We start from the raw sequence: 218,270 nt of genomic DNA on the forward strand, positions 1-218,270 counted from the left end.
AAACCAAACATAGTTCACCGGGGTGGAGATACCGTGGTGCCCTCTGCTGCGGGGAAGTAGATACAGTGGCGTAAAACAGAGGAAAAAAATCATAACCTCTCACAGCAAGTAGACAGACGATGTGAAAACATGCGTGCACGAATCGTTACCGTATCTGTACTCGAGCGTTGGAGGCTCAGGCACACATCTCAAACAACAACACCTTAAACAAAGGTGACAAAATCAGTACATTCTACCAGAAGAAACCCAATCCTCGGGACATTCTGACGGACGACTCCCTCGTCCAAAGTAGGTGTTTGTTTTTCCCATTAGTTCTCCTAAGAGCGCAAGTTCCGGGCATGCACCCTGGTGGTCGGTCTTGGCGTGGGTCCACAGTGTTTTATGCTACCGTGTTTTATACCGAATGGAAGCCCGGGTTTGCACGAAACTGAGAAAACCAGCTCAGAGCAAACTGTGCATATAGCTTCTAAGAAGAAAAAATCGAACAACTCAAGAGCGAGAACATCATTCGTTCTCATGTCATCGTAACCGGCATGGGGCGCATCTACACTTGCTGCTGCAAGAGAGTACCTCACTGCTGCTCGTGATGACCCCTAGACGTCGACTGGTCACCAGGCTGAGAAGCGTTACCGCAGCGTGTACGACACTGGATGCTACTTCAGGCAAAACAAAGTGAACTCGCCAGCAAGAGACCCGTGTAGTCCCAGTAACACATCCAGCATGTTTGATTAGGCAAGAATTTGGGAGCGGCCATCCAGGTCGTACGGAACATCGGGAGCTTCTCACTTGAGCATGGCATTCCGGTGAAGTTGATCCAGCGCACCCGTTGGCAATTTGGCCCGCATAATTTTCTGTGTTCTGATGACGCCTTCGGGCGAATAAAAACGTCAGGTTGCTTTTCCTTTCCTCTGCCAACCACGTGATCTGAAGCGTATGCGGGTGCACACCTTCATGAACCCCGTGAGTGAACAGAACCTTCAACAGATTATGCTAACTTACTCCCCGATCAACCACATTTCTGCTTAACCTGAGTAGTCAAGTAGGCAGAAACCGTACAAGAATTAATTGTGTCCCTCTGTGCATCTTAGTTGATACTCGGTTTGTACATATTACAGCCTGATATCATAAATGTGATACGCTAAGGATGATCGAAGACTATCGAATGAAACAATGCGCTTCAACGCTAGTCTCGGGGGGTACCTTCTCTTCTGTTGTCACCTCATTAAACCGGATATTATTCTCTCTGGTTGTTAAGCCAAACCACCGACTGACCGGAGAACACGCTATTCACCTACCCCCCACCCCCGAACCATATTCTAGAAAAAAACACATACCTGACTGAACCTTGTTGCGTGGAAACGTCAGTGAGTATGCCGGAAAGTGTACGAATGCGTGAAGGATCTGTTTACGGTGGCCCCTGTACCATCTAGGTGCATTTGGTCCAGAAGTGTTTTTGTGAACAAACAAAACCTCAAGCGAATTCTGTCGCCAGTAGAGCCGTAAGAAATGTGGTACATAAAACGAGTCGAACAAAAAATACAAAAGTCGTCGTCAGACAGTTGAATCACTAAGGATGGCTCCAACGCATCCTACAAACAAGCCGAAAAAGTCCCCAAGCCCTCCGGAAACATGCTGATCAGCTAAACGCCTCGTCAGGATCGTGCAGCTTGCCTCTGTGTCTCAAGCAAACATTCGACTGTGGTGGAGTCATATGCAGAAAGATAATATTTTTCCGTAAAAATACAAAGAAATGCAAAATCGACGCCCGGTCCGCATTTAATGGAAAATACACGACAGTTTCCGTCGCAGTAATCACGACAGTCTCGTCCGCATGTGGAAAAGACCTGCGGTTTCGTTGCAGAACATCAATTGCGAGCGTCTCTGTCATGTTAGGGGGCGAGCGCAGCGGAACAACGCAGACTTACAGAAATAGCAAGTTGCGGCCGGATTCCAGAAACTTTTCTCGTGTCTTATTTATACTCAAATTCTTCGCGCCATCTTGTTTCTCATCTCGAGAGACGCTGTCATTTAACCTTCCTGGCACTGCAGTAGACAGTTTGTTACAAGCACGTACGATGAAGTGCGTGCCCCTGAAAATTGGTCCGGATGAGACCGTGCCGTGGGAATGGAGAGCATGCCATCATCAGCTCATTCTCCCCGTAGTATTCTAAAATTCTTTCCGGAACCCCTACTCGAACGGGAGAGCGCATTTCCTGCTTGGTTCACCCCAACAACTGGCTTGAACAGAAACCCTGGCGTTGATAGTTCTGCTTCAGCGTCCTTCAGCGCAAACACCCTAAATGTTAAATGCCCACAATTATAAACACCGTAAAACTTAAAACATTTTGCTGAATGAACCGAGCCACTGCCAACAAATGTCTGCGTTTCAGAGCTCTGTAGTCTCTGCAGAGTGTTGTAGAAATCCAGAATGAAGTGAGCCATCTAGTGCTTGACAAGCAGCTAGTGCAGACTGCTGCAATGCGCAATCCATCGGTGTGTCATATACCTTCCTTCGATCGATCTTCCATTCTTTTCCATATACGCAACAGCCAGGAACCTGAACGCGTTCTTTCTCCGTGTGCCATCCCGTGTCAGTTTCTCTGTGACAATCAGTTCCCACAGGTGCAGTACCGTTTGAGGGTTTTGGCCCTGCAAAACATGCTCATTCGCATGGTTTACAGTTGCATCTGGACGGTGGCTGCATCTGTCTCCCAGAGGTGCAAACTTTAGAAGCCAGCCAGACTGGGCTGGCGCAGGACTGTTTTATAGGCCAGAGGAAGGAAACATTCTGCATGCTAAAGTCTGAACGGCCCCGCTTGAGATGGTATAGAGACACCGTGTTAGCCTCTCGAATGACTGTCGCTCCTACGTCGGACCTGCTCCTCGGGTGCATCTTCATGTGAATAACAGACGTAGTGCTACTATCCGTTACGAGAACCCGCAAGCAGCAGTGCTGATGAAGTGCTACTCTGGTTGAAGGTTTCCTTCCGCAAGAAGACACACGGGAAGAGTTCTGGACGGAAACGACATGTATTATTAAATCAGCCGTTGACGCCCTGTACTTACACAGAAGAAGATTACCCACGGTGCCTCGTCAAGCTTCGTTGTATGCGAAAGTGAAGTGCGTCACAGTTCCTGTACGCCAACACTGTTCCCCGGAAAACATCTGTTTGACGTGAGGATGGACATAATGACTTTCATACCCTCCTCGCTCTGCCTTCTTGAGGTGATACTGACGTCGAAGGCCTCAAAAACCTCGTCGAGCTTTAATGTACACATCATCTGGGATCGGAATGACTTGTTCGCTCGGCTCGTACAGCTTCTCTGGTCGCTCTGTAGCCTGCGATCACGTCCATGCACGCAGACACCGTCCCCTCCATTTTGAAAACATGCATGTGACAGGCTGTGAGAAATGCTCCAAAACATTGTTGTAGAGAACACATTGCTTTTTATCGTTGAATCCGTAACAGCGAAGCAGCACAGGCGAAACTCATGAAGTTCCTCTGCACTCCCTCGCCATCTTATCGCCAACGCAAGATACCCGCAACAGCATTCCTATTCAAGGTGGATCTGCGTCTGAGTCGAACGAGGAATCACTCTCAACTAGGAAATCAAGCCGAGAAAATACGCTGATCTTGCTGCCAAGTGAAAGAAAGATAGATATGCATTCCTATACAACAATCAACGTGTCTGCACTTATAGGTATGTTCGGCCGTAAATGAAGAACCTGAAAGGTGTAGAAGGTCACTCCTTTACCGGAGGCAAATGATCTGGAACAAACCCGACTTGATTCACTCCCAACGGTATTTTCACTCACGTCAATGATAAGGTCCTTGAGCATTTCTTGGTGCCGGACTGCCGCTGGTGCCTCTCGTGGGATCTCGCGTAACGTGTTCAGAAGCAACTCCCCGCTGAAACCAGATTGCAAACCATGATCAATTGACATGGGTTGACACATGCACGTATGTATCAATAACTGTGTGCACAGACATCAGTTAAGTGCTATATCTGTTACCACGCGTATGCATGTATATCAATGCGAATACACGTCTGTGAATGAGAAACAGCACACACGTCTGCAAGTGCACAAACTACACACATGCGTTAGAATCGAGGCGAACGTGTACGTAGAACAGTTGTTTCTGCCTTGGCAATCTCGCCCCGGACATGGGACCTGAGTGCTGACAGGTGAAGGCAAGAAGCCAACAAAGCAGCCTGTTAGCACTGTGTGGTGAGAACTGTGCCCGTTCTGCTGAGTTGAGATACACCCAACTTTCTCACCAGTTCCATATTTCCACTGGCCTCTTCCTCCATCCCCCGGGGGTACCTTGTTCTTCAATCTGGTCCAAAACTTCTGCGCCAGACTGAAGCTGACCGAACACAACGTGCTCGCCATCTAGCCACGGACACGCGTCGAATGTGATGAAAAATTGACTGTTGTTGGTGTGCTGTCTCCGCGCCTTGGCCATTGATAACAGACCTGGAAAAAGCACGAGGGGCTGCGCGAGAAGAAAATGAGACGGAAAAGCACAGAGCAGCAAGAGAAAAAAAAAAGAGCGACAAGGGAAACGGAACAACTCATAATCGAGACAGCACGAAAAGGAGGGATAGGGCGAAACACGAAGAAGCCACAAGAATCGAAAGACGGAAGCGATAACAAGGAAAATGAAGCGCCGAGACTGGAATGGCTCAACTCGAATGGACATCGAACTATGCAATTAACTGGTAATTCCTGATCCCCTGTTTTCGCTCTACAAAAACAGGAACGGACAGCAAGGGCCTGTACAAGTTGCGACAAAAGCCAAATCGGTACACCAATTGAAACGCCCCTAGAGAAAGAAAACGACAAAGAGTGACACGAACGCCAACGGTATCGAGTTCGCAGCACTAGGCAATACTCCTTGAAGCTACATGCAACCTGGATTAGCCAAATGGCGGGATAAACACATGTGCAGCTCCAATCTCATGGGGTTGCTCTTAGGTTAGTATATGACAAAGGAATTTCTCAAAATACCACTTTTTCTTTAAGCGGCGCCTATAGATGATTTATCTTGCGATCCACTCACGGTCGGACTTCGCATGCATTCATCATAGAACGTTTGGTGCCGACAGCGGCCACACACCCGTGCAATCAAAGACGGCAAGCACCTGTAGCGCACTCTATTCATAATGCAAATACTCCTATTATAGCGCCTCTTGTTACCCAGCGTCTGCGCATTGTCCGTCTCCCCCGCCACACGTATGCTTCATGTACAGGCTTCTAGACCCCGTCGCAAGACCGTCGCTCTCCACTTCGCCCATGAATCACGGAACAGCTAGTCTTTCACATTCGGGCTCTCTCGTGACCCACCACGGCCTTGCTTCAAATACATCCTCTCACCTCGTTTCGAATGCTTGTAGAGAAATCGTTCATCACGAAAGAACTGCCCATAAATGCATTCTCCACCCCTGCCGTCGCCCCGGTGAATATCTCCGCCCTGGCACATCTACCAGGAAAAACAGCACACGCGCAAATCGCTGCTTTTTAAAAAAAGTGTCTCCTTGCCAGACTGGGCTGCGTGCAGTGGGATGCAGAGTCGTCAGCGCGACCGGAACGGGGATTCACTAAGGAGACGAACGGCAGGGAAAAGCAGCGCACCACAGAGCGAAAAAGATCATAGTCCTCTCTCTAACCTTTCTGTGCAACGGGCAAAGAAGCATGACCATCGCGTGCTTCTTTCCACCTGCGTTTTTGCTGCTGCCGATGAGAGCATAAAAGAAACTTCGTGCCGCACGATCATAGTCTGGTACCACCAAGGCGCGGCTTCCCAACGGGACACACGCCCACCTCCGTTCCGTCCGGAAACGCAAAAGACAGTTTCTCCAGTCTCATCTACGCTTGAGTAAACGGCCAGAAACTTCAGGTCGCCTGCCATAAACCTAAAGATATTCGTAGGCTACGAGTCCACCCGGATTCCCGCCCGCACAGCTGTGCTTTTCTCTCGGGTCGGGCGCAGCACTGCGTGTGTTTTTGGAGAGCGAAGGAGACTCGCAGTTTCTCTTTTCCATTTTCCGTCAAACACGGAAAAGTGGACTCCTTACAAAGCCAGGGACGATTCTGTGGAAAGGCGTGCTCTTGTACCAGCGCGGGCGCATCCAATAGCCGAGGCCAGTCTCTCCTGAAAAACACAAGAGAGTTTGGTTTCCAAGGTCGGTGACTTGTCCACACGCAGAAACGTGGCGTCAAGCGCAGATGCAGTGAAACGGCTACGACCGTCGATGGCTTCGCCTACGACTTAGCCTGTCTTCTTCTGCTGACATAGGAGAACGAGGATTCACCGATAAAAATCCTTCAAATCTAAACTCGTAGTCCAACGTGGGGACGCTCCAATGCAAAGTAGACACTCCCCAGACCAGCAGTGTCGGGTCCGGGAACCTGCCGAGTTAGGGCGCGCACTGGGTTTTCTTGGCTGTGTCTCAGCTTTATGTTGCCCCTCAAATAAAGTCGAAAAGAGAACACAGCAGGAAGCGCCTTACCTGTGCAGAGACACCGGAAGTTCTCGGCCGTTATCGGGTGCGTGTCTGCAAACAACTGGAAGGACGGGCGGCCGCCGGAAAGGAGAGAAAGAGACGAGACACCGCAAACACGAAGATTAACACGAGACGAGGAAAGCCGAAAGACGACTCCCGAGTAACGATTACATGGCCTCACGACTCCGAACCGAACCGTTACAATAAAGGGGGTACAATGCGTAGCCCATATGCAACGCTCCTAAGTTACAGAACCTCATGGTAGCACAAAAACCCTCTCGAAGCGATACGACGAGATCCGCGCCACTGTCATTGCAAGCCACGAAAGAAAATTCGGCCCACCGTCGCTGTCATCGTCATCGACCTCACCTGAAACACCATGCGGCCTGCATCTCGGCCTCCTATGGAAATATCCAAATGCACGAGAGGGTTGGGGAGGAAGGAGCGTCGACCGGAGTCGGCAACTGCGGACCTTCCAGCTTCAGGAACAAGAGAAGATAGAGGAGAGGACGGAGAGGAGACGTAAGAGGAAGAGGGCCTAGTCGACAGAGAACTAGGACCTGTAACGGAGATGGAAGGTAGACGAAAGCGAGGCATCTTTTGTGTCTTCCAGTTAGCGAGGAAGAACGTAGAAAACACTCGGTCTCAGAGAGGGTCGTAGCCCACAGAGCGGCATTGTTGTCCCTTGCCTCTCTTCCTCCTTTTACTGTCCTTCTCCTCCCTCCGATCCTTTTCTCTCTCTCCTGAACCCTCGCGAGCTTCGTTGCCGAAGAAGAAACACCTGACAACTCGGTGCGAGTAACTTGGCAGAACAGAGCCACGGGGAGTTATGGGTGACACTCTCTCCCCTCATACAGAGGCTGAAACAATAGTACTGATTTTCATAATAGAGGCGCCATACTCAAGTAAAACGTGAAAAGCGTGGACGCACGTGTCGACACCAGAACGCAGATACACTTGAGGCCGCCAGAAGTGGACAGACCAAGCACAAAAGGCCGCGCTGACCTAACGGCACCGATGGACTACAGTTTATCAACAGATAACAGATTCGTAAAGGCATGTCGAGACACACAACACTGACGTCTCGACACACGACAGCTGATTAATGTGACCGTTTCTGTCCAAGCACCGGCCCGTATGCATGTGCATGCGTATTTACATCCACACCTACATGCATATGGGTAAGTGTATCTCTCTGTACACCGGTACACAGGTATATGTAGACAGATGTATTCGTCTACAGGTCTAGATACGTACTTGCAGCCGAAAACGATGCATCGCTCAGGAATCTTTCATTTCCTGTTAGCCCAAAGTCACCGAAAACAACGACAGTGTGTCCGAGTACCGACGACGGCAGTTCTTATCCCGCGCTTCGTTTGTCAGTGTCTGGTGTTTTTTTCGGCACACAGGGGATTCCATAGAAGTGCTCGAGAGCTCGATTGGCACGTTATCACGGAAATCCGCACACAACAAGACAACAAGCCGTTTTCCTTCCCCTTTCTGGCACTGGTTCCTCTTTTCTTGGCATTCGCTGGCTCTGCGGCACCCGTTTTTTCGCAGGTAAGCATGCGGTGTGTCGCTCTCGGCACGAAGCCGACTATAAGCCGAATCGACGGGGCGCAGCGGCCGCTTGGAGGGAGTTGGGCGAGGGAGGCGAACAATGAGCGAAAAATGGGCTGCGAGTGTGACTTTTCTCCCGCGTTTGGGCAGTGCGTGTTGCGGCCTGGAGGAGGTTTCTCGCAAGTTTATCACGCCCCGTGTTTGTGGGGTCTGCGCTCTGCGCGAGATCGGGGAATTTCGCTGCATGTCGTCGCGGTTCTCTTCCAGCGCAAGTCCCTCACTCTATCTTGTGTGTTTTTCAAACAAGGCGCGTGGAAAGAGGGCCTTTCTCCCTTCTCCTTCCACCCTCGTCAACATCTTCGAGCAAACAAACTGCCTCCGTTACAATGGCGCCAAAAGCAGGTCAGCGTCCGTTGGCGGAAAAGGAATACAAGCCCTAGACCCCACATGCGTGACGAAAACGGACGATCTGTTGATTTCTCGACGTTGAAGCTTTTTTCCCCCCTTAATCTCTCCGCCACACGTGCAAACCGACATGGAGAAGCCCTCTCTTCTTTTGGCCGGGAGATCTGCGGGAACACCCCGTTGGGCTGTCTCACTTCGTATCGACCGAAACTTTTCGGGGCCTGTCCAACGAACTTTTGCCAGGCAAATATTCTGTCGTTTCTCTCGTGGAGCGCGTCACTTATTGCTAGAAACAGTTTGTCCGTCCCGAGCGGTTCTTCTCGCCGTCGACTCTTCGATATGTCCGTGAACACTCCCTGGTCGGCTACCTGCACATACATCTCGACGTACCTCTGTCCAGTCAGATATGTCCCACTGCGGACGTGCATATGCAACTACATGCGAGTGAAATCGGTTAATTGCGCCTTCCATTGGTTTGGGTGCATCTGTGGAGAAGGACGCTTACGCGGGACTTTGCTGATTCTGAGGCCCTGCGCCGTGGTGTGGACCTTCTCTTGCAGTTACTCGCATCTTTGGAGACTTGTAGGGCCTTAAATTCACACTTTGGTCACTGCACATGTGCGTTCCGAGATGTGCCTACGGCGGAAGCAAGTGCGTGTAAGCGTCCAGGGTGTTGTCGCATTTCCTGTTCGGCATCTGCGTCGCGTGTTTGTTCAGGAGCGTCGGCGGGCGCCAAAGCTTCCGCGAAGAAGGCAGTGGCAGGGAAGGTCAAGAAGGCGCAGCAAGCTGCTAAGGGCCTCAAGGCGTCCAGCAGCTTCAAGAAGGCTCGCGTCCGCACCAATGTCCACTTCTTCAGGTACATGAGACGTTTGTGGAATGGACGGAGGTCAGAGATTTGAGCTTGTCCCGTCAGCCTCCGGGAGAAAACAAGAGTCGAGAGAACTCAGGATTCCAACATGGCTTTTTTTGCTCGCGTGGGATGGGCAACGTTTTTGTCGGAGGTGCACCTCTAAGAGAATAAGTGTGAAACCGAGCAACAGCGGGGTTCGCATCCATACGGGTTGCAGATGTCTTTACTTCGGTGCATATGCGTTTCGCATGTCGATTTGTGTTTTGCGATACCAAATGTGTATCTGTTTTATACGCTTAAAAGAACGAGAACGCATGGGGGAGACCAAAAGGAGGTGGGGGGGGGGCGGGGTTGGTGAGGTGAGGAGCTCTCGTGGACATGCTTCTGTCGGGGAACTTTCAGGAGACGGCCGTTTCTTCGCAGACGCCGAGGTTATTTTTTCTTCGGCGTCAGATTGTAGGGCGGCGAGATCACTCTGATGAAATTAACAGACGGGGGATTCTTTTTCCTGCCCTCTGCTGTCAGTCGACATCAGAACAAATGTATTCGGACAAAGCGAGTCGAAGAGGATGAGGCTTCGATGTCCGTTATCGTGTGTTTCTGCTGTTTTAATATTCGGGGTTTATACGGATCATGATGCATCTAAACTCTACACCGTCAAACTGTAGTGAAAGGCTCGCCGCATATGCGGGGTGTTTTCCGTCGTGGTTCTTCTGTGTGCACGTTTTCGGCCGCGACTTTATGCGGCGACGGTTCCCTTTGTCCCAGGCCTTTACATATCCTCGCGTCCTCTCCTTATTCATTGGCTCATATCAAATCGAATAAGTTGTGGTTTAGTATAGTCTGACGCGTTTTGTGTTCTGCGTTTTTTGTCAGGCCACACACGCTGCGCAAGAGCCGTCAGCCGAAAGTTGTCCGCCGGTGCTATGAGGCTGCGACTTGCACGTTCCCGAAGCTGGCCAAGACAGACAAGTACACCATCGTACGCCAGCCTTTGACAACGGAGTCTGCGATGAAGAAGATCGAGGAAACGAACACTCTTGTCTTTTTGGTGGACCCTCGCAGCAACAAGAGGCAAATCAAGCAGGCCGTTAAGGAGCTGTACGACGTCGACACACAAAGAGTGAACACCCTCATCCGTCCTGACGGACTGAAGAAGGCGTACGTGCGCTTGACTTCTGACTACGACGCCCTGGATGTTGCCAACAAGATCGGAATCATCTGAGCTAAATGTGTCGAGATGCGGTTTTTGTCTTTGTCCGTTTTCCTCCCGTGTGAGTGTGCCTCGTTTCTGTGAGAAAGACGGACGAGGGAATCGTCTTCTCTCTAAAACTCTATCCTCTCTGTCCAGTCTCTCTGCACCTTCCGGAAAGAAGGGTGTGGCGCCTTGCGCTCGCTCGCGCCTCTCCGTTCAAACCCCCAGACAGACACACACACTTCAGTGATTCTCCGGGCTGTGTCGGGAGTTCGGAAAACGCCGTGCTCACTGCAGGACTCGATGGGGCTTAGAATGTTACCAAAAAAGAAGGTGCCTTACACTCGCGAGAGCACGTGTACAGGATCAGAGATGTCGAGGTGGAATCCATCAGAAAGGATGGCAACTCACGCGGACGGGGAAAAACAGATTCTAGAGAGTGTCAGAGCATCACGGTAATCCTCAGTCACTGTAAAAACCGATCTGATCAACGAAAATGTAGTGTTAGGCGGAGGAAGCATGGCCAACACGTGGGACGGGGAGGCCCACATGCTGCACAGATCTAGACTCCAGTTCATAGTTCCACACTCCGAATGGATGCTTATAGTACACACAAGCCCTCGACGTTGACAAAGAAACTCTGGTTAGAAAGAAGGTATGAAGCGAGAGTGGTGTCCGTCGCACTTTCTGCTGATTCCCTCTCGCAGTTCACTGACCGTCACGGATTTTACCAAGGTAGTGCGAAGATTTCAGACTGCGTCTTATGCACTGCTGTTGCAGTTTGCGCTACTGAATACCGAGAAACAATGTTGACTGGAGGTGTACTAACACTGTGAATTTCACGTAACCTCGACTGTGTGAAATCATAACCTGCTGGAGTCCTCCGGGGAAAGCGCCTTCCACTCTCTGTTTCGCAAGCCTACTACACAGAGACTCACTATGTTTCGAACATGAGCTAACACGTGAATGCTTCGTGTGGGGGGGAAAAAAGCCTCCGGCTAACTCGGGGAGCACAGAGTCGCACTCTCCCCGTTCTTTTTGCTAACTACCATCGATACTCTTTTGTGGGCTCCAAACTTTCGAAGCCCGATGACCCTTTCGTTCACATTCTTGCGGTCTTTCTATGACCTACAGACACTAACATCAGGAGAGCGCACTGTAGTTTGCGCTCACAACAGTGTTTTTTTCTCCGTCGTTCCGTTCGTCCCCCCAGACTTGCTACCTGTTACCCCAGACGTCGCCCCCGATGGGACAGTCATGTCACATCTGTCCTAGCAGTTGGTCGAAACCAGTTTCACGATTATCACTGGCGGATCCAGCAACAAGACACGCAGTGCAGCTACACGACGCAGTGTGAGTTCGGGGCTTGTTCGATAGACTGGTAATTCCTTTAAGTCTGCCAATGCGGTGCGCCCATCACATTTTGGGCTAGTATTTCCTTTGAGTCTGGTAACACCGCGAGTTCATCACACTTTGGTCGTGAAACTGTATCGGTATTCCAAGTTCGCTTATCACTCTTATCCCCTGCAGCATCACAGGCTAGGCCCCATGGACGGCCTCGTTGCAGCAGGGAGAGCCCCACACCGGCGACGGAGGCCGCATTTTGAACGAGTGCATGTACACGACTTCTCGGAAGTAGATAAACGTATTTCGGGTCCGACAAAAAAAGTTTATGGCATTCCACTTGCCCCTCACACTGACCTGGAACCATCCTGAAACCAACGCGTAAGCGGTTGGCTGCTTCCGCGTATTCACCTTTCTGAAGACCCTACAGGCGATCCAATAAACAAAAATTCGCCAAGAGGTCCTCGAGAGCCGTTGCCGCTCTTCAAAAGGGACACGGTCGCTATCGCCTCTCTCTTCCTGCGCTCTTCCCTGGTCCTACAGAGGTTGCCTCGCTGCGAAGCTCGAGCTTCTGTGTCGCGTCACCTCTCCAAACAGCAGCTTTTTACACTTGCTTGTAGCACCTGCAAGTCTTCGTCGAGAGAGTCGGGGGAGTCCAGCCAAGTTCGATTCTTTATTCTCAAGAAGGAGGCCGCACCCTCGACGTCCGAGTCCCCTCGTGGCGGAGCTTTTGAAACGCAACTAGCACTTTGTCCAAATGATGGATTACGAGGGGGAAACAGCTACGGGCAGTGTCATTCTTCTCTCGCTGCCACATTCGGTGTTCGCGTAGACGTTCCTCCCACAGCGTCTCGCATACCGACACGGCTCTTCGCTCCTCGCATGTACAAGAGGAGGCAATGCCCGAAGGAGTCCCAGAGGGAGCAGGTTTCGTGCACTCTAAACACTGTTGTGTCTCCTCGTGAACGGGCAGACAGGGTTCGACGAGGAGAGAGTGCGAAAAAAAAGCGGAACGCGACCTCTGTGAGAGTCGCCATCTGCGGAACACGAACACTTCGCACAAATTATCAGACACTCTTTTGGCTTCACAGAGGATTCCGTGTTAACACTTCATCTTTTGTCGGGAAACTGGAACAAGCCTGCAATGCTACAGGGGAGGTGTCAAGACACCTGCATCGCGAGCAAGAGCGGCTGGATACGGGAGTGCCTTCTCTGGACTCTGCGGCAGTTAACCGACAGATGCCAACGGATCGGAGACACACAGAGAACAAGACGGACTCGTCTGGACAAGACTCGAAATTACATCCGCCTCGGCCGCCTTTCGTTCATGTTTTTCTCGGGGCTCCTGGCGAGAGCTGGCAACTAAGGACGCGACGTCAGACGAGCAAGGAGACTCTTGAGACGTAGGAGGAAATGCAGGCAGGCGCGAAGGGAGCGACTCGTAAGACGAACTCACAGCATCGAGAAACACCAAGCTACTCTCCACGTTAGTCTCGTTGCGCTCGCACGATACATCTCTGAAAAGCGACGCGGCATTCGGTCTGGAGCTGTCAGCAACTTCCTGCGAACCGTCCACAACGGGACTCTTCTCTCTCTCGCGTGTTCGCATGGTGGCCACGGGCGAGAGGGTCACCGGTCTAAACTCTTGTTTTTTCTTTTTGCGCCCGTCGAGGCAGGCTTCCAAAGGCGACGTTTTCGGCTTCCTCGCGTCCGTTTTCGCCTGAGGCGGAAGCGACAAGAGGGCGCCTTCTCTACACCCCTGAGGTCCCCCTGGGCTCTCGCGCTCACAGGGAGGCGAGGTCGGCGCGGCCTTTTTGCGGGGAGAAGCCTGGTGGTTGCTGCTGGAGCGAGGAGACAATGGGCACCTCGAGGGGCGACCGAGAGGCGAGAGGGCGGGCGGAAGCCTCCAGCGCGGGAGAGAGGGCGGAGAGCTTGCGCGCGAGACAGAGGAAAGCGGCTCCCCAAGCAACCGATGCTCCGGCGACTGGGGACAACCCGAGAGACCGGACGACGAGTCTCGCTGTTCTACGGGCGACTGCGTGTACGAGGGCGAGAGTGGCGGCTTCTGAATGGAGTCTGCCGCTGTCGACCCCGCTCCGAAGAATCGAAAAGAGACAGGGAGACTGAACCCCGAACTCACGTCTGTGTGTCTCCTCGTCATACAACCATTGGTGCTATCGCTGTCCGACAAGTCCCCCACGCGCATGGAAGACGCGTCAGCGTCTGGTCTCGAGACGCCCTCCAGCGAGCCTCGGTCTGGCACCCACGGCGGCGAAGAACTGTACAAATCGAGGCCATAGGACAGCGACGTCAAGTGCACCTGGCCCCGTCGGAAACCTTCCGCATGGGAGGGAGCTTCGTGCGCGGTCACTGTGTGGGACAGCAGAGACTGCGACGACGGCGGTGAAGGCGAAAGAGAACTCAAACTGCTGTGCGAGCTGTCTTGACTGCTCATCGCACTTCCCCCACTCGAGCGACAGCCGTCCGCATATGAATACTGGTGGACCTAAGCACACGAAAAAGGAGACGAGGAACCTTCCCATAAACTCGATATGCTTGTCTTCGAAATAGAAACCTTCTACAGCACTGTTAAGCCAGAGACCAAAAAGCTCTTCAGCTCACCCCGTTTGAAGAACTGCAAAAACCTGCACTGCACGTGTTTGACAAGCGTCTCCCGTCACGAGAAACACCTGAACCGTCACACCTAGTGGCTGCTTTAAAACTGGCAAGAATCGGATCCAAAGAGCTGGGAACCAAAAGAACAAAAATCAACGCAACAAGGGGAACGGTCAGTCATTGATGAATCTATGTCACCAGCAGGGGATGCAGCAACACGCACCCTTGCGCAGCCCGCTTTTCTCAGCCCCGACGACAGTCTCCCGCTATTCGAAGTTCAACAAAGACCCACTTCTCTTCGTGGATTGCAGCGACCAGCGAGCACACAGTTCGCAGTCGCAAGCCAGTCGAGCCCAGCAACTGTGGTCCCCGATTTTCTCGTTTCTGTCAAGCTTCTGCACTCACCTCGACGGACAGCGGGCTTCCGAAAGACACCCGTTTCGCCAGCTGCGAGTGAAGCCCGGACTCGTCGTCTCTGTCGGCTCCGCGGCGCGAGTGTCTTCTCAAGCGCACGAGAAACTCGACTCCGGAGTCACTCGCCGAGCCGCAGTTTCTGTCTGTCTCGCGTTCCTCGAAAGCGCTCCGACGGGTCGGAATGGGGAGCAGCAGAGCCCCGACGCCACGGTAGGGATCGCCTTCTCTGTCTCTCTCTGATTCGCTCTCTGAGAAGCTCTGCGGCGCGACCCTGTCGGGCTCTGCGGCTTCGGTCGCGTCTGGTGCAACCGCTGCAGCCAGGCTCGTCTCGCCTCGCTCTTTTTCCCGGCAGGCGATAGCAGAGGCGAGGGTCTCAAGAGAAGTGGTCACCGCAGAGACTCTGCCTCGCACCTCTTGCCTGCTTACAGGACTGGGGGCAGACGACCCCACCGCCGTGGTTGCCTCGCTCCCCGTCGCCTCGTCATCGGCGACAGGAAGCAGAGAACCTGAATCTGACACAGAAGAGAAGCAGGCCCGCAAGCGCCCCGGGGACGTTCCGGTTCTCCTCGTCAGTGGTGGGGTAGATCGTGGCCGGAGGCTGCTGCCAGCCTTCGAGGCGACAAACGGCAACCCGTCACTTGGGCTGCTCTCTGGAGACGCAACGGAATGAGGCACCTCATGGAGCGCGCCCGCGCCAGCGTTCAGAGTATCCAGGCTCCCAGACACAGAGAAACTCGCTTTCCCTTGTGGCAGCACACGAGATCGACCGACCGAGTTGCATACTCTCGACGCGCTGCTCGGTCCTGACGCCATCCCGACGGCGCTGTCAAGCGATAAGGCGGCGGGCATCGCATGCGACGGGCAGAAAGCGAAAGGGAGGGGGTTGGCAGGAACTTGCGTTTCGAGATGCGGACCAGAGGCAGAGTGCAGGTAAAATGTACAAAGGAGCAGACGCAAATGCGCAACTGTCCAAGGCTCAGTCCGCTAGATGCGGGCTCAGTCGAGTTAACTTTGCTTGAAACCCAGGCCGAAAGGGGAATGCAACGACTTCCCGGAACCTAGACGCGGGTCCAATACGAGGAGATACAAGGGGTCTCGTTGGTGGGGGATGGAGACGAAAAATCCGCGCACGTTCCGCAGTTGATTTCACGAATGTTGAAGAACTTGTTGGACGAACACGGGGGTTCGTCGAGGAATGATACAACCTAGAGTTGAAAATCGAGGGTTGAAAACGGCGGCCACAGAGCAACGGCTTGGGGACGCCGACAGCAGCTTGCTGCGTTATTCGATTTCCATCGAGATGGTTTGGTCTCCGACTGTATTTCACTTCGACGCATGAAACGCAGCGGGGCATTACCAACTTCAAAAAACACGGGAACAACCCAGGAGGGCCGTTCCGCGACGACCGGTAGACACACTCAACCAGGAACAGAGACAGGCCGCAACGCTCTGTCCGTGGAATGCAGGGTGGAGGCTTTACAGCTCCGTGACTGCCCGTCCTCTCTAGGAGGTATATGGCACCGAGCATTTCCGAATCACGCAAAACGCTTACTTGCATTCAAGGCACAGTCGCAACAGTTTGCTCGGGACGGTTGATACCTCTGTTGCGGGTGGACGCGTGTCTTCGAAGGAAGAACGCCTTCGCTCTTCTCTGTTGAACGATTTGTCCTCTTTTTGGGGGGCAACACTATCTCAAAACTATACAAACACACTGCGCTTTCTTTGTGGTGGGCTTCAAAAACCGACAGACGTGGCGCGGGTCTGTGCGTGGACGCGCTTTGATGAGTGAGCACGGCTTTAGGAACCCAGAACGCACAACAACCCGAAAAAAGAGCCAGCAATTTTTCCGCGGATGCGGCAAGAGTGCGTAAGCGCTTCTGGGTGGGAGTACGGGAAGAAAAACTCTTTTTTTGAAGAGCACATGCCGTCACACCTTCGATGGTAGATTCTGAGGGGCGGCCGGTCCACCACTGTACTCGGACTCGTCCCCCCCTCAGCCGAAGAAAGCTGGCAATCTGGCCGCCGGATGAAACAGTAAATAATTCGAACACCTGCACTGTTTCCCCTCCTGTGCACGGCTGTGGAAAGCAGTTCAACAGAAGTCGCCCCTCAGCCGCAGTTCCAGTTACCACTTTTCTCTTGCCGAGCTCCCCAAACCTGGGGAAGCGTGCGCGCGGAGCGACGCTGCACGGGAACCCCATCTTGCCCCCCCTTACCCTCACAGTTTTTCTTTGCTCTGGGAACAAGCGGACGGAAGCTTGGTCATCGAACTACGGGCCGGTCGGGTACGGAGTCGGTCTCTAATTCACGGTTTTTGCTGCCGGCACACCGCCGATTTAGACACCCGGTGCACCCGGTAGCTGTCTGTCTGTTGCTGGACGAGTACTTCCGTGGTGTGCAACTGAACAGTGCGGAAAAAGGCCAGGAAGGATGGTGGTTTGAACCAAGCCATCCAATAACAAACTGGTGGGTTTGAACCTCAGGCCCTCCCGTTTGGATACCAGCGAGGGGGGAATGGTAGTACCCGAAATTGCGCTAGCCTTCATAGAACTAGCTGATGCACGGGCAAAACACTTCTTTCTGTTGCCGCCGGCTCACGGCAACTTCGTTGTTTGTGTCACGCTTTCCACATTCATGTCCACTCTCGATACTGTGAACGGGGCTGCACAAGCTACTAAATTATAACCTACAGCATGCCTCGTTTTCTGGACAGAGAGGCTCGCTCCTGCCACTTCCGAGGCAGTGAACTGCCACCACACAACAGAGAATATCTTAAGGAGAGGAAACCCGGACGTGTTGGGAAGCTTCTGCTTCGCGTGTTGCTTCCCGTCAGTTACAGTTGAACAAATCTAGAAGCACCTCGTTTTTATCATTTGCGAGCACTGGTAAGAAGACGCTGCCTGGCAACGGGAGGCTTCGAATCAACGGGTGGATTTGCTTTTAAGTTTGTGGCTTGACGCTATCAATAGCTCTGTGAACGACTGCGGCAGCTTTTCGCATCAGTGACAACGTGGAAGTTATGCTACTGGCCACCGATGTGGAAGCCAACGGAGGACGACTGATACAGTTTTGGATACATGTACTCACTCGCGCGAGGCTGGCCAATCTTAAGTGAGTTATCGAAAAATGAAGCATTCTGGCAGCGAGCCAGTTTCTATCCATGGAAGAGTTAGGTAGCAATCTTGAACTGGGCGCCATGCCTTAGTATATATCCAAGTTCCTGCCACAGACACCGCATTCCGTGGTAGGATACCCAAATATTGATAATGTTTATAGACAACTAAAATTTCTTGATACCGTCGTCAGCCTCGCGAGCTACATCGATATGATGAAACTTCAATCCACATCATAGTGCCGGCCGCTGTGGCTCAACTGAAGTTCTTGCTTTTGAAAGGTGACTGAATCATTCTGACGCCGTTACCACATAAATGTGACCCCGCAAAGACACGCGATTAGTACCAACCAGAATCTTAACAAACGATGCTTTTGAACCGCACGCGCAGTATATAACGTACAAAAAGAGGGGACAACAGCAATCCCACACATAATGCATGCCTTCTGGGAAACACCACTTATGCTCCTATAAAATAATAGCATATACTTCGCCGTGACTGCTTGACCAGATCCTAAAAACAATTTACAGTTCATCCCGAGTAACATCAAACAACCCGCTCACACTCGCGTAATCCGAAACAAACTTCTGCAGCCCCTCAACCGTTCTGCTGCCACTGAATTCAATCGGGACTCCGGTGCCCTTCTTCACTAACCAAATGGTAGGGAAGCCTCTATACTTGAACTCGGGATGGTCGATCGTGTTTTGTGTGCCGTCCATCTTCGCCACAACCAGATGCTTCGAAGCGCTTGGTGATTTCGCAGCTTCTCGCGCAAATGCCTCGTACACCGGCTCCAGCTTCTTGCAGTGACCACACCACGGCGCATATACCTCCAGCAACACATCCTGGAAAGCACAGACACACAACCATCTCGAAATCGCAGTAGAGAACAAGGAATAACCAGCGAGGGCGAGACAGCGCCACCATGACTGAAAACAAACCTCCATCGAGTCCACGTGAAACGTGTACCCCCGTCCTCTCACCTTGTCACTCTGCAACACCTGCTTTTCAAAAGTATCCCTGACAATGACCTTCACAGGGCCGCTGTTGTCGGTAGGCACTGCCTGTGACAAAGGCTTCGGTGGTTCTTCTGGCGGCAATTCAACGTCGATCTTCGACGTGGCATGCTCCTGGACAAACTTCAGCAGGTCCCTTGCCGATCGGCCCCCAGTGTGTTTGATGGGCTTGCCGCTTCCCTTCTTGATGAACCAGATGGTGGGAAAGCCTGTCCACTTGAAATCCGGGTTGTCTAGCGTGTTTTGTGTGCCGTCCATCTTCGCCACAACCAGATGCTTCGAAGCGCTTGGTGATTTCGCAGCTTCTCGCGCAAATGCCTCGTACACCGGCTCCAGCTTCTTGCAGTGACCACACCACGGCGCATATACCTCCAGCAACACATCCTGGAAAGCACAGACACACAACCATCTCGAAATCGCAGTAGAGAACAAGGAATAACCAGCGAGGGCGAGACAGCGCCACCATGACTGAAAACAAACCTCCATCGAGTCCACGTGAAACGGGTACCCCCGTCCTCTCACCTTGTCACTCTGCAACACCTGCTTTTCAAAAGTATCCCTGACAATGACCTTCACAGGGCCGCTGTTGTCGGTAGGCACTGCCTGTGACAAAGGCTTCGGTGGTTCTTCTGGCGGCAATTCAACGTCGATCTTCGACGTGGCATGCTCCTGGACAAACTTCAGCAGGTCCCTTGCCGATCGGCCCCCAGTGTGTCTGATGGGCTTGCCGCTTCCCTTCTTGATGAACCAGATGGTGGGAAAGCCTGTCCACTTGAAATCCGGGTTGTCTAGCGTGTTTTGTGTGCCGTCCATCTTCGCCACAACCAGATGCTTCGAAGCGCTTGGTGATTTCGCAGCTTCTCGCGCAAATGCCTCGTACACCGGCTCCAGCTTCTTGCAGTGACCACACCACGGCGCATATACCTCCAGCAACACATCCTGGAAAGCACAGACACACAACCATCTCGAAATCGCAGTAGAGAACAAGGAATAACCAGCGAGGGCGAGACAGCGCCACCATGACTGAAAACAAACCTCCATCGAGTCCACGTGAAACGTGTACCCCCGTCCTCTCACCTTGTCACTCTGCAACACCTGCTTTTCAAAAGTATCCCTGACAATGACCTTCACAGGGCCGCTGTTGTCGGTAGGCACTGCCTGTGACAAAGGCTTCGGTGGTTCTTCTGGCGGCAATTCAACGTCGATCTTCGACGTGGCATGCTCCTGGACAAACTTCAGCAGGTCCCTTGCCGATCGGCCCCCAGTGTGTCTGATGGGCTTGCCGCTTCCCTTCTTGATGAACCAGATGGTGGGAAAGCCGGTGACTTTGAAGTCGGGGTTTGAAAGGCGCGTTTCTGTGCCATCCATTTTCGCGACTACAAGGTGTGCTTGCGCGGTCGGAGATTTTACCGCAGCTTTAGCGAATAACTCGTATTCCGGTTGAAGGCGTTTGCAGTGTCCGCACCACGGGGCGTAGACCTCGAGGAGAACATCCTGAAACGAGGGTGTGAGAACATGGTACGAAAGCGCTGTCTTACCACATGGTTTTCAGAAGGAAGAGACACTGTGTTTGAGGGCAAGAGACTGAGTGACAGACACTGGAGTGGACAAAAGTAAGGCTAGTTCCCCATCCTAGATTTTGTCCCTCCCACGAAAAGCGAGTTGTTTTCCCGATTGCTGCTGGTCAAACGAACCTTCAGCGGATCTAGCTGTGACCCCAATGGCATTCTGTCCAGTTACACCTCTGGTCGGCACATATAGAAGCGAGGCAAAAGTGAGAAACCGTATGCTTGTATTGTCGCTTTCCGTTTGACTTCCTTCCGCACCGGCTGCTTTCCGTGGAAGAAGAGGGAAACGGCAAGTTTCTTCATGCCCTTCATTTTCCTGGGCTGCATGGGTGCTACAACGGAAGGTCGAGTCATCTTCAAGAAATACAGTAGCAAGCTGTTGCGTGGAGACAGGCTGCATTAACGGGCATACCTTCTTGCCAATGACAATTGCATCAAAGTTGGAGGAGTTGACGACTGTCGCGGCGGTGGGGCCTGAGAAGACGTCCACCTCCGGCGGGGGAATGCCTGCGATGTCGATGGGGTGGCTCGCGTGCTTTACAACGAAGTCGTAGAAACCTCGGATCGTCCGGGGACCGGAGAAAGGAATAGGCGTGTGCGACCCAGCTCTGACGAACAAAATGGTGGGGTAGGATGACCACGAGAAGGCTTTGTGTCGGGTCGTGTTCTCGGTCCCGTCCATCTTTGCAACTACGAGAGACTTGGACGCAGTCGGAGACAGCGATGCGAGTCTCGCAAACTCCTCGTACAGCGGCTTCAAGTTCTTGCAGTGTCCGCACCACGGCGCGTAAATTTCCAGCAGGACGTCCTAAGCCACAGAACCCAAGCCACAAGTTCGTCGAGCAACCGAACTCTAAAACAGACAAAGAGGACCCCATTTACCACACACAAAAACCAGCTAGATTTCCACGAACTTCTGATGCTTCTCGTGAAGCTCTCGCTCGCGTTCCTCACGCCTCGAAGCACCCGCATGCACTGCATGGATGAAGCACGGTGCTGGCAGTCGCCTGGTGACGCGGGCCCCCCTTTCCCGGCGTCTACCTGTGCTTCTCTGTAGGTCATTGTGGTTGCATGCACATGAGTCTACACAGTTGTCAATGCCTGTTCCGCCACTTAGATTTGCTCCACGTTCGCGCCTGTAGTTGCTCTATGCGTCCTGACATATGCCGTTTTCCCTCATGCGAAACGCCGACATAAAATCATCTAAAAGCACCAAACGGAGTCTCACAGCTTTCCACCCTGCTCTTCCACCTGAATTGCATCTGGAAAGCATGCGCCGCAGCGTGGGTAAAGTTTGACGGGGCTCTCTCCCACAGTGCATCACTGTCCGAGCCCTGGCGACGCTGCGTTCCGCAGAGCGCTTTATTGTGGTTCGTGACGGAGTATGCATGCGAGAACTCTTGCACGCTCGAAAAGAAAAAAACACTCAGTCGGAAGCTCTGAAAACCTGAGGCAAGTCTCGCGCTTGAACGCAGAGAGAAGCGCCCCCACGGAAGTCCTTCCAGGGTGCTGTCCTCGCTCTCACGGCCTGTAGTAAGTTAAGGTGAAAAGTAGCCACAGCAAAGTGTGGACGTAGCGCAGCGTCGACGATGTCTGCCTGTCCGTACCTTTTCCTTGTCGAAGACGATGCTGTCGAAAGTGTTCCCGACGACAACTTTGACGGGTTTCGAGTTGTCTGCGGGGACAGCTTGAGACATGACTTCTGGAAGGTCTTCGGGGACACTGGGGCGAAACTCACCCGCCACGTGGTTGGAGACGAACTTGACGATGTTGAACACAGTGAGGAAATCGTCCATCACCTCAACCTTCTCGGTTTCGCGACCGGAAGGCAAAACAAGCACTCGCGGCTGAGACTTGTAGTTGCAGAAGTCGTAGGGAGCTGGGTACCGGTTCGTGAGGCCTTCGGCCAGGGCGAACAGGACGGGCGCCTTCTTCGCGGCGAACGCCCGCGCGGCCTTGAGGAATTTCGGGAGAAATGACGAGCTTTTGTTGCAGAACGAAGAGTATGACGCAACCACAACGACCTGCAAAGACACGCAAGAGTGGCGCTCTCGAGACGCCCTCAGATGCCGTGTGCTTGGCAAAGCCGAGTGACGGCGCGGACCTTAGGGTCGCACAAAAGGGAGTGCCCAACTGGCAAAATCGGAAGGGTCCCAAACGACTGGGAACATCGAATCAAGGGAAATTCAGTCGAGACTGAAGATACACTTTGCCTCTTTGAAAAAGTCCTTATTCTCACTAAACACGAACCGCGATTCCGGGCCATCCCATGCCGCGCTAAACTGAGAGGCAGTCCCCCCCTCCACGTAGGCACCTTTCGCGATCCACCAGAGCGCCTACGTAAAGCTTGACGTCTGTGACTTGATTTCTTAGTTGGAGCGACCTTTGGCGTTCGACGAGTCTCAGGTGTCAACCCCAAGCTCGCTTCTTAACACGATGAAAAGCGCAACTTCCTCCACACAGACACACGCCTCGTCTCCAGGCCCCAAAGATACACTGCGAAGCTGTGTACCGAGTCTCGCTCCTGAGCCTTTTCGTTTTCAAACTCGACGTCAAGCAAGGGTACCTTTCGCTCTTCGCCGAGAAGTCTTGCGATGTTTTTGGAATTGAGCTGAACCAGAGGATACGAAATGTCCACCTCTTTCGACTCGGAGTCCTCTGACTCGCACGCACACGACGGAGCAGCTGCCGTCGGCTGTACTTTCACCATGTCCTCAGTCACAGTTGGAGTGCCCTTCTGTCGCGCGGCGTATGCCTCGAGTGCTTGGAAGTAGTAGCAGAAAATCTTGTTGGGAGCGAGGTGCTCCTGGGCGTACTGGCGAGCTGAAAAGCCAACAGCGAAACCGGAGAGAATGCACTCTGGGCCTTGCCGCAGAGAAGACGCATGTCTTGGAGAAAAAACGGAGAGACAGAGAGAGAGAGGAGCACAGCGAGAGGCAAGTACAGCCAGGCGGCAGCTGTTCCTTGGGAGGAAGCGACATCTGCCACTGCGTCTCCCTTGAGCCGTGGAAGACCCAGATGCAGGAGGAAACTGGCAGAGCCACGGGCTTCCTAAGAATGCGAGACCGCTGCACCTTGAGAAAGAGCCCAGCCGACCCTCAACGGATCGACTTGGAGTGTTGTTGCGTGCGTTCCCGTTTGCCGGCGTTTTCGTTTCCAGTTGCTTTCGTGCCTGTAAGGTGCCTCCTAAAACTCTACGATTAGGCGTTCATGCATTCTTTTCATGCAAATAAACAACCAGCCCGGAGAGCCGAGACTGTGGCAGACCTACCCCGATCGGCGATGGCTTGCGCCTCAACAGGGTGCTGCTCTGCCCACTTCAGTTGGTCCACGAGGTCGGAAAGGTCGCTCTTGAAGGGGAGGTAGTGGACGCCGGCCTCCAGGTCCGCGTAGAACCACTCGTAGTACCGCGACTCGTGCTTCAGAGGCAGGCTTCCAGCTGTACTCACCACCAATCCATGCACAACGTCGGCGCACGGCCGCGAAATGTTCGCGAGTCTCGCAGCGAACAAAAGTGAGGAAACGGAATCATCATTGACACACGCTGGTCGAATAAACCGACGCAAAGTCGCAGGAAGCAAGACTTGAAAATGTGCAGACATCTCAGCATAAAGAGATAAACAGATATGCGTACATTGTAGGAAACCAAGGTTCGAACATGGACAGATACGCCGACGTGAATATCTACGCACAGCTCGATATACGTGCACGCGCTTGTTGGTTTCGGTGCGTAGGTGTACAAGTCCTTCTCGTTGCATGTAGTGAAAGAGACAGGTCAACACTCCGTAGACGGAAGTTTGGGCGGCGTGTCAAGCCTTCCATGTTCTCGAGCGTCGTTGGGTCGCCGGCTGCTGCTTACTCATGAGGAGGTAGGGCGTCCGAAAGGCTGCGACGGTTCCATCCACGAGGAGTTGGTATCTGTATTCGCCGAATTTCTCGAGGGGAATTCGAGCCTTGTACCCGCCCCCGAGTTTCTTCTCCTGTTCGGCGTGTGTGTCGTTTTCCCAGCTCGTGATCGCTACGTCGAGAAGGTCTGAATGCGCCCGCGCAAGTTCGGCGAGCTTCACGCGCACAGGGTTGCTGTCTCGGCCGCGGAAAAGGGCCTTCGGAATTCGCTTGGCCAGCGGCACGAGCGACCCCGCCTGAGCGCCCAGCAAAGCAAAGTGAAGAAAATGTAAGGGGAGTTTCTCTGCTCTTATGTTTTAGTGTTTAGGAATTCGCCTGCTGTTCTTCCTTTCGTTGGTGCTGCGCAATTGCTCGCCGAGCTGGACCCTGCGGGCGTCTTTCTGATTCTCCCCGGCCCTTGCATGGCGGTTCGCCTCCTTCCAGTACTCCACCGTTTCCATCTCTCTGTCTCTGTACAAGTGGTCTGCGATCCAGAATTGTAAAGTCAAATCGAAGAAACACAGACACCACCGTCAGCGTCGCTTGTCCCTTTAACTGTGCCCCCGTCTCTCATCCCGTCACCCTGCCTCTGCCTACTTGAACTGTGAGAAGGTCGGGATCCGACTTTCCGAAGGCAGTGCTCGTCTTGACGACATCCCACTGAGGAAGAATAATGTCGAGAGTGTCGTCTGATCCGGACCAAGAGAAAAGCGGCAAGGCGCCCTCGTCTGCGCCGCGCTTCTCCAAGGGCCAGTCTCCGAGATTCATCAAAAATTCAACGTCTGCAAAGGCGCACACATCACAGGGATCCACAGCGAGGGCATGCCACAAGAGTCGAAGATGCTTCGGGCACCCAGAAAACGACTGTAAATTGACAGGTACAGAAGATCGAGGCTGGCATTACCTATGTGAGGTAAAGAATACAGAGTGGAAATCGGGTCACTTTCACTGTCCAAGACAGAGCACTGAATCGGATTCTCAGGAATGTGTGCAGCCAGGAAATGAAGTCGTATGTCGGGTCATCAGACATGCAGGACCAATCCGACGACAACTGGAGCTCGACTCTCTGTTCCACATTTAGAAGACGGGAGTAGTAGGTCCTTAGAAACTCCCTTTTGGGGGGGGAACTGGAAATACAAACGCACGTCCACACTTCGATGCAGTCGTATCTGCTACCCCACAGCGACACACCTAGCATTCCTCCGTACACGCGCTAGCCTGCCTACCTACATGGGGAGAGACAGGCACGAGCCCAGACACAGACATACGCAAAGATGTCAAAATATACACATGCCTCTCTATGAAGCACGGCAAGTCGTTTTGTCTTTAAACGTGGAGAGGCGTGTGGCTGTCCAACTGCCTCTGCATCGGCAGAAGGCTTTCTTCGCTCTAGAGATGTCTGGACAGGTTTAGGTGCCGCGAGGCAGCTTGGAAGGAGTTTTAGTCGGTTCTTGCACTACCTGGAAGCTTGACAGCTGCAGCGAGGTAGAGCAAGACATTGTCCATGAAGTACTGGAAACCCGGGAGAGGGCCGAAGTGACGACGGAAAATCTGATTGTTCTTGATCACGTAGTGAATAACCGTTCGCAGAGTGTTGGGTGCCGCAAACGCCGGGCCGTCTTTTCGCAGACGATCCAAGTCGATGATGGGGAATCTCGAGAGGTCCTGAAGGAAGAACGCCGCTTCAGATCTCCCGCACTTCAAAGGGGCGCTGCACCAGTTCATGCATCTGGAGATGTGGTAGCGTGCAGACAGGCGTGCACACAGAAAGAGACGGAATTACAGAGACGCAGATACCCTGTGAGGTTACAGGCATGTGAACGTGTACGCTGGACAAGCAAACAGGGAATAAAACGTCCTTTCACAAAGCAGAGATCCACACGCAAATGCTGGACAGGAAAGTGAGACACATATCAACACGCAGATGCACCCATTCGATTTGTGTCCACACAAATACAGATATATCTACACAAGAAAAACAATCGATTTCTTGGAGACAAGTGCAAGAAGAGATAGACGTTTCTTTCTTTTGGGAGGGACCTATCGTTTCTTGCTCAACGCTTCGGGGCTTATATATATATATATATACAGAATCCGGTAGAGTCCTGCAGAGATCTCTACGTGTTCACCCGCAGAGAATAAAATATCGCAGCACCGTCCAATCTGGAAAAACAAGTCACCGACCCGCGAACTATGCTCCACAGCCACCTGCTGTGGATGCAGTCGCTCGCACGGGAGCCCCCCTGTTTTTCCCCACATTTTTGGTCGCTTCGTCTCTGTAGCCTTCTTTCCCCATGGATCGCTCTTCCAACACGTAGTCATGCCTCTCTCTCTCTCTCTATATATATATATATATATATATATATAGATACATATATGAATATATGCTACCGTGCGTATCGCGTTGTCGACCTGTCTCTGTTCATCTCTCTGTATTTCTCCCTTTCTCGCTCTGCCTCTGTTTCGCTTTCCCTGCGTTTCGCTGGTTTCTCACACGTTGGAGTTGTCGAGGCAGCGTGTGTGAACACGCGAGCGCCTGTTTCCACTCGTGTGCAGGCTGAGGGCACTGGCAGGTGGCCGGGTGGACTGGCCCGTCGAGTTTGAAGACGAAAGGCTCGACAATGCTCTTCTCGGGCTTCTTTCCCGCGTAGAGAAGCTTCCCAGTAAGCGAGTAACCTGCGGGGATGTCGTCGTGGAGCGTGTAGCGAAGCAAAAAGGTTCCGTCTTGCTTGTTCACCACCTGCGTCGTCACCTTTGCGCCTCCAGACAGGCGAGGTGACGTCGACCACGAGACGCTGAACTCATTTCCCGAGAGCGCCTGTTTTTCGTCCTCTGTCACTGTGCCTTTGTCGGACTGCAGCGAGAGCGAGAAGAAGCGAGATGGGATGTTGAAAGCGGGGGCGAGTCCTGGGCCTTCTGCCCCGAAGCTGATCCGCGAGACACTTAGCAGCCGCTGCTGCACGACGTAGTAGCAGACGCCGAAGACGAGGACGGCAACAGAAAGCGAACGAACTGTCACGTAGCGCCGCAGACGCTTGAAGAGCACACTCGCCCGAGAAAAATACCCCAAAACGCCTGAATGGCGACGCACCAAAGGGCCGCCTTTAGACCCTGGCGGCCCGCCAGACGCCTTCATTCGACTTCCCATTTTTCCCGCGAAAAGAAGGAACGGAGAGAGGCAAAGACAGGAGGAGAATGAGAGAAAAAGGAAAAGGCAAAGGAGAAGGAAGTGTGTTAAAAGACCATAAAAGGGGAAGAAAGAGCGAGCACCTCAGAACAGAAGCGAGTAACGAGAAGGACGCCAGAAGGTGACGTTGGTATCACGAGACAAGAGAAAGAACAGACTCCAGAGCGCGGGTAGAAGACGCATTGCAGATCAGACGGCAACGGCAGTCTCTGGCGAGACTCTCCAGGTTCTCGTTGACGCTTTGGCCTGCAGGCTCCTCGCTCTCCCTTTTGCTTGTTGTGCGTGTAGAGGGATGAGACTCACATATGTACAAACGCCCTGAGTCTGAAAAAAGAAGTGGGCAGTCAAGACGAAAAAACGGAAGAAAAAAAGTGCAGTTCGCACCAACGGCGAATTCTTCGAGACATACCAACATACAAACGTAGGTAAGTCTTACAATGCAGATATACGTAGGTTGCAATACGCACATGCAGATATGAGGAACATATGATCAATCTAAAGAGACTGACGTGTGCACGCACGGTTTTGAAGTGCCACAAAGAGAGAAATCTTTGTGCAACGACCCTTAGATGAAGAGGGGACGAAACTCGGTGGAAACTGTACCTCTTCACCAACTCCGCCGTTTGGAGCACTGAGACTGTGGAGTCGGTTCCCTTCGTTGTCTTTCTACCAAGCGCCCCCTCAAACAGAAACTCCAGGTCACACGGAACTGCGCACCTTTGTTTCGCGCAAAAAGAGGACAGGGGATCGTAGGAACAGGCCGGCCTTCAACCCCACTTTCACACGAGCGGCGACCCCTGCTACTTCTTGTTTTACTTGTCTTTCTCTCATTCCTTGCTCGTTTTCGTTTTCTGTCAACTTTACCTTCCACGGCGACAATGTTTCCGAGAACACAAGGGGGAAGACCAAAACGAAAAGGCTGTTAACGCCTAGAAGTGTTTCAGATCCTGCCGGACGACAGTGGAGACGTCGGCGACAGAGGAACGACGTGCGTTTGTGCGATACGACTGCAGACGCCTCTTCACTGGTTCGCCGTGGACGAAAGCAGGGCAGCAACACCAGCAATCTGTTTTTCGTGGGAGGGGTGTTTTCTCGAAGAGCGTTAGAAGCAGAAGCGTATCTGTCCGGTGTGTTTCTGAGGCACAGGGACCGGGAATTTGCGGGTCCGGAGCGTGAATCGTCAAGGGTAGGGCGGACGAGAAAAAGCAGCGTGGAGTGAAGACGGGAAACACACCTACACACTTTCGAGAATAAAGACAAGAGGCGGCGTCTGCTCTGCGTATCCCGTTTCCCAGCAACCAAGCTTGCACAGCAAGTAGCCGCCGCAGGGAATGAGGACCTTTCAAGCCCTTGGCTTCTAGCCCGTTTATTCGCCGCAAAGAGGATCTCCTTACTCGAAAGTGCGTGACAGAATTTCCTCTTCGCCGGGAACTTCCCCTGCGGCTGAAATCAAGGACGAACGGAAGGGAGCGCCAGCACAGACACATGCACCCGTCCAGAGGGAACCGTAGCTAGGAGACGACCGAAACCCGCCTCGGCAAAAGGAGTGACGGGCGGTATTTCGCCCTTGGATCGGTCACCTTCCAGTTTCGCAAGTCTTGGCAAAAGCGACTGCATCAAGGCTCGCTCCAGGAAACGTGTGTGCCCCGTCGAAAAAGATCCCGTTACGGGAACCTCGCGGCCAGAAGCGACAGAGAAGAACCTCGCAGCGCGAGTCTCGGCCGAGTTGCCCGCGCTCTCGGGGAGGCGCGCCCCCGGCCTTTGGAGGCTATCTGCAGGGCCCTCGTTGGCGTTTTCTCGGGAAAACGCGGGAAGCCTGGACAAGTGGTGAAGCTTCGGGTGAACTTGGCTTTTAATTATCTCTCCCAAAGAACAAACGCGTGGAGAGAGCCGAAACGGAGTGCCTCCATGTGTGCCGGCAAGCCCGCTGCTGTACAGCCTGTTCGCGTGGGCAGACGAGGGAGGCCGGCACGCGCGCACAGGGGGCACACACAAACGCATCCAAAAAGAGCGGGACGGTGGCATATGCGCGCCTGAAAAACGGACTCTCTTTTCTGCAGCCTTCCTTGCTTGATCCTGGTCGGCTTGATCACCCTGCAACCACGCTCTCTGGCGTTGAACTTCCCGTTTCGCGCTGTTTCAGAAGTGTGAGCTGCACTGGGTTGACCGGACACGCCCAACCGCCCTTCAGGGTGTACATACACGCGGCGTCAGCGGCTCACTATGCAGGGACTCAGGCGCTGTAATTCGGCAGGCGGGGAAACTGTGGTGCATTCCATGGAAGAAAAGGACGCTGGAACGCACGATCTGCACCGAACCTCGCCCAGGATTCAGGTCCTGTCCTCGCTTCGAGGTTGTGAGAACGTCGGCGCTGTTCTTCCAGCGGGCCCGCGCCTCCTGCACTGAAGACCTCGAGTGACACACGCCACAGGAGTGGTCTCTATACCCTGCCCGCTGGGCGGACACGCTGAACAAAACGTCACCTGGAGGCACCGCAGACGTTTTTCTTGAGCGTCTCGCTCTCGTATTTCGCTCTCTCCTCTTTTTTTCGGTGATCCTGGCCTGTCCTCTTTCTGAGGACTTCTGCCCGGCGACGCGCACACTGCCACGCTTTCGATTTGCGGCGAAAACAGAGGTCATCTTCGCGCGCGCTGTCTTCACTTCCCCAGCTCGTGGTCCGCAGGGGGGCTGCGAGGCAGATCACGTTCCCCGGCAGGTCTCCGTCCCTTGCTTCGCATGTGCATTTTGTCTCTTTCTTTGTGGGTCACGCGAGGCTTCGCGTTTCTGCCCTTTCTCCTACTTTTCCTCGTCTCTCGCCTGCGCGGTGTCTGTCGCTGTTCGCAGCCGAAGCACCCCTCCGTTTTCCTCGGTTTCGTCCGCGATCCGTTTCACGCGTGCGCGTCGTGGTTTTTTGCCGGAACGTAGACGGTTCCGGGCCGGACATTCGAGAGTGCCTGCACACCCGTTTCCCCAGGCTTTTCCACGGTTCAGACGCATCGACTGCCACCAGTCTCTGGGACTTCTTTCCCCGGAAAAACCCAAAATCACCCCGTCCCCAGTACGCAAAATGGCGAGTGGTATTGCCACAGTGAAGGAGGTGGTGTCTGGCGACACGTTCGTGCTCGTCGGCGCGCCGAAAGGTACGTTTTTCAGAGAACGTCCGTATCTTGGCAAAACAAGAGCTCTTGTTATAGACAATTCCTGGTATGTTTTTCTGGAGGACTTCCGCCACACGACAGAAATAGCAAAGACACAAAATCAAGAGATTCAGAGAACATGGGGAGGAGGCAGTTCGTGAAGTTGCGACGTAGGAAAGGGGAAGTGTGAGGCATTGCTACATTTCACGACCGTTCCTTGTTTTTCCACTCCCGAGTGGGGGCTGCTCTTCTTTTCTACGGTGAGGTCTTTCTCCCTCTGTCTTCGCTCTTCAACCCACCCCCGGTGGCCTCTCTTTCCCCTTCCCGTCTGTCTCTCTGTCGCGTCTCCTCGCCTCTCTTTTGTGCGTCTTTCCCTCAAACTCATGCTGTCTGTCCACCTCATTTGCGCGTCCGCCCCTCCACCGCGTGGTCTCTCTCCCATCGCCTGATTCTCTTGTGTTCTTCGTGAAGGAACATTTTTTCGCTGTCCTTGAGTCGTCTCTCCTACTCTTTCCCGGTTTCGTCGGCCACCGCCAGTGCTTCAAATTCCTTCCTTTTGCCCCGTGATGTTCTGCGTCCGCATATCTGTCCACTCCCTGGTGACGCTGGCGAAGCACTCGCATTTTCTTCTTGACTCTCACTTTTCTAAAAAAGCAGTCCACATGCACTCTTTTTGTTCCTCCTCTGTTGGGCTTGTTGCTCGCCTCCCACCCACCTTTTTTTCTGCTTTGACGTTATTCCTGTGCGTCCCCCCTGGTATATGCGCCCCGACTCTCTTGATAGGTTCTCCGCGTCTCTTCCTTTTTCCCCCCTGTCTACTCTATCTCCCTTTATTCTCTCGTGTTTCTTGCTCCTCCGTCCCTCTGCGTTTTTCTCCCGTCCACCTTTTTTCTGCATTTTCCTCTCGCTTTTTCAGGGGGGCCTCCGCCGGAGAAGCGTCTGTCGCTGGCGTCTGTGCAGGCACCGCGAGTCGCGATGAAGTCGCTGAGCCACGAAGTTCAGGACGAGCCCTTCGGCTGGACGGCGCGCGAGTTCATGCGAAGCCGCCTGATCGGCCAGCAAGTCGAGTTCAAGGTCGAGTACGCGATGAACAACAAGGAGTTCGGAACCATAAAACTCCGAGGCGAAAACGTCGCATGCGCTCTCCTCAAGCAAGGCCTCGCGAAACTGAAGCCCAACCGCAATCCGCCGTGCGCTCCCGACATCGAAGGTAAAAACCAAGAGAGGAGAGAAGCAGAGCGAGACGCGAGGAGGAGAGGAGCAGAGCGAGACGCGAGGAGGGAGAGAAGCAGAGCGAGACGCGAGGAGGCAGAAAAGCAGGACGCAGAGGCGAAGATGGAGAAGAACGAAAAGAAGGAAAGAGAGAGAAAGAAGAGAGGAGAGGGAGAGAGTGCGAGAAACACCGAGAAGAGCTTCCGGAGAGACGAAGGGGTGGGCAGCGAGCTCCAGTTCCTCTTCTAGACATGTTTGTCCTCCACCCGCAGAAAACAAGCGTCGTCTGCCAGTCCTGAAGCAACAGGGGGAAGGAATTCCTTTGTTCGTTGTTGTCTCAGACCCGACGTCCGCGGCAATAGTATCAGGATATTTTGTCTGTTAACGAGTGTACGCGCGTGTGCGTTTCCCGTGGAAACGCAAGCCGCCTCTTCACACTGCCTGTGAACGCATGCTTGTGGTCGATGCAAGAATGTTCTCGCTGGCGTCTTCACCTTTCATTCAACGAGTTGAACGTTCTCCTTTTCCAGAGTTGGAGCAGTGCCAAGACTTGGCCGAGCAGCGACAACTGGGCGTGTGGGCCACAGACCCCGCGGCTGGAAGCGGGACGATTCGCGAGATGAAGTGGGCGATGAACGACGTGGAGTTTGTGAAGGCCTTCGTGGCTGAGCACAAGGGCAAGAAGCTTCCTGGGATTGTCGAATACGTCCGCGACGGCGGCTGCATGCGCGTCGCGCTTCTCCTTCCGCAGAAGGAGAACGAATCGCTGAAAGTCGTCTATCTCCCCGTCCTCCTCTCCGGCATCCAGTGTGACGGCTTCAAGCGCGAGCAACAGGAAGGATCTGCTGAATACAAGGTTGTTCCAGAGCCCTTTGCAGGTGTGCAGTCTCGCATTAAAAAGCGAACTCAGTTCAGGACGAGGAAAGAGAGATCAAGAAGGGCAGGTAGACAGAAGTTTCAGTCAAAAAGGAGACGAAAAAAGAAGGAAAAGAAACGAGTTCCCTCCGAGGGGAAGGAGCTCCTTTTGTCTGTGTAACATTAGTGTCAGGAGACATGTATGCATCTGCATGCATGTTTCTCATTATGCGTATTCAATAAGTAGGTGAAGGCGCACATCTGAGCTTGTCTGTCTGCGGCAATGCACTCTACGGACTTGAAGGCGTTTTGCCTCGTGCTCCTCTCTGTGTGCATCAAAACAAGATAGGGATGCATCCGTGAGTGAGTGTGTGTGTGTTTGAATGTGAATGTAGTTGCAAGTTGAGATTCTTCTGCGATGGTTGTTTTATCTTGCCTCGCCGTCTTTCAAGCAGTTGCATGCGCTCGCTTTTCGAGTTTGGCTCTCTTGCTGCCGCTTCAGTCGAGGCGCGTTTCTTCGTGGAAATTCGTCTGTTGAATCGCGACGTGGAAGTCCGCATCGAAGGCTGCGACGAGTATGGAAATGTGAACGGAACGGTTTACCACCCCAAGGGAAACATCAGCATTCTGCTCCTGCAAAACGGACTGGCGAAGATCCAGAGTGGGTCGCTTGGCCTCACAGAGTGCGGCGCGCAGCTCTCCCAGGCGATGCGCGAGGCCCAGCAAAAGCAGCTACGCAAGTGGAAGGTATGCAGGACGGGGGGGAGGGAGGTGTGTGCAAGAGGAAAGAGAGAAATGCGGCGGCGAGGAAAGGCGACCTTTTCTTCGAGTCGAGGGAGGAACGGGGAAGTGAGAGAGGGGCAGGAACGTGGAGGACCGGAGGAGGAAGAGAGAGGTCTCGGTTGAAAAGAAGGAACAGTCAAAAATCTGGTGGGGATCCCGAGACGCGAGCCAGAGAGACGGCCTCCAGGGGGAACTAGGGGATGTGTGTGCATGCCCAGGGCGGATCTCATTCAGTGCAAGAGGAGCAACTGTCGAGACCTCGAGACGACGGCAGAAGGAAGAAGGAAAGAGAGAGAACCGAGAAGGAGAACATGAGCAGAAAGGAGAACAGAGGAGAAGAGGAAGAGCGGGGAATCCGCATGCCTGACCAACAGAGAACGGGATCGAGTGCAAAAAAAAGGTAATTTCTTTTCGCGTGTGTCGTGCATTGTTTCTCAGGGCTGGTCTTCGTCGACTTCCTCAGTTGACGCCAAGAATTACATGGCGCAGGTCGCAGAGATTTTGAGTGGAGACAGCGTCGTTCTGCGGTTGCCCGACGGCCGCGAGCGCCGGGTGTACCTCGCCAGCATTCGGTGCCCTCGCGCTGCGGGCGTGGGCAAGACCGCTTCGCGCGAGGAAGAAAGCATTGCGTTTGAGACGAAGGAGTTCGTTCGGAGGAAGCTTGTTGGGAAGAACGTCAAGGTGAGGCATGTCGAACTCGCCGACCGACGCGAAGGACCTCGGCACAAAGAAAGAGAAACGCAGCGCGGAGCACTCCACCTCCCATGGCCTTCCACACACACCCAGAGGACAAGGAGAAGAAACTCAAACGGGTGGAGCAAGACAGAATTTGAGAGCCAGGCGCGGACAGACAGAGGCAGGGAAAGATCGATGTAGAGAGAGGTGGACACAGAGAAAGATGGTTCGAGAGAGGCAGATCCAGAGAAAGGCAAACATCTGTAGCGATATATGAGGCGAGAGAAGAAGGAGGTCTGCGTGCGTGCTTCCAGTCAACGGATATATATATATATATATATATGTATATGTTTGGGGGGTCGAGAACTCGATGCATTTCCTTTTTTAGGTCATCGTGGAGTACGTTCGCGAGCCTCTACCGAGCGCTTCGGGAGCGGCCTTGCCGCCTGCGAGCGACGACCAGGGTCGCATGCACTTTGTCAGTTTGTGGGTCCCCAACAGTCCGAAGGATACGGATGCCTCTCAAACAAAGAACTGTCAAAACATCGCCGAGTTGATTCTCCAAGCTGGTCTCGGCAAGACCATCCCGCACCGCGCTGACGACGAACGTGCTACTGTAAGTCAAATTCGGAAGAGGCGAATCAAACTCGGATATCTCCTTTTTTTTCACAGCGGAGCGTTAGATCCTTGTGTGGGTGCATGATTTATTCGTCGTATTCGGTCTGCATTCAGTCAAACGTCGTTCTCTCGCCGTTGCCAAGGGCGTTTCGAGAGTGCTTCAAGTGTATATGCACGCGCCCAGACATCGGCGTCTTCACAGTTTTCCATCAGCAATATGAGTGAAGGCTTCCATGGATAAATTCCTGGTGTTTCTTGGGAAAAAGGATGTGTGGACAGGGAGGTTGTGCAGAGATGCATGTCTGGGAAAATGCGATGAAACAGACATCTGCAAAAGAACAGCCAGAACTGAGACACCCGCGTCTCTGCGGCGCATTCAGAGCAACGCCGATCGTTGCCTATCCTGCACCTCTCTCATGTTGCAACGTCTTGTGTACATAGAAAAGTAGACCCACTCCTAAATATATATATATATATATATGTATGTCTGTGTGTGTATATGAATTGACATATATTGATTTAATCATCGACATTGACAGCTGCCGGCGTTGGGGTTTGTTTTCTTTTTTTCGCGTGTTTGGGAGAAACTGGTAAGTCTGTGCTGAAGGCCGAGAGGCGCTCAGCGATTGCGGAGTTCGGCGATTTTTGTTTTCAGGAATACGACAAATACCTGGAACTGGAGAAGGCCGCCATGGAGCAAAAGAAGGGCATGCATGCGCCGACTCAGCAGTGGAAAGTTCACCGGATCATCGACTTGCTCGGACCTGCGAACGCCCAGCGCGCGAATGCGTATTTTCAGCAACTCGAGAGAATTCCCAAACTCGATGGCGTCGTCGACTACGTCTTCGGACCCGGCAGATTCAAGATCCGAATTCCTTCGGTACGGAAACTCACGTTCCCTTCCACGTCCTATCCATCTGTCCAGATCTGTACATGTATATTCTATTTCCCTATACATACGCATACATAAATATATATACGTGTGGGTGTAGGTAGTGTTAGTTTTTAGCTTGTATGACCCGTTGCGTGTGCATTTCGGAAGGCTACGGATTTGGCAGCTATGGTGGCTTTGTACGGAGACGGAACGCATGTAAACTTAAGTAGATGTATACAGATTTGTCTGCTTACGTCCGTGTGTGAATTGCTCAGTTCCTTTGCTCTTTTTGCATCTTTCAGAACGCATTTTTTTTCTCTCGCATGTTTCGACTGCTCGAAACTGTCTACACATCCACCAACGTACTTCACAAAAATGCACATCATATACACGTATATATATGTATATATATATATTTATATGTATTTGTATGTGTATCAGTGTTCCGTTTCTTTCTATCTCTCCACGTGCACCCATACCTACACACACATGCACGTATACAAATATATACATATAGTATATATGTGCATTTGTGTATGACTTTGTTGTCGCCTCTATTCATAAATCTAGATTTGTGTATCTGTGAGTTGTATGTGTCTGTGTTTGAATTTCGCGTCTGTTTCCCCGCTGTTTTGTTGTCTTACTACTCTGTCTTCGTTTGCTGTTGCCCTTTCTCCCCAGCAAAACATTGCGATTTCGTTCGTTCTGGGAGGCATTCGGTGCCCGCAGTCGGCGCCGCGTCCAGGATCCTTTGCGGCGGCGCGTCCAGGCGGGAAGCCCCGCGAGGCCGAACCGTTTGGCGAGGAGGCGCAGAGTTTCTCGCGCGCGCGCGTGTTGCAGCGCGATGTGCAAGTGAAAGTGGAGTCTGTCGACAAAGGGGGGAACTTCATCGGAACTCTGTGGTACAACCAAGGCAAGCAAAACCTCGCCGTGGATCTCCTCGAACTCGGATTTGCGCACACGGTCGACTTCTCCCTCGCCAGGTGCTCACTCCGAGAACTGCTGGTCGCCGCAGAGAACAAAGCCAAGGCCGCCCGGGTGAACATCTGGAGTCTCCCTGGAGCGCTGGAGGCGGAGGAAAACGTCGCGAAGGAAGTCGAAGTCGACGAAGTTCTCCCACACGTCACAGTGTCTCACGTCGAAGGAGTCGACAACTTTTTCGTTCAGGTAACAAGAAACACAAGAGGTGGAAAAGCCTCGACGCAATCCTGGTCGGACTCCAGACACTGCGTGAACTCAAAGGCTTGGAAAGACACTGGCGCATATCTGGAGGTATATATACATATATATACATATACATATATATATATATATATATATATGTGGGCATAGAGGTAGAGAGAGATGGAAATGTAGAATGGGAGTTCCAGTCTGTGCATGTCCAATTAGCCAGGTGTAGATAGGTCTAGGTAGATGCAGATTTTTTCCATGGATGTATATGTGCATTTTTTAGGATCCGTCGAGCGCGGACTTGCAGAGCGTGATGACGACACTTGGGAAGTACGGCACAGAAGGGTCGTCGAACCTCGAGGATACATACACTCCTGGTGGCTTGCCAAGGAAAGGCGAAGTCGTCATCTGCAAATTCTCCGCAGACAACCTGGTGAGGAGAGACTTGATCGAGAAAGCAACGAGTGAGTCAGGAACCGGAGAAACGCCAGCAAAAGGTACATGTTTTTTCTCTTGAGACACATCCACATCACCATGTGTGCACACAGTTGTTTGTGGCTTTGTATCAGCATATGTGTGTGGTGCATATCCATATCAGTATATATATATATATATATATATATAGGTGTGTGCATGCGAACGGGTTTCCCTTGCGTTGTGCAGTGGTACCGCGGCCGCGTCGACGGGAGAGACAGCAGCGGAAAAGAGCCGCAGATTTCCGTTTTTTACATCGACTTCGGAAACCGGGAAACTCTGCCTCTCCACGCAGTCCGCAGGTGCCCAGACACCGTGTCCACCAACAAGTTTCCGCCTCAGGCAAAGCAGTGCTGTCTCTCAGGTGAGTTCCAGAAAAACGAGTTTTCCCCCGTTTCATCTTCTCGTCTTCGATGAAACGTTGAAGACGTCACTTTCGTTTCTGACCCTGCATGTGTCTCTCTTCTGAGACATGGAAACACAATTTGCCCTACTACGGTAGAGACAGACAGGGAAACGAAACCCTGTAGAGAACTCTAGATTATAGAAGAGAAAAAGGCTGGCGGTAGGACATTCTAGTGGTGACAGGAATCCCTTGGCGATCTCGTACGCATACAAGTGTAGGCAAAAAGGTATGCGTAGATTCATATATATATATATATATATACGCATATATATGTATGTATATGTATATATTTGTATAGTGTACGTGGAGTGTTTTATCCTGGTGGTCGTGGTGTGTGTTGCCTTGTTGGTTTTCCTGTTTTCTGCGCTGTTCTTTGTTATAATGAGCTGAATTTTTGTGCGTTGGATTAGGCGACGTCTGCGTGTTTGTCGACCGCGTTGTGCTGCAGGTCTCTTGCCCCCACCCGAAATGGAATTCGAGGCAGCTTCTTTCTTGGACGAGGTGACCCAGAACCTCGTTTTCCAGTGCAAGATCGAAAAGATCGACGCTAACAAGAAGCGACACTGCATCCTCACTCCGCAGGAAGACCTGGGAACGGGAAGTGAGTCCAAAAGCTAAAAGCAGAGAGTTTCTCAATTTCAGAAAATAGTCCGCAAAAGTCTGTGTAACTGTGAAATCTAAATAAAAGTGAACATAGATCTGAAGGGCGATGTAGACCCGAATGAGGGTAATCAATATCAAAGAATACATCTGTTTTCGGGTGCCACCATGTATGTATATATATATATATATATTAGAAAGTATACATTAGTGCATCTACATAGACATATATCTAGACCTGCATATACATTGACATATATATATATGTGTGTATATGTGTGTATATATTTGTGTATATGATAGGTGCAAGGAGGTGTATCCATTGACTCTTTCGGATTAGGGATTTGTGTAGGTGAAGAGGGACTTTCGTGAAGTGTGGGGACTTTCTTTTCAGAGACTGGAAACACCGTGAACGAGAAGGTCCTGCGGAAGGGTCTGGCCTGCTTGGACAAAAAGTCAAACACGAAATATTTCCATAGATTCCAAGTTGAGGAAGAAGCTGCCCGGAAGGCTCACGTGAATGTGTGGCGATACGGCGACTGCGGAGGCGACGACGAAGATGATTATCCTTCACTCAATGGTCGCGGGTACGCGTAAAGTTTTGTTCCATCGACGAGTTTCTCTTGTGCTTCTCAGGACGCTCAGGGCGAGTGTTCCGGTGTCTCCTCTGGTTTCAGGTCGTGTTCTCCCGCTCTCGTGCCTTCTTCACTGTTCTGAACGCCCCGGCTCGGTGTTCTTCTGTTTAGGCAGCTTTAGAGTTTCCGGTTCTTTTGTGTCTTGTCTCGTTGTCAAATGGGATGTGTGCGGTTCATCTTCGCATGTGCTCGAGCCGTCTGCTCTTCAGTCTCCTTCTCCATTCTTTCGCCTCAGTTCAGGCCCAGTGCTTCGACAGAGGCGTATTCGGGGGGTGTTGGGGTCTCGTGGTGTCTTTCGAGAAGCGTCGGGTCGCCTCAGGTTTCCTTCTCGTGGCTGCTTTGTTTGATGACTTTGTTCACCAGCGAAGACTGTTCGTTGTGTCTTTCCTTTGCAGGGGACGACGATAAACACGACGCCCTACGAGAAGAGAGAAGTCGGGAAGAGAGAGCGGCTGTCCTTTGTCCGTATCCCGGTGCACCTGTTGTCTCGGCTTCCTCTCGTGTAAAGATCGGTTTTATCCGCAATGCGTCTCGCTCGTTGTTCTTTGTCGAGGCTCCCTCTGGAGCGGGTGCCTCTCAGAGAAGCCTAGATATTCGTGTCTGGAAATCTCAGAGCCGACCGTCCGCCCACACAGCTGCGAAAAAAAAACTAGGAGGCGTGTGTGTGCATGCCGTGTTGGGATGGCGAGGGAAAAGGAGTTCGGCGAAAGCGAGAGAGCGAGGATTCGCCTTCAGGTTCTTCTCTTGAAGAAATCACACGAAGCGCATTGCCATTGTTGAGTCGCCATGGAGACAAAGTGTCACGCTTTTCTCTAGGAAGCGAGAACTCGAAGTTCGAAGAATTCCGAATTCCGTGCTGTCTCGGGAACTTGTGCCATGTTTTTCCGTCAAATCAGCCGAGTCGGTGTTGTTTTGGCCGGGTTGTTGTTGCTGGCTCAACACCCGTCTTTTTCCGTCGGGTTGCCGAGTTTCTCCGAGGTTCCAGAAATGCAAATACAGAGAAAAAACGGGACTTCTACTCTTGAGATACTTCTTTCTCGCATACTAAACGTCGCTAGGTTCTCTGCCGCTCACGTTTCCAGTTTTTCCACGCTCCCAGGACTCTATGATAGAACTGCACAGCAAGTTCCTTTTCTCGGCTGCAGTTGTCTCTCGAAAGCTGAAACTTTCGACTGACAGGAAGGCTGCAGTTGCCACTCACGGAGTGTCGACTATGTCTAGAAAAAGAATCCATGCAAGAACATGCGAGGGTATACTTTTGCAAGGCGACACCGTGGCTAATAAGTTTGAGACGGACGCACGCAGAGCCCTACATTTACAGTTGACGGTTTGTGCCCAAACAAGTGCATGCATCAGTGCACGTCCAGGTGGAAAGGAAAAAGTCGAGAGCAATTCAGATATTCGCATATATGTATTTACAGATACGCATACAAGTTTCTGTGCAATTAGCTGTTTACGTCCGAAGGAAGTTCCTGTCCTAACGGTAGAGCTGTCAGGGACGGCTTTGGGTGTTTCATTTATGCACAAGGGATGGAACTTAGTTGAAGTGGATTTCTTTCAGCAAAAGTCACGTTCTTTGTTTTGCCAAAGCGGGGACGTGTCATCCCATGTTTAACCCAAGAGCACGTTTCGCTTTAGATTTTTCTCCACTGTAGATGTCTTAGCCCATGACGCTTTGCAGAGCCCTAAATGACACTCGCGCTTCTACGCGTGTATAAATCTACGTAGATATATATTTGTATATAAGAATATTTTGTGTGTGTTAATTTCTCTTTAAACAGACATGTGCCTCGGTAGGCAAAGGCACCGTGCGTTTGTCCGGGCGACAGGAATGGTAAAAGGGTCATCAAGGTTAGAGAGGAACGCCGTGTACTCAGGCAGTTTTTAAGAGCAATAGGATTTTTGAAATGCTGTACCTCTCTCTACAGTGCCTTTCAATCACAGCAGTCGCTCTCCGCGTTTCCCCCTCCTGGTTCTGTTTCCTTGTGCCTTTGAAGGAAACTGAGAAAGCCGGGACAGGGCACTATTTTATGCAACATGAAGTTCCGCCACTGCTTCTTACTTGCAGGGAAACACACGACCGCCTTAAAAGATGAACTTGTTTCGGTGCGAAAACGTTCACAGTTCTGTTTGAGTGACAACGGAGCTCCGTGTGAAATCGAAGAAGACGAGCTGAAACTTTCCGTGCAAACGTCTATTTGGCGGCTGGGAAGGCGGCAGTGCGGTGTTGTGGAAAAGTCTGTCAAAATGTATCTAGGAAATTCCTCAGGATACGGGTTCTACTCTGCGGTGGCTCCCCGTGGTTTGACGTTGATAAGGAAGAGTCCCGAGTTAGGGAAGGTCACCAACTCTGCTTCACAAGGCGTTTCGTTTCCAGAACTTGGATAAAGGTTATTTCGGAGTGACAGCGGGTCATTTTCTTTAATTGTTCAACAAAAATTGATCCCGAAAAAGCCGTGAACGCGTCCCACAGTCTGTGCATGAAGCCCCGACTTCGAGGGTTCACCAGGGCTGCCTGACGTCGGTCACGTAACTTGAAAGTCGTTTTCTTTGCTTTGTAAAGTGAAATGCAGGGATCGGCACACGCGGGATAGCGAGGATTGAAGCAAGCATTGGCTGTGTGCTTCTTTTGTCTCGAAAGGAAATGCAGCAGAGCATCTCGTCTTCTTACTTTGCGACAGGAAGCATTCCGCATGTTGTGTGTGCATAATAATGATCCCCTACAAACAGGAAACTTACTTGTTTGCAGAAAAACCACCGGGCGACTCGACCATGCCCAATCGTGTGGGGAAATGAAGTGGGTCTTTTGCCTTACAGAACCGAAACGCGGCATTTTCGCCCTTTTAGACCGGTAGAGACCTCGAAGTGATCCAAGGTGAAAGAGCACTCTTCCAGCGTTTGCGGTGAGCTGTTTCACCGGAAAGTAACGGATGTCCAGGCTCGATATTTGACATTCACTATCGTTGCACACTGCTGTCCAGGCGAAGTGGACGGTATACGGGTTTTTCGAGTCGTAGCAAATGGCAATTGCGAGAAGAACATTCCGATCAATGATACTACAAGCTTAGGAGCCGTTATTACCACCCGAGGATAAAAGGCAACTTTAAGCAGAGCGCGGTACCTAGTTTCTCCAGGGTTGCTAGATCCATTTAAATGCAAGTTTTATTACATAAAACTACTTCTATGCAGCTTGCAGAAGAAAAAAGGATGGACTGACACCTTTCAGTGGACACGCGGATCTCGAAGTAGTTGCCCGGCAACTCTGCCGATCCCTACTCTTTGCGGAATTTGCCTTCTTTGCTCGAGATGAAACCGCAGCCTCTCTCGGGTTCTTGCCCGGAGGGCGGATGTTTCACAGCCGAAACTCTGCTGATGCCGCAGGAGCTTGCGCTGATTCGGCAAGTGTTTGCGGAATTGGATGATGATCGCGACGGGTGGCTCAGCCCGGAAGACCTTCGTCGGAGCATGCTCCGGGACGGGATCCGCGTGACCAAGGCCGAGGCGGAAGCTTTCCTGTGGGAAGTGGACGAAGACGGAGATGGCAGGCTGGCACTTTCAGACTTCGCTCTGCTGTACGCGTTTGCGAAGTGCGGGATGCGCCGGCGCGAACCGCAGAAGTTGTCAAACTACTTGATCTACCGCTTGATCGATTTAGATCGCGACGGAAGGCTAGATATTGACCACGTCTATTCGTACCTCTGCCACATCATGGACAAAGAGGCGGCGAACCGAAACATGAACAAGATCTTCGGCTTTTACGCGGTCGACTCTCCCACGACAGATAAAGTGACCCCGGCGCAGTGGCTTACCATCCTCGAGACGTCGCTCTGGGAACAAGACTGCCCGGTCGTGGACAACGAAAAAGCCCCCTGGCAAACCGACACGAATTCCGCAGTCTTCCCGTTTCTTAGAGACAAGGTTAGAGTCAGACCCAGAGTAGACGATCGGCTAGACATCCAGAAACTCCGCGACACGAGGAATCAAGTCGTGGCGGAAACCGGGACGATTCCTCGCGAACCCTACTCCCGAGGCAGGCGTTCGCCGATCTGTCCGCCGCAAAGACGGAGCGCCAAACGGCGCTAGAACTCTCTGGCGAATGCTGTTTCACAAATGCAGACTCAAGCACTTTCTCGCCGTGCTGCTCTCCCGTATCAGGGCGAAGCAGCAAAGGTATTTTGGCAAGGTGCGGACCACGCTGTAGCCGCACGAAAATGCGGGGGAAAGAGGGATGCGTTGGACAGAAATGCAGAGAACGCAACGAACGTATTTCCAAGACACCAGTTCAGCAGAGGGGGGCATGGGAACGAAGGAAGCTTTGGGGTTTTCGTGAACGGAGTTAGTTCCGAGACTATCTTCAGAATGAACACATACCGAAATCGCGTACAAATGGTGTTTTCCGACGTTGGACGCCATGCAACCGAGGGAATTGATCCAGTGAGGTGCCTGGGAATTAAGTGATTTGGGGCAGTCTCGCAAATGCTTCTTGTTTTCCGTTTCGGAACAGGAAACTTGCAGAGAGGGCAACAGTTCACATGTGGCTGCCTTTTGTACGAACATACTTCGGTGTGAACAAGTAACCATAGTATAGGTAAATAAATATAAGCATAGAGAGGGTTGTATATTTTTGCAATGTATTGAAGGTACTTTTCTGTGTTTCTCGCACTTTCGGTGGATAGACGGGACTTGGTAGCAGGGATTTCCTGTCGGCAATGGTCAGAGGAGCAGGAAAACGGATTTCGCATTAGATGTGAATCCCAGGGCTGGGGCTGTCCTTCACGGCTTTTTCCAGCACAGCTTCCCACAAGACCGGAGGTGTTTCCCCTCCGGGCAAAATGCAGTCTCTCTAACTCAAGGATGAGAGGCAACATGGAAATCTTCTACCTTGTTCAGACTTGAAGTCTGGCGTACGCATGTCTGGAGGGACGCCAGAATGCAGCGAGTTCCTGAACGATTACAGGCTGTAACGTTGTATTAATACAGACAAACTGAGAGAGAGATGCGCAGTCCAAGTCTTCTGCTGCTGCTTAGATTTACACGAGTTGCACTGCAGCCGATTCGAGTGAAAAGCTTTTGAAGACTTCCTTGAAAAATTCACTAAGACTCCACCACCTCGGCGACAACTTATCTTCTAGAAAAGAAAATCTCTGGCATACACATATATATATATATATATATATATATATGAATATGCCAATAGCTCTGGGGCATTACCTCTCCCTACCATTACCTCCGACTAGATAAAATGCAGCTACATATATGTATATATAGCTCCATGAGAGGCGTAGCAACAGATGACTTTATCGATATATGTGTAGGGCCACTCACTTTGTTCTGGAAAGAGAGCTTTGATATCGCTCGACGGGTTCGCGTCTGTCGAGGCAAAGTGACAAGGAAGTTACGCCTGTATTCTTGATGCTCTCTTCACCCCGACGCGTGTTTCCCCCTGGAGTTCTCTCGTGCCCTCCTTCACAACAATTCCGATTAACAACCGAAGAATACTTGCAGAAACAAGTTCCTGCGCCATGTCACCCTGAGAACCCCTGAAACGACCTAGAACATTACAGTTGTGGAGCGAACTGTCACGAATTGTTCGATATCTGAAGTAAAAAAGCAACTCGTGATCATCAACCCCTTGCCCCCTGAGTTTGCTGGCCTATTTGACCGACAACTTCCTAGAAAAAAGATTTTCTACTGAAATAAGGGAACACTTCCACGCCGCTCTGTTTTCAAGACTCTTTCACAGATCCGCCCCTGTGTCGACGGAAACCTGGTGCACAGAACCGGCGCGCAACGTCCACATGAAGTCATTTGTTCCCATTCTTCCTCCGCTCAAAAAGCCTTGCCTCGCGAGCATTTCCTCGTCAAATTGGAAGATCCAGACCCTGTGTGTGTCTGTTGGTAAGCAGAAAACGCTGGAGAGACGAGAGCGTTCGCGCGTTCGTGTCTCTCGCAAGCATGCGAAACCCAGACGCATGCAAGCGGCAGAAAGAAGACTCTGTTTTCTCTGGCGAAGACCTCGCCACTGCGACAGCGTCTCTGCCTTTTTCTCGCGTGCAAAGCTGCATTTCCCCTTCCTTTTCCTGCATGTCGCTTCTTATCCGCTGGCCACCGTCAGTGTGCTGCTTGCTTCCTTGAGTGTAAACAGACACCTGCCGACTTGGGCAAAATCGCACGCGGAGAAACCCCTCGACTTTAGAAACAATCGTTTCGCACGTTTCGCGACGACGCATTCGTTTTCGTTTTTCTGCCGAGGTCTTCTTCTCTTTCTTCTCTGCTCGACTGGCCTACGGAGCCTTGGATCCGACGCGCTGAAATTCCCTCGTTCTCCGCGTCTTCCTCTGCAACACCATGGCGGGCTGCGTGCAGATGCTGAAGAATGGCGACGAAGCCACTGCCTTTCGAAAGGCCAACGGCCAGAGGGCGCTTCTCTTCGTTCAAGCCGCCCACGGACCCTCCCAACAAATGCAGGAAGTCTTTGAAAACTTTCAAGAGGTACACAAGGTCGACATTTCCTCTCGTTCACGTTCTAAAGCCGAATAGACATTGTAGCGGTACAGGCATGTCTCTTTAGTAGTCACATGAACATAGCGATTTGTCTGTATATAATATATATAATATATATATATATATCGTACTTGCATATGTTTGCAGTCGACGGAAGCCAATTGTAGGTGAGTAGATTGTGAAAGAACTATATCTTTTTGTGTCGATGTAGGAATGTATATTTTGTGCACGAAATAGGGAGGGGAAGCAGGTTTGTCTTTTTTCTCGCTGCATATTTTCGTGTTTTTTTCTGTCTTTTTTTCAGGATTTTCCGACCGTCGCATTCGGCGTTGTGGACGTCGCGAGCAACAAATGCTTTGCCCACGCGAACGGCGTCACCGAGGTTCCCACAACAATCTTTTACGAAGTGAGTCTGAAAAACGTATCTTTGCATCCACAAAAATCTTCTCTTCGTCTTTCTGTTTGTGTCTTGTCTGTCTTTTCCTTCTCTCTCGGCCTTTCTTCCTTCTCTCTCGTCCTGTGCTCCTTATCGTTTCTTCCCTTCAAAAACTGTGTCCTGGAGTTCCTCCCCTTCGCGTCGATCGTGGTCTGTCGTCGCTGCGAAGAACGCCTGGAAGCGCTGCACTGCTGGGAATATCGATTGTCGAAAACAGAACTTTTTCCTGCACGCGTCGACTTGTTTCGCTTCGGTTTACTAGCTCGCGAGAACAGAAATGTTTTTCCTTTTTTCCACGCGTTGCCGGTCCTTTTGAAAAGCCAAGCGAACGTTTCCACCCGAAAACCACGATGTCGAATCGAGACAAAGAGCCCCCCGTTTGACGCGCGTTTGCTTCTCTGCATTCAAAGCCCGTCTGTCTCTATGCGTGTTTAAAGAGGTCAATGTTGCCAAATCCATTATCGTTAATATAAATAGACAGACCTAAGTATTCCGTACGCGACGTTAAAGCGACTTTTTTCCTCTGTTGCTGCGGAGAGGGCAAGCGGTCACAAGAACGACCTCGATTCGCCGAGATTGTTCTCTCCTCGGAAGCGACGCTTCACCCATTTCCTCTTTTTTCTCGAGCCTTTGCTGCGCCTCGTTTTAGGATGGAGAACTCCTGGGGAGACTCGTGGGGGCGCTTCCTGCCGTAGTCGCGAAGGCTCTGACGGCATGGACGAATGCAGGACGTTCGACTCTCGTGAGTTCTCTGAGAGATTTGCAGCCTTCTCACCAGCCACCCGTAAGTCTGAAAGAGGAGTTCTGTGACTCGAAGTCAAGTTTTCAGTTCACCAGTTATTCCTTCGAACTCCACAGGCACTCTCGGGTGCTCTCGAACGGATGTCGCTCTCGCTGCTGGACTCGACGACGCTGCCGATGCGGGGCTCGGTTTCTCTCCGAAGCGAAAGGTCTTGCGAATTCGTTGTCAACTCTCGAGAAGGAAATGTTGAGGCGCGTCAGCGGAGGATTCTTCGTCGCTCGCCGTTCAGTAGTATGCATGCGCGGAGACGTGTGGATTGTCTTTGCTTGCTTTTCAGTCGAAAGACACTGCAGTTTCTCTGGAGGAGAGACTCTCGAGCTTGGTGAACAGTCACCCCGTGATGGTTTTCATGAAGGGGAAGAGAGAAGCGCCTTTCTGCAGATTCAGCAAACAACTGATGGGCATTTTCGCCGAGAAGCGACTCGTGCACTTCGGCGCCTTCGACGTTTTCGACGACGAAGAAGTTCGCGAAGGCCTAAAAAAATTCTCCAACTGGCCTACCTACCCCCAAGTCTACGTCAAGGTAAATTCTAAATTCACTCATATACATGTATATGCGTATACATATATATGTATATATATATATATATATATATATATATATACGCATTGATATTCATGTAGGTATATTTGTCGGTCTTTTCAGACCTGTTGACGTGTGAATATATGTATATATATATATATATAGAGAGAGAGAGAGAGAGGGAGGTGGACGAGCGATCTTCGTTAGGTATGTATCGATTTACCTAGGTGTATGTATCCATGTGTATCACTGATGTTTGTATATGTGTGTATACGTATGCACATAGGGTGAGTACACTTACGACAGATCTGGGATTGTTTTTGGAGACGCACGAGACAGAGGTCCACTCCGTATCATCTAAGTAGGGCAGCGTATGCCTTGTGTCTAAATTTCCTTCTTCTGTGCTCGGAAAAGGTGCTCTCTCGTCTTGTCAAAAAGACATGCGACTTTTCTCGACTCTTTTCAGGGCGAGTTGATTGGCGGAGTCGACATTATTCGCGCACTGTGTGAAGACGGTTCCTTCAACGAAGTGTTCCCCCCGGAAGCCTTTGCTTAAGACGCGGCAAGCGCTCCAAATACATACAGAAGTATCTGTATGATTATCCACTAATGTGTGTGTGTATGGCGAAACCGACATACATATATATAAATATAAATATATATAAATATATAAATATATGTTTTCTGCATATTTGTATGGGTGGTTTAGAGTGTCTCTGCAGCGAGCAGAAATAGGCGTATGTAGAAGCTTTTGGCTTATGTGTATTTCTGCACAAATGCCTGTGCGTATCTGCACATACGTATGTGTGTGTGTTTGTAGGGAGGTGCAGAGTGTTGTTTTCTTTGCGTTTTCCCGTTGGAGGCATTTGTTATCTCTCCTTTGTTTCTCTTTTTCCGCAAGAAATGCTTCGTTTGTCTGGATGTTTCCTGCATTTTCGCTGTTGCTTCTCCACACTGTTTCATCGTGTCTTTCTTGTCCACACCTCGTTTGCGCTCGGCGGCGCTCCTCTCCCGCTGAAAGCCGCTGGTGTCTCCTCTGGTGTACATACACCCGAGCGTCGTTCAGTTCTTTTCTTCCTTTCGTGCATTTTTCGGGCGTCCGCTTTTTTTTCCGTTGTGCATGCGTACCTGGCGCAGGCGTGGTTTTTTCTTCTGTGTTGCCTGTGCCTCACCCTCGACCCTCAACCTCGCCTCTTTTTTTGTCGCTTCCGGTGAGGAAGAACCCACTTTATGAGCAATTCTTTGAGTCTCTTCGAAACCGCTGTTTGCCTGAGGCAGTCGGCGTTTGAGGAATTTCTTGGGCGACGGTGCTCAAGTGGAAGCACCGCCTGCGCGTCGCTCTTTTCTACGGATTGCCTCAGTCTCGACCTCTGGGGCGTGTCTGCTGTTCTCTCGCTCTCTCGCCGCTGTCGCGTATATCCGTTCCGCCTTTTCTCTCTTCTGTCCTCATTTCCTATTCTCTGAAACAAGAGCCTCCCGTGAGGCGACATGCCGAGCTCCATGTGCGCCAGTCTAACTTGCGCGTACGCTCCTTTGAGAAGAGCGAGAAGCGAGAAGAGAGGAGAGGCACAGATAGAGGAAGAGAGCCGAAAGGGAACAAGAGAGAGAAGACGACAGTGACAGAGAACAAAGAAACGAAGGAAAGGAGAAAGAGGGTGGAAACAAGAGAGAAAAGCATCTACGATTTGGGGATCTCAAGCGAAAGCGGGAACACGATTTTCTCACCGAATCAACACGCTGGTGCCGACATGGCTCTCTTCGATTTTGAACGAAAGAGACCAGAGATTTCAAAGGCGTTTTAGCGACTTCTTTGCAAACTGTTTTTTCGAGACCGCTTCCCCTTCCCCTGTCTCGTCTGCATGCAATGAACCTGCCATGTATCTCTCTTTTGCTGCAAGTGGCTCAAGAAAGGAGGAGACGGAAGAAGCGAAAAGCTCTCAGCCCGGCGAACTCGTGCTCTGCATGCACTGCGGCTTTCTACGACTTCCACTTCGAGAAAGGCGGCAGTGCGGATAAGAGAGAGACACCCATTCTAAAACAATTTTCTTGTCCCGGACTGCAGAGGAGTTCCCAGTCGTGCTGTTGTTCAGAGGCAAATAACACTCGAAGAGGAGCAAAGGCACCTAAAGAAAACGATACACCGAAATTTGTCTCTGCATGCTGTCGCGAAGCGAAGCGGCTGCGCAATCCATCACTCTGAGCACGCTGCATGCACAAAATATTTTCGAATTTCCTTCAACGCGCCACGAGGAACTTTCGGTGAACTCCATTTGACGCACAGGAACTTTGCCGCTAAAAAATATACAGAAATTGCTGTATTCTTGCGCTGTTTTTATCCGCACTCAAACATGTATATAAAACGTGCATATATATCCATGTAAATGTAAATGCGTATATATTCACGTACCTATGTGTTACATATATATATATATATATATATATGTAAATATATAAATATATGTATATGTAAATATATAAATATATATATATATATGTAAATATATAAATATATATATATATATGGATGTGCAGATATATCCATGTGCATATACAAGCATATGTGTCTTCATCTGTGTGTTTGATACACGTATTGGGACATTTTTTTGCGGAAAAGAACTGGCTGCCTGCAGAGGCAAAATTGATTTCTTTTTGTCGCTCCCGTGTTTCGTTTGTTCACGTTCTTTCGGCTTTCCTCCTCACATGTCGCCAGTCTTCTCTCGACTTTCTTGTTCGTTCTCGACCCCATCTGCGGCCGAGAGACTTCTCAAACTCTCACAGCTGCCCGCTTGTCCTCTCGCTGTCTGCAGAACTTTGCCGCAGCTTCGCAAAGAGGGGAAAGAGAAAAAAGGAGGAGACGGAAAAGAAAAAGAGAAGAAAGGAGAAGAAGGAAAAGAAGGAGAGACACGGAGAGCGACATCCCATAACTCGGGAGGCGCGGAGAAATCGGAGAAAGGCGTCGGCGTCTCTCCCTTGTTTACGCGCCGCCTTTCAAGTGTCTCTGTTCCTGCTCTTTCTTGTAAATTCACCTGTCGCGTTCGCCTCTCCTGTTTCGTGAACTGCTCAGAAATGTTTCTCCTTGGCGGCGGGTCTGCAGCCTCCACTTCGCGTCCTCTTTCTCCCAACTCTCTGCGTCGCCTCTGCTCCGGCGAAGCAGCTGCGTGTATCCTTGGAAGACGATCGAATTCTTGCTGCGTTCTGAGACGCAGTCCTTCCTCTCTGGAATCCAAAACCCTTAGCATCAGTTGCGTTGTCTCCTCTCTTCCGCTGGGTGTCTCCTTCCTCCTCCCTCTCCTCTGCAGAGACAGGGAAGGACAGCTCGCTCCCCAGCGTCCACTCTGCTCAAACCGGCCCTGGCCGCGCGCCTCTTCTGCTCTCTCAGGAGGTCGAAGACGACTGCTTTCTTTCTCTGCCTCCGCGAGATGAAGAAACCAACGACTTTCTTTCGCTTCTCTCTCGTGAGAGGCGCTCCCTCTTTCTGCTGGGCGACACAGAGAGGACGCGAGCGGGCGAGAGACTGGCCGTTCAGAAGAACCGAGAAAAACTGGAGTGCATCCAGCTGGAGCAAAGGCCTGAGGAAAAAACGGAAGGGAAGAAGGACGAGAAGAAGAAGAAGGAAGAGCAGACGACAGTTGAGGAGAGGAAGCGGGGAGGTGTGAAGACGGCGGGGGGGCGTAGAGAAGAGAACTGAGATGAACAAACGAAGGAAGAGGTGACGGCGACGCTGAGTAAACAGGAAGACACGAGGGCTGGAAAGGCTGAGAAGAGCAGCGAGAACAAGACGCGACAGGAAGGTGAGAGTGGAGCGGCAAGGAAGAACATGGACGAGTCCGAGGGGAGACGAAGCCTTCTGTTTTCCCTTTGTGCAAGCTCGGTGTGCCATCGCGAGGAGAACTTGAAGAGGAACGAGGCTGTAGAGTTTTGGGGCAGTGAAGAAGACGAAAGCTTTGCTCTCCATGCAAATGCGAGGCAGCACCAGCATTCGCAGAAGGCTCTCTGCTTTTCCTTGTTCTGTTCTTGTCTTGTGAAGCAGTGAAGGCTCCTTCCTTCCCCCGAAGGTCTGTCAGCCGCGCGCCATCTTCTCTCCTTTCTCGTCTCGCTGCGCTTGTCTCTCTCATCTTCTCAAAGTCTGCCTCGCCTTCGCCTCTCCTGAAACTCCGACGCGCGTCTGTGCATTCGCGACGAGTCGCTCTTCGCGTAGAAGAAGGAAACGCAGAGGAAGAAGAAGAAGGAAACGCAGAGGAAGAAGAAGAAGGAAACGCAGAGGAAGAAGAAGAAGGAAACGCAGAGGAAGAAGAAGAAGGAAACGCAAAGGAAGAAGAAGAAGGAAACGCAGAGGAAGAAGAAGAAGGAAACGCAGAGGAAGAAGAAGAAGAAGGAAACGCAGAGGAAGAAGTAGAAGCAGAAAGAAAAGGGGAAGCGAGGGGAGAAGAAGAAGGGAGAGGAGTGAGGAGAATGACGTGTCTACGTCGAGAGCGAGAAGAAAGAGGACGCTTTTCAGGAGAGTAGGGAGACGAGGGAAGGCGGCAATCAGATTTCTCCGAGGCAGGAAGAGAGACGCGCGAGGTCGGCGAAGCTGAAAAAGGCGTTTCGTCGATTCTCTTCGTCGAGCGGACCGACGACGGGCAGATGGTCCCCACTCCCTGCCCCGGTAGTCTCTCTTCAGCTGTCTGCGCAGATTCTTCTTCATATCGTTTCGCACTTTGACCAGTCTTTGTGTTCGCTTTCCTCGCCGCGTCTGCCTTCTTCAGAGAAGGACCGCAGATACGAGAAAGCAGCGTAGGAAGCTCGGTCTGCTGGTCAGAGAAAGAACCGGCAGAACGCACACTCCGAGAGAGAGAACAAGAGCGAGAAGAAGAGAGAGAACAAGCAACAGAGCCCCGGGTCTTGCGAGGCTGTTGAGATGTCGAAGAAGGGTGGAGTCGAATGGACGAGCATGTCTCGGTGAAGCGTCCTTTCACTTCTTCGTCCTCCTGCGCTTCCTCGGTCACTCCGCTGGTTCCGTTCTCTTTGTCTCCTCGTTCCTTTTCTTCGTTCGTTGTGCTTCGCATGTCACCTCGAGAAGTTCGCGCGGCTCTTGAAAGAAGATCTGCGGGTCGGTTTTCGCCTTCGCTTCCCTCCCTGGAAAACGCGACCGCCCGCGATCGGCGCATCTGCAGCAGTTTGTGAGCAGTGAATTTGACGCACAGATCCTCGAGGAGTTTTGCGTTCTTCTCTTGTTCCATGGTCAATTTTGTCGCTTCTCTCGGGCTATCCATTCCACCTCCTGACACCGACCATCTTCCTTTACCTGTGCTTGCCGCAGCTCTTCCTTCCCTCTCTTTTTCTCCCTCTCTTTCTCTCTCTTCTTCTCTCCGTTGTGCTGGCTGAGTCTTCTTCTGTTGTCTTGCTAGCGAAGAGGCAGTGCTCGACTGGGCGCGCGCTTCCTCGGTGTCTTTGAAACAGCCGTCTTTCTCCTCTGCTCCTTCTTCTCCTTGTTCCTCTGTGGTAGCAGCTATGACGAGGTCAGCCTTGAAGACTCCTTTTTCGATCTCAGACTCGAGTTCGTCCAGAACGCTGCTTTTTGTCCCCCCTACTTTATTTGCCTCCTCCTTCTCCGCCAGTCCCTTCAACGCTGTGTCCACCCCACTCTCTCCTCTCTCTGTGCCGTTTTTTCCTTCTCTCACGTCTTGTCCTTCTCTCCCTTCTTCTCGCCCAGTCAGTGGTTTCCTTTCGCCAGTGTCTCGCTTTGTTTCCTCCATGTTTCGTTCTGTTCCTGCTTCTCTCCTCCACTCTTCTTCTCCCCGCAGTTTTTCCGAAGCGGCGGACATCTGCAGGCGCCGCCGAGGGGAGATGCATGGACACCGAAGAGAAGAAGCTTTGACGCTTCTCTGCGGTGGACAGGCAGCAGAGCCTCTGTCTCTCAAAGTGCTCTGACCCCCCGGAGACCGTTTCACAGAAGAAGGACGCGAACGACGAGACGAAGGGAGAGAAGTCGACTGGCGAGAAGAAGAAGAAGGATGAGACGAAGGGAGAGAAAAAGAAGGATGAGACGAAAGGAGAGAAGGGTGACGGGATGTAGTCGACCGCGCTGAAGGTTGTCTGAGGTGTGTCTTCTTCGTTTGTGCGTACTCGGGCGTTGATTGTCTTGTTTGCAATTTGGATGAGTCTTTCGATGTTCTCTCGCTCGAGTTCATGCGCGTCGTGGAAGATGTGCGACGCTCTGCATGTTTCGTCTTCGCATTCCAAAGCGCCGAGCAAGGAGGCAACTGCTGTGTGGTACTGAAACTGGAGAGAAAACGCAGATGTCCCTGTAGTCGCCTCAGCAGTGCTTCGCGGGGAGAAGCAGAAGAGTCTCCTGTCTTCTCACTGTCCAGAGACGAAGAGAGAAAAAGAGCAGTGTCACTGGAATTTCGCGGAAAAGGATGGACTTCGGCCTCGCTCAAGTGCTCTGTCTCCCTCTCTTGGACGACGACATCTCCCTCTCCTTCTCTGTCTCCTGTCGTCTCCTCTGCCCTCGTGTCTCGTTGTTCCTGCTGCTGTTCCTGGACGCGCGTTGATTCTCTTCTCTCCGAGAACTTCTTCGCTTCCTCAGAAAAGCAGCTTTCTTCTCGGACGGCGACCGCCGGGAGAGCTGCAGTTGTCTCCTCCTCTGCAGGCGAGTGGAGGGGCGAGAGAGGTCCAGAGAAGCCGAGAGAGGAGAATGAATCTCCAGAGGCATTTTCAAAGGTTGGAGAAACAGGCGAGGCGACGGCTGAGGAGAGAGAAGAGGACAAACAGAGGGAAGAAACCGCGTCCTGAGACGCTGCGGGGGACGCGCCACCTGTCTGTACAGCAGGAGGAAAGAGGCCCTGGCGAGATCTGTGCGTCTGCATTTCGCGAGAAGAAGAAGAAACGCAAAGGCGACTCGGCAAAACAGAGAGTTTCTCGACCTCGCCGAACCGCACGGAAGACGGAGAAGATGACATCTTCAGCGAAGAAGCAACACTACCATGAAGAGAGGAAGGAAGAGAACGAGAAGGACCAGAAGAAGGAGAGCGAGAACAAGGCCGAGCACAAAAGGAAAGAGGTCTTCGTTCTCGAACGGGGGTCGGCAAGGGTGAGTCGTTCACCGTCCGCTGTCGAGCCGCCGACGTCGACATCGTGGAAGAAGAGGGGAAACGACTCGATCAGGAGGTTGCAGGAGACAGTTCTGTGTTGTCCATTCTCTTCATATTATCGGTTAAGTCAGACGCGTCCAGCTCTCGGTCCCGGAGAGGTCGGCGAGAAGACGAGAGAAGGAGCACGAAGGCAGAAAAGAAGGGTGTCAGATGAGTCTAGTGCGAAGACTCCCGTTCTGTCCTCTCGCAAGCGTCAAAGCGAGAAACAGCCTACATGCCTATATGCATTTAAAATAATCCTTATATGTATTCGTATTGCTTATATACACATAACTATATTGATAGACATCTTTATACGGAAGCAAGACTGGAGATGTCTTTGTCAGTTGCCTTGTTGATGTGGACAGGGAAGAGGCACCAGTGTTTCCTCGCGGCTCGAAGTTGGGCTGTCCGTACCCTCTCGGAACGCGGTTTGCGCAGGCGCACCTGCACACCCGCGAGTTTCTTCTGCGCTATTCTCTGCATTTTCGCGCTTCCGCCAAAGAAAGTGGACAAGAGGCGGTTCTCGGAACGAAGACAAGTCGTCGCACGGGACGGCGCAGTGGCCGAGGCCGCCAAGAGCGCGAATTCGCGGAGAGACGGACAGACAGATGTCGCCTGAGACAGTGAGCTGGCTGTCTCGCATCCATCGAGAAGACCTTCCCTCGCGCTTTCTCTTCGCTGTGAAAAATGTGGACGAGAAGAAAGAGATTTCTCCAGAGATGCAAGCTGAGAGGAGGAAACAGCGGCGACGACGCTTGTCAGCGGAACGCTGCACACACGCGAAAGAGGGCTCCTTTGCGCAGAGCGTTGCGACAGAGGAAAGAGTTTCCTTTTTCGCGAAAAGATGTCCCCTTTCTTTTTACTTTTTTCTTCCCCTCTTCTTTCTCCCATTACCCCTGTTTTCGCGAGACTGGTGTCTCGCTTGGTCGTTTTCCTCGTCTCCCGGTGCTGCGGCGGACTTCTGCTCCCTTCTCAGTCAGCTCCGGTTCGGCGACGCTTCCTTCCCGCCGCGTTCTTCTCCCTTCTTCTCGCCTTTTTCCTCCTCTGTCAACCGCGAAACCTGCTCTTTGAGCGCGCCGGTTCGAAGATTTTCAGACACAGAGAAACAGGAGGCTCGCACTCCTCCGGAAAGTCCGTTTCCTCGACCGTCTGAAGTCCCCTGGAGTGTATGTACACCTCACAAACGCGGGCTTCCCAGGAGTCGCCTGCCTGGGCTCTTTCGTCCGACTTCCTCCGCTGTTTCCTTCTCTCTTCGTTTCCTTCTCTCTTCGTTTCCGTCTGCTGTTGGTTCTCTTTCGCTCTGTCGCCTTCCAGTGGCGTCGATTATCGGCGAGTCTCTCCTTTTCAAACGCATGCGGGAGACCACAAAGTTCGTTCGCAGAGAAGATTTTCTGCGTGCATTAAACGAAGAAGAACGTCCGACACAGAAAGGACGGAGCCGCATAACTCAGCGCATGAACTCCCAGACCGCAAGAAATTAAAAAAGGCAAAGAAGGGAGAGAGGAGATGACGGGCCGAGACGAAGGAGAGAGATCTGTTCTCCCTCTCTGGATACGTTAAACTCCTGTCGGAGGTCTTTCTATTCGACCAGCCGACTCTGTTCATGCGAAAGACAGAGCTAAGCGACTTCATTGCCTTGTCACCTTTTTCCCGTCGTTTTATGCTTCTCTTTCTCCCTTGTCTTCGGTTCATGCGCGTCGTCTCCTTTTGTTTTCCGTCCCCGTCTCCCTTCTGTTCTTTGTGTCTTTTTTCTCTTTTTCAAGATGGAGCGGTCTTCTCCGGGCGACGCTCCTTCTTCGTCGCAGCGCCAGGTTCCCTCGAGCGGGCAGCTCGAAGACCATCTGCCTCCTCACCACCGCTCGGCTCGCCTCGATCCCCGCACCCGTTTCTCCTCTCACCTGTCGCGTTCCACCTTCTTCCGCGCAGGTTCGCATGGTCCAGAGCGACTTTTTTCAAACCTCTCTTCCTCTTCCGCATCTTCGGGTGCCGCTTCTCCGTCTGATGCGTCTCCGTCTGGTGCTTCTCCGTCTGTTGCTTCTCCGTCTGCTGCTTCGTTCTCGTCCGCTGTGTCTCCATCTGCTGGTTCTCCATCTGCTGCTTCTCCGTCTGCTGCTTCTCCGTCTGCTGCTTCGTTCTCGTCTTCTTCCTGGAGCGAGGCACCGACTGGAGACGCGAGAAGCAGACCCACACACAGGGGAGGCCGCGTCAGACGCTCCGGCAGATTTTCAGGTGTCTGGCGAGGACGAGGCCGAGACGAGAGGCTGCAGCACCGGCGCCAGGGAGAGCGGGGAGAAGAAAAGGTGAGAGCAGAGCGATCGTATGTCACGAAGAACAGGAGATGTTCGAGGTGCGAGGGAAAGGGGAGAGAAGAGCGGGCGAGAAGACGAGAACGACGCGCGCGCGCGCCGCAAGAGGGAGAAAGGCAGGCGCTCCACGCAGAGGGGAGGTAGCTACGGACAGACTACTCTTCGGCTTCTGCTCTTCTGTCTGCAGGTGTGTGTCGTGTGTGGAGTTCGAGGAGAAGACGTCAAATACAAGCTGCCCTGTTGCCGCTCTCTCTTTTGCTCTGCGGCATGCTACCAAGAGCATAAAAAGCGGTCTTGCGACGGCGGACCAATCCTGGAACAAGCGGGAGAAAAAACGGAACACAGAGAGGCGGCAGGGATGGACCGAACGCCGTCCGAGTGTCTCAACGGAGAAGACGAAGACATGGAGGACGGCGCAGAGCGCGGAGAGACCGACAGAGAGGCCGGCGAAGACCGGCCCGGTGTATGTACACTTGGCGCAGGGACTCGAGAGAAGAAGCGGAGACGGAGAGAGGAAGACTGTTCGGACGAAGAGCCTGAAGAAGGCGAGGAAGAAGAGGAAGGACTCGCGGCGAAGGTGAAATGCCAGAGAAGACGAGAAGAAGACGACATGGAAGGGAATGAGATGTCGCGGCGTTTCGGAGAAGGAGAAGAGCACGAGTTATCAGGAGAAGAAAGGGCGCTGAACCGATTCGAAGAAGGCGAGGAAGAACAAGAAGAAGACCTTGAAGAGAACGACGAGCTGTCTGTACAGCAGAAAGAAGCACTCCGTACGTCGGACGGAGCACGAGGAAGCGGCTTGTTCTCTTTTTTCTTCCCTCTTTGCCTTCTCGTTCTCGGCTGCCAGAAAGACAATTCTTCTCTATTGGCCGTTGTTCGATTTCTGTGTGTCGTCTCCTTTTACATTTCCTTTTCTGCGCGTTTCCTCACGTCTTTCTCGTTTTTTCTTCTCTTGTTTCCTTCTCTCAAACTTTCGCTTCCACTCGCGTTTCCTCTTCTCTTCTGTTCCCTCGTGGGTTCCCCCACTGTTCTCGCCCATTTGCTTGTCTTCCTCGAACTGTCCTTTTTCAGGCTCCAACGCGAAGCTGCGCGAAGTCTTTGAGAACAACGCGCGGCTGCGGGAGGCCTTCGCCGCTGTGGCTTCGTCATCGGACCAGTCGGCGAGTCTGGCGATGTTTCTGAACGACGCGACGTTCCAAGGCGTCTGCGACCAAGTCATGGACATCGTGCAGGGCGACGAGAACTAGAGAAACCGAGAGGAAGCTGCGCTGGTCCCTGGGGGCCTGCTCTCGACGGAAACAGGAAGAGAAATCAGAGAGGCTGAACGGAGGGAGGAAACGGGAAGACGAGGACGAGAAGGAAAAGAAAGAGAAGAGGAAAGAGAAGAGGAAAGAGAAAAAGAAAGAGGAGCAAGAGGAGAAGAGAATCTGCGAGTAGTCGCTGTAATCCATGTTAACCACCGTCTGTTTGGAGTTGGTCGCAGTGGTGTACCGCAGTGCACAGAAGCCGCATTTTCAGTCGAGGCAGCGCAACGTTCTTCAGAAGAGGAGCGAAAGTAGGAATTTGCAACGGCCGCAGAGCTGTGAGCGTTCAAAGAGTCTTTGAAAAGTTTTGCTTCGCTTTCGCTGCAACTTCCTCTGTGGCTGTACACACAGCCGGTTCCGCGCTCTGGGATCAGAGCAGTGCGAAGAACAGGTTTCTTCTGTTTCTCACGTGGACCGGGACGTCAACTTCTTGGTAGAAAAACTCTTTTTTTCCATCGAGGGGGCTTCCTTCCTTTCAACCAGTATCGCTCCGAGATCCAGATAAATTCAGCAAAGCAGTTCGTGCGTCCGACCTTAATTCGCCGGTTTCGAAGGTAGCGAACATCGAAAAAGAAAGAAAAACAAACGTCCTTTCTCACTTTCAGCAACAAGTTTATGAACAGTCATTTGCACCTCAAAGAAACGCACACAAACACATCTCCACACGAGATATATTATACATAGACACACACACATGTAGATAGACATGCATGTATGTATCTCTGCATGATACATGTACAAGTTCTGCATATATATATATATATATATATATATATATATATTTGTCTTGTGTGCGGGTACGGACATAGGTATCTGTGTATGGTAATCTGTAGATGTTCACGAAAAGAAGTGATGCAAGGGAAGGATATGAAGGTACGCTTTCATAGGTGAGGGAAGCGCTGCAGGGAGCAAGTCGCGAACGTCGACGACCGCGATAGAGAATTTGTGAGTCTCCACGGAGCCTCGTCTGCACTGCCATTCCGCGAATTCCTAAAAATGGGGGGCTTGGCAAAGGCAATTTGGTCGTTTTCCTCTCGGAACGACGACGCAGATTAGCAGACTCTCAGCTTGCGCGGGAAGGCGGCTGCGTCTCGTCGCCTTTTCTGCAGTTCGAGTGGCGGCCCCTGTCTCGAGTGTTTCAAAAACAAAAGAGAACGTTCTTTGAAAGAGGATACGTGAAAGGCAGTTTTCTTTCGTTTCGACCTTCTCTCTCAGGCAGACGGTGTCTCAGACCAGAGAGGCAACTCGCTTTTCAGTCGTTCAGGAAGCGTTCCAACAGGATGGCAGGCCAAAGAGCGGCTCCCAGAAGAGGCTCCTCTAAGGGAAGAGAAAATGTCACTTTGCTCTTGTATGTAAAAGGAGTAGCCTCTCCTCTAGTTCTCTTTCCTGCTACGTATCGAACTGATATTGGCAAGTGCATGCATACACTCATATATGAATTTATATATACAAATAGATATATATATATATATATGCATATGTGTGTGACTACTTTGTCAGAGACCCTTCCTCAGATACCTCCCCCTCTCAGGCTCTTCCGTTTCTCTTTCCTTCGAACTTGCTCGAGACTTTTTTGTGTTTCATCTTCAAAGCAGCTTCACCTAGTAATTTTATTCTTTTCGGCAATTCGAGCCTTTCGCAGTGTGCGTCGGTTCTCCTCCTCCGCGTCTGGGCATCTCGAGACGAGGAGAATACTGCTAGATTTCAACGTCTTTCTCTGGCACCAGTGAAATTGTCCTGGAAGTGTGTAGGCTTGCCAAGACAAATCAAGCAAGTGCTGAAGATTCCGGATTATCAAGAGGCCGAAAAGCAACTTTCCTCTTTCTTATTCCTGGACATTCACCGAAACACAGCGACTCTCCCCCCCCCCCGAAGCTGCGACGCACCCCCACTGACGACAGCGCCTTTCTCCCTGTGCTCTCACGACAAGGCTTCCTGGTTTTTCTGCATCTGGTGTAAGGAAAATAAAAGCAACGAAGTGATTGTGCCCTTGGTTTCTACAACCGAATGCGCGAGAGGAAGGTCGTCGACCCCACAACACCGGCCAGGAAAGACAAGGGTAAAACTGCTTCTCGCACGGTTGGGTATCCGCACGCACTGTTTGAGATTCGAAAATCGCAAAGGCAATGGCGCAGGAGCTTCGTGCTGGACTGTCAAAACGTTTTCGAGAGCAAATCGCACCCTATAAGCGTGAAAAGCAGAGCTGCACACAAGAAAATGAGTCGACAAGCGTCATGGAGATAAAGCGCTCTATCCTTGGATCGACGGCGGACTGACAAAGTGGACGTTCGAGTGTTTCGTGATTCACCGCCTCAAACATATGGACATCTCAAAGCATAACATTATCCCTCATTCGACGGTGTGCAAGCGTCGTATAAATCGGAGCAGATTAGTGGAACAGACCAGAGTAGTCTGCATCACGCCAGCTACGATCCAAGTTCACTTGCGTTGCTGTGGCACTCTTAAATTCAGAAAAAATCACAAACTCGAAGAGGAGAGATTTCCTCTGACTCAACGAGTGCGGAGAGCGTACAGATGAATATAATGAAAGACCGTGATGTTAGAGGAAACACGGGAGACATCGGGTCTACGCCTTCTCAACGCGCAATTTTCACAGCTCAGTCTATTAGCTATCACGAGTTGTACAGAAATTTGCGTACCTAAACAAAAGACTCTCCCCATAACTCTTGAAAGACGCGCGCCATTTCCTTGCCAGCACCCCCCCCTCCCGAATCTTCTCTTCGCATCTCCAGCCATTTATCTGTGTACCTTTCAGTGCGTAAACAGTCACAACATCACCCGTGAAGAAAGAGCTATTTGTTTCTCTCGACTGCAACACTTCGTTTACGAATTTGCGGCTCAGCTATCTGGCCCGAGATCGGTCATGGAGAAGACTCTTTTTTTCCGAAGTTTCGCGGACGAAATCGGAGAAAAAAAGAGTCAAATGACTCCGCCGGGGTTGCCGAGAGGGCGCGAATCATCTTCACCGCAATAGAAGTATATTATGTGTTGCAGTCTTCAGGTTTTTGAAGACTGAACGCTCGTCTCCCGGCGAAGTTTCTCTCGATTCCCTGTTCTCGACCCCCATTTCGCGGCAGCCGACGGGGAGAGACTGCGGAAAAAGAATCTGCATGCGGACCCCACAGTCCGCGCGATGCGTTCGCGGCAGCGCCTGGTAAGCCCTCTCCCTGGCGCGAGGCCAAAGGGCCATTCGGCTTATATTCGGAGAAACCGCAACGCGCGCATGCAGCGCACGCGTACAGAAGCAGCGCTGGAGGGTGCGTAGAGAAGCAACGCTGGAGGGCGGGTGCACTGGAGAGGAGGGAGTTGAGAATTGAGAACAGAGGATATGGGCAAGCGCGAAAGGAAGCAGAAAATGAGAGGGTGAAGGGGGATGGAATTGACGAAGGAGAAGAAGGAGGCACCTCGTTGGCAGAAGCAAGTGAGGCTGTGTGTAGTGCACTGAGAAAAGCGACAGCGTTGAAGTTTTATCTGTTCGCGCGCTTTCGTCGCACAGAAGGACTGAGAAAAAGCGACGCCTCTCTGAGGTTTCATGGATGCGATTCAAAAGTTTTCAGCAAGTTGTCTGCGCTGTTGCCGAGACTGGCGGACATGGGCGTCTCCTCCATCGCGTCGGCATATGCATGGGGGTAGAGAAACGTAGAGAGATATGTCGAGCTAGAGAGGGGAGGACGTCTTTCAGGACGTTCAGGTTAAAAGTGCGAGACAGAGTAGTCTCCCGGGCGCATTTTTCTGTGAGAAACCGACAGGAATATACGAGCTGCATGCAACGTGCACACATTCTCTAACAGTCTCCTGCCTGCTCCTGAAAATGCTGCGGTGCGAGCTGCAAGACACAGAGCTTGTGTGGAACGGAAGAGCTCTCAGAAGCGTCCAACTCTTCCTTCTCATGCCCAGACACAGGAAGGAGGACCACAGAGACGGGAGAAGAAGAAAGTCTGACAACTCCAGGCAGCAACTGAGTGGGGGATTTTCGTGTTTTCTCGCTTCCAGTCTGCCGACCTGATGGCAAGCGCGAACTTCCACGAGATCCTCTGAAAAAATAGACGAAGATCCACACAATACTCTTCTCCTGAAACTGCCTTGCTCGAACTCGCTCCCTCTGCTTCTCAACGGTCTCTGTGCACAGTGCGTCAGGGAGGAGAGGGTGTGTGGTAGCTTTTTTTATGCTCTTCACTTGATCGACTTCGGTCTCCTCTCGCCTCTCTGCTTTCTCTCTTTTCCCCCTCTTCACTTTCATCTCTAGCCTCTCCCCTGCGTTGTCGGCTTGAGCGCTTCTGACGAAGGCCGTAGTTCCGCCCCCCGCCCTCGACTGCGGAGAAGAGTCACGAGTTTCTCTGCCTTCACTCGGATCCACAGTGCTTGTCGGGAGATGTACGGCAGCGCTCCGCTCCATGTGGAGAGAAAGTCGAGAAGAATCTCTTTCCAGCGCGGCTGTTGGTTCAAGAGTCCTTGCATGCACGCGGAACTCCCCCAGAGAAAGAACGTTTTCGACAGAAAAGAAGCTGAATCACAGAGAAAAGCGTCCTCGACGGGCAGAGAGTCCACAACAAAAGACCCGTGGGGACGCATGCACTCAAGCTTAAAAAACAAATACGTCTCCATATGCACACAACGCACACACGGACGCATGCATATGTAGGGATGTGCGAGTTGAGAAAACAAGGTGACGGAGAAGGAAGAGAGGAAGAAGCAGAGAGAAGCCTTTGGATGGCGATTTCCTCTCGAGAGTTCTTTCTCTCGAGTTCTTTTTTCAAGTTCTCCTACGCGTCCAATCGAAGAGTCTGCGACGTCCACTGAGCCAAAGACTTCTCGCCGTTCTTCGAGGACGCTTCTCCGTTGAAGCAGAGAGAGGACATGCTTCTCGAGAAAGAAAAAGTTTTACAGCTTCAGATGATCTTCTGCGAGTGGAAGTAGCGAATGAGGTAGAAGACAGAGACCAGGGTGGTCGCGCAGAGAAGCAGCAACTGGAGGACTGAAAACCACAGGACGCGGCTGTTGATGGATTCGTGAGTTCTCTGGAAGCGCTCCTCCTGAACGCAGAACGAAGAGCAAGTCGCAAAGCAGTGCTTCACCCAGTGCAGAAGGCGCAGAGACGCACGACCGCAGAAACGCCGCGAAAAGTTCGTATCAACATGCAATACGGCATGCATCCATCAGACATAAATGAGCGTCAAACGAAAAAAAGAAGAAAAGGCCCAGAGCCAAGGGGGCTCGAGTGTCAACATGCCTGAACGGTGCATCTTCCTCAACATCGCTTCCTCCTTGCTAAAAAATGCTACAATTAAGGCTACCACGCATGCGCATCTCTTCACATGCAAACGGCGACATTGACCCTCTGCAGGACTGAACCAGGGAGGAGAGAGGAGACGACACGCAACTGACAAAGAGTCTCCACAAAAGCACACATGCACACACATAAATATATCTATATATCTATATATATATATATGTATATATATATATATGCAAACATATAGAGGGAACAGGCACTTAAACATATATATATATATATATATTATCCATGTAAGCTCACAAATATAGAAAAAAAGTCATTGGAAATGCAAGAATCTGGATATTTCTGCGTAAAAGATGCGCAGGATTAACTGACATTTCGGCGACACAGCAAAGAAAGATTTCGATGAGTTTTCTCACCTGCACGCGTTCGTACTCGTTTTCAGCTTGCATGGCCTCGAGGCGCTTGGCAATGGCTTGCAGTTTCAGCTGCAAAGAATCGACTTGATCTTTCTTCGCGAGTTCCTGGAAGAGGAAAATGAAAAAAACGAACGGAAATGACGGAGAAAAGAGAAACACCAACGCGTACGCTGAGCGAAAAAAAATCTCGTATTTTCTGGAAATTCCACGCCTCCAAAACGAAAAGATCGTTCGGCCGCGTTGAGTGTCGGTCGAGTCTCAAAAAAAGCCTATTTTCGTTCGTCCAAAAATATATATAGTGCACGTATATATATATATATATATATGCATACAGATACATATGTAAACAGAGAACGAAGTAAACAACGATTTCCATATACTTATATATACTTGCATATATATGGAAATAAAGACATATTATGTGTATATGTATGGAAGGATCCTGGGCGACTGTGTCTGTTCAGGCTACAAGGGCATTTTGGTGCCGATGAGGTTCGACTTGTGCCGCTCTCAGGCTGTCTTTAAATCGAATTGTTTGCACCCAGGATCTCTCGTTTTTCCCTGCTCGATGCTCGTATCCTTCCCCACAAAAATACAGATATTTATGCTCATCTGCTCATATATATATATATATATATATTTACGTACTGAAGCATACAGGAATGCCAATACACATATGCATGTATCATGGCACATGCGTGCATGTGTATCTGTGCAACACATGAATGCATGCACATGCAAATAAACATCTATGCATATGTCATATGGTTGACACAAATATACAGAGATGTTCATGTGAACGTGGTGCGTTTCTTCTTTTTCGTCGAGGGATATACTCATATACATGTATGTATGTAAATATGTCTGTACGTAGGTAGATATATATATATATATATATCATTTTGCAGATATAAATGTGCATTTTCATGCGGGTGTGGGGGTTTTCTTTGTCTTACATCGAGGTTGATTTCTGTGTCTCCGAGTTCGATGGAGATGGACCACTTGAGCAGCTGAGTGTTGAACCATTTGGAAGAGGCGCAAGAAATGCAGACTTTGTACTCTCCCGCCGTCGCCGTCATGTGCGAGATTTTCCCCTGAGGCTCCGTCGGGAGAACCTCTTTGCTGTACACAGAGCGTCCGGAAGGATCCTTGAAAATGATGCTGCAAGTGACGCCTGAAAACAACGAGAGATGGAGGAGACCGGAGAGAGGAAGTGAAGGAAGCGAGAGGGTGGAGCGAGACAGAGGCTGAGGAAGTGAAGAGCGAAGAGAAGGAAAAGCAAGGACGAAGAGCGAAAACAGAGGAAAGAGCGGAAAGAGAAACAGTGAAGAGAAGGGACAGACAGACCGGGGGAAGAGACAGGAGAGGAAGAGAAGCATTCGGAAGATTTTTGGTGTGCGGCCCATGTCTTTTTTCCTAGATAAAACGCGAGACGAACCGGGGTTTTCTGGGTTCTTGTAGGTGACAGTGAGAGCCACTCCGACAGGGACGCTTTCCACGAAGCATTTGTCCTGAGATTCTTGGACGTAAAAGTACGCGGCAGAAGCGCCCAGCGGCTGGGGCAGGACGGACGCGTTGCGGTCGCCTGTCAGGGTCGGCACTCCCGCGAAACTCGCCCAGAAAAACGCGACGAAAAACGCAAGTCTGCACGCAGTGGAGCCGCGAGGCGTCCGCGTCGACCGTGGCAGCGCCATCTTGTCGAGAAAACAGATAGAGAACAGAAAAAACGACCCAGAAAGGCTTTTTGAATCGCCCGTACACCTTGATCGCGATGTACGGGGCACGCGCCGGCGACGCGCGGAGACAGAAACGAGACAGAAAGACAAAGAAACAGTTTCCAAGAAGATAGACAAATCAGAGTTTGGGAATTCGAGAGAAAAAGTCAAGGAGGAAGAACACACGGCGCAGGACACCGAAAGTGCCGGCCACGTGTGTCTTTGTAGCCTTGGGATACGACGGGAACGCGCACCGAGATGTGCAGATGTGCTGAAGGACTGGCGGTCAGTCTACAGTTTTTCGACCCCGCAAAAAGCAGGGCGATCTCCGTTGCGGAAAACTTGCGATTTCTTTTTCGCCGTTGCAATCGCGAATTCAGGCATCATACAACTTCTCTCGCGGGTCCCCCAGGAAGAAGGCTGACACGTGCGCATGCGAGCCAGGCGGCCGCGCATGCGCCGCTGACTCTCTCGGGTGTCTGTACACCACAAGACCGGTTTCCACCAGCCCAGTGAGTCGTCACTTGTTTTATTCTGCACTTTTCGCGTGTCCTCGATCCTCGAGCAGTTTCTGATACTGGAGGCACTCCAGGTTTTTGCGGGCCAACTACGGGGGATTAACGGCTGGAAATTCGGGAACCTGTGTGTGGCAAACTGTCGTGTCTCTGTGATGTGCAGCACTATTCAGTGCGCACTTTCGGGAGGGCTGTTGAACCCGGTAAACCAGAGTTGTGGCTCGAATCCGGACAGAATCAAGACCAATGCCGCAAGCCAAAGATAAGCCTTCAAAGTGTATCGTTGCGGAGGTACGGATTTTTGCACGGGAACGTCTGGATCGATCGATGGCAAGGCACACTTACGAAATGCACGGTCGTTTTCACTTTCTACGCGCGAGAAAAGGCTCTGATGACTCACTGCAGCAGCGCGCATTGCAGGATTTTCCTGGCGCTTTGAATGAGAGGCTTGCCAAGTGATGTAGACACCGCAGCGAAGTCCGGGTGTCTTCATCTGTTCGTACTTTGTAGCAGTCGATCTGTGTCACTTTGTAGACGCCAAGTGTCGAATACAAGGACTCTTGTTAGACTGAACGTGGATTCTCGGGGGTTTGGACGTGGCAGAAGCCAGCGCCGTTCAAATGCCGTGGGCCATTTCAGGCTAGCACAGTCGTGGACCCAAATACATTACAGTGCCGTCAGCAGTCGTCGAGAAGCAGACAGCTCGAACGATTTGAATATACTCCAGCCGTACCAGTGTTCAACAGAAAGTCTTTTAGGTGGAAGCCGCCGGACGAAGCATCCGACTCCACCATTTCGCTGAATCTTGATAAGACGGCATTTCTTTCGCTTGCGTGTGACTCGTAGTCAAGTGCGTCCTACTACATCGTTGTCGACGGATAAAATCAGAAATGGGTGATACGTACGTCAGTCAACAAATCTATAGAGGAAGGTTGCGGCTTTTAAGATGTCTTCTTGAAATGACAGACTGGAGAAATGTCGGTGGCAGAGCAACAAACGCAAAAGAAACTTCCAGAAAAGCATGATTCGTGCCTCGCACACACGCACAGAACTCTCTTCAGCAGGGTTTCACTATGTATGCACACTAAGGCGTACATCAATTCAGCTGAGTCGCCGTCGAAACGGAACTGTGCGCCTCCTGTCAGCAGAATCCAAGAGGTTTGGTGGAGATAGTAAGCCTATCGTTTTTTTATGTCTCTTTGGCCGTTCGCACAGGCGAAGGGTTTGGAGTGAAAATGTCTGCTGCTTCACAGTGACATTCTGTCGCTATTGGCTGGTGTCACTTTCGATACACTTTCCTGAATGGTGCGTCCTGGAACGCTCGTGGCCTACTATCGCGTCTCAGAGCATTACGGATTTGCATAGATTATCCGTAAACTGTATAGCTTTAAGGTGAAAGTGCAGAAGCAGTCCTAACTGAGTGCAATGAATTCCTATACCAGAGAAACTCGAGAGAATTTTTCACGAGGAATTCCGTAGATTCCTGGACTCTTTGTATTGGAGGAACTCAGAAGCCCACTGGATGCGTGCATTTGACAAGCACATCTCCGCCGTTCAGCCGGACGTAGAAAGTGTCCCGTTGGCAGAAAGACATCACAATTTTAGATCGGTTGATACAGAATATCAAACCTAGTCCTAATGAACTGAGTTAAATAATTCAGGGTAGTGTGGACTATCGAATGAAACAATGTGCTCCAGCGCAAGTCTAAGCCACTAACATACTTTTTACCTACAGCTGCGCGGGACGTAACAAACCTCCAGGCAAAGACCTTGATATGCGTGAGCAGACGCGCGTGGATATCCGTGTCTGTGCCTTGAGACGAGGATATCACCCCAGATGGATCTAGACTCGTTTAGACGGCGTTCCAGAAGTTCATCGTTTCTCTGCGCTTTCGGCCATTCTCTCCATCGCTGAACATGTACGCTTGGACATTTGCTCACACCCCACGAAGAGGGAGGACGACAGAAAGTCAGGAAGCGCGTCCAGACGAAACAGCGTTGGCCATGTCTCCTGGGGACTGCGTTCTCGACACTCAGTACATGGGTCGCCGTTACACTCGTATCAACTGGGGGAGGAAGCTTCTACTCAGACCAGCAACAATCTACGTACGTATGTGCATGTGTGAATGTATCTCTGTGTGCATGCAGGCGTTTGTATGCATCTATGGTTGTATGTAAAGCTACGCGGATACGTGTATGTCTACGCAAACATCTTTTGCAGCCACGTACACCGGGGACGTTGTGACGTCTCTTGACAACAAGAGGAAGTCGCTAGTCCAGACTCAAGAAGGCAACTTTTATGAAGTCTATTGGGGGAAGTAGCTTTCTGAGGCTGGACTTGCAGCCTGTCTTTCGTGTATCTCGATTTCTGTGAAGCCACGAGAAACAGACGCGCGAAGAAAAGGGGGGTGTTGGTCGCACAGTCACATGCGCGAAGTCGAGGAGACACGAGCAGTCGTTCGAGGATTGATGGGAGTTGAGAAGGGAGGTCTTTCACAGCAGGTCGTTTCCTTGGTACCAGAAACGAATTAAAAACAACGAGAACTGCACGCGAAAAGCCGAGAAAACCTGCACACAGCAACAAGACACCCCGAAGACCAGGCACACACCCCCCTTGAAGCTTTCTTTGTCCACCCGCTGGCATATTGTCGCCGTCTCGTTCTGCTCACAGCGCGACTCTCTGTCTTCGACTCTGCAAGCCTTCCTTTTGAAAGTTCGACACCTTCTGACCTGTCGCCGGTCTTCAAGAAACTTTGCTTTTTCTTTTGTTGCTGCACCTTTTCCCTGGAAGCAGGGACGTTCTGCCATCTCAGGCGTTTCAAGTTGACAGTTCGGCGGGCCGCCAACTCTACACACGACGAAGCAGTTGCCGGTCTCGGCGCTCAGTTTTTCTTCAGTTTTTATTCCGAGAAAACGTCTCTCATCACAATGCCTGCGGTCTATTGCCAGTAGGTTTTTCTGCGGTTGTGGTGACTTTGGACGCGTTTTTCACCCGTCTCTCTGCACCAGCTGTTTCATCTCGTCGGCCCGTTGGATGTCTTCGTCAGTTCGACCTTGTCTGCGTCTCTCCTTCGCTTCTCTCTTCGTCTCGTTTCTGCTTTTCACTGCTGCGGGGAGCTGCGGCTTCTCTGCTTTCGCCTCCTGCCTTTTCTTCGCGTGTATGTCCCCTCCGTGTCTCCTCTCTCTTGCTTTGTCTCTAACTTCTTCACTTTCCTTGAGCTTCTGCCTCTTACTTGTCCTTTACCTCGACCATCATCCAGTTCCTTTTCCCTCCCGCTTCACTTCGTCCTTGTTTCTTTCTTCGCCTCGTGCTCTCTTCTGCCGCGTCCGCCTTCAGGTTTTTTTCTTTATCTTTCTACGTCCTTTCCACTCTTCTCTTTTCTCCCTCTCTGCAGAGCTCTTCCGGCGACGCACCTCGCTGAGCAGGTGGGGAAGACCGTCGGCGTCACTGGCCGGGTCAAGCAACTCGAGGACGGATACGCAGTTCTCCAGACTTCCGACGGTGAGCCTCGCGCGGCGAACGAGAAAGCAGAAAGTCAGGAGAAGCTAGGGACAGAGACGGTTTAGCAGGCATGCCGAAGCGGGCTATCGAGGACGAACACACACCCCAGAAGAGGAGGGAGAGCGACCCGGAAGAGAGGGAAGAAGAAGACGATGGAGGAGGGAGAGAAGAGATAGAGGAGATCGATTGTGAGAGAAGAGCGAAACGATAAAGACGAGAGACTCGATATTTTGTTGTCTTGCTCAGGAGCAGAGGTCAAGTGTCAGTTGGCTACAGATCTGCCTCCTTGCAAGTTCCTCACAGTAACGGGAGAAGTGCAGGAAAACCTCACGCTTCTCCAGCGTGGAAATCATGTTCTTATTCCTCTGGGAGATGAACTCGGTACGCTTTCTTGGACATGAGAGAGAGGAAGGAGAGTAAATGAAAAACGCGAAGGACTTTCTAAAGACGTTTCCCCCCAAAACAACAGCAGAAATAATGAGCTCCACCTCTCTCTAGACGAATGTCGCCATTTTCATGCATCTGTACACCTACAGACGTGGAGGTCCATGAGACAGATTTCATCACCTTTCTCTCTTGTCCTCTCCTTTTCATCTGTTGTTCTCTTTGTCTCTTCTTTTTCTCCTTCTTTTTGCCCCCTTACGTCTTTTTTCCTTCTGTTCTTCTTCCGTGATAAAGCGTTCTCTCTCCGGCTCTCTTCAGTTGTTCCTGTCTCCGTTTACCTTTTGAGAGATTCTTCTCCTCTCTCTCATTCTCTTGCTCTTCTTTGAGATTTTCGCTTCCTCTTCTTAAGAATATCCTTGTCCTCTCGCATGTTTTGCGTTTTTCTTGAGATTGTCTTCTCTCCTTTCTTCACAATTTCGGTATGTTCTTCGCCTGTCTTTGCGCAGATGTCGGCCTGGCGCGAGACGTAGCGTTCCTGACGAAGCATCCGCTCTTCTCTTCCCTCTTCACCCCCGCTTGAAGACAAAAGTAGCATTTCGAATGAGAAGCTGCTTTTAGAAAGAAACATGTTAAAGTGGATTGTCTCTTTTCTCCCCCTCTTGTTCTTCTTCTGTTTCTTCCTGCGTTCAACGCTGTAGGGTCCCATGTCTGTAGGATCTCTCTCTGCATTCGTCGAACAGGCCTCTCTCTGAAAGGGCAGTGTCGGACTGTTGCTTTTCTTTTTGTTTCCTTCTTTTCTTTCTCTCGGTGTTCTCGCTCCGTGTCTCTCCGTGGTCTTCGCCTCTCTCTGTTGAAGACAGAACGAAAAGCCTAAAGTCTGGACTGAAGTAATTCAAAAGAAAAGGTCGGCGAAGCTTACAAAGAAACACTCAAAGGCATGCAACTGACTCTCAGAGTCGTTTACACTTTCCACCATTCAGTCTCGAACAGTCTTGCTGCACATAAAAACCTAAATAGAGGTAGGTCTTTCGCTCTCGGTGACTGCTTTCAAATACACATCTAACGCATATATATATATATATATATACATATATAAATATTTGTGAGCAAATCATCCAGTACTTTGACAAGTCAGAGAAGAGTTCCTGTGGCGACAGAGAGACGACCGAATCTGATTTCCCTGCTTTGCCTGAGAGCCTGCGAATGTTCGAGAGAGAACAAGTGGAATCTCACTTTTGAGAGAAATTCAGCTTCCCCACGGTCACAAACGAGCGAATCGAACGATTGATAGAAGAAAAGAGAGTAGATGCAAAACGGATTTTCGCAAGACGGGAGCGTGTGGCGCATGCGCTCTCTGGGAGTCTGTGGACGGTCTTTGAAACGCATCCGAGGCTTCAAATGTTCCAAAGAGAAACGAGAAAAAAATAGACACACGCGCAAAAACTCGCAGCCACTCACTTTTCAACCCTGCAAGTCACAGAGCCTCACCTCTCCATCCGAAATTTAAAAAAAAATGTTTCTCCCTAACACAGTGTCCGCCTACATATATACGTGCATGCTTCTCCACACCATACAGACGCACAAATACACAGACAGATACATATACAAATATACATATATACATATATATATATATATATATTGTATATATATGTATGTCTATATGTATTTACGAAGGCTTTCTGTCTGACTCGACTCTCAGGTGCAGATGCAAGCATGCATCGCTAAATCCTGAGCGGACGGACATGTTCGAAAGCGTATCTTTGGTAGCGACATGTGTGCGCTTTGCTACACGCTCAGGTGTACTTTATCCGCATGTTCCACGAGGGGAGACACCGCGCGACATGTCTCCTTGCCGCGCGTTTTTTCGACATGCATGACCCCAGGCCGCCAGTGTTGAAGAAAAAGGGGAAAATCCGAGGCAGAAGCAGCGGAGAGGAGAAAACGCTTTCAGGCCAGACGCGTTGGAGACAGCTTTCAGGTGAGAAAACGGAGAGGCCTCGAAAGCTCTTCACTGACGCTGACTCTGCTTCTTTTCGAGAGAAGCTGCAGAAAATCTCTCAAACACACCCACAAATTCTCGCTGTGATTTCCGCCTACACAACGCAGTAACCAAAAATCCACACCCAGAGTCGTACACATCATACAAAGATGTCTACTTCGCTGTCTCCACATAGACATACATAAACAACCTTTGTTTATATTTAAAGATATACATACATACATATATATAAATATATACATATATATACATATATATATATATATATATATGTATGTATTTATACACATACATATGAAAAGATACGTGTGTATCTTCCTAGGAAGATACATTCCTGCAAAGTGCAACTGAAGCAGTTGCGTGTCTCTGCGGAAAGGATGAGGCGAGCAAAACAGATTGGACTCTCTGGATGCGCGGCGCTCTTCCGGAAATCCAGAGACATCTGGAGAGAGCAGAGAAATTCGATTCGCGAAATCGCGCAAGAGTCTCAGCGAGCTGAAAAGATTATGCACAAACGTCTCTTTGTCTCTTCCTCTCTCGTTCCTTGTCTCTCTTCGTCTGCTGCCGTTCTCCCCTCCATCTCTCGGCTCTTTCTTCTCGCTTCCCCTCCGCTTCTCTTGTCCGGCTGTCGCCTCTCGTCTGCGCGTCACCACAGTTCTGCCCATCTGGGCGAACCTCCGGTTTTCTGGAACGTTTGGAACTGGACGATCGCGAGCACGAAGGCCGGCAAGTAGGCTACTACGTAGGTGACGGCAGGCAGGCGACAGAGGATGGCGACGGCGAGGAGGAAGTAGACGAGAGCCGCGAGGCTGACGCCGAGGCGCAGGACTCTCAGCAGCGACGCCCGCGAATTCTCCAGCATGTAGCGATCGAGCAGAAAGAAGTAGTAGAGTGCAGACGGAATGCACAGGAGAATAGCAGAGAAGAGACCTGGGTTGTAAGAGAATCCAGAGAACACGAAGCAAAGGACGTGGAGGACGCCGTCGACCAGAGTCAAGCCAAACGCAAGGACGCCCGTTCCGTACCACGGTCCTTGCCACAGAGCCATCAGACCGACACCTGAAAAAGAAAAAAAAACGGAAACAAAAAACGTGAAACTCCACCAGGATATCCATATGCATGCACCGATCTATTTATACGTATATACATATATATATATATATATTTATTTATTTATATTTATATATATTTATAAATATATTTATTTATATATATATATATACGTGCCTAAACCCCCCAATACATACCGACATACAAATATTAATCTATATATACGTAGATACTTATATTTATATTTTTGTATACTCATCGATGCGTTTGAACCTGTCAATGAATCAACCCGTTCACATATTTTTACGTAGATTCTTCGCTATGCGTTTGTAGATGCGCCTGCAGGTGGGATGCAGACGAGTGAAGTAAAAGATATGTATATGTCCTTGTGCATGTCTTCTCGCTGTCTCTCGACCTCCATCCTGTTTCTTGTGTATGCTTCTGCCGTTGCCGCTTTCCCTTGCATCATCACTTTCGCCTCCGTCTCTCTCTGTCTCCCTCTCTCTCTCTCCTTCTCGTTCGCTCGCTTTCTCGCGCTCTCTCTATCTCCCTCTGTCTCTCTCCTTCTCGTTCGCTCGCTTTCTCGCGCTCTCTCTGTCTCCGTCCCTCTCTCTCTCTCCTTCTCGTTCGCTCGCTTTCTCGCGCTCTCTCTGTCTCCGTCCCTCTCTCTCTCTCCTTCTCGTTCGCTCGCTTGCTCGTTTTTTATCTTCGCGAGGTTCCGGTTGCTTGTGTTGCACTCTTTTTTTCCGGTTTTCGCTGTCTCGCGTCTGGTCGCGCTCTGCGGAGTTTTCTGGGAGCAGCCGTGAGTACCTCCGACATGCAGGAAAGAGAACACCATGACGGAGGCGTCGCTGAGGAAGTCAGGCTCCCAGGAGGTCTTCCCGCAGAGCGTTTTGAGGACGAGGTTCGCGTGCGCCTTGAAGGGAGACCTGCGCGCGTCCAGTCCGTTCAGTCCATTTTCCTCGAACAAGTGGAAGCAGAAGAGCGCAGGGCCGATGGCCAGCCAGCTGCGGGGAGTCACGATGCATCCGAAGCCGGCGAAGACGGCGAAGAGCAGCAGGTAGCCTGCGCCGAACGCGCAGGCAGGCCATTTGTAGAGAACCTCGACGACGTCTGCCCAGGCAATGTTGTACTTTCCGAAAGGCGGACCTGGAGCAGAGAGCGTGAGGAGCATCGACAGCGCCCAGAGAAGCATCCAAATGATTCGCTTCATCTCCAAACTCGCCCCGAGACCACTGGCGCTCACCAAGAACGAGCCTTGCAGCGCGGCCGAGCAGCGCGGCGAGGCGCCCACAGGCGAAGCCAGCGAAGGCGTCTCTTCATCCGACGACGCCGGCAGCGGCCGGAACCTCGGAGACTCCCGTTGCTCGGCAGACAGCAGCGACGTCCTGCATGCATCCGAGAAAGACGCTGGCGGCAACGACCAAGCTGTCGAGCGGGCCGGAGGCGGTGCGGCGGAAGCAGAAGACGAAGAGGAAGAAGAAGCTGCGCCGTGCTCCACGTCAAACGACGCATGCACTTCCCCGTGATGGGGAGCCGTAGCGAGTTCCGACATGGCGGCGGAGAACAGGCAGCGCGACAGAGAGGCGAGGACGAAGGCGAGAGGCGAGGACGAAGGAGAGAGGCGAGGACGAAGGAGAGAGGCGAGGAAGAAGAAGGCAAAAGAGGAAGAAGAGAGGACGCGGGATGAGACAGGGGCAGAGAACGGAAGGGAATGGAGAAGAAGAGAGTCAAAGGAGAAAAAGCATCCAAGAAGATAGACACGAGGTGGACGAAGAGGAAGAAAGAACTTGACAAGAGTTGAGAGTCGGGCGATCCTCTCGCTAGCGCCTTCGTAGGCGCCGAGTTCGTTCCACGACGCCGCGAGAGGCGTCTTTTCTTTGTCTTTTTCGAGTCTCGCAGAAAGACTTCTTCGCTCGACTCCCTTTAGAAAAAAAGACGAAAACTTCGAAGCATCAGAGACTGTCTCCTCTCGTTCCTGGCCCTCGATAGCGGAGAAGAGACCTCTCACAGGAAGACAGAGGAGGAGGCCAGGAGGAAAGGCGGAGACCTGGAAGCACCCGTCATTCGCGTTGCTGGGCAAGTTGTTCTGTCCAGAAAACGCGAGCGAAAAGTCCAGGGAAAAAAGAGAAGAAATATGAAAAAAAGCTGAAGAGCGCGTCGGCGAGCCCCGCTATCTTTGCGTGCTGCGCCCGAGTAGTCGCGAGCACGCGTCTGCGCGTCCGCGCGAAAAATGGAACTCTCTCTGGGGAGGAGGATGCCCTGTTTGTTTCTGCAGCGGAGAAAAAAGTTTGTTTTCCGGAAACATGCTAGGGGAGACACCCTTCTTGGCACACAACGTCGACTCGCTCTTTTCTTTTCTCTTTGACCCCACCAAGGCGCCTCGAAAGGCCTCGTTGCCCTCAAAAAACAAACGTCTGCGCGCGCGAGTGTATCCTGACGCGAGCGAATACGAGTTTTTTTGTGACCGATCAATAAAAATGGACACAGTTGCAAAGAGACAAGCACCGCCTCGACCTGAACACAGGAACAGCTGGTCCATGTTAACCGGTAAACACTGCGGCCCTCTCGCTCTCGAGTCCCAGCACTCTGCGCGTTGCTAGCGGCTACTTGGCGTTCCTTGCTGTAGCCTCAATTTCGATAGCAAAAGAGAAACTCTTTCTCCACTGCTTTCTGTCTACATCTACACCTCCAACACAACCTCTGTCGTCGCGTGCATTGATCCAGACGCCGTTGCCCCGGCTGCATACAGGCTTAGAGACTTGCTCTGTCGACTGCGGTCGCGGTCGGCGAAATTCGCATCTCGAGAGATCCAGGAGACTTAACAAAGACGCGCCTTGCTCGCGCGAAAAAACGGATTTTAACTTTCACACCTGGTACCGCTGCCTCTGCATGCGCGTCGCTTCATGTCCACGGCCTTCCCTCCACTCCCCTTTCTCTTCATGTGCGGTCTGCCTTCTTAAATGCTTTCCCTCTGGTCGATCTACCTCCTGAAATTTGTGCAGAGAAAGAGCTCCTCTTGCCAAGGTGACAGTGGATCGCTGCGTCTCGCGCCTTTCTTCTGAATCAGAGACAGCCCTTCCGTCTTGCGTGGGTGATGCTGAAATCTAAGGTTCCGTTAAACACATCCACCTGTAGACGGTGAGAACGCCTCCTCGCTCCCCCATTTAGACCTCTTGACGTTCAGCTTTTTTCCCCCAGTTCTAAAATAAAAAGAAGTAGAACCTATGCGGAAACACAGTAGGTTCCTTTCCATGCGTTCTTTATAGATTCCGAAGGAGAAGCAGAAAAACGTTTCCTGAAAAACGTTCGTGTGTATGCCTTCTCCAGGACGCGACGAGGCATCTTTCCCCTGCTAAGGCTGTAGGCAGCGAACTCACCGAAAAAGGAACAGTTTACCTTTTCACATTTTCCGAGAGTCCACGCGCGTCCAAGGTTCGATTTCTGTCTCAAGATTGCCTGATTCGCACTTTCAACAGACTGAAAGTTCCTTTTCTTCTGCGGTGAAGGCCCTCGGTTTCTCCTCTTTTCGACAGAGAGGAACTCGCACCTCTGTGCCTCGACAGGAGGAAAACGCGGATTCTGCCGAGTCAGAGAGCAACTGCTCTTCTCTCGAAAACAAAGCTCGCACCTCGAATCGCGAACAACTTCTCGAGAAAAAAAACGTTTCGCCATGGAAACGAAATACACAGAAATACCATTTCCTCAAAAAGCCTCTCAAATAACGAAAAATCGATATATATATATATATACATATACGCCAGGCCTCTGTATGCATGCATATATATAAGTATATATAAGTATATATATATATATATATATGTGGAAATCTGTGTATCCGTGTCTATATAGAGAGGAAGAAGCACGTGCAGACGCGTCCGAAGTTGCGTTCGAAAGGAAGTTACACAACAGAACGCCGAGATGTTTCTCCCTTTTTTTCTTGCTCGTCTTTTCTCCCCCTCTGACGCTTCCTCAATTTTGCTCTCTCTCTCGCGTCTCAGCTCTAGTTCGTCCTTCACCCATCTGATTGATTTCTCTTCCGTCTGCGTTTCTCTCTCTCCTGGCTGCTCAGGCGCAACGCCTTCAAGCAGAAACTCGCTTTGCTTCTCAAAATCTCGCCTATCTTCTGGCCTCTGCATGTAGGTATTTGTATCTGCGTGTCTTTATTTGTAGATGTTTGCGTGTATGTCGGAATGAAGGATTCGTTCCGGATTCTGCTGCGAGTCTCTGCCAGAAGGATGCAGAGTTCAGTTGGTCCGCATGCCGCGGTGCCTCTCGTCTTTTCCTTTTCCTGCTTTTTTAATGGAAGTCCGAGTCGGACGAAGACACTCGCGGGGCTCCCAAAGCGTCTTTCTCCAGCGAGATTCCGTTTGCATGCGCAGGAAGACTGCCTGCCTCAGCTGTCTCTTCTCTCTTCCGTCTGCATGCTGTCTCCGAAGCTGAGGAAGGCGAGTGGAAAAAGTGTCTCCGTTTCCCGCGAGGCCGGAATCGGAGACTGTTTCCTTCGAAGGGAGAAGCAGAGAAGCCTCGCGAAGGAGCTCCTCGAGCCTTCGCGAAAAAGCGAGTAAACTCCTCCTGTAAAAAAGGCGCATGCACAGACACACCTCAAAGAAACAGCAGTCGCGCCTTTGTAGCAGTCGACAAATCGAAAAACGAAACGAAACGCTCCCAGACGGAGTCGAACACTCCCGCGTCGAGACACCACAAAGGTTAGTACAGGCATAGAGAGATGGAACCTGTGGGGATGAGATTCGCGAATTTCTCACTCGTAGACTGGGGAACTCCTCCGGTCCTGCTCGATCTTTCCATCCTTGTCTCTCTCGAAAGACTTCTGCGCGTTCCGTTCGGGGCAGAGACAAGCGATCTGCGCGAAAAAGTCGAAAAACGAGGACGGCTACCAGCGCCACTACCAGCCTGAGTGCAGAGACACAGGGAACCGACGGAGGGCAGATGTTCTCGCTGAAGAACCACCGGCGAGAAAGACAGACGCGCTTGGTCGAGAAGAGAAGAAAACCAGCTTCACTGCAGTTTGAAGTGGAAGTTAAAGTTTATCTGTACAGTGTAAGGGGGAAGAAGTTTAGGCTACTCGTGAAACATTTCTGCAATAAAGAACTTCATATATTTCAGAGGAAGCAACGCACAGAAAACGTTGAAAAAAAATCACCTGTGAAACACGAGGCAGCGAAAGCAAATATCCCTAGGGATGACGACACACAGATGAAAAGAAGACAGAACAGAAAGAGAAAAGAAGACAGAAAAGAACTTACACCGGCAACCGAAAGTGGAACCAAGGCTCCTCTTCAGGAGGCAACCACTGTCGCGCTGAGGGCTCGAAAAAACGAACTTCATCTCCTCCTGAAAAATAAAACTCTTCACAGTTAACTCATGGTATGTCCGTGCATATTTCTCTATCGGTCTCTCTATTTGAGCAGGTAGGTCCCGCTCTGTGTCTAACCGTATCTCTAGTTCTCTACATACACACATATGCATGTATATATTTGAATATGTACAAAAGGATAGATGCATGAATAGGTGCTGTCATGCCTAAAATGTCGATGCATATCCATATTCATGTACAAAGGCAAATAGATATATATACAGCCACATAGGTAGACATGTAAATACAAACAGATTTATACCAGTATACAGATATATACATATATATACATATATTTAAATATGTATTTAGAAAAAAGTACCATAACACTGTGAACACTTCTACAAATGGGCACATACACATATTCATAGACCTATATATATATATATATATATGCATATATGTATATGCAGATGTGTATGTGGTCGCAGCTATATATTTCTATACATGGATATCTGTTTATATACGTATATATATATATGCGTATGTATATATATATATATATATATATATATATATATATATGTACAAGCATGCATACGTGCTTTTCATTTTTTCGCGACTCGGAATAAGAGGGGCGCTTACGGCGGGAAGCAACGGCGAGGAGCAAAGTTTCTCCGAAGCGATAGAAAGAAGTTAGAGAGGCGCCCTGAAAATAAATGGTGGAGTTTTTCAGTGAGGAGCGTGAAAAAGGTTGCAGAGACAGTGCGAAGCAGAGAAGGAAGGAGACAAAAGGAGAGGGCGAGAAGAAGAGAAAAAACAAGCGAACGCGGAGAGAAAATGGCGGGAGAAATAGAGACGAAAGACTCACGAGTGAAGAGAAGAGAGACGCAGGAGTGAAGAGAAGAGAGACGTGAGATGACGAGAAGAGGAGAGAGATACAGGAATGAAGGGAAGAGAAGAAAGAGAGAAGAGGAAGGGTGAGAAGAGATGACGGAGATAAGAGGAAAGAGAAAGAGGAAAGAGAGAGGAAAGAGAGAAGAAAGAGGAAAGAGATAGAGAAGAGCGGAACGGGAGAAGCCAGTGTGTGTTTCGATTTACTTCGAAATTTTCAAGGATGAAGCGATCAGCAGGAAGAAAGGATGTGCCAGAGTTTCCCTCTGATGCGGCGTTGCTTCGAGGGGCCTCAGCCTCTCGTACGTCAAAGCTCAGGAAAAAGCTCTGAAAAAGCGGAGAAAAATTAAAAAAAAGGAAAAACGAATGAATGCAGGAATCCCACCTAATAAGGCAGAAGACAGGAAAGACAGAGGAAGAGAGGACGAAGAAAGAGAGGAGATACATAACTCCAAGACGAGAAGAGAACGCAGCTGTGCAGATGCACGCGCACAAGGAAGAACACGATTCTGAACAAAAGAGAGAACAGAGGAAAGGCAGACAGAGAAGAAAGGAGAAGAGAAGACGAGAGAGAAAAAAATGTTCACTTACGCCTTTGCCGTTTACGACGCTCATTGCGAAGATGGCTTCCTTCGTGAAGATGAGCTGCGTGGGTGCCCGCGACGAACTGGGGAATTTGTAGAGCACTGGAACATGAAAAACAATTGAAAAAAACTTTGGAACGTCAGAGACACACATGACGAAAAGAAAACGAGTCGACATTCGGAGAGAAGCCAGGCGGGCAGCACGGGTCCTCGAGGCTCCTCACAGAAGAACGAGAGGGGAGACAGAGAGAGCGACGAGAGAAAGAGGTGAAAGAGTGAGAGAGGAGACAGAGAAAGAAGAGAGAATGGGTGACGAGAGACAGCGAGTGGAGGAAGAGGAAAGAGACAGTATAAAAACGCGACTCACGAGATGCTTTTTTTAAATCGTAGTAGAGAATCTGTCCATCCTCGAGCGCGACAGCCAGCCGCGTTTGCTTCGTCGGATCGATAGCAAGGGAGGAAATCGGCGACCGAGCCTGAGAAAACGTCCACCACATTTTCACCCGTTCGTTTTTAGGTTTTTTCTCCTCTCCATTTTCCTTCTCTGTTCTCTCTTCTGTCTCCCCTGTTTGTCCGCGCTTCTTCCTCTGTTGATCCTTTCTCGTTTTTCTCTCTTATTTGAGTCGTGTTCGGGGACTCACGCCGACAATCCCAATAGCTCCCGAGATGTCCATCAGAGCCACGCTGAACATCGCAAACGTTCTCGCCGCTGAGAAGAAAAGAAGAGAGAACAACTCGATTTCAAACTCCTCTCTCGGATGCTGTTCGTACACCAAACAGCTTCCTGGGGCGTCCGTTGCAACACTCTGTCACCGCTTCTCTTCCTGCTTGTCTCCTTATTCCGCAGCTCTGTCTCTGTCTCTTCTTCCCCGAACGCAGAAGGCCTTTCGCCTTGCTTCTTCCTTCGCTCGTGCAGAGACACACGAGCGTCGAGAAGGTTTTCTTTCGCGACAGGCGCCTCCCTGCCCTGCTTCTGCTTCCCTCTCAACTGCGGTGCATCCCAAGTGGACTTGTGTTCGTCCTCGTCTTGTTTCCTCCCAGTTGTGTGGACCTTAAAAACTCTTGCTTTCAACTCTCCTCGGACTTTCTTCCAGACGCACTGCTGAAGACGACGACGCCTGAGCTGTGAACAATGTGCCTGACGCCGCCTGCCTCTTCGGTGACTTTTACGCGCTTCCGGAGGGTGCCGGCTCTCGTCAGAATCCTGGAACAAGCGAACAAAGTGAAAACAACTGGCGCAAGAAAACATCGCGGCTGCAGAAGAGACATCTTCTCTTTCGCTCTTTCCTCGCATTCTTGTCGGATTGCAGGCGCTATCCCTGCGCCTTCCGTCTGGGTGTCAGAGGCGAAAACTCTCGCGTCTGAGTCGCTCTTGGACTGGCAACCACGCGAGACAAATCACGCACTCTTTCTCACGCGCGGCGCTGTCTCTCTCTCTGCTTTTTCTCCCTGCATGTTCGTGTAGGTTTCAAAGCACCGCTCAGGAGAACAGAGAGGAGACAGAAGAAAAGATTTCCTTTCTTAGCACTGGAAGCAGCGAGCGTTAGCGGCTGGCATTCCTTTCTCCACGCTTTGCGTCTGCTTCATCCAGGCACTGCGAGTCTAGCCGGCACCCTCTGCCTTCCCGTTCAAACGTCGTCTGTGACTACAGAAACTCGCGTTTTCTCGCTGTTTTCTACGGCCTTCTTCAGTGTGCCAGTGACTCTCACTGTCTGCGTAAAAGACACAAGAGAGCTCTAGGAGTTGCGGTTGTCAAGGTCGAAAAGCGAGTAACACGGAAGAGCGTCATTTTAGGTTAGGAAGAGCGGTCGTGAGTCAGTTGGGGAACGGCATACGTGATCCATCCTTGCGAGTCCGAGAGGAGAAACATTTTTTCGCCTTTGTGGGAGATGACGAGAAAGTTTGTGACTTTTCGCTCCGAGGAAGAAGATAAAAACGGATGCTGAAGATAAACAAAAAAGAGAGGACAGGAATTAAAGGGGAGAAGGTAAAAGGAAACAGAGACAAGGCAGAGAAACAGGGAGAAGCGACAGAAGAGGCACACACAGAGCGTGTCAGAAAGAAGAGGAGGAGCAGCATCCAACAAGAGAGAGAAACGGACCAAAAACAGAAAACAGAAGAAAAGGAGCAAATGTGACAGGAAAATTCCGTGTACGCAAAAAGAGAAAACCTGTCGCCAAAGAAATGAAAATCAGGGAAAGAAAACGCGGAAGAGAAATAAAGAAATGTTCCACACAGGGATACAGATACGACAGAACTCCTCGCTGGAAAACAGAAACGAAAAAAATCCAGTTCGGAAAAAAAACTTCTCTGCTCCGTTGCATATCAATACCTGCACCACTTCGCATATATATATATATATATTTAGACAGTTGTAAATGCGTACCCACACGCACAGAAACACCTACATAAACGTGTGTAGATGAGCAGAAATGAGATTTTCAGATGCATTCAAATGCACAGCCAAAAAGCAGAAAAATGTGAATAAACGCGCAGAAGGGAAGAAGAAAGCCAATGATATATGTATTTAAGTGAGAGCCACACGCACATAAAGATGTAAATGACAACGTGTGAGTGAAGAAGAGTGAAAACGACAGAGATTCCCCTGCTTACATGAACGAGCACGTCCGGTTCCAGTTTCACTTTCGGCTTGAGCGCGAGGGATCGCGCGACTTTCTCCTTGAATTCAACATTGCGTTCTGCCATTCCGAAAAGAAAAAATGCGAGTTGAATCCTAACCTTTTCTTCTCGTCAAACCCCACTTTTCTCAACGCACCCCGGAGAAGAACGGATGCAAACATAAGAAGATAGAAGCACACATTCACGTAATTACATATATATATATATACATATATATACATATATATATACATATATATACATATATATATACATATATATACATATATATATATATATGCAAATATATGCATTAGTACCAACACGTGTACCTGTGATTCATGCAAGTATACAGATATATATGTGAATACGTATACAGACAGGTACGCATATCCACGTACACGAAGGTGTGTACATATGTACGTAACCGTAGGAGTATGCACACAAATATACGCACATGAATCCATTTCACCCAGAGACCGTGTTTTTTATTTACAGTTGGTGCAGTCGAAAGACCGAATTGAACAAAAACGCTCTTCAGCGTCCTTGCGGCGCTCGGGAAGGCACAGATAGCGCACCTGGAGAACAAGACGAGGAACTGCCTCCTTGCGATTCGTTCTGTCTCCTGTTGTTCATGTGGGGACAGACGGAGACAGTTGTGAGACGCGTGGAGACGGAGAGAACTCGAAGCTCGCCCGACATATCGAGGGCGGCAAGGAAGGAGTCTGGTCAGGAAAAGCAGGATTTTTGTGTCAGTTTTTACATATTGTTTGAGATTTTTTCACTAGTTTTTTACTCACATTTGTAGCAGCATTTCTGATTCACTGTTCGTCGAAGTCAAGTTGTCTCGTGTTAACATTCTTGCGAGTGAGGGTGGAGAACCGCATTTGCTGCAGCTTTTTTCTCACTTTCGCCCTCGCTTTCCTGTTGCAGTCTGTGTCCCCAGAAACTGCAGGTAATGTCTCACCTTGTACTCGTTTACCTCACTAGAACGAGCTGGAAACAATCGCTTTAATCCCGTTCAGACACATGGAAGCGCAGATCGTTTGTCACTCGTTTGAACATATAAACAAATGCCAAAGATCCTGCTTAGCAGCTCCCGAACTTCCAACAGAGTGACAGTTCGGACTGAGTCCTGCCCGAGTTTCGCGCCCAGTCCTCCCTACCTTCGTCAGGTCGGTGAAACGCGGCGAAAGCTGCGACAGGCGAAGCGTGACCAGTAGCAAGCGACGCCAGAACTTCCCCATCCCCTCCAGCTGGGAAGAGAGAAAGCACGCCGCTGCGCGAGCAAGTGGCGACCAGAACAACCGGGAAAGGAGCTGAGACACACGAGAAGAGAGTTGCAGAAGGAACCGGTCGATGGAGAGCAAGTCGACAGCCAGAGGAGAAGAGGGAGAAAAGAGACGACATGGACAATCGAAAAAGAGATGAACGAGAACAAGGGCAAGAACAGGAGATAGCACACAGGCGAAGGAGAGAGCGGGTCAAAGAGGGAACAGGAGAGAAAACAAGAGAGAAAACAAAAGAGAAAACGAAAGAGAGTACAAGGAAGAGAAGAGAGCAGATGTGAGCGAACGGGAGAGAAGAGAGGTGAGAGAAAAACGGCAAGAGACCTACGCGACTTTCTGGAAAAGCGGACAGCCGAGGCTCCAAGCATGAAAGGATCTTTTCGTCACAAAGCCAGCATACGAGGAAAGGCAGAACAGCAACTGAGAGAGCGTCGTCACCCAGGACTCACAAACAAGCAAAACGAAATAATAGAGGAGGAAGAAGGAAAACGACAAGAAGCGCAGATGTGCTCTCCGTGTTGTTCTCTGCAGAGGCTTTTGCTTGCTGGCTTTAATGTTGTTCTCGGCGATAGAAAGCGTGAAGTGGTGTCTTTCTTCTCCCGGTTTTTTCTCCTTCCTGCTGCCGCACTTACTGGAAGAGGCACGGTTGGTTTTCCCTCCCGGGTGCAAAGGGAGGAGAGCGAAAAAATGCACTGGCTCATGCGTCTGAAGAAAAAAAGGCGAGAGATAAGCAGCTGAAACGCAAGTCGAGAGTTCGCTGGAACTCGATCGGCAGTGACGACTCGCAGTGGGAGAAAGAGGCGCAAGATCTCGTCTCAGAGACCATCACTCCCAGAAGAGAGAGAAGAAACGGATGGAACGGTGGACAGCCACCACAGAACGCCGAGAGGGGGGCGCTCACACGCAGACGAATTCGAGGAGCATGCAGGGAACAGAAGGAATGCTGAATAAGGCAAACGGGGAAACCGTGAAGGATGGAGACATGGAAACGAGGAAGAAAACTCACCAGCAGGGGCTGCTTCTCCAAGAGGAAAGGCGCGTCGCGGAAAGGCCAGACGACACCAGCTTCGTCCCTGCGACACTCTCGAGGCGAAAGTCGTGCCATGCGACCTTCAAGAATCTTCCTCGCTTCTGTGGAGGATCCAGACGGAACGGAATCAGACAAAGGAGAGAAAGAAGAAGAGAGAGAAGAACCTGAAGCAGAAGAAGACGAAGGAGAAGAAGAGAACGGAGAAGATGCCAGAGAAGCGGAAGAAGAGGAGGGACAGGAAAGACGCCTTGTGTCGGTGGAGAAGCATTCTTCTCGGGAGAGAGCCAGACAGTTGGAAGGTCGCGAGGCGTCACAAAAAAGGGATTTTTCGTCATTTCTGAGCGCCTCGTCAGAGGGAGGAGAAGCAACTACGAAGGCAACAACAGAGGCGCCTTTGCCATTTGGCTGCCTGTCGCATCCGAAAGTGGAAGAGAACAGACCGAGACAGAGGAAAAGAGGAAATAGTCTGGGCCACCCTGTTCGTGCGTGCGTCCTGATTAACCCCTGAGATCTTCGTGCTTTCTCCTTCTCCTTTCTCGCTTTCTTTTGAGCCTGTGGGGAGGTGTGAGTCCACTGGGAGACTGAGGGCGGTCTTTCCTCTATCTGTTCACGAGGGCCAGGAAGGCGCTTGGAGACTGACTCTGGCGTGGAGAAGCTGCCGTTGCTTCTAACGCCGTTCGCAACTGAAAGGGAACGATAACTGCGGCTTGGGGACAGAGCGAGGAAGCGCCTGTGCTGCGGGCACCGCCACCAGTGAACCGCCTGCTCAGCAGCCATGCATCCCTGGTGGCCAGACGCTGCTGTTGCCTGCCTCCTCCTGGCGTCCGCTTCTCTCTTTTGGGGGCTCGTTTTCTTCGCTCGTTTTTCGCCGCCGCGGAAATGGAGACAGGGAGAGGCTGCCTCATCCATGGTTTTGCAGCGGATTTAGAGAAGGCAAGGGAACACGGACGGATCTCGGAACCCAGCCACTGTCAACGAAGTATCGACAATGTGCCCAGCAAAGCGATGTCGACACATATGCACATGCAAATAATACACATAGATATGCACGAATATGCAATTATGTACATGTTTTATACGCTTGCACGCCGTGCGCACGGACCCTGTGTAGGTTTCTTTCGAGCGGATGTTCCGGCAGGCCTGTGGGGAGAAGTGGAGAAAAGCCGCGCCTGTCAAACAAAAACGTCTATGACTGTTCCTGGTGTCCTTGATGATGCACAGAGTTCGACGTCGGCGGGAAAGCCTCTTCTCGACTCGACAGCAAATTGCCCAGCGAGGCTGCTGACATGCATCTCTGCCCGCTAAAATGGATACCGGCGTGCGTGTTTGCTTACAGGTGTTTGCGGAATTCGCCACAATTCACACATTTGAAGGCAAAGTGCTAAATTCACCGGTTTACATGTACCGTAAGATTTGCTTGTCACGTCGGGGCCAGCAGCTCGGCCCAGCTCGCACGTTCGCCGGCTGGAGGGGCAGCTAAGCATGCTCACCCCGCTACAAAAGGGACTTGTTCAGTGAGCCTAAAGTACCTGTATAACGGAGTTTCAACGGTGCAGGGCAGAAGCGAAAAGCTCTAGAAAGCGGTGGACTGTACGGCCAAGTTTTCACTTCTTAAAGTCCGCCGCATGCGCGTCACACTGCGGTGTTCTCTCTCGCAAGACAGTTGAGGAGCGCTGTGCTGCCTTTGAACTGAGTTCGCCTCCGTAGTGTGCCTCCCTACAACCTGCGCTGTTGACCGGCTGTGTTGCTTCGGGGCATGAGTACACCAGGTTTCCCCTCGAAAGATGCCTGGCTCGGTGTTTCTGAGAGCAAAAACATATGTTTCGTGCGTGAGACACAGAGTAAGCGTCGTGCCAAGGAAGAATCGCTCTGTTGGCTGTATTAAACAAAAAATAGAAGGGAACCCTGCTGTCGTCGCCGCACGCGCGCTAGCGACGTCGCTCCAGTGTACGTCCCCCTCAGAGTGTCGTCCACCGTTTTTTGCCAAGACTTTCCGTGCGCGTTCGCGGAGTTAACCTCTATTGTGTGGTAGAGCGTCCAGTTTCCACAAACGGTTTCGTCGGACACTTCGGTTGCCGGCAAGAGAAAGGCGAAGACACCTGCTATGGGGGGAGGAAGACAGATTCTTCTCAACAAATCTCCGCCGTAGACAACGCGCCCGCGCGCCAGCACCTACGGCGACTCCGTCCCTCCTGGATGGGTGTGGACGCGCGACCCGGATTCCTCCCGCAGCGCGTTCTCTCGCTGGCTGTTCTTCGGTGACCTCGCGGATTCTCGACGGAATTCCCGGGGCTTTCTCGCCTGTCTATTCCGAAGTTGACAGGTGTATGCCGATGTCTCCACACTGACAGTTTCACTGGAACGCAACCGCGTGTGTGGCGCAGAGTTTCGCTCGTTGTTAATCGCCAACCTTTGTACCGCAGCGCGTTTGCTGCTCGTCTTGGCGGCAACACATAGTTCACGGGGCTTCGGAGTGCTCTGTCCCGCCAGACTTTTCCATTGTACCTGTAGAGAAAAAGCGCGGCGCAGAACGGCTTCTCGCGATCCACGGATTCAGGAAAACGTTTCTGCGCTTTGCAACCGCGTCTTCTAAAAAATGGGGAAGTGCAAGTTCGGCGGCGAGTTCGACAACCCGGCACTGAGCTGCTGGGCGACGAGCTTGACTGGGCAAGCTGTCGTGGCTCTTGTTCTTTTTCTCTTGGCAGGAAATCCACACTTGCCGAAGGATCCGGTGGACGATGCGGCCATACCGCGAGTGGCCAGTTCGACTTTTGTCGGTCTCGGCACTGCGCACCTCGTTGTCTGCGCAATTTGCGCTGCTTTGTGTCTGGTGGGCTTTTTGTTGGTGGGTTTTTTTCAGCTGCCACTCTTGATTTGCGGCATCGCGTTCCAGATTCTGTGTGTGGTGACTGCCGGCATTCTCGGTCAGATGTTGACTAATTTGGATTCGTACAAGAGCACCGCTCTCGACGACGTCCGCGCGGGGAAGCCGTTTACACCCGCGGACTTTTCTCAGATGTTCGTTGACGACAACGAGGGCATGATTCTCTTCGTCTGTGTGCTCTGCATCTTGATGCCCATTTTTGTCATGCAGTCTAAATCTCTCAGGGCTTCCTCGCCTGCGTACGAAGCTACGCTGTACCCCGGCGTGATCATTGTTTCCCTGGCTAGCGCCGGGTACTTCCTGTTCTGCCGGGCGTCTGGCGTGCTGCAGGGGCTGTCCAGTGCGTGGTTGATTGTTGGCGCAGTTATTGGAATTTCTGTCGTGATCCAGAAAAACTGCTGCAGCCGGGCCCTGGCCATCGTGCTTGCCGTGATCTTCGCGCTGGGAGCTGTCTTCGCGCTCATCGTAGGCATTGTCGTCGGAATCAGATATACGGAAGGAAAGAAGGTGCTGACCATGCTGGAGAAGTTCAGCCCGAACCACCGAGGTGTCTCGACTCTCGAGGAAAGCGATTTTAACAGCTTCAAGACCTACACGCTTGCGGGTGACGGTGTCTACCTGATGATCGTTATCAGTGTGAACTTCTCCGCAATCGTGTACTTCATCTACTCAGCGCTCGTCGCCTTCCGGAGCATCTGCGGACCTAACAGAAACGCCGCAGTCAAAGACGAAGAGTCTGTCGAGCAGGCCGAAGAAGCATAGAAGTGTTTGTGAACAAGATGCGACCGCCCCCGTGCATCGCAAAGTTTCAAGTCTTTTTGTAATTATTTTTGTCACGGATATGTTTCTGTTCAAAAACAATGCAATCAACACCCCAGTCAGAGTGAGAACCTCAATGGAGATGCCGTTGCGGCGACGAGAGTCAGCCTCCTGCAACGGGACCACGTGACTCTCTAAAACGGTCGCTTGTGTAGTTGCGTCGCTGAGACGACGCTCTTGCGAACAGTTCGACCTTTGGCATTTGATAATCTCGGTACCAAATAGCCACAAAGAAACAAGCCGAATTGTGCTCGTAGTGCGCCCACCGGTTAGCACACGCCCTTGTAGCCTGGCGGTGATAGAAAGAGCCTCTAGGGGTTAATATTTTCAGAAAAGGGACGGATCTGGGAGATGCGCAACAGTATATCACGGCTGGGGCCACAAGAAAGTTCTTAATCACTATCACGCTCTAATTGGGTTTCACCACCACACCCCTGACGTCGTTATTACAGATCTTCCATTGACAACAGCCTTTCAGAGACTCCACCCCTGTATGAGAACATTCATCTTTGGACACTGAAATTGTGTTGCCAAGCAATTCCGATGTTGAGCTCCCGCGGAAACAATGTATTTCAACACGTGATGATTCGACAACAGATGAGACTGTCAGTCCTTTAGTGGAACTCACCAATGCTTTCACGCTATCTAGCCTGCCACTCGAGTCGCCGACTTAGTGTCCGTGTTCCCCCTTACCTTCGTGTAACGCACCACAAGACAACAGCGGAACATGTAAATTGAAATTCACCCATGTTCAGGCGGAAAGTAAGGAGCAGAACTCACGTTGTGAACACAGCACGGGCTCCAGTTTGATAGGGGAGCACGCAAAAACACAATCCTCCAGAAATGTAACGAGTTCAGGGACTGCACTGGCAGCTGACGCTGAAGCCTCTGCTTTCAACACCCAGAATCAAGGACGTTCAGCAAGGCTTGACAGCGGAACGCAAAAGAGGCACGGGAAGACATCGGTGGGGACCTTCGAGCTCACGAATCAAATGATAGACTTCGGGGTTTCTCGCTGTGCTGCAGTTGTACCGTCGTGTGCGATCGTAGTTAACAACAAAAAACGTCACAGTGATGGGCAGGAACCTCTTTTTCTTTGCGCTAAGTTGGTGGTCACATTCTTGATGATTCGGCTGCTCAGAGCCACCTTCTCGTGGAAGGGAAGCAAGTGTCCAGGTCACGTTCGTTATTGCGACTCCTTTGCTGCGAACCCCGGCTGATGCTGTGTTTGGTGATGAGGCTGACGTGTGCCGGAAGATGCCAGATAATCTTGGAAACATACTGTTCAACGGGCGGGAACTAGCCATTCGTTGGCAAGCCACAACGAAGCATCCATCTCAGATGTGTTAGATGTGTTGGATTTCATTACGCCAACAAGAGATTCCGGTTGAATGTCGTTTTCCCTGACAACTCTTTGAGCACAGAACATCCTGCTGCTCGATAAACTCTAGTCGACGCAGAGAAACAGCCGAAAAGAGCAAACATGTCGTTGAGAACAAACTTGAAAAGATACGGATGATATCGTCTCATCCGGCCCAGCGTGTTTAATGCTTGTGGCTGCTCGCGCAAGCACACGTCTGCATTTTGATGCAACCAACCTTTTCGACTCGTAGTTTCTGCGCGACTGTGCTCAGATCGGGGCACTTTTGTCTCCACTCTGTACTTCTTTCCGAAAACGCAGAAATCTTCGTCTCTGTTGTTTCGTTGCCGCTGGCGCGTTTCCTACAGCGGTCTCGTTGTCACTCGCTGTACGCGTTTTTTGTCGGGGTGTGGCTGGCCGTTTTTCCAGCCAGTTCGCCTGCATTCCAGTCAGACCGCTGAACGGTAGGGAAAAGGCTTCCGAAGGCCTTCATTATTTCCACCAGAAAGACAGGTGCTGCTTTTCATTCAGCTACCCAAAGATGGAGCGTTGCAAACCAAAGGGTGGGTACGAGAATCCGGCTATTGGCCTTTGGGCTGTCGGGTGCACCATGCAGCTTGTCTCGGCTCTGCTTCTTCTCATGCTGGCATCTGCTCTGAAGGAGGTAAAGGACTTGGCTGGCAACCCAGCGAAACCGGAGGTCCGGCTTCTTGAGGTTTCTGCGTTTGTTGGTCTTGGAGTGTCACAGGTAGTCGTGTCGCTTCTCGTGGCCGCAGTCGTACTCCTGGGGTACTTTGTCTCAGACTGGTTTCTAGTCCTCTCTGCGTTCGTGGGCTTTCTCGTCGAAGTTGTGGCACTCGCATGCTCTGTTATCTGCGGCATCATTTTGACAGGTGTGGCCACCAAGCAAGCAGAAGCTATTGACTACGTGCGCACCGCGGGAGCCGTTGCTCCGGTTCCGGTTCTTGACTACTCTGCTGAATTCGGGGCGACCTACCAAGGAATGATTGTCGCCTTCGGTGTTTTAAGTGTCGCGTCTCTCGTTCCGTTGGCGCGAGCTCAGGCGATGGCCCCTAACACGCGCGCCATGGAGGCGATGGTTTTCGTGTTTTGCATAACGCTCTGTTTGGTGGTCGCTGCCGTATTTCTTCTTCAGAGCGAGGCGCTCGCGTCCGACAGAGCTCTCGGAATTCTCTGGGTCGCTGCTGCGGTTGTTGCCTTGGCATTCGTGTCGCTGCAAAAGGCATTCTTACCCCGGATCATGTCGATTGTCCTAGCAGTCGTATTTGTGCTCATCGCCATCTATGCAGTCGTATCCACGTTCGTGTGCGCAAACGAGTTTCTCAAGCAGAAGAAACTTTACGCCACAGCGTCGAGGGTCCTGCAGTCTCAGATGGCCGCATGGATTCAGAGTTTGTCGGACGATGACTACGGAACTCTTCTCCGAGGGTACAGAACTTCCGACGGTGTGTACTTCCTCATCGCGGCTTCCATCAGTGGCGCCGTCTTTATCTTCGTGGTCGCAGGGGCTTTGGCCGCGTTCCGCAGTGTCTGTGGACCCTCGAGGGCGGAAAAGCTCATGTCTAGGGAAAGTGCCGAAGAAGCGATTGAGGCCCGGGAAGCGCACGTCCGCGAAGAGCAGGTTCAGGATCCGTAACCGAGATCTATCTTGTCCGTTAAACGCACCCGAGTCGAGCTTTTTAGCTGCTTATTTGTGCGAGTTAGGGATTTTCTCAAAAGGACTTGCGACTGGTCACGCCTCCAAACACCGCGTGGGTTGCTTCGGCTGGGGGCTACAGCGCCTGGCGTTTTTGCATCTTCGTCTATTTTGGGTGTTTATGCTTGCGCATGGAAGCCAATTCTTTGTAGACCACCGTTTTCCTGCGACCTGCAGACAATTTAAGGATGACAATCCGAGTAATCCTTGTCGCTGTGATGAATTTTTTGAGACACTCACGTCAGATGCCTCGACCGCAGGTTTGCCCCACTTTGTCAAACACTTCGTAACAGGCGGGTTTAGCAATGAGGTATCCTCAGAGATATTCAAGGGTGAAAAATGCTTGGTGTCGGATATCAGCCTGGAACATAGATACAGCTCATGCTACACTCATACGGAGAACAGGGGATAGAGATACAACCCAGACTGAACACAGGTAGCGTTTGAGATTTTAGACCGAAGCCAGATGAAAACAGCAAACCACAAGCCTCCGTTGTCAAATCCCTCCCCATAAGTTTTGACAGACACAGCGCCCTGTTTCTGACAGCTGAAGTGACCCAAACTAACGATAATTTGCATTTGTTTTTTTCTTGTATTTACCTTCTTACTGAGTATCTGCCCACAACGCAATAGACGTTCACGGAAGTCAGGAGACGCTCTGGGGCGAAGCGTGTCTCTCGGCTCGCCACCTGTAGCCACATCAGCTGAAAAATCTGACCCCGTGCTTCTACGATAAGTTTATCAATGCATTACCGATTCAAACATGTAGCACTTCCTATGCTGCTCAACAAGACATCTGTAGGGAACCGGAACTCCACTGACATTATTTGATTCATGAGAGCTCCATACCCGAAAGCAGTCTTCCTGTGATCACTGTCAGCAGTCGGTTTGACGTAGTTGGATCTAGGCACTACACCGTGGTGACTTTATGATCAGTCCTATTCTAAAGAATTGACGTTTGCTTAGGTTAACAAATGACATACATACAAGCAGTGAACGCTTGTTCATTTCCATTAATGTTGTGGTCCCCTTAGAGCACCATCTCTAGACTGAATCCGAGGTGGCATTTCCTACCAGCCAGCTTCCGGAAAGCAGCCTCCATTCTCGAGCTGGAACGGCTGCATATTCAAGTGGCACTAGAAACCATCAGAAATGTGCCCTTTTTAGCCGTGACCGATAACCAGAACTCCTGAGGAGTGGCAAAGACAACTTGCATGACTCTGCTGTAGAGTTGCAACACCTTGGTAGGGACTTTGAAACACTTTTAGATTCAAGGCATGCAGGCTATGGACCATAACAAGACAGGGCGCGGAAGATTGCCATACGGACAAAGCACTGTCTCCGAGTGCCCGGAAACACAGAAACAAAGCGAGGCCGCGATGTTTTACTCAAGCCCAGTGAACAACAAGAGGCAGCAATCACATGTTCTCACCGCTGCTTTCAATGCGCAAACGAAGCCATGGGCTGCTGCGGAACATGCGGAGTACGATTGTCGTGTGTGTAACTGCAGGCATTCACGAGGCCGGGAGATGATAGGCGACGAACTGAGTTTCAGTTGTGGGTGGACGTTCTGAGAGGTAGACCGTTGTGGCTGTGAACCCGCATAGACACAGAATAGACGGCACTCAACTGGAACAGAATGACAGGAAAACAACAGAGAGGAGGACAGCGAAGAGGCAATCTACGACTCTATTCTCGTAGACGCGAGCCCTTACAGTGGGACAGCTGACTTACGGCTGACTTCGACTCATATATGATGTCAACTCCTGGACTTAGTTTTATCGTGGCAAGAAATCTCTCCAACCTTTTCTTTCAGATTCACTTCGTCTCTGCGTTCAAAACGAGCTACCAGAACCCTGCTCCTCGTGACCAGGACAACTGCTTCTGCCCTCGTGTTGCGTCCGTCACTTTTTCGCTTTTCCGAAGTTTCGAGCTGTGCTCTGTCCATGCATTTCAAGAAGCTACGATTTGTTCTTTCGAGGCAGGCGACTTCGGCGTGCTGTCTTGCACGCGATTTTCATGGAAACTTCTAATTTCCAGAGGCTGCCCGCAGTCGATTCCCGAAAGGACGGCGAACCAGTTGGCGGGCACTGCGTTGTCTGGGCGGAATAGTTCCACCGAGCTAGAAGTCGTTCCCAACTGCGTGAACATATCCACCGCCGGGGCTGTAGACGAAAAATGCGAATTCTGAAGTTTCCTCGACAATGCTTAGAGCAGTCCTGAAGGACTTGACCGTGTGTGTATCTCGAAAGTGGAGTCTGACTCAACTGGAGTAACCGAGCAGGTTTCCCTTAGAGCCCGGCGATACACGCGCCTTTGAAATACCTGTATGAAATAGGTCCCGTCTCGGGTGACCCTGAGAGATCCACCTTTCACCTGCTCGCATTGTGGTTAGTCTGGCTTCTTGTTTTAATGGAAAACGCGAAAAGGGAGGCCAGCAGTGTCTTCTCGCCCGTCTCCCGTTAAAACGTTCTGGGAGTCTCTCCTTCCCTGCTGTCAAGGAACTCCTTTTTTTCGCGCTTCCTCCTCCCTTCGCCGAACCTCAGGTATGAATTTCGTAGCTTCAGGTGCCCCCCTCTTCACGCGCGTCTGGCGCCGAGCCAGCAACGCGCGAGAGCGACCGGACTCTTGTCTTCTGCGCGGGCAATATGCCTTAGTCCCACAGAGGTGTAGTTGCCTCTCGGGGCTTTGAAATTTCCGCGAAAAAACTCTCGAATTCACCTGTTCTGAAAGCCGATGGACTTTCCTTGGAGCTTCTTCGATCCGCGACGAAATCCCTCGTTCGCCGCTGCGCGGCTGCTCGCGTGACTTGACTCTCCGCCGCTCGCGCAGACGGTGGAACTTTTTGTCAACAAGGAGAGAAAATGTGTTTTGTGACGAAGCGGCGCTTCCGATTGACTCTCAAAAAGCGCTCTTTTGGTCCTGTCCAGCGAATTGTCTTGGCGGAAAGAAACCTTTTCTCGCAGTGTGCGAGACCTAACTCGGACAAGGCAGGTCAACGACGTGACGGTCTGTTTCCCGGCTGCTTCCAACGCGCTTTGCTTTAGGAATAGACTCCTTCGTACTTCTTTTTTTCCTTGTCTCACACATTTTTCGGATCGTGTTCTTTTCGTGAAAATCGACTGTCTTGCCATGTTCTCCGCCACTTTAGGCACGGGGCTTGCGCGCGTCCGCCCCGGCCTCGCTGCTTGCTCGGCGCAAGCGCCCTTCGCATTCAACTGCTTTTGTCTTCCTGTCTGAAGCTTCGCGTTTCACCTCTGAGCGACCCGTGGCGAGCAAGCGACTGAAAGGACGGAGCAAATCGAGTGCGAGAAGGCGCCCGACGTGGAACGCGAAAAGTCCAGACAAGCACTCCTCTGAGAACTTCCGTGGAATCGTCAGAATGGAGTAGATGCAAGACGAAAGCGACAGACAGACGGAACGAACCAGGTGAAGCTGTTCACTCTGAGAAGTCTCTCTACACTGGGTTTGTTCCGACAGAATCCTTCTGCCCGTCTGCGACCCATTGTGTCCTCACAGCCGTCGTTCCCCTTTTAACTCCCTTTTCGTTCTCCTTTCCTTCTCCCGCCTCCCTGCAACATGTTGAGGACGTTTTCTTCCTCGGCTGCTTCTTTGGCAGCTCCTTCAAAGTCCCAACAGCCAGCAGAAGGCGGTTCCGCCGGAGTCGCCCTTTCAGGCTCCGACTCTACTCGACCTTGCCAAGGAACGCTTCTTTTGCCAGCATCATCTTCTTCTTCACGACTCTCGAGGAGCCTTTCTCAACCTGTGGCTAGCGCCAAGCTTCTTCCCCACCTCCCTTCTTCGTCGTCGTCTTCTGCCCTTCCGTCCTCTCACTGTTCGCCAACTTCTGCAGAAACTCCTGCGCGGGGAGGCACTGCCCGCGTCGAGGTTTCTCTCACGGAGTCTGGATGTTTCGCGAGTCAAAAAGTCAGAGAGGATCACAAGGGAACCCAACAAGGAGGCGGAACTTTATCGTTTTCGAAAGAGACAAGAAACAGAGACAGGGGAGACGGAGAAGAACACGACGCGAAGGAGACTGCTCGAGTCTCAGAGACCTCAATGAAGACCGACTATCCACTTGTTCTCGAAGCCTCTCGAATCGCTTCTTCTCTCTCCTCCCGCTCTTCCTCTTCTCTCGTCTCTTCTTCTGCAAGTCTCTCGAGGGGCCTTTCTCACCCTGTGATGGACGCCAAGCCTCTTCCTCATCTTCCCTCTTCGTCTCCTCCACCAGCTTTTCCTGCTTCCTTTTACTCTTCCCTCTCTTCCTCTTCTGCTTCTTCTCTTTCTCTTTCTTCTTCTTCCGTTTCTTACGGAGCCTCGGTGGCGTGTGGAGCACCTCCTGGAAGCCCGATGCTGCAGTCGTGGGGACAAGCAACTTCAGACAAGACGAAGGCCGACATCTTGGAGATTCTCTCGAGTTCCTTGGCAGACTTGCGTGACCTGCGGCGACAGGCGCGAGAAAGTGTGGACGGAAGCAAGGAGGCGGCGACGCAAAGTTATCCCCGCGCGTCCGCGAATCAGCCGGCCTGCAAGCTCCTGACGCCTGAGGAAGGGCGGGAGCAGACTGTCGCCAAGACTTTCCAGGGATCTTCCCGGAAGACGTTCGACAAAACTTCCGAGAAGACTTTCGACAAAACTGGAGAGGACAACGGAGAGTCTCTTTCGCGAGAGAGTGCGCAACAGAGAGCGCGCCGCGAAGAAGAGAGGAAAGGGCGACTGAGGGGGGAAATTCTGAGACTCTGCAAACGAATGGAGCGTGCAGTCGCTCCTCTGCAAGCGGAAACGGCCGCGAATGCCTCAGGGCGTCCTCTCCCAGGAGAGACCCAGCGGCGCGAAGAAGAGATGGAAGTGCAGACGGAAGGAGAGGAAGACAGCGGGGCAAGAGAAGCAGAGGTAACACCGAAAAAGAGCGAGAGGAGAACGAGCAGGGAAGACACTCAGGCGGTCTATCTGTCCTCCCCGTCGGTGCTCTCTGCTTCTCTTTCTATCCCCTCGTTGAAGGCGAACGCGATCGACGAACCGACGCAGGCTTCCGCGCCTCTTCTCTCTCGAGCTTCTCGTGACGAGAGAAACGCCAATCAGGTTCAAAGTCCTAGCGAACGTACGTCCTCGTCGCTGTCAACCTCCTTCCTCGAGTCGTCTGCCACCGTCGTTCCTGCACCCGGAAACGGAACTCCCTCAGCGTCTCCGGTGCTCCCCACCCTTTCTCAGACTCAAAAGCCTGGAGACGTTCTGCGAGACGAAACCGGCAAAACAGAGAATTCCTCCCGAGGCGCCCAACACACAGTTCAGACGCCTGATCCGAACTCTGTCGTTCAAGAAACCTTCGCACGGCCGGCCCTGACGATCTCTTCCACTCAGCTCCCCTCTTCTTCTCCGTCTTTTTCTTCATCTTTGTCTGCGCGTCGTGGTGTCTCTGGAGTGGACTCTTCGAAGCGAGATTCGGGAGCTCCTTCCAACTCTCTTTCTCGTGAAGCTGGCAATGTCTCTCCTGTGGTTGCCCCAGTTTCGCATGCCTCGAGTCAGAGAGCGAACCGCCTCTCTGCGAGACCGAGGCCTCCCTTCCCCGCTCTCCCCGCCTCATGTCCTGCGGCGCCTCCTGCAGATCTCCTCCGTCTCCGCGAGGCGCAAGTCGCCAGCGTCTTCCGCCCTACGCAAAAGACGAATTCGCGTTCCTCCTCTGCGTCTCTCGCTCTCCAAAACTACACTGGATGGCTCAAGCTCCCTTCTTCTTCTCTTTCTCACTCTTCTTCTCTTTCTCACTCTTCTCTCTCCCATGATGCTGTTCTTTCTCGCTCTTCTTCTGTGAGTCGAGAGAGGGGAGAGAAGTGGAGAGGCGCGCGGGAGAGCAGCAAAGGTTCGGGCGTTTCTTCTTCGCCTTTGTCTCTGGAGGAAGAAGTTTATGTATCTCGACAGACGCTCTCGCAGGCATGTCCGACGCAGCTCTCGACGCTGTGCGACCGCAGGGGAGGTCGCATGCGCATTCAGACGCAGTTGATGGAGCAGATCGTCGCGGGGTCGGTGCCCAGACAAGTTTTTGAACATTTCTATGGACAGGGCGTCCCCGTCGAGGCGAGCGTGTCTCGCTTTTTAGAAAAACGGCGCATGCAAAACACCACACGACGCGTCAAGGAACATCTCGAGGTACACCCACCACTCAAAGCGAAAACCCCCCAAAAATACTTTTCAGCACAACTCTTCATTTACGGTTAAACACACTTGTCCTCCTGTTTAGGTGGATACGCATTCATATCTATCTCTATCTCTATCTCTATCTCTATATCTATCTCTATATCTATCTCTATATCTATCTATCTATCTACCTATCTACCTATCTATCTATCTATCTCTATCTATCTAAATCAGTGTATCTCTACATATATATGTATCTCTATCTATCTCGATCGACCAATCTATCTCTATGTCTCTCAGTCAATCCATCTATCTCTCTCCATCAATCAATCTCTCTGTATCTATCTCTCTGAATCTGTCTCTGTGTCTCCGTTTATGTGTACCTATCTACGTCTCTTTATGCGACTCGGTGTATATCTGTATTTACCTGTCTGTATCTATCTGTTTGTGCAAAAACATATACGTATACTTCAACTTCTCTCTCTCTCCACGAAAACAACATCTATGGCACAGTATGGATGTTGAAAGGCATTCGTGATTCCGTGGCTTTTTGTATGTTTCTTTACACGTAATTTTGTGTGTCGAAGTTCAAGTCTGTGTACACGCGCAGAGATCCTCGAGTTTCCATTTCTTGTTTGGCTGCTTTTCCAGAAGAAAGTCCCCGAGTTCTTTGCGTCGAGGGGCATGGCTCTGGAGGCCTGTTCGCCCCGCGAGGTCTTCCAAGCAGCCTTTCGCTACCTCGAGCAGGTCGCCGTCGCCACCTCGCGCGAGACGACCGGCCGCCGCCGCTCTTCTTTCTCTCTCCCCACTCCTGTCCTCCCTTCTCCTTCCTCTTCTTCCTCTTCTTCCTCTTCTTCCTCGTCTTCTTCGTCTTCTTCACCGTCGTCTTCCTCGCTCTCTTCTTCTACCTCGGCTTCCTTTTTTGCGTCGCTGCATGCGACCGCACGCGGGGCGTATCTGTCGCAGGCTGCGTTTTGCGAGGCCCTGGAGGTTTTGAGTTGGTGGCCAAAAGAATTAAATGAATGCGACAAAAAAGAAGTTTTCCTCGCCCTTGCGCTAGCTGACGAAGAAGTCCACGGCAAAGCTCGGCTGGCAAGGGAGCGCCTCCTGCCCCAGGGCGTCACCGAACGTGGCTGGCTGCTCGGTTTCTTGACGCTGCCCTACAACCTCCCAGACTGGCCTGTGCGCAAGAACAGAAAAGAAAAAAAACACAAGACAACGGAGCGAAAGAAACAGAACAGGGAGAGAAAAGGGAAGGTCGCGTAAAAAACGCCGAAACAGAGAAAAGCAAAGACCCGTGAGGAGACGATGTGGTGAGAGCGAGGGAAGGATGCAGAACGGGGCGAGGAGACAGGCAGAAAGGAGAAGGGCAATAAGAGATCTTGCATGTCTCGGAATATGCGATGCGAAAGAGAGAGAGGAAAAACGCTCTTTGTTCAAGAAAAAGTGAAACTCACACGCACCAATGACGATGTGAACATTTCTCGACATTCGCGAGAAAGGGCAAAGATGACACTGTATCACTTTCTTGTTCTTCGTTCTCCCCCTTTCCTTCTTCGTCGTCTCTCTCTCCCCCCTTCTTGCCATCTACTTTGCGCTTGTCTCCGTCGACGTTTCGCTCCGTTTTTCTCCACTTCAGTTCTCCCCACGCTGTCTTTTCCTCTTCAGGTGACCGTGGACTTGCTTCCTGTGGACCCTCGGCGCAGGCCGGCGTTGCCGTTTCTCTCCATGTCTCCCGCAATTTCGGCTGCGCCTGCGCTCCGCTGTTCGCCATTTCTGCTGGTGCATGCGCCGCAGGACGCGGCCGGCCGCAGCCCCTCGACTTGTTTGTGCGGTTTTCTCCATCTGTGCCGCCTCGCGCTTCTGATCTGCTCGGCTTTCGGGGAGAAAGTCGGACCGCGCTTCCCCGGCCTGCTGCTTCGTCTGTCGGAGCGCGCGAGCGGCGCGGCTGCGGGCGGCGCAGGGAAGCCTGCAGCTTGTCGAGACGCTGCGACGGTTCTCGAGGAAGAACGGAGACAAGCGGAGAGTCTTGCTGCGCCGCTCGACGTTTCTGCATATTTGCCCTCGGAGCTCGTTCTCCCCGCGTCTGCAGGAAGAGAGAAGGACCGTCGCGGGAGGGCGAGTTCGCGCGAAGAGAAGAAGAAATCGCGGAGCGCGACGGACGCGGACTCCCAGGAAGAACACAAAACCACCCGAAGAAAGTGCAAGGTTCCCGCGTGGCATCTCTGCCAGGTACGACGAGTTGGGTGTGGATCAGAGATCGCGGCTTCACAGCGCAGAAAAATGGGGAGAAAAGTTCGTATTTTCCACGCTTTTGTCTTTTTTTTATTTTCAGGACATGCTGCTGAGTCGCCTGGTGTCTCTGGAGGAGGTTCAGGCGAGTCTCGACTTGTTGTGTCCTTCGCCGTGGGTTCTAGCGGCTCTCCACTTGCTGATTGGCGTCACCTCTCGCGCTCTCTCCACAGCAGAGTGGTATTCGCTTCTCCATCCATGCTCGCCGTTAGCTGAGCCTCTGGACCTCGAAAAAATCTCCGCGCGCTTCGACCTCGAAAATCCTCTCCCTTCCTTCTCCTCCTCCTCCACCTCCTTCTCGTCTCCCTCCTTCATCAAAAACAACTTCCTCTCCTTCTTCTCACTCTCCTCTCGATCTGCTTCTTCTTCGTCTCCTTCTTCTCCTTCTGCCTCTTTTTGTGGCGTCGTCGACGTTTGCTGGGGTTGCGGAGTAAAGGCACACGCGAGGCCTACGCGTCTGCAGCAGGAACGCGACGCGTCGAGCAAGTCTGAGCAGAAGTTTTCTTTTCCACCTGGGGAGAAGGCGCCCGAGACGCAGAGCCGCCTGAGCCTGCACTGGCTGTCCTTCGAGAGGAAAGGCGGCCGACGCGGGAAGAAAGGCACGACTTTTCTGTCCGCCGCCAAGACGCCGGAAGACAGAGACGCCTGCGGCGAGGCGTCGGCCGAAGCGCCTGGGGCCTTGTCGCGGACTCTGCCTTTCTTCGAAATGCTGTCGGATGACGAACGGACTGTCCTCCTCAACAAGGAGCGGGTGTACCTCCAGACGTTGCGTTGTCTCGCCTCCTTGCTCGCAGACTGCGCCGCTTCAGAAGCTACGCAAAAAGCAGTGAATCGATTGACGACTGCAGCCGTCAGTCCCTCGCTCATCGAACCTGGGATGCCGCCCGGAGGCAGCCAGGCTCTCCTCTCGCTCGTCAACGCAGGCGGATCGTGTTGCTTCGACGTCTACGCGCTCCACGCATGCGTCAAAGTCTTCTTCGCCATTGCTACGAAATCGCGTCTCTTCTCGCTCTTACACGACCTTCTTTAAGCGAAGAGTCGAACCTCGGGATGAACATGCTCACAAACACTCAAATACGTTCTCATACGTATACGTATATATACATATATGTATGCAGGTAAACATATACATCATACATGTAAATATATACACATATACATATATATATGTATGTAAATATATACAGATATATACAAGTAAATTTATACATACATATGTATCTATCTATATATATATATATCTATGTGATGACGAAGGGATGTTGGTAGATGTGGAAGGATCTGTCTCGATTTGTGATTTCTTGTCGATTTGTATTTTGTTAAGCAAATCTCTTTCATTTTAAAATGCATCTCCTTTTGTACTTGACTTTCGATTTCGTTATTGTCACCCCTTGGGGGAACGCCGGTGTCGCAAAAGGCAGAGCTGGCAGCTGTCTACGAATCTCTCAACTCGCGATTTCTCTCCAGTCATTTTATGCACTCGTCCTCGCTTCTCTTCCGTCTCTCCGATTCCTGGAACTCCTTGAAGAATCAGACAATCATGGTACACAAATTGATCCATGTAAGTTCCCATACACACTTACATATATATATATATATGTAAACGTACGTAGATATTTATATATGTAAATGTATGTAAATATACGTAGATATTTATATCTATATATAAGCATGTAAACACACGAACATGCTTATATGTGTATGAGTGAATATCTACTTTTGCATAGATATGTGTTGACGAAAAGATAGAGACAAAGTGCGAAATCGAGAGGGACCCTTGGGCGTTAATTGTCTTTACACCTGTAAAGCGAGTTCCACTTTTACTACACATTCGTGCACATGCTAGAGATGAAAATTTCGTTTTTCTGGTAGGGAGTTTCGGATTTTTAGTGAGACGGAAGACTTGTTTCTTCCTGGGTCCGAACGGGGACCCGAAGGCGCCTCGCTTCGATACTGCGCTTTCACTTGACGATACTCGAGATTCGAGAAAACAAGTGAAACAGAGAGGATTAGCATGTTTTGAGACTTCACAGAACAGAGCGGAAACGGACGTCGAAGAGAGAGTCTCGATAAGAGGGGACTCTGTCTGCCGACACACGAGAGCTTTCTGACCCTCTCTCTTTTCTTCCCCTCCATCTCTTGTTCTGTTTCTCTCGGTTTCTTTCTCTTCTCCTTCCTTTTTTGCTCTCTTCTTATCTCTTCCGGTCCTTTCCGCTTGTTCTCGTTCTCTCCTCTTTTCCAGCTTCTCTTTCCTGTCCTGCTTCTTCGTTTTCCTTGGTGTGTGATGTGTCTCGGAGAGAGCTGCTGAAGACAAGACGCGCTGGGGGAGACGCTTGCTTTCACCTCGAGGCTGCCGCTTCGTCTTGCTTTTCATCATCTTTTTCATCTTCTCTTCGTTGTTTCTGTTCCTTCTTCCTTGCGCCTCTGGGCTAGACAGCCCTCTCGTCGGTGACACCCGGGAGGAGACAGGCGCGGGAGAACCTCCGTCTCACCGCCACAAAGTTTCCACGCAGAGCGTCGTTTCAGAGCGCAGCTGCGACGTCGCCTGGAAGTAGAAGAAAAGAGTGGAGGGGGAAAGAGAAAACGGACAGAGCTGCAGTGAGAAGGCAGGACGAGAGACGGGGAAGGCGCTCAAAAGAAGAAAGGGCAGTGAAGGAAGAGGAAGAAGGATAGGCATGTGTGCGAGGAAGGAAGAAGAGTAAAAGGAAGGCGCAAGCACATGCGACGGAGAAGAACGCCGGGAGGGTAAAGAAGAGAACCACGACGAAGGAAGCGCGAGAGGAAGGGAAAGCAAGAGAACACAGAGAAGGGAAGAAACATGAAAAACACTGGCGCGAACGCAGAGATCTGCCCTCGCACATCGACCCGCCTGCCCCCACACGGTGCCGCAGAACGAGAATCACGCGAAATTCGTTGCAAAAACATTTGAGGGAAAATTGGAAAAAAGTGAAAAAAAGGAAAATTTAAAGAAAATTGAACAGAAGAAGAGAGCTAGGTAAAAATGGGAAAAAAGAGAAAAAACCAACAGTAAAAAGAAAAAACGTTGAAAAAAATAGGAAAAAATCTTGACAGAGAGTGTGGTGTTGTCGTTTAGAGATCTCCGGAAAGGTTTGCAAGGCTGAAAGGAGACGCAGATGCCTCGAACAAATGCAGCGACTCTTTGCGGCTTGAATAGCGATAACTTGCTCGAGAGTTGTTCTCGCCTCGACGTAGATTTCTACGTTTCGAGAAGGCGGAGTAAATTACAAATTCTTAGCGTCGGCTCCGAGCGAAAGACGTCCCCAACGTCTCCAGAAAAAACAGCAGGACCGAATGCAGCCTTGTCGATCGAATTCAACTGCTGCGAAGAAAAAGGCGAAGACTCTCGCCAGCCTCTCCGACGGAAAGACGCACATCTTCATACTGGCATGGGCCAAAGTAAAAACCGGAAAAAATTCTCAAAAACCAGCAAGCCCAGTTCCTCTGATCCAAAAATGCGACATTTCGAAAATCTAAATCTATCTCTTTATCTGTCTCTCATCTCTCTATATATAATTGTATATGTGTACTCTGTATGCTTGCTCGGACAAAGAGGGAAGAGAGAAAGGGGAGTTTCAAAAGGAGAGGAAAGGAAAGCTCAACGGAGAAGCAGAGAGCGAGAATTCAGAATTACAGAAATGGCGAAGAGAGACCAAAAAAAAGGAAATTGACAAGGACAAAGGGAGGCCGAATTTTGGGAAGACTCTGAGAAGTCTCGTTTTCTCTTCTAGCTCTCTTGCACTTTTTTTATCCGGAACTCCTTCTTATCAACTGCATCTCCTCATGTCTCTCTTTGTTGGAAACAATCCGATCTTTTTTCAAAGTGTCTCATTTCTTTCAAAGCGTCTCATGTTTTCCAGAGTGTCTCCGCGGAACCGAAGAGAAAAACACTGGAAGAGAGTTAAGAGAGAGCAACAAGAGAGAGAAGAGAGAACAGAGGAAGAACAGGAATTGGCGGGAGAAGAGTACATAACAAAGCCAGCGAGAGCACATGACTCTAAACTGTGAAAGTCGTTTTGAACGAAAAGTTCCGTCGCCTGATGGCCAGGGTGAGCACGGCGCGAAGACTGTCTTGTCGCCGAGATGCTGAAAAGCGATTTCTCGCGCCTCAAACTTCCTCAGGAATGTGGTTTTGCGTCTTCAAGACTGGAAGATCCCAGTTCGATGAGTCACGAGAAAGCGAAGAAAGAGAAAAAGATGAAACCTACACGCTTCCCTGTTCTCCAAACGCGAGAGAGAATGCATTGTGGTGTACATACAGCGCAGGCATCGGCGGCAGACACGCTCACAGCCCTTCAGCGGCCTCATCAAAACTGTGCGCTTCTGTCCCAATTCCAGAGAGTCAGAGACTCGCGATTTGTCTGTTTCCTTGCTCTCTTCTCTCGCCGTTCTCCTTTTAAAAGTCGACCCGGAAAGAAAACAGTCCATCTCCGTTGTCTCTTCCCCACGGTTCCACGTCTCTCCCCTGTCCTCTGCGAGTCTTCTCGCCGTTCTCTCTCGCTTCTGCGGTGCTGTCCTCCTCTGGCTCGTCTTCTGCGAGTTTTCTCTCCTCTGCTGTGCATCTGACTTCTCTCCAACCGCCTCGGCGGCAGTCCTTTGCCTTCTTTTGCGCTCTACATGGCGATCACTCTGGATAACTTCTGGATTCTGTTCAGAAGCAAGTCGCCCTGAGAAAACAGAGACACACTCACGTCTTGTTCTCACCCTCGCGCAGTTGTTAACGCTTGTGGAAGGGAGACGTTTTCTGACTCTTCTGGGCCTTTGCAATCTCTAGCTTCAAACTGAGGCTCTAAAGCATGCGTTGTCGTTCGAAGACAGTGTGGGCGAGGACGGGAAGTTCCGACCTTCTCATCTCGCTGCAGTTTTCCATTTCCTCGGAATTCCAAAACGAGATTCTCCGAGTGACCTGTATGGCTTCGAATCGGCGACGACAGCAATGGAGGCGAGGACAAGCTGTTCCATTTTGGAGGAGTCTTCCCTCCGAAAAGCATGCCCGAAAACAGTTTCTACTCTTGTTTGAAGAAACTTCCTCCCTTTTCTTTGGTTGCCTCTTCGTGAAGCGAGTCTCTACGGACAAACATGTTTGACGACGGAGACACCAAGGTCCACCTTCTACCTTCTTTTAAGATTCTTCTTTCCTCCAACGCTTACCTGCTTGAGGATGCGCAAGTAAGAGCGACTTCTCTCGTCCGGACGATTGGACTCGACGACGGCGTTCACACGGTCGATGCGGCAGCTGAGTTTCCCCGACGCGATGAAGCCGCTGACTTCGCTGAGGAGAAGCGCGAGCCGGGAAGCGAATCGGTCAGCCATCAAGAAGAAGGTGAAGACAAAGGACGCGCAGAAGGAAAAAGAAAGAAAAAACGACAGAGAGAAGAGGAAGAACTCAGTGAGAAAGAGAAGAGCTCTGTGTCACCACGAAAAAACCGCCTTCTTCCACTCAGGTGATGCGCTTCACTCTTCTCTCAGCTTATTTTCCTTTCAAACCTACACTCTCTGTTCTCCCGTCTTGATCTCTCCTATTCTCTTTTCCCCTCTGTTTTCTTTTTCTCTCTGTTCTCTCGTTTGTGCTCACGCCTCGATGAAGGACGGCGAGACGCCGAAGGCCGTCGCCATGTTCTCAATGGTGACGGACTTGTAGGGCTCCAGGAACTGACTGTACGCCCTCAGACGAATGGCACGAATAAAGTAGAGATAGTGCCGACCCAAATACAAGTCGCACTTCACCCGCCGCGCGATCGGACCTGCAGAAAAAGCTCGCAATTTACGTCTCTCTCCACGTTCATCTAAGACATACATAAACATATACACAAACATATATATATATATATACACATATCCGCGTCGAGTTGTACGTCTCGGTGTGTTTCTACTGACTATCGAGTCTCTACTCTTTTCTCTCCGTCGAGTATAGGCATGTGTATGTGCTTGAATATACATATACATACATATATATACATATATATATATATATATGTATTTATATACGAATCGTCTAATCCTTATATATATATATATATACGGAACGTAACCAGTGGTCGCTCATCTCGTGGGCTCTGTTCTTTCTCTGGAGAGGAGCAGATGCGTCGAGAGAGGAGCAAGGGTCTTTTGCAGAGACCCGCGAGGTTCCACAAGCGGGAGGTCTCCGGCGCCTTAGACGGTTGCCTGCGCGCGTCGCGTCGTCTTTTTTCTGTTTGTTTCGACTAACAGAGGAGAGACATGAAGTCGCGGTATCGGCCGTAGAAGAATCCTCTGAGGAAGCTTTTCAGTTCTTCGTCTGCACCTTCCAGGACAGGCGGGGCAGTGAGGAGCTGCTCCCTCAGGACAGACCGGTCCTCCGTGAGGAGGGCGAGGAGTGTCGCGTAGAAAATGAATTTTTCGAAAGAAAAGAGCGAACAGGTCGGGAAGGTGGCTAGCACACCCAGAAACAGCTGCGCCGCTGAAAAGAGGAAAAACAGGAGGGGAGAGAGAGGAGATTCTGGCAAAATGCAAAGAAGGAAAAACGTGGAAGATAAAGTTTATACCGCCATCTGACTCCGTTTCGTTTCGCAGATGAACGACGCGAGCGAAGAAAGAAAAAAAAGGGAGAGAAGAACACGAGACGATGAGGGAAGGGCAGAAGGAAAGAGAAAGGTACGAGTCGAGACAAAAGGCAATCAAGGCAGGTGGAGAAAAGAGAAAGAAAAGGAGAAAACGGCCGAGAGAAAAAACGGAATGAGAGAGAAACATTCTTTCACCGACCTTCTTTGAACTGGCGACAGGTGAGGAGGTGCAGGCCTTTGTAGACTTTCATCTTGTTTCTTCTCTCCCAGTCTCCGCCTTTCTCGAGTTCTCTGAAAAAAACGACGGACAGAAAGAAACAAGACGGGAGAATGGAAAAAAAGACGCGGACAAAGAAGAAGACAACCACCAGATAGAACGAAAAGAGATAGAGGGTGAGACAGAGAAGAGGAGAGAGAGAAGCAGAGAAGAATGGAAAGAAAGAAGAAAGAAGAGAACGCAAGGAAAGGAGCATCGTCTCTAACTCTTTGGGGAGAGGAAGACCGCGTTTCTCCAAACGGCAGAGTCGAGCGGATTTCTTTTTTTCGGTCGCTGAACGTTTCTCCGCTGTGTGTCGCAACCTCACTCTTCTGCGCGGGCAAGGTATTTCTTCACGAGTTCTTTGTCAGAGAAAACGAAGCCGAGGCGAATGAGACTCAGTGTGATGTCGATCTTTCCTCCGGCACCGACTGTCTTTTGGTAAGCCACATCGTACGCCTTCACCGCTTGTTTCTGGAAAAAGGCAGGAAAGAAAGGTGGAAGAAACAGTGAAGAAACGAGGGCATAGGAGAGAAGAAAAGTGGAGAGAGCGACGGAGGAAAAGGGAGGAGAGAGACAGAAGACAAGTAGAAGGAGAAGAAAGCTGGGGACAACGATAGAGAGAACGGTGAGACATGGAGGAGGGAGAACGAAAAGGAAACAGCGGCGCTGCACGAGAAGAGAGAGACTGTGGAAAGGAGAAGGAAAGAGCGCATAACCTTGGAAAAAGGAAAAGAGGCGAGAGACAGAGAGATAACGGAGGCAAGGAAGAAGTAGAATGCCTCAAGAGAAGCTACGCCTTGTTTGTTTCTTCGTTTGATCGCATTTTTCGGCCTTTCGACTCACGAGATCTCCGATGCGGCAGTAAAAATTCGCGCGAGTTAGCAGGGCCTCGCGCACCTCGACGTCTCCGTACTTTTCCTTCGCCTCCTCCAGACGCATGTCGATCGCCGCCAGTTCCTCCTTGTGCTTCTCCTCCATCGACTGAAAACATTGGTGAGAAAGAGGAAGAAATGTCAAAGGAAAAGCCACGGGAGAGAGAGAAAGAGAGAAGAAGGATAGAGAGGCAGCAAGAGAGAGATCGCAGAAGAAGAGCGACGAGGGATGAAGAAAAGAGACAGAAAAGGAAGCACGGAAGAAAGAAGGTCGAACCGAGACCGAAACTACGCAGAGACAAGCTGACGCTGCAACTCCGTCGCGAAAATGCCTAAAAGGAAAATTTCAAGGCTGCCTCATCTCTCGATTCACGATCGCAGTCAAAGTTCGTCGAAAAATATCTCTCTGCTTGCTTCCGACAAGAAGAAAGAGACAAGAGGTTGAAAGGGAGATTTAGCTGCGAAGAATGGGGGGCATCTTCTTTCTGAAAGACACTCGGGAAGGTGAGAACGCACCTGCACAAGAACTTGGTCCGCAGGCCAGCGAAACTCCTCGCAGACTTGCCGATACAGAGGCAACATGTCTGAAAAAAAACAAGAACATTCTTCCGCAAAATGTGGAGAAAGAAAAAGAAGAGAGTAAACGAGCAAAAGGGAGAGAAGAGAGAGGAGAAAAACAAGAGAGAGGAGAAAAACAAGAGAGAGACGAAAGACGGAAAGACAGGAAGAGCGAGATGATGGAGAGAAGGGGGAAAAGCAAGACTCACCGTGTTTCTTTATGAGTTCAAGGAGGCGCTCCTTGCTCTCGGCGTGGGGTTCCGTTTCCTCCGAGAGACGTAGTTGATGCCTGAGAAAAACATTTATTTTTGGAAAAATCAAAGAATTCGCAACGTCTCTCCGAACGCATCACGCAAACACACATACATGCGCATACATTGGCATATACATTTGCAGAAAACGCACTTTTTGCCCGTCCACACCAAAAATTGAAATTCTTTCTACACGAGTGCGAACCAGCCCATAAGTTTAGAACATTTGTTTGAAACGCGAAAAGGCAGAAAGAAGATGAAAAAGGAAAGACGAAGATTTAACAAAGCAAAATGGGGAGAAAAAACAGAGAGAGTCTTTATAAGGCGACGTACAGCAGTTGAGCGACCTCGCAAATAGGAATCGTTTCCTGAGCAACGGCCATTTCTGCGGTGATGCTGCGAAAATAGAAAAAAGCAAGAAAAGAACGGCGACATCGATAAAAACGAGAAATAAAAAGGAGATCAACACAGAAGAGAAACACAGAGAGGAGGGCGAAGCAACTCGTGCAGTCAGAAGAAGAGGAATCGCAAAGAAAGACAACGGGAGAAAAACTGCTATCGAGACCCCACATGAATTCCACGCACAGAGCGGAGAGGGGCGAAACTGAAGGAAGAGAGAGAGAAGACGCAAGACGGGAGAAAAAAGAGAAGAGAAAAAACGAATAGAGAAAGCAAAGAGACATCGGGACGAAGACTGTGAAAAGAACGATAAAGGTAAAAAAAATGACAAGCACGGGGAGAAGGAAAAGAAAAACTGTGGCGAAGGAGCGCACCTCGAAAGTACATGCGAAAAGAAAAAAACGAACGACGCGAAGAAGGATCCACGCCTCCAGTTCTCGTCGCGCTGTTTCACCTCCAAGTTCGGAATCCAAAGCCCCACATGCTCAACAAGTAGCGTGTCTCTTACACAGACATATACGTTTATATATATATATATCTACATATACATCTTTGTATACACATATATATATATATATATATACATCTTTGTATATATGTATATACATATGCATGCACACTTGTGCATGTAGATTGGTCGATAGATTGACTGACACAGGTCGAGGCAAGTCCGCATACAAATATATATATATATATATATATATTTATATATACATATACATACATATATATATGTATATATATATATATATGAAGATATGAAAGATGCTGTGCATGCATTTATAGCGCAAGTCGATTTGGGCTGGCGTGTCCCTTTGCAGAGGATTCCGAGGGGAAATTCGATGTGCGTAGAAAGTTTGGTTCTTACGTCTCTGTTTCCTTGGCTTTTCCAGCGTCTCCATTTGTCGCCGGCGAGGCGGCCGGAGACTGAGAGCCTGTCTGCTCGGGTGCTGGGACCATGGTGGAGAATCGAGACAGAACAAGAGAATACGCGACAGAGAACAGGAAAGAGAATACGAGAGAGACCACGGGGAGAACAAGAAAGGACTCTCGGGAGAGAAGAACGACAGTAGAAGGTTCTTTAACGCGCAGAGCGGAGTCGCTAGCGGAAAGGGCTGCGCGCGCGGGGACGAGAGCCGCGAGTTTCCGTTGTTCTGACAGCTCAGGAGACTAAGGCGCCACACGAGAAGGCGAGGACGGAGGAAAGCGAAGGAACCTCGAGAAAAAAGAGCGAAAAGCAGGAAAAAAGGCCGGTCTGCGTCGACAGCACACACACACTGTTTCGCGCGTGTGAAGACAGGCGCCCGGACGAGCCTGGAAACGAGGAGCGTTCGGGGACGCTCAGAGTCGCAGAACGGCGCTTGCGAAGAAGGTGCAGAGAAGTCAAGAGAGAACGCGCAGCCGAGTTCCCTCCTACGTTTGCGCACAAGCGGAAAAGAGGCCTGTGCGCTCTCGTATAACTCGCGGCGCAACACCGGGTGTACGTACACCCGAAAAACTTCGAGTTTGGCGGACAAGCGGCTGGCGCGCCTCTCGGCTGCAAGAAGCTGAACGTGGACCGAGACGAATCGCTTCTTCCTGGAGAAAGTCGACGAGCGTGGACAAAGAAAAGAGAAGGAATCTGCGGCGAGGACGCCTCCGCAGACACGGAGGAAGAAGAGAGAGGAGGCCGCGAGCCTCGAAACTCTAGGCGCGGAAAAAACTGCATGCCCGCGATTTTTCGAGTTCAGCGCTGAATCGCCGGCAGTCTCTTTTCCAGGCGGGGAGAGGGGGGGGCGGCGGGCGAGGAATCCGAGTTTTTCTCAGTGCGTTGAGAGACACAAAGCCAAACGAAGACTGGAAAACAGAAGAGCGAATGAAACGGTCTGCGGTGTAGACGGACGTCTGCGCGGAGGAGTCCTCACGCGTTTCCTCTCTCGAATTTCATGGAACGGAACGGCCTCTAGAGGAAGAACGCGCGAGCATCTTGAGCTTTCTGTCCGTTTTCGGGACTTCGTCTCTAACTTGCGTTCTCTTCTCTGTCTGACAATCCTCTTCGAGTTGACACTCACGTCGGAAAAGCTCCACTCTGGAAACTCCAGAGTTCACTCTCTGTCGCAGCACACGAAGAAGTCGCCCTCTACCGTCGTTCTTCTTGTACTCGTTCAGACCTTCCCCTCTTCCCTCTCTGTTCTGCCGTCTCTCTCACCTCTTGTCGCCTTGTCCTCTTGTCGTTTATCTCCTTGTTTCACCGCCGTCGACTCATCTCTGTTCTGTCGTCCTTCACCTCAACTCTCCGCCTTTCTTTTGTCTGTTGCTTGTCCTCTTTGTCTCTGAAATCACTATCGATTGGCCAGTGACGAGGACCTCGAAGATTCGCTTCCTCCTTTGTCTCCACTCTCTCGCCTGCTGCTCCCGCTTCTTCGTGGCGCTCTCTTCTCAGGTGTATGTACACCCCAGCGGGGCCCCGTCTTGTGTCCGCTTTCGGGGCTTGGCTGACCTTTGCAGCCTCTTGGAGGCGGGGAGGAAGAGGCGAGAGCTCGCGTTGCCTCGCGTCCTCACTAGCGGGCTAACAGGAAGAGGCTGTCCCTGGTTTTCGTCTTTCTTTTCTCTTTCTTTTCTCCTCCTTTTCTGTCGAAATGGACAGTTTCTTCTCACAACCTGTGCCCGGGCATGGCTCAACTCAGCGGGAGTTCGACTCTCAAGCGAGCAGTTCGGATCCGTCCTTCGCTCACTCCTCACTCGGATCTGGCGTCGCCGCTCACGCCGCTGTCTCTGGTTCTTCCGACCGCGGTCGTGGAGCCCAACTAGCGGACCCGACTCACTTGGGACGCGCGACCGAAGCACAGGACGGCCGCGGTGCGGCCAGGGAGGAGACTGCAGGTCTGAGCGGGCAGTCTTCGACTGGAAAGAGCGACTACTTCTCTTCCCTTCTCTCGAAAAGCGAGAGTCAGAAGGCCAGCCGCTTCGACAGAGACACGTTCGCTCCTACCTCTGGAGCCCAAGCGCCGGCTGCAGGCTCTCTCTTCCCGGGGGCGGCGTTCTCCGGCTTCGCGGGCCTTGCAGCTGGCGGCTCCATGGCCTACGAACCGAGTATCGTCGTGAAAGAAGTTTCGCAAAACAAAGTCAAGTTTCTTCTGGAAAACTGCGACGTCTCCATCGCAAACGGCCTCCGTCGCGTCATGGTAAAACGCCGGCGAACCTCGTTAAAGCACAAGGCGAAAATTTCGGAAAAGAGTTTCTCAGAGCTCGAAAGATACGCGAGAGCGCAAAAATGCATCCATATACGTCCTCAGTCTTTCACATGTGCATAGTCTTCACACACAATTGCACTCATCTGTTTCCAAAGTTTAAATCTCTATTTATATATACACACTTTCATATAGAAAGATATAGACTGATGCATACTGTTACGCATACATGCATACATGCGTATACATATATGTATATATATATATGTATATATATATATATGTATATGTGTATTTATATGTGTGTTTGTGTGATTGCATACACGGGCGGATGCAGACGCAGCAGGTTCACCTGCATGAATGCGCGTTTAAGATGTTTGTGCAGAAGAAGACATGATATTCCCTGTCAGAGTCGCTTGCGACTCTTTTTCTTTCGAGAGAACCAGCCTTCTGGAAATGTCCAAGGGGTCTGGCGAGCCAGGCGCATGCGAAGAGAGAACAGACGCCATGTGTCGCTGTCCCTGTTGCGCAAGTCGGCGAAGTTCGACTTCCAGAGGCAGACTTCTTCAGTTCTTTCGATTGCCCCCAGTGCGTTCTTCTTCTGTGAAGTGAAACGCCCTGCAAATGCCTCACTTTTGTTTTTGTGCCGCCAGATTTCAGAGGTTCCCAGCCTCGCCATCGATCTAGTCACCGTGTACGAAAACACGAGCGTCTTGCACGATGAATATATCTCTCACAGGTCAGCCACTGGTTCTCTTCAACTTCTCTTCAACTTCTCTTCAACTTCTCTTCGCTTCTTTCCATGTTCTCTGAGTGGCGCGTTCTCCCCTGCCCTGGCCCCCTGCCCTCCCCTCCCCTTGCCCTCGTCGCAGCTTCGCGGCTTCGCTTTGTTTTTGTCTTCTCGCCTCTTCTTCCATGGCCTGACAGACGCACTCCGTCGCGCGAGTGCATGCACGCCCAAAAGCAGAGACCCCCGTGGATTTTGGCGCCTGTCCACTTGCAGACGTGAAGCGTTCCGCTGGCTCTTTGTGTCGCGCGTCTTCGTCGCGAACCTCTCTGAGGGTGTCTCCGGACGGAGAGGAGACACGAGAGTCTCTGCGTGTATTGCCTCTGCGCGTGGACGCGCGCGCGCGTCTCAGTCGCTGCGTCGAAAGTCTCGCAGGGCCTCCTTTTTGTCTCCGTCCGTCTTTGCAGGCTCGGACTGCTTCCCATCGACAGCACGCGTGTGGCGGAGTTCGTCAACCGCGATGTAGGCCCCAACCTTGTCTGCTTCCTCTGTTGCGCCAGCTGGGTTGTCCCTCCGTTGCCCGCGTCCCCGTTTGAATCTTCCTCTTCTCACCCGCCTCCCCACACCACAGCGGTCCAGGAAAGGCCCAGCCGTTCGAAGCTTTTCCGCTTCACCTCGAGGCGGGGCGCCGCCATTCACTGCAGCCGCTCCTGAGGCCGCAGCCCTCCTTCGAATCCCCAGTGCAGCTTCAAGCAGAAGAGCGGAGAGAACGCTTCTGTCCGTCAACGTGTCTTGTCTTGCGTCTCCCCATGTCTCGCGCCTTTCTCGCTGGCAACTTCTTCTTCATCCCGGTCTCTTGCCTTTTTCTCCGTTCTTTTCTCCAGGACTGCGACTGCGCGGACCACTGCTCGCGGTGCAGCGTGCAGTACGCACTCGACGTGGTTTGCGAACGCGACTCGCTCCTCGTCACTCACCGAGACATCGTCGCCGACAACGCGCGCGGCGCCTCCCTCGCCTCGGCCGGCTTCCTCGACCTCGGATGCCCCATGCCGGTGCCTCTCCTCCGCGAAATGCAGGAAAAAGAAATGGTAAAGCGAGACAGAAGTGCAGAGCTCCGCGCTGTGTAACACGAATCCGAGAAATGGTGTCGCTTCCAGCGGCAACGAACGCGTTCCGTCTCCGTGTATAGAAACAATGAGATTTCGTCTCTCCTCGAAAAAGAAAACGAACGTTCTGCGCCCCTGAACAGAAACAGACACCGTAGAAATAGACAGAGTTGTCACACACACATACACACATACACACATACACACATACACACATACACATATATATATATATATATATGCATATATATATATATATATATATATATATATGAGTATCTGGATGTATGAATATATGCGTGTGCACATGGAGTGGTGCTTGCAGTTCTGTGAACATGCGCCTATGCGTCAGTGTCTTAAGTTCCTGTCGAGACAGAGGTCGGCATGAATATGAGACACGGAGGACTTTTCAGATTTTACGGAGAAGAGGAGCCAGTGTGTGTTGTTTCCAGGACGGCATTCCTATCGTCAAACTGCGCAAAAATCAGAGCGTGAACATGCGAATGACGGCGACCAAGGTGAGGAGAAAAGGCCTTCGGGTATCTGTGCGGTTGCGCGCCGATCTCGGACGGCTCGCTCTTCTCTGTCGCGCTGCACAACTTCTCGAAAGCTTCATCTGTGCCTCGTCTTCGCTGTGTGTCTTTTCCTTTGTCTTCTCGCTTTTCTCTCCGAGTTGAATGATGCAGAAGCCTTCGGTGTGAAGCTGTTAACTGCTCCTCGGCTACACGCTGTGTGGGGTTCTGGTTGATGCCTCTTCCGCACGTAGGAAGAAGCAACAGCTTGGTGGAAGGCAGGTCGACTTTTTTCTCTTTCCGCCGTCGTGCCTGAAGGGCGCCCGCGTTTTTTTGTGGGCTGTGAGCTTCAACGCTTTCCTCAGATTTTTACCGTCTTTTTCCTCACATTTTCACATTTTTTCATGTTTTTTTGCTTTTTTTCACTGATTTTTACTTCTTCTTTAGGGCATCGGCAAAGTGCATGCAAAATGGTCGCCAGTCGCGACGGCTTCGTACAAATTTGAGCCGGAAATCGCTTTCGAAGAAGACCTGCTCGCAAGGGCCCCAGCAGAAGTCAAGAGGCAAATGTGAGGAGGCGAAGCTCGTTGAAAAGCAGAAACCCAAGAGCAAGAAGAGAATGCAGAAAAGAACGCAGGACAGAAACGAGAAGGTGACCCAGCAGAGAGGACACAGAGGGGAGACCAGAGGAAAGAAAAGAGGAGAACGGCAGAGAACCGACAAGGAAATGCGAAAAAGAATTCAGAAGGAGAAGAACATCGAGAAAGAGAACTGAGGAGAGAACGTCGGATTTTCTAGGATTTCAGGAAGCTGAGTCATTTAGCGTACCGCGGGGAAAGTTGGGAATTTTGCGAAGAGTGGAACAACTGCGTGTGCAGTCGTAGGAGGGCAGAGCGACAGAGGGGTATTTTTCCGCAAAGAAGTCAGATATGTTTCCTTTTCTTCTCTGTTTCCTCAGAGCTGCATCATGCCCTCGCGAAGTCTTCTCCTTCATTGACGACACTGCGACAGGAGGTGAGGACATTGCCTTGTGTTGTCTTTGCGGTCTCTTCTCGGTTTTCGCGGTTTTTCTGTTTTCAGTGTGGGTCGTCAGCGACAGATTCTTCTGCTGGTTCGCAGGCTTGTTCTTCCTTCGCTTCGCTTTCCTCTCTTCCTTCTCCTCTCAGTCGCACTTCCCTTTTCTGCTTTTTTCTCCAGGCACCGGAGTTCTGCGCGTCGAAAACAAAATGAACTGCATGTGAGTCCGCAGAGCTCGAACAAGCAGATACTCTCTTCAAAATAAAATTCCACATTTCCAGACACACACACATATAAGTGTATATATATATATGTATATGTATTTGCAAGCAGACAGAAAGGTAAATCTACATATGAAGTGTGTCACAACTTACAGGTTTCTGTTTTTCGCTGCTCCTCTGCTTTGCATGCCTCCATGCAGAGTTGTGCATAAGCATGGATGGCTTTAAGTGCGCACAGAGGAAAAAGTGTATTTATTTGTCTTTTTCTGTATCTGTTTTGTGGACTGAAGTTTCTGAACTTTGGCGGAGGTTGCTGTTTGGTGGCTGCGAGAGAGAGAACCGGGAGAGAACGGCATTTCGTTTTTTTTTCAGCTTCTGCGACCAGTGCAAAGTCAAGGCTCAGGAACTCGGCTTTCGAAGGTTGGTTCGCGTCGAACCCAACGAGCGAAAGTTTCACTTCACTGTCGAGGTGCGTTCCTTTCACTCGAACTTTCAAAGTTTCAACTTGTCAGGCGAAGACCTTGCATGCAGCGGAGCGCCGCAGGCGCTCCTCAGAGACAAGCGCTGCAGCCACAAACGCAGGAACTAATTTTTAAAGTGCACGACATCTGCGAGAGGCTACAAATGCGCACTACGTATATATTTATGTTTATATATATATATTTATGTATATATATTATATTTATGTATATATTTATATGTGTATGGTGTCTTTGTGCAGATGTGGAATCTACCTGTGTGTATCAAGGGATCCACGCGTCCCTTATGTGTATGAATAGATAGATGTAGATTCGATATCTGCATGCAAACACAGAACATATAATTATGTATGCACACATCTGCGCAGAAAAATCTGTTGTGTCTGTCCATCTCATTCTCTCCACGCCTCCCCTCCCCCCCCCCCCCCCACGGTTACCTCGAGCCACGGGGCTGCTGAAGACAGCTGTCCCGATGTTGGACTTCTTCGATCTCCTACGACAGCAAGGCTTTTCTACGTCGTTGTGTTCTGCGTGCATTGTGGGTGGTTTCTTGTTATTGCGCGTCCAACAGCGAGAGAAGACAACGCCTCAGATGCGAGGAGGATCCGCGCCGTCGTACCTAGGAGCAGTAGCTGTAGAATGAATCCCCCGCTCCCCCGCGCTCATCGCTCTCTGTTTGCTCGGTTTCCTCGTCTCTCTGCTGCTTTCCTGCCTGCAGTCAACCGGAGTGATGCCTGCAGAGCAGATTGTGGAGATGGCTTTCGACATCTTGCTGAACAAAGTGACCGAGTTAGAGGGCCTCGTTTCACAAGCGAGTGCACGGGCGACGGGAGCTTCGACTTTCGCTTCCGCCGCAGAGGCGCGGCCGAGCGGGGGCTCCGTTCGCCTCGATCTCGACTGAGGAAAGCGCGGAGAAGAGGAAGGAGAAAACAGAAAGAAGAGAAGAGAGAAAGAGCGGGAGCAGCGAAGCGAGAGACTTGGGGAAGACACCTCCAGAGACAAATGCATTTCCCACTCTCGCAGAACTTTCCGTCGTGCTTCTTTTCGCGCAACTTGCTCACGCATAAAATTAAATCGTCTTTCTCTCATATTCCTCATTCTGCTATCTTACCAACACTGTGAGCGTACACATATATATATATATATATTTATACATATATATACACATATATACATATATATACACATATATACATATATATACATATGTATATACATATATATAGGTATATGTATTTATGATTCAAAGACTGGTACACATAAGTATATATATGTATGTTTTTACTCATACGTATGGGTGTACAATTTTTTGTGTTGGTGTGTGGGTTTGCTGCATTTGTGCGTCTGCCCGTGGGGATAGGTTGGCAGCGTATGTCTCTTTTTCCTTCCACGAAAACTTGGACGGAGACGGCAAGACAGACTTTCTTGCTTCGTCATTCTCTGAAAAAACAAAGGTGTCGAAAGATTCGCTCGCCTGCATGCACTGCTAGCCCGTGCGTGTCTCCGCCTCTCTGTACTTTCTGTCCCGCTTGTCTTTTTCGCATGTTTCAGCTCTCTTCTCCCATGTTTTCTGTTACTCGATTTCTCTCTTATCTGTGGGGCACCCGCCGAGAGAGGTTTAGAGATCCCCTCGCCTCTCTTCACGTTTGAAGCAACGACGTAAAGAACTTTTTTATCCGTCATAAAGGTGCGATGATCTTTACACAGGAAGGTTTCGTTTCAGACAGCAAACCCATCAAAGACTGCAGCAGACTCTGGTGTCAAATGGTTTGCTTCGGAGCCTCAAGGCTCTCGCGCTTTGGGTGCCTTGTGCCCCCACATGTTGACGTAGAATGCGTAATGTTGAAAGCCTACTTTTTCTCTGAAGCCTTTCTCAAGTTTAGCGTCATCAATTCATTTTCAAAGATGCACAGACTTCATCCTAGGACTATCCATTTCGAAATAGAACAAACGCGCTACCTGAAACGCCTCACGTTCCAAAAACGTGAGTTTGAAGGAAGTTGAAGGTTTCCGAGTAGGCGCCGAATACCAGTTTACTCAGTGCACTTAGCGTGACGATCGCGAACAGTGCAGTGGAACACGGATACAAAAAAAAGACCCTCGAGAGTACCGCGACTAGCAGCTCTACAGCACCCAGTTTACATCTTGCATGCGGCCTTCACAGCTGCATTCTTCTGTCTACTTCATGCGGTAGGTACTCAGACAAGAGAGCGTGGGCTCTTAAGGCAGCCAAAAGTGAGCTTATTTCAGATTGAGGTTTCTCAACTGCAGTGGTGTGTGCCCATAGGAAGGTCCACTTATAAGGCGCTTCTGACAAGGGTGCTGGCGCGCTGACGAGATCTTGTGCAGGGGAACCCCATTTTGGAGTGCGCGACAGGGCCGCGAAGAAACTGTAAATGGTTTTCATAACAGTAAACTCCAAATTGTCAATACGTTTTCGTGACCCGAAGACATTCAACTAAAGCTTTTATTTATGTGCATGGAGGGTAATACACCGCAAACCTTTTCGTCTTTTCACGTGAAGATTTGAACTTACATATGCTCTGCGTTGCTTCCACAGAACTTAGAGGCAAGTTGGGCTTCCACGTGTCTTGTTTCTCTGGAGAACCGGAAGAGAAATGAACAAAGAATCTCCAAAGATGCCAGAGTGCCATGCGTCGCTCGCGTAAGAAGAAAGTACGCAGGAATCACACATTTTTTGTGCACGTAAAGCACTACGGCCGTCAAGGGCGCCAGCGAATTCTCGCGAGATAAAGCCCTTCAAGATTGGAACGAGTAGTCGAACTTACGGTCACTTTCGATATGCTCGAGAGAGAAAAGGAGTTTGCCAGAACCGAGGAACTCCAATGGAGAGTGCCTAACAGGGTGTCGACCAAGGCTCTGCACCTACGTCTGTGTGTGTCATCGTTCACAAGCAGACAGCAACTGCGGCGCGTGCGACCCCGCGTAAAGTTTTGTAGTAACTGTCGTACAAGCATTTCAACTAGAAGAGAGACACGAGCTTGAAAGCATACACAACTTGGTGATCTCACTGTTTTGCTGTAGCCGCATAGCGCTATTTCCGTCCTACAACAGACTCTCACCTGCCTTTGACGTTGCCTCCCATTACATGTGTGTTACAAAATACACACGCATACATATTATATGTATATATTTATACATGGATGCATGGACATCTGTCTGAAGAAGAACCTTCCAGTCAACAAAGCCGACCCGATTGCCCCGTTTCTTCCTCAGAGTTGTCCCTTTCTTCCGGAATTCAATGCGTCTGTTCCAGTTCGTTTCCTCGGCCTGGCAGCAACTCTCGATCGAGCGACTCGAGGTGTGGGCGTTTCGTGGTCAGCTGACCTTTCTGTGAGTTCGTCGTTCTGTCCTTCTCGAAGAAAATGAGAGATTTGCACCTTGGCTTCTCGAATTCTCCGGCCATTCCTCTCCAGGGAGGAAAACAGTCTAGGTTTCGCCGGGACAACAGGGGAAACATGCCCCCCCTGTTCTCTGTTCGTAGGATACGCTGGAAGCCGACGGTCGAGGCTCGCGGCTGGTATATTTGTCCGCGCTCATTCACGAAGTTGTCGCGCGTACACACACGCAGTTCTGTTCTTGTCAGAGGTGTTTTCGTTCTTTGCGTCTGGACAGCAGAAGCCAAGACGGAATCGCTGAAGTGCTGAATAAGCGTCGTTTTAATCAAACATCAGATACGGAGACTCCACGTACCACGGCTGGCTTTTCCCCAGTCGCCAACAAACGCGACGAAGGCGCTGTTTCCGCTGCTTTCGACGAGGGGCGAATTTCGACTTTTCCATGGTCCCTCTGTGCAATAAAAAGCTTGGTAGTTCTACCACAAGTCCATACGATGTCAGCAGGTGGTGAGCAATACAAACCCAGCAGCAGCAGCGGCTAAATCGCAGTGTTTTTACCCGCCAATGTTCATTTATGTCCGCAAGTGAAGGCGTTTCCATTCACCGACTCCTTGTGTGTGTAAACAGGTGACTTTTGAGTTGGGTACGAGTCCTATTCAGAGGCAGTGCTTGCCCTCCTTGTCTGAATGTCCTTTCTCGAATGAAATACAAGTCGTCCACAGGAACGGTTGCTTTTCGGGAGTCAAACAGAAAGTCGTCGTCTGCATCTCATCACTGGACCGCCGTTTCCAAATCCTTGACTAGACTGTGTCGTCTGCCGGTGAAGTTTGTGAGACAGTGCCGTCACTTTGAGTTGGGGAAGCGGCTCTGTTTCTCGCGTTCAAATAGGGTGTGCTTCAAAAGAAAGACCTTCCCGACTAGAGAGGATTTCTCGATCTGTCGAAGTCCTTTTCGCAGCACACCCCGTGGCGCCAAAAAAATCATTTTAACCATTTTTTTTCACTTTTTCTCCTGCTTGCACATGTACGCATCTGCAGTCTCTCCTCTTGGGATGCAAGCAGTCATTTCGCGAAAAGAGTGGAGTGTTCGGCATTCGTGTTTAGCGAGTTCTCAGCGGCGTGTTTCTTCCTCCGTTCCTGCCCGCTCGATTTTCGTTTTGCGTCTCTCTCCCCCTCCATTTTTCTCTCCTCTCCTCCTCTTCCGCCTTTCTGCGCCTTCCCTTCTCTGTGTCCACTAAAGCAAACGGGTGGTTTCTCAGACGAGTCTGACGAGCACAATGGACGCGGCTTTCCGCTCGGGTCGCGAGGCTGTGACTCTCAGACCGCGTCGAGGGTCTTCTTCGCGAAAGCGAATCTCAGAAGAAAAGGAAAATTCTCTTGATTCCTTTTCCTCCCGAAGTGGCGCCGAGAGTTCTGTCGCGGAAGACAGCTCCAGCGAACAGACGCCTTGCGAAAGGTCGAGCTGTAGACCTCCTCGCGACACTTGGACACTGTTCCCTTCGCGAAAAACGACCTTTGTCGGATTCCTTGCACTCGCATCCTTTCTCTTTTGGCAGGCAAGCGAAACGTGTGGTCCACGTACGCTGAAGGAAATGCGAGAATACTCTTGAGCTGGGGTCTCATAACTCGAGTTGCACGCTCCATACATCTGTTTCCATACTTATGTTTAAACGCATACATATGCATATGTACGCACACACTACATTCATACAAACATATATATATATATATATATATATATATATATATTTGTATATATGCATGTATACATATATATATATATACATGTTTAAATATATATGTGTAGACGTAGATACACACTCATATCGCGTGTACTTCAGGGGAGTCGTAGCGGCCTTCTTAGCTTGTACGTATGAAGCGCTGACGTAGCCAAGGAGGAGACCGGTGTTGTCGTTTCGGAGGAAGTTTCTTGCAGCGCGGCAACCCATGCTCGAAATACGATTCCAGCAACGGGGCATTTGTATATTTCGGGATCTTTTCTCGACATATCTGTGCAGTTCTTTTTCGTTTCCAGAGTTCCTTCCCTTCTCGGTTTCGCTGGTTGGTCCAGAGACTCTATTCTGTGCACATGTTTTTACGGGGAATAAAGACCGAGATCTGCACCAGCAGTTGATGGATAATGCATAGACTCAAGAGCAAGAGGAGTGGATACAAAGTGGACCCCCTTTTCAGTCAATTTCAGGGAGTGTGGGCTCTGTTGCTGTTCTGTGTCTGGACAGTTTTTCGTGGACCCCGAACTGTCTTTCCTTGAAAATCTCTGGAGCACCATCCACTTTGTCGACGACTTGGTGACCACGCCGTGCTACTACGCCTTCAACCGAGAGGCCATGGACGTCGTTCGACGGCGGGCCAACAGGTGCGAGGAAACCATTCTTCATCTTTCTGTGGCTCTTTCTTGTGCGGGGAAGGGAAGCACTCGCGGCGGAGAAAACAGAGGAAAAGACCCCAGAAAAAACCTGGTCGCTGCTTGGGAGAGCAAAGCGTCCCGAGGAAGATGATTCGCAACCCGCTGTGTGTCTATCTTCTGCCGTCGAAATCTGTACACAAACACAGTCGAAAATTATTTGTTGCGGTAAAAGCCTCTAGCAGTGAGGCGGTGTACACGCCGAGAGAAGCGAGGAAAAATGCAAGTGTTTCAGGGGTCGAAAAAAAGGGAGAGTCTCGTGGCACTGGACCTCGACGCGGACTGCCGGACTCGACATCATTTTTCGTTGGCACACACTTCTCTGCTCGCCCTTAGGATTTGATTTTCGTACGCGCCTGCCATGCATGCTTCCATGGATGCTTTGAGGTGCTTCAGAAGTGCTAAGGACTTTTAAAAGTGAAAAAGGAGATACACCTTCAGAAGAAGGTTGAAAAAACGACCACAGGTGTATTGACATTTTCTCTAGAAGACATGCAAGTAACAAATACATCGACGCCGTAGATACTCACCCATGTGTACATGTGAGATGCATGAGCGTGTCAGCAGCTCTCCTGAACTTCGCAAGTGAATGAAGGAACTCGTTTTCACCTTCGACGCCTCGGTTTTGTTTTTGTATGGTAACTATGATATTTCCGGTGAAAAGCTTATTTCGGACTTTAGCAATGCTTTGTGTGTTCGCGAGTTGACACAGAGCCACAACGCGTTTACGACCGGTTTCGTAAAGCAGGAAGAGAAACAGACGCATAGAAAACAGACTTGATCTGTGGAATTCTTTGACATTCTGTCGCAAACGATCGTGTGAGTCTGTTTGTGTCTTTTCAGAGTGATGTCGGTGGCTCTGATGAAAGAGATTCAGCCTGTGTCCTTCAAGCACACTTGGCGCCTTCGTCCTCGCGAAAAAGACGAGAACTTTTTTCCACGTTCCTCCTCAGACTTTGTTCTCTCTTCCAGTACCCAAAACATCGCGCCGTCGGACTCCTTGCGCTTCTCGCCGGGCATACCGGCGTCGATCTACGAGCATCCAGAGACTCTTCTTCCTCCCTCGGATCCGAATTCTTTCGTCTTTCCTTCTTACGCGAAAGACGCAGCGAGACGCGCAACCGCAAAAAGGCTTGCCTTCGCGGACGGCGCCGGAGAAAACCTTCTTTTTTCTGGGCGGCAGGACCGGCCAGAAAGCGCCTCGGACTCTTCAGGTGCGGACGCCGAGAGTCGGGGTGTACGCGCATCTCAGGAAACGAGAGAAATTCCTGTTTCGCATACGAGCGCCAGTCGCAGGTACTGGAGGCTGCTTCCTCCGTTGGCGGAGCACTCCTGTGTGGGGGACGCAGCAGAGTTTCGGGAGATCGCTGGCACCTCTGGAAGTATAACGCAGGGGAACGACGACGCCGTGGTGGAACGCGGAGCCTCCTTTCAGACGATCAACATCACCGCGTACTTCCCCGCTGCACCTCCATACGCGTCTGAAGACGAACGGCGAGGCTTCCGAGCAGAAGCTCGCAGACTCCTTCGCCTCTTTGCTTTGCATGGGCGCCGCCGCGGAGAAGAAGACTCTTCCTCTTCGATTGGAGAGAACGAGGCGTTTTCAAGTGGCGGTGGAGGTGCTGGAGCCGCTGAGAAAGAGAGGCTCCACGGCGCGAGGGGCGGCGAAGAGACACTGGGAGGAGAGGGCGAGAGAAGAGACACTGAGGCTGGTGGCGAGACCGCGAGAGAAGGTCGAGAGAAAGACGCGCCTCGGCCACAAGAGGAGGGAGGAAATGGACCGAGGAGAGGAAATGCTGAGGCCGAGGGGGTCTATGCTGCAGGCGCGCAGAGTTTGGAGAAAAAACAAGGACGGAACGACTGGAGAGAAAACCTGGAGCAGGTTTTCAAGCGGGAGAGCAGCCAAGGAGACAGTGCAGCGTGGGGAGAAGACCTTTTCGAAAAACACATCGAATTCGTGACTCCAGAGCTTCTCGACTGGAGAGGCGAGAATCCAGAAGAGGAGTCGGTCGAAAAGGTAAGGCGCAACAAGACGAAGAGCCGGAGAAACAGGAAAGACAGAGCAATAAAAACAGAGTAGACAGGAGGAAAGGGCCGAGACGATGATTCAGAGAGGAGCAGACGAAGCGAGAATGAGAAGGTGACGAGGTGAAGAAAAGACGAGAGAAGTGAACAGGGAGAAGAGGGCCAACGAGCTGAAAAGAGAACAAAAAGAGGAACAGAAAAAAGTGAAGAAGGGGAAAGAAAAAAGATGAAGAGAGACCGAGAAGGTGGAGAGAGGGAGACAAGGACAAGGATCGAGCAGACGAAGAGGAAAAGACAAGAGCAAGAGAGGAAGGCATGTGCAAGAGGAGGGGAGGCGAAAGAGAAAAGGAGACACAGATAACACACAAGAGAATGTTCTGGTAAACTGGACTTTGGTCGTTTTCAATTTTCCCCAACAGATCCCAAGGGGAAGGCCTGCTTTGTTTTTCCTACATGGAGGCGGACTCGTGATGAACGACCATCGAGGGTACGATAAACTTCTGCGGCGTCTTAGCAACCTTCTCTCTCCCAGCGGAGCTCTTGTTTTTGCCGTCGACTACAGGTGAGAGGAAGAGAAGTCACTTTGAACGGAGGAACGAATATCCTCACGCACCTACACAGGTCAATGTAGACACACATATATATGCGCGTAAAGCTGTAGAAAATGCAGCAGACCTTGATTGAAATTTTCACTGTTTATTCGAATTTTCGCTCCGCTCTACTTCATCGTACAAGTCAACAGCAACCAGCAGGGACTCGAGTCTTTGAGAAAGAGAAAGAGTCGCGGGTGGATCTTCACACGTTGTTATGAAACAAGAGAACCGAAACAGCACGGAGAGGCAAATCTGGTTTTGAGATAATTCGCGCGACTATAGAGAAAACGACGAATCGGAGAAGCACAATCCAAGACAGAGATGATAACACTAGACGAAAATCTCAGACCCTTTAAATGGAATGAATGCATGCAAACATTGCAAGGCGCAATCCCCCCGCTCGCCTCCCTTCCGCTAATTCGATTCAAACGCGTCTCTGTTAATAATAATGTATTGGGACGTTTTTCATTGGTGGGCGTGCATATACTCGAGTGCCTCTGTATTACAGAAAAGTATAAATTCTGTCCATAGAAAGATATAATGTATAGACTCTGTTGTCTCTCTTTCATATCTTATAGATACACAGTTATGTTTTTATCGATACACACACATATGCATGTGTGCATATATATATATATATATATATATATATTATACATGCATGCATGTGTGTATGTATATATGCATGTATGCATGTATGAAAATGTATGTATGCTTTATATATGTGTACATATTTATGTACCTGTGTATATGATGTATATATAGTATGCATGCATTTATATATGTATGTATGTATGCATATTTAAATATGTATGTATATGTGTGTATATGTATTATGTATGCATTTATATATGTATGCATGTATCTTTACGTATCTATGTATATGTATGTATACATGTGTATTTCTGTATGTCTGTATGCTTGTATTCACGTATGTTTGTTGGGAATCTCAAAGTACAAGAAGTTGACTCATATCGAAACTTTGTTGTGAGTTTCCACGGAGTGTCTCTTCATTTTCGGTAGCCACTCCTGTCGCATCGCATGCCTTTCGTTTTTCTTTTTATGATTTCTCCTTTTCGTCTGGTGTCCTCAGACTGGCTCCGGAGCACGAATTCCCTCAGCCTCTTCAAGATTGTCTCCAGGCGATTTCGTTCATCGTGGACAACGCGAAGATGGTTGGTGTCGACCCTTCCCGGTAACTCACACTTTTTTCGTTTTCCTTTTGCATGCTTGGCGCCTTTGCGCGTTTTTCATCTTTCCACTCTCTGTAGTTGCTCGAGTTCACTTCCCCTGTCTTAGTCCATGGTTGTCACGGTGCTTCGTTTATTCTGTTCTTCACCCGTAGACGCGTACTTCCTTCCCGAGCTTCCCTCTCTGCGTTTCGACGGAAAAACGGTAACTGGACTTCTGCGCATCGTTTGCCGAAGTCCAAGTGGTAAAGGGAAGGCATGCTTCTGCACATAAACCTCCTCTGTGTGGTTTACCTGTTTTCTTGCTTCTCTGTGAGCGTCACCTTTCCCCCGTTTCGCTGCTTCGCGCTTTTCCCTATGTCCTTCTTTCGACAGCTCTCCCTTGAAAGCTCCTGCCGCGTTTGTCTGGCTTTCGTTTCTGTCTGTTCCCTTCCTTTGCGGCCAAGCTGTGAAGCAAAGACCTCTTGACGTCAACGGAGAACCCCAGGAGGTATTACAGATCGCCCCCGAATTACTCATTTCTTCCCTCGGTGCAACCAAGTTTATACTCGTCGCATGTGTCTGCCAGATGTCCTCGGCTGCCTTTTGCCGCTCTCCGGCCAACTGAATGTGCGAGTTCTCTCGAGTGTGACCGGAGCTGTGCTTTTTTCGCAGACTCGCCATTCTCGGGGATAGCGGTGGGGGAAGCCTCGCGGCCGGAGTGATGGGCGAGGCTCTACGAAGAGTCGACGAATTTCCCTGGGCGAAAAATGTGAAGTCTCTCACGCTCGTGTATCCTTCTTTGTGTCGAGGATGCGCGACGCGATCCCAGATCGTGTAGGCAAAACATTTTCTTTGCAGTTTTCTGTTCTGAGTACTGAAAAAAAGGTCCTGCTTTCTCCGTCTCCGGAGAGAGACGCACTCTGCCTTAGCCTCCTTTGTGCTCAGAAACGCCGCGCATGACCTACACAGGTGGCTAGACACATGAACATCTTCTTCTGATGTTTATCCCCGACTGCACAATCAACAATTCTGCCTTCACACATTTACATCTACTTATATGTATACATATAATATATATATATATATATATATATATATATGCGATTGTACGGGGGTTCATCGATATAAAGACGTGCAGAAGAATGTCCGTATATACAGATATATATATATATATATATGTATATATATATGTATATATGTATGTATATATGGATTCTATGTGTGTGCGTAAGAATATGGATTTGCGGAGTTGCAATGTGAAAATAGAAATACAGAAGTTGAGAAGCATGTGTGTGGATAGATGCTTATATATATATATATATATATATAGGGGTGTGTGCGTTTCATTTTAACCTTTCCAGCGTTGGGAGAGAGCGTCACCGCAAGGAGGGATTCCTTTTTCAGTGGCAGTCCAACCTTTGTTCTGAGGCGTTTTGCGTGCAGCGAAGGTTCCTTGTTTTACCTCAAACGCGACATCTGGTTTTCCTTGTTGGTACGTGGAAAAGACAAAGAAGAAGTAGCGAGAAGGCAAGGGGAGAAAGGGTGTGTGCATGACATCATCAAAACTGAGAGAATGGGTGAATTTGAGGTCTATTCGCATTGAGAGTTTTGCCGTTCAGTATTCGCCGGCCATCGGACCACAAGACGACTGGCGCCAAAAGCCCTTCACAACGCCCTCTGCCCTTCTTCGTCAGTTTCCCACGACCTTTCTAGGTGCGCGCAAAAAAAAATTTCATGTTCACCTCAGAGGTAAACAGTTCATGTCTATGGCCAGTTCTGTCTGTCTGTACGTGTCTAACAATATATGTGGATATCTCCTTTACCGATTTCTATCTATTGACACCTGTCTATCTGCATCGATGTATATCTATCCATATGTACCTGCATCTACTGGACTCACTCCAGTTATCAGTTATAGTGTTTTCCTCCTGGAGAGGCTGCCAGATCGCCTTGCGTTGCACCGTTTCGTCTCCCGTCATGTCTCGGCATGCTTGGGTGTGTGGCCGCCTTGAGAACAACGCTGCCTAGGCAGGCATGCCCGTTCGTGGTTTGCGCAGAAGAAACTGCCTGTGCTGCCTCTATAGATACACGCGTAGAAGCTCAAGTGCGCAATGCTGCGACTCTGCGTGGAATTTGCTCAGTCCTGTTCACTCATGACATCATGTACGACATCGGCGTTCTGTTCCATGAAAAACTTCGTCGACACGGTGTCAGGACTGGCATTTACATTGCCCCTGGTGAGTTTCGCAGACCCACAGTGTCCACGACTTGAATCCCATAGACAGAGATTTCCAAGAGCAAAACCGTTTGTCGAACTTGTAGTTTCTACTGCCCAGCAGAAAAAGCCAAGCAAACATGAGTTCAGGTAAGATGTTGGAGCCCAACACATTCACCCCGTGATTTGTGGACAGGCGCATGCACCATGCGCGTTTTCTTCCTCTCGTTTGGACTTTGGTGAGCGTAAACGACAGAAGATTGGGTGCGGGTCTTCTCTCACGGTTCATGCGCGCGATATACAGTAAGCCATACAAAATACGCGCAGAACACAAGGGATGTAGAGAAATCTTTATGGCGTAGGGTACTGAAGTCCTCCATGCCAAAAACACAATCCTAGGTGCAGCCTTTTACGCAGAATTACTGACCAAGCGGTCGATAGGCCACCCCATTCGACTGCTTAAGACTAGCTTGGCAGGCCTCCCGTAAGTGAAAATTCACAGATGTACATTCCCAGCTGTGCCAGTTACACTACAGTCAAGTCGAGTATCGACCCAACACACCGAGTGTAGAGAGCACAACTGACCACGAGTATTTCCAGACTATCAAACCTAATACTCATTCACCGAATTAAATAAAATAAACTTGTATTGTTGGTTCGCTTCAGCGCCCAAGACTGAGAGCACTGCAGTGGAATTGCTTGTGTGGCCAAGTCAGTGTTGACTCTCGGGTATACATGCATCGGAACAGCAGTCGCGTATTGTGCGGTGACATTCTCAGTCAATGCACCGCACCTAGACACAGTGAAACTCACCCTTTCCTCAACCCAAAAGTGGTTCTTTGGCCTGCATTCACAAGTCCGATGCTCGAAACTGCAATGTTGACACACAGTCGTCCTACTTAAGTGGAGACAAGCAAAAACTATCTCTCGAAGTAGTCGCACTAACAGCCTGGCAAGACCGGTGATGTGCTCGAAACGATGTCTACGTAGAGTTGCTGCTGTACAAGAGGGAAGGGCCCGCATCGTTTGAGAAAGCACATGAGACTCGTGTGACCAGGATAGAGCGATGAGGGCACCGGGCGAACTTTCAAGTGCTGAGTTGCTGATTTGCCAGGTCTTTTCCGACAAGAATTTCTTGTGGAGTGCGCCTGCGCCGGTGGCGTGCCCACCCTCGATAGGAAATCCTCACACGGAAGGCCTGCTTCGGAGTATTTTAGCTCAGACCGCGCCAGCCAGTAAACGCCTGTAGCACTCCTGCTTCATTCCTTTTTCCTATTCCGCGTTTGATACATACGACTCTCCAGAGCTGTTCCTGAATGCGCTGTCTTTAACAAGCACACACACTGGCTATCGCAGACAGTCATGCGTACCACCGGCAAGCATTGACGGAGGAGTGACGGGTGTTGGGGTTCGGTGTGGAAGGCCGCTACGTCGGTTGCTTTCGACTGAGAGGGGACCTTACTTGTGGGGGAGGGAATTCTAACCTCTTATTGGGTATTTGGGCTTCCGTCACGTCACATTCAAATGCACAAGTGCAAATAGTTCGTTGTTGTGTCGTTTTAATTCAGGTTTCCACGGCTTCTTCGGTAGCGACCGGTGGAGTCGTTTTGGGGTGCCGTCGGTAGAGTGGGCTGCCGACAGGATCATGGACAATTGGTAAAGTCGACGGATGTGTTCTGTCGAAACTCAGTGGCGCAGACTCTACATTTTGGCCGATCTTTTGAAACGACTTTGAAAAACGTTCTCAAACGATAGCTTCAGGGAATTCGGTATTCGCGCCCCCGAAACGGCGTAGCGGTGTACTTCCAATGACTTGTGCCTTTGCAGCCATCGGAGACTTTGAGCACCCCCGCAGACAGGCTTTCTATACAGTGTGCAATCATTCGTCTGCACTCATACATCATTCAAGGAGGAAACCTGGCAGAAAGTACTCTAGATAAGCGCTAACAGAACGGTCTTGCGCTCCGGCGTGACGCATGAGCCTGGCCTCTATCTAGTACGAAACACACGAGTCTGTTTGATACCAGTACACCTTGGAATACTTTTTATGTGTGAACGTAGGAACTGTTTAGCAACTTTCAACGTGATTCCACACTATGAGTCAAATTTGAGGCGAAATCGGGAACGAATAGGCATCAGTCGCACTCCACGACGGGTATATTCTGATTCCGTAGTGCGGTTGCCAATTCGAGCGTGTTTGTCGCCCTTGAATCAGCCGGGGACGTGCTCCTTTCACGGCAGGTCCCTACACCTCAATCTCTTCGAAAAGAGCCTCCTACGTACCTGATGATGGTGTTTAAGGAACCTAAGGGTTGCTTGTGATGGATTGTCGCACCGGATGCCAGCTCGCTGCTCCCAAGAATTCCGTAAATCACACAACGATCCATATTACTTTCTCTGGGAACGCTTTGGATAGCTCGCAGTGCTCGAACAGGGTGCTGTAGCATGCAACATCCTAGCTACCCATCCTGCTGCTACTTCTTTGACCTGATGCGGGACGATGGCAGATGCAGAAGATTCTTCTGAAGCATGTGTAAACGCTAGAGTAGCTCCCGCAATGACTTGGAGCACAAAGAGAACTGCAGCTTGGTGAGTGGAAGCAGCCCTAAAGAGATTTTCGTGTGCGTGCTGCACTGAACTTGTTCGCATCTCTGTTTGCTTCCACGATGCTCACTTGTACGCACAAGCAGTCGAGCTTTGATGGCGAACACCCGCGCATAAGAGTGGGAATTGGAACTGTTGCATCTCCTCAACACCACTATCTATCTATCGGTCGAGTAAGTTAATAGTGTTTTCTGGCGTGTGATGCACACGTGATCACGTTTTCGCCCCGAACAACCGACCACCGGAGTCGGAGATTATCACCGTCGTCGAACACAGCATCAGCAAGGAAACTCGCCTTCTGTGCCTTGAAAAGCCATGCCCTGGAGGATGTCCTGCCTCTCGACGAAAAAAACGTGACGTTGTTACTGGTTTTTGCCAAACCAATGGAAGGAAAGAATTTCTGTGGCATGTTTGCGGGTCGCCTGCGCGTGCCCGTCGATTCGATCAGGGTTGAGCCGTAGTCGTGTGCAAGCTCGTGTCAACTTTTTTGTGTGTCCCGGAGCGAATGAGTTTCCAGCGCTTGCTTCTCCCGCTACTCGTTCTGCAAACGAACTGGGTGAATCATATTGACAAGGAGGTTTGTGTTTCGAGGGGATTCCGCACCCAGTTTAGAAAAATGAACCGTTTTCTGGGGAGAGTCCGGAACGGGAGGACCCAGGCACCGCCCCGGCCGGTGGTGGATTGTGCACGAGAGTCGGTCACTGGTGTGTGGCTGCTTCGGAACGGTCGTAAAGGTCCTTCGACGGCACTCGACGGGACGGCTCTTTCTCCCGAGGTGGAGTTCGAGACGACGCAAAAACCGCCCTTCCATGCACACAAGAGAAGATTCTGTCCACTGTGTTTCCAGCAACCCGTGTTAAGGGGCAGCAGTGGAGTCTCCAGTTCGGTCGTGCCCGGACTAGCTAGTTGGCCTTCAAGGGACTTCTTCTTGTCAGCGGACGGCCGCAAAAGTTACCCTGTTCTTCAAATCCTTTTCGAGAGAGGGTTTTGAGGGGCTTAGAATGGAGTGTGTGGCCGCTCTTCGGGAAGGGAATCGACCTCGGTGAAAAGGAGGCGGAGGAAATAGTGACTCCTCGTTCTTTTTCCCTGGCTCGCGGCCTCTGACTTTTTGCGTGCACGCCAACTGGTTTTCACCTTTTCCTCCCGTTCCTCTCCACGTTGAGTCTGCATCACCGGGAAACTGTCTGTGTGCCTTCAAGCGCGCATGCCCGCGTCCAAATGAGAGGCAACTGCCTGGTTTCTTTCGACTACCCGTGTGTTTCTTCGTGCCACGCCTCTCAGTTGCTGACCCACCACACCCTAGCGAGTCCGTTGTTCTGAATCACCTCGTTTCTCCCTGCCGCCGCATTGCCCAGATACAAAGCGGAGAACCACACTTCTCGTTTCTTTCAGGGAGAAGATCTGAAGGGATCTGACGCTCAAGTGACTCAAACCTGCGTTTCCCGCAACCCTCTTTCGGCCGTGACAACCATGAAATCATCGACTGGGGGTCCAGGCCACGCCGCGGTCTTTGTTTTTTGCTGCGAAAAAGTTCGCAGACCTGAGAGTGCCCGCGAAGCCTCCTGCATCGCGTCTGCAAGAGCGCCAAACGCGACGCGGCCCTCGCCACTCGCCTTCTGCACTCTGCGAACGCTTCGCTGCCTGCAGTACGTGGTGGCAGCGGGCGCTGTGTTGCTGCTCGTGACAGGGTTCGACAGCGTGTCCGGCGCCATTTCTTTGCCTCCGCAGTCGACTTGGGTCTGTCGCATCTCCGAAACGAATCAGCGCTGCGCCGACGTCTACGCCAACACAGCGACGGGCGAGAAGCACGGCGTCTGCCGAGAGGGCGACTGTTGCTCGCGCACAGCTTTGTCGCCGAGCTTCGAGTTTGGCGACGTGTGCAAGCCGAAGGGAAGCTCGGACTGCAGGTCGTACAAAGATAACTACAGCTTCGGAAAATGCGATTTAGCGCATTTCTGCGGCAAGTGCTCGACGCGCTCGCTCTGCAAGCTGGACAGCTCGGAGAACGGCGGCGTGTACTGCCAGTGCCCGGCACCTAGCGAGGGCAACGGCCTGACCTGCAAAGGGGATCCTTGTGCAAGTGCTCCTTGCGCGAACGGGACCTGTTCGCCGCGTCCAGACGACCCGAACGACTACCAGTGCGACTGCTACCCCGGGTTCAGTGCAGTGAAGAACGCTAACGGCGTCGTCAAGTCTTGCGTGGACGTCTGCGCCACGAACGTCTGCGGTGAGGGCGCACTTGCGTGCTACAACGGAGAGGCCGGCCACATCTGTGCATGCAAAGAAGACTACGTCACCGTGACGGTGGACGGAAACGACACCTGCGTTATGCCTGACCTTTGCGCCGTCAACCCCTGCGGAGACTCGACTGCAGTCGAGTCCTGTGTTACGGTGTCCTCCAACGAATACCGGTGCACTTGCAAGGCTGGCCACGTGGTGAAGACGGACCGGAGACGTTCGTACTGCGCGAGAGAGTAAAAACAGCGCACTCCAGTGAATCGAACGCACAACGGCGCTAAAGGTGCACACAACTGCGCGGAAACATGCGGTTGTGTGTCTTCGCGACAGCCGAAATCCCTTCTTCTGATATTTGACTCCGAGCACACAGAGGGACGGGTTTCTGTGTTCCTCGTCCATGTAGACGACGGCAAGAGTAAAACCCGCTGCGGATCTCGGAGAAACTGATTCACGCAGGGACCGTTTTCCACCTTTGTGTGTGTGTGTGTGTAACTCGCGGTCTGGCACATGGGGAGAAGCGGTATCGAATGTATCCTCGCATTTTTATCTTCCGCTAAAAAGGTTTAATTTCTCTTTTTTTTATCTTCTTAAGGACACGAAACGCCTGATTTTTTAGACACATGTCCACACGCTGTCATGGCGGGCGGCTGTGTCGGTTCGGTTGTTTCACGGCATCCAGGAGACGGTCCAGTAATTGAAGCTCTGCAGTTTCTGTACGCCCACCACGAAAAATCAATAGGGCCTCAGTTTCCGGGAACAATCCCGCCTGTTACAATTTTCCTAGAACGTCGACAAGAGAGTGTTTCTGTATACCTGAAGGCGTTGCGCCAGAATTCCACGTGCTGAAGGCTGCCTTGCGCACATTCATAAAATGATCTTTCGAGCTTTTCACTGCACTTCCCTCTCTTTAGCCTAGTCTCAGTTCCAGCGTTTTCCTGAAACTGACTCATCATCATGGACGCTTCCTCAGAAGAGTCTTCCGCTGCCCCCCAGTCGACCGATGTTCCTTCGGCTGTGGCAACCAGTGGAGAGCGTTGAACCCTTTAAAATGTATATAGTGGTTGCTGCGCTTGCTCGAACGCGAGAACATAATGCCCAGAAAGGAGCGCAAGCATGAGCAACGGCGATCCTCGCCGCATGAGCTCGTCGATTCACGTGTGTCATGCACCTACATGATGGTCAGGAAAATGCAATAGAACCTCAGGATCTAAACCCGTAGGCTACCTCGGATGGTATACTTTTACCTGTTCCCCAGAAAAGCAACTGGATGCTACTTGTCTAACGAGATAGTGAGAACGGGAACCAGTGCACGAAACGCTTCTCTGTGGGGAGCTAAACGGGAAGAACTGCGGGGGCGATCCCATTCAGAATGCCTGTCTGACTAGACCGTTTACCTCGGCAGGCGGGCGACACAAGTCCGTTGCCTGGGAGAGAGTCACCTTTTGTCACGACGACTGTGTTGACTCAAGACAATCCGAAGTATGACGTAACTAGCACAACGACCTGGCACACAGTTGCTTTTTTCGTTGCCGCCATCCGGCTTCCCCTCAGCTCGAAAGCACTCCCAGCGACGCCGGCGATCTTTGCGAGTTGCCTGAACTTTTCTTCGAGAGAAGAAACAGGGTATCTCCCGCTTCACCTTACCAGTCACTCCCCCTGCCCTTTGAAACCGCGCACGATGGCACACACACTAGATCGTGTGTTTGCCTGACAGCCGAGAGAGCTTGCCCCCTTCAAAGAGCGCCAGATCTTCCACTCGAAAGTGCAATTTGTTGGTGCTTTCAAACTCGAAACCAGCGCAGGTTTAAAGAAGAAAGGCGACTGTGAGGTTCGCGCGCATTTCCAAGCTGGGCTAGCGGCCCCTGTTGTTTGAGGCGGGGACACTAAGTCTGTTCCGACTCCGCGGATGGAGAGCCCAGCTGCAGTGCACGGCCCCGAGCGGAGGCGTTGCCCTCATCGATGACTGCAGGCGTTTCGCGGCAATTCTCCCTTTTCCAGGTTTTTCACTGCCTTCTCCACACGGAACCCCATCGCCGCTTGCAAATCGAAGTTCTGAATAAAGGCTGCGGGAAAGTGTGGAGCAAAGTATCATGTGCAACGGCAGCGAGCGCAGAGGGACCGCGCCGGGGAGTTTTGAGTCCTCGAGTCTGTGCAACAGACGCCTTTTCGTCGGGCCCCGATTCGCTTTCGTCCCGATTGTTCAATCGAACACGAGCTCAACAAGGATCCCCCGATTCTTCTTCGTCGTGGGTAACCGCCAGGGGGAGTGACACACCTCTCGAGAGGCTTCACGTGTGTCCGATGTTAAGCGTGGCTGTCCGAGCTGTCGCCGACGAGGCTTTCTGGAAGCAGTTTTCCTCGGGTTCGGCGGTGTGCACACCTTCTTCTTGAGTCTCGTCGAAGCATTTCCCGCCAACTTCCCGGCCGTCGTCAAGTTTCTTCCCCATCACCCGTTTGGTCGCTCAGACGGCTTCTGCACCCTTTCCATATCTGTCTCATTTGTTGGACGAGAGCGACGCGCTGAGAGAGGTTTCGCTTTTCCTCAGTCTTCCCCTCCTAACTCCGTCTGCGTTTCGTGTCTAGCATCCATGCAGGGAACAAGAAACTCGGCACTACACTGCCGGGACGGGGTCCCGTCGGCGGGTGCCGCTGAAGAACACACACGCTGTCCGCCGCTGCGCTTTTCAAGCGGCGCGAGGGCGCACTTCAGGCCTACTCAAGTGTGCCTAGTCGCACCTCTGTTGGCTCTTCTCGGCGCGCTCTTCACTTCCGTGTCGGGCTTTCGGGATTTGCCGTCGCAGTCGGAGTGGCTCTGCCGAATTTCAGAGTCTGGCCAGCGCTGCGGCGACGTGTACGCCAACGAAGTGACGCAGCAGAAGGGCGGCATCTGCAGAGCGGGAGACTGCTGCGCGAGAACCGCGGTAGGGAGTTCCGGCATGTTTGGGGACATCTGCACCTCGGACGAGTACCAGTGCAGGCACCACAAAGATCAGTTCAGCTTCGGCAAGTGCGACCTGAAGAACCAGTGCCACCGCTGCTCGAAGAACTCCAGGTGCCACCAAGACAACTCGGAGAACGGCGGAGTGTGGTGTCAGTGCCCGCCTGGCGGCGAGGGCAGCGGAATCACCTGCAAGGTCGATCCCTGCAAGGGCAACCCGTGCAACAACGGGATTTGTTTGCCGAAGGAAGACGACGAGTCCGCATTCGAGTGCCAGTGTTACCCCGGATACACGCTGATGGAAGACTCCATGGGAAGGTACAGAGCTTGCGTGGACTATTGCGGCGCTGGAGTCTGCGGCGAAGGCGCCCTGCGGTGTCTAAACGGCGAGTCGCGACACATGTGCATCTGCAAGGAGGGGTACGTGAATCAAACCCTCAACGGGTTTGACACTTGTGTTCCCCTGGATTTGTGCTCCGTGCAGCCATGCGGAAAGCCGGAGGCGGTCGTCGCCTGCAAGACGACTTCCACGACCACGTACACCTGTGAGTGCCAGGTCGGATTCAAGGAAACAAAGCTCGACGGGCGGCCCTACTGCGCTGCCGACGTCAGCAACTGAAAAACTGAGCATCTGCGCGCCATGGTCTGACGAGTGGAGCACATCGAGGGAACCGAGTTAAATCACAGGGAACTGACGACCAAAGCTTCGTTGGTGACGACACTCGAGACTTTCCGCACTTCTGAAAAGGTGACTCTGCAGAGATCGGAAGCCGGGGGTCGACGGCGCCACGCAGAAAGTTCGCGCCGAATCGGGGCACCTCTCAGCCTGGTGGTGAACGGTCGAGTGTCGGACCCACGTTCGTGGAAGAACGGTCACTCAGGAACTATTAAGCGTCCAGCAGATCTAGAAGCGGCATCTCTGTTTCTTCAGGGTGGGGTCAACCACACTCTCCAGCCTGACAACCTAATGCTCTCGTACTATGAGCCGCATTCGCAGATTCCACGAAAGTGCCGCCTTTCAGCCTCACCAACGAATTCAAATTCCTACGTGCGTAATGCCAGAGGCAGAGCCTGCATCTCGTATTTACCGAACAAGGTACATTTCAAATCGGGGAACCCTGAACGGCAAACGCAGATTCCGAATCTACAGGACCTCACTTTGTGCGCAGTCGGCCACCAGGTGTGTAGCTAGCATGTCGTAGGCTCACAAGGTGAACTGCAGTGCAAAACCCACTTTTCCGGTTGATACTGACAAGCGAGCTCTGCCTTGGTTGCGCAGCAAAACTGCCAGCAGATGGAAGTCTTTTATGCCGCATGCAGAGCAGAACCGCTCCTCTTGTAATGTTGTCAATCGAGGTTTGCCACAACGGTGCTTGCTGGTGCTGGTGCCCGTCCAAGTTTTCGACGTGCATTCTGTATTATCATGTGAATTCGTTTGGAATGATGTGTAAACGGCGCTCACACCTCCCCTGAGTATATCAACTTTAAACCGTAGCAGCGCGGCAAATGCAACGCCTCGCATGCTCAGACTTCACGAGTCACATCCAAAATAAACAAGAAAGAGTGTCACACTGCGAGCTGGAGCGCTACTCGTCGCCCCGGTTACCCCAGTCACCGTCTCGAGAACAAGACTTCGTAGCGAACTGGGGATCTTTTCGACCAAGCCGAAAAAAAGTGGACACAGAAGGAAACTGTTCCCGAACGCACGTTTACCAAGTAACCACTGAGATGCACGAATGGACTCAGTTGATGCTTGTGCAGCTTGTGCCTACTTCAGGATTCAACCTAGGTAAAGCGTCGTTGTATCCCGCATCGACAGTTACATTCAGGAGGCTCCCGTTGTCTTCGAGGATTTCACAAAAACACAGGAGACCTGCGAATTCTCTTGCGCAGAAGAACCAAAAGCTTTCCTGCGTCGCGGAACAACTGACTGCAGAGGCCTCTTCAGCGTGCTCCTTGACATAAAAAACAGGCAGTTGGAAACCGTGGAAAGCAGCCACTTTGAGTGTCTCGCGAAACAGAAAAGACGAGAGAAAAGCGACCGGGCTTATCTTGTCTTCTAGTCTCTGCTGCTCTATCCTCCCTTCACGGATTTCTTCACGGACTTGATCAAGTGGACTTTATTGCCACCCACATCCACAAACATACGAAATTCCACATTTCCACTTTTTCTGCTTGGAGCAACCCGCGGCGCTCCGAGCGCAACTCTGACACACAGGTTCCTGCCTCCAACGCCGCCTGTTTAAACCTCGCAGCCGCTTTCCAAACATTCAAGAGAGAGAAGTGGACGCATGATAGGAAGACTCTTGTTCGAATCTTCCCACAGCAGCGGAAGATGAAAAAGACTACCCAGAAGTCGATCTAAAAAATACGCCAAGGGTTGCAACGTCCTCAGCGACCACTGAGCTGATACATGGAAATCTTCACATTCTGGGGTTTCCGATACACACAGTAGATCTTGACGTTCTGAGACTTCTAATGTTTCTGGAGCTGAATTGTTCCTCTTTTGTGTTCAAATGGCCGAGTTTCGCGGCTTCTCAGTCTAAGCGGAGGGTTACGGCAAATTGACACGGCGAACGTCGCCGTTAGGTCTTCGTCGAAGCAGCTAGACGTCGCGCGCGCCTCTTCCGAACTGCAGCGACTCTGAACTTCTTTGTTCCATACGAACGAGGTGTGCTGTTCTGTCTAATCTCTTCGAGAACTCACAGATGCATCGCGAACGCCGAAGCACGGTTGTCTCCGCGAGACGGACCTAGGAACGAACAACGGGAGAGCTTTCCTTCGAGGCTGCGACGAAGAGACAACCACGCCGAAAAGTCGCTTGCATGCACAAGCGCGGCTTCTAAACGCGACAGAACAGAAGCAGGGCACCGTTCCACAGAGACAATTGGAAGAAGAAAGTGTCATGGTCCTTGTAAGAAAAGACCAGTCAGAGCGATCTAGAACCAGCTTCCAAGTGCCTTCACACTACGGTGTATGTACACCCGAGGTCGGCAGCTTTTCGTTGAATCGTTTTCCTCGGCGCAACAACGATGGAGACAGAGGATTTCTGTACTGCGCCGTTTTGAAGCTCTCCCCGTTTTCTCCAAAGAGGTGAAGCCTCTCGCTCTGGAGTCTTTTTCTTCGCAGAAGCCCTCTGTGTGTCAGCGTCCGCAGGTCGACCGCGGCACTCAGTACTCACGAGCCAAGCGGACGCGCATGAGTTTGAGTTCGACTGCATGCTGGCGCTGACTTTCTCAGCTGAACTCTGCTGCACAACTAGCTGTGAAGAGTTTTTGCTAGCAGTGGTCCTTCTCTCGGGAGAGGCGCTGTAGATTTGCAGTGCCCAGGCAATTCCAGCAGGTGTGCTCACTGCGTCGACTCCGTTTAGCAGGACGCTGTTTCCATCGTCCGCGAGTGAAATTTCCTGTCCATCATGTCGTGGTGAAACGAATCGCATTCAAAGCAGCTGCCGACGACAGCCTGACATCCCCGCGGATGCGTACAGAGAGAGAGATCACGAGGAACGAGTTTCTTACAGCGGCTCTGCGGGTCTTGCATGCACGCGTCGACTTCCTGAAAAAGCGCAAGGCTTCTCGACCGCTCGGGAAGTCTCTCTTCTGCTGTCGCTCTCTTTTCACACTGCGACATCACTCCTTGCTGGGTGCTACGCTCCCGTTAAAATCTCTTTTCTCTGAGAGACTCGGCGCCTCCAGGCGAAATCGTCGCAGCCACCGAAGGCGTCAGACGCAGTCTCCTCACCAGACGGACGGTAAAGTGCTGCAGCTTTGGCTCTCGGAACTCGTGACGTCAATTTTTTCTCTACCTTTTCGCGACTCTGAGGAGACAACCGGAGACTAGCCGCCCGTCGCGCGCATCGTCGAGAAAGAACGCAGAAGGAAAGAGAAGAAACAACAGCAACAGCGGGGAGACGAAACGAAGAAGCGAAGAGATGAGATAAGGAAGCAGAGAGAAGAGATAAGGAAGCGGAGAGACGAGATAAAGAGGCAGAGAGATCTCGCGACGATTCTTCTCGCTGTTCTGTGCAAGAAGGAGGCAAAACGTCCTCTTTGCCATCTCCCCTCTTTCGTTCAGAGTAATGAAGGTGAGCATCTTTTTCCTTTTTGGGTCTCGCCTTTTCTGCGTTTTCTTCTCCGTCCCGGTATCTCCCATTTGACTTTCGTTGCCTTTTTCCACGAACAAGATGCGCATTTCTGTTGTTTCCTTCCGAGCAAGGACGCAAAAAGAATGTCTGCACTGGCACCTCTGAATCTTTGCGAGGCCAACGGTCGCGAGCACTCTCTGGTGTGTATGCACAGCGGAGCTTTTATGTCGCAAGTGTGTCTTCCGCGAGTCTCGTTTTCCTCCTAGAGCCATGGATTTCAGCAGTCACTCTCTGCGTCTTTGGTGCAAGGAAAGGAGACCTTTTTCTCATCTTTTCTAATTTTTGCAGCTGACGCATTTCCTCGTCAGCTGCTGGCACCGTGGTGTTCCGACGCCATCTGCACAGAGGCGATCAGCCTTCTCTCCTTTGCTCCTTCTTCTCTCAGATCGCCATCGAGGGATGTTGCCATGGCGAGCTCGACGCAATCTACAGCTCCTTGGCTCGCCTCGAGGAGATGCACAAAATGAAGGTGGACCTCCTGATTTGCTGCGGAGACTTCCAAGTAAACGTTTGGTTCTCAAACCACACAGTGGATCCCCTTCACTCCCGACCGGCCTTCTTCTGCCAGCACTGTGTGTGTATATATACATTCGTATTTGTGCATATCTGAGCACATGGACGCGTATGTCTATGTACCTTCATGTCTATATATGGGCAGTCGCAGCAAGAGAGCTGGGGTGGAGGTACACACCGCGCCGCCTGCGCATGGCGCCTGTCCCTTTGCAGTTGTGGAGAGGGTCGCTGTCTGGGAAAAGTGCCTCGGTGATGAAACAGCTTTTCCAACACCCTTTCAACAGCTTTTCAGGCGCTCAACAACGCAGAAAGGCTGTGGGGAGACGTTGTCCTCACGTTCGTCGAAAGGCCTGCGTTTCGTCTTCTTAATCTTACGTAGAAGTGGACGAGCAAAGCAGAGCAAGAGAGAATAGAGTCGAGACACTCCGCTGGTGACTGTGCATCGATCTCTGCACATTCTTTCCTGTCCACCACAGGCTACCGACAACAGAAGGACTCCTGCGTTCTTCCTGAAATTTGCATGCAACATCACAAGTATATATATATATATATACGCATATGCGTAGATGTCTATCAAACGTTTCTGTCTGCTGTCTTTCAACTCGATGCGAGAAGATTTCCCTCTGCGCAGCCGGCGTCCATGGGAGAGGATCAGCAGCGAATTAGTTGAAAACGACGGAGAAGAGGTTTCGGCGCCAGATTTGGGTTCGCGTTTCGCTCTCAGCTTGAACGTTTTCTGTCGCGTTTCTCTTCAGTGCGTTCGGGACTCGAACGATCTTCAGTTTCTCGCCTGCCCGCCGAAATACAGAGATCTCCGCGACTTCCCGGCGTACTTTCGAGGAGAAAAGGAGGCTCCTTGCCTCACCGTTTTCGTAGGAGGAAACCATGAAGCCCCGACTGTCCTCCGCGAGCTGTACGTACACCTCGAAATGTATCTTAAATTGAGGCTAGACGTTGTGTTTTTCCCGCTCTGTCCCCTCTGGCGACGCGGAAGGTTTCGTTCGGTTGCGGAATTTTCCGAAGTTTCGAAGCGCGTTTTCGACATCTGGGGTGTAGGAGGCGGAACGCCTCTTTCTTTGAGTAGGGTACCTTTTGACGGAGCGTTTAGGGAGAGGAAGGCCTTTTGGCGCGAAGCCTCAACGCTTTTGATCGAAGGAAAGTGTCTAGCTTCTTCGCGTTTCTTAACTCACGTAGTTCGTTCACGAGAGGCACACCCCGTGAGGTTCGCGATCCCCGAAGAGGCTGTTGCGTTGCGCTTTGTTCATGCAAATATCTGGATAAAGTGCTCTGCTTCTCGATTGCTGCCTGCGTTGAAATAGACGAGAAAGTGCGTAGCCTCCCCTGTAAAGTAGGAGCGGTCAAGACGCTCGCTTGAGAGACATCCAGGACGCTTCTTTTCCGATTCAGCCGTCCGCGATGAGTGTCTGTCCTCCGGTGTTTTTGAGGTCAGGTTGACATAAGTCGCTTTTACGGTTCAGTTTATCTTAAGACGTCTCTGTCGATTGTCGCGTTGTTTTTTCTTTTTTCCAGTGGGTTGTGTCTGGCATGCTTCTCCCTAACCTCCTTTCTCTCGTTGTTCCTTTTTTTCCACCTTTTCTTGGTTTTTCAGATATTATGGCGGGTGGGTGGCTCCGAAGATTTTCTATCTCGGTCACGCGGGCGTCGTCAACGTCGGCGGCGTTCGCATCGCGGGGCTCTCTGGAATTTTCAAGAGTCAGGACTACCGGAAAGGTAAGAACAGCGAACTAAACGTCTGCTGAAAAACGGAGAAAACCTTGCAAATCCGTTTCGAATTCTCTGAAGGAGCTTTTCGACGACGGGCGGTGCCCGCGGAACTCGAATTCTGGTGCAGTCGAATTTCCACATGGAAGACGCTCCTGAGAACGTGGTGCAAGAAGTCCTGCTTCGTCTGCGTTCTCGAGACGAAAAGCGCCTGGCGAAGCAGAGACTAAAAAGGCGTTTTTCGAGCTTGCGTGTGGCTGCCGGAGCGGCGTTTTCACGAGAACAATTCTGTGTCGTGGACATGCGGCTGAGACTTCATGTCCAGTTGCGATTCGCGGAGACACACCTTTTCCGAAACTGTGCTTCAGCAGAAGAAAGGGTCTCGACGGAATGCTCTCGCAAGAAGCCTGCCTTCACAAGAAAGCCGAGCACCCACACATGTCCAAGTGGAGTGGTTAATTTTTTCTCGTGGATTTCATCCTGTCCCCGGACAAGTTTGAGTCTTGGAGGTCTCCGAGTTCTACAGCAGAAGAAACACCCGATTTTTCCTTTTTAAGCTTTTTTTCAGGGTACTTCGAGAGGCCTCCGTACACTGAAGACACCATGCGTAGTGCCTACCACGTCCGAGAATTTGAAATTGCCAAACTGAGTGAGGTGAGCATGCCGGCAAATGACGCACATGCCAGAGCAAAGAAAAGAAACCAAACAAAACTAGGGAGTGAAGGGGAACCGAAAAACGATATGAAAGTGAGAGAGAAAAAGGGTCAACAATCAAAATAAATGCGAGAGAAGGAACAACGAGAAAACCGACGAGAGAAGAGAAAAATTTCGTTCACTTGCTATCTCCAAAGGAACATTCCTCCTCACCTAAGTGTTTCTTGATGCAATACACGGATGAGATTCTACTGTTTTTCGGTTAAGATTTCACTCTGGGGGTGACGGAGGAAGACGCACTGCTGCACGTGGAAGGCAGTCCAGTCTTTGCGTCTTCGGTGAAAGTTGAAAAGAAAGAAAAACTCGAAAACCTTAGTTCCCTCAACTCTCGAGCAGGTTTCTTGCGACAGAGGTCGACTCAGGAGACGACGAAGAAGATTGCGCGAGGCACAACGTTCAGATTGTTCAGGGAGGTGCATACCGACAAAGTTTGTAAACATACGAACAGCCATCACATAATCGATGCGAAGATATCACATAATTTGCAGAAACGACCACATAATTCTCAGAATAATATCACATACTTCGCAGAAAAAGATCATGTTATTCGTAGAATTATCGCATAAAGTGTGGAAAAAGCAGCACAGTTTATAGGAAGAACCACGTAATTTATAAACAAACATAACTTAGAGGAAACAACCACATCAAATTTATAGACAGGAGATCAGATCTACTAAAATTGTGAGGAATTTGGTTTTTCTTGAGTTCCTCGTGCTCGTTTCGGTCTTCGCATTAGGTTGAACAAACGGGGGATGCGAGAAGTGACAACAACTGAATCGTTTTACCTTCTGCTCACTTTTCTTCTACGCCAGTGTCCCCCTCTTCTCGGACTTTCGCTGCCTCGCTCCCTTTCTGTTTCGGCGGCTTTTCGACAGGAGAGTCAAAGTCGCACATCTCCGCCGTCTCCCCTTTTGCGCTGCGGTGTATGTACAGCTGACGGGGCGCGTAGACATCGTGGTGACTCATGACTGGCCGGAGGGGATTTACGACTTCGGAGACAAGACAGAACTTATACGGCAGAAGCCTTTTCTGGAAAAGGACATTCAAGCGCACGAACTGGGCAATCCGCACTCGATGGAATTGCTGAAAAAGCTAAAACCGTGAGCATGCAGCTTCGGCTTCTTCCTCTCACGATGTTATGTCAAACGCATACGTTTACCGTCATTGAGAGTCTTTGTTTCGTTTTTCGCTTATATCGAGGGTGAATCTGACGGGTGTCTCATGCTTTTGAAGTCCCCCAGTCTCCGGTGTGTGTGTGCTTTCAGCGAATCGAAAGACTAACTGAATTCCCTCTGTTTCTCATCCAAGAAACTTCCCCTCTGAACACCACGCCTGTCTCCCTTTTCAGCGAGAGCCATCGGAATCTGGGGTTTGTAGTCTTTGTCTCTTTCTTCAGTCTTCAGCGACTCGCATGCATCAAACACAAAAGTTTTTCCTCCCTGTTGCTTTGTTCCAGGGCCTTTTGGTTCGCGGCGCACCTGCACACCCGCTTCGCTGCGGTGTACGTACACCCGGGGCCAGAGGGAAAGGCGACGCGTTTCCTCGCTCTGGACAAAGTTCTGCCTCGACGCGAGTTTCTTCAGATTCTTGAAGTCGAGCCTCTTCTCCCTGCGGGCTACGTGCAACAGCTTTCTCCCGGTATCAGTCGGCGCTCTCCGACTCTGTGGTGAGAGGCAGACATACACCTCTTGGCGTCTCTCTAGTGAAATCGCAGGTGATGAAAGAGGCATGAAACACACAAAGCGTAGGCCATTTCACAGTTCTCGCACTCTCCGTCGAGTCGCCGTTTTTTGGAGGGCGACAGGGACTTCACTGTCCTAGGGAGACAGTGAGGTCGGGATGCTGGGGTGTGAGGCAAAAGCCAGTGAGTCGTTTTTTTCGAAAGTGCGAAACTTCGGATTTCGACAATTCGTCCGAGAACGAAACAGAAATGAGTCGAAATGCTCCTTTGCCTTTGCGCGTCGTGTCTTTGCTCGGGTCTCCAGCTCTCTCACTGTAGTGTCTGCGTCGTGTGTGGCGTAAAGTGCTTTCTAAAAAATGGGCCTTTCACGTTCGCCGCGCCAATGCGAAGCATCTGCTTGCTGCGGGGCTTCCTCGGCTTCTAGAAACAGATTGTCGCTGCTTCTTGTTGCTTTCTCTTGACAGTTACGACGAAGAGTGGCTGGCGATTTTGAGGGCGAATCAACAGGTCCTTCCTGTGAGCCGATTCCCCCAGAAGTCGTGTCTAGTCACGTAAGCGAAGGAGCGACGTTCCTCCCGAAAGTGTGAGAGGGGGGAGGGGCTTGCCGGGCATCATGTTCACTCGGCGGCGCAGAAAAGGCAGACTCTGCGTGAGCTGTAGGAATCGAAGGTGGAACGTCGTCGTTGCACGGCGCGAGTTTGCGGCAGAAACTCGACTGTTTGAACAGAGTGGGGAAGGTCGATACATGCACAGGGGCACTGACCTGGGAAGCGCGACTATAGATAGGTGCATGAATAGGATCCAGCCAGGTTTCTCTCTCTGTCTTTGTGCCAGTTTCTCTAACCTGCAAAGCAGCTTGGAAAGGGTCGCCGGGAAGTCACCTTCTCCCACGACTCTACCAGAGAATGGACGCAGATTCACACCTGGGCGCACTGAAGAAAGGCTGCGGATTTTTCGCGGCGACTGTGTCCGACGAAGAATCCTTTGAAGCCTTCTCTCGTCGAACTCCTCGTCAGGACAGGCGTCTCCTCTCGCTGACAGCTCCCTCTCAACACGGCATTTGTGCCTCTCCCCGTGCTTCTGAGGGAACGAGCGTGGCGTCCGGTTTAGACCTGAAAGGCTTTGATTTCGCGTATCCCACCAAGGTCACCTGTCTCGGGAGAGCTCTCTGCATTTCCTCCAGAAAGGCGCAGGGGGCAGCGGCAGTCCGTGAAGAAGCTTTTTCGAGTTGTTTTTTGTCTGTTGCAGAAAAGCCACAGCTGACGACCTCGCGACAGTGAAGAAAAACTTGGCAAGTTTGGGTCTGCGAAACTACAGGGAGACTTCGAGTCCCAAGCGACTTTCTCTGAACTCCGTGGGCGCTGCGGCTGCGGCGGAAGACGCGCGGAGAGAGAGCGACGGAGATCGGAGGTCTGCGCGAGAGGAAAAAGAAGGCTGTGAGGAAGCAGCTGCAGGCGTGTCTGCCGGTGCGTCGGTGCAGAGGACCGATGTCGCCGCGGAAACACCGCCACAGCCACAGGGGGGGCAAGAGGAGAGCACGGTCTTCGAGTGGATCAACTGGGCAGACCCCCGGGCGCCCTACACAGAGCTGAAGGAGCAGCGCCTGTTTCTGCTGAGAAACATTCTGGGATTCGACGAAGCAGACGATAAATTCGGCGAGGCGAGGCAACGAGGTAAGGTAGACGCGGTGTACGTTTTCGACACTGGAGGTCTGGAGGCGTTGCCGACCCACTTGGGTGTGTCCGGCGAGTTTCTGAAAAGAGGTGGAAACGAAGCAAGGTAGATATACAGGCGAAGCCGAAGGGTGGGAAAAGAGAGACAGACACACACCCTTTGGGATTTGGGGTGCACCGCGCAGGTTGAAACGGCGACTCCTACACCGTTTCGTCGTCGTGAACAGTGCGAAGAAGCCCCCTGCCTTTGTCTGTTTTTCTGGATCTGTAGAAGCCGCAGACGTCGACGTTCCTGTCGACTGGACTTCCGGACATGTCGACCCACAACGCACCACGGAAGAAGTCGACATTTGCCTCGACCTTTCAGACGAGGAAACGGCGTAAACGACGCAGTCCCGGCTGCGCAAAAAGACGAAAGAACGAGTTCGTGAAGGTCGAAGAAAAGAGAGAACGACATGAAGGTCGAAACAAAAAGAGAACGTGAAGATCGACGAAGAGAGGTTGACCGTGAAGGAAGTTGAGGCGAAAAGAGCGTCTCTGGCGTCTCCTGTGGAGGCAGACGCGTGGTCTGACGACTCGAGGAAACATTGCACCGCTCTTCTCTTCTCTGGCGGTCGGCCTTCTTGAGCACCCACATCTGATGTATATCTCGCGAAACGCAGTGAATCTCGATGTCTCCGTTTCTAGAAACGCTCGATTCCTCTGACAGGTGAAGAGACACTCGGACCATCTCTCCGAGTCTCAGACAGCCGATGTGCAAAGGTGCAACTCCGCATGAATAAATGCTGAATGGACTTCTCTGCCCTCATTTCTCAAACTGTCCTCGGTGGCGAATGAAAAGACGCTGGGTATCTCCGTCTCTGACGCTGTCCCTGTCACAAAAAACTCCCATCATCTCTGTCCTGTCAGACACACAGTCTTCATATATATATATATATATATATGTGCACATAGTATACTGCTTTGCTTTGGACGTATAGGTAGGTATACAATTCACGAAGCTTCCTGCTTCGAGACTACATTCTCGTTTCCTCGAGCTCGAGACCTCAGTCCCTGTGCAGGTGTCTTTCCCCAATGCCACCACTGCCTCTACCTTGCTTCGTCTACCCCCTCCTCCCTATAGCACTAACACTACATAAATATATATATATATATATATGTATATGTATATATATATATATATACGTTTATTTACCTAAGTGTAGGGCGTTCATCGTTGTTGCAAGTAATTCGGTTCGACTTTGATGCCTTGGCTTAGAACTCCCTTAGATTGGGAAGGCAGCAAGGCGTTCTCGAAGATCGAAACGCTTGTTTGACAAGAGAAGTTTGAAAAGACACAAAAAACAAATCTCCTCTTCTCTGAGAGGGGATGTACCTGTGTGTTCTCAAATAGACGGACTGAGGTGAGCGAAGAACCCCTGCTCCACGAGAATCAGAAAGTTCTGTGGTTCACACGTTCTCATCAACGAATTCAGCGAGATTCCCAAATGTGAAAATCATCATCTCAGAGAGCAGGGGAACGCCTCTCGCCCTCGCATCCGTCTCTGTCGCGGAAAACGACCTGTGCATGCAACGGAAAAAGCTTTTGATGTGACACACCGAGGTGCCACACCATATATGTCTCCAGACGTTCTCAAAACTGGAGTTTCCCCAAGAAAACTGAGAAAGAGAGAACGACTCACACTCCCGAAGGAGTCTTTGGAGTGCAGGCGGCCTTGGCACTGCAGAGAGCGCTCCAGAAAAGAGCGACATCTCGAAGAAAGTCATGCCATTTCCACGTCCGGACTCGCTTCCTGTTGTTGCTCTAACAACGCCTGCTGCTGCTGGAGCACGAGAGCTGCCTGCTTCGCGAGAAGCTCCCGACGAATCTCCGGTCCAATTTTCTCGTGGAAGTGGACGCGCAGCACCTCCTTCAGCATGCTTCGCTCGTCTTCCGAAAGGCAGACTGAAAACAATCGCAGCAAAGACAAGCATGCGACGCGCGCGTTCCAACATTTGTTACTCCAGCCATCATGGAACTCCAGAAGAAACGCAACTGGGTCACCAGAGCCCCGGGCAGGCAGGCGACCACGGAAACGTTATACTCCTGAGAGTTTACCAGACGCGTCTCTGTTCAGCTCCTTTTACCACTGTTGAACTGTTCAAACGGAGTCATCTCTTGAAACACAATCACACGACTGACACCGGAGTCTGAGAAGAACTGCGAACCACGCTGAGGACAATAAACATGAGACATGGGGGGTTCGGGAAGAGAACGCGCTCGTCAGTCAGGGATAACTGGTGAGATATCTCCACAGAACAGCTTTCGGAAGCCAAGCGTTGAAAGTCTCATCCTCGCGTCCGCCTCGCCGTCCCCCATGTATCTCTCGCGCGTCCACGAATCAACAAGCAACAGGGAGAGAAGACGACCACACAAGGCCGCCCCAAACATTCCTTGCACTCACAAAGCTGCTCTTCAGCCGACGCAGCTCAGCTTTCTGCTTCAGAGAAACGAAAAAGGAATGGAGCTTCACACTCAGTCAAACTGCCGACACCAGCGACGCACTCGCAACGGCAATCTGAAACAAACCGACCGAGAGTCTCGTGCGAACCACTGACGCGGCACGTCGAGCGCAAAAAGTGAATCCAGACATCTCATCAGGTAACGTCGAGCAGTGGCCCGCAGACATCTTTGACAGTGCCTTTGACTGTGGTTCATCTCCACGGCTTGTGGTGGACTTTGACCGCTCTGCGGCTGCGCCCTGTCGCCTCCCGGAAACGCCCCTCCTCTACCAGAGCTAGAATCACAGATATGGAACGAGAAAACGGAGATTTGACGAGAAAACTGACATTTGTAGCGTTGAACGAAGACGAGCAGCGCTTGGTGCCAGGCGACAGGAAGGAGGTCCGCTCTCTCGGCGAATCGGTGGAAATGCGCGACGCAAGCCTGAACCGCCTGGAAAGACAAAGAACAGCCCAACAAAGGAAGATCTTCCAGCCGCGAACACTGAACGCGTTTCCCACACAGAGCGCCGCGTTCGACGTATGTAGCGTCTGGAATAAACGAATGGATATGTAAAGTGCTCAGTCCACCCGTAGATAAAAACGCAAACAGTTTCGCAGAAAGAAAATAAGGCCTGCAGAGAAGTCTGAGAAGACTCAGACGAGATCCTGAGGCCTGAGTGTAATCTGCTTGGACACCGTAAACAGGCGACACTGTCACAGATGAGTCGCAGAAAATCCGATATCCGCAGGCGCCTTCCCAACCAAAGGACATCCCCTGCGTCTACAACTTTTGACTGGAAGAAGAATGGAGAAGTATAAAGAAGTGTGTACGCATATTTGAGGCAAACAGGAGTGGACGAAACAGGAACTCGCGTGGCATTTTTCGGAATCGAATCAGAAAAAGAAAGTGACCGCGTCGCATCAGAAGGCGTCAGAAGCAGAACTGGCTTTAACGGTCAGGAGATCATCCGCTTCCGCCACGGAGGTTCCAAACGCAGAGCCCACTATCTCCGAGTGTGCACGCAGTCGCGAAAAAACAAGAATGCCCAAGAACTCTCCCAACATGCTGGAGCTGCGCGCGTCAACGGAAGCGCAGACGCTTGCGAGGCGCCGCGTCTGTCGAAGAGCACAATGGACGAACCTTGACAGGAAGCGAGTACTTCTTGTTGATGAGAAGCCCCATCAACACACTGACAGCCGGTAGCCACTGAGGCGGGGGGACGAGCGCCAAGCGCATGAGCGCCGCGGCCGCATGCAGAACAGGAATCGAAACCTTTGCCACCACACTCCCGACGATGATGGCTTCTCTGTTGCTGCAGCCCTGGAAAAAAACACCCAGTGATGCGCATGCGAGAAATTGACAAAAGCAAAAAAAGCCTGGTTTCCCCAGTCTCGCAGAGCAGATGCGAGGTCGATTGCACGCTCGCACGAGGTGAGCTGAAGTTTGCGTGAAACGCGGAAGAGCAGGAACCACGCGTTCTTCGTGAGAATGCAAGTCGGCACCCACAACAGCAACTGCGTTCTGGCTCCAAAGCACTGGGAACGTACCTCGAGAGCGAGAGGCAGGAAAATACCTTTGAAGAAGGCTGCAGGCTTGAAGAGAGCCTGGAGAGGAAACAGCAGAGAAGAGAAGCGCAGACTGAACGTCACGAGTGAGCCTTTTTGTTGCTTCCGTCCAACCATCCCCCGGTTGCAGATCTCCACTTCTTGACTCGTTTACGCCGAGGACATGCAGATGCATGGACCGAGACTCGAGAAAGATCAAAAACATTTCTTCGTCAGCCTGGGGCGACAACAACGTCCTCAACTGCGTAGAGGGTTCCACGCATCGGACTGTCAGAGTGTGTCAATCATCAGCGAAGAAACTGTTCGTCACGCACAGAGAGAGACTTCACTCCAGCACAACGTTGAACACGTCGGACGATACTTTTCTCCTCTCCGGCCCTGAACCAACCTCTCGGAGGCCTCGACCGGACGAAGAACTCCACGCAAGCCCCCTCAGTCACCACACAAGAGCAGCGGAACTCGATATACATACACAGACAGAAAGTAGTGAACTGAACAAACTGTGCCACTCTCTTGATAAGGATCTCTTAAACGCCCCGAGAGGCAAAGAGAAGCTTCGGAGAGAGAATGACGATTTTTCTTGGCTCTTGAAATCGGGGGCTGCCTCCCTCGTCCACGAGCGAGGCTGGAGGAATCCAACCTGCAGGATGCGGCAGCTACGGGGAAGAGCCCAAAAAAAACAAAAACCTTTTTCTCCCCACGACGACGCAAACACGACAAAAAAAGACGCCAGCACGCGGTGCCACACTGACTTCTACTGAAACCGCGACGCCTGCACCGCGACCGCTGTCGAACAAAGTCTCTCTGAAGCGTATACAAACCGCGCGCTGGCTGCTCGTAGCGTCGAACTCCTCACCTTCTTCAGGGCTTGGTACAGGTGGTAGTTCAGCTTCTTGTTCGTGGAGATGTCGCTCCTGACAGCAGGTAGGAGGACGAGACAAAGGAATCGCTGAGCACCGGCGCTGGACAAGTTGCTTGTGAAGATTTTCGTCGCCTCAAACATCGCCTGTCTTGACCAGCTTTCCGGCTGAGTCAAAAGCAAAACTTCCTCCCACCTCTGGAGGCGGGGCAGAACTTTGAAAGCCTTCGGCATTTTTCCACTTCTGTACTTCTGCAGAAAGGATCCCATGGCTGTGTACACCTCAACAACTTTCGGAGGCAACGCACTGCAGTCCTCCTCGGGCGCTTCAGCTGCGGCGCCGCTCTGAAGAAAAAGGAAAGACAGAAGACGCAGAGAACTCAAGAGAAACCGACTCCGGAGCGCGGCTGAGAACGAAGTGAACCGCGACAGTGACCTGCATACGCAAAAGGCACTGCAATGAAACTCAAAAGGAACGCTCCCCATGCTCATCGAAGACAACCTCCCGCATCATACGCCTTGTTGCACTCGAAGCGTCCCGGCAGGCGAGGGAAGCCACCTCGAGGGAGAAATAGCAATTTTCATGCAATGTTCGAACAGAAACAAAGAACGATCACCCAAGGACGTCGATTCACTCACCGACTCTCTCTCCTCCTTCTGTCGCAACTTCTCCAAGATAAAATCCGCGAGCGTCGGAGCAGCCGCCGCAGTTCCCTGACGCTGCTGAACGCGCTGGACATACAGTTCGTCTTCCTCGTCTGCCTCGCCATCGATGACGACGAAGCCTTCAGAATCTACGTCTTCCCCACCGGAGTCCCGGTCGACATCCTCGGAGTCCAGCTCGCTGCCGCTGTCCGCATCGGGGCCGTTCTCTGAGCTGGACGTACACCAGACACAAATCCGAACCGCAACGAATGAAGCGCATTTCGCCATAGAATGCGAAAACGCACTAAAGCACGAAAAGGCGGGACTAAGAAGCAAGCGTCCAGGTTCGCTCAAAGAAACCCACGAAGCGTAGGCATGGAAAAACCATATTGCATTCTGATACCTCTTGAGCAGTCAGGGAATATATAGATTGTCTTCAGGTAGCCGAGACCAGGGCCTCGGTCCTGTCAGATATATGCTTGTCAAGAAATCATCCTCAGCTCGAGAGACGCGAGCACATGAAAGAAACCGGTGCATTTACAGTGGCAGGAAACGCCGCATGGCACCCTTCATCTGGCATTCACCTCCAAAAATCCGTACCGACGCGAGCAGATACATCCGCGAATTCCATGAGGTAGGGAAGGCGAACTCTTGAAGTTCAGAAGAGAGGCATGAAACCGTGACACAGATGTACGAATGTCGCCTAAAAAAACATGCAACAGACGACTCCCAGTGTCCCTTGCGGGAAAGAGGACAGCGGCACCGTTGAACGTATCATGCAGTCGGGACCCCAATCAGAGGGAAATCCGCGCAGAACCGAGATTTACATCCGTTGGAAAGGCCTGGCTTTTCTTCAGAGCGATAAGGGATGAGTAAGAGATTATCCTCACGGGAGGATCAGAAAGAAAACTTCATCATTTTCGCCAAGGACTGACAACAACCTTTCCTCCCACACTCAAACAGAGTTGAAGTCGGAACACGGGGGTTTTCGCGACGTTCTCGGGAGACCCGGACGCCTCACCGGTGGTGTTGCTGTTCCTCGACCAGACGAAGAATTTTCTTGCTGAGTCTCCGGGGAACCACGCCGTCGGCATCTTCGCCTTCGTCGTCATCGGCCGACCTACTCAGCCTCGACTTCTTCGCGGCCTTGCCTTTCTTCTGAAACAGGAGTCCCGTCTCGGGTGTATGCACACCCGCCTGGCCGAGGATGTCCACGTGGAGAGGGTTATGGCGGTTCGCCACCTTGCGCTTTTCGCTCTGCACTTTCGGCCTGAAGAAGCAAAACATCCACGATGGCAAAGAACAAGAAAAGATGAGAAAGAGAGAAGATTGGGACGAAAGTCCGTCGAGTGTCGACGACTCGGCGCCCCACACATTGACTGGGAAAAAGACGCGGAGGAAAAACGAGGATGTTGGTTTTACTGTACAGAGTCGGCAGGCAACGCTAACTCCAGAACGAATCCACCTGGCCCCCGCAGACAACTGCACCGTGAAAAACGACTCAGACGCCTCAAAACGGCCCATACTTTTCAATACTATATACGCGCTCAGACGCCGGACATGGATGAAGCAGCCTCTGCGAACAGACTTGTGTGGCGAAAAAGGAACGAGCGCCTGAATGGGCGCGTGTATACCGACTGAGCCTTGTCAGTACTTTTCTACATTGATCCAGAAGATGCTGTGCGATGCGACTTACATTTCTTCGGGGGATCGAGTGACCGGCAGAAACGAGGGGGTCCTGTCGCCACGCTCCGGAGAGTGTGCGTTTTCGGGCAGAGCACAAACGTCGAAGAACCAGCGCGTCCGTCTCGCGAAGCAGAGACCAGACTCGGATTCGTCGATCGCGAGGATCGAACGAACTCCGGAGAAAGCGACGAGTGCAGCGAACCCCACAAGCCTGGAAAGCCCAGTTTTTTGTGCAAGCAGGTCCCCCCCCGTCACGGTCGCGCTGCTGGACGCGCTAAGCAGACAGCAGCCACCGGAAGGGGAAGGGAGCAGATACAGCTGGTTCGTTTCCAGCGACTGTTGGAGAATGAAAGAAGTTTAAATGAACTGCCACGCGTCAAAGAAAGGCTGCAGAGGTTTTTCGCGAAGGATCTCGCTGCAGAGTCCTCAGCTTTGGGGTAGGCCGACTCAGGGAAAACACCCCGCAGGTCGACCGCCAGGTGTGCTCTGGACGCGCGGGGGAAGTGAAAGTTCCGCGGGCTATCTACAGCGAACCGACTTCCCGAGAAAAAGGACTGAGAAAAGTTGACGTTCGTGCGTCCTTTCGAGGCGGGAAAAACCAGCGAAAATCGAAGCCGCTCGCGAGCCCCACACTACCTGAAGTTCGGGCGGTTTGTGCGCAGCGAGGGAAGTCTCCGCATATAAGAGGACCACCGTCACTAAGCGTAGAGGCCGAGAGAGGCCTACGGGTCGTTGTGTCTCCGCCCACACTTGAGAAACGCTCTTTGTTGGCCTGAGGCGACCGGCTTTCTTGTACGCGCCGCGGCTGTTCCTTGTCGGGGGTTTCCAGGGGAAGAATTCACTACTCTTCTGATTTTCCTGCACTTTTCCGTCCTCGTCGCCAACGTTTCTTCGTCACGATGTCGGGCATCGCAGGTGCGTTGCAACTCAGGCTCCGCATTTCCTTCAGCATGCAACAGACTGCTTGAGGGAAACCGAGGATCGTCCTTTTTCCGTTTGACAGGGAGATCTGAGCACGAAGGGCGGCGGAAATTGCCGTGAAAAGATTTTTGTGTTCTCTCCGGTTGCCGCGAACCCAAACTCGTCGGAGCGTGCTTGGCTGCCCCTTCAGCTCTTCTGAGAAATCCCCAGGATCGATACACGGGAAGAAGAGTCGCAGTCGGGAGCAAAGCTTCCGTTGTCAGAAACGTGTCTGCTCCTTGGAAAGAACCCGTGCAGATTTTTCTCTTGTGGTGTGCTTCTGGTTAGCGCGGTGCGGCATCGCCCCTGCCGTACCATTTGAGCGCGATTCGAGATAACTCGCAGCGGCGCCGTCGAAAGTTCCGCGCATGTGCATCTGTTTTCTGCGTACAAATGGGGGTACTTTCTCTGTGGCAGATCTGCATGTACCAGTTCTCTCTGAGGTGAAGCAGGTCACGAAGCGGAGAGGAGGGATTTGGACTTGGGGAAAAGTAGCGCGGTTGTTCGACACGCTTCAACCGCTGCTGGGGTTGAGAGCAACCGAACTCTGGAAAGACAGAAAGGAGAACGCGTTGCCCCAGGAAGTGTTGAGGTGAAAAACCCGTTTCTTAACTGCCCTTTCGTTCCCCGAGACCGATGAGCTATCTGAATCCCTGTGTCGAGATCCCCAAAGTCATCCCTACTATGTATAGATGCATGTACATATATATATATATATATATATATAGTTTTGGGTGTATCAGCGCGATACTGTGCATGCTGGAATTAGAGTTCGTGCGTTTGTCGCTGTGGCTTTGTTTTTCTGCAGTGGGCTTGAAGCGCGGCTATGTGGTCACCAAGAAGGCGACGCCTGCGCGTCCTTCCCGCCGACCTCGCAAGCTGTCTCCGCGCATGAGCTCCATTCGGGAAATCATTCGACAAGTTGCAGGTTTCGCGCCTTACGAGCGACGCATCATTGAGTTGCTGAAGATTGGCACTGCCGCCACGACCAAGAGAGCGCTCAAGTTTGCTAAGAAGCGACTCGGAACTCACCGCCGCGGCAAGGGAAAGCGTGAGGAGTTGCAGAACGTCGTCTCTGCTCAGCGCAGAAAGGCGTAGGCGAATGCGGAAGCGAGGAAGGCCTGCTTTCACGTTGGAACAACTCGAGCGGTGAAGACAAACTACGAGCCGGCAGCACCTCTGCGGTGCCTCGCCTCTTGGCGGGGCGACGCCTCGGTGCTTTTCCGGCTTGTGTTGAAAGTGTGCTGAGTCCCTGTGAGTCTAGTCTCCATTACACCATAAAGGCGACTTCTGTAACTGTATGAACTCTTTCCAATTCCTTGATTCCTCCTACCGGCCCGAGCGGAACGCGAAACAGAAATCGGCCCCCGAGCCCCCATTGGCAGCCCGGGGCCTCCGCTAGCTGAGCGGAAGAACGAAAAACTCTCCGTTGCCGCATGTGAAGACACGTTGACTTAGAAGAGATGTGAGTGTATGCTTTATCGGAGAAAGGGTTATGTACCCGACTCGGCACAGCAAACTCGCACGCTCGCCACTTTGCTCACTGACAACGTAGGTGTTCCAGGCTCTGCGGTGACCTTCGCGCTGGTATCCAGAGAGAAATGAAAGTCGCTTTCAGCCAGTTTTGTTCGGGAGAGTGTGCCTGCTGTCGCATTAAGTTGTTCTGAAAGTTCAAGAGATGATTTCAATTTGTGTCTGCGACGCGCCGAGTTCCTATCGGTGAGACAGTCTTGTTGAGGTCCACCCAGGGGCAACCCCCAATACAAGCCAACACGAGCCTATGTCGAGAAAAGGCTTATTTCTAGGTGCCAAAAGTTTTGCGAGAAAAGCGGAGCAACTTCAAGAAAAGTGGTCAATTCTGATTTGCGCCGTTAACCGCGAGTAACCGTCCACCAAGGGTCACCAATACGGCGTAGATTAGCACTGCTTCTTCTGGAAGTTCCGTAGGTCGTTTGTCGTCAAAAACCAGTTTGCGCCCGTCGGAAACAGTACACCACTCGAGCTGGTTCGGGCGGTGGGAAAAGAACACGAGAAGCACACTCCTTTGCCTTTTGCCTCTTGTTCCTGGAAAAAATGGAACAATGGCGGTTAACGCGAACATGGGAGACAGCGGCCGTCTGTCTCGCACAACGCAGGAGCCTCCTACGTTACAGCCGGCACAAAGTACCATGCGTGGCATTTCTAAACGGGATCAGCACCGTACGAAAAACAGACTGAGCACATTCACAAGTACATTAAAGCAGGATGCTTGCCCGAAACCTGCGACACTGTGGCATTCATGGGGGTGTTGAACGCCGCTGTGCTGCGAACCAAACAACATGTTCGACATCAAGTATAACCACATGCACGGATGCGTTCTGGAATCCCTCCCCCAACACTGAGCTGATATGACCGTATATGCGTGTAGACAAGCATATATATATATATATATATGTACGTATAAAGGTAGCGTTTTCTGCGCGGCGTGGATTTGCAAGCGCGCGTTGATATAGTTATCGTACAAGCACTCAGCTATCCGCCGTCTAGATGTTGCTGCAACGGAAAATCTCGGTCTACGTATTCTTGTTGAGCGGTTTTCGGTCCTTCCAGTATTATGTGACCTGTTATCTCCGGTACAGATTATTTCCCTCTGTTCACCTAAGTTGTTTCCAAACCACCGGATCGTGTTGGCGGGTGGTGGAATCTGAGTAAGTCAGGAACGTCGGTGGAGATGTCACCGCGCCAGTACATCTTACTAAGTCTTTTACTCGTCAAACGCCGGGGTACTCCGAGGAACCACCCAAGGCGCCCTAGAGAAGACCCACCGCGTCTGAAAAGACAACCTCTGCGCAAGTGAAGATCGCACTAAGGTCTGGCGTCTGCGCCCGACAAAGGCGAGGTCGGGAGGCAGCGGCTCCCCTGCAGACTGGAGAAGGCGACTCTGGATGGATGAAGGCACGGGAGTTTTATGCTGCTCTCTCTTTCTCGTTGCAGCTTCGCCTTCCAGTTGGAAGTTTGGCCAATGCGCCTCTTTTTCCGACCGAGCTGGGAAGCGGACGCCCTGCTGTAGATCTCTAGAACTGCCCGTCTCGTCGCCGTCGGAACTTCTGGGCGACTCGGAACCCGAGAGTCGTTTCCCGTTCAAGTTTCTCTCGTGTCCGCAGAGTGCACACGGTGGGAGAAAAGGGCCGCCGTGCTGTTCGTCCGGGTTCGACTGATAACCTCGGTCAAGGTGGATGTCGCCATCAACAACTGACGGCGGGCAGCTGGCGCCGCCCTTCCACTCTGGTACGTCGCCTCCTCGCTCGCAGACTTCACTGAAACGTGCACCGTTGCGCGACAAGTCCCAGACGACCGAGCGGTGCGGCCGAGGAAAAACTAAAGATCCGGTGCCTCCATTATGATTCGAGACTCCCTGAGGCCAGAAACCGCTGCGAGTCGCGTCGGGGTCATCCGTGCTAACACTGTCTACAGTCCCCCTCGAACCTACGGAGCCGCGGCTCTTGGTTACCACTGGACGCTCTCCCAAATTCTGAGAGAGTTTCGCAGCCGGAACCAACGCGGTCTCTGGATCGGATTTTCCATCCTGCTCATCTGAAAAAGTGACGGCGCTCAATTCTAAGGTTGGGTTGGCATTGCCCAACTCAAGGTCAGGATAAGAAGCGTCCGACCACCCAGCCGGCTCGCTGAGTTGAGAGGTGAATGCGTTCTCCGTATGGGATGCAGGTGACGGGGGCAGCGAGGCTGCGTGGATAAGCCCCCAGCCGTCAGAAATGCGTCTTCGATACACGGCTGCTCGACTACGTCGCACTGCGTAGAAACTCTGGCGAAAGCAGCGAGTTTCTCGCATAACATGTCCCGGCACACTCCCTCGTGTGTACCACCCGTCCGCATCCATCAGAAGGATGTAAACCAGAAGGACTGAGTGGTCACAACTGGGGTGAAAGTTATCTTGAGCCTTCCTACACACGCGACCCCAACCGCTCGTACGACGGGACGCGCAAAGAAATGAGACAGGACGCAAAAAACAAGTTACACTCTGCGGAAACAAACCGGTGGGGGTCGCTTGTAAAAGGCTTGGAGAAAATTTAGCTGGCGGTGTTTTTTACAAGACGTGGCTAGATGTGCGAGTCATCTATGGGTCACGTCTGCCCGTATCTAGACAAAGTTTGCGTAACCAACAGGCACTAAAGCGTGCAGCTGTGAATCTGCGGGAAAAGGGGCACGCGATGAGCGGGACACAATGGCCGAAAACCTCCAAAAGGTTCAAAACGCTAGCAAACATCGAGATATTGAACATCTAATATTGCGTAGGTCGATATCTAGAACTCGGGTGAAGGATCAAAATACGCTGTTACCACGCCGCGCCGCCCTTGACAGGAAACGGCCTCAAGAAAGCCACAACGTCGCGTAAGAAAGGTCGCGTGCTTCCTCCACTAAAGCCTCACAGCGTGAAGCTGTTGCGGAACAGGGGCACTGGTAAGTGAAAGCATAAAACACAGTGCCAACGAGCTCCGGGACAAGCTCTTCGAGCACGCAACGGGAATCGTGTACATGTACGCCTCTTCAGCAGGAAGATCAGCGAAGGGAGAAGGGAAGTCGGGCCACATGAATAATAACTGCGTCAAGCCACAGGAAGAAGTGATAAAGGCGTTGTGTGCCTGAAACCGCAGCAGAAAAACGAATCCGTCCGTTTCTGGACACTTTTTGGCGGTGAACGAAACACGCCGTCATGCCGCTTGTTCATCGAGGCCGAAGCTCATTAGGCTGCATGGCTCGTTGCTGCACTATGAGTTAGACGAACAGAATAAGGTCTACATGTAGTGCTCGGGGCGGTTATTATTATTTTACACTTTCCGGAGTAACGAAATGCTTGCAGCCTGTTTCAGCACGGCTGTGGTAACTCTCTTTGCCATCCAAAACTTCGGTTGTTGAGTGAACGCCGCAGCCGCTGCGCGGGCACCGGAGAGGACCACTATAGGCAAACAGTGCAGCTGAAACTGGAAGATTCACTGCGTGTGAACTCAATTTTCGACAAACGTTGGGAAATCCTCCACGAATTGAACTGGGGATACACTGAGAAGCAGCGAGGAGTACCCCGGCAAGAAACTGACTGACGAGTTTTGGCTACCTTTCCTTACATGCATGGCATGTAGGGTCAGCGCATACTTTGGTAGCGTTGGGTTTGTGTAATGAGGGATGAAATTTCTCTAGTTGGCATGAACATAAAAACAGGTGGCGCTTAGGTTTGACAAAGGTCATAGATTCGTCTCGGTGGGATGCTGACAGACAACACAGGAAGACTTGTAGTCATGAAGCTGACAGCGTGTGCAGCAACGAGCACTTTCTCTGGGAAGAGCTGCCGCGCGAACAGAAAGGAACACGAGACGCGAACATCTGGAATTCTGCTGAAAAGTAGGTCGGTGTTTACCACTCCAGAAAAAGGAAAGACATAGTGGCTCCCAAGCCGCTTCAACAGAAGAGAAGTCGCACGTCAAAAGGGGCTCTATGTATTGGAGAGGAGGCATCTCCAATCTCGAACCTTTTTGCTGGGTGGATGCATCTGGAACGATCAAGACTCGATCAGCGAGACGTCCTGCTACTTGGCGCGACTTCCGTGGCTTCTTAAATCTTTTCTGAGGCAGCAGAATGGGGTTCTGTGTTGCACCCCGTTTTAGGAGACTGAGTCAGCAGGCGTCCCCCGACGTGACCGGTGCAGTGTAGCGAAAGTATTGTCTGCGTTTCCTAAACACTATCACGTTTACCTAGAAGGCCTTATAAAATGGTTTAACGAAGACGAGAGCGGGCAGCCTGATTTTCCACACTTGCCAACACACACTGACGGTCCCGGGAGACTCGCTAGTTGTGAGTTGTCATCGCTGCGGTCATTCGAGGCTGCACATGCGTAGCCGCCTTTAGAGCTGCTTGGAGCAGGAGACAATGTATTTAAATGTGGTTCTTTACATATGTCTCTTTTATAATAGTGGACGAAAAACGTAGGATGGTTCCTCTCGGTCGCTGCCGAGAGGAAAAGCAGCGTCGCCTCTCATATTTTCGATAGAGATTTTACCGAGGCCTGCTTCACTAAAGTTTTTGGCCCTGGATTTGTTCAACACAGTTCCTGCGGGGTTAGACGAGTTTTTATCATTCGCTGGGCGTAGAGCAGTTCGAGATCTCCTGCATTCGGGCTTCTGGATCGGCCACGAAAAGAAGTAATGACTTGATTTTCTCTTGTGTGTGCAGGATCTGCTTCTCCAGCGACGCAATTTTTTGTTTTTCTTGTATTATTTGAGTCCGTACCCTGTCGAGCTGTTCAATCTCACGGTCCAGCAGGTCCCGCGATGCCGCCTGCTCCGTCTCCAGATGGACTTCTTGTTCGCGACATCGCGAGCGGATGGACGCCATTTCCTTCGCCATAGCAGCGAGATCTGAATGAACAAACTCCATGGCTTTACCTGTAAAGATGCGTGGAAAGCACCAGGTTGTTCCGTCCAGATGAAAAAGTGCTCGGTATGCATTGCATGAGTTGCAACTTCTTTCGCACACTTTCGTTTCATGCATTCCCTGGAAATTCTTGTTTCAGGAACGGTACATGCAGCCCTGGTTAATGTGAAAAAAAGACCGTCTGGTCAAAACTTGCTCCGAAGCATAGAGTATACCGTTTCCGCTAACAAGGTATCTTTTACATCGGAATAGGTAGAGATCGACTAGCAGGAGAAGCGCACGAACCACCGCAGAATGAACGGCACATCGGCTGACGAGGACAGCACTGCAACCGTTCAATCTGTTACTGCTACGCATGTGATAGATGACTGATTTGCAAGACGAGAAATCGCTTCCCGGAAGCCGCCTTTGCAAGGCTGGGGAGAGCTCCCGTTCTCATTTGCTTCATACCACGGAAAAACGAGTAATTTATTTTGGCTTGCATGGTTCTGGGGTAAGGTGACGGTGCGTATGTTTTTCTTCACAGTGCTTTCCTATACTTAAGGTGACCGAAGAGTGATCACCTAGCAGGTGTTGTGGAACGACCGTCGCAGGTGGTACTTGGACCTCTACGGTGACTGCACCGCTCCTTGTGTAATTGGTATAGCAAGCGTCTCAAACGATCGCCCTTCCTACTGAGAAGAATAGAGCGGAGTGCAGCGGAGATCCATGAATCATTCATAGTGTTAGGCAGGTGGCCGGCTCTTTCAGAGTCAAAGAAGCGTTTTCCCGAGAGAAGCACATGCAGGGTACACGTCCGGAAGCTAAATGCTTGGTGATAGTGCTGGTGAGCTGTGCTATATTTTGCCAAACGAGGATGTCTGTAATCTATCAGTCTGAGAGCAAAAATTGGCCTCCGCTCAATCCATTCGCGCTGTGCTGTATACTCTCAGGGAAGACGTTCGTGTTCTGCTCTCTAATGTCTGTGTCGCTGTTCGCGAGGTACCTAGAGGATTGAGAGTTTGGCAGAAATCTTGAAGTGACTGTTCAAACGTCTTGCTGGCCAGTTGGTCTGACGGGAAAGGACACGAACTGGTGTCGACAAGACGGCTACTCCGTTCATCTAGCCCCAGATCGCCAGTGTTCGCCAAGTCATGTCGACCAGCAAGGCTCTTTCCGTCGTCTAGGGAAATGGAGTTGTGACTGTCTTTCTTTCCCACCGTGTTTCTCAAAGCACCGCCACAAGAGATGTCACCGAACGGCCGCGTTCTGCGATGGCTGTTTCCTCTTGGAGAAGCCGTCATTTTGGGAGAGCATTCGTGCCCACCACGTTGTGATGGGGATGTCCCCGCCATAGCTCTCGAGAATCGTGCGGATGATTCTCAAGGTGGTGGAACGGAAGAAAGGAATTGTATATGCGGGTGAGTCGCCTCTTGGTACGATACAGAGGTCAGGCGGGCACTGATCTCTTGGACACCTCTCTGCCCTGTTATCCACGACTGCTCCTTTAGCAAATGTGGGGGCAAGTATCCGAATTACTCCACTACGCTTGATGAATCACTGAAGCACCGTCGAAGACGACTGTAGAAGCTGAGAGACGTCGGCGGCCAACCTCTGCTGTGGTAATTCTTCTACGCTTACAGTGTGAGTGCATAAAAACATATTCGTACGCGTATCTGTTTGTCAATTTCAACGCCCTTGGAAAGAACTGCGGCGCGAAACGCAAACACCGGGAAAAAAGAGCAAAACTGCCGGCAGCGTACGGCGAACGAAGGCATATCAGATTGATCTGACTGTGGTAGTCAGAAGGGAAAGCTCACGAAGAATCATGTCATCAATACGACAGCAGTCAATGCAAATAGTGTCACGCAGCCACGTAACGATCGTAGGTAGAGTCACAATAGTTTGAGTTGGTTCTTCAGGGAGTCAGAGTTTATTCAAAAAGTCGTTTGTACACACTGTTGCTAGCATCTTCGATGAAGAGCCCTACACACGGACGTCAAGCAAACAAAGAAAAGCAAATCCCCGTGGGTCTTTCAGACGAAATGTCACGTGTTTTCCAAGACCCCAAATGCCAGTCGGAACAGACATTCGTAGGAGCCGACAGCTTTGCATGTGTGTGTGTGTGCAATGCTTCCTGAAGAGGAGCGCCACTCCACAGAGGTTACTTATAAGCCGGAGCAGGGGGTCCTAAAGTGTTTGCGGCCCGTTTCGTGCCTTTTGGTTTTGGTTTCGAATGCCCCGTGGCTTGTGAGCAGCTCAGCAAATGTCTAAATTATTCGCCCACGGATGTGAAAAGCAACGATGGCGGCTGCCGGCCCCACTATGGAAATCTTCTTGTCGGGCGTCTGTAGCAGAAGTGACTATTGTGTGAGACAGCATCAAAGACGTGCTCAGTTTCCGTTCTTTTGAAATCGAGGGGATACTTACGTTTTTTGCCGTGCAGGAGGCTAAAATGCCCAGAACGTTTTGTTATCGCATCTGTTTCTGGGCTCCATCGCATGCATTGGCTTCTTGAGATCCGGGAAGTGAAACTACAAAAACTGGAGAAGAGGTGTTTCTTGAGGCAGCACCACGTAGCACGTGGCCAGCGCTTGAGATGCTTTGTTATGAAATACATGAGAAGTGATCCATCCGAATTTGTCTGACACCTCTCTGAATTTCTGTCGAGCATAAAAAGCAGCCGTTAAACACATGTATATAAACCTATGGTAGACAAAATAGCTTCGCGTCTAGGTCTTGTGCAGTTTCTGCACCAAATGCAAATCACCACATGCTGCAACTCATTCTTTTTGAGAAACCTACAACTAGCAATACAGGAGCAGGATGAAAAGCGGAAGAAACAGAACGCACGCCACGTTTGTGGCGACGGGGTCGCCGTCTAATGGACAAACAACTTTTAAAGGTGCTCTGAGGCTATTGAGCAGAGGGTATTTTGCCTATCCTATTTCGAGCAGTCTGATGTCCCCCTTCTTGAAACTTTTGGGAGGCTTATCATATCGTGAGAGTTGCTGGAGTACGCAGAACGGATGGTCTGCCTTTTTAAGTTATCGCTACATTCCTCACTTCAAAACAATCACGCACCTGCTCGACATGCAGACAGGCAAAAAGAGAGATGTGTTGAGTCTAGTTGGAAACTCAGATTGTCCCAGCCGCAATAACGTCGCACATGTCCGGTTGCCTTGGTCCTGCGTGACTAGACCACAATCCTCGAATTCCTGCGAAGGTCAAGGCCAAGAAAGCGAGAAAGAAGTCGTTCTGGCACATGTTCCACTACAAGAAGCCCATAAACTCTCCTCTCGGATCACCACTTTTGTTTTGATTAGTAGTAAACACAGGAACGGACAAACAGAATTCCGTGAAGACGTTCCCCAGACACTGGTAGACAAAGAATGCTTCCCAACTTCCTGTGAAACCGGTCCCTGTCTCGGCGGAAATGCAACAGAACCCAATTTCGAAAACAGAGACTTGCTGGAGGAGCTTCGGCTTCACACCGTCGGTGATAATAAACTGCAGTCGACGAATTCTTCTCTTCCGCTCCAGGGACCCACAACGGCAGATTCGCCATCAAGTGATGTCTTTGATACTTTCGAAACTTCACTGAATGCGCTCGGGCAAAGGCACAGCGAAGGAAATATGGTTCTTATAAAGAGTATCCGTGACTACTGTACAGCCGTGCTCGCCCAAGCTCGTGGAGACAGTGTCTTGATCCTCTCCAATCAGCTGGTTATCCGCCTAGTCGCAAACGAAGTGATCAAAAGGGTTGTCGCAGACGCCAGTCGTAGGATTTCCAAGCGATCCAAAGGAGAAGTGGATACCCAGGGAAAGCTCGTATCCCGCTCGGGTGCTCGATGTCACCAGATAATTCCCGAGAACTGGACCGTCCTCATCAACCACGAAACGAGTGGTATGCCGCGAGAAGAACCGTCCCAAAGACAGAGCGTCAACCAAGAACAACAATCGCAACGCCGTTATTTCCCCCATCGCGGAGTGAATTCCTGTAAAATTTTTGAAGAACAAAGGCAAAAGCGGTGGCCGGTTTTGGACCAGAATAGACCCTCGGCCCCCCCGGTCCGACTTCGCCAGGCCCATCACCACACCATGCAGTCAGTTGCTTCCCAGATCACTTTCCACCGCAAATTTCCTGTTCAAGCGAGGTCTGGTAACGTGTACTTCAAGAGCCACGCGCTGCAGAATTTGTCAGGGGTCCAGACAAACCGACCATCAGCAAAACAGGAAGCGCCGTGCGGCTTTCAATGTGATGCGTTACCTCGTCCGTATCGGCATGATACGCACGCAGCACCACGTGCACAAAAGGAAAGGGAGTGTAGTGGACTGCTAACAAACACAGATCTGAATGCTTCAGAATTGGAGTCAGAGGGGGAAAGCTCGGGAGACGGATGGGCTCCAGCGGACTGTAACGTCGTCGTTGAAGAATGGGCTGAACAAAGAGATCCATCATTGGAGAAAATATTATCGATCGACAGTAGTCCAGGATGCGAGGGCAGATGCTTACGAGGCAGTGAACGACTGCATGGTGATGATATTCTAGAGCCTTTTCCGTCGAACACACTGCAACATTCCCTTCAATCTGGAATTCCGATATCCTGTCTTCTTGAGGAACTGCGAGTGCTGAACCGTCTGGCGAGCTTCCTCACCGCCTACGGAGCTATCCATGGGACGGTAGAAAGCAAGACGCCACCAACAACGTTAGGCTCGAAGAAGGAGGTTGAGCATGTCTTCGCAGGACCAGTTAGACAAGATTTGTCTCACTTGCCGCATTCAAGTAAGCACCAAGTTCACGGTTGTTCATTCTGTCCTACTTTGAAGTATTGTGCTGAAAATTGAGCACTTAGTGACGGGCGACTACATCCCACTAGCGGCTACGACCAGACAAACAAGAATGATATGTTTCAAGTCAGGTGGCTGGCCTCAGTTTTAGCTATTCTTATGATCGCATGCGACCAGGTCCATTTGAAACGTACGACGTGGTCCATTCCGAAACCAAGGAAAAGCAACTCGCAGTCCTCCTGTCGGCGAAATGATTGGCCGTAGTTTTTCAGACAAAAACGGTTTTGAGTTGCATTTCTTCCCTTGGCACTCCACAATTCCAAAACAAGTATCTCCGTAGCTGAAGCACGGACATCGTCTTTCGCTGATGTTTCCTTCACCTATCCTTGGCAGATTCTCGATGCTATTTCGTGACGACACTCTAACAGTGCATCTGACTCACAAACCGACTCCTGGCACAGGAAAGGGAACGGCTGAAGCTCGAGTCAACTGCCGTCCGCTTGGGCATGTTAGCGGAGGTTCAATCAATAGAATCCTCTTTCACCGAGTCAACTTAGACACGACCTGACATATTATGACAGAAGGACGTCTAGCTATTTATGCAGAAACTGCGCTGGTGGTGCTTTGCGATTCATGTCACCCGCAGAAACGACGGATTATTTGCTGACTTTGGGCAGCCATGCTGGATCGCTGTGCCAGTGAACGTGGAACATTGCCTGCAGGGCTTCACTCCAGGAAAGAGTATGCGGAACGGTATAACATGCCAAATGGCACTTCGTGGAGGCGGCCAGACAGCTTGGGTAGTCCTCATCCTGTATGTGCCACAAATATTCCGAAGACGAAGAAACACGTATATCTGCGAAGAGCGCAGGGGATCTGCTGTTCGTATTCTGCCGGCCGAGGCGGATCACGAGTCTCGAAGGCATTGCTACATTCCAATAAGGTGAAAACTTGTTGTCCTGCGGTAACGATGTCTTCCGGTTGGAGAGTGAGAACCTTTCCCGAAACGAATGCGAATTTCCCGCCTTTCGCCCCTCGTGCATTGGACTATGATGATGCTTCTGAGGTAAATACTGCACTTTTCGATGGAGATGAGTCCCGGTCTTACGTCGAAGACTCCATCAATAAGTTACATCTACGACGTTCTGCACTACCTTCGTTTCCGGAGCTGAACGATTTCCTCCCCTTTGGACAAGTAAATACCCTGGCGAACGAGATCCCACGCGCTGGTGCTCGACTGCCAAAGTTTGTGTGGGCACCAAAATTCAGACACTTGGAGGAATCCAGCGTGACTCTGGCGGAAAACGAACTCCATAGGCTGAAGGATGACAACAGCAAAAAGGAGCAAGACAATCATCAGTCGGTCGTGGATCTAATGGACCGATCAAGCGAAGAACCCCAGTCTATGTCAATAGAGTCCCGCCACCTGACTGCGCTGTCAAAAGAGGAATTGCTGGTTCATCGCCAAGGAACGTACAGGAACGACACTGGAGCTGGTGCAACGGCCAACCCAAGTGTAGCTGGGGCCGCACCTGTAGAGCTAGGCGGACACATGCCAACACGTAAACTAACCGACAATGCCCTTGTTCGTTACCGCTTGGCTTCGCTTAGTAAACCAGAGCTCGTGAGGCAAGCTTTCCTGCCTCACATTCGCAGTTGCGATGATGTAAGGTCGCTTGATTCGGGCAAACAGGCTTCCAGAGATATCACCGACGGCAACCTGACACTAGCAGTGATCGGGGAAGGGGAGAGCCTGGATGCCCAGGAACTGTTTTTCGCGTCTGAGAGCTCTTTCACGGTCACCGCATCCGATGTACTGAATCTAGTTTCGACTTCAGCGGCCCAAGGTGACAACCAGAAATCAGGTGCTGCAACTGGTGGGCAGCATCGCCGACTTCCGCTGCCTGACAACGCAGCCACCGCTCGTTCTGTCCCAGGTTCACACAGGGAGATGAAGACACGACCAATGATATCCAGTTCAGCTATGCACCGAGGGGTGTCTGTAGCTAGATACTTACTTAGGTCAACAGACCAGTCACGGCGTTCCAGCCCGGGTTTCAAACTGAAAATCCCTTGTTCATCTTATGAGAGCGTGCACGGCTCTTACCAGTGTGACACGGGACCACGTACGTATTCTGCGCGAAGGGGTGTTCCAGGTAATTTCTCCTGCGGAGATCCGCCTCGACTCGCAACAAATTCCCATATTTTGACTAGCCAGAGGAGCGTTTCGAAGGTTACTAGCCGGGAGACCTCAGACATCGACTCAAGCAGACACTCCAGGAAAGGTATATGGGCACGTTACCAGCAGCACAGGAAAACGTTGGGTTCCTTATCGGCGCGGTCCCTGTTCGACAGCCAATCGATAGACGACGGGAGTCGTTCTTTACGTAGTTATTCACCACTATCGGAAATAGAGTCGCTATTGGTTCACTGCTCCACCGCACCAGCGTCCTGCCAAGAATCCTCTAAAGTTCGTTCTGGCACCGAGCTTGTCACGCTTGAGAACAGGATACAGCAAATCAGGAATCGGGAGCCAAAGGTTCCTGTTCCGAGACACTTGGAGCGCACAACAGATACTGGAGGGCGACAAAGTGTCTACGAGCGACTCTACAGCCTGCGCAAGAAGCCTGCGGTTGGAGCGGGAGTACGAGGACGAAAGCTTCGCTTGAATAGTCGAGCAACACTGAGAAGTGGGGGGCAGCAGAGCTCTGATTCTGCGTCTTGTGGTGCCGAACGCGGGGTTCGTATCAGCGTTTCACGATCAACTGCTCCAGGGGGAAGCTCCCGAGTAACGCAGCCACACACGAAATAACTATCTGACGTAGACATGACAGGTGACTCTTGTTGCTCACCAGTGGCGGCGACGAAGGCATCGTCTGGCACGTACGAGAATGGCGGACGAAAATGCATGAGTTCGACACGTTCGCGCCGTTCGTATGGTGAAGCTGGTGAGACACGAAAAAACCAGCACATCTGTTTTGGTGTTTTGTGCGTGCTGACATCAACATAACCATGTGTGCTCCGAACGGGGGGGCTCCATAAAATTCCGTTTGGCTTGCTAATAAGACGTTACGCGGGACACTCGAGCGTTGTCTTGTGCTCATTTATGCTCTAGCTAGTGCTGTTACAGTAGTACTATCAAGTCTCCTCCCCCAGATAGACCTCCTGGACTGCCTAGAAGTCGCATGCTTGATTGACAACTCAACCACCACCATCGGCACGATTCACCGGCGCATTCCAGCGAACGCTTCACAAGACGGACACGGAAACACAAATCCCTTTGTGCCTATTACTGGCTGGTCACGTTCGAAATGTACATCGAAAACGCCTTAAAGATGCCTTTCTATAGAACCCAAAACGTGGCTCTTGGCACAGGTAGCCCCCCTAGCATATGGTAGGAGAGTAGGAGTTGATTAGAGCAAATTTTTTGTCTGTGTGGCCTTTGTAAAGAAGAGGCGCTGACTGTCTAACGTAAGCCATCCGCCCCCTACCGTCAAAAGGTTTGTGTTTCGGGGTTTCCCCCGACTGTAGGACATAAAGTGTCTTTTTTTCTGACGGATTCGGAAGAGCATTCACCGTTCATGCTCCTCAGGAGAATGTCAGTTCCAACTTGCAAGACTGTGTGCGTGGCAGTTCTCGCGAGCGGGAAACAGCCGCTCGTCTGTATGGCGAACCACGTCCACGCCCACATCGAGTCTGATGCTGCTTGCATTTTGTGAATCGAATCCACCCTATCATGCCCTTTCTCTTTGCATCAGAAAATTTTCCTGACTCAAAAGGGAGCCCCTTGAGCATTTCTCAGTCCGGTCCGCATCATTTTCCCTTTTCTCAGGTGTCATTTGAATTTTGGGAACCCGCTTCGGAGTGCTGCTACCGAGCATTATACTGCATAGGACGAGTAACATGGCTAGATAGCCGTGGCAAGGAGCCTCTCTCACGTGTTTGCCACCTAGCATTTCCTTGGATGCCAGGCGGGTTTCTCTTCACAGAACAAAGGAGCAAAACTGATGAGTTGATGTCACGCGTTTTCTTTCACTTCGTCTCAACTAACGCTTTCTTCCCGCACAAGCTAGATTCGGGCGTATGCGATTTCTTGGAAGCAGCAGGGCTGCTGCAAAGGATTCATGAGGCGTCGTCTGCGGGTGGGACGGGTAGGCCTTTTCGTGACGTATGCGCGCGACTGCGGACGGTGAAAGGTTACTGTTTTCGTTTTTTTTCCGAGAGCGGGGGGCCTCCTAACCTATCCGCGGGTATCTGTGATCTACAAGTGGTGGCCACTCCGTTTCTTTTCGGTTTCGTGCAACAATTCTACGTTGTGTCTCGCCCCCTTACACGAGGAGACTCAATCACCACCACCGTTTGTTTGAGAGAGACGCTTTTCATAAGCTTAGCGACACCCGACGTACTTGCGATAAGGACACGCTTTCTTTTCACTGTCGGTTTTTTCAATCTGCTCAAGAACACTGTACTGTAGCTGTGCTGTTCCCCATGCAGAGTCGGTGGGGTGCTCACGTCTAGTTGCTGAAGCGCTAGCCGAAGCCAATGGCAGCTGCTGATAGATTCACTTCTCTGGAAGTTTGCCGTGTAGTTTGCTTTCCTGTACCCTTCTGTGGAGATCTGCAGAGCTCTCACTTCGTTGTTTTTCCGTGCCTTGTGGTTTCCCCGGTCAATCCATCAAGAAGTACTTCGCGGTATCGGTCAACCCGCTGGTCTGAAGTGGTTTGTCAGCAGACACGCTGCGACCTCAGAGAAACCCGCCGCAACTTCCGTATACACCAATAAAGTTAACAAAAAATTGCAATTCAGTCATACATCCTGTTCGAGCATCGGGTTTTCCAGGTCCTACGAGCTAGCTCGTCCAGCCTGTTCCTTGGACACTTCTCGTGTCAAAACTCGCCGGTGTCTCCACCTCGTTCGCTACCCAGGAAGCCATGTTTCCAGGATGTCAATTCTTTCGAGCGTGACATGCAACACGGCGCGTTCCTCTGCGTCCGTCACAGGGGGAAAGAACCGCCGGAACTATCCCCGAGAGATGATCCGTTTGCGGCCTGGACACTACCGGCGTTTCGCGGCAGGCAATCGGTTTGCGCTCTACGACGTTTTCTTCGCGTGTTCCGTTTGCCACCGTCCCCCGCCGTACCGGGTCGTTGACGCGTGGCCGTCAGACCCGCAGTCCACGAGTCGCAAGGCGCGAAAGCACTCTTTCAAGAAAGCCGCATCCCAGACCGGTGCTCCCCCGCGGCGCGCCACGTCGAACCGTTACTTCCCCCCCGCCGGCTCTGCCCAAGTCCCGATGCCGCCCTCCAGTTACCCAGAGCCGCCCATGGAACTCCCGCCACCCGAGCCGGTGTCTGACCGCGCGTCTCCTCCGACGGTCGCGGACCCGGAGCCGGAAAATCCCGCACCAGCCACACATGTGAAACGGAGCAAGTGGTCGCTGAAGGGCAGGAAATCTTTGAAGAGCAAGTTGACTGGCGCCGACGGCTCGCCGGCGGACGTCAGCCGGTCGTCCGTAGCCGGAAGCGACCCTCAGAGTCGGACGCTCGCCTCGAAGTTGCTTTCGCGGTCGCTCTTTGGGTCCGATGCGCCCAAACGCACGGGCACTTTGTCAACAGGCTCGGATGGGACACCGCCGGACGTACAGTCCGTTCGTGCAGCAGAAGCGATTCCCCTGGAGCCCCCGAAACTGTCGCCGCCTGGAGAAACTCGGGGCCCCCCGACTCTCCGCCACACCCTCAGCCGGAAGAAGTCCGACAAAGGCGGCGAACCCGCGCAAAAAATCGTCGTGACTGTGGGCGCGTTGAAGTGAGGGAGCTGCGAGATCAAGGAACACAGAATCACACACACACACAGGAAACGGGCAGGCTCCGTGGCGGGGCTACTGTAGCGGTCTTTGTCTTCTTTTAAACACGTTTCTTGGCCTCTCGAAGGGGGAAAAGCCAAGAGGGGGGGATCCAGGCGCCAGAGCAGCCGACACGTTGCAGTGTGGGTTTTGATGTCACGCTGCGATGTCTAGCTAAGACCTGGAATGCATGCTAGGCATTCCCAGAACGTCTCAAGTGGAGTGGTGTCTCTGCAGAAAAACAGCAAGGGTCACGAAAAGACGGAGTGCGGCCGGGATCTAGACGTCTAGAGTGTGTGCCCGGAGCCCCAAACCGCGACAGTTTGCCTGGTTGCTCTCGACTGGGAGATTCGAGACAACACAGATGAGAAATCGGTGATAGATGATTTGTAAAGGGTTTCAAAACCACGAAAGGCGGGTCGAACGAAGATATGAAAATTCAGGGTGAGTCACACTCTTTTGCGGTATTGCTGGTGCCCTCAGAGGAATGTACAAGGGAGAATTGGATGGACAAGCTCAGCTGTTCCTTCTGTGTGGCACGACGCAAGACAATCTCGAACAGGTAAACAGAATATAGAGAGAGGCTGTGTAACGTGTGGCCGTGTCTTTCCGTCACTCGTGTAGATTCATGTACGTGGACCTGTATAAACGAACTTCTGAGATAGGCACAGTTTTCGTATGGACTACTGTGTTTCTGTTGGCTGCACTCGTCATGGGTGCTCGGAAACGTTCTGTCGCCACCGTTTTGTCTGTTCACTTCCAATACCGCCAAGGGTAGCACAGAACCAGCCCGGTAGTGAGGTGTAAGAAAGTCTACCATAGAAGATGTCTGCTGGAAGCTGTATTCACTGACAGTGTGGGTTTCGTAAAAGCGTAGAACCAATCCGGGAGTAAGGAATAAATCATGAGCGCATCGGACATACAAGGTGGGGAAATTGCTCGTGGAATGGCGTGATCTGTCAACTTCCGAAAGGCTTCAAGTCCATTGAGTGTTTTGCTTTCACATGAGTGTGGCGTTTTCGATGCGCAGCCTGTTGCGAGGTCGCACGACTTGCAGCTTTGCTGCTCCAATGACTTCCGTTGCGTTCCATCGTCGTGCCACCTTCCCCAGTTGTCAGTTCAGGGGGGGGGCCTTAGTGAGGGTCGCAATTTCGATGATAGAACAATGGCGAGACGAAAGATGTCCTTTGGCATCTGAAGATGGTCAGGTTTTCTTGAGAGTTTCCTTGTCACACCGTCTGTCGGTTTGACTGTGGGCAGCGACATTCCGACGTCGCAACTGTGGTCGTGTGTGGCATTTCGTGCAAGAGTCCTTGGATCGGAAGGGTGGCAAAAAGGTCTGCATTCCCGTGTATGTACTCGCCATCCGGGGTCGCACTTCGTTGCGTTTCCTGTGTTTCGTTTGATCAGCTCCTCAACCACGTCCGCAACAAGTCACCTTTGATTCCCTTCACGTTGCCGTCGTCAGGAGCCTTCGCCGTTGACTTCAAACACGAGGTAAATCGCATTTTTCTCGACGGTAACCTGTCCTTCTCGAGTTGTGTTTCTCCTCCACATGCCTCGCTCTTCACTTCGTGTTTTGCTCTTGAACGTTTCGAGGACCTCGACAGTGGGTTCAGTCTCGGCGTCTGGGGAATGGGGTCCGGAAACTGAGACATGTTGTTTTCATGCAAGCGGGTAAACGGGTTTGAGAAGTTCGTACATACTGTATCTCTGCACGCGCGCATGTACTCAAAGTTCCACCCTTTACTGACGACCTGTTTTATGTGACCAGAGAGCTGCCCACTTCGCTTTGAGTGCCAGTTTTTTCAGGGTGTTCCCCCGTCCCCAGTTCGTGCTCCCTCTCCTTGTTTTGCATCTTGTCTCCAGGATCTGTGCATGCGCAAGCGAGTGTATCGGGGACGCGTGTGTCACTTTCCTGCGACTTCTTTGCAGTTTGTCCTTCCACTCGGCGACCCACCTCCCCCGGGCATGCGGGTCAGCGTTGTGTGTACGAGAGAGACAACGCGTGTCGATCAGGATGGGAAGAAACGGTTTAGCTGGAGACTGAACGATGTAGGAAGCATCGTCTCTCCATTTCGCGATATGACAACTTCTCAGGTAGGAGAACCCGCTGAGATTAATGCGGGGGATACATTCTCGATTTTCAGACTAGAAACGCAGACGCGTCAAGTTGTGGGCAAGGCGTTCTCGCCACGGTCCCGCGAACAGACTTCTTCGGCGTTCGTCGGAAATATTTTCACAACATGCCGTCGTCCTGGTTGCTTCACGAATCTCCGGAAATCGTGAGAGACTGTCCATGAGCGTAAATAGCGAAAGCACAGGATTTGTTTTTGAGGAGGAGCAGACGCGTATGTTTTCGTTTTTCTTCTCGGAATGTTCAAGGTTTAAGTGAGATTTCTTGTCATGTGACTGTGTTGTGAGCATTTGGGGGTGAGCTCTTCCAGCATCGCGATTTGCTCGCTTCTATAGAATGCCGACAGGAGATATCGTTTTCATCGTCCTGGCGCTTTTCTGTGTGCTTCTCGGCTCTCTTGCAGACGGTCGACTGGGACGTGTACCCTCTGAAGTTAAACAAACAGTCCGGTTTCGAAGCGGGTGAGAGCTCAGGAGTGAACCTCGCAAGCAAGACCAGAGCTCTTTTTCCTCTCCGATATGGTTAAGCAAATGAGGCACTGTGCAAGCATCGTCGACCAACACTACGTATTTGCTTCTCTCACTCTGAACGGGACTGAATCTGAAACGCGTTACTCAATCCTTCACATTTCGCGCGCACATGCATGCGCGGGACTCTCCTTAGAGGCACAAGGCTCTCCTGCGGACTCCACAGGTTTCGTGGAAAGGGTGTGACCGCCTGTCTCTGTTTCCTCGAGGTAAACTTGTTCCTATCAAAGACGACAACACGCGCAACTGTGGTAACGCACGTAAAGAAGGTAGGGTAGCTGACGTTGACGTTTTCTGTGACTGTCGTGTGTCTTTCAGAAAACGTTGTCCTGGAAGCCAAGTTTTCTCTTTGTCCCGATTCCAGCGGCCCGCCAGTCCCGCCAGATGAAATCGAAGCGTGAGTGGCCTGCTTCTGTCTGGGCGCAAATCCGTCGAATACCCGGACTCATGCAGCCGCGCCGCAAAGAGCGTTGATTTTTCTTAGAGTAACCATGCAGACCAGCTGAAGACCTTCACAGCGAATGCCCAGGGTTCGTTGCACTGAAACGTATGGAGCAGCGGCTTTGGAAACGGTTCAGTCTTGCGACATGGCCGAAATCGAGTCTTGTTTCGCCAGGCCACACAACGACATAAGACCTACTTTTGTGAACGTCAGAGTGTAGTTCTTTGCTCACGTCTCGCGTTGTGCAGGTTCACACCTCCCAAGCCCCGCAAGGCGAAGATCAAGAAGGAGGCAAAACACCAAGCAGCGGCTCCCGTGGATGTCCCACGGCTTCATCTGGCTGAGACGGCGACAGATGTTGAGAAGAGGAAACGACATTTTCGATTGTCAACAAACTCATCGAAAAAGGACGAGGCTGAATGCCGGGAAGTGTCGTCTCGTCCGCTTTCGGAGTCGAGCGATGCACTGTCTCTCCGCTCCTCGTCGTCGATCATCGAGCGACTAGAAAGAGCGTTACGGGAACACTCGGCGAGCACCGAAAGACTAAACCAGTTCCTGGAAGAATACCAGAGACGCAAGGAAACGTCTTCGCGAAGCGAAAGAAAACGAGTTTTCGACACGCATGTGCGGCCATATCAGCAGACACCTGAGAGCGTTTCAAGCCTGTCGGACCCCCCGCAGAACCGCCGGTACGGTGATGACGAAAGCGTATTCAGTGGGAGGACCGGCGCGGATGCGGCAAATCAGAAACGGACGGAAGACCGGGACGTGTATTGTCGTCAGGAGAAACTGTCTTGGGGTTCGAGCACTTCGAGTGATGGAACCTTCCGGCTAACGCGGCGGCCTTCTCAGACGTCGAAGCGGGAGTTCTCAGACGACGCGGAGTCAGAAGGAGGTCCTCAGTCCCGGGTTCCCCAAGCGTCTTCGTGTCATTCGAACAACAGAACAAACGGGGCATTTCGTGTGAAGGGGAACCTTTCTGATGGATATGAGGCGTTCGCGAACACAGAAGGTACACGGGGTGAGAAAAAGACGAGTGATCTCCAGAGATCCAGCCAAAGCGACAGTCGACAGAGTGGCTCGCGAGAGATTTTCGAGGCGACCAAGGGAGGGTTTTCTCGAGCCCGTAAAACAGAGAAATTGGAGACATTCGAGGATTTTGAAACGTCCGAACTGGACGGATTCGGAGTGTTTGGGACGAGCGTTTTACACGCCCCGCTCGCGGATTCCTCGGTCTCGAGTCTCTCCATTTCCCCCCCGTCGAGCAGCCGATCTAGGGAGCCATGCAAGTTGTATTCTGCCAGGGTAGCAACTTTGAAGGAAGTCAGGTACCCAAGCGACCGAGGCATTGCAGGTCGTGCGGTTACAGTCAAGGGAATGCGGAGGTTTCCGCCTCCGAAGAGAAGTGGAGGAAAACAGGGATCCGGGAGTGGCATTGAAACGCCCGCAAGAGAATCGGACTGTGTTCGTAACCGAAGTGACGCGAACGTTTTAGCAAGCCGCGGATGTGCGGATTCTGTCTACCCGCGGATCTCTCCACAGAGATCCAAGCATTTCTAAGTAATCTGCGTCCATCTCGCGATTGCAAGCAACTGCGCACAGTCGTGGGCGTCGACACAAAATGAGTTAAAATTCATTATTTCAATAGGGGCACACTGCATATTTCTTTGGTAGTGTGGTGCTCAGTTGCGGGCGTAAAAACCCGCACGTGTTTGCCAGGTCCATGTTTGAAAAATGCGTTTTCCAAGCAAACCCGTGGTCGTTCTGTAAACCCTAAACTGTGACCTGCCTTCCGCTTATGGGCTACCCCGAGTGTGTTGATATGTTCAACAAACGTGGGAACGCGTTTTGATAAATGGAGTCAGTTGTCTGTTCTCTTCCGTGCAATTTTCAGTTGGGGAATCGTTTGAAGAGAGTGGCTTTCGGCTGCCCTGTGGCCGGAACAGAAATCCGGAAATTGACCTACTGTGAATTGCAACTCAAACCTTTTGGTACCGTCGAGGGTAACTTCCTTCCCTGAATTGACAGTCAAGTGGTGAAGCACAAGAGGCAAATTCGAAATAGATGCAGAACACGTTGGCGAAAAGAAAATCCAGTGAGGAGGACCGTGAAGCCTTGCGGGTGCCTTTTTGGGGCAGCGAACCACGGTGGTCATGGTAGGGGTGTGCTACCCGATAATTGCGGCTTGTTAAACCCATCGGGGACCTAAAAGATAGTTGGATAGTAAGATGGAGCGTGGGCACTCGGACGAAACAGTGTGATCCAGTGCCAGTAGAAATATGAGCCGATTCAACGCCGAACATACGCGTTCTTGATGTTTTTTCTTTCACGACGTATTCTGTGTCCGGGGCGGACTCTCGTTCGAAAGCGCAGGACTCTACAGTTGTCAAACGAGAGACACTCTTTGGTCACGAAATCGTGACTTTCGAATACTCAAGAGAGTGGGTATATCTCTCCCTTCTGCCCACACACAGCGACAAGCTCTGGAATACAAAGATCTCTTGATTCGCACGCGTATTTATCCACGTAGGAACCACGATAGAAGAGCTGCGTGGAGAAATACGAGGCTGAACGGACCTGTGACAACACTGACAACGGGCGTGTAACTGCGGTGCGACTGTTCTGTTTGCATGTCGAAGAACAGCGGCGCTCTCTACAGCTTCAGAATGCAGGAGGTACACTCCGAACCACCTGATGCGTAGCAGTGACCCACTGATTGTCACGCAAGAGAACTTCAAAAAACAGGGAAAACGTCCAGGACAGTTAAGGGAGCGTTGGCATTATTCGGTGTGTGTGGGGTGACCGGCGGCGGCAGAGCTCTGTGTTCCAGCGTGTAGTTTCGAGCAAATTCTGAGGAGTATGAGGAGTGGACGCATTCCTTTTGAAAACGGTGGGGGAAGTCGAGCGGAAGCAACTCAGTTTCTTCGGGTGAATTCATTCGGTACACTTGCGCAGGGTTCTTGTCCACGGACGGCGGGCTACAGCCGCACGGCTTTGGGGGGCTTCGAAAGGCTGTGTGCACAAGGTAGTCTAGCTGCTGCAGATGATCAGTAAATTCCGTTGTGAGGGTTTCGCTGAAATGCCGCATCAGTCGGTAAACGTCTACCGCTCTCGCCGAGCGCAGGAAAAGGTGCGCCGCGGAGTCTGTCTAAGCTTCTTTTTGCGCGTCAAAAAAGTGTGAACGGCCGGGCAGAAGTGGGAGCAGCACTAGAGGACAGGCCTCGGGAAAACGACTTTTCGCGACGGGTGAAATGCAGAGAAATCTGTCTGCGCTGCATACCCCGGATTGACAAGGCGCCCCCGCGCGCGGCCGCTGACGTTTCTAGCTTGCCACCCTTCTTTCGTTCAAGGGCCCTCCCATTTTTTGCGCTTTTCCCTTCGTGCTTTCCGGATGTTCGCGCGGCTGCGGGCTTCTCTCGGGTCCTTTTTCCAGCCCGCCTGCGCGCAGCTGGAGAGTTTCCGGCTTTTTGACTGCGTAAAACCCTGCGCCGGGACTGGTGATCCGAGATAGCCACTTCCGTACACGCTTGGAAATGCAGATGTACATGTGTGGCAAGAGTTCGGAGAAAACTTCACGCGATTTACACCTGGAGATGTCTTTCGAGTTGCGAAAGGAAATCCCAGGCTTTCGTCGAAGTTCCAGTAGACAGTGCCCCTCCACACGCTTTCGCTACGACAGGCTCTCTGTATCAAGAGATAGAAAACTTTATGGGGTCTGGCTGTGCGTCTACCCCAAAAAAATTCGCGAACCTGCAACTTTCCCGTGACACGTAGGTTTGCAGATGAAGTTCCTTTCGTTTCCAAAGGAAAAGACGTGAAGTCGAAGATTGCGGCCCGCCTTCCTCGGCAGATCTTTCTGCGTCAGTCGTTTGCGGCTTCCACGCGCACCTTTTGTCTCCTCCGCGGGGTTCGCTTTTTGGGAGAAACTCGACAGAGATTCTCAGCCAAAGGTTTCGTCGCTTCCCGGATTTCTAGCGGCCTTTCGAGCCTGATTCCGGCCAGACTGTGCCGAAACTTTCCTCGCTTCCTCTTCCCCCGCCGCCATCAGCGTCGCGGGGCGACGCGAGTGACGTCTATTTCCCTTTTCATGCGGCAAAAGAAAAGCCGTTTTATGGTCGCTCTTCGTCTTCCTGCGGAATAGGGGAGGCAACCCGACCCCAAATTGCGTCCGTCTTCACGTACCCTCTGTGCGTTTTTCCACTTGTTTCTTCAGTCTCTTCGAGGTCCGCACAACAAACCCTACGCGTTTTTACTCGTGTTTTTTTCTGTCGACTCTCTCTGCGCTTGCTTCGCAGCCGTTGCTCCCCTCGGTTTCTCGCCTGTGCTCTAGTTTTTCACCGCTCCTTCTCAGACGGTATTTTCTGCAGTTGCTGCAGGACTGTCAACACAGCATGGTCTTCCTTCCCTGGCTATCCCGTCAGATCCGTCTGCACTGTTCCGCGTCCCCCCTTCCCTTTGTGAGGCTCCCTCTTCTGTTTTTGCCTTTCTCTGGGTTTTCAAGGATTCTGCCCCCGTCTCTCGTCGTCGGTTTCTCCGCGGTTCCGCAGATCTGGGAACTGCTGGTCTGTTCACGCTTTCTCGGCCTCGCTTGTTGGTCGACAGGATGCGGACCTAGATCGCATCAAGGGCGACGCGACTGTAGGGTGGAGGTTTTTTCGTTGAGTCCGTCCAGGTGTGCATCAAACCTTATTTCTTCTCTTCTCTGCCGTCTAGTTTTTGTCTCCACAGTGTCTCTTCTGCTGTACCTGCGGCACTCGATCGCGTCAGAAAGTTCCTTTCGCCTGCGCGGCTACCGTTTTCTCAGCGACAGCTGCTCGGTCACTCCGGGGCCAAGCCTTCGCCTCTTCCGCTCCCTTTCACCGCGGCGCTTCCGCAGCGAAGAACGGCGACTTGGACGGTTTGTGTGTGCCAGTCTCGCGCTCTGACACCCGGCGGCAACATGCGCCTCTGTGGAGCTGCTGCGCCGTAGTTTCGACTTCTTTCAGGGGAGACCGAGCCGAATTTGTCGTCCCCGTGCATGCAGGAACTCTCCAGCTAGGGGGATCATGTCCGGCTCTCGGTGCCTTTGGGTTCGCCTTCTCTTGCGCTAGCTCTGGACGCAGACGCAGGCGGAAAGGACACCCGAGAGCCGTTTCTGTCTCTCTCTCCAAGCCGAGAGGGGACAGGGGGTCCCCGCGGCTTCGGCTGCGGCCCCGATGCATTGCAAGCAGTCCTCGGGTCGCCTTCTTCGCGCCTCTGCGAAGCGCCCAAGACGCATTGTCCTTTCCTTCAGTCCGCAGGGGCTCTTCCCGCTTTTTCTTTGTTTCTGGCCAGTCCTCGTGTTTATTGCCTCGGCTTCTGCGAACCCTGCGTCAACTGCTGTCCTCAGTTCCGATTTCTCGTCTTCCAGATCGCCTTGTTCCAGTTTTTTCGTCTTCTATATGTCCAGGTGCGCGCAGAGATGCTCGCGCACACCTACGTGAAAACCTCGTCCGATCTGTGCGTGTTGAGAATATTTTTTTCGAGCGACTCTCCGTGGATTTTTGTACTTCCAACCGCTCCCGACTGGGGGCAGGGGGGCTGCGGCAGAACAACGCGTCCGCTGGATTTCAACAGACCCCCTTCTCCGGGGAGGTTTCCCTTGCTTCCACGAGAATCTCGCGGGAGTTGTGTGTCTGGATTTTTTTCGTTGCTTCAAGCGCAGGCGGCGCTCTTTCAGAAGTCCTGGAGAACGCGCGGCTGCTCGTCTCCGCTTTTTTGCTACGAGCTGTAGCGACAACGGACGCAAGGGACTCCGTTCAACGTGTTTCGTCGTCTTTTTGTGTCCTGTCTCAAGACAAGGCCCTTTCCGTGGCTGCCAACTGCACGCCGCTCGACCGTATTTGTCCTGTTCCGACTTCTGAAGCCTTCCAAGGCGGAGATCGGCGAGGCGACGCGAGAAAGGGCTCGAGCTGCTACAGGTCCGTCGAGCGTCTCGTCCTGCCGACGCGTTTCCCTGCGGTCGCCGCAGTGCGCGGGAGTTTCGTATCCTCGGTCTCTCCACGGGTCGGTCAAGATGCGGATGCAGTGGTTTCTTCTCCGACATGCGTACTTCATCAAGGGGGAGGATTTCGCGGTCGCCGTCGCGCTGCTGGACTTGGCGCTGTACGTGTTGATCGGGACGAACTCGCTGCAGTTTCTCGACCAGTCTCCCGAGAAGGCGTTGTTCGGGATGATCACGTCCGCGCTCATCTTCATCATCGCGCTGTGCGATTTCGTCATCGTGCGCATGTTCCGGACGAGCAAGTACAAGATCGAGACGTACATCATGCCGGTGTTGATCATCTGCAACATCGCGAGCGTGTTCTACATGCAGCTGATCAACAAACTCGTGGGGTTCATGACGTTGCAGCTGCCGGTCCTCACCTTTCTGATCACGGGGTATCCTTACGTCTGGCTCGTCGCCTTCGTTCTGATCGGCATGGGTGGTGGCTTGATTGCACAGTCTGTCGTCTGCTCGGTCTCGCTCGGGTCCAGCTGCCCCCCCAGCGTCTGGGTCGATGTGGGGTTGTACGCGCTGCAGTTGATCAGCGGCTCTGTGGCGTACTTCACCGTGTACGAACTCGGCATTTTGATTGTGCGCTACAAGCGACACCCGGCGAGGTACTTAGACGCCTTCTCGGACCTCACAGCCCTCGACACGATCGTCTTCTCGCCGGTCTTTGGGCTCGGCGGCGAGACCGCGCGCCAGGTCCAGGTCAACCAGCTGATGGCACCGGAGAAGCCGAATTTGGATGGCTTGACCTTTCTCCGGTCCGCCTCTCAGGTCTCTCAGACGACAAACCGCATCGTCTCCCGAGCCTTCTACCACGCCAACACCCCGCCCCACAGTTCGTCGCGGGACGCGCTACCTGCGGACAAGGCCCTCGGCGCCGAGCGGAGCGACCGCGCCGGGTCCGCAGTCTTCTCGCCCAACACTTTGGGCCCCCTCGGCGCGCCCTCTGCGGGCCTCCGGGACTTCGGACCAGGACGCCCCGTCCCCGGGGCCTCCGTCGTAGTCCCCAAATCCCTCAAGCAGCATGCCGCGGCGTTGCACGCAGGCGCGAACTCGCCCCATGGGTCACCGCCCCTCCAGCCCCACGGGGCGCTTCCGGGAGCCCCGCGCTCCAACACCCTCCGCGGCTGCTCTGGCCAGGTATCGCTCGTCCCCCGGGAAGAAGAGAGCGACCCGGCATGCGGCAGTCTGCGGGCGTCTGTGGAGAGCAAGGCGACGCATCGTTCCGCCGCGACTCTCTCGGCCTGCGAGTCCAAGTCCAGGAGCGGACGCGTCGCGGGTCTCTTTCGGGGTCTCAGCAAGAGGCCCGGCGGGCCAGACTGCGAAGAGGCCGCGCCCGCAGAGCCTGCGACGAGTTTGGGCTCCAAGGAGCTCGGGAGGAAGAAGACTGCGGGGTCGAAGGCCCAGTCCTCGGTCCCCATTCTCTTGCCCCGACCCCAGAGCATCGAGGAGACGACCTGGCGGGGCCTCGCCAGTGGGGACCTTTCCAAGGACACCCCGGTGGCGAGTCTCGCCTCCCGACGGAACTTGCGAATGGACGAACAAAGTGGAGACGCGGACAAGGCGTCGAGCGACGTCTCTCGTGACCCTGCGAAGAAGGGCGCAGGACCTTTTGTAGCCGAAGCTCCTGTTCACACTGCCGTCCTGCCGAGCTCGTCCTTTCACTCGGAGTTCCCCCTGTCTCGGCGAGACTCAGGAAAAGAGCTTCTTTCAGATCTCCGTGAGTCTCGTGAAAGAACAGCGCGTGCAGCGAGCCACGACACTCATGCTGCTGCGGACGACTCGGGGCTTCAAGGAGACCCTGCGTTGGCGGCGGAGGCCCGAGTCCGAACCGCCCTCCACTACCATCGCCGGTGGTTTTTCTCTCAGCTCTTCCACTTTCGGCGAGCGCGAAGAAGACATCGACGGGGAGCGGGGGCGAGGGACGGTGAACTTGTGTTTGAGAGAGGCGAGCCCGACGAGGTCGAGTCGGAGGAGAGCTGCGACGACTCCAGAAGTCGCCCCAGGGAGACAGCGTCTTTGAGTCACTTTTCGCGCTTGTCGAGGTCCAGGAGGCACAAGACGCGGACTTACCGAAGGGGGCGAAGCAGCGACGGAACGACCGCGGGCACCAGCGATTCCGACAGCCACGGGGAGAGTTTGGAGGATGAAGGAAGTGACTCTGGCCAGGAATCGGAGAGCGAGGAATCGAGAAGACGCCGCATGCGATCTAGCAGGAACAGACGACGCGAGACGTCTTCCGAAGACTCGAGTTCGGGCACTTCGGTGCGCTCTGAGGGACGGCACTGCCGAGAAGGGAGAGCCAACTCCTCCGTTTTCTCCTCAGGGATTCGACGGTATTTTTCCTTCTTCTCAGCTGCGAGTCGCTGCGCGCATGCAGCCTCGAGCGAAGAGGAGAGACCTGTGCGCCCAGCTAGACATAGCCGGCGGCGCGGCTCCGGAGACAGTCGGGAGTGTAGCGCTTCCACTTCAGGTGTCTCTGAGGCCTGTGAACACAGCTCAGACGCGTCCTGGGCGTCGTCTTCGTCGCTGTGTGGCTCATGCGAGAAGCGGAGCATCAGGATGTCGCGGAGACGCCGCAGAGAAGGCAAATCGCGTCCCCACGCCTCCTCTGTCTCCCGAGCAGAGAGACACAGGGGCCATGTCTCCGTCGATCTCGCCCCGTTGCTTCCGTCTCGTCTCTTTTTCGACACATTCCTCAACTCTGTGAGACGGGCAGAGCGGCTTTCGAAGGAGGGCCGGCTGCCTGCGAGCGTCTCTCGTCAGTCTTCAGAGACCCGCGGGTCGCGCACTGCGTTTCTTAACGGAGACAAAGGCTGTTCACCGACTTCCGAGGCGCCAGAACGGTCGTTTCCTGCCTCGGCGAACGAAGTGAGTTTCCGGAGAAATGAAGGCTGGGAGAGGTACTACGACATGTTGTTGCCTTCGCTGCCACCGTTCCCCTCCGCTCGGCCGCTGTATGTTAAGCCGCGAAAGAACTCGCAGGCGTTCCAGAACGTCGCGGTTTCTGTGTCGCGAAATGAGACTGAAATGACTGCGTCTTCGCCTGCGACTTCTTTCGACGGACCCCGCGCCGTGTCTCTGTCTCCGGAGGGACGAGGAGCGAGAGAGAGCAGCGACGGGGGAGGCGCCACTGCACCTTCCGACCTACACAGCCGTCCTGCCCGAGCCAGGTCGCTGGTGGCTGCCATGCTCCACACTTACCCCACCTGTCCCCAACCCCCATCGGATTTGTCTCTGGTCACGCCTCCGCCTGCTTCGCCTTCTTCTCTCAACGAGGTGCAGGCCTCGCGCTCCTCTCCAGCGAGGATTACGTCAGTCGAGCTGGGCGCTCTGGGGAAACAGCAGGGCGAAGCCGCGCCTGCAGGCACAGACGCAGTGGAGGAAGACAGAGACGCGACGGAAGACGCTCGAGGGTCTTTGTCGTCTCCAACTGGTGCCTCCAGGCGGGGGGACCGCTGTCGCCGGAGCTGGAGTTCGTGTGAGGCGCGTTCGTCCGTGGAGATGAAGCCGAATCTCTCGATACGAGACACCAGGGCTAGCGAATCTCCCCTCCAATCGGCTGCTCCGCTTCTTTCGGAAGAGAAGAAGAGTCGCAAGGCCCAGTCTTGCGCGCAGTGTCGGCGATGCGGCCGGTCCCGCACCCGCTTGCAGCCTTCTGGGCGTCTTGGCTCTTCCTCGCGAGAAGACCTCGTCGGGGAGGCGGACTCGCATGTCTCCCCCGAAAAAGAGGTTTTTGTCTCTTCCAGGAGGGAGAAGAGAGAGGAGCAGGTGCCGCGCAGCCGGAGAGAGGAACGGAGGGACAGACGAGGCCGTAGATGGCGACGAGGTCGACGGAGGAGGAAGGCGCGAGAGTGCAGCGAGACTGAAGAACGCAGGGACTCGTCCTCTGAGTGGAGTGGAACGCAGTACAGCAGCCAGGAGAGAAGAAGTCACGAGGCTGTGGGGGGCGTAGCCCAGCTGACGCCGATTTGCGTAGACGATGAATGTGGTAAGGGCGATGCTGGTTTGTCTCCGCTTCTTCGGAGTGAGGCGGAGGAGTCTGAGGGTGAGGGAGACATGCGCGAGAGGCAGATCTACGAGACGCACTCGGACGGAGACGTCGAGGAATTGAGCGAGGAAGAGCGAGAAGACCGGGGGCGTTCGTGGCTGCGCTGGCTGTTCCCCTGGGGGGTCGGTGAGGGCCAGGGAGGCGAGAAGAACCGTCGGAAGCGCAGTAGATCTGAGGGCAGGAGAGAACGCGAATTCATCAGTGCAGAACGCCGGTACTTGGAGCACCACAGACGAAGCCGGGTGTCCAGCGTCGCGGACTCGCGGTGGGGAAGCGGCAGCGAAGCATCTGCGGACGCCTATCCTGCTTTGAGAAGGAGGAAAGGGAGTCGCGTCTACCCTGTGTCGAAGCCACAGTGGTTCCAGCCTTCCGGTCTCACTGCATGCAGTTCGAAGAATTCCTGGCTCGCTGTCCCCCCCGACATCTCGCTGGTCTCCGCGGCTCCTGCTCTTCCCACTCCTTCGCCTTCGTCTCTCTCCTTTTCTGGACTCGACCAGGAACTGGACTGCGACGCGAATTCTTCGACCGCAGTTTCTTCTTCACTTCCCGACTCCACTGCCTGGCAGGGAAGTGGAGCGGCCGCTTCTGCTTCGTCTCCGTCTCTCCGCGCGTCTGTGGACGCTCATTTCGCGGAGGCAGAGCTGCACGCGGCGGAACACAGCGACGGCGTTTCTGTCTCTCCGAGGAACTCGCCTGGGGCCCTGAGCGCGCGTCCGATGTCTGCCGCTGGGATGCCGAACCCAGAGTCAGGCATTGCAACTCAGACGCCGCAAACTCCCCAAACTCCGCATACGCAGAGGCCACTGCTGTTAGCGCAGAGTCTGGTGGCAGCAAGCGGAAAGCCTCTGCCGCCGACGCGAGCGGACTTTGAAGCTCAGCGAAGCCAGGGCCTGGGCGATTTGTCTCAGAAAACGCCGCGAGTCTTCAGTCCACAAGGTTTAGGCCGCAGCCAGGGATATGGTCCAGGGGGCTCCTCCTACGCGCTGGACTCGTCGCGGGAGGCTGGACCGAGCGGGCGTCTCTCGGCGACGCCGTCGACGCGCCTGCAAGGGAGTGGAGGACCTGCATTCCCTCACTCTTCGTTTCCACAGGCGATCGGAGCCGCGGGGACGCCGACGGCTCCCAGCCGCGACAGCAGGACGTTTTTCGGAGACACCGGGGCCGCTCGAGCGAGTCGCGCAGGCCTCAGCGGGCGGCTCGCGAGCCGCGGCACGGCGCTCGCGCCCAAAGGCACCCGGCGTCTGAAGAGTGGCTACTCCGTGGGGGCGGCCGACGCGAAGGACAAACAGAAGGGGAAAGTCCTCAGGTACCAGCTGGTGCAGAAGTTCCACGACCGCCTGCCCTGGTGGGTGGCGCGCATCATCGTCTACACGGACGCGGCGCTCGAGAACTGCCGGAGACGCCGGCGCCTCATGCAGCGGGCGACGTGGAAGACCAAAGTTGCGATGCCGGTTCGGAACATGTTGGGGCTCTTCAGCGACGAGAAAATCGAGACCTGGTACGTCCAGTGGCTCAACGCGTTCAACGCGAAGTACTACCCCCGAGTCGCCTGGCTCCTCTTCCTCATTTGCTTCTACGCAACCGCGTTCCACGGCCTCCTCCGACTTCGCGGATTCATCGAAAACTATCCTCTGTGCATCGACGCCGTCAGGGTAAGGAAGGCAAGAAGCCGAAGGAAGCGAACCGGTCTGGATCGATGCGGAGGGAACGGTGTGTGCAGAGCCGGCGAGTCGGGTGGAGAGCACCGCCAACGTCGTAGGAGCAGCGCAGCTCGGTTCTCTTTTGTGGAGAAACAAGCGAGTGTCGAGGTTCTCCTCGAAGAATGCCTCATCACGCTCCACTCATGCGCAGGCGCGTCTGCTGCTGAGACAGGAGATCTCGCTGCTAGCACAGGGAGGTTCCCATTTTGACTTCGATGGCATGATGCAGATCCAACACCTTAGATTGCTGCAGAGGTTCAAACGGAGAGAGAAAGGTCGTTCGTGATGCACGGAGAGTTTTCTGGGTTTCTTGCTCGATTTAGATGTGAAACGCATCGGAGCTCCCGCGAACAAGTGAAGAAGGAGGAACGCGCATGAAAGGTTTCTGCGGAGTGCAGCCTCGCTTTTTCGATCCACTCCCAATGTCGACAGGGCTGCTGAGAGTCGACACCAGCCGACACACACTGGCTAAAGCGAAGAAGCGAAATACGAAACCTGTGCATGTAGCGAGAGCTTCATCGTTCCACTTGAAAGTTTCTTCTTTGCACTCACTCTCTCGCAGGCGTCCCCTCTCGGAGAAGCTGGATTTCTCATCCTTGTCGCGGTGCGCTTTGCCTCTCAACCTATCTTGTCATTTCTGCTTCTTCTTCCTCTCCTCCGACACTCGGGCTCGAGGCTCATCGACTTTCTTTCCTGTTCCCGAGCTCCCGCAACGCCTCTGAAGAGCTACAAGCTCTATCGATGGATGCTTGCTCTCTCTTTTCTACAGTAGGTCACCTCTCACCTCCAGCGATCTACACCTGCATACACTGAGAGATATATGCAGGTCGGAGATGTGCCTCTGATATACAGGATGGCACCTCTCACCTGCACCGAGATATTTGGTACGCATGCCCACAGGTGGATGGATTGCGGCGGGCTGGGATGTTTTTTTTTGTGTGTCGATTTGCATTGATGTGCATGCACATGCGCAAAACATGGGTGTCTACATGCGAATATGGCCAAGGGCAGTGAGCTCGGCTTTTGAGTCTGGCTGTTCCTTCACAGCCGGCTTTTCTGTCACATCCCGTGAGCTTATCTTTCATCCAATTTTCTTCAGAGTGCCGTGTGAGAGGCTACCACCCTCTGGCAGCGTGCGACGAAAAGTCCATGCTTTATGGAAAACGCAGGTTTGCTTTTTCTGCAGATTTGTCTATGCCGTCTTCGACAACACTTGGCACTTGATTGCGGAGCCTGGTTCGCGACATGTCAACCCTCTAACGATCATTCCAGCGAGCCCAAGCCTGGAAATTGCAGCTGTTCAAACGGTCTACATTTTGGCTGTGCGTACGCCGACGATTAACTTGATTTTCCTGCTCTACATCATCACGTATATCATCATTTTCTTTGTCGCTCTCCCCCCCGGCGTCCAACAAGTGCAACTGTTCACCATCAGTATGGCTGGCTGGCTCTTCACTTGCGTTGGCGGCCAGCTGTTCTACACCAGGTAAGAGACAAGAAACCGTTTTCTCGCATGCAGTTCTGCACTCGTCTCAGTACATAAATGTCAATACATTTATATATATATATATATATTTATATATGTGCGTATGTGTAGATACGCTAAGGTTTGTGCGACGAGTACAGGTTTTTTATGTGAGTAGGGTGTTTTTTCTAGAGGTAGAAATCGGCTTTGCAGTCGTTTTTGTGTCTTTCTGGAGTGTTAGAAGAGCCACCTTGTTTCCCGGACACAGTGTTAATTGTAGAGATTCCATCCCGTTGTTTAGTGCCAGCTCATCTGAGATCCACTTTTGTACACGTATTTATTCACAGAGGCTACTGTGCATATATATATATATATATATATACATGTATATGTATATATATATATATATATATATGTGTATTGGCAGGGGACGAAGCGATTCGCGTGCAGCTCTTTGCAGGTGCGAATTTCACTGTATGGTTTGGGGGGTATTTTGGCTTAAGGGAAGGTGTTTCTCTCGCGAGTTGATTCGGAATTCCGCGTCCCTGTTGGTTTCAGGGCCTTCGAGGTGAATAGGCGACGGTTGTTCTGCAAGTACGTCTTGCCGTACATGCTGTACCTGGAGGAGATTGCAGCGATCTTGTATTCGAATCCGCAGGGGGAATATCCCCTGGACGAAGGAAGCGAGGATGAGGTGTCTATGGGCTCTGGCCACCTTGTCGGCGATCGTAGCGCGTGACAAGGCACGACGCTGCGTGGAAAAAAAGGCGGCAAGAGCGGGCGTCTTGAGGGATCTGCGAACTCGGACGTACCGAGAGAACTCGACTTTCGTTGAAAAGACGAACTGTCCAACTCTGCAACAAACAGAGAATCTCCTCTCTCGGGGACAGAGAACTGATGGAGCGAAAGACCTCGACCGACGAGGTGGCCAGTCACACAAAAGAGCTTGTCAGCATGGAGTCGGACGGATAGACAAAAACGGATTTGTGAATATACAGCCAAACATATACATATATATATATATATATATATATATAAACATATATAAAGATATGTAAAGATATATATATATATATATATATCTATGGTGAAGTTTGTGTGTGGATAAACATCTGCACGTTTGGGTATGCGTGTGTGTCTGTTGTGGGGGGTTTGGGGGTGCTAGCGGCGTCAACTGTTCAAAGGTAACTTTCGAGAGAATGGGGAGAGTGGAAAGAGAAACAGGCAGAGGTCGTGTCTGGAGAGTGATGTTAGAGCCTGCGAATTGAGAACCTTTGCAGAGATTCGAGAACGAAATTTCACGGTAAAGAGTTCCAGAGCTAGCGCGCTGTTTAGATCTTGTCAAAAATGTACAGAAGAAGACAATGACGCGAGATTCACCCTTCTGAACAGGAACTGGACTTGTGGCCCATCAGAGGGCGGTAGAAACTACCAGCAGCTCAGGTGTCTAACCACATGCCTCCTATTTCTGTCTACTATATCTATTTATCTATCTATCTATAGATAGATATGTGTCTACATATTCCATTTAAGTGTTTGACTGTGAGGGTATACACGTTCACGAAGATGACAGAGGGAAGAAACTTCGAGAGTGAAAGCGATGTCGAGGGATGGGAAGCATTTCCACACGTACCTCCTTTGTTTACATCGATCTGAAATATATATGTATATACGTATATATATATGTTTATGTAGATTTGTGTAGATTTTTGATTATGAGGGTATGTGCGTTTACGTAGAGGACAGGGGGAAGAGGATTCGAAAGAGAACGCACTGTCGAAGGGTGGCAGACGGTTCTTTTTCGCGTCTCGGTGAAGATTCCCGGCGAAACCCCCGGCAAATAGTGGATTTCTTGCTGATGTTTCGAGACGAAAGACAATTGAGAAACGAAAGAGAAAAAGCATCTGGTGTAGAGACTCTCCGTTGCCTGCGGGGCATCTCAAGGAAACCCGCGAAGACAGCCACTCTTGGCATCGTACATGCCCAACCGGACATAGGTGCATTCATAACTCTGTATTTATGTATGTGTATGCACATGTGCGTATTTATGTATATATTTCTGTATTCTTCTATTGTACGGGACCGTGTGTCTGCGGTTGCATATGCATTCGGAGACACCGTTTCAACGCTGTGTGTTTTGGTGGGTTTTGCGGGAAGTCGAAGATGCCACCTCAGGCGCTCAGGCCACCCGTTTTTCTCTCGCACCTTCGGGGAAGGCTGCACATGAACAAGACGTGGTATTTTTCTTTCCGTTGCTGCTTGCCTGTCTTCTTTTGTCTCTCTGCATGCGAATGGACTGCATATATGCCATGTATGTACGTAGATATATTTTTGTGTGTGCATGAATGCATCTTCCTGTCACCAAGTACAAACGTACTAGTCTATGAATTGATGTTGGGTCGGCTCGAGTTCCGTTGCGTGCTGTAGTTCTGTTTGTGTTGCCGTTTCTGTTGTGTCTTCGCGCTCACCTCGGCCCCGAGACCGGTGCTGCGTCTCAGCTTTTCGAGTGTTTTCGGGTCCTCCCCGTTTAGCTATTTTCCTCGAGAAAAGGAGAGACTTGTTCCAAGAAGCAACTTCAGAAAAAGACTCTGACGGACGAGAGCGGACAGAATGCTCTCCTCAGTCTTTCCTGGTAGCACTTCTGGCGAGCAACATACGCTTCAGCATCCCAAGCGCACCCGCGGGACTTCTTAACTCAAACATGCAGTACACGTACATATCAAATATACATAAATGTATATATCTATATATATATATATGCATATTTAGAAGAAATACAGAGAAAGGAAGTAGGCAATGGACATCAGTAGGGATGTAGACATGTAGAGGCAGAAATCGTGGAGACAAAGAGCGGCGTAGGTCCATAGGTGTTCTTGTGTTAGTTGTTTATTCTGTTTTTTAAGCGCCGAGATTTTTTTCCTTCTGGGTGTTGTTCCTTCTCTTGTCCACTTTACGCGATAACTGGCATCGTGACTCTGGAAAGACAAGAAGTCTCTGGTACAAGAGTGACCGCCTCTGCTTGTGACTGTCTTTGCCTCGGTCCAAGCAACATGACGATTGTGGTCAAACGGGTAAACTGCGGCCCCCCTCTCTGTCTGCTTTCTGCGTGGTGCGAACTCTCTCTCCCTCTTCGGCACTGCCCTCCGGCTGAGGACCCGCAGCTGGGGATACGCATGCACCACTGACGAGGTGTGTTGCTTTTGTAACAGAATGAATGCGGCAATCGGAGATCTGCGTCTCTCCTATTCACAGCTGGTGTCTCTCCTTTCTGTCTCTGCTACGTTGTGCTGCCGGAGAACGTACACTGAACTGCTGGACAGAGAATGATTTGTTGCTTAAAGACTAAAACGCGCAGTGCCTGTAACGAACACTGTACCTACACAGATCTCGTGTAGGCATTTCCTTCCGCAGTTCACACGACGACTGGTCTTGTGTTTGATGCCGCTTTCTCTCTCACTCTTTTGCGAGATTCTTCTTTCCCCCCAAAGCAGGTAGCAGCGGACGTGGACATGGAACAGACCTGTGCTTCATGGAGGCAGACCCAACAAGGAAGCGATGGCAAATCACTCGGATGACGGTGATCCATCGCTCCTTCTTGATGTCTGAAGAGTTCACCTCGGCTCTCACGTCTCTCGGCGAGCGTCTAAACCGACTTGCGACTCAGATGCTCACGTGGAAAGAACTATTCCTTGCTCGGCTAGTTCTTCACTGAACAGTGACATTCACACCTCTCCTGTGTTTGAAACGCAATACATACATGCATACGTATGTATATAGATATATACTGTATGCATGTCTTTAGAAACAAATCTCCAAATAAGTAGATACTCGTATTACTAAAAATTGTATACACACATGTCTACACATGTCTTTATGTGCAAGTCGCGGCTGCGGAAGGAGGCAAAGTGGACAGGGTCAAGAAGAAGAAGCGGAGCGGAAATGGCAGAGTTTCCGTATTTCAAACTCTTGAAAATGGTGAACAAGAATGGCAGACACCGGATTCTTCCTTCCTGTGTGTTTCTCCTTGATCCTACCAAGCAGAATACATAGAACTCTCAACTCTCTTGTCTTTCTACTTTCACGAGAGAAAACATCGTCCGTGTCAGTTGACTGGTGGACATGCCTAGGAAAACTTTTTTTTAAATTCCGTCCTTCTCTGAGGCCCACCAAGCGCGGCCTTGTGCGCGGGGACCCGGAGAAGGTCGGCTGTCGGGTGTCACTTTCCGATTTTCTTCTGTCTCGGTTTCTTCGCAGCCTCTGACTCTCTGTTTTCGACAGCTGCTTGTAAATCTCTTTTCTGAGTTTCCGAGGCTGGGCCATTTGCCGCTAGCGAGGACTGGCAGCGCAGCCTTTTCTTCCGACAGGGAGAGAGAGGAGTATAGGGCTCGTTTACGGCGACGAGCTGGCTGGAAGGTGTGCTCTCGCGCCCTCTCCTTTCTGGGAAGTGAGGACTTCTCCGTTGCATGCTTCGCAGTCTTTCGACTTTCCAAGTTCTTCTCGTTTTGTCTCTCCACGCACTGTCTGCCGAAGCAAAAGCGGAGCGTGCATGTGTTAGCTCACCGCAGGTAACTTGCAGGTTTCTTCGCGTCCCCCTTTGCGTGTCTGACTGGGGCTGGAGAAGAGGGAAAGCTCGCGTGAGCTTTTTTCAGCGGTGACTTCCTGCCAGTTCTCCCGCCTTTCTGCGTTTTTCTTGAGCCTTTCCAAATGCACAAATTCGCCTTTCTCCGCTCGAGACAGCTGCCGCCGCGCTCGTTTCTGAAGGCCAAGAAAAAGCGAAGAAAGTTGCACAGCGCCTCCCCTTTCCCGCGACGCGTCGCTCCCGTTCTTGTCTTTTTGCCTCTGAGTTTCGCCTTTTCCTTTTCGTCTTCCAAACGACGAAACGCAACACTAAACCTGCTGTGTCCAGAAACCGCCTAGAGATCTACACCTTCGTACACCTTTGTCTATCAGCGTCTTCGGAAATCCCCTTGCGCATGTATCCACGTAGATGCATGTGTCTTGGCGGCATACGTGAGAAACGTCTGGGTTTTCCCGCTTGTCGAAACCGAGTTCCCTTCGCGCGTTCTTTCTCCTGAACGCGGACAACTAGGCACCGAGACGGTGCAGAGAGGACGCGAAAGAAAGCCACCAAGCCATCGCCAGCGGCCATACACAGCGACCGCGAGGGGCGGCCCAGACCGAGGAGGCGGCAGAAAGAAAAAGAGAAAAGGACCAGCAAGAAATCGCAGACGAAGAGAGCGAAAATGCCATGTCCCTGCGCCGGTTCTTCGATGGGCCGACGGTTCATCGGGTAAACTGCAGAGGCCTCTCGTGCGGGGACGCCCCGTCGCGAGGCTTCTGCGTTTCTTCGATTTGAATCCAGTGGTGTAAGGCCCAGAGGAGGCGAGCGAGAGAAAGACACAAACAACGAAACGCCGGATCTAAAGACGTCTGAGACAATGGACTCCCGATCACGACCTGGGGACGGCCTCAGGCCCCCTGCAGAGGAGTCACACTCTGCTTCTGCTTCTTCTCTTTCTTCTTCTCTTTCTTCTTCTCTTTCTTCTTCTTTCTCGTCTTCTTCTCTTTCTTCTTCGTCTCCTTTGCCCTTCGGTGAAGTGTCTTCTTCTTCGACTCTGTTGAGGCCTGTAACTCTGCATCCTTTACAGTCTTCGTCGAACATGAGGGATCGAGCGAGCTCTCGTTCGCAGCCTCTCGGAGGCAAGGGAAAGAAGCTCGCGGCCGGTCCGGGCGCCATCGATCCGTTTGATTCTCTTGTTCCAAAGCACTCGACCTCGAATTCTTCTGCCTCTCCCTCCTCCGCTTTCTCCTCTTTTCTGTCAAGCCCTTCAACTCAAAGTCTTCCTGCACAAACACAAACTCCGTCCATCTCTTCCTCTTCTTCCTCGTCTTCTTCCTCGTCTTCCTCCTCTTCTTTCTCTTCTTCCTCCGCCTCCTCCTCTTCTGTCTCTTCTTCCTCCGCTTCCTCCTCTTCTGTCTCTTCTTCCTCCGCTTCCTCCTCTTCTGTCTCTTCTTCGAGTCGGGTGTTTCCAGGCGCCTTCTTGTCTCTGCCTGCTGAGCTGCCGCCGTCTCTGCAGTCGCGTTGGAGAGTGAGCGCGTACCGCCATGTCTTTTTGATTTGTCCACACCCTTCTCTGTGGCTCGCGGCGGTGGGGGCGGCGCCGCAGGTCTCAGGGACGCGTCGCGCCATGCGCGGAGACCGCTTGCCAGTGTTGTTAATCCAGCGAAGGTCGGGAAGCATCAGTCAGCATCTGCTGCCTCTCCGCACTGGCTTTCTTCTTCAACAAGTCGCTCCCCGACTCTTTGCCGCCGCTGTCTCCTCGGGCGAGTTGACGCGAGAAGCTTCGCAGCCTCCGCCGTCCTTCGGTCACTTCCACTTTGCCTTCGACGCGGACGCGCTCCTGGGGACGCTCGCCGTCGGCACCCGGCGGTTCCTCGTCGTCGTCACCGACGCTGAACAGACGGCTCAATTCGAGGAAGAAGAGCCTCCCCTTTTTCTTCAGAGAGACGGAGCCGGACAGGTCCAGGCCGTTGCGAACAGCCTTGAGGGCTCGGGCACGGGAGACGACCTGGCGAGTGCCTCGAGATCTGTAGGGGGTGAAGGAGACAACAGAGGTCGGGAAGGCGAGAGTGGAGTGCTGGGGCGTCGTGGTGAGACTGTCGGCGACGGCAGGTGGACTCGAAGAGTTGTTAAAGCAGTCAAGCGAGCTGTCTGTCTCCCGTATCACGGGAGCGCCTCGGCGTCCCTCGCCCATCTGCCCACCGCGGTCGTCCGGGGCCTCGCGGCGACGGAGGAGTCCAGGAAGCGACAGCTGGGTGCTCAAGGCTCGCTTCGGCGCGCCGATAAGGCGGAGCAAGGCGCAGAGGCTGGGCTCCAAGAGGAGACAGGCAGGTCGGCGCCGAAAGCCAAGGCGCGCTTGCCGTCTCTGCCTTTGGATCTGTTGGGCGCTGCGGAGACAGAAGGCCTCGACGCCGCCTCGGATCACTTCGCCTTCACAGATTTGGACAGCACCCCGCGAGAAGAGGCCGACCGAGCCGCGGCGCTCGCGCAACCTCCCGCGAGGGCGCTATCCACAGAGAGCCAAGGCGACACTGGGGTACCGCCCTCCAGGGCCCCGACCGCCCCCGACGATACGACCTCGGTCTTCTCACCTCTCAGTTTCTCCTCCTTTCCTCTGGGGCTCCCGCTTTCTGGGCGCGAAGGCGACGCCGCGGGAAGAGAGACGGACGCTGCTGGTCCGCTGTCTCTGTCGAGCCGCCTCACCGGCATTCAGAGTTTCGTCTCTGCAGCCGCCGACAGCTTCGTCGGCAGTGCGTTGGGCACCGCCGTCACCTCCTCTTTCTCCGGCGAGAGTCGCGCGAACGTCACGCAGTGGATGGCTGAGCAATTCCAGTTTTCTCAGCAGACACAGCCGAGCTCCCTCAACCTCTCCCGGTGGCTCGGCGACGCCTCAGGCAGTCTCCCGTGGCCTGCAGTGAGCGCTGAAGGCAAAGAACCAGGCGCGGGTGACAGACGCGGAGACACTCTCAGAGAAGACCGAGGAGACAGAGAGGACGGCCAGCTCGTCGAGCTGCAAGCGGGAGGCTCTGGTGTGGGGGCAGAATCTCAGGGCCTGGAGAGACGCCGAGAAGCGGTGGGACAAGACGAGGCTCCAGCAGGGCGATGTCTCCAGGGCGAAGCTGCCTCGGGGCCTGTGGCGTTTTTTCGGGGACAGAGGACTTCAAGAAGTGCAGAGAACAAGGAGACAGTGGCCTCTCGGGGCGAGGTCGCTGGGAGCTGGGGTGCGGGCCTGGGTTTCGGCTTGTCGGATCTCGCGGCGGTCGCGGAGCAAGTGACGTCAGAGTTCATGAAGAGCGCGGAGCTGAGAAACGGTCTCCTCCTAGACCGCCGCCAATCTGAGACTTCGATTTCCACTGAGAGCACACCCGAGGGAAGAGACCGTCCCCAAGAAGGTCGCCGCACAAACGGCCGTCAGCCGGATCGAGCAGCTGCTCTGGGGCTTTCGTCCGCGGTTGCAGTCACCGCAGTGGCGGCTGAGGAGACAGCAGCGAACAGCGAGGCCGATCGTTTTGCACTGTCCATTGAAAAGCTTCTCTGCAGTTGCTTCTACTACTCGTACGACGTGGAACTCACGCGCAGTCTCCAGAACCAGCAAGACTGTGGTGTTTTCGCGCGGCGCCAGGGCCTCCCAGGGTACTTCGACGGCGAGCCAAGCGACCCGGACAGTGCCACCGCCCTTCGGCTGGAGGAGACAGAGAGGCAGTTCGGTCGCTCGCGCGCCCAGCAGCGAGGCCAGATAGACACTCGACAGGAAAACGGCGACGCTGGTTGTCCCGACAGGGAAGGAGTGGGCGACTCAGACCCCGCGACTTCCCTTAAAGATGCTCAGGAGGCAGGCGCAAGTCGACAGGTCGGAGCCGCTTTCCTGGCCTCCAAAACTGTGTCGACCGAAGAAGAAGGAGAAGGAGAAAGAGCGGGAGAGAAAGAGAGAGAAAGAGAGAGGGAGCGAGAGGACAGGGATGGACAGTACAGCTGGAAGGGCTCGGGTTTGATTGCAGTCGCTGACGAAAGCTTCACATGGAACCTGCAGCTCTACGGCGAGTGGTTCGCGGCTGGGATCGACCAGAGGTGGATGGTGCCTCTGGTGCAAGGTAAGCCGGACGGCGACGAGGACGAGGCGAGCCGGCGAAGGCATGTTTCGAGGGACAACTTTGCGCATGCAAGCTGTTACTTGGGGAGCCAAGAGCGAAGACAGAAGAGGCGCACTGAGAAAGCTGAGCTAGATGTCAACGCTTGTGAATGGAGATCGGTCGAGAAACGGACCAGCTGGTAAAAGCAGTGTAACGACTCCGACATAGAGAACGGGTTTACTTCAGCGATCCGTCTCCTTGTTTTCCATCTTCTTCTTTTTCCAGGCTACGCGGGATATGTGAGATTGGAGCGTGCAATTCCAGTGCCTCCAGGCCCTTCAACCTGGGCGTCTCTCCCTCGCTCGCTTCTGCCGCTCGGCCGCCGGGGCTCCTCGTCTGCGGTGGCGCCTCAGCGGGCGGCGCCTTCTCGCCCAGGCGGCGACGACCGCGTTCGGCTCCAAGTCCGAGAGGAGCCTGGGCCGGAGACACTGACGCAGAGTGTCGAGCTTCTTCTCCTTTGCAGGCGCAGCTGCAAACGTGGAGGCACTCGATACAACGCCCGCGGCATCGACGACCAGGGCAACGTAAGTCTCAGGGGGAGGGGGAGGGATTTGGGGTGACGGGAGCGAGTGAAAAAAGAAAAGTCGAGAGGAAAAGAAAGCGAGACGCTTCTTTCTGCATCGAACGGCTTGATCGGCAACGCGAGGGCGAGTCTCTAACGGGGTAAACTTCTTCGGGCGTCTGGATCTAGAAAGGCACATAGAAGCGTGTAGAAGCATCTCTTGCATATGGCGCGGCGTCCACTGTCTAGGTAGAGACGTCGCAGCGGATCAAAGAGTTGGAAAGCAGCGAAAACTGTGAATCCCCAGAAGGGAGAAGAGAAAGCGCGTGGTTAACAGTGAAGACACTACTAAAGGAGAAGGAGACCGAGAAGTAGAGAGTTTCTGACTAGAAAGAACGTTCAACCAGTTCTTTCAAACTCGGCCCTTCTCAGCTCGGCGCATGTGCTCACGCCTCGCGTTCTCTGAACGAACCGTGACTGTCGCCTTGTCTGCATGCGTTTTTGCCGGCCTTCAGGTCGCCAACTTCGTCGAGAGCGAGCAGCGCGTACGCCTCCTCGAATACGCGGACGTCGCGCCAGGCGTCTCCTCGTCTGTCTCCTCGAGCGTCTCTGCGCGCGGCCGGTCGCGGCTGAGGCGGTCGACAGGGCGTTGGGCGAGTCTGGTGCAAGTTCGGGGGTCGGTGCCGGTCTTTTGGGAGCAGACGGGTCTGACGGCTCAGACGACAGTGACGCGGAACACGATTTTGACGGCGCATGCGTTTGAGAAGCATCAGAATTTTCTCTTTCGGCGCTATGGGCTCATCGTCACGTACGTGGACCTGCTCAGCGGGTCTCGGGGCTCTGAGGCGCGGTTGGTGTCTGCTCTCGAGCACCAGATCAGTGCGTACGAACATGATCACCCTCATGCTCCCTTCATCCATCACATCCACTACGACTTTCACCAGCAAGTCAAGTCCAAGGCGTACGAAGGGGCGCTCGGCGAATTCGTGGAGTCTCAGCTTCTCGAGTCGGCCGCCGCGATCGGCTTCTTTCTCCAGCCGTCGAGAGAGCACCAGGGGACCAGGCGCCGCGTCGCGCGACCGAGAGACTCAGACGAAAGCCAGACAGAAACGTCGAACCACGCAGACTCCGACCTCGACAACGGACACAGACAGAAGGGCGTCCTGCGAACCAACTGCCTCGACTGCCTAGATCGCACCAACGTCTTCCAGTGGTAACGCAAAAGATAAAAGAACTGCGGACAGAAACGATGGACAGAAGAGAGAACGCGAGCAAGCGAGGGAAGGGAGCGGAGGCAGAGCACAAGGGCAGAAGAGAGAATGCGAGCAAGCGACGGAAGGGAGAGACGGATAGAGAGGTCAAAGGGGAGACAGACAAAAGGCGGGAGGAGGAGGAGAGAACCCGCCAATACAAGTAGAGGTGAAATGAAAGAAAAGAAAGATACTTCCACTTCGCTGTTTCCTCTCGCCTCCAGGTATTTCTGCTGGTTCTGGCTTGTCCAACATCTCCGCGCGAATCAGTTCGACGCCTTCCTTCGTCCTGTGAAGAGGCGAGGTGAGTCACTGGCATTGCTGGATCTTGTAACTGTACTTCTTGATCTGGAGAAGCGTTTCGTTTTGCGAACTCTCTCGTTTTCTCTTTGACTTCACATCGTGCATGAATACGTATAAAAGACATTAACTGCTCTCTCCTGTTCGCCTCTTACATCCTGTGACGCATGCGCATGAGTCCAAGCTGCGTTTTTGTTCCCCTTCTCGCTCAAGTCCGGTTCTCGCCCATTCCGAAGTTCTTCTTTTTCTCTCGTCTTCTCTCCCTGGGACCTTTACACACGCTTCATGTGTGTGGACAGGGCGTTTTCACGGAGTCTCTACGGCAGGAGGGGCGACGCTTTTGACGAGGGAAGAACGGCCAAGTGGACGCAGTGAACGAAAGGAAAAAGAGTACCTTTAGGTTTAGGATTTCTCTCTGTCTCCGTCGCTTGTTTCCTTTCTTCTTTCTCGTTCGGGGCTGTCTCCCTGTCCCGGCTTCAGTCCTGTCTGCGAGAAGCCGTTCGTCTAGCCTCAGGAGGGCCGTTCACCCGAAGAATCCGCGGGAGATCGCTCTTGGTTATCTCTTCGTCGTCTTTGCCTTCATAAAGGGATTCCCCCAGAGTTTTCTGTTGCTTTAGAAACTATGAAAAAGGCGTTTTCACTGCTTGGAGAGCCCCCAGCGTGTGTTGGGTTCACAACCTGTCCTGTCGGTGTCTTTTTTTTCGCGCTAGACTTGGTCGTCTACTCGGCCGCGTCGTCTCCGCCTCCCGGCGCCGCTGTCTCTCCTTCCACTCGGCTTCTCTTTGTCGGTGGCAGTGGACCTCCGACGAACTCTCCGCCTTTTTCTCGCCAAAAGGAGAGGAAGCATACATTCCGGAGACTCTCGTCTCTTTCGCAGCCTGCTTCTCGTCCGCGTTCTTCCTCCTCTCTCTCTTCTCTCGGAGACAGCCAAGCAGAGACGCACGGAGGAGTGCCGCCGCCAGATGATGGCGCGGCCCTCGCAACTTCCGCCGCGACTTCTTCTGTCTCTTCGTCTGGGTGGATCTTCACGCCCCGGCGCGGAGACAAGAAGAACGGAAAGGCGGAGAGAAGTCGCGCAGACCTTTTTCATGGCAAGAGAGAAAGAAAGAGGAGCGTCGTCGCCGAGGAGGAGAGCCACGGCGAGGAAGAGGTCCAAGCGCTGAAGGAAGAGGTCAAGAAGCTGTGGGCTGATCAGGTAATTCCCAAAAGACCAAGACCGGCCTCCAGAACGTTCAGAGAAAGTCGCGAGGTGGAGAGAGTGCGAGACTTGAGCGACGCTCTGAGCAGAGGTTTGCCGGCTGCCATGCACGGTTGTGGGGGGGGAACAAGTCTCAAAAGCATGCGAGGCCTCAAATCTTTTCAACTGGGCGCGGACCTCTCTGCTGAGTAATACAGTCTACGATGTGAATCGATTTTACACAAATCAAACGTTCTGCTGTCCGAAAAAACCAAATTTGTGCACAAATGCGCGCTCTGACCCTGTGGGCCCTTCGTGAAGGTGTGTTTGTAGCCACAGGAAAAATCTCAAAGATAACGCGGATGAATGTAGTCATATCTATATTATTTAGATATATATATATAGATATAGATATATAGATATATAGATAGATAGATAGGAAGGTATATGTGTACGTATATATTTATATGCATGTATGAAATCTAGATTGTTCAACGTCTTGTGGATGACTCGTCAGACTGTGATGGTCGGCGTATATTTGGGTAACGAAACGAGCAGAGTGCAGATGTGGCTACGAATATTTGGAGATACAATTGCATGCGGTTTTTTTCCTTCCCCGTATATTCGTCGTTTCAGGGCGATAGCATCAGCATGTTGTACACGGGGACAGGCTCGGTGTTCACATCGCACATGAAACAAGGTGGAAAGGCGACTTTCTCAAGCAACTTGGATCACGCATGGAAGGCGCTCGGCAGGTACGTCTTTCTCCTCTTCTCGGCGTTCTTTCTCTTCTCGCTTTCCCCCTCTGTCTCCTCTCTTCTCTCTTTCTCCCTCTGTCTCCTCTCTTCTCGCTTTCCCCCTCTGTCTCCTCTCTTCTCTCTTTGACTTCTCTGTTGGTGTGTTCGACCGCGTTTCTTTTTTACGACTTTCGGGGGCTTGTCTGGCCGCCGCGAAGCGTTCTCGGTTTCTGTCGGTTCCTTTTCTCTCTCCTGACTTTTCCGTCTGTTTCTCGATCTCTTCTTCCGATCTCGTCGAAGTCCTCTTCGGCGCACCGTTTCCATGGCTCGACTTCACGGGCATGTTAGTGCATGCTTCTCCACGTTTGCTTTGCATGCGCCAGCAAGCTTGTTCAGACCTGAAAAACGGATTCGTCGAGATCGGAATCCATTCTCCTCCCGTCTCTCCTGTATGCGTCAGGAACGCATGAATCTGCCCTTTGTACCTCTACGTTCTCTCTACTTTCCCCCTTTGTCTCTCTACTTCTTTCTCCTGTCGCTCTCTGTCTCTCCCCATGCCTTCCTACATATATACATATACATATATATACATATATATATACATATATATATATATATGTATGTGTGTGCGCGTTTTTCATCGTGTTGTTTCCTCGTGCTCCTTTTCTGTTCACGTCACTGTTTGCATGTATGTATATATGTGTATGTATATATGTAAATATGTACGTACAGATAGATGGATCGACTGTTTCGTCTTTGTTTCAGGTTTTACCAGAATACGTTTGAAGACACGTATCGGCAAGAAGTGATCGATGTTTTTCTCGGTCTCCATCGTTTGAGTACGTCGGTTTCTTCTTCCGCGTCGAACGGGCAAGCCGTCCGTACGCAGTCGGTTGCCTGGACAGGCTCGCCTTCCAAGTCCGGCTCGCGGCCTCTTCTGGCCGGCTACCGCACGCTGTCGCATGCAGTCAAGGCCCCTGCGTCTTCCTGTGGAGATCCTGGAAAGCGTCTCCACATGAAGGCGGAGTCAATGTGTGAACTGGCGCCTCCGAAGAATCCGCAGCGCCTCGCGGAGACAGAGAAGACTGACCACAAGCCCCGCCTCGGTGTCGCTGCGCCCGGCGGCCTCCACTCGAGCGCGCCTTCTTCTTCTTGCGTCCCCGCTTCGTTGTCTTCTTTCTTGTCGTGCTCCTCCTCTCTGGGCTCCTCCTCCTCTTTTCCGGGGAACTCAGGAAGCAAAGAAGGAGGCGGAGACGCCGAGCGCGAGGTGCAGAGAGACGGCGAGCGTGTCTCCGACTCTCTGGAGGCGAGGGCCGAGGGCCGAGTCGCGAGCGAGGAGCGGCAGGTTCTGAGGCTTGCCGAGAGACAGCGAGAGGGACAGCGAGGAGACAGGCGCCGGGGAGAAGGAGACAGGAGAGCCGAGCGGGTCGGGGGCGGCGATGTCCCTCTGCGCCTCTGGGTGGGCACTTGGAACCTCGCAGGAAAGGACCTGCACGAATGGGATGACATCGAGCCTTGGCTGACGCCCGTGAAGGAACAAGCCGACGTGTATGTCTTCTGCATTCAAGAACTGGTACGAAGCGAGAGAAAAAAGAAAAGAGAGAGAGGAACGAGAGGGGAAGATGAGGCGGGGAGAGAGAGGAGAGCCGAGGCGAGAAAAGAAGAGAGAAAGGCAAAAAACGGCGAGATAAAAGGAAGGATGGCTGGAGAGAGAGAGAGAAAGCATGCCCACACTAAGAAAGAGGGAGGAAAGAACGAGAGAACCACACTCATCGAAGCGAGAGGGGAAGCGAAACGTGATCAAACAACGGAGAAGCGTTGTGAGAGAAGAGCAAGAACGTCCAGGCGTTCTCAACTCGAAGGGAAGAAGCCTTTTTGCATCGCCTCCTTTCTCTCTTTTCCTCAGGTGGAGTTGACAGGTTTCCGCGTCTTGATGAACATGAAGGACAGCGACAAGGAAGCGCGTCTCGAGCAGAAGGCGTCGGCGGGTGTCAACAACTTGGTGCATCACTTCCCGGAACCGCCTTCGTCGTCTCTGCGTCGAAGACGTTTGCAGGCGTTCTGTTCTTCTCTCTCGTCTTCTCCGCAAGACCCTGACTTGAGCCATTCGCCGTCGGTGCCGTCTCCAAGTCCCTCGGTGGCCACTGGCTCCGCGGTCCTGACGGACGCCTTCGCTTCCCACCCCTCCTCTCTGGCGTCGGCTCTGCCTCGGGGATCCAAGAAGAAGGAGGAAGGCGGCAGTGTCTCCTTCTTCGGGCGCCAGTGGTCCTCTTCGTCTTTCTCTTCAGTGCGCTCGGTGAACTCGCAAGAGGCCGTTCCAGCTTGGTTCTCCTGGGCCTCGCGGCCCGCCGACGACGAGCGCGGCCTTGAGGCCCCGGAGGCAACTCGAGGAGACACCACTGGCGAAGCGAGGGAGACCGCCGCGCGCGCGCCTCACTCGACCTGCGCAGCTGAATCGAGTCGCGGACGCAGAAAGCCGCTCCCGCCGTTCGTCAAGGTTCGCGCCTGCTCCATGGTGGGCCTCCTGATCATCGTCTACATTCGCACTGAGTTGCGGCACCTCCTCGCAGGTTCGTTTGCCGGGGACGCGGGCCAGACCGCGCGACTTTGACAAAAAAAGGAAAACTGGATGACTGGATGTGGGGTCTCGCAGCAGGCGCGCAGAGATGCACTTCGGAGGGGATGCTTCGCCTCTTGCCGTTCAAGCAAATAGCGAAACGTTCAGAAGAAACAGATTTGAATCGTGTGACTCAAAGAAGAAAAAGAGGCGCTCCGTGCGAAGAGTGGTTCTCGACTGTTCCTATTCAAAAGCCTTTCTTCGTTCAGCAAGTTGCTCCAGTAAAAAAGGCCTTGCGAGCTTCGCGCTGCACTGCTTTTCTCAAAAAGAGTCCCTTCCGAAGCGTCTTTGCTTCTGCTGCGTCACAAAAAGCTTCTGTCGTTTGCCACTGTATAGACGAAGACGGCGGCCGACAGAGAGCCGAGCGCGGTCTGTGGTTGGTGTCTTCGTGCGAAAACTGTGACAGAACGAAAAAGGCGAAACAGTGTCTTCCACCACGGCGGTTTTCCAACTGTTTTTCGCTTTTTGACTCAAACACACAAGAGCACCCACAGCACACAAAAGGGACGCGGGTGCCTTCTTCTGTTCTAGCAATGAGGGTGACCAAAAACTCGAAATCGATGCCAGGGGAGGAGACCTTCTCCTCGCGTAGTGGGGACAGTCTTCTCGTAGACTCGCGTCTCTCGTCACAAAACTGTGTGCGACCCTCGCGACCGGATTCGCTGGAGACGGACGTCGGAGATCGAAACTTTTTTTCTCAGGCGTCGAAGTCTCCTCGGTGAAAGTGGGCTTGAAAGGCAACGCCGGAAACAAGGTAAGGCGTTCGGTGTCAGCGAGAGTCAAGTCTTTTTCTCGGAGAAAACTTTTGCCGGTCACCCACCCCGGCAGAGACTTTTCGAGATGCGTGCACAGTGTCGGAGGGATGTCTCCCTTGCGTTTTCTTTCGCTCGTCTTGATCTTTTTTCCGGAAAGGTTCTTTCCTTCGTCTGTGCATTTCCCATGCACTGTGAGAGATCCACTTGCGCGGCCGCCCCTCTCTCTCCTTTTTGTCTTTCCTGCTTTTCTTGTCCTCATCACGTCTCTGTCTTCTGCTCGTCTGTTTCCCGACCCCTCTCGAGTCTTTCCTCACTTCTTTTCGCTCTCCGTCTCTCCTTCGTTACGCGCAGGGCGCCGTCTGCGTCCGTCTCTGCATAGGCGCTACGTCCTTCTGCTTCGTGAACGTACACTTGGCAAGTGGGCCGAGCAGCGGCCAGGAACGCATGCAGCAAATGACTCAAATTCTTCAGCAGGCGTTTCAGTCGGGACCCGCCTACACACCGCCCATCCTGGAACATGACTTCGTCCTCGTCGGTGGAGACTTCAACTTCCGCCTCGTCGCCAGTCACCAGCAAGTCGCAGACACCCTCGGCTTCCCCAATCCTGTCCCCGTTCTCCTCAAGTCGGCAAAACAAGCTTTGCATGCATGCACAAACTCCTCGTTTCACAAAAGAAAACCTTCGAAGGGGGGTTTGTGGTGTATGTGTTTGAGTGTTGAAGAAAGTGGTGATTTCGCGTTTTTTTTCTCTCTCTCTTGATTCCAAGCAAGGTGCACACAGAGTTTTCCCCGGTGCTTTCTCACACTGTCTTGCGTTTTCCGCGTCGTGTGATTTCCAGTTTCCTTTCTCATTTTTCCTGGAAGCTTTGCGTCTTTGTCTGCGTCCTTCGTGCAGATCGGACCAGTTTTATGTTAGCAAGCGACATGCAGTGCCTCCGTTTTTCCAGTTTCGCGAGGCTCCCATCTCATTCCTGCCAACTTACAAATACAAGAAAAGTTCTTCGCACTACGACATGAAGAGAACACCGGCTTGGTAAGCGGGAGGGAGTGCACGCATGCATGCAGGCAAAAGACTTGTGTGAAGCGACAGACCAGTTTCTCCTTTGTTTCTTTCTCTCCAGCTGTTGTTCCCCGGGGACTCCTCCATGCCTGTGTCGACTAAGGAAACACTGGGGGTGCAGACATTTTCGTTCTTCTGTGGCGCGCAGGTTCTGTGTCCACGCGTACGCAAATGGATGTCGAAGTCTCGGGATGCATACTTTTTCTCTGTACTTCCCTTTCGGGGAGGGTGCGTTCTTCTTCAGGTGCGACCGCATCCTGTTTTGTGGGAAGCTCCTTTCTGGAGGGACCCAGTCCTGTTCTTCTCTCGAGTTGAACAGAACGACAGCTGGACTTCGAGCGACGCCGGAGACTGGAGACAGCAACAGGGCGACGAGGCGTGACGAGGCGACGGAGACATCACCTCTGCAGGTCTTATCGTACACAGACCACCCTCGGTACTTCGCTTCCGATCACAAACCTGTCTCTCTCGTGTTGAACGCCACAATCTCCATCCCGAACCTGCCGCCCGTCTCCGGCCGCGGGTCTTCAGACTCTGGAGAGAGTGTGGGGTTTGAGTCCTGCGCCTCCTCGCCGGCTCTGCGCGAGCGCGGGGGAGTGCCGAAAGGAGACAAAAGAGACACCGACGACCTCGAAGACTTCTTCCTGGCCATCCGCGAGGAGTCTCCCGGCCCCGCAAGGCCAGAAGACCCCACAGTTTACTTGGAGGACTTTGAGACTGCCGGAGACAGAGAGCTTGAAAAGAGCGACGCTCTCTTGACGGAAGATGAGGACGAGAAGAAGCGCGAGAGCGACGAGGCCAACGGAGCGCGGAAAGAGTTCTTCGGTGAGACTGGAGTTGACAGGACAGACGACGAAGATTTACTTCAGTACGACAGAGGAAGATCTGCGAGAACTGCCAAGGAAGAGCGAGAGTGGAACGACTTTGCTCCGCCGTCGCGCCCCGCCGCGCGAGGCCGCGACACACCGTCTGTCGATCTCCTCGGCGACAGCGGCCCCGAGGTATCTCCTCCTCTGTCTGCGGCGGTCGAACTCGCGGAAACAAAGCAGTCTCTGTCTCCTGGAAGAGACTTCGACTTGCTGGAAATGTCTCCGGGCTTCAAGACTGTAAGGCCGCCTTTCGGCGAGCAGGGACGCGCGGCCGGCCAGCCGCCTCTCGCAGGTGTCGCCGCCTTGGGCCCGCCGTTGGGCTCCAAAGGAGACAGTCGCGGGCCCCAGGCGGGCCGCGCGGATCCGGGGAGAGGGTCTGGGCTCCTGGCCGTCGACCTTGGCGACGCAGGCACCGGCGCGGGAGAGGCGGCGAGACGCGGCGGAAGGCGAGAAGACCGTTCGAGAGACGCGCAAGGCCGTGGCGGCTTGCCGGTCGTTGGCGAGGAAAGGAGCGACCAGCCTGGTGGCCAGAAGAACAATTCACTGTGGACATTTTTGGAGTTCGACGAACTGAAGGATCCCCGAGAATCCCAGACAAAGACCGGGTGTGTGGCGCCGGGGCGGGGACAAGAGAAGAAGCCCCAAGATCCCTTCGATGACCTCCTCTCCTAGGGGGCTTGCCTCTGTCACTCCTCTGATAAATTCATGTTCCTTTTTCTCTCTCCCATTCTTCGTCGGTCGACACGGGGGGCTCATACACCCCACACAGAGAGACACACTGGGGATCCTCGGTTCGAGGGTCCTCTCCACCCTTCACCCTTTAGGTCTCTTCCGCGATTCTCCTCTCTGGAGTCGCAGTTTTCCCCGATCGCACTCTGCCACCAAGAACAGGTACACACGCGCGTTTGTCCGTTGAACAAAGTGGAGTGGCGGCTTCGGGACAGCCGCTTTCGCCTGGAGATTGCGTTTCACTGGTCAGAAAAAAAGAGCCGAGGTTCTCTGTGTCTCCCTGCCCCTCTGGGCATCTGGCAGACGCACGAGAGAATGTGAGAACAGCGCGGATGGCTTGAAAGACTCTGACTGGTTCCTTCCTGAGCAGTCCTGAGTCTTTTTTCACTTTCGTAGCCCTCGAGTCGGACTTCGGTACTGCGGGGGAGAACTCGCGATTTGACGGTCGTACTCCAAAGCTTTTCATTTCGCCGACGATTCTTGACTTCCTGACAGTGTGGAGAGACTCGAAAATCGCCTCCGGGATGATTCTCCCTCGGCGCGACACAAACTCAGGTTTCTGCGTTCCTTTTGTGGGATATGTTCATGTGATCTCACGTCCTTGAAGGGACCGCGCGAAAGAAAGTGACAGTTTCTCTCAGAGACGCTTCTGCCAACTTGTCGAGAGAAGGAAACGCGCGAAAAAAAGCTCTCGTCAAACGCGGTGTCAAAAGCACTTTCCTTCCACGCGAAACAGTCTCCAACAGACGCAGGAACCGCTGGGGTCTTCGACGTCGGCGTTTCGCGAATTCGGAAGTCGCCGCGATGGAAGCAGGGAACTAGAGACTCTGCACGGAAAAATCTCTTCTTCATCACCTGCTTTCATATACATATTTATATATATATATATATATAAATATATAAATATATATATGAATATAAATACGTCCATATAGAGATATAGCTATATACGCCTGCTGCGTTCTCCATACACAGGAGAAGTTTTCCCTCGGCTTCGAGTGTTCGTTTGTGTCCGTGTTTATCGCATGCGATTGAACATACGCAGAAAAAGGCTTTTCCAGTTTTCTGTTCGGATCTCTTATTTACTCTCCTCACAGTCTATTCAAGCATTTGTCAGATGCGTTGAGAAAAACAAGCATCCGACTCTCGGGGCGTTTTTGAAGTTTCACAGTCTCTCCGGACAGACTCTCACGGGAACCGACCCAAACCCCTGACGACAGATCTGGTGTATGTTCAAACACAAAAGCGTGGCCGGTTCCTGTATCATAAATATATATATATATAAACATTTATGAATATAAATATATATATATATATAAACATTTATGAATATAAATATATATATATATATATATGTATAAACTTTTTGTGAATGTGTTTGCATCACTGGGGAGTGAGTTGTCTCGGGACGTAGAACCTGCCCGAGCAGCGCAAGTGTCAGCCAAAAAACGAATACAGCAAATGGAGATATGCGTCCGTACCTCAATATGAAAGTTAAACCGATACAGAAAGAAGTGAGGAGCCCGTGGTTTTTTTGTGCTGGCTTTTTTGAGAGGAGTAGTAGGCAGCTGGAGCGTCTCTGAAAGCTTTAGAAGAGTGAAGAGATTCAGGAAACTCCGCAAGAGTCGAGAAGAAACATCTGCAGCTCTTAGAACTTCCAGTTTCGTTGATTCTGTCCCGCAGACCGTGCACAGTCGACTTCGTCTTGTCAAAAAGGCGCGCCGCTGCGACGAGATGTCCGTACGCGCTGCATGCGCTTGCGGCGCATTGCGGTCCTCGTCTGTCTTCTCGGTGCCCCCCTTCCCTTTCGCGAAGTCTGGTCTCTCAGCGAAGCAAAGTGGAGAGCTGTGTCGCGTCTCCACTTGTCTTGCAAGTTGTCCAATTCGTTCGGCGCTTCGGAGTCCGATTCAAACGCGTCTTGATGCGTCTCTGGCTTTTTCGTCGCACGACCAGAGGCAATCTCGCGTCCGCCACTCCTGTCGATGCACCTGCATCTGTGCCTCCTCCTCCCTCCTCACCAGTCCACTGTGTTGCGCGAAAACGAGGCTTTTCTTCCTCGAAGAAGAAGCCAACACACATCTTCATTTCACTTTTTACTTGGAGCGAGAGAAACGCATCCCGCGTTTTCATGGCCCTTTCGCTCTTGTGGAATCTCCACCCCAGGGGTGTGGGCAGCACTGCCAAGTCGATGTCTTGTCAAGACCGAGGTGGACTCGTCTTGAAACCACACATGGCCTTCTCGGAGTTCTCGCCTTTTCGCCTTTTGGCTTCGACGGGCAGCTCTTCCTCTCACGAAAAAACAGTCTTCTGCAGTCTCTTTCAAACGCGGGGCTTCTGCTTTCCTTCGCCTCTCTCGTGGACAGAGAACTCGCTGCAGGCGCGGCCTCGTCGCGAACGTCTCGCCGTACCACAGGGACAGAGAGAAACACTGATGGATAGAGACTTGCCTCGGTCTGTACACCGTGGAAAGGGCAACCATTTGAACGAAAATCCACATGCAGCTTTGCGTCGTTGTTCGGCGACTGCGGAAATCCGTTCTGGAACTCTAAAGGGTGGATAGCTTTTCTGCTGCACGGAAAAAGAGGAACGGGAGACACCACGTTTAGCGTGTGTCTGACGCAAATTCAGAGAGAGGCCTTAAGAAGATGAGAAAGGAGGGATTTGGCGCGCCACAAGAGCTTCTTCTCTCCAGGTTCTTCTTCCTTTCTGTCAAAGGAATTCTCCCCATCTTCCCTTTCTCACTCGCCCCCCATCGTGCCTAATGTATTGCCAACGCGGCAACCTCTCTGTGTTACTCAGAGAAGGAACCCAACAGGACGACCTGCTTCCCTCTTCTTCCTCCTTTTTTTCTTCGTCCTCTTCTTCCTCGTCCTCTTCTTCCTCGTCCTCTTCTTCCTCGTCCTCTTCTTCCTTGTCCTCTTCTTCCTTGTCCTCTTCTTCCTTGTCCTCTTCTTCCTCGTTCTCTTCTTCCTCGTTCTCTTCCTTCTCTTCTTCTGTCTCCTCTGGGTTTCCTTCACCCCTCTCTGTGCTGCTCTCTGGCGCCGGCATGAGGCAGCGGGAGACTCTCTTGAGAGAAGAACAAAGGAGCGAATCGGAGAAAATCGAGGAGGGGATCGCGTATGAGCGCTTGAGAGTTCTGTGTGAAAAGCTGGCATTGCTCTCGACTTCCTTTCCACGGACATCAGGACGCACTGCGTCTCTCCAACAGCCTCGCGAAGAGGACCTTTCACAGCCGCAGGCGTCGACCTTCCTCGCCTTCGAGGAATCAGCTGGAGGTCGCCGCCAAGGCAAAGCTTTTCTCGAAAAGGAACGACCGGGGAGACCGCGAGAAAGCAACTCTGTTTCCCAGGGAGATGGAGCCGTGGAAGATGCAGCGAAAGAAGGGAGAAGAATCGAAATCGTCAACTGTGCATTTTCACTGCATGCACTGGAGGCCTGGGTTCCCCAGCCGTCCCCCTGCTGTGCCGCCGCCGCGGCTGTAGGCGCCTGGAACGCGGTGCAGCAACTTGTCTTTTCTAGAGAACGAAGCGTACACGGAGAGAGGAGGCAGACAAATAGAAAGATCGAGGAAGCAGGGCCAGGAGGGTGGGCGGAAAGCGAGAGGCAGGCGCGGAAAGAAGAGAAGAATGGAGGCAGAAAAGAAGAGGTTCATCAGACTGGAAAGGAAGGCGCGACGGGCGAGAGAAGCGGCGACGAGGATGCGGAGAAGACAGAAGCAGTCGAAGTGGAGAGCGGAGAGAGAGATGGAAATCGAGAGGACAAATCGGGAGAAGGAAATGGCCGACAAGTGACTCAGCAAGAAAAGGAAAACTTCTCTCGCGAGAACACCGGGAACGACCAAGCAGGCACGACAGAAGAGAAAAGAGACAATGAAGAGGCAGCTGAGTCTTCCATAGAGGCACTTCCTTCTGTTTCTTCTCGTTCTGCAGAAAGCGTGGAGACAGGACTGAAATCTCTTCTCAGCGACGCGAGTGGCGCCAGACGAGCGATGCGTTTTCGCCTCCTGTCTTTGATTTCGTCTGCTTCGGAGATGAAGGACAGAAGAAAGAGAGAGCAAGCTCGCGAGGAATTAATTCAACTCGAGGAAGAGGTCCTGGGGAAGCTGTTCGCCGCTGAAATGGAAGCGAAGAATGAAGAAGGTCGAACGCGACAAGACCAACAGCAGAAAACACAGAGCGAAGAGAAGGAAGTCGAGAGAAGAACAGAGGAAGATAGGGTAAATCCCAAGCGGCAGAAGGAAGGCGAAGAGGAGGAAGGGAAGACGAGAGAGAAAAAGAGAGAAAGTGGATGCCGCCGAGGAAGCACGAGCGAAGACACACAAGTGAAACCCACAGGGGAAGAAAAGAGCAACACTGGAGAGACGGATGGGCACGAAGAAGGAAAGAAACACTGGCAAGAGAAAGAAGAGAGCGAAGAAGACAACGATGAGGGCAGTGACGAAGAAAGAAAGAATCCGAAGGGAAGCGAAACTGGAAGACAGCAGACTCTAGAGTGTCTTACAGTCGACGCCACGGATCGAGACACCAAAAGAAAACGAAACAAGGCTCTTCTCGTACGTCTTCTTCGTGGTAGTTTAGCGAGCTACTTTCCTTCCTCGATAGATGACAAGGACTCTGACAACCTGTCTCAGCAGCTCTGGTGTCGCGATGAAAAGGTGCAGACGGACACCCGAACCGGAGCAGACGCAATCTTTGAGCGAGAAACGCCCACCAACGAAAGCGTCGAGATAAAGAGAGAGTGGAAGACTTCCGCAGAGATATTGGCTTGTTCCACCGCGTGCAGCAGGCTGCTCGGGGCGGTACGTACTCGACTGGACCTTCCAGAGGAAAAGAAATCAGAAGAAAGAGGAGACACAGCGGGGAGAGAAGAAGAGACAGGCGAGAGAGAAGAAGACGACAGAGAGGACAGACGCGATGGAACCAACACAGAAAGCGTAGGCAGAACAAAGCGAAAAGAAGAAGCAGAGAGAAGAAGTAGAGGAGACAAAGGAGAGAGGAGAAACGAAGAAGAAGGAGAGCAAGAAGGAGAAGACACGAGAGAGAGAGAACGGCAGAATGGAGAGCACAGAGAAGGGGAGGAGGAAGGGAGAGACTCTTGCGTCAGAGAGAAGAGAGTCGCCGAGAAGAAGGAAATGGAATCGACACGCAATGTAGAATCTGAGGGGAGCGACAAAAAACATGAAGAAGAGAAGCGCTCGATTTTCCATCGACAGGAGCTCCCAAAACGATCGTCGCAGTCGCAGTCGGCAGTGTCTTCACCCCACAAAAGTGTCTCTTCTGGTCTGCCCTGGAACGAATCGTGGAGCGTTCGGCGTCGACTGGCCTTTTCCCTGTGGCATTTGTCTGCCTCTGAGACCTCTCAACGTGAAACGAAGAACGCAGAAGAACTTGTCGCTTTCTCGGCTCCTCGGCAGGCCATGTTGACTCGAGAAGCAGAACGCGAGCGAGAGCTTCAAGCGCCACCAAACACTCGAGGAGGACTGGAGGGCACTCCACCCTTTTCTTCTGCTTCTTCTCGTCCGCTCGCCTCCTCAGCGCCCTCGGTTAGCTGGACGCCCCCCGACGCTGGTTCGTCTCTTTCCAGGGTCGTTCCTTGCTCTCCCTCATCTTCTGGATCTCCTCCTCTGTCCATTCTTTGCATGCAACTTCCGAACAGTTCGAGGATACACCTTCCTCTCAGTCGGCTCTCACCCCAAGGAGGCGCGTCTGAAGAGCCGGCGGGGACGCAGAAGGCCGCAGGCGTATCCACGAGCGAAGCTGCTTCCTGGGTCTTGGAGAGAGCAGCGACGAAGGAAGTCAGCAGAAGAAAAGAGAGTGCTCGTCGGAAGAGCGTATGCCCCAGTGAAGCGGAAACGCCACAAGATCAAGAAGGAGTGAAGGAAGATGCACCAGGTAGAGAAGAAGGACAAGGCGAAGAAGTAGGCGAAGGCGCAGCAGAACGGCAAGAAGAAAAGAAAGGAGCAGGAGAAGATGCGCGAACATGTCCCGAAGAGAGGAGGCTCGGGAGGGTATCGCAGGAAGAACAGGGACAGGCAAATGAGGCCTGTGGCGTGGAGAGCGACGGCGAACGAGAGGCAGAGAGAGAGGAAGAAAGAAAAGCGAGAGAAGAACGAGATCCGCGGACAGAACAGGGTCCAACTCACGTGAGTGGGGGGCGAGTGGCATGTCGAAGAAGGGCGTCTTCTCGGAAGAGACGCAAGAACAAGAGCAGGCATGGCCTTGCGTTCCACCGAAAAGTCATGTCAGGCCTCGAAATGCTGTTGCAGAGAGGTCAAGCAGAGAAGCGACTGACGTTCGCCAGACCGAGCACGAGACATGTGGGGAACAAACAGCTGCTCGAGGCATTTGTCGCCATCGAGAAAAAGCGTCACTGGTGTCGGGGGGTTGCGAGAGCTGCCGAACGAAGGGAGAGAAGCAGTGACGAGGAAGAACCCGAGGAGCAGGCTGCGAGACAAGAGAGAGAGGGCCAGAGAAGAGAACGGCGCGGAGACAGGGAAGTGGAAGAGGCGGCGGAAAGAGAAGGGGAAGAGGTGCCACACGGAGAGAAGGCAGAAGGCGAGACGGCGGCGTTTGAGGGGAGGGAACGAGAGAAGGAAGGAAAAGAAGGAGACGGCGAGACTGAGAGCAACGAGGAGACAGAGAGCGTGGAGAAGGTACTAGACAGAGACAGACTGATCTCGCGTGAAGACGGAGCCTTGAGCTTGGGAGGCGGGCATGACGAGGGCGTCGAAGCGAAGCGAGAAGAAAAGGAAAGAGACGAACATGAGTGGCTGGCGTCCACTTGGGTATGTCCTCTGTGTGACCATGGGGTACGAGCCTTTGCGTTGATGGGAGGGCCAGGGACTCGCAGCAAGTGGATCGTGGAGAGACCGAAAAGAAATCACGAAAGGCAGAACAGAGAGGTGAGAGAGAAGCGCACAGAACTTGAGTGGATCGAGGAGCAGGAGAAAAGGGTGCGCGAAGAGCAGGAGACTCAGGTTGCGAAGGGCAATTGGAAAGTCCTTGAGAGGGGGCTGGCGAAAGAGGAGAAAGAAGAAGGAGTGAGACACAACAATGCCCGACGGCTTGAGATGCAGACTGAGAGGGAGGACAGCGACCAGGAAGAGTCGACGACAGAGACAGGCGACGGGAGAGCTCAGAGGAGAAAAGATGAAGACGGAAGGGCAGGAACTGAGACAGAGACTGAAAGAGAAAAGACAGAAAAGGTCGACGAAGAGATCGATGAGGCAGCAAGTGAGAAAGATTGGAAACGGTTTCGCGAGGCTTTCGAAGAAAAAGACAGTGCCCTTGTGCTTCATCTCCAGAACCACTACGCTCTCGTCTTTGGGTTGAGAGAAGTATGTGAGGTTGAGTCCGAACGAAAGGCAGGGACTGAAGAGACAGTTTTAGGCCGTCTGCCAGCGAGGAGAAGTCGCAGCCGGTCACAAGAAAAAAGTCATGACCAGAACCTCACTGCAGACCAATCGCAACTTCCTGGCGCAAACCCTGAAGCAACCACCAGCACGCGCTTCTCTGGAGGGACTCTGAAGATGCAAAATCTTCATGATCCCCCATACGTTAGAAACGGTGTGTATTTCTCTTCCTACGCTTTCGCGGTGTCTGCTGCAGACGCGAGAACAGAGCATCCTTCTCGTGACTCTGATCGAAGCGTTTGTTCCCTAGAGAAGCATGCAAGCTCTCGCCTAGAGGCAGGAGCAGACGGCCGACGTCGCGACCGGGTCTTTGCAGTCACTCTCGAGCAGCCTGAGATACGTGGTATGCGTCAGTTTTCTTTGGAGTCCAGACGCCGGTTGTCGCCTGAGGGGGGTGAGGACGGTTTCCTCCGCGTTGCGAAGGAAACGAGAAACGAGGTGGACAGACGGCGCAGGTTAAGGAAGCGCGACGTGCTGACTGCTCGCAGAGGGCAAGCTCCCTCTGCCTGGATTTCTTTCGAAGAACTTCGCGGTCTGATGCTGCGCTGGAAGGGCTACCGGGTGTTGCAAATGCAGAGATGCTCTTTTTCACAAGACGCAACAACTCGAGAAGGGAACCTTGCACAAAGAGCTTGTAGGAAATCAAAAGCAACGGCAACGAATTTCACTATCTAAAAACGCTTACAGAGATGTGGTGGATCTACACTGTTGTGAGGAAGAAAGATACTGAGAGACTGTCGGAAGGCATTCCGAGGACAAGTCCTTCCCTTGTGAGACATACTGAAGGTGTGTCTGCTGTGCCGACAATGTCAATGCGCACATACACATACACACACACACACATATAGATATATATATATATATATATATATATATATATGTGATTAGAGAGGGATATGTAGATGTCTGCGTCTATAAAGGTCGGGTGTGTGCGTGGTTCGATTTCAGTCTGTTATTCTTTTTGTCTGACCGGTCATTGAAATGCCCAGGTTCTGTGTTGACAAGGGACACAGAGTGTAACACGAAGGAGAGTTAAGACTCCAATCGTTGCGCAGCTGCATGCAGGGAAGTGGCCATCGTGTTTTGTGGCGTTTTTTCTCTTTTCGGCGGAATGATGTCACCGCCGTGATTTGTTTGGAGGAGAAGAATGTACTTTGGGGAGCGATCCTGAAGTGGATAGCTAGAGTGGAGCGTGTTTTTCGTGACTGCAAAGATTTACAAATGTGCAGGCAATTTATCGCAAACCCACGTTCAAGAGAGAGGCTGGAAGTGTTGTAGATCATGGGGAGCTTCGGGGAACCGAGAAGGCTGAATAGGTGAGCACCCCTCGTTTTCATTTTCACGTGGAAACTTGTTTCGCGGTTGATTTGCGATGACTTTGAGAGTCAAAACGCGCACGCGTTCTCTGTTCGTGTGAGAGATGCTCCGAGGAAGGCGAAAGGTGGAGAAAGTGTCGAAAAACAGATGAAATGACACGCGAGGAAAGGGTTTGTTAGTACCAGTAAAACATCCTAGATTCTGTGTTCTACAAGGCCTTTTTAGGACACGCTCTTTTGTTTCATCTTTCGACACAAAGTTGCGATTTTATTCGTAAGGCACTTCTTTGACGATGTCTGAATATAGTCATGGAGACAGAGAAACACTTTTTTCTCTGCAGTGCGATTTAGATGTTCCCAATATCAATATGCGACGGCTTCACAGGCTTCTCGAGTTTCACGATGGCTTCTCCTGGACAGACACACGAGGAAACCGGTGACACGTTTTTTCTATTACGTTTGCCGAAAACAAACTCATATAGTGATGCAGGCAGTTGCATGGACATTTACGTTCTTTTCATGTTTGTTCTCGTAACGCGGGACAGCAATCCGTACGCACACTTTAGGTAGGAGACTGTTTTTGATATCTGCGCAAGCATGTATACATGCGACGACTGGCAGTAGACTTCCAGAATCAGGTAACATTTTCCGTGATCTTGGGGTGGTCAGTGTCAGGCTTCATTTGTAAAAACATCTCTCATGGTGAGACAGCGCAGGACTGAAAACAAAGAGTTGGGAGCACAGTCAGGCGCCAGGTAGATGCTACTGGATTCTTCAGTGGAGCCCTCCACGGAACTTTCGTGTTTATTCGATTTGAGTAATACAGTTATGGAACGCGGATCGTCTGTACAGGTTCATTCGCCGTTGTTCTGCTTGTTTCCCGGTGCGTTGATGAGGTGTGTCGACAAGAGTTGAAGCAGTGGAAGCAAAAACAACGACATACATAGCCACTGTCACTGCTGCTTTGGCTGCTGTAGGCCAGGAAAAGGGTGTCTTGCCTGTTATAGGATTGTTGCAAAGACCGGAGCGGAGGGCAAGCGTATAGCCTCGAAGTTTCTGTTTGTACTGAACAGACACATAAGGCGTTTCAAGTGCCAAGAGGTGGAGCCGGAAGAACAGATGTAGTTTTCTTTCGGTACGACAACATCAAAGAGACTGGAAAGTACGGTTTTCGATGACACTGACATCTCTGTTTTTATAATGTCACCGGACGCGGAGCCGTCTATCGACAGACTCGAGGGAGAGAATACAGTCATATGGTTGCATAGACTTGCAGATGAACGCATACACACATAAGCATTTTTCATGTGCTGCAGCGACAAATTCCATTCCGTTTCTATATTCCCTGGATGCCACATTCACGTGCATTCAGCAACAACACAGTGGCCACACCTAAGCCAGAAAAACGTCGATACAAGCGACTGGACAAGCATTACTGGATGTATAGGAGCGGCAAATAGACATCACGAAGATATAGTGTGTGCTCTCACAGGAAAGACTTCTCTGTGTTCGTGTCTGGATTTCTCTGTGTAACTCTACTACCTGAAAGTATTCGTCTCGCGCTCTCAGTTGGCGACCATCAGCGTTCTTTTTGTACTCCAGACTGACAATGTCGTATCCTTTGCTGAAACATGGTTGGAAAGAAACAGAAATATTTGCGCGTGCATGCACGTGCAGAGCCTGTTTTCGAATTCAAAGGAGCACAGGACTTATTTTCTGTTCGAAAGTGTCATGGCAGATGTTGTCAAGGAATGCCCAGGACGAATTCACACCAAGGCAAATCTCCGCCATAAAAAGTGACGTTTAATTGTCTTTGAAAGAATCTGGGGAACTCTCGAGGCGCACACAGCTCGAAAATATCAGCTTTACGCTTTTCCAACAGGTCTAGACCTCTGGGCGAAGGCATACACCTCTCAGGGAAGGCCGTTGCTAGCGAATATTACCACTTACCGGCAAGAGCGCTGGTTGCTCTGGTCACGAAGAAACTCGATGTGTTCTTGTTGCTTCTTGAAACACAGGTACACAAGGCAATAGAACGGTTAACTCGCCTGTCTCAAACCAGCGTACGAAAAAATACACTGAAGAAGATATTTTGCAAGGTCGCGTTTCTCTCCATCTTTCTCGCAATGCTCATAAAGCCCTTCGATTGGTTCATCGCGTTTTTCTTGGAAAAGCTGTGCAGGCAGCATTTACCACCATTGACACTGCCTGTCATCAAGTTTTATGTTTGTCTAGATGAATCAAACCGACAGGAATTGAGAGCGTGGGGACAGTCGGGGCTTTCTTCTTGTCCACGCTAAAAAAAGTATTTCTGTCTTCTGTGCGTCGAACCCTCACAGCTGCTTCCTGATCCTCCTTCTCCCTGTAGTAGGACTCTCTCGTCTCGATCTTTCGTCTGTTCAGTTGTAACCGAGACAGAAAGAAAGACGGGTTGCCTGGAAATATGAAAGGGATCTCAGTACGTAGATAAAGGCTCTTGGCTTTCGTCTCTACAGTTGGCCTGGTTGAAAGCATCTCTGCTGGTGCCCACGTAGCCGCTAAACAATTTGAACCCCAGGAAAGAGGCGACGGACGAGGTCACATACGCCGAGGAGTTACCGGAACTTTCCACCGAGAAATCGTTTTCTGGAGAGGCAGCGTACGACGAGAAAATGTGCTAAACCGCAGAAAGGCCTCAGTCCCGGTTCCTGGTTTTGTCTGTGTAACGACCGGAAAGGCCAAAAGGCTCCTGACTTCCTGCTTAGGTGCTTCATTTCTTTTTCTTTTCTCCTTCATCGCGAGGTACGTAAACGAACACGGATCTCGTGCTGTAGAACAATCTGTGCGTCCTTCCTATCTCGCTGATCTGACGTGAACAACTAAACAAAGTCTAGAGTGTTGATCTCTTTCTCTCCAAGGCTTCAAGGACATAACAGAACACTCTTTGTGGATTCCCTATGTACAGCCAGGCATTTTCGATGAAGTGTCTAGTTGAGTTCATTTGTAAAGAATTCCGACCTTCTGGCCTGGTTGAAGAGCGCTTGGTGAGTTTCTCTTTCTTGTTTGTCTGCCCTAGAGAGGCTCTTGTCGTCACGCCTCGCGTTTCTCTCATGGTCTGCAGAGACGAGCACGGCGAAGAATGAGAAAAAGTCATGAACTCGAACGTGGTGAAGTCATACCGATAAGGAAGGTGTAAGAACCCAAGCACTTCGTCTACTCTATCCCGGTTACCCTTTCTTTTCGTCCCTGGTGCCGTCCAAGGCTGCTCCTGCGGCCGTTTCTTCCG

The 218,270-nt window shown here is 51.9% G+C and overlaps 33 protein-coding genes across 33 annotated transcripts; 21 read left to right on the top strand and 12 right to left on the bottom strand.

The window, feature by feature from the left end:
- Positions 1 to 2,811: 2,811 nt before the first annotated feature.
- Positions 2,812 to 8,096, bottom strand: TGME49_238000 (peptidyl-prolyl isomerase). Its single transcript, XM_018780513.1, has 7 exons — positions 6,880 to 8,096; positions 6,517 to 6,571; positions 6,082 to 6,158; positions 5,381 to 5,486; positions 4,282 to 4,480; positions 3,818 to 3,911; positions 2,812 to 3,340 (listed from the first exon to the last, which is right to left on the bottom strand). Exons 1-7 carry the CDS (start codon positions 7,105 to 7,107, stop codon positions 3,248 to 3,250), a joined length of 852 nt encoding a protein of 283 aa, XP_018637703.1. The 5' UTR covers positions 7,108 to 8,096; the 3' UTR covers positions 2,812 to 3,247.
- On the top strand, positions 6,960 to 11,294 carry RPL23A (ribosomal protein RPL23A). The gene is made up of 4 exons (XM_018780514.1): positions 6,960 to 8,070; positions 8,378 to 8,472; positions 9,193 to 9,331; positions 10,202 to 11,294. The coding sequence occupies exons 2-4, from the start codon at positions 8,457 to 8,459 to the stop codon at positions 10,548 to 10,550; spliced, it is 504 nt and encodes a 167-aa protein (XP_018637704.1). The 5' UTR covers positions 6,960 to 8,070; positions 8,378 to 8,456; the 3' UTR covers positions 10,551 to 11,294.
- A 1,798-nt stretch (positions 11,295 to 13,092) lies between these two features.
- TGME49_238020 (hypothetical protein) lies at positions 13,093 to 15,743 on the bottom strand (the record flags this gene model as incomplete). Its single annotated transcript, XM_018780515.1, has 2 exons — positions 13,093 to 14,370; positions 14,886 to 15,743. The coding sequence occupies 2 exons, from the start codon at positions 15,741 to 15,743 to the stop codon at positions 13,093 to 13,095; spliced, it is 2,136 nt and encodes a 711-aa protein (XP_018637702.1).
- A 370-nt stretch (positions 15,744 to 16,113) lies between these two features.
- On the bottom strand, positions 16,114 to 17,206 carry TGME49_238030 (hypothetical protein). Its single transcript, XM_002366454.2, has one exon. The coding sequence runs from the start codon at positions 17,093 to 17,095 to the stop codon at positions 16,430 to 16,432; it is 666 nt and encodes a 221-aa protein (XP_002366495.1). The 5' UTR covers positions 17,096 to 17,206; the 3' UTR covers positions 16,114 to 16,429.
- Positions 17,207 to 18,177: 971 nt separating this feature from the next.
- Positions 18,178 to 27,624, bottom strand: TGME49_238040 (protein disulfide-isomerase domain-containing protein; the record flags this gene model as incomplete). Its single annotated transcript, XM_002366455.1, has 12 exons — positions 18,178 to 18,852; positions 18,991 to 19,407; positions 19,546 to 19,962; positions 20,101 to 20,517; positions 21,004 to 21,399; positions 22,199 to 22,615; positions 23,158 to 23,414; positions 23,863 to 24,030; positions 24,451 to 24,733; positions 25,074 to 25,258; positions 25,937 to 26,141; positions 26,971 to 27,624. The coding sequence occupies 12 exons, from the start codon at positions 27,622 to 27,624 to the stop codon at positions 18,532 to 18,534; spliced, it is 4,137 nt and encodes a 1,378-aa protein (XP_002366496.1). The 3' UTR covers positions 18,178 to 18,531.
- Positions 27,625 to 29,500: 1,876 nt separating this feature from the next.
- Positions 29,501 to 40,596, top strand: SND1 (nuclease and tudor domain-containing protein). Its single transcript, XM_002366456.2, has 13 exons — positions 29,501 to 30,803; positions 31,717 to 32,010; positions 32,543 to 32,890; positions 33,370 to 33,614; positions 34,089 to 34,331; positions 34,714 to 34,941; positions 35,599 to 35,823; positions 36,499 to 36,984; positions 37,271 to 37,420; positions 37,651 to 37,825; positions 38,316 to 38,468; positions 38,862 to 39,054; positions 39,498 to 40,596. Exons 1-13 carry the CDS (start codon positions 30,731 to 30,733, stop codon positions 39,508 to 39,510), a joined length of 2,826 nt encoding a protein of 941 aa, XP_002366497.1. The 5' UTR covers positions 29,501 to 30,730; the 3' UTR covers positions 39,511 to 40,596.
- A 950-nt stretch (positions 40,597 to 41,546) lies between these two features.
- TGME49_238060 (EF hand domain-containing protein) lies at positions 41,547 to 44,037 on the top strand. The gene has a single exon (XM_018780516.1). The coding sequence runs from the start codon at positions 42,409 to 42,411 to the stop codon at positions 43,183 to 43,185; it is 777 nt and encodes a 258-aa protein (XP_018637701.1). The 5' UTR covers positions 41,547 to 42,408; the 3' UTR covers positions 43,186 to 44,037.
- Positions 44,038 to 45,450: 1,413 nt separating this feature from the next.
- TGME49_238070 (glutaredoxin domain-containing protein) lies at positions 45,451 to 47,923 on the top strand (the record flags this gene model as incomplete). The annotated part of the gene is made up of 5 exons (XM_002366458.2): positions 45,451 to 45,594; positions 45,911 to 46,012; positions 46,692 to 46,826; positions 47,122 to 47,367; positions 47,834 to 47,923. 5 exons carry the CDS (start codon positions 45,451 to 45,453, stop codon positions 47,921 to 47,923), a joined length of 717 nt encoding a protein of 238 aa, XP_002366499.1.
- A 121-nt stretch (positions 47,924 to 48,044) lies between these two features.
- Positions 48,045 to 49,502, top strand: TGME49_238073 (hypothetical protein; the record flags this gene model as incomplete). The annotated part of the gene is made up of 2 exons (XM_018780517.1): positions 48,045 to 48,578; positions 49,266 to 49,502. The coding sequence occupies 2 exons, from the start codon at positions 48,045 to 48,047 to the stop codon at positions 49,401 to 49,403; spliced, it is 672 nt and encodes a 223-aa protein (XP_018637700.1). The 3' UTR covers positions 49,404 to 49,502.
- Positions 49,503 to 54,335: 4,833 nt separating this feature from the next.
- TGME49_238077 (hypothetical protein) lies at positions 54,336 to 55,112 on the top strand (the record flags this gene model as incomplete). Its single annotated transcript, XM_018780518.1, has 2 exons — positions 54,336 to 54,442; positions 54,851 to 55,112. The coding sequence occupies 2 exons, from the start codon at positions 54,336 to 54,338 to the stop codon at positions 55,110 to 55,112; spliced, it is 369 nt and encodes a 122-aa protein (XP_018637699.1).
- A 253-nt stretch (positions 55,113 to 55,365) lies between these two features.
- TGME49_238080 (hypothetical protein) lies at positions 55,366 to 58,624 on the top strand. The gene is made up of 3 exons (XM_018780519.1): positions 55,366 to 56,785; positions 56,979 to 57,561; positions 57,863 to 58,624. The coding sequence occupies exons 1-3, from the start codon at positions 56,249 to 56,251 to the stop codon at positions 58,036 to 58,038; spliced, it is 1,296 nt and encodes a 431-aa protein (XP_018637698.1). The 5' UTR covers positions 55,366 to 56,248; the 3' UTR covers positions 58,039 to 58,624.
- A 3,901-nt stretch (positions 58,625 to 62,525) lies between these two features.
- TGME49_238100 (transmembrane protein) lies at positions 62,526 to 65,866 on the bottom strand. The gene is made up of 4 exons (XM_002366461.1): positions 65,210 to 65,866; positions 64,728 to 64,945; positions 63,772 to 63,876; positions 62,526 to 63,149 (listed from the first exon to the last, which is right to left on the bottom strand). Exons 1-4 carry the CDS (start codon positions 65,463 to 65,465, stop codon positions 63,006 to 63,008), a joined length of 723 nt encoding a protein of 240 aa, XP_002366502.1. The 5' UTR covers positions 65,466 to 65,866; the 3' UTR covers positions 62,526 to 63,005.
- Positions 65,867 to 68,461: 2,595 nt separating this feature from the next.
- TGME49_238110 (replication factor a protein 3 protein) lies at positions 68,462 to 70,932 on the top strand. The gene is made up of 4 exons (XM_002366462.2): positions 68,462 to 68,949; positions 69,397 to 69,503; positions 69,750 to 69,884; positions 70,394 to 70,932. Exons 1-4 carry the CDS (start codon positions 68,930 to 68,932, stop codon positions 70,465 to 70,467), a joined length of 336 nt encoding a protein of 111 aa, XP_002366503.1. The 5' UTR covers positions 68,462 to 68,929; the 3' UTR covers positions 70,468 to 70,932.
- TGME49_238130 (hypothetical protein) lies at positions 70,550 to 76,599 on the bottom strand. The gene is made up of 2 exons (XM_002366464.2): positions 73,750 to 76,599; positions 70,550 to 72,948 (listed from the first exon to the last, which is right to left on the bottom strand). Exons 1-2 carry the CDS (start codon positions 74,492 to 74,494, stop codon positions 72,536 to 72,538), a joined length of 1,158 nt encoding a protein of 385 aa, XP_002366505.1. The 5' UTR covers positions 74,495 to 76,599; the 3' UTR covers positions 70,550 to 72,535.
- On the bottom strand, positions 76,236 to 86,273 carry TGME49_238140 (hypothetical protein). Its single transcript, XM_018780520.1, has 15 exons — positions 84,649 to 86,273; positions 84,275 to 84,347; positions 83,520 to 83,672; positions 82,932 to 83,078; positions 82,348 to 82,433; positions 81,570 to 81,676; positions 80,835 to 80,938; positions 80,376 to 80,443; positions 80,102 to 80,210; positions 79,742 to 79,836; positions 79,358 to 79,477; positions 78,902 to 78,965; positions 78,207 to 78,294; positions 77,706 to 77,853; positions 76,236 to 77,514 (listed from the first exon to the last, which is right to left on the bottom strand). Exons 1-15 carry the CDS (start codon positions 85,579 to 85,581, stop codon positions 77,239 to 77,241), a joined length of 2,571 nt encoding a protein of 856 aa, XP_018637697.1. The 5' UTR covers positions 85,582 to 86,273; the 3' UTR covers positions 76,236 to 77,238.
- Positions 86,274 to 86,292: 19 nt separating this feature from the next.
- On the top strand, positions 86,293 to 88,947 carry TGME49_238150 (hypothetical protein). Its single transcript, XM_002366466.2, has one exon. The coding sequence runs from the start codon at positions 87,269 to 87,271 to the stop codon at positions 88,316 to 88,318; it is 1,050 nt and encodes a 349-aa protein (XP_002366507.1). The 5' UTR covers positions 86,293 to 87,268; the 3' UTR covers positions 88,319 to 88,947.
- A 773-nt stretch (positions 88,948 to 89,720) lies between these two features.
- On the top strand, positions 89,721 to 92,032 carry TGME49_238160 (hypothetical protein). Its single transcript, XM_002366467.2, has one exon. It carries the CDS (start codon positions 90,277 to 90,279, stop codon positions 91,390 to 91,392), a length of 1,116 nt encoding a protein of 371 aa, XP_002366508.1. The 5' UTR covers positions 89,721 to 90,276; the 3' UTR covers positions 91,393 to 92,032.
- Positions 91,489 to 93,469, bottom strand: TGME49_238165 (hypothetical protein; the record flags this gene model as incomplete). Its single annotated transcript, XM_018780521.1, has 3 exons — positions 92,885 to 93,469; positions 92,053 to 92,141; positions 91,489 to 91,623 (listed from the first exon to the last, which is right to left on the bottom strand). Exons 1-3 carry the CDS (start codon positions 92,964 to 92,966, stop codon positions 91,489 to 91,491), a joined length of 306 nt encoding a protein of 101 aa, XP_018637696.1. The 5' UTR covers positions 92,967 to 93,469.
- An 808-nt stretch (positions 93,470 to 94,277) lies between these two features.
- On the top strand, positions 94,278 to 101,393 carry TGME49_238170 (hypothetical protein). Its single transcript, XM_002366468.2, has 4 exons — positions 94,278 to 97,596; positions 98,236 to 98,766; positions 99,253 to 99,816; positions 99,920 to 101,393. Exons 1-4 carry the CDS (start codon positions 95,032 to 95,034, stop codon positions 100,904 to 100,906), a joined length of 4,647 nt encoding a protein of 1,548 aa, XP_002366509.1. The 5' UTR covers positions 94,278 to 95,031; the 3' UTR covers positions 100,907 to 101,393.
- A 2,314-nt stretch (positions 101,394 to 103,707) lies between these two features.
- TGME49_238180 (26s proteasome regulatory complex subunit, putative) lies at positions 103,708 to 110,383 on the bottom strand. The gene is made up of 11 exons (XM_018780522.1): positions 109,644 to 110,383; positions 108,710 to 108,772; positions 108,335 to 108,414; positions 108,084 to 108,151; positions 107,539 to 107,676; positions 107,021 to 107,166; positions 106,636 to 106,727; positions 106,103 to 106,333; positions 105,470 to 105,638; positions 105,046 to 105,166; positions 103,708 to 104,561 (listed from the first exon to the last, which is right to left on the bottom strand). The coding sequence occupies exons 1-11, from the start codon at positions 109,733 to 109,735 to the stop codon at positions 104,508 to 104,510; spliced, it is 1,254 nt and encodes a 417-aa protein (XP_018637695.1). The 5' UTR covers positions 109,736 to 110,383; the 3' UTR covers positions 103,708 to 104,507.
- A 222-nt stretch (positions 110,384 to 110,605) lies between these two features.
- POLR2C (DNA-directed RNA polymerase II RPB3) lies at positions 110,606 to 117,852 on the top strand. Its single transcript, XM_002366470.2, has 10 exons — positions 110,606 to 111,939; positions 112,599 to 112,684; positions 113,140 to 113,194; positions 113,557 to 113,760; positions 114,231 to 114,296; positions 114,738 to 114,859; positions 115,249 to 115,304; positions 115,488 to 115,527; positions 115,901 to 115,997; positions 116,726 to 117,852. The coding sequence occupies exons 1-10, from the start codon at positions 111,394 to 111,396 to the stop codon at positions 116,906 to 116,908; spliced, it is 1,455 nt and encodes a 484-aa protein (XP_002366511.1). The 5' UTR covers positions 110,606 to 111,393; the 3' UTR covers positions 116,909 to 117,852.
- Positions 117,853 to 119,635: 1,783 nt separating this feature from the next.
- Positions 119,636 to 129,916, top strand: TGME49_238200 (alpha/beta hydrolase fold domain-containing protein). The gene is made up of 10 exons (XM_018780523.1): positions 119,636 to 120,921; positions 121,606 to 121,742; positions 122,634 to 123,807; positions 124,235 to 124,377; positions 125,502 to 125,603; positions 126,253 to 126,414; positions 127,024 to 127,072; positions 127,200 to 127,293; positions 127,722 to 127,817; positions 129,364 to 129,916. Exons 1-10 carry the CDS (start codon positions 120,643 to 120,645, stop codon positions 129,453 to 129,455), a joined length of 2,328 nt encoding a protein of 775 aa, XP_018637694.1. The 5' UTR covers positions 119,636 to 120,642; the 3' UTR covers positions 129,456 to 129,916.
- A 955-nt stretch (positions 129,917 to 130,871) lies between these two features.
- TGME49_238210 (EGF family domain-containing protein) lies at positions 130,872 to 133,698 on the top strand. Its single transcript, XM_002366472.2, has one exon. It carries the CDS (start codon positions 131,870 to 131,872, stop codon positions 132,875 to 132,877), a length of 1,008 nt encoding a protein of 335 aa, XP_002366513.1. The 5' UTR covers positions 130,872 to 131,869; the 3' UTR covers positions 132,878 to 133,698.
- A 1,118-nt stretch (positions 133,699 to 134,816) lies between these two features.
- TGME49_238220 (EGF family domain-containing protein) lies at positions 134,817 to 137,337 on the top strand. The gene has a single exon (XM_002366473.2). The coding sequence runs from the start codon at positions 135,226 to 135,228 to the stop codon at positions 136,192 to 136,194; it is 969 nt and encodes a 322-aa protein (XP_002366514.1). The 5' UTR covers positions 134,817 to 135,225; the 3' UTR covers positions 136,195 to 137,337.
- A 1,340-nt stretch (positions 137,338 to 138,677) lies between these two features.
- Positions 138,678 to 146,877, top strand: TGME49_238230 (Ser/Thr phosphatase family protein). Its single transcript, XM_002366474.2, has 10 exons — positions 138,678 to 139,659; positions 140,105 to 140,221; positions 140,988 to 141,145; positions 141,842 to 141,963; positions 142,523 to 142,608; positions 143,602 to 143,768; positions 144,125 to 144,334; positions 144,814 to 144,900; positions 145,598 to 146,022; positions 146,294 to 146,877. Exons 1-10 carry the CDS (start codon positions 139,654 to 139,656, stop codon positions 146,404 to 146,406), a joined length of 1,491 nt encoding a protein of 496 aa, XP_002366515.1. The 5' UTR covers positions 138,678 to 139,653; the 3' UTR covers positions 146,407 to 146,877.
- A 451-nt stretch (positions 146,878 to 147,328) lies between these two features.
- TGME49_238240 (bystin protein) lies at positions 147,329 to 153,912 on the bottom strand. The gene is made up of 8 exons (XM_018780524.1): positions 153,273 to 153,912; positions 152,598 to 152,846; positions 151,571 to 151,808; positions 150,929 to 151,276; positions 150,055 to 150,111; positions 149,648 to 149,827; positions 148,852 to 148,957; positions 147,329 to 147,967 (listed from the first exon to the last, which is right to left on the bottom strand). Coding segments are annotated over exons 1-8 (1,362 nt in total). The 5' UTR covers positions 153,275 to 153,912; the 3' UTR covers positions 147,329 to 147,785.
- On the top strand, positions 153,323 to 155,756 carry RPL36 (ribosomal protein RPL36). Its single transcript, XM_002366476.2, has 2 exons — positions 153,323 to 154,177; positions 155,031 to 155,756. The coding sequence occupies exons 1-2, from the start codon at positions 154,162 to 154,164 to the stop codon at positions 155,318 to 155,320; spliced, it is 306 nt and encodes a 101-aa protein (XP_002366517.1). The 5' UTR covers positions 153,323 to 154,161; the 3' UTR covers positions 155,321 to 155,756.
- Positions 155,757 to 156,135: 379 nt separating this feature from the next.
- Positions 156,136 to 158,099, bottom strand: TGME49_238260 (hypothetical protein; the record flags this gene model as incomplete). Its single annotated transcript, XM_018780525.1, has 2 exons — positions 156,136 to 156,286; positions 157,027 to 158,099. The coding sequence occupies 2 exons, from the start codon at positions 158,097 to 158,099 to the stop codon at positions 156,181 to 156,183; spliced, it is 1,179 nt and encodes a 392-aa protein (XP_018637692.1). The 3' UTR covers positions 156,136 to 156,180.
- Positions 158,100 to 158,334: 235 nt separating this feature from the next.
- Positions 158,335 to 163,151, bottom strand: TGME49_238270 (hypothetical protein). The gene is made up of 2 exons (XM_018780526.1): positions 163,055 to 163,151; positions 158,335 to 162,610 (listed from the first exon to the last, which is right to left on the bottom strand). Exon 2 carries the CDS (start codon positions 161,977 to 161,979, stop codon positions 161,545 to 161,547), a length of 435 nt encoding a protein of 144 aa, XP_018637691.1. The 5' UTR covers positions 161,980 to 162,610; positions 163,055 to 163,151; the 3' UTR covers positions 158,335 to 161,544.
- A 6,075-nt stretch (positions 163,152 to 169,226) lies between these two features.
- On the top strand, positions 169,227 to 177,119 carry TGME49_238380 (hypothetical protein). The gene is made up of 7 exons (XM_002366479.2): positions 169,227 to 171,220; positions 171,741 to 171,819; positions 172,668 to 172,754; positions 173,193 to 173,357; positions 173,798 to 173,855; positions 174,240 to 174,318; positions 174,612 to 177,119. The coding sequence occupies exons 1-7, from the start codon at positions 170,358 to 170,360 to the stop codon at positions 175,921 to 175,923; spliced, it is 2,643 nt and encodes an 880-aa protein (XP_002366520.1). The 5' UTR covers positions 169,227 to 170,357; the 3' UTR covers positions 175,924 to 177,119.
- A 641-nt stretch (positions 177,120 to 177,760) lies between these two features.
- Positions 177,761 to 189,000, top strand: TGME49_238390 (hypothetical protein). The gene is made up of 4 exons (XM_002366480.2): positions 177,761 to 186,079; positions 186,690 to 186,895; positions 187,314 to 187,613; positions 188,151 to 189,000. Exons 1-4 carry the CDS (start codon positions 180,398 to 180,400, stop codon positions 188,329 to 188,331), a joined length of 6,369 nt encoding a protein of 2,122 aa, XP_002366521.1. The 5' UTR covers positions 177,761 to 180,397; the 3' UTR covers positions 188,332 to 189,000.
- Positions 189,001 to 192,091: 3,091 nt separating this feature from the next.
- On the top strand, positions 192,092 to 206,997 carry TGME49_238400 (endonuclease/exonuclease/phosphatase domain-containing protein). Its single transcript, XM_002366481.2, has 12 exons — positions 192,092 to 196,244; positions 196,509 to 196,807; positions 197,301 to 197,998; positions 198,260 to 198,339; positions 199,046 to 199,530; positions 200,149 to 200,267; positions 201,015 to 201,822; positions 202,156 to 202,819; positions 203,568 to 203,620; positions 203,973 to 204,244; positions 204,516 to 204,653; positions 204,925 to 206,997. Exons 1-12 carry the CDS (start codon positions 193,031 to 193,033, stop codon positions 206,219 to 206,221), a joined length of 8,127 nt encoding a protein of 2,708 aa, XP_002366522.1. The 5' UTR covers positions 192,092 to 193,030; the 3' UTR covers positions 206,222 to 206,997.
- A 1,186-nt stretch (positions 206,998 to 208,183) lies between these two features.
- TGME49_238410 (hypothetical protein) lies at positions 208,184 to 216,283 on the top strand. Its single transcript, XM_018780527.1, has 3 exons — positions 208,184 to 213,179; positions 213,886 to 215,441; positions 216,238 to 216,283. Exons 1-2 carry the CDS (start codon positions 209,040 to 209,042, stop codon positions 213,937 to 213,939), a joined length of 4,194 nt encoding a protein of 1,397 aa, XP_018637690.1. The 5' UTR covers positions 208,184 to 209,039; the 3' UTR covers positions 213,940 to 215,441; positions 216,238 to 216,283.
- Positions 216,284 to 218,270: the final 1,987 nt, after the last annotated feature.

This window comes from Toxoplasma gondii, chromosome VI (genome assembly GCF_000006565.2).
Source record: "Toxoplasma gondii ME49 chromosome VI, whole genome shotgun sequence".
In the NCBI taxonomy this organism is placed as follows: Eukaryota; Apicomplexa; class Conoidasida; order Eucoccidiorida; family Sarcocystidae; genus Toxoplasma; species Toxoplasma gondii.

Coding starts and splice junctions, on each gene's coding strand:
- TGME49_238140 (XM_018780520.1), bottom strand. CDS start 85,581: ATGGATGAGGCAGCCTCTCCCTGTCTCCATTTCCGCGGCGGCGAAAAA. Junction 81,677..82,347: donor AACCGGACGTGCTCGTTCAT/GTAAGCAGGGGA, acceptor GTTTATCTTCAG/CATCCGTTTTTATCTTCTTC. Junction 79,837..80,101: donor CGATTTAAAAAAAGCATCTC/GTGAGTCGCGTT, acceptor TTCATGTTCCAG/TGCTCTACAAATTCCCCAGT.
- TGME49_238170 (XM_002366468.2), top strand. CDS start 95,032: ATGTTGAGGACGTTTTCTTCCTCGGCTGCTTCTTTGGCAGCTCCTTCA. Junction 97,597..98,235: donor GCGTCAAGGAACATCTCGAG/GTACACCCACCA, acceptor CTGCTTTTCCAG/AAGAAAGTCCCCGAGTTCTT. Junction 98,767..99,252: donor ACAACCTCCCAGACTGGCCT/GTGCGCAAGAAC, acceptor TTTCCTCTTCAG/GTGACCGTGGACTTGCTTCC.
- TGME49_238400 (XM_002366481.2), top strand. CDS start 193,031: ATGGACTCCCGATCACGACCTGGGGACGGCCTCAGGCCCCCTGCAGAG. Junction 197,999..198,259: donor CGCACCAACGTCTTCCAGTG/GTAACGCAAAAG, acceptor TCTCGCCTCCAG/GTATTTCTGCTGGTTCTGGC. Junction 203,621..203,972: donor AAGGCAACGCCGGAAACAAG/GTAAGGCGTTCG, acceptor CGTTACGCGCAG/GGCGCCGTCTGCGTCCGTCT.
- TGME49_238180 (XM_018780522.1), bottom strand. CDS start 109,735: ATGGTCCCAGCACCCGAGCAGACAGGCTCTCAGTCTCCGGCCGCCTCG. Junction 106,728..107,020: donor TACCTTGCCCGCGCAGAAGA/GTGAGGTTGCGA, acceptor CGTTTTTTTCAG/AGAACTCGAGAAAGGCGGAG. Junction 106,334..106,635: donor CTGTCGCCAGTTCAAAGAAG/GTCGGTGAAAGA, acceptor TCCTCTTTTCAG/CGGCGCAGCTGTTTCTGGGT.
- TGME49_238240 (XM_018780524.1), bottom strand. Junction 151,277..151,570: donor AGAAGGAGGAGAGAGAGTCG/GTGAGTGAATCG, acceptor CTTTTTCTTCAG/AGCGGCGCCGCAGCTGAAGC. Junction 150,112..150,928: donor TGTACCAAGCCCTGAAGAAG/GTGAGGAGTTCG, acceptor TTTCCTCTCCAG/GCTCTCTTCAAGCCTGCAGC.
- TGME49_238000 (XM_018780513.1), bottom strand. CDS start 7,107: ATGCCTCGCTTTCGTCTACCTTCCATCTCCGTTACAGGTCCTAGTTCT. Junction 6,572..6,879: donor CAGGCCGCATGGTGTTTCAG/GTGAGGTCGATG, acceptor CCGTCCTTCCAG/TTGTTTGCAGACACGCACCC. Junction 6,159..6,516: donor CTTCCGGTGTCTCTGCACAG/GTAAGGCGCTTC, acceptor TGTGTTTTTCAG/GAGAGACTGGCCTCGGCTAT.
- RPL23A (XM_018780514.1), top strand. Junction 9,332..10,201: donor ACCAATGTCCACTTCTTCAG/GTACATGAGACG, acceptor GTTTTTTGTCAG/GCCACACACGCTGCGCAAGA.
- TGME49_238270 (XM_018780526.1), bottom strand. CDS start 161,979: ATGGCGGGGACATCCCCATCACAACGTGGTGGGCACGAATGCTCTCCC.
- TGME49_238060 (XM_018780516.1), top strand. CDS start 42,409: ATGAAACCGCAGCCTCTCTCGGGTTCTTGCCCGGAGGGCGGATGTTTC.
- SND1 (XM_002366456.2), top strand. CDS start 30,731: ATGGCGAGTGGTATTGCCACAGTGAAGGAGGTGGTGTCTGGCGACACG. Junction 33,615..34,088: donor AGCAGCTACGCAAGTGGAAG/GTATGCAGGACG, acceptor ATTGTTTCTCAG/GGCTGGTCTTCGTCGACTTC. Junction 34,942..35,598: donor CTGACGACGAACGTGCTACT/GTAAGTCAAATT, acceptor TTTTGTTTTCAG/GAATACGACAAATACCTGGA.
- TGME49_238130 (XM_002366464.2), bottom strand. CDS start 74,494: ATGTCGGAACTCGCTACGGCTCCCCATCACGGGGAAGTGCATGCGTCG. Junction 72,949..73,749: donor CTCTTTCCTGCATGTCGGAG/GTACTCACGGCT, acceptor TTTCTTTTTCAG/GTGTCGGTCTGATGGCTCTG.
- TGME49_238210 (XM_002366472.2), top strand. CDS start 131,870: ATGAAATCATCGACTGGGGGTCCAGGCCACGCCGCGGTCTTTGTTTTT.
- TGME49_238200 (XM_018780523.1), top strand. CDS start 120,643: ATGGACGCGGCTTTCCGCTCGGGTCGCGAGGCTGTGACTCTCAGACCG. Junction 121,743..122,633: donor GTTCGACGGCGGGCCAACAG/GTGCGAGGAAAC, acceptor GTGTCTTTTCAG/AGTGATGTCGGTGGCTCTGA. Junction 127,294..127,721: donor GTTTCCCACGACCTTTCTAG/GTGCGCGCAAAA, acceptor GAATTTGCTCAG/TCCTGTTCACTCATGACATC.
- TGME49_238110 (XM_002366462.2), top strand. CDS start 68,930: ATGCCTGCGGTCTATTGCCA. Junction 68,950..69,396: donor ATGCCTGCGGTCTATTGCCA/GTAGGTTTTTCT, acceptor CCCTCTCTGCAG/AGCTCTTCCGGCGACGCACC. Junction 69,885..70,393: donor TCCTCTGGGAGATGAACTCG/GTACGCTTTCTT, acceptor GTCTTTGCGCAG/ATGTCGGCCTGGCGCGAGAC.
- TGME49_238030 (XM_002366454.2), bottom strand. CDS start 17,095: ATGGGGTTCCCGTGCAGCGTCGCTCCGCGCGCACGCTTCCCCAGGTTT.
- TGME49_238080 (XM_018780519.1), top strand. CDS start 56,249: ATGGAGCGGTCTTCTCCGGGCGACGCTCCTTCTTCGTCGCAGCGCCAG. Junction 56,786..56,978: donor GAGAGCGGGGAGAAGAAAAG/GTGAGAGCAGAG, acceptor TTCTGTCTGCAG/GTGTGTGTCGTGTGTGGAGT. Junction 57,562..57,862: donor ACAGCAGAAAGAAGCACTCC/GTACGTCGGACG, acceptor GTCCTTTTTCAG/GCTCCAACGCGAAGCTGCGC.
- TGME49_238230 (XM_002366474.2), top strand. Junction 141,146..141,841: donor CCGACTGTCCTCCGCGAGCT/GTACGTACACCT, acceptor TTGGTTTTTCAG/ATATTATGGCGGGTGGGTGG. Junction 144,901..145,597: donor CAGAAGTCGTGTCTAGTCAC/GTAAGCGAAGGA, acceptor TGTCTGTTGCAG/AAAAGCCACAGCTGACGACC.
- TGME49_238380 (XM_002366479.2), top strand. CDS start 170,358: ATGTCAATTCTTTCGAGCGTGACATGCAACACGGCGCGTTCCTCTGCG. Junction 171,820..172,667: donor CGCAAGACAATCTCGAACAG/GTAAACAGAATA, acceptor TCGTTTGATCAG/CTCCTCAACCACGTCCGCAA. Junction 173,358..173,797: donor GCGATATGACAACTTCTCAG/GTAGGAGAACCC, acceptor GCTCTCTTGCAG/ACGGTCGACTGGGACGTGTA.
- TGME49_238100 (XM_002366461.1), bottom strand. CDS start 65,465: ATGGCGCTGCCACGGTCGACGCGGACGCCTCGCGGCTCCACTGCGTGC. Junction 63,877..64,727: donor ACACAGAAATCAACCTCGAT/GTAAGACAAAGA, acceptor TTCCTCTTCCAG/GAACTCGCGAAGAAAGATCA. Junction 63,150..63,771: donor ACGAGTACGAACGCGTGCAG/GTGAGAAAACTC, acceptor TTCTGCGTTCAG/GAGGAGCGCTTCCAGAGAAC.
- TGME49_238410 (XM_018780527.1), top strand. CDS start 209,040: ATGTATTGCCAACGCGGCAACCTCTCTGTGTTACTCAGAGAAGGAACC. Junction 213,180..213,885: donor ACGAAAGGCAGAACAGAGAG/GTGAGAGAGAAG, acceptor TGTCTGCTGCAG/ACGCGAGAACAGAGCATCCT.
- TGME49_238220 (XM_002366473.2), top strand. CDS start 135,226: ATGCAGGGAACAAGAAACTCGGCACTACACTGCCGGGACGGGGTCCCG.
- TGME49_238390 (XM_002366480.2), top strand. CDS start 180,398: ATGCGGATGCAGTGGTTTCTTCTCCGACATGCGTACTTCATCAAGGGG. Junction 186,896..187,313: donor CTTGCTCTCTCTTTTCTACA/GTAGGTCACCTC, acceptor CTTTTTCTGCAG/ATTTGTCTATGCCGTCTTCG. Junction 187,614..188,150: donor GGCCAGCTGTTCTACACCAG/GTAAGAGACAAG, acceptor TGTTGGTTTCAG/GGCCTTCGAGGTGAATAGGC.
- TGME49_238150 (XM_002366466.2), top strand. CDS start 87,269: ATGGGGAAGTGCAAGTTCGGCGGCGAGTTCGACAACCCGGCACTGAGC.
- POLR2C (XM_002366470.2), top strand. CDS start 111,394: ATGGACAGTTTCTTCTCACAACCTGTGCCCGGGCATGGCTCAACTCAG. Junction 113,761..114,230: donor AAATGCAGGAAAAAGAAATG/GTAAAGCGAGAC, acceptor TGTTGTTTCCAG/GACGGCATTCCTATCGTCAA. Junction 114,297..114,737: donor TGCGAATGACGGCGACCAAG/GTGAGGAGAAAA, acceptor CTTCTTCTTTAG/GGCATCGGCAAAGTGCATGC.
- TGME49_238160 (XM_002366467.2), top strand. CDS start 90,277: ATGGAGCGTTGCAAACCAAAGGGTGGGTACGAGAATCCGGCTATTGGC.